The sequence below is a fragment of the Phyllobates terribilis genome, unplaced genomic scaffold, assembly GCF_046119375.1.
Source record: "Phyllobates terribilis strain yellow unplaced genomic scaffold, ASM4611937v1 Scaffold_12__6_contigs__length_324123572, whole genome shotgun sequence".
Classification (NCBI taxonomy): Eukaryota; Metazoa; Chordata; class Amphibia; order Anura; family Dendrobatidae; genus Phyllobates; species Phyllobates terribilis.
Window position 1 is genome coordinate 255,925,543 of NW_027362772.1, and position 288,358 is coordinate 256,213,900.

General features: G+C 45.2%; 2 protein-coding genes across 8 annotated transcripts; one reads left to right on the plus strand and one right to left on the minus strand.

The window, feature by feature from the left end:
• Positions 1 to 27,428: 27,428 nt before the first annotated feature.
• CFAP74 (cilia and flagella associated protein 74) lies at positions 27,429 to 184,523 on the minus strand. Of its 2 annotated transcripts, none has more exons than XM_073656878.1 (39): positions 184,428 to 184,523; positions 181,636 to 181,765; positions 180,390 to 180,486; positions 176,800 to 176,943; positions 176,214 to 176,312; positions 167,458 to 167,562; positions 166,339 to 166,512; positions 163,793 to 163,903; positions 162,569 to 162,671; positions 161,577 to 161,734; positions 159,840 to 160,041; positions 150,320 to 150,496; positions 144,567 to 144,740; positions 136,789 to 136,907; positions 132,348 to 132,414; positions 129,252 to 129,341; positions 125,120 to 125,293; positions 122,917 to 123,091; positions 121,789 to 121,871; positions 119,721 to 119,843; positions 114,184 to 114,305; positions 109,766 to 109,894; positions 92,865 to 92,952; positions 80,916 to 81,089; positions 79,146 to 79,279; positions 76,183 to 76,459; positions 74,725 to 74,868; positions 62,138 to 62,283; positions 57,577 to 57,711; positions 51,931 to 52,040; positions 49,857 to 49,912; positions 48,966 to 49,085; positions 48,083 to 48,238; positions 47,707 to 47,836; positions 41,961 to 42,115; positions 37,349 to 37,469; positions 35,619 to 35,746; positions 34,803 to 34,937; positions 27,429 to 32,155 (listed from the first exon to the last, which is right to left on the minus strand). In XM_073656878.1, exons 2-39 carry the CDS (start codon positions 181,757 to 181,759, stop codon positions 32,057 to 32,059), a joined length of 5,058 nt encoding a protein of 1,685 aa, XP_073512979.1. In that variant the 5' UTR covers positions 181,760 to 181,765; positions 184,428 to 184,523; the 3' UTR covers positions 27,429 to 32,056. The 2 variants fall into 2 exon arrangements, with proteins under 2 accessions (XP_073512979.1, XP_073512978.1); XM_073656877.1 differs by having other exon boundaries at positions 121,789 to 121,874.
• On the plus strand, positions 150,375 to 234,900 carry GABRD (gamma-aminobutyric acid type A receptor subunit delta). Of its 6 annotated transcripts, XM_073656881.1 has the most exons (11): positions 150,375 to 150,519; positions 158,372 to 158,512; positions 162,655 to 162,788; positions 195,220 to 195,332; positions 197,038 to 197,105; positions 199,481 to 199,701; positions 200,709 to 200,791; positions 215,678 to 215,815; positions 225,618 to 225,773; positions 229,805 to 230,013; positions 234,388 to 234,900. In XM_073656881.1, the coding sequence occupies exons 3-11, from the start codon at positions 162,769 to 162,771 to the stop codon at positions 234,664 to 234,666; spliced, it is 1,287 nt and encodes a 428-aa protein (XP_073512982.1). In that variant the 5' UTR covers positions 150,375 to 150,519; positions 158,372 to 158,512; positions 162,655 to 162,768; the 3' UTR covers positions 234,667 to 234,900. The 6 variants fall into 6 exon arrangements, with proteins under 6 accessions (XP_073512982.1, XP_073512983.1, XP_073512981.1 ...); XM_073656882.1 differs by lacking the exon at positions 158,372 to 158,512 and having other exon boundaries at positions 150,378 to 150,519; XM_073656880.1 differs by lacking the exons at positions 150,375 to 150,519; positions 158,372 to 158,512; positions 162,655 to 162,788 and adding an exon at positions 189,812 to 189,991 and having other exon boundaries at positions 225,621 to 225,773.
• The last annotated feature ends 53,458 nt before the right edge of the window (positions 234,901 to 288,358 follow it).

Genomic DNA, 288,358 nt, shown 5'->3' on the forward strand with positions numbered 1-288,358 from the left:
CGGACAGGCCCTGAGGCACGGGGTACTCTCACAAGAAGTGCAAAGTTTGGGAAGATGCTGAGGGAGTACCTTGCCGACCATACAAACGTCCTCCGTGATTCCGCTGTGCCTTATAATTATTGGGTATCCAAGCTGGATACGTGGAATGAATTGGCTCTCTATGCCTTGGAGGTCCTGGCCTGCCCTGCCGCCAGCGTTTTATCAGAGCGGGTTTTTAGTGCCGCTGGTGGAATTATAACTGATAAGTGCATCCGCCTGTCAACTGAAAATGCTGACAGGCTGACTCTTATAAAAATGAACAAGGGCTGGATTGGGCCAGACTTCTCAACACCACCGAATGTTAGCAGCCTAACAAACTCCAATCCAGTGTCTTTTCTTGAGAGGTGTATTCCCATGCACCTTTTCACACCCACCCATGGGTATACCCTTCCTGATTTTGGCTATTTGCTCTTGTCCTCCTCCTTCTCCTCATCCTCCACCACTATATCACCAGGGTGACCGTGGTCCGTGATGCAACACCCACCTAATTTTTTTAAAGGGTGTTTATGATGCCCGTAAAAAAAATTTTTGATACAGTATGTTCATGTATACCCCCAAGGGGTAAATGTTTGTCAGCCCATACACTTAGTGCATGGGTATTACAAGTATAGGAGGCCCGCTCCTTTCTAATGGGAACATTTTTTTTACTGAGACCCTCCTCTATGTCTCTTCAAAGGGGTATTGGGTTGCGTCCAAATTTTTGGCAGCCCTTGCAGTCACTGGATACGCAATAACAGTATAGGAGACCCACTTGTTAATAATGGGAACAACGAAGCATAGCCGGCTGATGGCTCTCTAACAATAGCTAGGGCCGACTGCTGGCCTTTTAAGAATAGTAAGAATGTCCCTATAAAAATAGGCTTTATGACTTTCAGAGTCCCTCCATCATAAATAAAACAGGAAGTGTCTGATGATGTGTCACACACCACATTGCCAGCTAAGGTTGTAAAATGTTAAAATGACATTTCCCGGTGTATGCATTTGTCTTAAAAAAAAACCTTAAAAAAACCAAAACAATAGGATCTTTCTTTAGTATAAAAAACAGCGTCACCAATTTAACAACAATGTAATCACATTGTTCAGCTCATGCACCTCCTCCTCCATCACCACATCAGTCACAAGCTGACAGCACTGCAGCACTGCCTTGGCCAAGCAGCAACAGGCTGTGCTGAAGATAACATGCTTAATGCTTAATTGACAAACCGCCCAGCGCTGCAGAGTTGTTGAAAGCTGTAACACAGCAGCCTGATCTGTGGCTCTCACTGCTGAACTTACAGCCAGGCATGGTCGTATGTGACAATGGGCGGAACCTGGTGACGGAGAAATGACAGCCGGGGTAGATACGGTTTCCCTCTATGCCAGTCCTTTCACCGAGCTAAAGAATATGGCTGTGGTGAAATACAACTCCCACTGAGAAGCTGTTTCAGATTGAAAAACATTGTGCCCACCAGAGGATTTGATTCTGAGGGCTAACCTTTCTCCCCCGCTCAAGAGCCCCATAGCAGCTGCAAAGTTAGCGCTATCATGAACTTTCCTGAGGTAGAAGCCAAGGCACAGGGTTGGGACCGTCCAACCCTGCCGAGAAGCAGTCCTGGCTAAGAAAAGTGTGTGGAAAGGTTCCCGGACACTCTATGGTTGCTTTTATTACTGAGGTGGAAACCCACGCAAACACGGGGAGAGCATACAAAGTCCTTGCAGATGTTGTCCTTGCTGGGATTTGAACCCAGGATCCCAGCGCTGCAAGTCTTCAGTGCTAACCACTGATCCAATGTGCTGCCGTTCACCCTCTAATATCTAACAGGCTGGAGAAACTTGCACCTGCTGCCACTCTATCTTCTGCTCCTTTGTGATAAAATGTATTTGGGCAGCCACTCAGTCTGCCAAATAAAATTCCTGAGAAGGAAATTGGGGATGGCTTCGCTACTGGTACTGTGGGCAGTGCTAATACTATGGCGTCGTACCATAGTTTGCTGGAAATATTCCAGGCTGGTAGGAGGCAAGCAAATTCCCCCAGAAAAGTACCAGCAGTAATGTTCAGGGACCCGCGCTTGTAGAAGACGGAGACAACACCGGGAGAAATAGTGACGGCTGGGGACCGAGTATGGACACGAGGCATGAGGCATGTGGTTGTGAAAAGCTTCCGTCTCCACGAGCCTAAAAGGCCACATTTCAAGTGCAAGCAGCTTTACAGGACTTCCTGTGAGAAATGACATGCAGGCTAGATAGGGTTTCCCTGTATGCCAGTCCTTTCACCGCGCTAAATACAACTGTCAGCAAAAAAAAAAGTTGTGGACTGGCTCCGTACCGTTCCTGGCCACATTCACCTGTCCACGTGTTTGTGGTTAGGCGGTCCTTCCCAGTAAGTGCACTGGGGAGGGCACGGGTAATGTTGTGGGACCCGTGCTTGTGGAAGGCGGAGGCGATACCGGGAAATATAGTGGCGGCTGGGGACCGAGTATGGACACCCGGTCGCCGCCGGCATGAGGTTGTGAAAAGTTTCCGCCTCCACGAGCTTAATAGGCCACATTTCAAGTGCAAGCAGCTGTCAAAAATTTGGCAGTATAGTATTGCAGCCTGTGGGTGGGTGGCTGGCTGCCTGCATACATGCGCTTGCATTCCAAGGAATGGGGTAGGGACAACTGAACGCTGCAGTGGGACAAGGACATGGAGGGTGATTGTTGCAAGTCTGCAACGACAGGTGCATGGCGGGAGGCATCTTCGCATGCGCCAAGGATCACTTATGATGGGCACACTTTTAGGCAGTGACCTGGAAGTCAGAGATGCTTCAAGAGGTCTTCCCCATCCTGTTCCCATGTCTTTTCAGCACTGTATGCATGTGTCTGATGATGTGTCACACACCACATGGCCAGATAAGGTTGTAAAATGTTAAAATTAAATTTCCTAGTGAATGCATTTGTCTTGGTTGAAAGCAATGCAAAAGTGCAAAAACGCATCAAAAACGTGTTTACTTAGCCCAAGGTGTGGAGGAATATTTTTGGTTTTGGTTATTTATTTTGCCTTCTATACAAGTCATTACCCTGGAAAGGATGTTCCTTAACATATTTCCCAGGAAAATCCATTTTGGTTTCGTTTTTGTATGTTTTATTGTGAGTCCGTAAAAGTGGCGTAATACTCTGACAACGTTGTTAACAGCAGTGACCTGGGAGTCAGAAATGCTTCCAGGGGTCTTCCCCATGCTGTTCCCATGTAATTTGAGCACTGTTCCCATCAATTTGGGCAATTTTTAGGCCCTCTGCAGACCGCCGGTGGGGAGCCGCCTGAAAAATGCTCGAGTTTCCCATAGACTTACATTGGGCTCGTTGCTCGGGTCAAGCACCCGAGTATTCCAATTTGCTCGACCTGGGCAACGAGTACCCAAGCATTTTAGTGCTTGCTCACTACTAGTCTCATTTGCTTTGGTTTACTTCTCTACTTCCGTAATGTTGCGCCCACTGGGGGATCAGTCGTAAGCCTATTTTCAATTGGTCTTTCTATGTATATTTTTTTAATTTTAGAATATTAATATTAAAAAAAACTTAAATGTGAAAATATAATAAAATCAGTCTTAGAAGCATGAACTTTACTAGACAAATGTTTTATAGTTAATAAGAGAAGACATGGATTTGCAGTTTGTATATCCTAACAGTCTTTTGAGCCAAATATGGATTAACCTTAAATCTGTAGTTCATCTGTCGCACTTCATGACTGTTAAAAATTTGCAGTCATCTGTGACTTATTATCTGATATAATGTTTTGTCCTTGTGGTCATATTTCACATTCATAATCCATGCGTGAGAAACTAAATGATAGTCAAGGACAACTCAGCATAAAGCACTTGGAATAGTGTGCAAAAGATCATCCTCATCATATGGACTGTGTATGTTATGTCTCTAGCCCAGAAGCACTAAAATGTCAACAGGAATGAAGTTTGAATGTGTTTTGTGACATTAGACACTCAGCGATGCTCTTGAGGTCCCAGCCTACCAATACATAATGAAGCCTAATTTTAATGAGCAACGTGTAATACTTAATTTCCCCTGTGGTGGTGCTGCAGGGAAATTGAACAGCTGCTGCCAAGTTCCCACACTGACTGCAGCTGATGGCTGGAGATCAGCCGCTGCTTGTCACTTGGCTGTTTATCCAACTTCTTTAGAGCTTATGAGTAGTGATGAGTGCTGTTACTGATCCGGGTGGTGGAACCTCTGTGCTGCGGTGCAAGGAGGGACCAGAGGGGCGTAACTAGGTATCAACTCGGACCGACCAAGGTCGTACGGCGGCTCAATCGACTCCGTGACCAGGGATGGACCGAGCAGAGGGACCAGGTGCTACTCTTGGGACCGACCTTGTATGAGAGCAGGTGACTCCCATGGGTCAGAAGGCAGGGACTGACCGGTGCAGCAGATGAGCACATCAGGCAGGCTGACGGGTGATCCAGGCAGACGGACAGGCAGGCACGGCAGGTAAAAAGCAGGAGCCTCCAGGTAGGCTGACAGGTAGGCACGGCAGGTAACAAGCAGGAGCCTTCAGGTAGACTGGCTAGTATTCACGGCAGGTAACAGGCAGGTGCTTCCAGGTAAGCAGGCGGGTTGGGCCCATAGACAGACTGGCGGCTGGACCGTAGGCAGACTGTCGGGCTTTAGAGTAGACAAGCTGGCGGACAGGACTGGTAGTCAGGCTGGCGGACTGGACGTCAGGCTGGCGGGCAGGACTGGTAGTCAGGCTGGCGGGCAGGACTGGTAGTCAGGCTGGCGGGCAGGACTGGTAGTCAGGCTGGCAGGCAGGCAGGACTTGTAGTCAGGCTTAGCAGCGGGACCTGAGGGCTGAAGCAGAGTTTAATACACAAAGCTACAACCTTGCACGGGCACCTCCATATTGGAGGAAGTGCCTCTTATAGGGGAAGTCCTCCGGCCATTGGCCGGGGACTTTTTAGGATGGCGCGCGGCCCCTTTAAGAGGGAAGGAGCGCGCCTCCTAAGCACAGAGTCGGGGAAGCTGCGTGCACCAGCAGCAGCTGCAGGGAGGCCAGAGGATGCCGGAGCAGGACCGCAGCAGTAAGGGGGACGGCGTCTCTGCCGGGCAGGAGGCAGAGACGCCGATGCTACAGTACCCCCCGCTTTACGCCCCCTCTTTTTCAGGTCAGCAAGAAATTTTTTAAGGAGAAGAGGGGCGTGGATGTTCTCCCTGGGTTCCCAAGTTCTCTCCTCTGGGCCAAACCCCTTCCAATCCACCAGAAAAAAGGTTTTTCCTCTTACCCTCTTGGTGGTCAGAATGTTCTCTACCTCATTAGACGTCCTCAGCGGAGACCGGAGCTGGGGAGGTACCTGGATTGTCGGAAAAAGAATTAAGCACAACTGGTTTGAGGAGAGATAAGTGGAAGGAGTTGGGAATCCGTAAGGTGGCCGGGAGTTTTAACTTGTAGGCTACTGGGTTGATTTGCTTGAGGACTTCAAATGGGCCGATGAACCATGGACCCAACTTATAGGAGGGTATTTTGAGACGAACATGTTTGGAGGAGAGCCAAACCTTGTCTCCCAGACGGAATTGAGGAGGATCCAGACGTCTCTTATCAGCATGCTTCCTCATCCGCTCGGAGGATTGAAGAAGTGCGGATCTAGTGTCCTCCCAAATAGTGGAAAATTCGCTGACCAGAGACTCCGCGGCCGGGTTGTCCACTGAAGCTGAAATGGGAAACGGAATCCGGGGATGTTGACCGTAGACCACAAAGAACGGGGACTTGGAAGAAGATTCGCTCTCATGGTTGTTGTAGGAGAACTCGGCCCATGGTAGGAGCTCCACCCAATCGGTATGGTGAGCGTTGACGAAGTGCCAGAGGTAGCTGGTAAGGATCTGGTTGATACGTTAAACTAGACCATTGGACTGCGGATGGTAAGCGGAGGAGAAATCCAGGGTGACATCCAGCTGCTTACACGTAGCTCTCCAGAAGCACGAAGTGAACTGGACCCCTCGATCAGATACAATGTGGAGGGGTAGGCCGTGGAGACGAAAGATGTGATGGATGAAGTCCTTAGCCAGCACAGATGCAGACGGGAGACCAGGCAGGGGGATGAAGTGGGCCATTTTAGAAAAGCGGTCAGCGACCACCCAAATGATCGTACAACCGGCAGAAACAGGGAGATCCGTAATAAAGTCCATAGCAATGTGTTGCCACAGGGCAGCAGGTATGGGAAGAGGCAGGAGACGGCCGGCAGGAAGATGTCTGGGAACCTTGTTGCGGGCACAGGATGAACAGGTCGTGACAAAGTCTACCACATCCTGGCGCAGGGTAGGCCACCAGTAATGCCGGGTAATGAGCAGGAAGGTCTTCTTCTGGCCAGCATGGCCGGCTAGTTTGGATGAATGACCCCAGTGAAGAACCTTCTTACGATCCGGAACCGCTACAAACGTCTTACCGGGTGGGAACCGAGACAGATCCAAGGTGGCCACATTCATCACTTTGGAGGGATCGATGATATGCATAGATCGGAAGACAGGAAGGATTGGGATAAAGACGTCTGCTTTAGCGTTCTTGTCCGCCGGGCGGTAATGTAGGGTGCAGTTGAAGCGGGCGAAGAACAAAGACCACCGGGCCTGACGCGGATTGAGTCTTTGGACGTTCTGAAGATAAGCCAAGTTTTTGTGGTCAGGATGGATGACCACCGGGTGCAGAGTCCCCTCGAGCAGGTAATGCCACTCCTCCAGCGCCAATTTGATGGCTAGCAGTTCTCGGTCTCCTGTTGAGTAGTTGCGCTCAGACGAGGAGAAGAGCTTGTTGAAGAAGCCGCAGGTTACCATTCTCCCGGACGGAGATTTCTGGGTGAGCACCGCTCCGGCTCCGGAAGAGGAAGCATCAACCTCCAGAAAGAACTGTTTGTTGTTATCTGGACGGTGCAGCAGAGGGGCAGAAGAGAAGGCTTATTTTAAGGAGAGGAAGGCCTCCTCCGCTTCGGATGGCCATTCCTTAGGATTAGCTCCCTTTCGGGTGAGCGCAGAGATGGGAGCAGTCCGGGAGGAGAAATGTGGGATGAAGAGACGGTAATAGTTGGCATAGCCCAGGAATCGCTGAATCGCCTTCAACCCCTCCGCCTTCAACCCCAACCACTTTAAGACGGCAGAGACCTTCTCGGGGTCCATCCATAGACCTGTCTTAGAGATAATATAGCCCAGGAACGGAAGAGAGGACTGCTCGAAGAGACATTTCTCAAATTTTGCATATAGGTGATTCTGCCTGAGCCTAAGCAGGACCTGACGAACATCTCACCGGTGTGAGGGAAGATCCAGAGAGAAGACCAAGATGTCATCCAGGTACACCACCACACAAGAATATAAGAGGTAACGTAAGATGTCATTAATAGTGTTGAGCGAACATGCTCGACACTGCTCGGTACTTGCCCGAGCATCATGCTACTCGGGATGTTCGGTGAGCACCGAGCATTTCCGGGTTACTCGGGCGGGAGCTCGGGTCTCCGCCCTGCATGTTTGGTGCTCTTTACAGAGCCAATGAACATGCAGGGATTGCCAGCCAGTCACTGTAATGCCGCAGCCATGTTGTTTGTGGGCATTACAGTGATTGGCTGGCCGCACAGCGTCACCTCCCAGACGATCAGCCCGTCATGATTGGTGTGTGTGGGTGTCTGTGCGTGTGTCTGCGAGTGTGTGCGATGTCTGCGGGTGTGTGCGGGTGTGCGCGGTGTCTGTGCGATGTCTGCGAGTGTGTACGGTGTCTGTGCGATGTCTGCGGGTGTGTGCGGTGTCTGTGCGATGTCTGCGAGTGTGTGCGGTGTCTGTGCGATGTCTGCGAGTGTGTGCGGTGTCTGTGCGATGTGTGCGGGATGTGTGCGGGTGTGTGCGTGCAGGCAGACATAGGCCGATGTGACACTACTACTCCCATCGGCCTATGTCTGTCCCCGGTCCACTCGTGCCAGCAGGATCAGCTCGATGGGAGCAGTAGTTTCCATCAGCCTGATCCTGCTATATAAATTGCCCTACTGTGTCCCCAATAAATTTTAAATACATTTCATTGGTGGCCAGTGGTTACCTACAATAAATTAGTTCATACATTACCTGTCCCCGCCGATCGCCACCTAAAATAAAGTAAAAAATAAAAAACTACACCTATACTCACCTAGACACCTAATTCCCCGAAGCCATCGATCTCCTGTAATAAAATATAAAATAATAAACCACAACCTTATCCTTACCCCTCCGTAGTAGTCCACGAGTGTCCCACGATGATCTCCAGTTTAGAGCAGCCACATAGAATGTGACCGCTCTGAACCGCTGCCGCCGCTAGAATGATGGGGCCGTAAGGGTTCGCCGGAGTTCAGGCAGCGCTGCTCCGGTTAGCTCCTTTACGGCCCTGCTGTATAGTGAGAAATTCCCACGGTACAGCAGTGCCGTAAAGGAGGTCTCCGGAGCTGCGCTGCCTGAATGCACTCCGGTGACCTCAGTCAGTGGCTCCCGCTGCCGGGAGCGGACGTGTTCCCGGCAGTGTGAGCTTACAGCAGCCATGCACAGCTGTCACCATCTCCAGATGTGACAGCTGTGCATGGGAGATCAGCACAGGAACGTGGACAGGTAACTATTGTTTTTTAGTAAACTAAGAATTAAATAAAATTGTGTGTTTTATTTCAAATAAATTATTTTTTTCTGGGTGTAGTGTGTGTTTTTTCTTTTTAACACTTTGTAGGTTAGTAATGGGGGTGTCTTATAGACGCCCATCATTACTAACCTGGGCTTCATAGCAGCTGGCGCTGACATGAACCCCAACCCTATTACCCCCTGCCACCGCACCAGGGCAGCGTGGAAGAGCGAGGCTAAGTGCCAGAGTTGGCGCATCCTATGGATGCGCCATTTCTGGGGCGGCTGACGGCTGGTGTTTCTAGCCTGGGAGGGGGCCAATATTCATGGCACCCTTCCTGGGCTATTAATATCAGCCCCCAGCTGTCTGCCTAGCCTTTGCTAGCTATTAAATAGGGGGTACCCCACGTCATTTTTTTGGGGGGGTCCCCCATTTTAATAGCTAGTAAAGGCTAGGTATTCAGCTGGGGGCTGATATTAGTAGTCTGGGAAGCTCCGTGGGTATTACCCCCTTCCCAGGCTTCAAACATCTGCCCCAGCCGTCTGCTTAACCTCCGCTAGAGACTAAAATTATGGGGGATCCCCACGCCAATTTTTTTTTAAATAAATCCTTTATTTTAACACTAAATGACATTTGAGGAGTTAATAAAGATGCAGTCCCTAAATTATTATTTATTTTTTAATTAATTTTTCCCAAAAATTTTGACGTGGGCTTTGCCATATTTTTGTATGCCAGCCAGGTACAGCATCCAGCTTCTATGAACGCGCCATTTTCCGGGATGGCTGCTGACTGCAATTTGCACCGGGGGGGGGGCAGAAAGCTTGGGCCTCCCTGCGCTGCAGATTCCATCCCCCAGCTGCCTAGTTGTACCTGGCTGGACACACAAATAGGGAGAAGCCCCACGTATTTTTTTTTTAAATTATTTCATGAAATTCATGAAATAATAAAGAAAAAAAGGGCTTCCCTATATTGTTGTGTCTGGCCAGGTACAAATAGGCAGCTGGTGTTTGGGCGCAGCCCGTTCCTGCCTGCTGTACCTGGCTGGACACAAATATAGTGCGAAGCCCCAAGTCAATTTTTTTTTTATTATTTCAGGAAATTCATGAAATAATTTAAAAAAAATTGACGTGGGGCTTCGCACTATATTTGTGTCCAGCCAGGTACAGCAGGCAGGAACGGGCTGCCCCCAACCACCAGCTGCCTATTTGTACCTGGCCGGACACAACAATATAGGGAAGGTCGTTTTTTCTTAATTATTTCATGAATTTCATGAAATAATTTAAAAAAAAAATACGTGGGGCTTCACCCTATTTTTGTGTCCAGCCAGGTACAACTAGGCAGCTGGGGGCTGGAATCCGCAGTGCAGGGAGGCCCAAGCTTTCTGGGCCCCACCCGCTGCAAATTGCAGTCCGCTGCCACCCCGGAAAATGGCGCGTTCATAGAAGCGCCATCTTCTGGCGCTGTACCCAACTCATCCAGGGCCCTGGTGCGGTGGCTCACTGGGTAATAAAGGGGTTAAGGCCAGCTTGGCATTATCAGCTGGTCCTAAGCCCGAAATTCATGGGGTCACGCCAATATTAGACATGACCACCATGAATTTCTAGTAAAGTATTTAAAAAAAACACAACACCCAGAAAAAAGTCCTTTAATTGAAATAAACACACAATTCTTTATTGTTCTAAATTAAACTATACTTACCATCACGCCCATTCCAGCTGAAGCCAACGATCTGCAATAAAAGAAAAATAATAAAGCAACCTCATCCTTACCTTTCCATGGTTCCCACGACAGCTTCAGCTCTGCTACATCGAGATGACAGGCTGGACCTGCAGAAAGCTGCCATCCAGCCTGTCATCCCGCAGACACTGAGAAGCTCAGGCATGCTTGCGCTCCTCAGTGTCTCTCTGTGACGGCATAAAGATGAGCCGAGGTCATGTCCAATGAGCTCGGCTCACCTCATGCACGTCACTGACAGCGTGGGAAAATTCTCCTGCACTCAGCGCTTCAGCGCGAGAATTTTCCCACGCTGTCAGTGACGTGAATGAGGTGAGGTCATGTCCAATGAACTCAGCTCACCTCATGCACGTCACTGACAGGGTGGGAAAATTTTGACTATGGGGTTAGTAATGGGGGTGTCTTATAGACGCCTCTCCATTACTAACCTGGGCTTGATGTCAGCTGGCATTATAAGCTGACATCAACCCCAACCCTATTACCCCACTGCCACCGCTACAGGGCAGTGGGAAGAGCGAGGCTAAGTGCCAGAATTGGCGCATCCTATGGATGCGCCATTTTTGGGGCAGCTGACGGCTGGTGTTTCTAGCCTGGGAGGGGGCCAATATTCATGGCACCCTTCCTGGGCTATTAATATCAGCCCCCAGCTGTCTGCCTAGCCTTTGCTAGCTATTAAATTAGGGGGGACCCCACGTCATTTTTTTAAGAGGGGGTCCCCCATTTTAATAGCTAGTAAAGGCTAGGTATTCAGCTGGGGGCTGATATTAGTAGCCTGGGAAGCTCCGTGGGTATTACCCCCTTCCCAGGCTTCAAACATCTGCCCCAGCCGTCTGCTTAACCTCCGCTAGAGACTAAAATTAAGGGGAACCCCAGGCCAATTTTTTTTAAAATAAATCCTTTATTTTAACACTAAATGACAAGTACAGTAATCAACACTGTCACTGTACTTCATATATATGTGACTGACATGTTTCTATCTATATAATCTATGTGTGATTCTCTATTCTGTCTGTTATAAATTGTCGGGTACCGCAGCTGAATTGCCGGCCGGCTTTTTTAAAGAGACGGTGCATGAAAACACAATTATTTTTTTAAATAAATCCTTTACACTAAATGACAAGTACAGTAAGCAACACTGTCACTGTACTTCATATATATGTGACTGACATGTTTCTATCTATCTAATCTATGTGTGATGCTCTATTCTTTCTGTTGTAAATTGTCGGGTACCGGTGTATGCCGCTGATGAATTGCCGGCTTTTCGCGTAATACATTCTACATTATTCTTAGTTGTTTTACTTCATGTAGAATTAACCTACAAGGAAAGAAAGGGTTTATTTTCATTCCGATATTTCTGTCCCATTGACTTGCATTGGTTTCCGGTATCGGAATCGGCGATATCCGATACTTTTTGGGTATCGGTCCGATCCAATCCGATACGATATTTCCTGATATCGGAAGGTATCGCTCAACACTATCCTTAACATATTTCACAGGAAAGCACTTTCACTTTCGTTTTTGAACGTTTTATTTTGAGCCCGTAAAAGTGTATTAATACCTCTGACCACGTTGTTTACAGCAGTGACCTGGGGGTCAGAAATGCTTCCTGGGGCGATCCCCATGCTGTCCCCATGTCATTTGAGCCCTGTCACTATCGTTTTGGGCACTTGTTAGGCTTTTAAAAGACTGCCGGGGGAGCCGCCGCAAAAATGCTCGAGTCTCCCATAGACTAACATTGGGCTCGTTGCTCGGGTCGAGCACCCGAGTATCACGGCGAGCTCGGCCCGAGCTTCGAGCACCCGAGCATTTTAGTGCTCGCTCAACACTAGTTATTAACTAATTCTTGGAAGACGGCGGGAGCATTACAGAGACCGACGGGCATCACACGGTATTCATAGTGACCGTCCCGGGTATTGAATGCCGTCTTCCACTCGTCTCCTTGGCGGATCCGGACCAAGTTATACTCCCCCCCGAAGATCAAGCATGGTGAAGATCCTCGCGCCTTTAAGGCGGTCGAACAGCTCAGAGATGAGCGGCAGGGGGTATTTGTTTTTGACGGTGATTTGGTTGAGTCCTCTATGTAGCATCGGCATCTCTGCCCTCTGCCAGGAAGAGACGCCGTCCTTCTCACCTTCCCGCTCCTGGCGTGGCGTCCTCCCTGCGCTCCTCTCCCCGCTGCTGCCGGCGCGCGCTCCTTCCCCGGCACTGTGCTTAGGGCGCGCGCGCTCCCCCTCTCTTAAAGGGACCACGTGCGTCGTCCTAAGGAGTCCCCGGCCAATTGTCGGAGGACCTCCCATATATAAGGCACCTCCTCCAAAATGGAGGTGCCCGAGCAAAGTTGTTGCACAGAATACTTACCTCTGCTTCAGCCCTCAGGTCCCGTTGCCAGCCTGACTTCCAGTCCTGTCTGCCAGCTTGTCTACTCTCCAGCCCGACAGTCTGCCTCCGGTCATCCGCTAGTCTGTTTATGGGCAAGTCCACCTGCGTACCAGGAAGCACCTGCCAGTTACCTGCCTGCTATCTGTCGTGTCTGCTAAACCCGCTCACCTGGGAGCGCACGTCTGCTACCCGCCTGTTACCTGCTAGCCTACCTGGAGGCTCTGCCGTCACATGCCGTGACCACCTGCCTGCCTAGAGACTACAGCCTGCTTGCCGTCACTTGCCGTGACCATCTGATAGCCTACCTGGAGGCTCCCGCTGTCACTTGCCATGACCACCTGCCTGCTTGCTAAGAGACTTCTTCCGTCACATACCGTGATCTTCCGTCAGCCAACCCAGAGACTGCTGCCTGCCTGTTGTGTCCATCCGCTATTGCGGTCAGTCCCAGCTGTCTGACCCGTAGGAGCCACTTGCTCTCTTACAAGGTCATCGCCAGAGTAGCACCTGGTCCCTCTGCTCGGTCCCTCCCTGGTTACGGTGTCGTTAGCCGCCGTCCGATCAGGGTCGGTCCGGGTTGATACTTAGTTACGCCCCTCTGGGTCCCTCCTTGCACCGTGGCACAGAGGTTCCACCACCCGGACCTGTAACACTCTATAATCGATACATGGACGTAGTGAACCGTCTTTCTTTTTAAAGAAGAAGAATCCGGCTCCAGCCGAGGAGGAAGATTTCCGGATGAATCCCCTAGCCAGATTTTCTTCGATGTACTCCGACATGGCCCGGGTTTCGGCCAACGACAATGGGTAAATACGCCCACGGGGTGGAGAGGCACCGGGTATCAGGTCGATAGGGCAATCATATGGCCTATGAGGTGGCAGAGTCTCTGCTTCCTTCTTGTCGAAGACATCAGCATAGGACCAGTAGGGTGCCGGTAGACCGGGTAAATTAGTTGGAGTAGATGGAGGTCGAGCCGGGCGAACCGGAACCAGGCAGGTCTCATGGCAATCCTGCTCCCAACGGAGGACCTCACCGGATTGCCAATTCAGAACAGGTTCATGTTTCTGTAGCCAGCGTAGACCTAGCAAAAGGGGGCGAGAGAGTCCGGAAAGCACATGGAAGGAAACCCTCTCTGAGTGCAGCATTCCCACCTGCAGGGTCACGGGCTCTGTGATGAGCTAGATGGTCACCAGAAGGAGTCTTCCATCCACGGAAGCGACTGCCAATGGTTCAGGCAGAGGTTTGGTAGGAATCTGATATTTCTCTACAAGGGACTGGGATATGAGATTCCCAGCGGCTCTGGAATCCAGATGTGCGGTTTCAAAGATGCGGTTCTCTCCATAGGAAATAGAGACGGATAAAGTCAAGAACGGAGATGATTTACTTTTGCCTAGGACGACCTCTCCGAGCGGTCCTAGACACTGGAGTTTCCCGGCTTCACCGGGCAGGAACGAATCAAGTGCTCCTTACTACCACAGTAGAAACAGCTCCCCTCGACGTGTCTCTTGGCGAGATTTGACCATCTTGGTCTGGTCGATCTGCATAGGTTCGGGCGAGCGTGCCCGGGGAGTTGCAGGTTGGGAAGCAGGTTTCTGAAAAACAGGAGCGAGACGAGGAAATCTTCTCTCCCGGGTAGACTCCTTAGCACGTTCGAGGAAACGGATGTCAATCCAGGTAGCTAGTAACACCAGGTCATCCAGGGTGGTAGGAATGTCCCGGCCGGCTAACTCGTCCTTAATCCGACCGGAAATACCCTCCCAGAAGGTGGACACCAGGGCCTCGTTGTCCCAAGCAAGCTCTGAAGCGAGGGTCCGGAACTGTATGGCATACTGGCCCACGGTGAGACTCCCTTGGCGGAGACGGAGCAATGAGGAGGCAGTGGAAATCCTTCGTCCGGGCTCGTCGAAGACCCTCCTGAAAGTAGTAAGGAAAGCCGGATGATCGGACACCAGGGGATCCCCTCTCTCCCATAAGGGGTTTAGCCATGCCAATGCTTCTCCGGAGAGGTGAGACATTATGAACGCCACCTTGGCCCGGTCGGAGGGAAACTGATGTGCCGGAAGTTCAAAGTGCAGCTTGCACTGATTCAGAAAGCCCCGACATAGGACGGGGTCACCTCCAAAACGAGGAGGCGCAGAAAGCCGGGGTCCTAGGCTGGATGCCGTGGTATTGGTAGGCAGCGGCGCTGCCGGAGCGGGTGACGCTCGACTAGAGGCGGACACAGGTGGAACAGACAACGTGTCCAGGCGAGAGTTGACAGACCGCAGGTAGGTCAGGATGGTTTCCTGCTGGGATCTCTGACGAGAAACCTCCTGGTACAGGTCAGCTAGCGAAGGGGCCTGGGGGCCACCGGGTTCCATGGCCTGTGCAAACTGTTATGGATCCGGGTGGTGGAACCTCTGTGCTGCGGTGCAAGGAGGGACCAGAGGGGCGTAACTAGGTATCAACTCGGACCGACCAAGTTCGTACGGCGGCTCAATCGACCCTGTGACCAGGGAAGGACCGAGCAGAGGGACCAGGTGCTACTCTGGGGACCGACCTTGTATGAGAGCAGGTGACTCCCACGGGTCAGAAGGCAGGGACTGACCGGTACAGCAGATGAACACGGCAGGCAGGCTGACGGCTGATCCAGGCAGACGGACAGGCAGGCACGGCAGGTAACTAGCAGGAGTCTCCAGGTAGGCTGACAGGTAGGCACGGCAGGTAACAAGCAGGAGCCTCCAGGTAGGCTGGCTAGTAGGCACGACAGGTAACAAGCAGGAGCCTCCAGGTAGGCAGGCGGGTTGGGCCCATAGACAGACTGGCGGCTGGACCGTAGGCAGACTGTCGGGCTGGAGAGTAGACAAGCTAGCGGACAGGACTGGTAGTCAGGCTGGCGGACTGGAATGGTAGTCAGGCTGGCGGGCTGGACTGGTAGTCAGGCTGGCGGGCAGGACTGGTAGTCAGGCTGGCGGGCAGGACTGGTAGTCAGGCTGGCAGGACTTGTAGTCAGGCTTATCAGCGGGACCTGAGGGCTGAAGCAGAGTTTAATACACAAAGCTACAACCTTGCACAGGCACATCCATATTGGAGGAGGTGCCTTTTATAGGGGAAGTCCTCCAGCCATTGGCCGGGGACTTTTTAGGACGGCGCACGCGGCCCCTTTAAGAGGGAGGGAGCGCGAGCCCTAAGCACAGAGCCGGGGAAGCTGCGTGCACCAGCAGCAGCTGCAGGGAGGCCAGAGGATGCCGGAGCAGGACCGTGGCGGTAAGGGGGACGGCATCTCTGCTGGGCAGGAGGCAGAGACGCCGATGCTACAAGCGCAAGTGCTCGTTACTCGAGTTTGTCTAGGATGCTCGGGTATGCCCAGAGTATCGCAGGTGCTCGAGTGTCATGTATCGCGGCTGGATTGCCTGACATACATGGGCAATCCCTGCATGTTTTGTGACTGTCTTAACAGTCGCGAAACATGCAGGCACAGGGACTCGAACATGTCACTCGATCACCCAAGATAATCGATCCATACCCAAGCACCCTAGGCTAACTCAAGTAACGAGCACTTGCGCTCATCACTGCTTATGATATGAAAACTTTCCATGTGGCTCTATCTCATCATGGCCATCTTATTGGAGATGGATGAGGACACCCATTCTAGTCCATAATTATGTCAAGTGACTAGAAGGTACATGTCTTGATTCCTTGCTACTTGAACTCCAATACGTATTCCCTATTAGGCCCCAATATAATGTTGCTACTAACTGCAGACTATCTAAGGTGAAGCTTAGCATTGTCATATATACTCATGTGGCACCCCGAGGTCTGGTTGCCGCAGTGGCAGCAATGTCATGTCTGAGAGCAGGTGGGAGGTTCCCTGGTTGGGGACAATTGGCATGCAGCACCTCCTGCCTCAGCCAGGGAGGGGAGAATTCTGCCCTTTATAAACCGGGTCTGGGGCGGGGTTAGTGAGTCCAGCCAGAGACAAGGCCCAGACAAGTTGCAGATAGGGACAGGTCAGCAGCAGGCTGAGGAGTCCCTGTAGGCAGAGGAGGAACACGAGGCTAGGCGGGGAGCTAGCAGAGCTCGGCCTGGCTAGAGACTTGCAGAGCCGGACACTGGAGTCCGAGGCTGTGAGGGTTATAAGCCCAGCAGCAGAAAACCACCACGCAGGGGACTTCAAGTCCTCTGGCCCAAGGAAGCCCGGAGGCTCAGACACACGAAAGGGACCACTACTACCCCGGAGGGGTGTGAAGTACGGAAGGCCTGAGTCACCAGTCATACGGGTGAGAACAACATGGTACACTCAGAGACGTGGGCTACCACTACACTACAGCAGGATAGCCAAGAAAGAGTGAAGTCAGCACTGTAGGCCTACAAACTCCCCCTGACCAGCGGGATTTCCCAGTTGCTCTCAGACTGACCAGGCCTCTATTGTTAGCCTGTATTCCGGACGGGTCCCTTAATACCACCAACAGTAAAGACCCTGAATTGCATGACAGACTCCGTGTGGTTACTGCTGCTCTCGCGCACCATCACCACCAACATCCCCACTTGCTGCCCTGAGGCTATACTCCTCCCGTGGGGAGTTATACTACACTCTGCTGCACCCACAACACCAGCCTCAGCGGTCTGCCCTGCAGCGGCGGTTAACTCTGACTGCAATCCACGGGTGGCGTAGTCGACATTCAGAACATATAGACTGCCATTTGGTTTGACCACCCTGAGCCACGGACCGGGTCCCCGCCACGCAAGGACTACAACCCCCAGCATCCACAAGAGGTCCGGTTCCGGGTATCCCCACACACACACGGCCCAGGGGGCGCGTCAGCTTTGGCGTAGTCGGCAGGATTTCGAGCCCGCCACCAACGGGTACTGCGTGCCTGAGGATACACTGTAAAACTTACCTTGGTGGAGTTTCCCGCCATCCGCAGCCGTTTCCCGCCATCGGGCGCCATCTTCGGGACGCCGCGCGGGAAGAAGAGGGGCGTGGACGATGAAAGCGCGCGAGAACTGGAGCCCCGCCTTACGCACGGACGCTGCGCAAGGTCCTGAAAGGAGCCGAACGGACGCTGATGTCACCAGGACGCGACGCCAGGTCCTCAACCCCAACGATCGCCTGCGGAGCCGCGGCCTACAGAAGAAAAGCAACGGAAGGTAGGCCACGGTTGACTAGGGGGGAAGAGGATGACGGAAGCAGAGGGGACTGCCACCGCCAGAGCTGCTGCAGTAATACCTTATATCCTCGGAGCGGCATGGTTGCCCCAGTACTCAGGGGAGTCGCATACCCTGAGCGACTTTAAAGAGAGACTATATAGCCTATTCAATGTGTACCCGCTGACGGAAGAACAAAAAGTGACCATACTGATAGGCCAGTTAACTGGCGCGGCCCAACGAGAAGAAAAGTCCTGGTCAGTCAGGGACAAGGGGACCGTGAAGGAGATTCTAGCCCGTCTAAAGGACACTTTTGATACCCGCACCTCAGCAGAGATCAAAATGAGATTTTATGGGTGCAAGCAGCGGGCCCAAGACAGTATCAGAGACTATGCTTTGAATTTGCAAGAGGCCCTGGGAGCCATTAAGCAGGCAGACCCTGACAGTGTGCGGAATGCAGATAGACTGTTGACTGAACAATTCATTGAGGGTCTGCTGTCCAGCGCCCACCGAACCCAGTTGCGTGCAATGGCCTTGCAGAACCCTGATTTGGACTTTGCGAAGTTCAAAGACAGGGCCATCCGGCTGCTCCGAGAACCGGCACCGGGTGGCGCTGTAACCCACCGGCGCCCTGCTATTACCTATCACCAGGAGGCGGTGCCCTTGTCTGCAGAGCCTGTGAGCTGATGCGCAGGCTTCGGGCACAGACCCGGCTGCAGACCTGCACCATCAGGTCCAAGAACTGACCAAAAGCATTGCCGCACTAACTAGGACTGTGCAGTCGTTTCAGGTATCCTCTCCAGGAAAGATCAAGCTGGCTACCAGTCCGGAGGACGACCCGTGGCGCTGACAGAGGAGGATCCCAACGTCCAGAGGGAGGCCAACGGACCGCTACGACCAGGATGGACAACCCATCTGCCGCCGCTGCAGCCAGCCAGGACATATGGCGAGGTACTGTAATTTAAACGAGCCCAACCTGGGGCAGAGGGCCAACCCCCAGGTGTAAGATCATCAGGCCCGTCAAACTGGCGTGTCAAGTATGTGGGGGGGCAACCGGTCTTGCCTGTGATACTGGATGGCATTCCCATGAGTGCGCTGTTGGACACCGGGTCACAGGTAACCACCATCCCCTATGCACTTTTCAAGCGATACTGGAATGACACGGGTATAACCCGCTACCCAGATAATGACTTGAGCATCATCGCCAGCAATGGTCAGCCCATGCCGCAGGTGGGGTTCAAGGAGGTGACCATCAAAATTGGTAAAGTTGAACTGCCGGCGCAAGGACTGATTGTTGTGGACATTGACTGTTGTGAAAGTCACCCTAAAATAACCTTGGGTACTAATGTTATTGAGAATTGTCTTGCAGAGATAATTGCCATTTTACAGCAGGTTGCGATGAACGCCAGCTCCAGCCAACAGCGTGTCCTGCAAAAAGAGATCCGGGCACTGATGAAACGGCAACAGGTGGAACTGTCTGGTGGTGAGATTGGTAGCGTTAGGATGAGTGACCCGTTCCCTATCACCATGCCCCCAAAAAGTGAAATGATGATCTGGTGCCGGACTGCAATCGGGTTAAGAGGTAGAGACTACCAAGCTATGGTAGAACCCGTTTACTCAGATAGTAGGCCCACCATTTTGACGGCACGGGGGGTGGTTGATGTCCGCCATGGGAGGGTACCCATCCGCATCCTAACCCTTGCCTCCATCTCTCCCAGAGGAAGGTAACGGCTCCAAGAAACAAATGGAGGACTGGTGCCAGAAGCTGCACGTGGGCACTGACTCCACCCCCCCCCCCCACCAGAAACAGGGAGTCTACCGGGTGGTTCAGGAGTATGAAAGAGTCTTTAGCAAACACCCGCTAGACTTTGGGCAAGTAAAGGGGGTAGAACACCAAATCCCCACAGGAGCCCATCCACCCATAAAAGAGAGATACCGGCCTGTACCCCCTTGCACACTATCAGAATGCCAAGGGTATGGTACGAGAAATGAAGGAGGCTGGGGTTATCAGGGATAGCTGTAGCCCCTGGGCAGCTCCTCTAGTTCTTGTAAAAAAGAAAGATGGCACGATGAGGATGTGTGAAGATTATAGAAAGGTCAACAGAATAACACACAAAGATGCGTACCCGTTACCTAGGATAGAGGAGTCTTTGGCTGCATTAAAATCTGCTAACTTCTTCTCTACTTTGGATCTCACTAGCGGGTACTGGCAGGTTCCTGTAGCAGAGTCAGACAAGGAGAAGACTGCCTTCACCACCCCGATGGGTCTCAGTGAATTCAACTGTATGCCGTTCGGACTCTGCAACGCACCAGGGACCTTCCAGAGGCTGATGGAGTGCTGTCTGGGGCACAGAAATTTCGAGACGGTCCTACTCTACCTGGACGATGTAATCGTGTATTCCAAGACCTACGAGGACCATCTAAAGCACCTGGCAGAAGTGTTCGATGCCCTGGCAGGCTTCGGCCTAAAGGTCAAACCCTCCAAGTGTCATCTACTGAAACCAAGGGTGCAGTACCTGGGACACGTGGTGAGTGCTGACGGAGTAGCTCCCGACCCTGATAAGATCACGGTGATTAAGGACTGGCCAAGACCCTCCAGCATAAAGGAAGTGCGGCAGTTCCTCGGGTTGGTAGGCTACTACCGAAGATTCATCTCCGGGTTCACCAAAATGGCAGCCTCTATGTTAGGCCAGTCGAAGACTAAAAGGCAGAAGCCGCCCTTTAAGTGGGACAAGCTGGAGGAGGAGTCTTTCCGCCAGCTGAAGATGGCCCTCACGGGGGATGAGATCCTGGCCTACCCTGATTACGGCCAGCCTTTTATCCTCCACACCGACGCCAGTAACGTGGGGCTAGGAGCCGTACTGTCCCAGATCCAGCAGGGCAGAGAACGGGTAATTGCTTATGCTAGCAGAAAGCTGAGACCCACAGAGAGAAACCCTGAGAATTATAGCTCCTTCAAGCTAGAGTTCCTGGCAGTGGTGTGGGCGATCACCGAACGCTTCAAGCATTACCTGGCTTCTTCTAAGTTCACAGTGTACATGGACAACAACCCGTTGACCCACCTGGACACTGCTCTTGGTGCCCTAGAGCAGAGATGGATTGCCCGGCTGTCCAATTACGAATTTACTATCAAATACCGGACAGGGCGCGCAAATGCCAACACAGATGCATTGTCCAGAATGCCTTACCTGCAGGACGAGGGAGAAGATCCTGAAGAACTGGAAGAAATTGAACTCCCGGCATTCCACCGTCATGGGATCACCCAGTGTTCCCACAGCGTAAAGGAGAGGAGCTCTGCCACCGCTACGTTCAATCCCTTACCCCACCACGGCTGGGCAGAGACACAAGACAGTGACCCCGCAGTCCGCCTGGTGAAAGAGATGCTGACCCAGGCTGATGCCCACCTTGATCCGGATGCTCCGGAAGAGACTAAACAGCTGTGGAAGGAGAGGAGTAAGCTGTTCCTCTACGAGGGGAGACTGTGCCGCAGAGCCGTCAACTCTCGAACACATGAGCTGACCTGGCAGGTAGCTGTCCCGAGAAGAGATGCGGCTATGGTCCTAGAAGCATACCACGACGGAGCGGGGCACTTTGGATGGAAGAAGCTGGAGTTCCTGTTGCGTGAGCGGTTCTTCTGGATAGGCATGAGAGGGGCCATAGAGAAGAGGTGCAGAGACTGCGGCCCATGCAACCTAAGGAGAAAGGACCGCGCCAGTCAGAAGACTCCCCTGCAGCCTATCATCACAAGGCAGCCCCTTGAGCTGGTGGCCCTGGACCATGTAAAAGTGGCTCCAAGCAGATCGGGATATGACTACCCCCTCACAATCGTAGATCACTACTCCCGGTTTCTAGTGGTGGTCCCTGTCAAGGACTTAACGGCTCAGACGGCCGCCAGAGCCTTTCAGCAGCATTTCTGCCGCCCACACGGGTATACAGAGCAAGTGTTGACTGATCAAGGTCCAGCATTCGAGGCTGAAGTCTTCCATGAATTCTGCAACCTGTATGGCTGCAAGAAGATAAGGACAACGCCTTACCACCCTCAAACCAATGGGATGTGTGAGAAAATGAACCAGGTAGTAATAGACCTGCTCAAGACGTTGCCCCTGGAGGAACGCAGCCTGTGGCCTGAGAAACTGCCGGATCTGGTGGACTTGTATAACCACATGCCAGTAAATTCCACCAACTGCACCCCGGCTTACCTAATGAGAGCAAGACCTGGTAAGCTGCCAATTGACCTGGAGATGGGAGTCCTGACACCCAAGGACACCTCACCAGAAGCAGACTGGGACACAGAACGACAGCAGCAGTACCGGAAAGTACAGGAGAGTGTGGAGCGAAGTCTGTCTCAGGCAAGAGAGGACTTATAACCAACGTGCTCCCGCTGTTCCCCTGGCACCTGGATAGCAGGACTTGAAGAGGAAGAGACGGCTCCACAAGTTGGATGACCAGTGGGAGAAAGACCCGTACACCGTACTGCCCTCAAGCCATGAGAACCCAAAAGTATGTGTTATCAGTAAGGATGGAGGATAGACCACAGCCACTGTTTACAGAGATCACTTGAAGAGGTGTCCCGAGCAGCTGCAGGGTGCTGATGAAGACCAGGATAGCCCTCAACACGCAGAGGAAAGGAAAGAAATGGTCAGCACCGTGCTCGGAGACTTTCCCCGGTCCTGGACACAAATCAACAACGCTATAGTGGTACCCGTCCTTACCTTTCTCCAGCCAGCCCCTCAAGCGCCTGCAGAAGAGCAAGTAGTGTTGGAAGAGCCAGTGGCCCCGGAGGCAGAAGAGTCCATACCAGCAGCCCAGGAGAAACAACCCTCTGTTAGTAGTGAACCTGCCATGCCCGTGGTGAGCCAAAGAGTACGCAGAAAGCTGCCCAACCTACCCGTAACATCTGCAAACACCTCTAGTGCAGACACGAGCACACCCAGTACACAGGGGGTGGAAACAGGGGACCCAAATAGAGTACCACCAGACAGTGGGTTACGTAGGTCCACCAGGAGCACTAAAGGTCAGGTACCCGCTCGCTGGAGAATCTAAATGCCAAGTATATAATTACCTGTATATTGCGAATGTTTTATGTTTGTCGCCTGGTCACTAATTATGTTTTTCTAGTCTTTTTAGTTCATGGACTAACAGGTTATGAACGCTGAATAACCGGAACTGTCTTGTAGATAGTTGCACCAGTTTGGGTGCCCTCTTTCGAAGATGGCCATGGAAGAAAATCTGTCCGGCGTGGCCTCCTTGTGGCCCAAGGTAGATAGCTCAGCCTTGTCGCCACGCCCAAGGCCAGGAACTTGGGGTTTGTAGAGACAGGTCCCCACACCGTGGAAAACTTCACCTTGTTGGGTGACATGGACACCCGGTCATGGAAGCGCCGTGACCTTAAGGACAAAATGTACTTGTATATATGTTTATGTTATTGCTTATACCCTGTATTTGTGTTTTCTAAAAAAAAAAATGTGTTTAGTCCGGAGTACTAAATTTCACTAGGGGGGAACGTGCACCCCGAGGTCTGGTTGCCACAGTGGCAGCAATGTCATGTCTGAGAGCAGGTAGGAGGTTCCCTGGTTGGGGACAATTGGCATGCAGCACCTCCTGCCTCAGCCAGGGAGGGGAGAATTCTGCCCTTTATAAACCGGGTCTGGGGCGGGGTTAGTGAGTCCAGCCAGAGACAAGGTCCAGACAAGTTGCAGATAGGGACAGGTCAGCAGCAGGCTGAGGAGTCCCTGTAGGCAGAGGAGGACCACGAGGCCAGGCGGGGAGCTAGCAGAGCTCGGCCTGGCTAGAGACTTGCAGAGCCGGACACTGGAGTCCGAGGCTGTGAGGGTTATAAGCCCAGCAGAAGAAAACCACCACGCAGGGGACTTCAAGTCCTCTGGCCCAAGGAAGCACGGAGGCTCAGCCACACGAAAGGGACCACTACTACCCCAGAGGGGTGAGAAGTACAGAAGGCCCGAGTCGCCAGTCATACGGGTGAGAACAACACGGTACACTCAGAGACGTGAGCTACCACTACACTACAGCAGGATAGCCAAGAAAGAGTGAAGTCAGCACGGTAGGCCTACAAACTCCCCCTGACCAGCGGGATTTCCCAGTTGCTCTCAGACTGACCAGGCCTCTATTGTTAGCCTGTATTCCGGACGGGTCCCTTAATACCACCAACAGTAAAGACCCTGAATTGCATGACAGACTCCGTGTGGTTACTGCTGCTCCTGCGCACCATCACCACCAACATCCCCACTTGCTGCCCTGAGGCTATACTCCTCCCGTGGGGAGTTATACTACACTCTGCTGCACCCACAACACCAGCCTTAGCGGTCTGCCCTGCAGCGGCGGTTCACTTTGACCGCAATCCACGGGTGGCGTAGTCGGACATTCAGAACATATAGACTGCCATTTGGTTTGACCACCCTGAGCCACGGACCGGGTCCCCGCCACGCAAGGACTACAACCCCCAGCATCCACAAGAGGTCCGGTTCCGGGTATCCCCACACACACATGGCCCAGGGGGCGCGTCACACACGTGGTCAAAATTGTTGGCACCCCTCATTTAATGAAAGAAAATCTCACAATGGTCACAGAAATAACTTGAATCTGACAAAAGTAATAATAAATTAAAAATCTATGAAAATGAACAAATGAAAGTCAGAGATTGCTTTTCAACCCTGCTTCCACAAAAGTTTTAAAAAAATTTAACTCATGAAATAGGCCTGGATAGAAATGATGGTACTCTTAACTTAATATTTTGTAGAACAACCTTTTGAGGCAATCACTGCAATCAAACGATTCCTGTAACTGTTAATGAGACTTCTGCACCTCTCAACAGGTATTTTGGCCCACTCCTTATAAGCAAACTGCTCCAGTTGTCTCGCGTTTGAAGGTTGCCTTTTCCAGACGGCATGTTTCAGCTCTTTCCAAAGATGCTCAATAGGATTTAGGTCAGAGCTCATAGAAGGCCACTTCAAAATAGTCCAATGTTTTCCTCTTAGCCACTCTTGGGTGTTTTTAGCTGTGTGTTTTGGGTCATTATCCTGTTGCAAGACTCATGACCTGCGACTGAGACCAAGCTTTCTGACACTGGGCAGCACATTTCTTTCTAAAATCCCTTGACAGTCTTGAGATTTCATTGTACCCTGCACAGATTCAAGACACCCTGTGCCAGATGCAGCAAAGCAGCCCCAGAACATAACAGAGCCTCCTCCATGTTTCACAGTAGGGACAGTGTTCTTTTCTTGATATGCTTCATTTTTACATCTGTGAACATAGAGCTGATGTACCTTGCCAAAAACTTCCATTTTTGTCTCATCTGTCCATAGGACATTCTCCCAGAAGCCTTGTGGCTCGTCAGCATGTAGTTTGGCAAATTCCAGTCTGGCTTTTTTATGATTTTTTTCAACTATGGTGTTCTCCTTGGTCGTCTCCCATGAAGTCCACTTTGGAACAAACAACTATAGATTGTGCGATCTGACACTGATGTTCCTTAAGCTTGAAATTCACCTTTAATCTCTTTAGAAGTTATCCTGGGCTCTTTTGTTACCATTCGTATTATCCATCTCTTTGATTTGTCATCAATTTTCCTCCTGTGACCACGTCCAGGGAGGTTGGTTACATGGATCTTAAATTTCGGAATAATATGTGCAACTGTAGTCACAGGACCATCAAGCTGCTTGGAGATGGTCTTAGAACAGTTACCTGTAACATACTTGTCTATAATTTTCTTTCTAATCTCCTGAGACAACTCTTTCCTTTGCTTCCTTTGGTCCATGTTGAGTGTGGTACACACCATGTCGCCAAACAGCACAGTGAGTATCTGTAGCCCTATATACAGGCCCACTGACTGATTGCAAGATTGTAGACACCTGTGATGCTAATTAGTGGACACAACGTGATTTAACATGTCCCTTTTGTCACATTATTTTCAGGGTTACCATCATTTCTGTCCAGACCTATTTCCTGAGTTTAATTTTTTTTTAAATTCTGTGGAAGCAGGGTTGAAAAGCAATGTCTGACTTTCATTTATTCATTTTCATAGATTTTTAATTTATTATTACTTTTGTCAGATTCAAGTTATTTCTGTGACCATTGTGGGTTTTTCTTTCATCAAACAAGGGGTACCAACAATTTTGACCACGTGTGTACATGACTTTATACAAAGCTCAAAATAATAAGTCACATATCTTAAACCAGGGTTCATAATGACAGTGAATGGGACCTGTGAAGGACTTATATACACACCCATGTTTATATTTAAAAAGTGTATGAAAAATATGATTATTGTAAATGTTGTTCTATATTTTGTACTTATTTTATAGGGAAAAATAACAATCTGACTTTTATTTTACTCCTAATATATAGGTATATAGAGATGTACTAATATACAGAGATGAATTTCTATGTACAAGATACAATATGCCTGTAGAAAAAAGGAGAATACTATTTAGGTTTTGAGGCAGAGAAAATTCTCCTACGCTTAACCCTTGAGCCTGTGCTTTGTGGTCGGCTTCTCTGTCCACCAAACCACAGCAGATACACCTTTTCTCTGAGTGTTTAGTTTCTGTTACCCTAAAAACACTAAGGAAAGGATAACAGATGTTTTCATTTACTCACTTGTCTGCCCTATCACCTTTCAGGTGCGGCTTAATATACTTCCCCCTGCTGGTAATAGTCTCATTTGAATGTCCAGCCATATTGCTATAGTTTAAGCCAGAATTAGGCGGCATATTTTCTAATAGTAGATACTTAATCCTTTATTTTGTGTTTTATTTTAGTCACTCTGTGATGTCTTTCTATTTCAGCACACTTTCCCTTCTGTAGGTAATTTACACTCTGCTCTGCACTCCGGTTCTTTAGGAAGAATGCGAAGCGCTTGATGGCCTTTCAGGCAGCATAGATCCGAGTTGCCATCGTCTAGTCTGTGGTTAGGGCTATCTTAGTTTACGCAGGAACCACTAGGAACTGCGAGATCAGAATCTCTATTCTGTACAGGAACCTGCAGGATCAGTTACAGTTTTTAGTGCTACCTATATTCCAGAGTGAGTTGCTACACAGGAATAACATATGCAGCCTGTGGCTCGTTGTTAAAGTTTCTGTCTGCCATGCTAGAAATCCTAAGACTAAACCTTTGGAAAGACTACAGTTCAAGAAAATCAAATAAATAACTATATATAAAGGTATCTACTGAGCATAGGCAGAAAAATGTCAGTCCCTAACTTCCAAGGTCCTGTTTCAGAAGAGGAGAATCTACACAAGAAGAAAACAGAAGAACAGTTTAGTATGTACTGAAATATTAACATGTAGTGCAACCAGAGTATTACCATAGATCTTCTTGCTGTACAGCTGAATCGGCTGAACATGTGGTATGTCCAAACCAGTCTCCAGCTCTATATGTGGAAGCATAAATACAGATCTTCTTGGCAGAACATAATAAAAGCGACAAAAATAGCATATATAAGCAACGGTCGTATTACATCTATGTGATCTGGTAAATATAAATACTGTAATTTTATTGTGTGCACAGTGACTTGTTTCACTTGTACATAGTCATTTACTCTACAATGCCAGGTTTACTATGCATTTCACATACCTTTGCCAAGATTTCTAAAAATACTTTCACATGCTAACTATAACAGATCCTATTAGTCACAGCGATATATTATACAATATGTTTTTAATATATCATTGTAGCAAATTGACAAAATTTGTTGGTACTTATTGCACTTTGTCTTTGTCACCACTTAAACATGTGTCCCTCCAATGCGAAAAAAAACCAATGTTTTCCTTTCTTACACAGATCGATATCCCATCACTATAGTACCCAGTTAGATTCTATAATTGAACCCTTTCACTACCAAAGATCTAAGTAATAGGTTCACTTTTAAACACTTCGTGTGGATGAAAAATAGAAACGTCAGCTTAGATCTTGGTGTTAAACTAAGGCTCAGAATTTTAGAAATATTGATGATCATGGCACCTATAAGTTCACTGCATGGGAACTACAAATGTATGCAACTGGTTTCATACATCACCCACAGGCTCCTATGGTTAAAAAAAAACCATGTAATGAAATACCAATGAGTTGAAATGCATAGTCAACGATTTTCAATATAGCTAAAAATAAAGGAATGACAGTGCATTCCTACCCTAGAAATATGCCCATAAGACTCCTCTTGTGACATACGATCATGGTCAGCCTATGACTACTTTCTGCTTTTGCAGAGAGAATTCCTGGTCACTAAAGTCATTCTTGGTCCTCCAATGGTTCAAAGTTCAGAATTCGACACCAAATGACATTTAAAAAATTCAACGTATTATAAAATTCCCAGCTAGGGACAGGGATGTCCGCAACATTTTTTAAGCAAACCTTATTGTGTCATTCCTACTCATCAATAACAACTAAGAGCTTAACATTTTTTAGGCCACTATGGTATTGCTAGAGGGTAGAGTTGAGCAAAAATATTTGTGCTGCCCTTGGTCCAGAGTTGAGCCTGGTCTTCTGTGACAGCCGGTGCAGGCATTGAGCACCTTCCTTAGTGGGCATCCTCAGCGCCTCTTGTGCTTACTAGTGTTCGGGTCTCATGCGATGTCATGGTGTTGCAGGCCCTAGTAAGCGCAAGAGGCGCTGAGGATGCAACGGCAGAAGTGAATACTGCAATGGTCTGACTACCAAGAGTGCTGCACTAGATTCCAGACCATGCTCAGCACTGATAGAGGGTTTTTCTCCACTTGAGAGTCCCCTTCTTAACCCAGAAGATGCTAACCATATCGTATATGGTCAGCCATTGATTTTGAATGTCCTAGCAATGTAACATTTTCCATATAGTGGCCTCTGCAAGGAAGGTGTATCACCAAACACCTAGTATGGTTGTCCCAATGATAACCTTTTGTAGTTTGCAAAGCCAGATACCCCTCTGGCTTCATATTAAAGAGTCTGTCATGATGAAATCTCACTTTTAAAGCCAAGGATTGTGAAAGATGCAACTTGACAGTAATATAACCCGAGTACCCCAAGACACAATATTATCTACTATTCAAGTCTACTTGTTCTTTCTAAGATTCCAGGAAACACAGTTAAAACGTGTCCTGTATGCTCAAGATTTACGGTCTGGTAACTTGGACATAATCCAGCAATTGTCTTAGAGTGGACTTGCACCTTTGCAGCTGGACAGAAATACGTCTCCGTTTGTTTGATTGCTGACCTTTCCATGATAATACAAAAATTTCTCACTCACCCAATGCCACGCAGCATTCAGTGATGTAAGCTAGTTTATACGTAGAGGTTAATACAATCATCTTTCCAAGTACCAACTAAAAAAATGGCACACAAAAGCTAATGCAGTATATATTTTACAGGAAAACAGGGAATGACAACACTGTCGTTCATTATTACCTTGGCAATCAGCTTGCATTGCAAAAGTTTGGTTTTTATTAGCCACTTCCAAAGAAAAAAAACCTTTGTCCCTCCTCCCGCTCTGTCCCTCCTCCCGCTCTGTCCCTCCTCCCGCTGTGTCTCTTCAGATTGGCTGCTGCTGCTGTCTTTTCAGATTGGCTGCGGAGTATAACCATGACTTTTGATGGAAGTCAGTGCATGAACAGCAAATTTCTTTTACTCCAGGGTCAGAATGATTATTAGGTATAGAAAAATGAACTCCAAGTAATTTACACCTCTCCTGGATCCAGTGCCGCCCACTGTCATCCTCTTTCCTCACAATTTCACTGCTCCACAATGCATTGGGTTAGAGTATCAATGCAGGACACAGGTATTGTCACTGGACGGTTGGTTGGTGACCAGGGAACAAGGGCTCCTACCCGGTCCCTAACACTAGGGGGGGCCCTAGTTCACCCTATTCCCCGGGATACCTCTGAAGGTGAGAATGCCGGGGCCACCACCCTAGTGCCTGAGTTAGCCCTACTGTTTTCTTCCCCCACCCAGGGAGGCTACTGTCCACCGTAGAACACCCACCCAACAAACAAGGCTACACAGACAGGGGTAAACAGAAAACTCAAGGCACACCACAAAATATTCATTCACATATAACTGAGGGAAGCACCAGGGTATGAAGGTAGGGAAATAAACCAAAATGAAGAAGGATAAGAAATTACCATGCATACAAACCAAACAACAGTCTCTGATAATCCCTCCAACTCCCCTTCTCATAATAACTCCTCTCCCTCCATTAGCCATGCAGCAAAAGCCAGCTCTTACAAGGACTAAAATCAGACCCCAGATTATAAAAGGAAAAGGAGTGGCTAACAGAGCTCAGCTGTGAGCACCAAGATTTCCAACATGGCCGTTTAACCCCTGTTCTGCCAGAAGAAATAAAACATGTCTTAAAATGAAGGAGAACTGGTTCTTCTCAGAGCCGGAGTAGGAGCCCTTAGATGCTGCGGTCTTCTGGCTCCACCCCGTTGCAGTAACCCCATGACAGGTATGACTCCAATTTCCTAGATGGCGGGACACCAGCTGAGTATTGAAATAGCTGGCATCCAGCTGTGACTGATAAACCCAGCTGTGCTGCATCACTGGGTAACACTGCTATACCAAAGCCAGTTCTACCTCGGACCTCGCGACAAACCCTGCTCTGCTGAATCACTGGGTATCTCTGCTATACCACTGTCCAGATCTGTCTTGGATTCAGAGATATAAACAGCTGAGTTTGTCACAGTCATCTCTGCTGTATCACCACCAGTTCTGCATTGGACTCTATGACAAAACTAGCTCTGCTGTATCACTCAATCAACCCAAATGCCAAGCTGCCAGCTCTGCAATGGATTCTAAGGCACACACGTAGCTATACTGACGAATAAACTCCGCTCTGCTCCACGGAATCCTCATCGCTGAGTCTCCTCTAGAGCCTTGTTGATAACAACTCTATTGTGCCTGTTCTCGGATGCTACCAGAACACAGCAGCACCGTCAAAACTATAGTAGCCGCGGCCAGATAGTACAGATCCACCTCTATTCATTCAGGGCAGAGGTGGAGAATTTATACCATCCTTTGGGTGCCATACAAATTGCACGGGCACTGGTGTCAGGATGTAATCTTTTAAAGCATGCACCTCAGCGCTCAATAGTGAACGCTGCGTGTGCTCATAGAGCAAGAGGAAATTAATAGGCCGTCAAAATACAGCTGTCGATTCAAGTACTGCGGTCCCCAGTAATCTGCCCGAGGGCTGGATAAAAGGTCGAGGGCCGTAAACACTATGCAGGCCTGAAGTTTCCCACCGCTGATTTTAGGGGGTAGATCTACAGTCCACTATAGAAATGATGGAGATGCTGTGTGTAGGAAGCATCCACGAACTTCCGGCCACTACCGGCACCAGCTGTTCTTCAGGAGTACAGGGTGTCGCACCCCCACCGATCAGATATTGATGGCCTATCCTAAGGGTAGAACAACAATAAAAAATGCAGTGGCCAACCCGTTTAATAAAACATAGTCCTAACGCTCCCCATGAATTACGATACTAAACGTGCTTGGTTTTAATTTTTTCTTATTGGCTTGGCTTAGAACATAACCCTATACAACCCACAACCAAAGCCCTAACCCTAGCTCTAAAAATAAATAAATAAACTGAAATTTTTTCTTTTTTTTACAGGGGACATTTTGTACTGCTCTTCCAGTAGGTCACTGTCTTTCCTTTCACAAAATTACAAAAAATGGCGCATTCCCACATCCATGTATCACTGTCCGAGACTGAACCGGCCATGGGTTTCCTGACGCCGAACTGGACAGCCTCATATATACCATGTTCGGGTCAGGACACCTGCGGCCATTCAATGAATCAGGGTCGGTTCTTGGAACGTGACACATGGATGTGTGAATGAGGTTTAAAGTCCATAGACTTATGTATACTGTAAGTGAACCCCAAGCCTCCGTACCAAGGAGACCACAACTCAGGAAATACATGGCATACTTTAAAATAATGTCTCATTCATTACTAGGATGAAAATGCACAAAAAGGAATATACAGAAATACACATAAACCTGCCCCATACTACACTATACTTCACAATCGGCATGTCTACGTTCAGGTGCATCCCCCCCCATTGCCCGTCTTTAATAAGAGGTATTGGGTGGAGAAGGAATTAGTGTAATCCTATTTCTAAAACAAACGGTGCTTTATTTTTTCCAGGCGTTGAGTTACACGCGAGTTTTCCATTTATTAATAATCAGCAGTTCAGGTGACTTGGCGCTAGTGTTTCATAATGACGCCACTTGCGTTGTGAGGATAACCTGGTACGTTTCAACGATATCGCCTTTCAATGTCAGTTTTGCGGTTGTAGTTATAGGGTTACTGGGCTGTAAAAGGATACAAAAAAAAAAGAATTCAGTATGGCATGCAAAGCATTGTATACGATTATGCAAAAGAACATATTATGGTACTGTGCCCCCTATGAGTTGTGCAGAGCCGTAATTGAGCACCCACTGACTTTTATGGGACCCTACTTTTTGTTCTCTTTAGTTTTTCAATAATGTCCTGATCCATCAGATGCAATATTTTAAAATTCCTTTAGTAGCACAAAATGCAAAACAAAATCAACAAGTAAAAAATGCAGATTTTGTTTTAACAGATTTTGGATGCAAGGCCATAAATGAAATGGGGTGTCTGTAGGGCATGAAAGCAAATAAGCAGTAATCTGTAGGGAAATCCAGAGCGGCGAATCCTCATCATGTTGGACATATTTTGGTGTGGATTTATCACAAATTTTCCAGTAGTGCTTTATTTTAAAGGGCTTGTGCATTTTGTGCACCCCTTGAACTTAATGATGAAAATCCGCAATAAATTAGTGCCTAATACGCGTCAACCTGGATGAAAAAGCTGCATCAATTCTGCGCTGTGGGAAAAAGTCTTTTGAGTTGTCAGTGTCAGAAATTTATGCAACAAATCTGCCGTGTGTGAATATGCCTTTACATATCCACAGCTGATCCTTAGTTTGTAAACTGTTTCATAAGTTCGCATTAAGGGCTCATTCAGAAGTCTGATTTTCATGTACAAGTTTTTTACGGATAGCACTCGTATCTCTAATACTCTATGGCGCTGTGCACATGTCCGATTTTTTCCATGGACCGAGTGGTTCGCGAAAAATATCCAATTTTGATTCAAGGGTCGGATCAAAATCGTCAATGCAAGTCAATGGGTCAGTGAAAATATTGGACCGCACTGGGATCACATCTGACTGCATTCCAATTTTCACGGATTGAATGAATGGAGGAAGTGGAGAAACTTTTTTTTATTTCTCCACGAACTAGAAAAACGGATGACACCTGGAACACACTCTGATCAAACTCTGATCAGAATAATCAGTCCTTTTTTTCTCGTACACTGAAAAATCGGACGTGTGAATGAGCCCTTACTCAGTATAATACTTCAATTATTCATCACATAATAAACTCCTTGCTGGGTATTAGACAAACAGCACAACCAGTGGACTTAGATGTGAGGCCACAATCCGCTTAATAATTAAGATTCATTGATCGGGTGGCGATTTGCTATACTGTAATATAACACACATTTTAATGTGAGTGATATAAAATCGATGTCAGGACCCCAGCAAGCAATCTGTAAGAATCGCTATTACATAAGCTACAGCTTAAAGATGAGTAACATGTAATGCATTCCTTCTATTACATTTTTTTGACCAGTTTTAGACCTTTAGCCCTCATTCAGACATCCGTTTTTCTCACGTACGAGAAAAACAGACTGATGTGTCAACCGTTTTTCTCGTACGTGGAGAAATAAAAAAGTTTTTCCATAACTTTCCATGAAAATCAGACAGGACTCGGATGACATCCAAGTGCAGACTGATTCTTTCACAGACCCATAGACTTGCATTTCCCTATTTTGATCCGGATTGGATATGTCTCCGTGATTTTCTGCAGACTGTTAAATCTGCAATAAGTCACGGACCTGTGAATAGCAACCATGGACTATCACAGGACGTACGAGTGCTATCCGTGAAAATTACGGATGGCACTGGTACGCGAAAATCGGACGTCTGAATGAGGCCTAAGGAATACATTATGGTTGCAGCTCTGGGATTCTCTGTAGTTCTAATAAATTGAATATAGATATTTGGGCTAGGTGCACATACGATCAGGAGGTATATGCCCCACAGTGGCCACAGTCTGGATGCTTGCCATGGCATCCGCGCACCACAAGGACCCATTGTAAAAACCTATATATATCAGGGTATTCCTTTTTGCTGTGATCCTGTGTATGAGAAAATGCAGTCTGTTGCACTTTCCAATAAACAATATGCAGAGTTAGAACACACTTTTGGCCTCCGTCTAGTAAAAGTGGGTGATTTATATGGATTTTCGGAGCCCAATTCTACACTGAATGTCAGAGGATGGAACAATGCAAGTGAATGGGTTTTAACAAAAAGCCATTCAGAAAAAAAATGCATGTTAATTTCAGTGCTAATTCTCAAATCTGCAGAGTCCTCGGTATTGTATCTTGTGGATGTTTTTGACAGATTTTTGCAACAAAATTCATCTTGAGCACAGCAAAGGGTGAAATCTGCTGCAAAAAAACATATGCAACACACGCAGATTTTACTACAGATTTAGGAACATATCCACAGCAAAATGTTTTCATCATTGAGACATTTAGTCAATGCAGCAACTCGACTCCCTGTGATTCTGAGCACTGAAATCCCAAATATGGGAGCTGTTCCTTCAGCATTCAGGTGTTATCCTGGAAACCTTGACATCATTAATGATGTCACAGGATTTCCTAGGTCAGAGGAGATGCAGACACAATATGTGCCGGCTTAGTGTTTTCCTGTAAATTGTCCATTAGATCACAGTCACTCATGGTCTGTAGATGGCTGGAAACACACAGATACTATATGGGACTGCTTTGTCCACAGCTGAACCTCCATTTTTACCGTATACACGTCTTATTTCCTCTGTGTGACCTAACGCCCACCAAGGGTTTACATACATCACATCCAGCAGGGGGTCTCCAAGTAATAGACACAGTTTTCCGCTGTCCGGCCTCTACCGCCGCTTTCACTGGCTCGATGGTGAATCCCTTCTGTTGTAAGAGCTGCACGTTGTCCCAGACAAATTCTACATTCTGAGTACAGAAAGAAATATAAGTTATATTATTGTGCACTAACACACAACAGTGATGTAGGATCTCCAGCTGTTACTGCGCTCATAAACCACTGACTTGATTTATGATGAGCTCAGAGTGCTGGAGACTCAGCAGAAACACTCGCTCCTGTGATAAAACAGGCAAAGGAAATGTTATACCTCACGAAAAGCAGCAGTTGCAGACCACTGCTATGTCATCTGTATAATCACTTATTCTTCCCGCTTGGCCAGGAATTGTTGTATGTACCAACCATGAACTTGGGAAGCTCTACACGGTCAGACACGGCCATTACACAGAACATAGCAGGGACATATTTATAAGATTATCTCAGCACAGGAACATTGTGAAACTTCTTTTTATTCCAACATCTATTGATTAAAATGCACTTTGTTTGTGGCACAAGCCCCCTTTAATGGCACATATGCAGCTGAAGCCTGATCCGTGATGGGTGAAGATACAGTTACAGTCTTCACCTCTATCACAGGCGTAACGTCAAGCTCCTGGGTCCCAATGCAAAATCTGTTCCCCAACTTTTAAACACCACGTATTGTACGGGTGTCCTATTATGTGGCAGAGATGAAAGTAGAAAACTGTACGGACGGGAACCAGGACTCTCCCGCTAGGACTCATGCTGTTGCCCCATACAATGTACTTATTTACCTTTTTGGCGGACGATAGTAATGTACGTATGCAGCCAATATACAGTTCTCTGACAGCTGGTCTCATGTCATCCTCCGTCTGTGTACAGCGAAGGGTCACAAGGAGTGAACTCACAGGTTCATCCGATTCTGACGAGAGAAGTTTGGTAAGTAAGTCATTATTGCACGTACACCGGCTGAACGGTAACGCTCTCCGGTAGTGGACAGGTGCAGCAGGGCATTAAAGCTCAGTCCACACACTAAGTGCTACGTAGCGGCATAACAACATATTTCCAGTATCTTCTGTTTGCAAAGAAAACAAGCGTGATGTCAGGCTCGGAAAACAGAGCATTTTCTATATGCTCCTCGCACAGCCACTTGAGAGATGAGGTCTGCCAGAGATTGACATTGACGTCAATGGGGATTTTACACTTATGCCACCGGTCTCAAGACAGCGGGGGGAATTAAAATATATAGAGCAGAACATATAAAACACATGAATAATGCATTAACTGGCACGGCATTTAATACAACGTGAGAAAAGGCAGTGGTGAAATGTGTCTCCATTAGTAAAATAACAGGAACTAGAGGAAGATTTATTTCAGGATATTCTTAGGAAATTCCCAAAAAGGTTAAACGTTAAGGATAAAGTGGTCGCTTTTTGGCTGTAAAACTTGGGTCCATGAATCTATGCCGTGAGGGTTCAATACATTACTGACATTGTGCATTAGCACAGTGCTAACAGTTATTATCATTTATTCATTTATATAGCACCAACATATTCCACAGCGCTGTACAGAGATTGTCATCATGCACATTGGTCCCTGTCCCCATTGGAGCTCACAATCTAAATTCTAACTTCACATAAAAGTATTTTTTTGTACAGCTGTCATGCTGCCCACGTATACATGCAGCCACCACGCTGCCCACGTATACATACAGCCTCCGCATTGCCCACGTATACATATAGCCTCCGCATTGCCCACGTATACATACAGCCTCCGTGCTGCCCACATATACATACAGCCTCTGTGCTGCCCACATATACATATAGCCTACGCGCTGCCCACGTATACATACAGCCTCCGTGCTGCCCACGTATACATATAGCCTCCGCGTTGCCCACGTATACATACAGCCTCCGCACTGCCCACGTATACATACAGCCTCCGCGATGCCCACATATACATACAGCCTCCGCGATGCCCACGTATGCATACAGCCACCGCGCTGCCCACGTATACATACAGCCTCTGCTCTGCCCACGTATACATACAGCCTCTGCTCTGCCCACGTATACTTACAGCCAACGCGCTACCCACGTATACATACAGGCTCTGCTCATGTATACATACAGCCACCGCACTGCCCACGTATACATACAGCCTCTGCTCTGCCCACGTATACATACAGCCTCTGCTCTGCCCACGTATACATACAGCCACCGCACTGCCCACGAATGTATACAGCCTCCATGCTGCCCATGTATATATACAGCCTCCGCGCTGCCTCCAATAGGGGTACAGGTTTACTTCTCATGCAGGACAGTATATTTGCATCCACTTTTACCCAGGGAGCATTGGTTGGGCCTATAAGTCTTTCTCTGCCAGCTGGCAGTCTTCACAAGGGGAAACCTGAGACCTCAACACAAATAATGCTGTATTCATCAGTTTATAAGATCATAAACATAGCATAATATTATACTACTCTTCTATATAAGAAGATTTATTGATCAGAGAGAACCAGCCTTACCTTCCTCATTTACGGGGACTATGCTAAGAGATTCAGTGGGAACATCTATAGGATCGCCACCCTCAATATACATGATGTGACTCCTTGATGCTCCCTTCAAGTGGATGGTGTGCGCGATGTGCTGCAGGGAGAAGTCAGAAGATTAAAACAAGGAGCTAAAATGATCCCCGACTAACACAGATTGTAAACTCTTGTGAGTCTAACTCATATATAAGAGCACATATACATCTATACACATACAGTTATATGAAAAAGTTTGGGCACCCCTATTAATCTTAAGCTTATTGTTTTATAAAAATTGGTGTTTTTGCAACAGCTATTTCAGTTTGATTTATGTAATAACTGTTGGACACAGTAATGTTTCTGCCTTGAAATGAGGTTTATTGTACTAACAGAAAATGTGCAATCTGCATTCAAACAAAATTTGACAGGTGCATAAGTATGGGCACCTCACCAGAAAAGTTACATTAATATTTAGTAGATCCTCCTTTTGCAAAAATAACAGCCTCTAGTCGCTTCCTGTAGCTTTAAATGAGTTCCTGGATCCTGGATGAAGGTATTTTTGACCATTCCTCTTTACAAAACAATTCCAGTTCAGTTAAGTTTGATGGTCACCGAGCATGGACAGCCCTCTTCAAATGATCCCACAGATGTTCAATGATATTCAGGTCTGGGGACTGGGATGGCCATTCCAGAACATTGTAATTGTTCCTCTGCATGAATGCCTGAGTAGATTTGGAGCGGTGTTTTGGATCATTGTCTTGCTGAAAGATCCATCCCCTGCGTAACTTCAACTTTATCACTGATTCTTGAACATTATTGTCAAGAATCTGCTGATACTGAGTGGAATCCATGCGTCCTTCAACTTTAACAAGATCCCCGGTGCCGGCATTGGCCACACAGCCCCAAAGCATGATGGAACCTCCACCAAATTTTACTGTGGGTAGCAAGTGTTTTTCTTGGAATGCTGTGTTTTTTTGCCGCCATGCATAACGCCTTTTTGTATGACCAAACAACTCAATCTAGGTTTCATCAGTCCACAGGACCTTCTTCCAAAAAGAAATTGGCTTCTTCAAATGTGCTTTTGCATACCTCAGCCGACTCTGTTTGTGGCGTGCTTGCAGAAACGGCTTCTTTCGCATCACTCTCCCATACAGCTTCTCCTTGTGCAATGTGCGTTGTATAGTTGACCAATGCACAGTGACACCATCTGCAGCAAGTTGATGCTGCAGCTCTCTGGAGGACGTCTGAGGATTGCCCTTGACTGATCTCACCATTCCTCTTCTCTGCCTTTCTGATGTTTTTCTTGGCCTGCCACTTCTGGCCTTAACAAGAACTGACCCTGTGTTCTTCCATTTCCTTACTATGTTCCTCACAGTGGAAAGTGACAGGTTAAATCTCTGAGCCAGCTTTTTGTATCCTTCCCCTGAACAACTATGTTGAATAATCTTTGTTTTCAGATCATTTGACAGTTGTTTTGAGGAGCCCATGATGCCACTCTTCAGAGGAGATTCAAACAGGAGAACAACTTGCAAGTGGCCACTTTAAGTAGCTTTTCTCATGATTGCATACACCTGGCTATGAAGTTCAAAGCTCAATGAGGTTACAAAAACAAAAAAAGTTCTTTAGTAAGTCAGTAAAAAGTAGGTAGGAGTATTTAAAACAAGAAAATGATAAGGGTGCCCATACTTATGCACCTGTCAAATTTTGTTTGAATGCAGATTGCACATTTTCTGTTAGTACAATAAACCTCACTTCAAGGCGGAAACATTACTGTGTCCAACAGTTATTACATATATCAAACTGAATTAGCTGTTGCAAAAACACCAATTTTTATAAAACATTAAGCTTAAGATTAATAGGGGTGCCCAAACTTTTTCATATAACTGTATATCCCCTTCACGACATATGACATACATTTACATCATAGGTCGGTCCCTGACTATGATGCGGCCCACAACCTGATCCCCCATCTTTCCCGGCAGATGATGGCTGATTTAGTCAACCATCATCTGCCTCTAACAGCCGCGGGTGGAGCGGAGCAACCTGTCAAATGCCGCTGTTAATCTATGAGAGCGGTATTTAACATGCACCGGTAAGGGGCGCATCATCGTCCATCGGCATGCCTGTGACGTGATTATTGTGACAGCCGGGGGTCTGCTGAAGACCCTTGTGCCTCTCATTTTAATCCTCCTATGAAAGCCAGCCCGTGGCCAGCGTTCATAGGAGACCGTGATTTTCTCTCTATATATATAGCACAGCTTCAAGTCCCCTAAGGGGACTAACAAATACAGTAAGAAGTAAAAAAAAAGTTTTTAAAAAAATCTGAAAAAAAATAAAGAACAAAACACAAAAGCTCAAATCACCCCTGTTTTGCTCCGTTAAAAATAAAACAATAAAAAAAAAATAAAAGATACACATATTTGGTATCACTGTGTTCATAAAATTCCGATCAAAATATAAAGTAAATTAATCAAATCTGTAAACGGCGTAACGAGAAAGAAAGAATCACAATTCCAGAATTTTTTTTTTTTGGCCACTGCAACATTGCAATAAGAGGCAATCAAAACAGTATATCTATCCCAAAAAGGTATCACCACTGAAATAAAATAAATAAATAAATATACGTGTTTGGTATCTGCATAATCGTGCTGACCTAGATAATCATATTGTCAGGTCAATTTACAGTATGCACCGCGTGCAGAATTATTAGGCAAATGAGTATTTTGATCACATGATACTTTTTATACATGTTGTCCTACTCCAAGCTGCATAGGCTTGAGAGCCAACTACCAATTAAGTAAATCTGGTGATGTGCATCTCTGTAATGAGGAGGGGTGTTGACTAATGACATCAACACCCTATATAAGGTGTGCTTAATTATTAGACAACTTCCTTTCCTTTGGCAAAATGGGTCAGAAGAGAGATTTGACGGGCTCTGAAAAGTCCAAAATTCTGAGATGTCTTGCAGAGGGATGCAGCAGTCTTGAAATTCCCAAACTTTTGAAGTGTGATCATCGAACAATCAAGCGTTTAATGGCAAATAGCCAACAGGGTCGCAAGAAGCGTGTGAGCCAAAAAAAGGCGCAAAATAACTGCCCATGAATTGAGGAAAATCAAGCGTGAAGCTGCCAAGATGCCATTCGCCACCAGTTTTGCCATATTTCAGAGCTGCAACGTTACTGGAGTATCAAAAAGCACAAGGTGTGCGATACTCAGGGACATGGCCAAGGTAAGGAAGGCTGAAAAACGACCACCTTTGAACAAGAAACATAAGATAAAATGTCAAGAATGGGTCAAGAAATATCTTAAGACTGATTTTTCAAAGGTTTTATGGACTGATGAAATGAGCGTGACTCTTGATGGGCCAGATGGATGGGCCAGAGGTTGGATCAATAAAGGGCAGAGAGCTTCACTCCGACTCAGACGCCAGCAAGGTGGAGGTGGGGTACTGGTATGGGCTGGTATCATCAAAGATGAACTTGTGGGACCTTTTCGGGTTGAGGATGGAGTGAAGCTCAACTCCCAGACCTATTGCCAGTTTCTGGAAGACAACTTCTTCAAGCAGTGGTACAGGAAGAAGTCGGTATCGTTCAAGAAAAACATGATTTTCATGCAGGACAATGCTCCTTCACATGCATCCAACTACTCCACAGCGTGGCTGGCCAGTAAAGGTCTAAAAGAAGAAAAAATAATGACATGGCCCCCTTGTTCACCTGATCTGAAACCCATAGAGAACCTGTGGTCCATCATAAAATGTGAGATCTACAGGGAGGGAAAACAGTACACCTCTCGGAACAGTGTCTGGGAGGCTGTGGTGGCTGCTGCACGCAATGTTGATGGAAAACAGATCAAGCAACTAACAGAATCTATGGATGGAAGGCTGTTGAGAGTCATCATAAAGAAAGGTGGCTATATTGCTCACTTATTTTTTTGGTTTTTGTTTTTGCATGTCAGAAATGTTTATTTCTAAATTTTGTGCACTGATATTGGTTTACCTGGTGAAAATAAACAAGTGAGATGGGATTATATTTGTTTTTTATTAAGTTGCCTAATAATTCTGCACAGTAATAGTTACCTGCACAAACAGATATCCTCCTAAGATAGCCAAATCTAAAAAAAAACCCACTCCAACTTCCAAAAATATTAAGCTTGGATATTTATGAGTCTTTTCAGTTGATTGAGAACATAGTTGTTGATTAATAATAAAAATAATCCTCTAAAATACAACTTGCCTAATAATTCTGCGCACAGTGTAGTGAACATGGTAAATAATGGTAATGATAATAATGACGAGATCCTGACCTAAAACTCATAAGGGTTGGATAATAAATCAACAATTAGGTCAGTGTCAGGGACATTATGTATTTACGTGTCACTCCATGTTGGTACATTAACAGTCTCATAACATAATAAGAGTAACGATGAAAACTAGGACGCACATGATGAAGTGTATCTAGCTGACTGCATGGCGTATTTCCAGTTGTGATGTGCATCTGTTATTTCTATACTCTCTTAATAAAAATGAAAATGACCTAGATGTACAGCAGATATGGCATAGTTTCACGGAAAAAAAAAATAGAGAAACTATAATTTGTGCCTTTTTTCTTACCTTACCGAAGAGCTCCACCGTGAGGATGTCAGAGTACAGCGCACTCTCATGGTCTGGTATGAAGGATACTGTGAAGTCTTGTGTTTTCTCAGGTTGGATGGCGCCCTCTACAGGAGTCACACTGAAAACGCTGCGCCCATTGTAATTCTGGGGGCCTAAAATGGCAGAGTATGAGACCTGCGGTGGATATCTATCTATCTATCTATCTATCTATCTATCTATCTATCTATCTATCTAATAGTTATCAAGCCATATAATATCTAATCTGGCTATTGATGTATATATGTACATCAATCTAATACCTAGATGTCTAATATCTAACTAATATTTATTCTCTCTCATATCTATGTACAGTGGGTACGGAAAGTATTCAGACCCCTTTACATTTTTCACTCTTTGTTTCATTGCAGCCATTTGGAAAAGTCTAAAAAGTTAATTTTTTTCTTATTAAAGTACACTCTGCACCCCATCTTGACTGAAAAAAAAACAGAAATGTAGAAATTTTTGCAAATTTATTAAAAAAGAAAAACTGAAATATCACATGGTCATAAGTATTCAGACCCTTTGCTCAGTATGGAGTAGAAGCACGCTTTTGAGCTAGTACAGCCATGAGTCTTCTTGGGAATGATGCAACAAGTTTTCCACACCTGGATTTGGGGATCCTCTGCCATTCTTCCTTGCAGATCCTCTACAGTTCCGTCAGGTTGGATGGTGAACGTTGGTGGACAGCCATTTTCAGGTCTCTCCAGAGATGCTCAATTGGGTTTAGGTCAGGGCTCTGGCTGGGCCAGTCAAGAATGGTCACAGAGTTGTTCTGAAGCCACTCCTTTGTTATTTTAGCTGTGTGCTTAGGGTCATTGTCTTGTTGGAAGGTGAACCTTCGGCCAAGTCTGAGGTTCAGAGAACTCTGGAAGAGGTTTTCATCCAGGATATCTCTGTACTTGGCCGCATTCATGTTTCCTTCAATTGTAATCAGTCGTCCTGTCCATGCAGCTGAAAAACACACCCATAGCATGATGCTGCCACCACCATGTTTCACAGTTGGAATTGTATTGGGCAGGTGATGAGCAGTGCCTGGTTTTCTCCACACATACCGCTTAGAATTATCACCAAAAAGTTCTATCTTTGTCTCATCAGACCAGAGAATCTTATTTCTCATAGTCTGGGAGTCCTTCATGTGTTTTTGAGCAAACTCTGTGCGGGCTTTCATATGTCTTGCACTGAGGAGAGGCTTCCGTTGGGCCACTCTGCTATAAAGGCCCGACTGGTGGAGGGCTGCAGTGATAGTTGACTTTGTGGAAATTTCTCCCATCTCCCTACTGCATCTCTGGAGCTCAGCCACAGTGATCTTGGGGTTCTTCTTTACCTTCTCACCAAGGCTCTTCTCCCACGATTGCTCAGTTTGGCTGGACGGCCAGGTCTAAGAAGACTTCTGGTGGTCCCAAACTTCTTCCATTTAAGGATTATGGAGGCCACTGTGCTCTTAGGAACCTTGAGTAAAGCAGAAATTCTTTTGTAACCTTCGCCAGATCTGTGCCTTACCACAATTCTGTCTCTGAGCTCCTTGGGCACTTCCTTTGAGCTCATGATTCTCATTTGGTCTGACATGCACTGTGAGCTGTGAGATCTTATATAGAGAGGTGTGTGTCTTTCCAAATCAAGTCCTATCAGTTTAATTAAACACAGCTGGACTCCAATGAAGGAGTAGAACCATCTCAAGGAGGATCACAAGGAAATGGACAGCATGTGACTTAAATATGAGTGTCTGAGCAAAGGGTCTGAATACTTATGACCATGTGATATTTCAGTTTTCTTTTTTAATAACTTTGCAAAAATTTCTACATTTCTGTTTTTTTTTCAGTCAAGATGGGGTTGCAGAGTGTACTTCAATAAGAAAAAAATGAACTTTTTAGAATTTACCAAATGGCTGCAATGAAACAAAGAGTTAAAAATTTAAAGGGGTCTGAATACTTTCCGTACCCACTGTATGTATCTAATTATCCATCCATCCATCGATCCATCCAGGCAGGCATCTAAAAAGGCAAAAAAGTGAGCAGCAATCAGTACCAAGTCACATGTAAAAAATTGGTGTATTTATTGGCCCATATGAACAGGTGGCAACGTTTTGGCGAAAGAGAAATAAAGTGAGAGTTTGTCAGGCTTACACTGGTTGAACTGAACCTTTGCTACCAGTTCACACGGGCCAGGAAATACACCAATTTTTTGCTACTGATTGTTGCCCACTTTGTTGGCTTTTTATGTACCATAGGTTGGTGGGTTACAGCATGTGGGTAGGCACCTATATCTGCACTTTAGTTTGTGCTGTTATTTTTTGTTTATCTATCTAATAGTTATCATCTATCTAATAGTTATCATCTATCTATCTAATATCTATCTATCAATCATCTATCTAATATCTATCTATCTAATATCTACAGTTGTGCTCAAAAGTTTACATACCCCGGCAGAGTTTTTCCTTTCTTGGCCTTATTTCAAAGAATATGAATGATAACAAAAAAACTTTTTCTCCACTCATGGTAATTGGTTGGGTGAAGCCATTTATTGTCAAACTACTGTGTTTTCTCTTTTTAAATCTTAATGACAACCAAAAACTTCCAAACGACCCTGATCAAAAGTTCACATACCCCAGTTCTTAATACCGTGTATTGCCCCCTCTAACATCAATGACAGCTTGAAGTCTTTTGTGGTAGTTGTGGATGAGATTCTTTATTTTCTCAGATGGTAAAGCTGCACATTCTTCTTGGCAAAAAGCCTCCAGTTCCTGTAAATTCATGAGCTGTCTGGCATGAACTGCGCGCTTGAGATCTCCCCAGAGTGGCTCAATGATATTAAGGTCAGGAGACTGAGATGGCCACTCCAGAACCTTCACTTTGTTCTGCTGTAGCCAATGACCGGTCAACTTGGCCTTGTATTTTGGATCGTTGTCAAGTTGGAACGTCCAAGTATGTCCCATCCGCAGCTTCCGGGCTGACGAGTGCAAATTTGCCTTCAGTATTTGCTGATAACGTGCTACATTCATCTTTCCTTCAACTCTTACCAAGTTCCCTGTGCCTTTGTAGCTCACACATCCCCAAAACATCAGCATCCACCTCCGTGCTTTACTGTAGGAATGGTGTTCCTTTCATCATAGACCTTGTTGACCTCTCTCCAAATGTAACGTTTATGGTTTTGGCCAAAAAGTTCAATTTTGGTCTCATCGCTAAAAATTACCTTGTTCCAGAAGTTTTGAGGCTTGTCTCTGTGCTGTTTGGCGTATTGTAGGCAAGATACTTTGTGGCATTTGCGCAGTAATGGCTTTCTTCTGGCAACTCGACCATGCAGCCCATTTTTCTTCAAGTGCCTCCTTATTGTGAATCTTGAAACAGCCACACCGCTAGTTTTCAGAGAGTCCTGAATTTCAGCTGATGTTATTTGTGGGTTTTTCTTTGCATCCCGAACAATTTTGCTGGCAGCTGTGGCTGAAATCTTTGTTGGTCTACCTGACCGTGGTTTGGTTTTTACAGAGCCCCTGATTTTCCATTTGTTAATCATAGTTTGAACGCTGCTGTCAGGCATTATCAATTCTTTGGATATTGTTTTGTATCCCTTTCCTGTGTTATACAGTTCAACTAAGTTTTCCCGTAGATCCGTTGACAATTCTTTTGCTTTCCCCATGACTCACAATCCAGAAACAACAGTGGCTGGATGAAAGATGCAAGAGTCTGTCTGGATCCCAGAAACTCTCTCAGCTTTTATGCACACACACTGATTACAAGCAAACAGGTCACAGGTGAGCATGTTACTTTTAGTAGCCATTCAAACCCATTTGTGTCAAATTATGTGCATGTTATCAGGCCAAAATCACCAGGGTATGTGAACTTTTGATCAGGGTCATTTGGATATTTTTGGTTGATATTAAGATTTAAAAAGAGAAAACAGTAGTTTGACAATAAATGGCTTCACCCAACCAATAACCATGAGTCGAGAAAAAGTTTTTTTGTTATCATTCATATTCTCTGAAACAAGGCCAAGAAAGGAAAAATTCTGCCGGGGTATGTAAACTTTTGAGCACAACTGTATCTAATATCTATCACCTAGCTAATATCCATCTAATATATATAATCTATCTAATATCTAATATCTATTTATCATCTATCTAATATCTATATCTATCATCTAATATCTATCTATAATAGTATCTAATATCTATCTATATACATAATATCTATGTACTGTATGTATGTATGTATGTATGTATGTATGTATCTAATATCTGTTTTCTATCATCTAAATAATATCAATCTAAATCCAAATAATGGGGTTAGCCCTCCAAAAACAGATAATAAAAATGGATTTTAATCATCTAATGCGACATTTCGGCTGAAAGTAGCAGAGCTTTTCTTAAGTGCCCATTTTTGGATTAGTATACGGGAGGCTTTACACCCATTTTTACATGAAAGTGCGGCTTTTATTATTTTATCTGTCTGTCACATTTACTTTATCCTAACAGTTCTTCTTCGAGAATTTTATCTTATCAATTCCAGACGTGGTTTCTAAACATAGTTACAAAGCAATGTAATAAACAGGATCTGTTCCTGTATAAAATTAATACTGTACTGTGTGAACAAGGCCTTGTCACACTTAGTGACGCTACAGCGATCCCGACAACGATAAGACCTGTCAGGGATCGTTGCTGCGTCACTATGTGGTCGCTGGTGAGCTGTCAAACAGGCAGGCTCACCAGCGATCAGGGGAGCAGCGACATCGTGGAAAGAATCTTTCCACGATGTCCTGCTCCTGGTTACCAGCCTGCTGAAGCAGGAGCAGGCTGGTAACCATGATAAACAACGAGTTACTAGGGGCACACGGGCACTTAGTAACCCGCCGTTTATCATGGTTACCACTCTGCTACGGTGAGCGGGAGGTTACCGCTCACTGTAGCAGAGTGGTAACCATGATAAGCAGCGGGTTACTAAGTGTGCGTGTGCCCCTAGTAACCCACTGTTTATCATGGTTACCACTCTGCTACGGTGAGTGGGAGGTTACCGCTCACCGTAGCAGAGTGGTAACCATGATAAACAGCTGGTTACTAAGTGCGCGTGTGCCCCTAGTAACCCGCTGTTTATCATGGTTACCACTCTGCTACGGTGAGTGGGAGGTTAACGCTCACCGTAGCAGAGTGGTAACCATGATAAACAGCGCGTTACTAAGTGCGCGTGTGCCCCTAGTAATTCGCTGTTTATCATGGTTACCAGCCTGATTGCTGGTCCCGCTGGTCACACACAGCGATGTGTGCTGACCAGACGGAGAGGGCAAAGACCAAAAAATGGTCCAGGACATTTTGCAGCGATCAGCTACTTCACAGCAGGGGCCTGATCGCTGCAAAGTGTCACACATAGCGACATCGCTGGTGAGGTCACTGTTGTGTCACCAAAACCGTGACTCAGCAGCGATCTCGCTAGCGATCTCGCTAGCAATCTCGCTATGTGAGAGGGGGGCTTTACCATAATACTTACTGTAATAAAAAGTTATAACTCTTAAAGGGGTTGTCTCGTCATAGGACCACTCCTGTAATGTAAGGATTGCCTATTGTGTAGCTCCCTCCTAGCTAGCCTGTTGTGGGCCCCGGTACTAGGGGAGCACCGTGACTTCCAACTATCGGTGGGGTAGTTGGGAGACAGGCACCTACTGATCAGATAATAATTGCCTATACCAAGGAGATTTGACTCTCATTAAGAATATTTACCGACAAAACTGGCTAAAGTTTTCTGTGAAGTAATAAAATTTGGAAGTTTTTGCATCTCCTCATACTGATTCATCGATAGACTCCTCAATTTGATGGAATAATTCACGGGCACCGTAGATGTGTTATGTAGCTGCAATAAAATAAAATATATATTATCCACTGAACTAATTTTAAGTGCTGATAAACAGAAATCAGAGGTCTCTCTAGGTAATAAGAGAACAAATGCACACTACCGGATATCTTCAGCTCACAGTGACTATGTAAGCATTATCACACTGTGTACGTAAACGAATCCCATGTTTACATGCAATAATTGCAGTCGCTTGTTACAGACGTCGCATTAATTAGACTGGGGCATGGTGCGTAAATAGCTTACCTTAAATATTGATGTGGCGCTATCTTTAGCTAGAACATATCCCATATTCAGCATTTTTGTTTCCAGTGAACAGGACAGGTAGGGAGCTAAACCGCGTCCCTTAATTCCTAATGTCAGAGTTGCTTGCTGGGTACGCACCTCCAGATTCTCAAAGAACTAGAAGAATAAAACACCAAAAATACAACAGAACTTGTCATTGTGGTCAATCTTAGACTTTATTCTGTAAGCTGCCTACAATCACAGCCTAAAGGGATTGTCTACTTTTGAGGACATTTTTTTTTTCTTTACTTAAATGCATGTATTTGGTGCTAAACATCATTTTTGCATTTGGGTGTCATTAATAATTCTGAATTGTTTGCCTTTTATAGTCCCTACATTACGTTGTCTATTGCGGGCTCCAGAACAAGTTAACTGTTAAACTGGAGTGCAGTATGTGAAATCTCTGCTTTGCGGTCCAACTGGGCGTTTCTTCAGAGTCTTCTCTGGGGTCGTGCACTTTCACTCCTCCCTTCCAGATGCTGCCAATCACAGCTCAGCAGAGTATGAGACTGCTAGATAAGCTGCTCAGCTGTGATTGGCAGCGTCTGGGAGGGAGGGGTGAAAGCGCACGACCCCAGAGAAGACTCTGAAGAAACGCCCAGTTGGACCACAAAGCAGAGATTTCACATACTGCGCCCCAGAAGCAACAAATGTGGATATTTCTGCAATGGAGTGATGCAGCGGATAACGGAAAAGAGCATCAGAATCAGGGGGGTTTGAGGATTTTTACAACGTATTTAACTCAATTTTTTGAGCAAGTGACAGGTTCTCTTTAAGGATGGACATTCACTTTAAGCAGCAGCTTTTTAATATCTATTTTAAGAATGTCTTCCTAAAGACTCACAGTTTTGTCTTCCTCAGGTGAAAAGGCGATGAGAAGAAGACACTTCGCTCCGGGGTCCACTATACCAACAGGATTGAGCAGCACAAAAGGACCGCAGGAATTGAAGAGAGAGAAACGAGGCTCGGAAAATGAGGAGTCAAGGAGTATAATAGATGTCAACAGCAATTCTCATAACTCCACTGGTAATAGACTATTATCTAGCAGGAACTTTGGGATCACAGTTTTCAGCTCTTTTAAAGTCGAACTGCTTGCGGTTAACCCTTAACGATGCTGAATCGTAAATGCGCATTCAACCTAACTGCAATGTAACCTGTGAAATTTCGGATGGGTTCACATCTATGTTAGGGAATTTCGTTTCTCGGTTTCATTCCAGGAACAGAAAAGGGAAATAATATATTTCCGTGAAATGAAGTACACCAATGGCACCTGATAGATTGCATTAAAATATATTAAGTCAGTCGGGTTTCCGTTATGGTGTAAGTAATTTTTCCCCAAAAATTTGGCACATCCTTTTTCTTGTTGTTGATGAGCTCATCAATTGCCTGGACGAGGTGGAAGGACCCAATACACATGACATAATCGACCAGTTCTGTCGGGTTAGGACGACTTTTCTGTATATGGGGAACTTATAGTGGTGGTCTCATTTTCTACTTCATCAATTACTTTAACAGCAATTTAACAAGAATCCAATGTTTGTGTCTCCCACAACTCATATACTGCGAAAACTGTTGTGTGTTTGCCGAGGTCAAACCTAATGATGTGTGCACCATTTATAAATAGGATCAGCTGCTATTTTTGGTGAACAATGAGAATGAAGTGTTAAAAGCAAGAACTGAGTCACTGGTCTCAACGCTTAACAATAGATTTTATGTTATAAGGCTTAAAGGATACTTCCACGGGCTCAGAGGAAATGTTTTGCAAAGTTACTTTCATTACTACCCGTTGACCTGCAAAGAGAAAAAAACAGATGTTAGAACATTTTCAGTACTTCAATCACAGTGTCCGGCAGCATCAGGGGCGATTTAATAAGACTGTCCCTTCATATTCCAGTGTAAAACAGATTTGCTCTGCAGTATAATAAGCCAAATCCAATAAGAAGCGCACATCCCAAAATAAATTTGGTGCATCTTATGCAGATTTGACGAAATTTAAATTGACACCAGAAAATTTTCTCAAAAATGCGTGACAATTTCTGCAGCTTTTCATATTAAAACTGTAAGACTGTCGCTGGCTTTGCCCTCTTGGGAAAACCTTTCTCAGAACTTTTCAAAAGTGGCGAAAAGAGTCGCAATTTTTTGTAAATACAGCACCTACTAAAATCTCTTACTTTTTCACAAAAGTGTTGCAACGTTTTTAATAAACCCTTTCCACTCCACGCTGAGTCAGTGTGGTGGGAAGGATAGTGCAGCTGAGTTTAGCTGTGTCACATTACAAATCCTTTTTTCAGCTTTCATAATTAGTGAGTGTGTTAGCAACTGCACTTATGTCTCTTGTGCTCAAGCAACTTGCACTTGCTCTGCAGTCATATCAAGGCTGTCATTTCATCTCACATGTCTCATCTACCTGTCCTGGACTACTCCTTTGTGAGATGTAATGAGACCCTGCTCTGATCTCACTTCAGAGTGATTACAAGGTGAGCACAAAAGACATAAATGTGATACTAACACATCTCTAGACAAGCAGTGTGGGGGGAGGGACAGTACAGCAGTGGTGACAGTGCTATATGAGGATGATAGCTGATAAAAGGGTTTGTAATGTGACACAGCTAAACTCAACTGTGCTCACTTTCCCCTCATAGAGACCTTATCTGAAAGGTGTTAGTCATCTGTGCTTTCTAATCATGCATGAGGATACAGCGGGAGATCAGGGCTGTACAGATCAGATCAGATCTCTTTACATCTCACACACTGAGAAACCTGCTATATGCTATAGAGGGGGTGTGTTCTTTCTCCAGTGTGTTGCTGTCTGCTTATCATTGGTCAGCATCATACAGGGAGAAGAAGTACACGCCACAGTAAAAAATATCTGATAACTCCCACTTGGAATTAAAAAAAGTGAACTCTTTGGGTGCCAAATTCTTTGATTGCTATTATCTTAGCTTAGCAAGGGAGAGGAGAGATTAAAAAAAAATAAAACATGTTTTATTCTGCTCTGAAAAAAACAAACAAAATGTTTTATAACTGTATTATTGCTCCATACAAGTGTAGGTAGCTGGGATATGGCACTCATACTGATTTCATACAAAAGCATACAGAGGTTTAAATATGGATTCTCTATCAAATACCGTATGTAGAGTATTTTACTCCTAAAAGCGCTAAAAAAATCAAAATGTGATAGTGTTGTATGACAACAAACAGAGAGCTCCAGAGTAAAGGAGCAAATGGGACCCCATGTGTCTCATTGTACAGCACTTGTGCCATGTGTATTTTTTTTCACATTTTTATTATTATTTTATTTTAATAAGACCTAGTCCATTAAGACAAGGACACCAATTGTTAAAAATTATTTATAATTACTAATATTTGTATTTAATTCTGCAAATAAATTATACATAGAGAATGTAATACGGGCAAAATCATTACGATCTTGTTAACGCGGCAGAAAGACAATGCGATGACACGCTAACATAAAATGTAATTGAGCCATTCGCAGATATGCTTGTTGCTTTTAATTTGAAAATCCATTAAGCTTGGTAATCTATGGTAGAAGTGTGGCACATCAAATAAAGACATCACCCTCCTCTCTTTACTCATAATAGAAAAAAATAAAAAATAAGGAATCGGGCAATTTATACACATCTAGGATGTCTGGCTTGTTAGGAATTTGCTCTTTGAAGGGTGCCAAAAGCCATCAATAAAATGTGAGATAGCAATGTTAAATGAAGCTACTTAGGTCATTTTATAATGAAGTGTAAAGAAATGTGCTCTCGTTAGCTGGTATCTTCCTCGTTCAAGTGATTAAGTACCTATTGCAACCTCTCCGAAGCCGATCAGATGGCGTCCACTTTCAGAACTGACAATCAAAGGTGGTGCTATTGCAGGACAGTGAAGCTCAAGATACAGGGTGTTGTGTGGGCTGTAGAGACAGGAAAACAGTATACAAGAGGATAATAAATAAATATATGTAGATATATACTTACACACACACACACACTACTCAATACAAGCAATATAATACTCTTCAATAGGAGCCCCCCCATGATTAAAAATAAATTAAAAATATTGGAACACCTCTTAAAGGGAATCTATCACCAAGACTTTCCTATCCCATCTGAGAGCAGCATGATGTAGGGGCAGAGACCCCGATTCCAGTGATGTATCACTTACTGGGCTGCTTGCTGCAGTTTTGATAAAATCCCTGTTTTCTCTGCGGCAGGTCAGGCAGTTTTCTGAATGTTGAGCTCTGTATAACCCCGCCCACACCACTGATTGGCTCTTTTCCTATGCATAAGCAGTAGGCTGCCAATCAGTGGTGTGGGCGGGGTTATAAAGAGGTCATGACTACCTGGCAGAAGGTTTACAAGTGATAATCTCCTGCTGATAAAACAGTGATTTTAATCAAATTTATAGCAAGCAGCCCAATAAGTGATACATTGCTGGAATCAAGGTCTCTGTCTCTACATCATGCTGCTGTCAGATTATGTAGCAAAAACCAGGTGATAGATTCCCTTTAAGCTAAATTTTTCAATTCAATCAATTCTGATTTTAAAACACAAAATGAGTACAATAATTTTTTCCATTTCCTGGCAGCAAGCAGAGATCTTGAAAACAAGGAGGAAATAAAACACAAACTATATTAAAAAGTTGCATAACTTAAATCATTTTTTCAAACCATGTTGCCTACAGGGATTCTGTGCAGGAATAATTACGTGCACCAAGTACTTTATTCTCATGGCACAAGATTTTCTCATACTAAATGTATCAAATTGCACCGAAAATTTGCTTCTAAGCTATAATTCTATTGAATACCCACCCAATACTGCAAACTCAAAACAGAAAGCTTTTTATTATGCCGTGGCATGGCATTACTGAGGCAAAGCAAGTTTATTGTGCACACAGATCCTATCAATTACCCGCAAAAGGGTAATAATTTAAAATCTTTTTATTTCAAGGAAAGAAGCCTCGTAAATATTTCTACTTGTTCTGAAAACTGCTCATATTACAGAATATCCTGCCTTGATCTTTTACACATTGTGATATCAGCTATACAGTCCACATCAGCAGCAGTGTCTGTAGTCATTCTAGACTCGCAGGGATGTCAAACTCAAATACACAGAGGGACAAAATTAAAAACTTGGACAAAGCCATGGGCCAATATTCATATTAATAAAAAAATATCTATAATTGAAGTTTTTCCTTATCATCAAATATAACAATGAACTTTTTCAAATGGAAACAAACCTAAAGGGGTTGTCCCACGAACAAAGTACATTTTAATTAATATATCTTAAAATAAAATAAACACATAATCACAAATGGGGCATACTGGAATAATATAATGTTACGTAAGAGCAATGAACAGCATATGGTTCAATGGCCGAATTTAAATATGTAATAGCAAAGGATAAACTACGGATAATAGAGTATGATGCCAACAAAAGTGTCGGCCAGACACAGTATGATACCCCCACAGTGAATTCCTCCACATGCACGGTATGATGATCCTACTGTACCCCCCATCCACCTGGCAAAGTATGGTGACCCCATCACAGTATAATTCCCCAACTGTGATCCGCACACACAGTATAACGTCCCCACATAGTCCTCCATACAGAATAATGGCTCCACACATCTCTCCATACAGTATAATGGCCCCCACATAGTCCTCCATACAGTATAATGGCCCCACATAGTCCTCCATACAGTATAATGGGGCCACAGTCCTCCATACAGTATAATCTGCCCCACATAGTCGTCCATATAGAATAATGGGTTCTGTATTGCCTTTCATACAGTATTATAGCCCCACAAGTCCTCCATTAAATGGCCCCACATAAAAAAAAAAAAATACTCCCCTCTTTGCATTCCCCTGCTGCTCTGGTCTCTGCAGTGAACTCTCTGAACCTCTGCACTGATCGGCTTGGTGGGTGTGTTGTAGTGACGTCATTGCGCCTGCTGAGCTAAGACATCAGGCACAGAGGGAGAATGATGGCTCTCTTCTTCATCATGGCTTTCAAATATATGGATGCTGAGAGTGTGATGCCGGTATCACGAGCCAAAAACACTAGCCCTGCAGGCCAGATTTGGCCCACGGGTCAGAGTTTGACATGTGTGTCCTAGAGGGTACAGACATTTATTTTTAACCCCTTCACGACATATGACATATATTTACGTCATATATCGTGTCCCCGACTTTGATGTGGGCTCCAGCACTGAGCCTGCAACTTTACCTGCACATGACAGCTGATTTAATTGGCTCCACCGGCAGCTGTTAACCAGTTAAATCCCACTGTTAATCTCTGCGAGCACGTCACAAATCCTGCTGTCACGTGATTGGGGGGGCGCTGATGGGTTTGTCATGACAGCTGGACATCTGCAGAAGACCCCCGTGCCTGTCATTGTAAATCTCCTTTGAACACCAGTTCGAGCCCCTACATAGCCTTCTATATACAGCATGAGCACCTACATAGCCTCCTATATACAGCATGAGCCCCCACATAGCCTCCTATATACATCATGAGCCCCTACATAGCCTCCTATATATAGCATGAACCCCTACATAGCCTCCTATATACAGCATGAGCTCCTACATAGCCTCCTATATACAGCATGAGCCCCCATATAGCTCCCTAGATACAGTATGAGTCCACACATAGCCACCTATATACAGTATGAGCCCCCACATAGCCTCCTATATACAGCATGAGCCCCCACATAGCCTCCTGTATACAGCATGAGCCCCCATATAGCCTTCTATATACAGCATGACCCTCACATAGCCTCCCATATACAGTATGAGCCCCCATATAGCCTCCTATATACAGCATGAGCCCCCACATAGCCTCCTATATACAGCATGAGCCCCCACATAGCCTCCCATATATAGCATGAGGCCCATAGCCTCTCATATACAGTATGAACATTTGTAGTGTAGTTGTTACACCAGGTGTTAGTGCAACACAGAGGGAAAAGTGAAAGGGAGTCCAGACACTAGGGAAAGGGAGAAGTGGAGACCTCCTAGTCTGGTCTAGCGTCACCCTGTCTCAACTACCGTCCCTATATTGCCTCTTCAGCAATCGCCGCACACATGCCTCGCCCTACTTTCCCTGGCGTATGGGTACGGCTAGGGATGGGAGGAGATGAGCACTAGTCAACCTCCACTAAACACTATAGAAAACAAGGGTAGACAAAACGGGGAAATAGCTTAGCTTTAGATGACTCCAAATATGCACACGGCATCAAGCTCCAGAGAGGACGAAGTACTGCTCCTGCTAAGCCTCACAAGTAGAAATGAATATAGCCGGCAACTCCCTCTCAGACACACCAGGTATGTATACACCCAGGCCAGAGAGCTAATTAGCAGAGGGAGGTAGCCGCTAGGTCCTAAAGACAGCCTCTCATCTAAGAAACTGTCTGCAATGCGAAACGTAGAGATCTCCTGCAACCAACTGCAGGGCGACTGTCTGTCACCTCTGACACACCCGTGACAGTACTTGGTATATAAGGGAATTATTTAACTGAAGAGTGAACATATAATCCCCTTAATAATATAACTTTATTCAATTATGTTTAAAACACCAAAATATCTTGTGCAAAAATGAGTAGATAAAATAATGGATATGGTGTCTGGTATGCTTACATATATATATATTTAAAGTGTATTACCAGAAACGCTGTAGATATATCCCAGGCAACACCCAAAACCTGCAAATCCCTAGTATGATACCTAGGGCTGGTACTGCCTAGCTGTGGATAAACGAAAATGGCGCCCCCGCTCAATGGGGGCTGTCCTTCACTACCCCTAGACTTTCCTGTTCTAATTATATAGTAAATGATAGAGCCAGTTAGATACAGGGAAATGAATAAAGGACACATAAATTACTGCCTGGGAGGCCACCATAGTAGGTAAGTAAGAATATAGATAACTTATCATTAGTAGTATGTGCTTCTAGATGTCCATGCCTCTACGCATTTCCAAATCTTGTAGGTTTATCAGGAGGCTTAATGCGACACAGTAGACAGATAAGATTCACAGGTCCATTTGGCACACTCAAAGCTTACCAGGGATGGAGTCATTACCACTGACTTCTGAGATGCACTATGATTTACGCCAGAAATTGCTCAAAGCTGGCATGGATTTCGATTTGTGGTGCACGAGCTGCCCATAATGCGCCAAAACTATAAATAGGACTGCAACCCTTAATAAATTTGGCATGTTTTACACCAGTGCTCGGGAATTAAGGCCAGACTATTTAACACCAATATTAAGTAAATGTGCTCCTTTGACTATTTTTTTGTTTCAAAGTACACCATGATATTTAATTTGGAGGGATTTTGGAGCAGAAACTAAGCAGAAACTGAGTGGAAACTCTCCACATCCTCCTCAATAACTCAAAACTTCTCTAAAACTTAGATGTTTGGCTCAATTTCTGCTCTGAAATTTCTGTAAAAAGACTGTTTGCCCATAGCCACTGAGCTGTAACTCTCCAAATCCTCCTCCAAATCTCAAAACTCTTCAAAAACTTTGAATTTCAGCCCAAGGTTTCTGCTCCAGAAACTCAGCAAGAAGACTCCATGTGCACATAGCCTAAGGGTATGTGCACATGTCATCTTTTTCAGGCAGATTCCGCTGTGGTAACCGAGAGAAAATGCTCAAAAGAATCAACATATGCGTTTCTATGTAAAATCGACTTGCTTTGCACATGTTCAGGTTATTTAATGTCTTTTAACTGCTTCAGGCTTCCAAAGACACCAAGCAGTAAAAAGAAGTGACATAACCATTTTTTTGGCTCGGAAGATGCTCTGTACTTTATAATACAAGTCAGTAGGAAATCCCAAAAGACGCCTCGATGCCTTTTGGAGTATTTTGACATTGTTTTTGCTTAAAAAAACGCTAGCGATTTCTTCAATATTCAATGGAGTGAATGGAGTGAAGAAAACGACAGTAAAAAGGTCATCACAAAAACCATGGGAAAACCCTCCAAAGAAAATGCTGGAAAAACGCACATAACCTAAGGACTCGTATACATTACCAATTTTCTCATTCGAATCCTATTTGTGGTTTTCACAGATAGCACTGGTACCTATGATATTCTATAGGGCTATGCACATATCCGATTTTTTTCCTCGGACCGAGTGACAGATCAAAATCGGCAATGCAAGGCTATGGGTCCGTGACAAAAATCAGACCACACTTAAATGATATCCAAGTGCAGTCCAACTTTCAGGGACTGTGAGAATGGAGAAGGTGGTGTTGTTTATTTTTTTTAATTTCTCCACGTACGAGAAAATCGGATGGCACTCGTACCACACTCTGATCAAACTCTGATCATCATAATTAACGGACCGTTTTTGTTGGATGTGGAGAAAATGGTCGTATGACCCTTCCGTAACTGTGATAAAAATCTTGAGATGGAATTTGCTTTTTTTCTGTATTCCTACCAAGTTTGTACCTGAAATGTAGATCTTCTCCAACCTTCCTTTTGCTGACATCACAGCTGGCAATGAAGCAGGGTATTATAAATTTCTCAAACCTTCCCGTAAACCTACGGTAGATGGAGACTCGGGCAGCTGAATACTCATCAGAGCTGAAATAAATAAGAAACAAGACCTCAGAAATCAAATCAAACCCATGACCCACTATAAAAATAAAAGATATATTCCAATCTTACTGCCCAGGAATGAAATCCGAGCTAAAAGCAGTCCACTGAGGACCACTGCTTCAAGAATACAATTCTGGTATCAGAAGAAGTATGCCATGAGATTACTTATAGCTTCAAACCAAACAATTTACAAGGTTCCCTGTACCAGTATCCTGTGGCTAAGCAATAAGATCATTTCGGTACCAGTTAGCTGCAAGAAGACCTTCCGTATGCCTTAGCATTTGACTAGGCCTATATCCTGTCTTTCTTTACCTCCAGAACTTCTACTTGTCAACCATCTTGGCTGTGAACTAGTAGACCTCACCTTGGCCTCTGTACTGTTGTGAACGTACTTCTTCTTCCGACTTGGAATCACGTCATAGTATGGTCTAGTCTGTTAACGGAGCCTGTAGCAGGGCATCACCCGATCACTGTCCCAGGAATAAAGTCCAGATCCCTTTGCCAGGTGATCCCTTAGCTTCCACAAATGTGTAGACTACTAAGCCAAATCCATTGCAACCCAGTTTGTCCACCTATTATCCTTTAAGCAAATGGGGGTTCAGGACTTTAATCTATAAGCCAAAGTGGAGAGCAGCCAAAACGAGCATTCTCGTGGAGCCAAAGCATCCCTACATTACGCAGACACAACCTATTGGTTTTAATAAGAACTGTGTAATGCTTCATTTTCCAAGGACTAGTGCTGTAGGAAAAATTTACACTTGCCGAAAAATTCCCAATTTGTAGCTGATCAATGGAAGTCCCAGCAGTAGCAGGACAAACTGAGAAATATGTACGAAGATAAATGAGACAGAATTCTGGGACAAACTCAAACAATCATATATGCGCACTTCATTTATTATGTGTGTAAGACACTTTTTGCGCCTTGGCTCTGAATTTGACACCTTGCACCAAAATTGCACCAATTTGTGGGCACAAATTTCAGGTACAAAGTAGGTCATCTAATAGGTGATGTAAAGTGAGACAAAAGGGTCTAAAGATTTTACAAAACAACATAAAACACTGTGATACATTATGTGCAGTTTGAAGGGGTTGTCTCTTTGTGGATCAAATGTCAAAGTGTGTGTAAAAACAAGAAACTTTGTTATTTACCTCAACTCAAAAATGGGGAGATTTTTAATTTTATAACTTACTGCCTGTTGCCTAGATTACGCACAACCTCTGCAGTCTATCACAGGTGGCCAGTTTCCTAGGAAAGTGTTTTTGTTATACAGCTTGCAAATGCAGTTTAGAAGGTAGCCGAATGAGTGGATCTGCCCAGCGTCACTGCCTCTGCGCTCCTCAGATGCTTCGTAGGCAAAGCTGCTTCTGCTAGCAGCATTGGAGCATGAACAGTTCGAACCTGTGGCGCAATCATGATACAGGTCTGAATTATCTTCAGGAGCACACCGTCTCCTGGCAAGGAGGAGGAGCAGGAACCCAGGAGGGAGAGGAGCGGTGTGCTCCTGAAGAAAGAAGATTAGACAACCCCTTTAAAATGGTCTAATCCAAGTTTACGCTATCTAACAATTGAACAGTTTTAGTAAATCTGCCCCACTGTGATAGCTTATCATTAAGGAAGTCTTCTAAAATAAAGGGCTAATGGAAAGTGGACAACTCCTTTAAAATATTACTCAGATATCAAGTAAAGGCCCCGTCACACTTAGCGACGCTGCAACGATCCCGACAACGATACGACCTGTCAGGGATCGTTGCTGCGTCGCTATGTGGTCGCTGGTGAGCTGTCAAACAGGCAGGCTCACCAATGATCAGGGGAGCAGCGACATCGTGGAAAGAATCTTTCCACGATGTCCTGCTCCTGGTTACGAGCCTGCTGAAGCAGGAGCAGGCTGGTAACTATGGTAAACATCGGGTTACTAGGGGCACACGCGCTCCTAGTAACAAGTTGTTTATCATGGTTACCACTCTGCTACAGTGAGCGGGAGGTTACCGCTCACTTTAGCAAGCTCGTAACCATGATAAACAGCGGGTTACTAAGTGCGCGTGTGCCCCTAGTAACCCGATGTTTACCATAGTTACCAGCCTGATCGCTGCTCCCGCTGGTCACACACAGCGATGTGTCCTGACCAGCGGGAGAGCAACGACCAAAAAATGGTCCAGGACACTTTGCAGCGATCAGCGACCTCACAGCAGGGGCCTGATCGCTGCAAAGTGTCACACATAGCGACATCGCTGGTGAGGTCGCTGTTGCGTCACCAAAACCGTGACACAGCAGCGATCTCGCTATGTGAGACGGGGGCTTAATGATATTTTAAATTCAATATAATATTATGTTATAGGGACTGTCTCAAGATCTTCTGCAAGAATAAACCGCTCCCGAGCCTCCGGCTTTCTGCTTGCTTTGGGGCAGTGCGTTCCTTCTTGACTGACATTTCTGACTAGCGGCATTGTTATGCCAGTGGCCCAAAATGTGTGCACCTCCAATGTTGCAGAAGCAAAGCTGTCTCATAGCAGCAACAAAAGAGTGCAGTTGCACTGAAGCTGGCCAGATCAGGTGTTAATAGTGTGCTCCAGCGATCTGTTCAGCTTGTAACAGTGCGCTCCTGTGATCTGGCCAGCTTGTAACAGTGCGCTCCAGCGATCTGGCCAGCTTGTAACAGTGCGCTCCAGCGATCTGTTCAGCTTGTAACAGTGCGCTCCTGTGATCTGGCCAGCTTGATAACAGTGCGCTCCTGTGATCTGGCCAGCTTGATAACAGTGCGCTTCTGTGATCTGGCCAGCTTGTAACAGTGCGCTCCAGCGATCTGGCCAGCTTGATAACAGTGCGCTCCTGTGATCTGGCCAGCTTGTAACAATGTGCTCCAGCGATCGGGCCAGCTTGTAACAGTGTGCTCCAGCGATCTTACCAGCTTGTAACAATTCGCTCTAATGATCTGGCCAGCTTGTAAGAGTGAGCACCAGTGATCTGGCCAGCTTGTAACAGTGCACTCCAGTGATCTGGCCAGCTTGTAACAGTGCGCTCCAGAGATCTGGCCAGCTTGTAACAGTGTGCTCCAGTGATCTGGCCAGCTTGTAACAGTGCGCTCCAGCGATCTGGCCAGATTGTAACAGTGAGCTCCAGCGATCTGGCCAACTTGTAACAGTGCTCTCTAGCGATCTGGCCAGCTTCTAACAGTGACCTCCAGCGATCTGGCCAGCTTGTAACAGTGAGCTCTAGCGATCTGGACAGCTTGTGACAATTCGCTCTAATGATCTGGCTAGCTTGTAACAGTGCGTTCTAGCGATCTGGCCAGATAGTAACAGTTCGCTCTAATGATCTGGCTAGCTAAAAACAGTTCGCTCTAATAATCTGGCCAGCTTGTAACAGTTCACGCTAATGATCTGGCCAGTTTGTAACAGTGTGCTCTAGTGATCTGGCCAGCTTGTAACAGTGCACTCCAGCGAACTGGCCAGCTTGTAAGAGTGAGCTCTAGCGATCTGGCCAGCTTGTAACAGTGCGCTCTAGTGATCTGGCCAACCTGTAAGAGTGCGCTCCAGCAATCTAGCCAGCTTGTAAGAGTGCGCTCTAGCAATCTGGTCAGCTTGTAACACTGCGCTCCAGCAATCTGGCCAGCTTGTAAGAGTGTGCTCTAGCGATCTGGCCAGCTTGTGACAGTGCGCTCCAGCATTCTGGCTAGCTTGTAACAGTGCGCTCTAGCGATCTGGCCAGATTGTAATAGTTTGCTCTAATGATCTGGCCAGCTTTTAACAGTGCGCTCTAATGATCTGGCCAGCTTGTAAGAGTGTGCTCTGGCGATCTGGCCAGCTTGTAACAGTTCGCTCTAATGATCTGGCCAGCTTGTAAGAGTGAACTCCAGTGATCTGGTCAGCTTATAACAGTGCACTACAGTGATCTGGCCAGCTTGTAACAGTGCGCTGTAGCGATCTGGCCAGCTTGTAATGGTGCGCTGTAGCAATCTGGCCAGCTTGTAACAGTGCACTGTAGCGATCTGGCCAGCTTGTAACAGTGCGCTGTAGAAATCTGGCCAGCTTGTAACAGTGCACTGTAGCGATCTGGCCAGCTTGTAACAGTGCAGTGTAGAAATCTGGCCAGCTTGTAACAGTGCACTGTAGCGATCTGGCCAGCTTGTACCAGTGGGCTCCAGCGATCTGGTCAGCTTGTAACAGTGTACTCCAGAGATCGGGAAAAAGCTTGCATGCACTGCAGTGGTGGCTGGTAACCTAGGCAATGAGCTGTAAACAATAACATTAAAAATCCCTCTATTCTTGAGAATATAGAGGATTTTTAATAACAACTAATTTATTATTTTTCCAAGCACTTTGCAATTTTACCAACCCCTGAATTATGATTTATTAGGATATGCTTGAGGTTACATCAATGACAAGTTATAGTTTGTATTACAAATATCCTTACTCCACTTTGATATCTTCAATCTTAGGTAACTCCGTCAGGACCTGCTCTGTCGACTTTAGGAACTTCTCCTTTGGCACCTCCTTAGGAGAGGCAACTTGTTTTCTCTTACCCTTCTTTGAGGAAACTTCTCCTCTTTCTTTTTTGATCTGAAAAAGAATAATGAGTATTTACATCTGAATATTACATATCATCGTCCTGGTTTATTGAAAACATGTTTATCACGTTCACATTAAATCTGAATTTTCGGAAGGGAGCTAAGAATTTAATTCAGATACTACTGCTGTATAATGAGAAAGCCAAGATATCGACAGGAAACTTTTTCAAACAGCAACTTGTTAAAAAATAAATGTAGATAAAATATTAAAAATATGTTTTACCATTAATTCAAGTTTCACAACAAGCATCTCTTGCAAACACGAATACTGAATTATGATGACTGTGTGATATAGTCTTAAAGAAGACCTGCTCATATTTTATTCCTTCTGCTCTGCTGAGTATTCCATTTTTTTTTTTGTTTTATTAAATCCGTCATACGGTTTCGGAGATATGGGCCTTTTTATTTAGTTCTAACTGTATAGTCTTTACATAGGGGGCATGGCTCACAGGGTAATAATGTAGAGCAGTAAATTGACATGCCCACAAAGATCCTATAAGATTGCATAATAGGGAAAAAGAGCTGCGCATGTGCCACAGGCTGTGAGGATTACGCCAGACATGTGAATAAAGGCAGGAGGATGACGATGGCGGGGACAGAGGAGGTGACTACCATGGTCTGGAGGTACACATTGGACCGGACGGCACAGATCAGGATACGGTGCGGGAGAATTAAAAAAAGGGGGTTTTTTTTGTTTTTTTTTTAAGGTATGAGGGGCAGCTGGTCACTTATGAATATGCTGCCTGCTGGAGTGCTATTAAAGTTACAGTTTGTAAAGGGAAAACCTGTTGTATGTAATATATATATATATATATATATACAGTACAGACCAAAAGTTTGGACACACCTGCTCATTTAAAGATTTTTCTGTATTTTCATGACTTTTGAAAATTGTACATTCACACTGAAGGCATCAAAACTATGAATTAACACATGTGGAATTATATACTTAACAAAAAAGTGTGAAACAACTGAAAATATGTCTTATATTGCTTTGATGACTGCTTTGCACACTCATGGCATTCTCTTGATGAGCTTCAAGAGGTAGTCACTGGAAATGGTTTAAACTTCACAGGTGTGCCCTGTCAGGGTTAATAAGTGGGATTTCTTGCCTTATAAATGGGGTTGGGACCATCAGTTGTGTTGTGCAGAAGTAAGGTGGATACACTGCTGATAGTCCTATTGAATAGACTGTTAGCTGCTTTTTTCTTGCCATAATACAAATTCAAAGTAAAGAAAAACGAGTGGCCATCATTACTTTAAGAAATGAAGCTCAGTCAGTCCGAAAAATTTGGCAAACTTTGAAAGTGTCCCCAAGTGCAGTTGCAAAAACCATCAAGCGCTACAAAGAAACTGGCTCACATGTGGACCGCCCCAGGAAAGGAAGACCAAGAGTTACCTCTGCTTCTGAGGATAAGTTTATCCGAGTCACCAGCCTCAGAATTTGCAGGTTAATAGCAGCTCAGATTAGAGACCAGGTCAATGCCACACAGAGTTCTAGCAGCAGACACATCTCTTCAACAACTGTTAAGAGGAGACTTTGTGCAGCAGGCCTTCATGGTAAAATAGCTGCTAGGAAACCACTGCTAAGGACAGGCAACAAGCAGAAGAGACTTGTCTGGGCTAAAGAACACCTGGAATGGACATTAGACCAGTGGAAATCTGTGCTTTGGTCTGATAAGTCCAAATTTGAGATCTTTGGTTCCAACCACCGTGTCTTTGTGCGACGCAAAAAAGGTGAACGGATGGACTGTACATGCCTGGTTCCCACAGTGAAGCATGGAGGAGGAGGTGTGATGGTGTGGGGGTGCTTTGCTGGTGACACTGTTGGAGATTTATTCAAAACTGAAGGCATACTGAACCAGCATGGCTACCACAGCATCTTGCAGCGGCATGCTTTTCCATCCGGTTTGCGTTTAGTTGGACCACCATTTATTTTTCAACAGGACAATGACTTCCAAGATTGTTGGAAGACCATTTCCGGTGACTACCTCTTTAAGCTCATCAAGAGAATGCCAAGAGTGTGCAAAGCAGTCATCAAAGCAAAAGGTGGCTACTTTGAAAAACCTAGAATATAAGACATATTTTCAGTTGTTTCACACTTTTTTGTTAACTATATAATTCCTCATGTGTTAATTCATAGTTTTGATGCCTTCAGTGTGAATGTACAATTTTCATAGTCATGAAAATACAGAAAACTCTTTAAACGAGAAGGTGTGTCCAAACTTTTGGTCTGTACTGTATATATATATATATATATATATATATATATATATATATATATATATATATATATATTGTAATGCAGCGCATTGCTGCATTGCTAAAATGTCCAGGGGGTGTGTTCTGGCTGACCATGTACCTCCCCTCAGGAGCTCAAGGAGACGCTACAAGCCCATTTGAAGCAAGAGAAGTTTGAGAGACTGGCTGTTGAGAGCCGAGTGGGCGCATTGGAGACAGAGAGGTCTGAGAGAACTCTACTGTTAAAGGAGCAGTTGAAGCAGGAAGAGCTTCAGAGATGGGCTGCTGAGAGGCGAGTAGCTGAGCTAGAGGAAGAAGTTTTCGAGCTCAAAGGTCGCCTGGCAAAGTATCACAAGTTGCACTTACTCCTTTATACCATGAGAAGGTGGACCAGAGGAGAGCTAAGAGAGTGTTAACAGAAGATAAGTATGAAATGGAAGTGGTCAAGATGAAGATTCTTGAGGTTGTAGCTGTGAGTGAGCTCAGGGGAAGCATACAGGGTGAAGAAGCTGAAAGTCAGTTGCCCCTGAAACCTGAGCCAGATGATCGTTCGGAGACCAATGGTGAGACAGAAACCTCTCGGTACAAGTGCCTCATAGATGTACGCAAGGATTTGAGAGAAGAATGCACCAGTGAGTCTGTGCATAAAGAGTTTAAGAAGGCCGTGGGAGCCTGTAAGGTGTACTCGACCTCAGAAGCTAAACAGCTGCTGGTCCTGTCCACAACCGAAGTCACAGTGAAAAGGGTGGCTATCCTAAGTGACATGCACTGGCGATGTATTCGCACGAAGTGGTTTCTCCGGTTGAAGACGAAGCAAGCCGTTAGACAACTGGAGCTTATGAGAAAAGCTCAAAGTCTGCGTGAAGAGGTCATCCGGGTGCCTCAGGCTCTGGTAAGAAAGCTCATTGGGAGAAATGGCCGAGCCATGTAGATGATGGTAAAGAAGTCTGGTGTGATGAGAGTAAGCAGTCCACGTGATTGACAGGACTGGATACCAGATGAAGACGGCATGGTGTCATTCTCCGCTGTAGGAACGGAAGAAAGTCTTGCATATATACGCATGCTGATGGAATACCGAGTGACCTACCTGCGAGAGGTAGAACAGTTGAATCTTTCTAGACTGCGAGGGGAAAGACAGAATCACCTGAGCGGCAGAAGGTGGCAGCCGTCTAGAAATTGTGAGACCAGACAGAGAAAGGGCCCCCTAAATAACAGAACAGCTACAGCGGAAGTTAGGGACCTTTCAAGATGTCCTGAGAGTAGTGGGCGTGGGTTTAGAGGTAGTGAGACCTCCAGTAACTCAGGTTTGAGTGGCCCATACAAGCGACCCAATAGAGTACGGGACAGTACGGAGTCGAACCGGACCTTAGATATCAGGGCATGTGAGTCACACTGCTGTATTGACCGCTGGGAGTGGGGAAGGTCTGACAAGGGTACGACTGACCGCTGGGAGCGGGGGAGGTCTGACAAGGTTACGACCTGGAAATGTGACTTGACGAAGTCAATGACAATGACAAATGGTATGTCCCTAAGGAATGGGCTAATGTCGATGACTAATGTTCCAGGGGCTGAGCAGCGCAATTGTCAAGTACATGGTCTCTGTGTGAACCGTGTGTTACAATGTGATTGTGTATATTATGTGTTCAACCCCACAAGTTTGAACAGAGGGTGGGGATATGTAATGCAGCGGCTTGCTGCATTGCTAAAATGTCCAGGGGGTGTGTTCTGGCTGACCATGTACCTCCCCTCAGGTGACTGATCACATGACTGTGACATCAGCTCAGGTCCTATGTGCACTGAAAGATATATAAACCCTGGTAGTTTTGAAACAGGTGTGAGAGGCGTGAGGCCTGATCCCTGTGTATGGGAGTGGCCTAGTGTGAGGTTAGTGTGACCTAGTGTGGCCTGAAGAGAGAGCCAGGCCTGGTGAAGCCTGGTGAAGCCTCGTGTAGTCCTGGAGGGCGAAGGCTGGATCCCTGGGTGTGTGTGGGATGCCAGCAGCCTTGGACGGAGAGAGGCCTTGTGAAGCCTTAAATCCACAGCGGTGGCAGAACCAAACTGACTGAAGCGGCTGTAACCCGGCAAAGGTAAAAACGCTGCTTGATGTGGACATTTATATTGTTACCTTGCTGAAGGCTGTATCTGGAGCCATGTGGACATATCTGTCACTGGAAAGACTCTTGGGATGTTATATGTGTAAACATGTCGATGAGCCACTGAGATGGACGATGTTATGTGCAGTTATGAAGTGTAATAAACTGCTGGATGTCGTGTTACTGTACACTGCTCAAAAAAATAAAGGGAACACAAACAACAGAATATAACTCCAAGTAAATCAAACTTCTGTGAAATCAAACTGTCCACTTAGGAAGCAACACTGATTGACAATCAATTTCACATGCTGTTGTGCAAATGGAATAGACAATAGATGGAAATTATTGGCAATTATCAAAACACACTCAATAAAGGAGTGGTTCTGCAGGTGGGGACCACGGACCACATCTCAGTACCAATGCTTTTTGGCTGATGTTTTGGTCACTTTTGAATGTTGGTTGTGCTTTCACACTTGTGGTAGCATGAGACGGACTCTACAACCCACAGAAGTTGCTCAGGTAGTGCAGCTCATCCAGGATGGCACATCAATGCGAACTGTGGCAAGAAGGTTTGCTGTGTCTGTCAGCGTAGTGTCCAGAGGCTAGAGGCGCTACCAGGAGACAGGCCAGTACACCAGGAGACGTGGAGGGGGCCGTGGGAGTGCAACAACCCAGCAGCAGGACCGCTACCTCCGCGTTTGTGCAAGGAGGAACAGGAGGAGCACTGCCAGAGCCCTGCAAAATGACCTCCAGCAGGCCACAAATGTGCACGTGTCTGCACAAACAGTTAGAAACCGACTCCATGAGGGAGGTATGAGGGCCCGACGTCAACAGATGGGGGTTGTGCTCACAGCCCAACACAGTGCAGGACGCTTGGCATTTGCCACAGAACACCAGGATTGGCAAAGTCGCCTCTGGCGCCCTGTGCTCTTCACAGATGAAAGCAGGTTCACACTGAGCACATGTGACAGACGTGACAGTCTGTAGACGCCATGGAGAGCGATCTGCTGCCTGCAACATCCTTCAGCATGACCAGTTTGGCAGTGGGTCAGTAATGGTGTGGGGTGGTATTTCTTTGGAGGGCCGCACAGCCCTCCATGTGCTCGCCGAGCTAGCCTGACTGCCATTAGGTACCGAGATGAGATCCTCAGACCCCTTGTGAGACCATATGCTGGTGCGGTTGGCCCTGGGTTCCTCTTAATGCAGGACAATGCCAGACCTCATGTGGCTGGAATGTGTCAGCAGCTCCTGCAAGATGAAGGCATTGAAGCTATGGACTGGTCCGCCCGTTCCCCAGACCTGAATCCGATTGAGCACATCTGGGACAACATGTCTCGCTCCATCCACCAACGTCACATTGCACCACAGACTGTCCAGGAGTTGGTGGATGCTTTAGTCCAGGTCTGGGAGGAGATCCCACAGGAGACCATCCGTAACCTCATCAGGAGCATGCCCAGGCGTTGTAGGGACATCATACAGGCATGTGGAGGCCACACACAATACTGAGCCTCATTTTGACTTGTTTTAAGGACATTACATCAAAGTTGGATCAGCCTGTAGTGTGTTTTTCCACTTTAATTTTGGGGGTGACTCCAAATCCAGGCCTATTGGTTAATAAATTTGTTTTCCATTGATGATTTTTGTGTGATTTTGTTGTCAGCACATTCAACTTTGTACAGAACAAAGTATTCAATGAGAATATTTCATTCATTCAGATCTAGGATGTGTTATTTGAGTGTTCCCTTTATTTTTTTGAGCAGTGTATATATATATATATACATATATATATATATATATATATATACACATATACATATACACAGTACAGACCAAAAGTTTGGACATACCTTCTCATTTAAAGAATTTTCTGTATTTTCTTGACTATGAAAATTGTACATTCACACTGAAGGCATCAAAACTATGAATTAACACATGTGGAATTATATACTTAACAAAAAAGTGTGAAACAACTGAAATATGTCTTATATTCTAGGTTCTTCAAAGTAGCCACCTTTTGCTTTGATGACTGCTTTGCACACTCTTGGCATTCTCTTGATGAGCTTCAAGAGGTAGTCACCGGAAATGGTTTTCACTTCACAGGTGTACCCTGTCAGGTTTAATAAGTGTGATTTCTTGCCTTATAAATGGGGTTGGGACCATCAGTTGTGTTGTGCAGAAGTCAGGTAGATACACAGCTGATAGTCCTACTGAATAGACTGTCAGAATTTGTATTATGGCAAGAAAAAAGCAGCTAAGTAAAGAAAAACGAGTGGCCATCATTACTTTAAGAAATGAAGGTCAGTCAGTCCGAAAAATTTTGAAAACTTTGAAAGTGTCCCCAAGTGCAGTTGCAAAAACCATCAAGCGCTACAAAGAAACTGGCTCATATGAGGACCGCCCCAGGAAAGGAAGACCAAGAGTCACCTCAGCTTCTGAGGATAAGTTATGTGAGTCACCAGCCTCAGAAATCGCAGGTTAACAGCAGCTCAGATTAGAGACCAGGTCAATGCCACACAGAGTTCTAGCAGCAGACACATCTCTTCAACAACTGTTAAGAGGAGACTTTGTGCAGCAGGCCTTCATGGTAAAATAGCTGCTAGGAAACCACTGCTAAGGACAGGCAACAAGCAGAAGAGACTTGTTTGGGCTAAAGAACACAAGGAATGGACATTAGACCAGTGGAAATCTGAGCTTTGGTCTGATGAGTCCAAATTTGAGATCTTTGGTTCCAACCACCATGTCTTTGTGCGACGCAGAAAAGGTGAACGGGTGGACTCTACATGCCTGGTTCCCACCGTGAAGCATGGAGGAGGAGGTGTGATGGTGTGGGGGTGCTTTGCTGGTGACACTGTTGGGGATTTATTCAAAATTGAAGGCATGCTGAACCAGCATGGCTACCACAGCATCTTGCAGCGGCATGCTATTCCATCCGGTTTGCGTTTAGTTGAACTATCATTTATTTTTCAACAGGGCAATGAACCCAAACACACCTCCAGGCTGTGTAAGGGCTATTTGACCAAGAGGGAGAGTGATGGGGTGCTACGCCAGATGACCTGGCCTCCACAGTCACCAGATCTGAACCCAATCGAGATGGTTTGGGGTGAGCTGGACCGCAGAGTGAAGGCAAAATGGACAACAAGTGCTAAGCATCTCTGGGAACTCCTTCAAGATTGTTGGAAGACCATTTCCGGTGACTACCTCTTGAAGCTCATCAAGAGAATGCCAAGAGTGTGCAAAGCAGTCATCAAAGCGAAAGGTGGCTACTTTGAAGAACCTAGAATATAAGACATATTTTCAGTTGTTTCACACTTTTTTGTTAAGTATATAATTCCACATGTGTTAATTCACAGTTTTTATGCCTTTAGTGTGAATGTACAATTTTCATAGTCATGAAAATACAGAAAAATCTTTAAATGAGAAGGTGTGTCCAAACTTTTGGTCTGTGCTGTGTATATATATATATATATATATATATACACATATATTAAATGTTGTCTGGAAATATATCATTTAATTATTAACAAATTCATTTATCTTTACACATTGACATATTCGATTTTAGCTTCAACTCTGCACGGATGCGAGAGGGTCTGACACAGAGATTGTGGTGATGCATTATGCTTACTGAACGACTGCAAGGATTAAGATCAAAGTAATTAAAGAATCCTGTGTAGAGATTGTTGTGACAACTTTGAGACATTCAGAACAAGTCATGATAATTCCTGCTCCCTACTGGGCGATGTTAATTAATCCCATGTTATTTCCTGCCTCCAGAATAATATACTGCTGACATCTGTGGTTCTTAGGCTGACACCAATTTGTCTTGTTAGTCCTCGGTAGGTATGACAATGTTTTTGCACGAGTCTAAAATAAGAGAAAAATGCTAAGTATTTATGAGGTCTGAAGAACATGAAGTGAACCCATCTAAAACTCCGAAATGGTTTGTGTGTACAGAACTGCAGCTCGTAAATGTCAGAAGTTTCTTTCTAGACATTGCTTTATACAGACAGTGTAGTAAAAGAAAGACAACAGTGTAATAAAAGACAAGAGTGAAAAGGCTCAAGACAAATGTTACAAAGTGCCAGATTTCCCGATCGGAATTTAGTATTTAGGTGAAAATCTCAAAATGACATGGATCCACTTGGGGTCATGTTTAACTTTGGCTTCAAAGCATTTGTGCAACAGAATTACATTACGATTTGAACCAACTGTCTTCTACATCCTCTAAGTATGCCAGTACACAGCCGACTCCAGAAATGAAAAAACAAAACAGCTTTACTCCCCCCTCCCCAGGTCCAGTTCTGAGTCTCCGACACTGCTCCCGGTGTCTGTCATTGTCTGTAGCGCTGATGTCATGTCGACAGCACTGCAGTCAATAACTGAGCTCAGCTAGCGAGTTGATGTCAGCAGTGTAGACTAAAACACACACAGGAATCATCAGTGGAGGCTCATTGCTGGACCAGAGGATACTGAGTAAAGCAGAGTTTTTTATTTATTTAAACAAACTACAGTTGGGTGCCAGGAGGTGCCTACAACCGGAAAACTCCTTTAAAAGAGTTGTTCGGCCTTAGGCTACAAGTCTGCAGTCACTTTATGCACTGTGAGGATTCGCCAGTGCTGGTGCCTGGAGTGGCAGGCGTGTAAACGCAAGTATGTGATTTGCAAACATGCGGTCACGAGCCGACTAGACGTGCACAGCCTCGATCAATCCAAGCGTGCTGAGCAATGCCAGATACACAGGCATAGCATCTGGATTGAATAAAAAAATGGATATCACGTATTATTATTGAATTAATGCTTTTTGCACCTATGACATTTGTTTGGTTTATTAGCATAATTGTCTCATTTACATGATTAATTGCTCACCTTATTTCCTTTCCTCTCCCTTTTTTTTTTTTATTTAACCTTGCTTTTGTACTGATCACAAGACATGGTTATGACTAAGGACATTTTTGTTCGAAACGCTTAATCCCCTGGATCTACAATTTTAACAGCATGATTTTAAAGGAATTCTAATAAACATGAAGTTTTAACACACATTCAGATTCTCACTTGGATGTACAGTACAGACCAAAAGTTTGGACACACCTTCTCATTTAAAGATTTTTCTGTATTTTCATGACTATGAAAATTATACATTCACACTGAAGGCATCAAAACTATGAATTAACACATGTGGAATTATATACTTAACAAAAAAGCGTGAAACAACTGAAAATATGTCTTATATTCTAGGTTCTTCAAAGTAGCCACCTTTTGCTTTGATGACTGCTTTGCACACTCTTGGCATTCTCTTGATGAGCTTCAAGAGGTAGTCACCGGAAATGGTCTTCCAACAATCTTGAAGGAGTTCCCAGAGATGCTTAGCACTTGTTGGCCCTTTTGCCTTCACTCTGCGGTCCAGCTCACCCCAAACCATCTCGATTGGGTTCAGGTCTGGTGACTGTGGAGGCCAGGTCATCTGGCGTAGCACCCCATCACTCTCCTTCTTGGTCAAATAGCCCTTACACAGTCTGGAGGTGTGTTTGGGTTCATTGTCCTGTTGAAAAATAAATGATGGTCCAACTAAACGCAAACCGGATGGAATAGCATGCCGCTGCAAGATGCTGTGGTAGCCATGCTGGTTCAGTATGCCTTCAATTTTGAATAAATCCCCAACAGTGTCACCAGCAAAGCACCCCCACACCATCACACCTCCTCCTCCATGCTTCACGGTGGGAACCAGGCATGTAGAGTCCATCCGTTCACCTTTTCTGCGTCGCACAAAGACATTGTGGTTGGAACCAAAGATCTCAAATTTGGACTCATCAGACCAAAGCACAGATTTCCACTGGTCTAATGTCCATTCCTTGTGTTCTTTAGCCCAAACAAGTCTCTTCTGCTTGTTGCCTGTCCTTAGCAGTGGTTTCCTAGCAGCTATTTTACCATGAAGGCCTGCTGCACAAAGTCTCCTCTTAACAGTTGTTGAAGAGATGTGTCTGCTGCTAGAACTCTGTGTGGCATTGACCTGGTCTCTAATCTGAGCTGCTGTTAACCTGCGATTTCTGAGGCTGGTGACTCAGATAAACTGTGAAGTGAAAATCATTTCCGGTGACTACCTCTTGAAGCTCATCAAGAGAATGCCAAGAGTGTGCAAAGCAGTCATCAAAGCAAAAGGTGGCTACTTTGAAGAACCTAGAATATAAGACATATTTTCAGTAGTTTCACACTTTTTTGTTAAGTATATAATTCCACATGTGTTAATTCATAGTTTTGATGCCTTCAGTGTGAATGTACAATTTTCATAGTCATGAAAATACAGAAAAATCTTTAAATGAGAAGATGTGTCCAAACTTTTGGTCTGTACTGTATGTTGCTGGATCCCTGTTTTTTGTTCAATGCCAGATACAGTCTAGTCGGATTGTGGCCGGAAGTATGCAAATTGCATACTTACGGTTACATGATCGCCTGCTACTGGCACCAGGCGCAGTGCAAGCGTTGTGAGAATTCACAAGTCTGCAGTCACATAGAGTCCCTGCAGACTTGTAACCTAAGGCCAGAAAACCCCTTTAAGGCCACTTTACGTGGAGCTAGATGGGGCTGAATGAGCATTTGTAAAAAAGGCTAGTTCCTGACCAATTGCTTGTATTAACGTGACAGAGATCAGACGCTAAATGTGTAAACAGTCCAAAGAATGATCACTGTCAGCTGCACCTCTACGAGTGTAAGCAGAGGATGTGCTGCCAGCAATATGTAAACCAGTATGGGACCGAACAGTTGAGATAAGCTGGGTGCCCACGAAGCATTTTCCAAGCGTTTATGCTGCGGAATTTACGCAGCGTAAACACTTGGGAAAAGCTTGGTAATCCGCACCCCATGGTCCCCAATGACAAGCCGCAATGTCAATGCCCATGCTGCGGATTTTTCCGCAGCATTTATGCTGCGCTCAAAAATCCGCAGCATGTCCATTAATTTTGTGGACACGCAGCGTAATCGCCGCCATTGACTTGAATTGGACCGCGTGACATCCGCATCACTACATGTGCACAAGCGGATATCACACGGTTCAATGTGCGACTGGTACCCAGGTCTGGAGGAGAGAAGATTCTCATCCAGACCTGGGTACCATAGAACCTGTAAAAAAAAGAATTTAAAATAAAAAAGAAAGATTATACTTACCTTCCTGCGGTGACGTCATTGAGTCATGTGACAGGTCCTTCACACCACCGCGAGCAGTGCAAGAGAAAGGACGCAGCAGAGATTTTTTACCATTCTTATTCTTTTTTTTTTAACTAACTTGGTCACACTATATATGCCGGTTGCATGGATTTATATAGTGTGAACAAGTTGTCAAGCACTTTTCCAAGTGATGGTAAAATCGCTTGGAAAAGCGTTTGATAACCCGCATGCAGAAATGCATTCAAAAACGCTTGACAAACGCTACTACCTGGCGGAAAAACGCACATAAAATCCGCATGCGTTTTTCCTGCCAGGGAGAAGCGGAAAAAATATGCAGCATTTCTGCATCGTGGGCACATAGCCTAATGGTCATTAGTCCCCATACAGTTTACATCAGCCCATGTAAACGCACCTCCCAAAAAGCACTGATCAACTTGTTAGGTCATCGATCGGCATTCGTAGCCTTTATCTCTCCTCTCTTCAACCATCTTCTAATCTGATTTATGACCAAATCAATGTTCAACTTTATTGGTCGTAAATCACTTTAGAAGATGGTTCGGAAGAGAAAATTTTAAAATGGCTGTCCACTATTAATACACTCTTAAAAAATGCGCCAATAGAGCCCGGCAACTCCTCTATACTGTTGCCGGCGTTCCCCACTGACTTTCTGATCTTCCTCTTCCAAGAGAGAATGTCAGAGGACCACTGCAGCCAATCAGCACCCACTGATTAGTTGCAGAGGTCACATTCTGTCTGTTCTGGAAGTAAAGGCCCAGAGACTGTTTCTTCCATTTTTAAAATACTTTTTAGTAGTGCACAACCACTTTAATGAGACGAATGGGAGTTCACAGCTTGGAAAGGTTTGGGAATTTATTTCAAAAACTGTAATAAGGTATAATTTGCTACAGATTATTACAGGACACAAATGAGAGTATACAAACCAAGTTTTCACTTTCCACCCTTGGTTCTGACTTTTTATCTAGTAGGGCTTTAGTTTCAATTGCTCGACGAAGCATCCACAGAGCTTCTTCCCTAAGTTCTTGATCCAAAAGTGTTGGTTTAAAGGATATGTGGATCAGGCATTTCTAGAATAAACAGAATAAAAAAAAACAATACCGGTCAAACATTTGAACACACCTATTCATGCAATGCTTTTCCTTGTTTTTATTGTAACAGGCACATTGTAGATTCAGACTAAAAGCAGCAAAACCACAAAGGAGCAGATATGGAAACATCCAGCCACCGAGGGCAGCTGCCCTCAGACTAGACCTGAAACGTTACCGTTTAGTCTGCGGCATGTCAATTTATACTGTTTTTTTTGCCATAGAATTAATCTATTTCAATGATGCAGGATGAAATTCAATGTGAATCAGCAGAAAATAAAAGAAAACGCAACAAAATGTTGATTTAATGCATGCAGATTTTGCTGCAAATCAGCAATAGAATCTGCAAAGGATATCTCTAAATGTGGATGCACCCTGGCAAGTAATTTTCTCACGAAAATCAATATTATCAGGAAATGGCCATTTTTGGATACTGCAGCTCAGCTTTCATTGAAGTGACAGGGACTGTATCAATTTAAAGGGCTTTTCCCCATGAACAAAGTACATTTTAATTAATAGATCTTAGAAGAATAATAATTTCCACAATTGGATGTGTTAAATAAAATGTTCCTGTGCTGAGATAATCTTATAAATGTGCCCCTGCTGTGTACTGTGTAATGGCTGTGTGTGACCGTGCAGGAACATGGTCTGATCATACCACATCTCCTGGGCAGGGGAGAAAGCAAGAGAGATTGCACAGACATTATAGCATGGGGTCACAGATGATTCTATTAGTGAGGCAAAATATTTCCCTGCCTGTTTTTAAGCAATATTTCAACTCAAAGAAATAATCAGCTGTGATCCCCGGCTGTCCTGTCTGTATACTCTTTTGCTTCCTCCCCTGCCCAGGAGATGTGGTATGATCAGACCATGTTCCTGCACGGTCAGACACAGCCATTTCACGGTACACAGCAGGGGCACATTTATAAGATTATCTCAGCACAGGAACATTTTATTTAAATACATCCAATTGTGGAACTTATTATTATTCCAAGATCTATTGATTAAAATCAACTTTGTTCGTGGGAAAACCCTTTTAATGGGACTTCTGTCAGATGTTGATCTAGAGATCTGTGAGGGTACCAGCTATCAGACATTGACTTTGCACTCCAAACTTTTGCAGTATCCATAGTAGTGCTTTCATATCTGCAATAGAGCTAGCATGGGGTGATTATGCTTCCATGAACAGAATCTAGGATAGATAGATAGATAGATAGATAGATAGATAGATAGATAGATAGATAGATAGATAGATAGATAGATAGATATGAAATAAAATGGTGCTCTGCTTTTTACCTTTCCAGGCAAAATAGTTCCAACCGATGGCGATATGATGATGGGAGAATCTTCAGGCAATTGGAATTGAAAAGAAGTGGGTCCGACTGGTGCAATCTCCCCTTTGCCGATCCTTGGTACGGGATGAGTGAACTCATTACAACTAGTATGTGAATTGATAACATATATGGTTGAAGTGGACATATCATTTAAAGCTGTGGCTGAGAATTGAACCAAGGAATGTGATAGCTCCAGAGGTGGATGGACACCAATGGCTTTACAGGAGATCTTAAACTGTCTGCAAAAAAAATAAGGAAATTGAAGATTATGGTATATTGCAATGGTTAAACACACAAAATTATCCTCCTGTTAGAATTTAAAGGAGTAAGGAGAGATGATGACAACTAGATTAATGGGGGTCCAACCTCTGAGACCCCCACTGATCACCAGAATGGGGTAACACTGCCCCTTCTTTGAATAAGAAACGTCTAAGTGGCAAATGCTTTCATGTGCGAAACTGCTACACATTTTTCTGCTTATGCTTGTTTTCCGCATTGTATGCTATAGCGATCTGCTAGATTTTTCTTTATTTTTTTTCATGCATTTTCTCTTTCTTTAATGCAGATTTGAAACATTGTTCTTTTTTTAATGCAGGAAAGCTGCGATTCTGGACTTTAAAAACACAAGTGCAATTTTACAAAATGCACAGTAGGCGTGAGTTTTCATCAGATCACATCCACTTTGCTTGAATTGTACAAAAAAATCAGTGGAAAAAAATAAGAATTAGCTCTATTTGGAAACACAGCCTAGGAATTAAAATAAGACACAAAAATCGATGGTAAAAATAAAAAGCATGAAAATTATGATGCTCTTCACAAGCCAAAGAAAAAAAACTTTGCAAAAAACTCTGCTTGAAAGAAACCTTAAAGTCTCAAGACAGATGATGTCAGGGGAAGAGAAAGGTCAAGCCTGTTGAATTTCAATAACTAATCTTTTTGTTCTGCGGGAGATAAGCTGCTGTTGGAGGAATCTGGCAATGGCTCCATTAGGGCTTGTTCATTCGCTGCGTTCTTTTTCAGGGGTAAAAAGCTCTGCACTTTACAGTACCAGCAAATTGAATGAGATTTCTGAAATCTCATGCACATACCGCTTATTTTTTCCTTGCTGATTGGAATGCTTTTTTTCTTCAAATCTGCAGAATGTCAAATCTTTCAGCGTTTTTGCAGCTTTTTTCATTCATTCAAATTAATGGTAAAAAAAACGCAAAAAAGTTTTTTTCTACTAAGTTTTTGGTGCAGAAAAATCTGTTCCAATACTCGACGTGTGCATATAGCCTTAGGGTGCTTTCACATTGCGTTAGGCCCACGCTCGGTGGCCCCATCAAGACATACGTCTGAACACCTCGGCAAAAAGGGATTCGGACGTATGCGCCGACGGGGCCACTGACTGTAATGGTGCCGGCAGAGCAAACATGAGCACTGACGCGCTTCATTTTCGTGAGTGTACGCCTACTGGAGGCGGACACTCAAACATAGTAGACTGTGTCTGAGTGTCCGCCTCCTATAGACGTACATGCCCGAAAATGATGCATGTCAGAGCGCACGTTCGCTCTGTCGCCACCATTATAGTCTATGGCCCCGTTGGCGCATACGTCCGAATCCCGTTTTGCTGGGGAGGGGTCCGGAGGTAAGCCCTGACGGGGCCAGGGGAACGTGTCCCTAAATGCAATGTGAAAGCACCCTTAGGCTGCGTTCACACATTGCGTATTTCCCTGCATTTTTTTACGCTGCGTATTTTCCTGCTTTTTTTACCTGCGTTTTTTTAAGCAGGTAAAAAAGCACCTCCATTCACACACTGCGTAAAAAAGCGCAGCAAAAAACGCAGTGTGAAAATGAAGGGTGACATGTGTAATGTCACACTTCATTTCAGTGTGACATGTGTACTGTCTGTGTCTGTGTGTCGTGTGTGTACTGTCTGTGTCTATGTGTCCTGTGTGTCTATGTGTCGTGTGTGTGTCCCTAGCAGTGTATGTACAGACTATGGATACTCACCTACCTGATGGATGAGAGACGCGTCTGCTCCGTCCCGCGCTTGCAGCATCTGCCGTGAAGCGATCAGCAGACTGTCAGCTGATCGGCTTGTAATCAGCTGACCGGCTGGTTACAAGCCGGTTAGCTAACAGCTGATTGGCTCACCGGCAGATGCTGGAAGCGCGGGATTGGAGCGGACCGGACGCCTCTCCCCTGACATCGGGTAGGTGAGTATCCATCCTGCGCCTCCGTAAAAAAGCGATGGAATTACGCAGTGTGTGAACACCGCTGCGTAATTCCATCGCTTATAATGGGCACAATAGAGAGAAAGCGCAGGACGCAGCTGCGTAAAGAATTGACATGCCAATTCTTTACGCAGCTGCGCTTCCCGCTGTGTAAAATTACACAGTGTCTGAACTGCAAAGTGAATTTCCCATTCACTTTGCTGGCAGACACAAAGCACATTGCGTATTTTCAAAAAGAGCGCGCAAAAAAGCGCGCGAAAAGACGCAATGTGTGAACGCAGCCTTATAGAGAACACAGGAGTGCTTAGCCAATCTGAGAGTTCTTGTGTATTGAGAAAGTCAGGAGAGATAGCTGTTGGTCAAACAATCGTTTGGCTGTCAACTATGTGCATGGGGGACTTTAATCTTGTAACCTTCAGAAATTCTTCATAATCATGCCATTCGGTTCAGGAAACCTGCTACATTTTCAGAATCTCAAGATTAACTAGCACACTACTGCAACAAAGAAAATAGGAAAGGAGGGTTAACTCGATGCAAATGGGTTGAATATTGCAGGTCATAAGACAAGGTCACAAATCAGCCAGAAACGTATGAAGAACATCTTGTAAATGATTGTAATACCATTTACGTGTATGAATTTCCAATTAACCATAATGAATGCAATTTTCTTTTACAACAACATTGGAAAAAAATAACAGTTTCCACTTACCTATTAATAGCCGATTTGCAAATGAGGTCAAAATTATATTCTCCGGCTTTTGGTGCCTTGAATATTATATCCAGTGTAATTGTTTCCAAGGGAAGGAGAGTTCCAAAGCCGTCATTGGGCTGGATATCTACGTACTATAAATCAAAAGAGAGATCAACCTGACAAATGCAATCTGCCTCGTTTGTCATCTGCCAGCCAAATACACCTACTTGACAATTTTCTACGCATATATGAAAATATGTAAGATGAATATATTAAAATACTAATGTAAAGCCAAATTATCATAGTTTTTAAAGCAATATTTGAGTTACCATAAATTTAAACACTCTGCTCTGGGAAAAAGCTGAAAGTAACAGCGTGGGCAAGTTTCCCCAACATATTTCACAATGGCACAAGCTTGAATTCACAGTGCATATTCCAGTATTGGAAGTGTGGTGCAGGAGCAGATAAATCATTGGTGCAACCCGTGCAACCGCACATGGTCCCCAAGGGTAAGCAGGCCCACTTCCACCTTCAAAGCAGCAATGAGCTTCTGTCACACACCCATAAACGGTGCTTTATGATGAGCTAGTGGACTACAAAGGTCCCATGTACTGTTCTTGCACGGGGTCCCTCTTCAATCTGTGTCTGTTCAAAGTTTTGTGAGCTCCTATATGCTAACATTTTCCTTGAAATTAGGGACAGTTTCTTCATATTCTAAGAAGGGTTCTGGGAAATAAAACTGGGGTAATGTGGCTAAGAAGTTTATATAAAGGGTGGAGAAAAGGTGGGAAGGATGCTGGAAAAGCATGGAAGCCAAAGATGCTTTGTGGAGACAAGTTGCGTCTGAAAGAAGTCTTCATAATGGTCTGGGGCAGACAGAGAACAAAAGGGAAAGAGGATAGAGGATATTTCCAGAAAAGTCATTAGCTTTAACTATACTGTATTATATAGAAAAAGAATGACACATCCAATTGGAGGGTAGAGAAAAGGTAGGGAGGTTGCTAGGAAAGCATGGAAATCAAAGATACTTTGAGAAGACAAGTTGTGTCTGAAAGAAGTCTTCATAATGGTCTGAGGCACATAGAGAACAAAAGTGAAAGCAGATAGAGGATATCTCCAGAAAAGTAATTAACTTTAACAGTACTGTATTATATAGAAAAATAATGAAATCCATTTGGAATAATGATGTATTCTTCTTAATTATAAATACATAGAAAATGCTCGAAGATACTGTACATATAGGCTCACATAGTAAAATAGACTGACGCGTTTCGGGCGAGGAATTCGCCCTTAATCATAGTCAAAGTTTAAAAAAATACATTTTTTTTTAGGAGAATACATTTTTATTCCACATGAATGTGCCGTTCTTTTTCTATATACATAGAGCAGCCAACAGTCTCCAACGTAGCTAGTACCCATATATAACAGACCATTTCCCTGCTATCTGGATTTAAGATGTGGTGAGCCCTATTCATATATACCTTAAACTGTATTATGTAGAACACTGTGGCACAGTATAGCACTAATATTTGGCTTTTGTATAGTAGTGTTGTGTGTTATTTAGAAGCATTGCTTTTAAAAGGCAAATTAATCGAATGCAATGTATGTATGGATTTTTATTATTACATTTACTACTGAAGCAGTGTCTAAATTTGCCATAGATTCTAAAAATATTGTCCGATATGCACTTCTGATATGTGGACAACATGCAAAAAAATGATGACCAGATGTTGAAGAATATGGCACATGCGGTTGCACCATTTTCAGGTCCACCTGTACGACACATACCTCTGGGATTCCCATAAATCCAAACTCTTGAGGCAGAATAGACTTGTTTGACAACTGAATGGAAGCCTGAACGGCCTCATAGATTGTACAGTGGCCAAAATCAACTTCTTTTGGATTTATTTCTAAATCTGTTGTGGTCACCACTGCATGAACAGTGAACGAAACAGGTAGAGTCTGAAAAGAAAAAAAAGTAGAAATTTAGTTGACATCAGATGTGAAAGAATTTTCTCTAGATTTTATCCGGTGTTCACACAATATTATCCCACACGGTCATATATTCTAGATTATCACATACGTTCGATACCTACAATATCTCAACTATTTTTAGGCACTCGTGCAATTGGAGCAAAATCCAGAATTGTTCTTGGCTCCAGGAAGAGACAACACAATAAATAATCATTCTGATAGCAAGTATCTGGCTTCACCACTGTGAAATCTTTGGTTACTAAAATTTTGCTCACCATTTTGCTCATAAAGATCCACATGGCCAAACTGCTTCACCATACCCACAGTAAAATACGCTCATACGTTTAAGATCTTGCCTTCGCAGACAATTTTTCGTTTTTATGTTTGCATATTTTCCTCTTCCAAGAGCCATAACGTTTTTTTTTCGTTGACATAGTCATAAGAAGGCATGAATTTTTCCAGGACAAGTTGTAATTTTTAACGACGCCATAAAATTTGCGTAAAAAAAAAATTCCAAATGGGATAAAATGGTGCAAAACATGCAATTCCACCATTGCCTTTTGGGTGTTGTTTTTACAGTATTCATTGTATGGTAAAAATGACCTGTTGATATGATTCTCCAGCTCACTACAATTACAACAATACCAAAGTTGTATAGATTTTAGAAGTAGTAGTAGAAGTGATGAAAAAAAAATTCAGACGTCTGTAAAGAAAATAAGAAATGTTATGTGTCGCCATTATTCGAGACCCGGAATGTTATTTTTACATTAAGGGAGCTGTATAAGGTCTTTTTTAGCGTGGTGAGCTGATGGTTTTATTGATACCGATTTGGGGTACATATGTTTTCATTGGTTTTTATTGCATTTTTTAGGGTGAAGTGTTAACTGAAAAACCACAGTGCGCCGTTTTGGCGTTTGTGGGAAAAATGAAAAAAAAAAACACACTATGCTGCATTTTTAAAATAGAAAACACCACTGACCTCGATAATACTATACAGTGCTGGCCAAAAGTATTGGCACCCCTGCAATTCTGTCAGATAATACTCAGTTTCTTCCTGAAAATGATTGCAATCACAAATTCTTTGGTATTATTCTCTTCATTTAATTTGTCTTCAATGAAAAAAACACAAAAAGAATTGTCCTAAAGCCAAATTGGATATAATTCCACACCAAACCTAAAAAAGGGGGTGGACAAAAGTATTGGCACCCTTTGAAAAATCATGTGATGCTTCTCTAATTCGTGTAATTAACAGCACCTGTAACTTACCTGTGGCACCTAACAGGTGTTGGCAATAACTAAATCACACTTGCAGCCAGTTAACATGGATTAAAGAGGACTCAACCTCTGTCCTGTGTCCTTGTGTGTACCACATTGAGCATGGAAAAAAGAAAGAAGACCAAAGAACTGTCTGAGGACTTGAGAAACCAAATTGTGAGGAAGCATGAGCAATTTCAAGGCTACAAGTCCATCTCCAAAGACCTGAATGTTCCTGTGTCTTCCGTGCGCAGTGTCATCAAGAAGTTTAAAGCCCATGGCACTGTGGCTAACCTCCCTAGATGTGGACGGAAAAGAAAAATTGACGAGAGATTTCAACGCAAGATTGTGCGGATGGTGGATAAAGAACCTCGACTAACATCCAAACAAGTTCAAGCTGCCCTGCAGTCCGAGGGTACAACAGTGTCAACCCGTACTATCCGTCGACGTCTGAATGAAAAGGGACTGTATGGTAGGATACCCAGGAAGACCCCACTTCTTACCCCGAGACCTAAAAAAGCCAGGCTGGAGTTTGCCAAAACTTACCTGAGAAAGCCTAAAACGTTTTGGAAGAATGTTCTCTGGTCAGATGAGACAAAAGTGGGATGGGAAAAAGCATCAACATAGAGTGTACAGGAAAAAAAAAAGAGGCATTCAAAGAAAAGAACACGGTCCCTACAGTCAAACATGGCGGAGGTTCCCTGATGTTTTGGGGTTGCTTTGCTGCCTCTGGCACTGGACTGCTTGACCGTGTGCATGGCATTATGAAGTCTGAAGACTACCAACAAATTTTGCAGCATAATGTAGGGCCCAGTGTGAGAAAGCTGCGTCTCCCTCAGAGGTCATGGGTCTTCCAGCAAGACAATGACCCAAAACACACTTCCAAAAGCACTATAAAATGGTTTGAGAGAAAGCACTGGAGACTTCTAAGGTGGCCAGCAATGAGTCCAGACCTAAATCCCATAGAACACCTGTGGAGAGATCTCAAAATGGCAGTTTGGAGAAGGCACCCTTCAAATATCAGGGACCTGGAGCAGTTTGCCAAAAAAGAATGGTCTACAATTCCAGCAGAGCATTGTAAGAAACTCATTGATGGTTACCGGAAGCGGTTGTTCGCAGTTATTTTGGCTAAAGGTTGTGCAACCAAGTATTAGGCTGAGGGTGCCAATGCTTTTGTCCGGCCCTTTTTTGGAGTTTTGTGTGAAATGATGAATGATTTGATTTTTGCTTCATTCTCTTTTGTGTTTTTTCCTTGCAAGCAAATTAAATGAAGAGAATAATACCAAAGAATTTGTGATTGCAATCATTTTCAGGAAGAAACTGAGTATTATCTGACAGAATTGAAGGGGTGCCAATACTTTTGGCCAGCACTGTAAATGTTGACTTGTCAATATTTCACTAAACACATTAATGGTATTGTAGTGCCGGCGTGCCTGCATGGTTCTTCCCCCTCACCCCGGCAGGGAAGCCGACATTCTCACCACCACTCTGCTGTTCCCCCTGCCGCAACTCTCAGGTCCGAGAGTCAGCACAAGCCGCACAGGTCTCCAGGCAATGTGCTTGGGGTGAGTGCGCTCCCTGCTTCTAAAACGGTCAGCGCAAGCACTCCGGAAGTGTACTCAGCCTATTGCTCGGAGGCATCATGTATTTAAGGCACCCTGTGATCCTGAGCCTGTCCTGTCTAAACCAGCTGTCCTGTCTGAACCAGTACCTGAGATTTTGAACCTTTCCTGTCTAAACCAGCTGTCCTGTCTGAATCAGTACCTGTCATCCTGAACCTGTCCTGTCTAAACTACTGACTCGCCCAGGGGGATGGGGACGACTCGGTACCCGGGCCTTTGCCTGGCCTTGAGGATGTCACGGTGGTCGGCTCCCGGGCCCGTACCCTGGGGTCAGCTTTTAAAAGGGGATTGTTTGTTAATTTTATGGAAGTTCGTGACGCCACCTGTGGTTTCTGGTGAGAATCACCAGCGCTGCGACAGTCCACTGAGGCCGGTGATAAGGCAGCTCGATGGTATAGCTCCCCACAGGTGGAGCTAGGCCTCAGGGTAGCGAGCGTATGGAGAGGGGGATGCAGGACAGAGGGGATCCAGCCGGGTCAGAGCAAGAATAGGAGCACACACGAAAGTCACTTCAGTACCTTTTACTGATGGAAATTCAGGCACGTTCCGGAGCACTGTAGGGTGAGGGGTGCACGTCCGGATTCTCCCCAGTGAGCGGGTATAGGGCCTCCTGTCTCTTGCCTCTCTGTAGTAAGTTTCTGACCTGCCTGGAGCTAGGCCTAACTTGGTTTCTGTTCTGCACCTGCTGACTTGGTGATAGGGCCTTCTGTTGGAGATCACTCTCCCTATTCTTTGGGGTCTCCGTGATTACTGACCCTGGTACGTATCAGCTTTTGGTGATCCTGGGACATGTAGTTCGCCAGGGGTTCCGGTTGTTTTCTACTGGTCATGAAGATCCACGTAGACTCTCGGACCCGGTGTCCGGTATATACTTCGGGGTGAGCTGGTTAAGTTCCTCTGCCCCCTATGTTACTCACTTTCCACTCGCCTTCGGCCCCGCTCGGGCCCTCACTAGGCTACACACACTGCAGCCGGGACGCTGCTCTTCTTCGCCGCTCTCAGAGTGTCGGAACACTCCTAGCTCTCTGTCCTGAGCTCTGTGAGTTCTAGTCTGGATTCACTCTACAGACTATACTGAACTCTTTCTGCAGGAACTGCTAGGCTCTGGCTCGACTGCACTGACTCCTTCTGTGTCTGAGCAGGAACTGCTGAATCACTGAGCTGCCTAGCTCCACCTTCCTTATTTATATCCCTAACGGCTCCCTCTGGTGGTCTGAGGTGGAAGGTGGAGGTGTGTGTATGCTGTGGGGGCCTCTTGTGGAGAAATCCGGCAATACACCCCTCTAGGATCTGTGGTACCAAGAACAGCTGGGTGCCACACTACCCATCCTGTCTAAACCAGTAACATGTCAGTTTAGGTTTCAGATTAGTTGTTGGTTTTTCTGTTTTACCGTATGTCCCTCTCTTTGCTCTCGTAGGGAAGTCAAAACCTGCAACAAACTCCATTTCTTGCAGATTTTGCAAGTTCCCTCCCCTCTCTAGCTGCACCAATGTAGATCTGTTTGTGCAAATTGTCACTAATGAATTTCAGAACATATTATGTCAAGTCAGCAAAGAGAATCTTACCAGGGAGGAACGCTTTAGGCTGAAAAAACTGAGTGGCTTGCCTGATGTTGTACTGAAACCGGCAGACAAAGTGGGTAACATCGTTATTTGGCCAAAGAAAATGTTCGAGTCTGAGGCATTTTGCCAATTAAATAACACTATATGTTATAGAAAACTTACATATAACCCCTTGTCTGCCTTCAGACAACAATTGCAAGCTATTCTCAATAAAGCGGTAGCTAATAATGTAATCACTCGTGATTTATTTTCAGCGTTAATTGTCACTGAACCCACAATACCTACATTATATTTACTACCCAAATTACACAAAAATTCATTAATTCCTCCTGGACGAGCTATTATATCAGGGAAGGGGGGGAGGGGAACTATTTGGAGTTGGTAAATAGATGGAGTGATTCTAAACTTCAGCCTTTGGTTGAAACCTTACCATCCTTTTTAAAAGATACAACCAATCTATTAAGCAAAATGGATGGTCTGTATCTTGAATCGGATACCATGCTAGTGACAGCCGATATTGAATCTTTATATACCAATATTAGGCATAAGGATGGGCTGTTGGCCACCAGATTTTTCCTAGATGGTTCCAACCTTCCGGTTTCTATTAGAGAATTGGTTGTGGAATTACTTGAATTTACATTAACTCATAATTTTTTTATTTTTAAGGGGTCCTTTTTTCTGCAGCTCCAGGGAACAGCGATGGGGGCAGCCTTTGCCCACTCATACGTCAACCTGTTCCTGGGGCTGTGGGAAAGGGACCTCTTCCTGTCTGATCAGCTGTCGTTGATGTGCCGCGTCCTCTCCTGGACGCAGTACATCGACGACGTTCTGTTAATTTGGCAGGGTACAGCTTCTGAGTTGAAGACTTTCATGAACGATTTGAATATCAATGACCTAAATAAACATATTACATATCAATATGATGTGAAAAAAGCAGAATTCTTAGATGTCCTACTCAAAAAAGATGGAGAGGAAGTAATACAGACCGATATCTATAGGAAGCCCACGTCAACCAACATGCTTCTACATGCTTCCTTCTCCCATCCCCAGCATATGGTTCAGTCGGTCTCAGTTGGGCAGTTCCTGAAGTTACGCAGGATCTGTTCCACGGACCCCGATTTTGAAACACAGGCCGAAGACTTGAAATCGAGATTTTATAAAAGGGGATATAGTAGGAGAGCGATTAAAAGAGCATACCATAGAGCAAAATTCTCATCACGTCAGGACCTACTGTATAAATCTCGGGATACCACACATAATGATGTGGCTAGATTCATACCCAAATTTCACACTCAGGTTCCAGCAATGAGAAGGGCATTAATGAAAGCATGGCCAGTTCTGAGATGTGACCCGGTATTATCTAAATTTATTTCACCTACACCATCACTTACATTCCGGCGGTCAAGGAATCTCCGTGACCACCTTATAAGGAGTCATTATGTGGGTGAATCTAGTCCCACCTTTCTAGATGCTATGGCAGTTAAATATGGATGTGCACCATGTGGACATTGCATCGCTTGCACTAATGTTGATAGATCTGATGAATTTTATGACTCGAGTGGTAAGAAGAAATACAAAATTAAGAAACGCATTAATTGCCTGACTAAAAATGTTGTATATTATGTTACATGTTCCTGTGGACTTATATATGTAGGTCTAACTACATGCCAATTTAAAATAAGGATAAGGGAACATGTATTGGGGATAACAGAAGCATCGGAACAGACGGATGTGTCTATTTTAAAAACCATCCCACGCCATTTTAAACTTCATCATCAATGTAATGGCAACTTACTGAGAGTGAGAGGAATTGATTGCATTGATATGGGTATTCGTGGGGGACAGATTTCCAAACGCCTGGCCCAATTGGAGGCCAGGTGGATTTGGACTTTGAACACCATCCACCCCAAAGGATTAAATGAGAGTCTAAGTTTCGTACCATTTCTGTGATCGCCTATTTCCCGTATTATTTATATTCATACATGGTGACCCACTGTGGTTTCTTGATTTTAATTATGATGTGTTTTTTATATCAGGTACGCCTTCTAATTTAGTCCAGTTCAGTTAGGCTACTGTCTTCATGTGTCTGCATGGCCGATGACAATCTACCAAGACTGAAAAGTATATATCATTCCATCGATTGGATGAAACCAATACTATTTTGTTTTGTCTGATATATTATTATAACAGTACAATTGATAATTGACAATGCTATGACTCTTTTGTACCATGTATATTCATAATATTTTGGTGGGTGGGGTACTAATAACATTATGCTTACTGTAAGTTTCATGGAGGAGGGATTCATTCACTTATTGACCATATATCCATCCGCTTTCCTTCATAAATATATATGTCTACAATAATTAATATTTTTGTGATTTTTTTATGCAGAGGATATAATATGATGTACTGACACTTTATACATATATGATTTGTATTTGTGCCACTGCATATGTCACTCATGTTGTTCTTTGTGGCCGTATGTTTTGATTACCTATATATAGGATTGGAGATAGAGTAACATACATGAGGGATGATCTAATCTAGTTGGATGATGGTGACAGAGTGTGAAAAATACCCCCATGGTCATAATAGCTATAGTATCGTATTGTTCCTAGTTACCCCACCCATGTGGTTGCAGATTCGCCCATTCGCACGCGTGTGTCCCATAGTCCCGGTACGCCCGCCCGCTTGCGGCATCTCTATCCTGTGTGACTTCACCGTCATTCAGTTGATGCCGCCGCTGGTGTGCGTCCTGGTCACCATGGGTACGCACGCGTCACCTCCGGCCGGCGCACTGCATTCTTGGGTAATGTGGGTGGCGCCATCAGTATTCACTTTTCTGCTGGCAGGCATTCTGGTTACCATGGTTACCAGACGTCATTTCCTGTCGGCGCATAGCACCCTTGGGTAATTTCTTAGCGCCACAATTATATCCTCAGCTGCAGACGCATGGAGGCTTGTTATTGACAGGGCAATTTTATTGGTTGGCGGTCCCTTTTTATACTGCACATGTTTTTTCTTTTATGTATACCCCTTGACAAAGGCTCATTTTCCGAAACGCGCGTCGGGGCTGGCGCACAGGTGGCAGTGACTGAAGGGTGGCTTCTCTATTGACCGGTATATTATGAGTACATTATTTCTCATATATGTGCATGATGTATAAGTATGTATTAATTATGTACCTACCATTGTTATGACACCTGGTGGTGTCACAGTTTACCATACTATATAATCACTCACCCTCAGGAGTCCTAATGATTTTTCACAGGACTATGGAGAGATTGCTTCCACTATGCGCGTCATTTTAATACACTTTGTGGTTTCTATGTATGTTTATCCACTAAATTACGTAATTGTGTTTGCATAATAAAATTCATATATTTTGATAAAATACTTTTGTTGGATCATCATTTCTTGAGCCTGGTGGCTCTTCCTGATTAAACGCCATTTCTTGCAGATTTTGCTGTGTATTACCCCAGCAGAGAATCCACAGAAAAATTACCATAGCAGCAAACGCACAAGCAAATCTGCACCAAAATCTGCATGATATTGCAGCCGCAAGTGTCTCTGCAGTTTCTGATTTCTGTCCTACGTGAACACATCCTAAAGTAACAATTGCTGCTGCGTTTTTTAACTAAAAACTTCATAAATGTCACAAAAAATACTGTAAAGCAGTGCGTGTAATATCAGGTTTAGGGTTCGTGTATATGGCGAGCAGCTAATGCCATATACATGAACGAATGCATACAAACACAGGGAAGCAGAAAAAAAAAATTCCCGTAGCCACTGTAAATCTGACCTCACCCCATTTATTCTTCCTCATTCTTGCTAAGTGAATTAGCCCAAATTTGTACAATTTTGGCATGAGATCTTATAAAAAAATAGTTGTCATGAGGATAAATGTTCGGCATGATTTGCGCACTTCTTGGAAGGCACACAGGGATCCTCTTGCAGCCATTACTCAGCAGACAATTACTTAATAAAACCTTTTATGCTAATGCACATTTAGCCTCCCTGCAATTCTCTACAAGAAACAGTTCTTGTCTTTGAAGGTCTCTTACAACAAATACATAAAAAGCGCTATTTATACTTAATTATACTGATATGAACGTCTAACAAGAGTCCTTGGCTCACAGCGAGGTCTGTATGTCGTTACTGAAGAAGATCCTTATGTTCCATTACAAAGCATCCAATGCATTAAGTACTCACAATTTTACATTTTAAATGCAATGATAAAATGAAATTGTTCACGTACTTAATGAAATAATACGTTTTATAAGTGATTTTAATGCTATCCGCGTGATAATCACATTTTTAATCAACTCAGCAGGAGCTGAAGCATAAACCATCAACGCAGAGCTGAAACTTTTAAAAGTATTCGAAAAGTTGTAGAATATTTTAATGTGATTATAATGAGCTATAAAATCACAGTAAAAGTAGAAATATTTTTATGCTATATAATGTATGCTGTGACAGATAATGATGAAGAATTGGTAAGGTATAAGCACCCCATTTTCAGGCACTTAAAACAGATTTTTTATTAGATGATACAATATTGTGGAATACATTTTTATGTCATCTACAATATTTTCAGGCCTTGCTTAGAATGAATGTGCAAATACTTTTCCTCACATACTACTTCTTTTTGTTAAGCAATATTACAGCCATGTATATTTTACATTGAAATGCTTTGTTATTTCAGAGAGAGTCTATATTTTTAAAGGAAGCCGGGAACGAGAGGTCTTGGATGACTAGTCAAAGCAGGTCCCCAGCAGCAAGGGATGACTAATCAAAGGCAGGTTCTCTTCTCACAGCCCCGCTAGACAGACAGGTCTCTCCCTATGTTTGCATATATGGAGCGACCGTATAGTCTACGGCACACGTCAAACTCTAGGCCTGTAGGCCAAATCTGGCCCGCAGGGTGATTATATTTGGCCCGCAACACCAGAACTGCCCATTATTCTGTATGGAGGACTATGTGGGGCCCATTATCCTGTATGGAGGACTATGTGGGGCCCATTATTCTGTATGGAGGACTATGTGGGGCCCATTATTTTGTATGGAGCGCCATGTGGGGCCCATTATTTTGTATGGAGGACTATGTGGGGCCCATTACTCTGTATGGAGGAATTATGTGGGACCCATTATACTGTATACTGGTTGACCCGCAACTTTGTCCAAATTTTTCATTTTGGCCCTCTGTGTGTTTGAGTTTGACATCCTTGGTATAGGGAGAACGAGGCGCGAGGAAAAGAGAAGCCGGAGGGGACCTGCCTCTTGGGCTAGATATAAGAGATGCATTATCCCAGGCTGGCTTTCAAAAGTAGGTTTTCTTTGCAGTTGGTCGGATTTATGCCACCCATGGTTCGAGTACTGTGAATTTGTTGAAAAAAAATTAACTCAATACTTGGATGTCTCCACCACCAAATGAATTTGCAGTCAGGGAACCTTTGACCCCTTTATGACCACATCAAGTAAAATGATGTCTTATGATCATTACAAGTGTATGAAGCGGGCTCAGGAATTGACCCTGCACCATACCAGGCAGATGCCGGCTGTGTTACACAGCCAGTATTTGCCCGTAACAGCAGCGGCCCTAGCTAGCCACTGTCAATCACTGACAGCGGCAATTAATTGGCTAACTAGCTGGTGAGAATGTGCAGTGGCACTCATCGACTTCCCTATGACGCGGTCGCTGGGTGGCACTGGGTTAGCATGGCAGCCTGGTGTCTGCAGAACTCACCCATGACCGCCATGTTTGTTGTCCTATGAAGCCAGAGTCTGTCTCTGGGCTTCATAGGAGAACCACAATTTAAATTTATACAGAAATGCTAAAGTATTCCAGTATATAGTATAAGCGATCAAATGATCACAGGTTCAAGGCCCTTGGGGAGACTCAAAAATTAAGGAAAAATGAAAAATGTAAAAAGTTTAAATCACTTCACCTTTTCTCATTTCAAAAATAAAGAAATTAAAAAAACCTAAAAATGTGGTATCGCTGCCTTTATAAAAGTCTGATCTACCTTGATATGAATATATTTTAACCATACGTTGAATACAGAACAACAAAAAAAAAGAATCAAAACACAAGAACTCCTGATTTTTGGTCACTGCACTTCCCACAAAAATAAAAATAAATAACCAACCAATCAAAACGTCATATGTACTCCAAAATGTATCAATAAGAAAAAATATGCTCAGTTCGCAAAAATAAGCCCTCAAACCATTCAAGTGAAAAAAAAAAATAAAGGTTCCACGAGTTTCAGAAAATGGAGACATAAACCTAATTTTTTTTTTTTTACAAAGTTCTAAAATTATTTGACCATTAAAATATAAAAAAAACCTTATAAGTTTGGGATCATCAAACTTGTACTGTCCTGAAAAAATCATATAACCAGGTCATTTTACTGCGTAATGAATGCTGTAAAAACAGAACCCAACACCAATAAAGATATTTTGTTTTATTTTTTTACCATTTCACCCCACTTTTTTTCCCCCGTTTTCAGTACATTACATGGTAAAGGGGATGGTGTTATGGCGTTATTCAAAACTACAACTCATCCAGTAAAAATCAAGCCCTAAAAATGCTATGTTGAATGACAAATAATTTTTTTTTATGGCTCTCGGAAGGTGAGGAGTAAAAAATGAAAGAGCAAAAATGGAAAACTGCCTGGTCATGAAGGGGGTTAAGGCCTTGCGTATAAGGCCATATCAAGGTTCTGTAATCCATTGGGAACTATATTAGGTCGCCTTTACCTGTACCTCTTTGCGCATTTGCAGATTTTTTTGTCAATAGTACTAGGTCTTAGTAATTGCAATTTGCAACCAGATTTTCAGACATTTTGGAAAATCTCTGAGTGCAACATACAAAGCTGTCAAATACCAGGAGGGCTTATTATATCCTACACAGTGCTCTATATTCCCATTTTGGCCACCCTGAGACACTTTATATTCAGAAATATCATTGCTCATTGTTTGTATAACATGTTCAGAATCATACTGGGAAATACATTCACATCCGTCTCCGTTCCCCACTAGACACACCAATTAATCTTAGTGGTGTCTCGTTGGGCATATTATAATAATATACGCCATAAGAAAACATATTGGAATAGTCGTTCACCATGGAAACGGTTGGGAACAAGCATATGTGCCTGTACACTGACAGTCCACAGTAACCAATCACGGCGCAGCTTTCATCTTACCAGACCACTTTACAAAATGAAAGCTGAGATCTGATTGGTGGCTATGGGCAACACAGTCTTGAAAAATGAGGCCTAGTCTGATCAGAGAGCCTCGATGCAATCATTAAACTGACCTGATCAACTACCGATATTGTCAAGGGGGCCTCCAATACTCCAGTCTCTTTATCAAAGTATGTGCTGGCATCTTGTGAAAGAGAGTCCCTGGAAAAGAAGAAGGGTCACAGATTTATAAAAACTAGTAGCCATAATGGAAAATCAGAGTGATATGAAGATTTATTACAGCTGAGCACAGATATGTAATTTACCGTATAAGCCATTTACATAATGAGAAACAGATTTATACATAAAAATATCAGTCAGCCAACAAATACCATATAAAAGTGCCGCCATCATTTCCTGACATTCATTCAGAAGTGGTAAAAAACAGTGAAAATGTAAATGGACAGGAAATAAGATTATCATCCCTATCAGAGTCAGATGCAAGTTTTACTATTTAATTTACTTGCTTCTACATAAGTAATTGGAAAGAAAGAAATCAAATCAAATGAAAAAAAAAAAGGACAAATGCTAATTTTTAGAAAAGAACTCAGAGTTGGTTGGCCCAAACTGATAGTATAAACTAGGCACATAATGGGGTAGGGAATATAGCGCCTATAAAAATAATAATAATAAAAAAATGTAAAAAATCGCACCTTGCGAGGTATGTTCACACTGCGTCTTTTTCGGACTCTTTAACACAGAGAATGCGGAAAAAACGCTGACAAAACGCTCAAAAGAGGGTCCTATTCATTTCAATAGAAAAACGACCATTCTTCAGGCGTTTTCAATAAAAGTCAGTGGCATGTCTCAAAAAGACGCGCTGGGAAGTTGCCCAGGCGTATCTGTACGTTTTGTAAGCCTTTTCAACAATAGTGTTTTCTTCGTAGATTTATACTTTTCAAAAAACGTCCGGAAAATACCAGTAAAAGTAAAATGCTGAAAAAAGGCTCAGGAAACAACCAAAAAACACACTTGAAAATTACAAAAATGCCAAAGAAACGTATCCTAAGGTCCCGATTATGGTGTTTTGTAAGCCAGCCATAATAAGGCACGTGCAGGAATAAGATGCATTTGGCGCATCCCATCAGTGGCGTGCGTCTCATAGAAATGTTTCTGCAGTCGGGGACTGGAGTAACATATCTAGCATAAGAAAATTTTTGAAGACTTTGAAGGGCAGATGTAGCCATGCCCTGTTCCTGAATCGTCTCAACTTCGTCCAAAACTGGCGTGAAAATGCCAAAAGTCGCAACATTTTTGTAACTTTTCAAAGTGTTTTTGTTCTGCAGAAAACTGAAGTTTAATCAAACCTGCTAATTAGGGTGCTCGGTGCACCCCAAGTGTGACCAAGAGGCTCAATGCACCATTCTTCTCACTGGTTTTGCATTCCCTACCTTCCATGCTGGTTATTGACAGCAATTGCTTGCCTGAGCTGTGTCAGAACTCACACTTTTCACTGACAAGGGGCAGTACCCCGAAACACAGTGTGTGCAAATTGAGTTTTTGGTTCTGGCTTTTTATCCTAAGTCATGTGATAAGGCTCGTTAAAGGGTCACTATTGACTTTTAGGATTGCTACTTCCCGTAGGTGGCACTAGAGTTCTAGTCCTCTTCCTCTCTGAAGAGACAATTTGTAGTGAGTGTTCACTCCAGGCAAGCCTGCGCTGCCTACCACCAGTGATGGAGGTATGCAAAACCAGTGGGCAAAACAATGCACTGAGCCTCTTGGTCATACCAGGACCTTATTAGTAGAAGTCATTATAAACTTCAATTTCTGCAGAACGAAAGCAGCAATTAGAACGCTAAATGTGCGATTATTATAGTGGCTATATTCAATACAATCCTATGGCTCTGATTTATCAGGACCAACAATTTTTTAAAGATGAAAGGGGGGAAGGTGGGTGTGATGGAGTCAGAGGCTTCTGATTCATGGAAGGAGGTGCACACCTCTTCGTGAATCTGAAGCGTTTGATGAATGGTGTGCGCCTCCATGCCAGAAATCTTACTCCAGTCAGGAACTAGAGTGAGATTTCTGGTTGAAATCCACAGCCCATCAAGTTCGGGTACAGCTCTGGTACCAGAACCAAACCTTGGAATAAAGTTCGGGTCAGGTACCAGACCCGAACTCCCATGGGTCCGCCCATCCCTAGTGACAAGTCTTCTATAGGGCATGTACACACAAGGCACTTACACTCAGTGAAAAAAGTATATTGCAGATTGTGGTTAAGATTTAGTCATGCACTGTGGTATTCCGAGCAGAAAATCCGCAGAGTAACGACCTCATAAAACGGGTTGTCATATTTTCCATGCTATTTTATTAAGGGCTGCATTTAGATGATGGATTGTGCCTCACCTTCTACATAAACCTTTCCCATTTTTGTTGCATCTAATACAAAGTACTGTAGTCACTATTGATTATCTTGACTTCCGGGTCCCCTGGAGGTCTATGATTCTAAGAATGGGCAAGCTTTGGTTCACTTAGTGGTTTTCTTAACCATTGAATTTAATAGACGGTGACCTTGCATGCCTCCTCCTCATGGACAGTCCAAACGTGAACCATGGAGAGAAAAACCATGGAAGATGGTTTTGTCCTGATGAAGAAGTCTGTGAACTTTGAAACGCGCTGACTAATAAAACCCTAGTTTTCCACACATCGCCTCCTGGATTTCCTTTTTCATCAAATGGTGTCTTCGGCAGAGCAGTTAAAGATCTATCGTCCATGGTTTTTCTCCCCTTGTATGTATTCTTGGATCTGCAGAAGATGTTTTTCTGAGCTTTCTAAGTTGTTGGGGCCCCACAACCTTCCACCTATCGTTCTCATATCCTCTATCAGGGTAAGACTCTATTTTGCGCTACTGTTTTCCAGTTTTCTCCTATTGAAAACCTGAACCATGACACTCTTGCCAGGGGGGGTTCTACTAGATTTCACATGTTCAACACTCGCAATCCAAGTATGGACCATGATGTATGGCGGTAGGTCACCAAACTTGACCGTCTCATATATGCTTATCCCGCTGGTGAGTTAAGACCAAGAGACCCAATTCTGGTCCAGACATCGCAGTTTGTACTCGAACCGTGAATGCCGGACGTGTAAAACTGGCCTTAGCTAGCCCTCCACTGATTAGTGTTTTGTGACATGTCCTTTTAACAAATTAATAAACACTAATTTGGGAATCCCATTTATGGTCTCCTTTATACACTGTACCTTGAATTAAAAAAAGCCATGAATTTACATTTGCAACGTGCATTTTTTTCCTGATATTTCTTTTGTTTCTGAAAAGAAAAAAAAATGTGAAGAACTCCAATACAGCCATAAAAAATCTTTGTATGTAGTGTATTTATATTTCACCACTGATTTAGATGTAACTTGCACACAAATATGGAATATGGAAAAAAGCCATGAAAAACCTGTCTATGTGCTTATCTGTAGGAATGCTCTCATTTCTCTCGTCCTCCCATTCTCTTCTAGCAGAAGGTCACTGGCTTTGCTGTCCTTGTGTTGTCATGTGTACACTGATGGTAATTTGTTTACTGTGCTGCTGGCTTATACTGTACTGCATTGCGGATCATCCTGGTACCGAGTGCAAGTAATAAATGACTCAGATTTTTCTGGTTAAACACGTACAGGTTTAGTTCTGTAGACCATTTAACTTGCATCAATAATTTCTAAAGAATAATGTTTTTGGCTTCAATTATTGTGACACCTGCATGTACTGATGCACACCACTAACCTGCATCCAAAAGTTAATTAAACTCACATACGCCAGAAGAACATCTACAAGCTGTTCTCCTACTTGGGGGCTGTAGAGTTATCTCTCCGTCCATATGTCACCTTGACATTGACAATCAATGAATATGACCCCGAGACTCTCTAATAATAGGACGATGACAAGACATGGGAGTAATAACCCTACATACAATGGCATGTAAAAGTTTGGGCACCCTTTGTCCAAATGACAGTTATTGAAAACAGTTAAGCAAGTTGAAGATGAAATGATCTCTAAAAGGCCTAAAGTTAAAGATAACCCATTTCCTTTGTATTGTATGCAAACAAAAATATATATATTTTTTATCTTTTTACATTTTAAAAATGACAAAAAGGAAAATGGATGGATGCAAAAGTTTGGACACCCTTGGAGATTTGTCTGCTCAGATAACTTTGACCAAGGTTTCTGATTTTAATTAGCCTGTTACGGTTATGGCTTGTTCACTATCATCGTTAGGAAAGGCCAGATGATGCAAATTTTCCAGCTTTATAAAAACCCAGCCTCCTCTAACCTTGTGCCAAAAAACAGCTGCCATGGGTTCTTCTAAGCAGCTGCCTAGCACGCTGAAAATGATGAAGGCCCACAGAGCAGGAGAAGGCTATAAGAAGAAAGCAAAGTGTTTTCAAGTTGCCCTTTCCACAGTTCGAAACGTAATTAAGAAATGGCAGTTAACAGGAACAGTGGAGGTCAAGGTAAGGTCTGGAAAACCAAGCAAAAGTTCAGTGAGAGCTGCTCGTAGGATTGCTAGAGAGGCAAATCAGAACCACCGCTTGACTGCAAAAGACCTTCAGAAAGATTTAGCAGACTCTGGAGTTGTGGTACATAGTTCTACTGTTCAGAGACACCTGCACTAATATGGCCTTCAAGGAAGAGTCATCAGAAGAAAACTTCTCCAGAGTCTTAACCATAAAATTCAGCGTCAGAAGTATGCAAAAGACATCTAAACATTTTGGAAACAAGCCCTGTGGACCGATGAGGTTAAAATAGAACTATTTGGCCAAAATTATCAAAGGTATGTGTGGAGAAAAAAGGGCAGAGAATTATAGGGAAAGAACATCTCGCCAACCATTAAGCATGGGGGTGGATCAATCATGCTTTGGGGTTGTGCTGCAGTCAGTGACACAGGGAACATTTCACAGGTAGAGGGAAGAATGGATTCAATGAAATTTAAACAAATTCTTGATGCAAACATAACACCATCTGTAAAGAAGCTGAAGTTGAAAGTGCTATTTACCGGATTGCCACTAAATCTGCAGATAAATGGCGCTTTTTGTAGATGACGGGTCCCCTTCAAAACATTTTGTACCAAGATTAGATGTTATCCTTAATTCATAGCATAGGGATTTTTTTCTTGATCTCTGGGGGTCTTACTACAGGGGCTTATACTGATCCGAAGAGTGAGTCTAAACTTGCTTCAAAACCTGGGAAGTCAAATACTTGCGATAAACAATCATATATTTCTATATGTCATTATTTTCTCTACTTATCAACAAGCTGGTCATTGGGAATACACTGAAAAAGACAAGTTGCTTAATAAATTAATATAGACCTGCTTAGATATACTCCGATAATTCAATAGGATGGGAACCAAGTGCTTATTTTGCCAACTCGATTTCTTGTACGAAGCTATAAACTTTCTATTTTCTCAGTATCCAGCATTTTTTAGATGAGCAGTTAGCAAAAGGAAACAAGCAAGCTGTAGATCTGTCACGGGGTCCTGCATTAATCAATGGAGTCCCTGCTCTACCACAATCAGGACCACAATAGGTCCAATGGGTCCTTAAATATAGGAGCAAAGACATGGAGAGACCCGCACGGCCAAAGAAACTAAGTAGTCTACTGAGTCTGTATATCACGTCAGCGTCAAGATTGTTAAAGTGAACATCGGTCCCCGGTGTGCCCATCTTGTTTTCTTTCCAAATTGGCATTAAGAACTGCAGAGTAAGGAAACTGCAGATCTATAAATCATAGAAATATAGAGATAGAATACGTGACTTCACTTTCCTTACTTTCTGAAAAGTTGTGCCCTAACATCTGGACAATATGGTATTAAATATAAAAGTTTATGTTTTGTAGGGGTCTTCGGAAAATGTCATATTACAGATTCATAACTCTATGTGCCCATTCTGTATTATGGACTTGTAGGGATTCTACTGGGGGGAACAAGACTTGGCTAGTTCAAAAAATATTCATGTGTTTTCTTAAAGGGGTTCTTGCACAGATTATTATTACTTATCCCCAATTTAGGTGGCAAATATATGATTGGTGGATGTCCGACTGATCCAGACAGTGATAGTGTGAATGTCTACACATCACTCCTTTCACTTCTATGGGTCTTTGAAAGTGGCAGTGCACACGTGTGATCAAAACTTTAAAAGAAAGTGATTGTAGCAGTGGTCACACATGTGCACTACTGCTCCATTAAAGGGGTGTCAAAAAATCCCTGATCCCTGGCAGAAATTTGTTGTTAATAAAAAACAAACTATGCTTTACTCACTCTCCACAGGTCCAGCGCTGAGTCTCCGCCACTGCTCCCGGTGTATGTTATAGTCTGCAGCGCTGACGTCACGCCAACTTGTCTGCAACCAATCAGTGAGCTCAACAGCTTTTTCCCCCGAGTAGATGGCAAGAGCCGAGGCGTTCAGTAACTTACTGCAGCACTGTTGATGTGACATCAGCGCTGCAGAAAGTAAGTCCAGGCGCAGATGAGCGTATTTTCGATCTGACAGAACATCAGATTGCACTTGGGCCAATGTTAGTGTATGGAGCCGTGCACATGTCTGATAATTTCCTTGGATATATCCGGAAAAAAAAAATCTCAGCATAACCTAGTTTGATCCGATATTCGGATCGTATTCGGCCATGCAAATCAATGAGTGTGTGGAAACCATCAGACGGCACTCGGATGTGCGATATCTGCGCAGTGGCAGAATAGAGAAGATGGAGAAAAATTCTCTATCTTCTACTCATCTGAAAGAATCGAATCCCACTACGATCACACTCTGATCACAGTTTGATCTGCATAATTGAGATTTTCTCAAAAGACAAAAAATATGCTCGTCTGCACCTAGCCTAACAGACAGTGGGAGCGGCGGGGGAGTCTCAGCAATGGATCCAGGGAGGGTGAGGAAAGCACAGGGGTTTTTTTGTTTGCTTCTTGCCAAATAGACTGCACCAAAACTACAAAATCTCTTTAACAGTGTACACAGAACTACTGTTCTTGTGATCAATTGGTGTCTCAGCGGTCAGACTCCTATAAACATAAATTTATCAACTATCTGTAGATGTTGTTAGAGGGAGCATCAACATCTACAGATGCATTAGAATATCATCAAAAAGTTAATTTATTTCAGTTCTTCAATACAAAAAGTGAAACTCATATATTATATAGAGTCATTACTGTAACATCCCTGGTGGCGTGCTTGCATAGTGCATCACCTCCCACCATGCAAGACCGCAATCTTACCCATCAGTCCAGCCTGCAAACCTTGCTCCAGTTCATGCTGTGTGCATGTCTTTTGTCTGACTGCTTAGGGTGGCGGCTTGGTTACTTCCTGATTCTTATAGCTGCTGTGGGCACACCCCTAATGTGTCTACAGCCTATTGCTGTGAGTCACTGGATATTTAAACCCCCTCCACCCAGAAGGAGGGGCCTGAGAAACACCTTCACTCAGTTTGTCTTTGCAACTGAATTGCCAGGTCCTGTCCTGTATCTAGTCTGTTTCTGCCACCCTGGGGGCTGTATACCCAGGCCTGTTACCTGTATCTGTGACTTCTAGTCTGTTTCCGCAACTCTGGGGGCTGTATACCCAGGCTCGTTCTTGTATCTCATTGCAGTAGCAGTTCCTGTCTGAACTGCATCCTAGCCTGTTACCTGTTTGTCTCTATGTCTGTACCTTCCCTTTTCCTGCAGTATCTGAACCTGCACCTAACTCCTACTCGTTGTCTCTATACTTCTGTTTGTGAGTTTTGTGTCCACTCGCTACTTCATAGTAAGTACATTGTATGTATCTGGTTCTGCTTGTCCCTTTTCCTTTCCTCCGTATCTACCTCCAGTGTTCTAGCCATCTTCCTGCATTTTCCAGTCTGTTCCATGTGAACAGAGCCCTGTCCTCTCTGCCTGCACCTTCAGCCCTGCTCTGCTCTGCCTTGTCCACCGCACCTGCGGTTTCGCTCTGCTCTGCTTGCTCACCGCGTCAGCGGTTTCCCTCTGCTCTGTCTTGCCCACCGCTCCGGCGGTTCCTCTCTGTTCTGCCTTGTCTACCGCACCTGCGGTTTCGCTCCGCTCTGCTTGCTCGCCGTGACAGCGGTTTCCCTCTGCTCTGTCTTGCTCACCGCACTAGCGGTTCCTCTCGGCTCTGCCTTGTTCACCGCTCCGGCGGTTTCGCTCTGCTCTTTCTCGTCCACCGCACCTGCGGTTTCGCTCTGCTCTGCCTTGTCCACCGCTCCGGCGGTTCCTCTCTGCTCTGCCTTGTCCACCGCTCCGGCGGTTCCGCTCTGCTCTACCTTGCCCACCGCACCTGCGGTTTTCGCTCCGCTCTGCTTGCTCACCGCACCAGCAGTTCCTCTCTGCTCTGCCTTGTCCTCCGCTCCGGCGGTTTCGCTTTACTCTGCTTGTCTACCGCATCTGTGGCTCTGTACCTGTCTCCCAGTCTGTATTGGACCCTATCTAGCCTGCGCTCCAACCTGCTAGTACCTCCCTGTCTGCACTCCAGCCGTGCTTGCCAGTGCCCACCTGTCTGCATACCAGTCGTGCTTGCCAGTGTCCACCAGTCTGCATACCAGCCGTGCTTGCCAGTGCCCACCTGTCTGCATACCAGCCGTACTTGCCAATACCCACCTGTCTGCATACCAGCCGTACTTGCCAGTACCCACCTGTCTGCATACCGGCCGTGCTTACCAGTATCCACCTGTCTGCATACCAGCCGTGCCAGCCAATACCCACCTGCCTGTATGCCAGTCTAACCTGCCTGTTCCTGCATTCCCCGGTGTGGGTCAACAACTGTGACCGGGGTCTGACCTGGAGTAGCACCTGGTCCCTCTGCTCGGTTCCTCCTTTGTTCACGGAGTCGACTAAGCCGCCGTGTGACCTTGGTCGGATCAGGTTGATACTTAGTTACGCCACTCCAGGCACTCCTCGGTTCATGGTACAGTGGGATCACTAACCACGCTCACGCCAGTCAGTCCGGGCACGAGCGTAACAATTACAAACAGAGTGATCTATTTCAAGTGGTTATTTCTGCTAATGTTGATGATTATGGCTTACAGCCAATGAAAACACAAAAGTCATTATCTCAGTAAATTAGAATACTTTATAACAGCAGCTTGAAAAATGTTTTTTAAAATCCAAAATGTTGGCCTACTGAAATGTATGTTCAGTAAATGCACTCAATACTTGGTTGTGGCTCTTTTGCATCAATTACTGCATCAATGCGGCGTCGCATGGAGGCAATCAGACTGTGGCACTGCTGAGGTGTTATGGAAGCTCAGGTTGCATTGATAGCAGCCTTCAGCTCGTCTGCATTGTTGGGTCTTGTGTCTCTCATCTTCCTCTTGACAATACCCCATAGATTTTCTATGGGGTTAAGGCCAGGCGAGTTTGCTGCCAATCAAGCATAGTGATACTGTTGTTTGTAAACCAGGTATTGGTACTTTTGGCAGTGTGGACAGGTGCCAAGTTCTGCTGGAGAATGACATTTCCATCTCCAAAAAGCTTGTCGGCAGAGGGAAGCATGAAGTGCTCTAAAATGTCCTGGTAGACGGCTGCGCTGACTTTGGTCTTGATAAAACACAGTGGACCTACACCAGCAGATGACATGGCTCCCCAAACCATCACTGATTGTGGAAACTTCACACTAGACCTCAAGCAGCTTGGATTGTGGCCTCTTCACTGTTCCTCCAGACTCTGGAACCTTGATTTCCAAATGAAAATTGGAGCTCTGGGACCTTGTGGAGTGTGTCAATGACTGCCTTCTGGACATCTGTCAAGTCAGCAGTCTTCCCCATGATTGTGGAGCCTACTGAAACAGACTAAGGGACCTTTTTAAACGCTTAGGAAGCCTTTGCAGGTGTTTTTTGTTAATTATTGTAATTTACTGAGATAATGACTTTCGTGTTTTCATTGGCTGTAAGCCATAATCATCAACATTAATAGAAATAAACACTTGCAATAGATCACTCTGTTCTAATGACTATATAATATAGGAGTTTCACTTTTTGTATTGAAGAACTGAAATAAATTAACTTTTTGATGATATTCTAATTTAGTAAGATGCACCTGTATGTGTCTAAGGCCACGTTCATACGTTCAGTATTTGGTAAGTGTTTACATCAGTATTTACAAGCCAAAATCAGGAGTGGAACAATCAGAGGAAAAGTATAATAGAAACACGTCACAACTTCTGTATTTATCACCCACTCCTAGTTTTAGCTTATAAATACTGATGTAAAATACTGACCAAATACTGAACGTGTGAACGTGGCCTAAGAGTAAGTCTATGAATGAATCTGAATCCAAGAAATGGAGATAAGTGAATCTTTGCACTTACTCTTTACTAACTGACGCCTTGAATATGTTTGGGACAGCTCATAGAGTCCCACGGCTTGCAATATCACCTCTATGCTGATGACCTCTCTGGACCGAATTTCACCTCCTTACTATCCAGAATTCCACAATGTCTGTCCGCTATCTCATCCTTCTTCTGTGCTAGATTTTTAAAACTTAACATGGACAAAACTGAATTCGTCATCTTTCCACCATCTCACTCAAACCCCCAACAAACCTATCCATCAAAGTCAATTGCTGCCCACTCACCCCAGTCCCACAAGCTCGCTGCCTTGGGGTAACCATTGACTCTGATCTCTCCTTTAAACGACATATCCAAGCCCTTTCAACTTCCTGCCGACTCCAACTCAAAAATATTTCCCGGATCCGCACATTCCTTAATCAAGAATCTGCAAAAACACTAGTGCATATGTGGCGCCCCTGCGGGTTTAGTCGCCACAGAGGTACTGCATCTCACCCAGAGTTGTGGTATCTCACTCTCAGGTAAGGACAGAGTGCTGCCCGGGACCCTAACACCTGCATCCAACATTACACTACTCCAGACCGGCAGGAGGGGCAAAATGCGCTGCTCCTCAGCTGAGCCCTGTCCCTGGCTGGAGTGGGTGGAACCAAAGTAGGGGGAACAATGTAGTGGGTGTGGGTGGAGGAAGTAGTTCAGGGGAGCTCAGTAAGAAGCGATATAAAAGAGAGGGTGGAACATTCTAGAGGGAGTCTGGGTCTGAGGAGATTGAGTCAGAGGAAGAGTTGGGAGCAGGAGCTCTGCAGGAGCTCTGCTCAGAGAAGCGCGGGCCTGAGTGAAAGAGGCCCAGGAGAAGGAGAGGAGGAAGGAACGGGAGCAGAGGGAAGGCTCCAGGAGTGAAGAAGGGATCCCAGGGGTATGGGCAATGTTGGAGGCCACCAGTACGCCTGAATCTACCAGGCGGTGGAGGGATTGAGCCGCAGAAGGGGACCGGCCCCTAACTAGTGAGAATTACAATGTTCAACTAGAAACCGGAGGCTTCTACTCTTTCAGGGAGTAGTTGCCGCATCCGCACTCAAGTCGCCAAAAAGGTAACCACATAGGATCCAGGGAACTGTAGGATGCCCAGAAAGATCCGAGGATACCGGCTTGGGACTCTGTTTGCGAGGCGCAGGGCAGGAAGGGTGAGAGGCAGCGCAGGAAGACGGCTGAGAAAGACATCTAGAACGGGGTCCTGTCAGGCACTCTGGAATTACCAGAGGGATTGCTGAACCCCTGCCCGGTGAACGCAGCACGACGTGGGAGGTTATAAGCTGGCAGTTGTAACCAGGACCAAAGAGAGTACTGTGTAAACCCTGAAGACTGTCTCTGTGAATTATTGCTGTGCCATCACCCCCCTGCACTACACTGCCCAGCATCATCTACCTTATACAACATCTACACTTCCCTGGAGCTAAGCTCTACCTGTGGAGAGCTAAACCAACTCTGCTGCATTAACAACAGCTCCAGAGGACCTGCTCCGCAGCGGCGGCTCCCTTTAGCCGCATACCACAGGTGGCGTCACAAACATTAAACATAAAAACTATAATCCTTTTCTTTAAAACCCCTTTATTGACCGCCCTGGGTCACGGACCGAGTCACTGCCACTGTGACATCCCCTGCACCGACCGGCCCGGCACCGAGTACCCCACGGCCCAGGGGGCGTGTCACATACCCTCATCATCTCCCGCCTTGACTACTGCAACCTCCTGCTCTGTGGCCTTCCTTCTAACACTCTCGCACCCCTCCAATCTATCCTAAACTCTGCTGCCCGACTAATCCACCTGTCCCCTCGCTATTCCCCGGCCTCTCCTCTCTGTCAATCCCTTCACTGGCTCCCCACTGCTGAGAGACTCCAGTTCAAAACCATAACCATGACATACAGAGCCATCCACAACCTGTCTCCTCCAAACATCTGTGACTTAGTCTCCCGGTACCTGCACGCAACCCCCGATCCTCACGAGATCTCCTTCTCTACTCCCCTCTTATCTCCTTTTCCCACAATCGCATACAAGATGTCTCCCGTGCATCCCCCATACTCTGGAACTTTCTACCCCAACATATCAGACTCTCGCCTACCGTGGAAACCTTCAAAAAGATCTTGAAGACCCACCTCTTCTGACAAGCCTACAACCTACAGTAACCACCACTCCACCATACCGCTGCACGACCAGCTCTACCCTCACCTACTGTATCCTCACCCATCCCTTGTAGAGTCCGCTCTCCTCCTGTACCAGTCGGTGACTTGTATTATTCATGATTAATTGTACTTGTTTTTATTATGTATACCCCTTTTCACATGTAAAGCACCATGGAATAAATGGTGCTATAATAATATAGAATAATAATAGGCGGTTGCTTAGGTGCACAGGGTAAGACCTTCGGGTGACAGCTGCAGATTGCTCAGTCTCATTAGCAATCTGATTGGGCCACCCAAATCCAGTTTAATGGCCAGCGTCTCGCATATAATACATATTACTAGTAAAGTCGGTGCAAACTGACTCGCCCGACCCAGTCCTTCGGCTATGTTAGTGATCTGTGAGTGATGGACAGGATGTGTGAGAATCACCCCTTACCTGACAACATCAAAGGCTCTTCTTTTGATTAGCCGGCCCGGTGCAACATCATATGTGCTGCAAGAAGAGCTGAGCAAATCGTCAGGAGAAAGGCGGCTCTCAAGGCTCCAATCCAGCAGTCACAGATCACGGACGTGGCCAATGGACAGGATTCTGCAAATCGATTCACACCAACACTAATTACTAGCACTAAAGGAAAGTAAACCTCACCGCTGGAGCAAAGATATCTAGGAAAGAATATATCAATGTATATTATTTCACTAATGTGCATATGGAGTGGACATCCGACAGGAGACGTGTCATCCCATAATTGTTTTTTAATAGGCAAACATTCAATCCGTTATCACATAACACAAATTATCCGCATCACTTAGGTCTAAAAAAATAAAATGTAATGAAATTAAAATTGATGTATAAAATATGCATAATGCGCGATTACAATCTCCTGTTATTGCCCTGGCATTTGTCTCTGCTGCTTAATCGCAGTAAGCCATTTGGAGTAATACTTGAAGGCTATAAAAGCGTGTGTTAGTGGCAAAAATACTGCTAAACTCTTCTCTTAATGTTATCATTGTGAAAGCTGTTAAGTGAGTGCAATGATTTAGGAGACAGAATGGTGAATGGTCTTTATTGCAGTAAATTGCTGCAATCCACAACTGAACATCCAAGCAGCAATTTTTGCACCATTTAAAAAAAAAAAAAAAAAAAAGTACAGATGAAATATGAGAATAAATGATTATTTATTCTCTCATCTCAGCCGTTCCTTATATCATTTTTTTTTTAAATGGTGCAAAAATTGCTGCCATTATTAGTACCTGAGTTATAACTGTGTGGACAATTTTTAGCATAAAAGTAAAGCAACTGTACACTGTATAATCATTATTACCTGTGTGCTATGGAACATCAGCCATTCATTAAACCAGGCAGTCAGTCAGTAAATCGCTAATCTGGGGGTCAATGAACATACCAGGACCATACACTCTTAATTTTGGTTCAAATGCCTTAAAGGGGTTATCAAACTTTTTTTTTTTTTTTACAAAGTGTAAATGTTCTAAAAAAAAATAATCAAGGGGTTAAGTTTCTCCTTGCGGAGAGTGACATGTTAAGTCTGTCAAGGTGAGGATACTTTTAAGCCACAATGCTCCTCTGGGAAATATGCAAATCGTCTCTACAGAGAGGAAGAGGACTAGAACTCTAGCGCCACCTATAGGAAGTAGCGATCCTAAAAGTCAATATCGACTCTGTAACGAGCCTTGTCACATGACTAAGGATAAAAGCCAGAATCAGAATCTCAATTTGCAGACACTGTTTCAGGGTACTGTCCCTCGTCAGTGCAATGTGTGAGATCTGGTTTGGCTGGGTGAGAAGCGTCTGACCGGTATCCAAGGGGTAAAGTTCTAGTCCTCTTCCGCTATGAAGAGACAATTTGCATATTTCCCAGAGCAGCATTGCGGCTTAAAAGTCTCCTCACCTTGACATGCTTAACATGTCACTCTCCGCAAGGAGAAACGTTTCCTCTTGGATACCGATCAGACGCCTCTCACTCAGCCAAACCAGATCTCACATTTTGCACTGATGAGAGGCAGTACCCCGAAACACAGTGTCTGCAAATTAAGATTCTGATTTGGCTTTTATCCAAAATCATGTGACAAGGCTCGTTAGAAGTCGATACTGACTTTTAGGATTTCTACTCCCTATTGGCGGCACTAAAGTTCTAGTCCTCTTCCTCTCTGAAGAGACAATTTGCTTATTTCCCAGGGGAGCATTGCAAGGCTTAAAAGTCTCCTCACCTTGACATGCTTAACATGTCACTCTCCACATGGAGAAACTTTACCCCTTGGATACCAGTCAGACGCCTCTCATCCAGCCAAACCAGATATCACATTTTGCGCTGATGAGGGCCAGTACCCCGAAACACGGTGTCTGCAAATTGAGATTCTGGCTTCTATCCTAAGTCATGTGACAAGGCTCGTTACAGCGTCGATATTGACTTTTAGGATTGCTATTTCCTATAGGTGGAACTAGAGTTCTAGTCCTCTTCCTCTCTGAAGAGACAATTTGGAAAAAAAAAGAGAGACTACTCACAAGTTCTATTAATTTTCATTTATACAAATTAAGAGCCTATAGTGTACAGAGCACCTCATAAACTTACATTTGAGGGACCTGAGTGATAAAATTAAAAGCCCTAGTATGTTATAGGGGTAATCCGGCTCTACTCACTTCATGTTTCTCATGTGAGCTGGCAGATATCTGTAGACGTGGTGGCACCAACCTTGTTAACCTACTGATGCAGAAGTGAGTGGAGCCGAATTACCCCTTTAGGCTAGTATGACGCGCCCCCTGGGCCGTGGGGTACCCGGTGCCGGGCCGGTGGATGCTGGGGAATGTCACAGTGGCGGTGACCCGGTCTGTGACCCAGGGCGGTCAAAGGGGTTATGTATAGGGGATTTATAGTGTTTCTATAGAGTTTGTGACGCCACCTGTGGAATGTGGCTAAAGGGAACCGCCGCTGCGGAGCTGTCCTCTGAAGCTGATGTTACTGTAGCAGGGATGGTGTGGCTCTCCACAGGAAGAGCTAGCTCCAGGGCAGTGTGGATATTGCAGGTTATGCTGGGCGTTGTAGTGCAGGGGTTGATGGCGCAGCAAGAAACACAGAGACAAGGAAGTGCGGTCCCAGGGTCTTTACTCACAGTTATTGCAGTCCAGATTACAGGCGCCAAAGTAATCTCCCTCGTCGTGCTGTGCTTACTCAGTGAGGGGTTCAGTCCACCCCCAGATAGCTCCGGAGTACTTAGCAGGACCCCCTTCTGTGTCCTCTCCCTGGCCTTTTCCCTGCACCTCACACCTAGTATCTCCAATCCGGTACCCGCGGGCCTTGGCGGGCGACGTCTGTTCCGTCCCCTGGGTCCTATATGGCTACCTTCTCGGTGAGACTGGAGTGGACTTGTGGCTACAGGACATAAAGTACTGCAGCCTCCGGTTTGTAGTTGAGACTTGCAATCTTCTACTAGTTCAGGGACAGTTTCCCCTTAGATGGCCTGACCCCTCCACCGCCTGGCAGATGCGGGCATACGGGTGGCCTTCTGCATGGCCCTTACCCCTGAGGTCCTTGCGTCCTTTCCTGGAGTCTCTCTGCTCCCTCTCCTCTCTTCTCTTCTTCCTCTCAGACTTGGGCCTCTCACTGGCTAGGCCAGGCTCTGGAGCAGAGCTCCTGCAGAGCCTCTGCTCCTCCACTTCTCCTCCTCTGACTGAACTTGGCTGAACTCTCCCCCTTCCTTCTAAGATGGCTTCCCATTTTATATCTTTCTCTCATGTGATCCCCTAAGCTACTTCCTCCACCCACACCCACTACATGGTTTGCCCCTCTCTGGGTCGCCCCCCCCCCCACTCCAGCCAGGAAAGGGGCTCAGCAAGTACGTGGGAGGCATCTTGCCCCTCCTGCTGGCTTGGAGTGGTGTGTGTTGGATGCAGGTGTTAGGGTCCTGAGCTGTACTCCTTCCTTACCTGAGAGTGAGATGCCACATCTCTGGCTGAGATGCAACACCTCTGTGGCGACCGAACCCTCAGGGGCGCCACACTAGGGTCATGCAACCGTATTTTCTCTCATGTGAGAGAATTGGGCCAATTATGCTAATCACACTCTGAGTGTGATCATAGTAGGATCCGATTTTCTCGGATGAGGAGAAGATGGAGAAAAAATGTCTCCATCTTCTCCATTCCGTCAGTCCGTGAAAATCGGACTTCACTCCGATGTCATCAGAGGGCAGTCCCATTTTTTCCATGGACTCATTGACTTGCATGGCCGAGAGCGATCTGGTAATCGGATCCAACTTCGGACATACTGCGACTTTTTCCAGAAGCCCTTAATATATATATATATTTATTTATTTTTAATTCTTTTTTTTGTTCAAAGAGTGTATATGGAGGAAGTGAATGATAGACTTACCCTAGGAGTGGAATGGAAAAATAAAAGCTTTAAAACATTTAATGAATTACCTTCACTCCTGCTTAAAAAAGACATAGAAGCTTACAAATCCCCATACCATAATTCATTATGATTTCTAGGCACTGACCTTGGTAAAAACTTGAGCTGAACACTAAAGGCAGACTGAGCTTGGATGAAGCCCGTTTTTGGAAGCAGCTCCATGTGGTTCCTTAGTTCTTTGCAGACCTCAAACCTTAAACGAAGGGCTGTTGTTGCTCTGGAAATGATGAAGAACATCTATTATCTATGGATGCTGGGCGTCAATTATATATCATATTTTTTTTTACATTTTTAAACTTCAGTCCAAAAACTTGGCTAAAAAGTCTCATAATGTCACACAAGGTGTAGGAAAGACTTAGAGAAACACAAAGGGAAGAGGGAAAGGGAGCCCAGACTCTAGGGAAAGGGGGAAGTGGAGACCTCCTAGGTTGATCTAGCGTCACTCTGTCTCCTCTAACGTCCCTGTATTGGCTGTTCACCAATCGCCGCACGCGTTACCTCGCCCTGTCTTTCCCTAGTGTATGACTAAGGCTAGGGAAGGGAGGAGATGAGCACTAGTCTATCTCCACTAAAAACTATATACAACAGGGGTGGACAAACAGGGGGAAATTGCTTAGCTTTAGACGAACTCCAGACAAATGTGCACACGTCCTCAAGATCCAGAGAGGACAAAGTACTGCTCTTGCTAAAGCTTTCAAAGGTAGTAATGAATATCGCCGACACCTCCCTCTGAAACACAGCAGGTATTTATACACCCAAGCAGGGTGTGAATTAGCCAGAGGGATAGCCGCTGGGTCCTAGACACAGCCTCTAAGATGTCTGTAATGCCAAACGTAGAGATCTCCTGCAACTAACGGCAGGGCGACTGTCTGTCACCTCTGATACACCCGTGACACATATGGTTTTATCTTATAAACTACCTTTAGTAAATTGAGACACAGAATTTTGATTTTGGGGTCGGGGGGGGAGCAGCAAAGAATCAATGTAGTTCCACACTTAATGCATTTTTTATTACTTGGGATACAGTAAATATAATTACTAGCAATTTTTCCTCTGTAATGTGTTTGCTATGTGCATATACAGTAGAGGGATTTTTGGACAATATCAGACATGATTTCTCCTTGTGCCGCCTCTTCAGATCCTCGGAATGAAATGTGAATATGATAATATAATGCAATGTTACTGTTCAGCAGAACATTCTGTCCCTATAATTGGAAAGTTTACTTTCCTCTTTCAGCCAATTATGCTGGAAGGGTTCGGGTGGTATTAACCTCTGCTTGCCAAACATCAAAGTAAAAGGAGATTAACAAGTTTTATGCATAATACATCTATGGATGACTTCTTACATTTAGCCTCGAGTCTGAATCATCCAAAGCTTTAAAGAAATCACTTAAATTGCTGTGCTGTTTTAGTTTTTTTCTTATTTTTTTGCACGTCACCATAAGTGGTTACAGAACATTGAAGCTATACATGGTCTGTTGTGTAGGTAGTGTTGGCCAATGTTTATTAATGCTGTCTAAATTATAGCGTAAACTTAAAAAGGTGTTTTCCGGTTTCAGAAAATTCCTGTTCTACAACTGCAGTTTGTTTAAAAAAAAAAAAAATAGGCCTTACTCACCCTTATCAGGTCCAGCGCTAAATCTCCGCCGCTGCTCGTGAAGTCTGTTATTGTCTGCAGCGTTGACGTCACATCAACTGCACTGCAGCTAATCAGTGAGCTTAAATGTTTTTGTTTGTTTTTTTATAACAAATGCACCCTCATTCTTTTAGGCGTAAAATAGGACCAAATTGTCTCAAAAACTCAAAACTTTGCAACACAAATTTGACGCAAAGTAAGCTGGAAAGCAGGTACAACACTCCCAGCAAAAATGTTATCCTCTAATCCCTTCTAAAAATGTATGTGATGTAGAGTAGATGCATTAAAATACTTACCATTGTCGTCTTAGCTGATCTCCAGCGCCGCTCCAGTCCTCTTCTGCATCATGTGACCTCTAAACACACTCACCAGATCATACAGAAGTTTACGTGTGCCCTCGAAGTCATATTTACAATTTACGAGGCTGAGGCTCCATAGGCTGGCATTACCGGAAATAGCACAGCACACCCTGTTGTGATCCAGCAAAGATGAAGAGCGGTCACATGATCCAAAAGAGGAGCTGAGCTGTGCTGGAAACTGGGGAAGACGATGACTGGTAAGGATTTTAATGCATCTACCCAGCTTCACATATATATTTAGAAGGGTTTCGGTGATAACATTTTTGCTGAAATAACTATTTTAAATATTTTACTCTGCAGAGATGTTCTAAAACATCATTACAGAGAAAGTAAGTTGCGAGAAAGGGGAGCTCTGGGCAGACATAGCCGGACTCCACAATGAGAAGGCAAAGTTGGTTTATTACTATTTCTGCCTTCCCGGTTGCTGAATACAGAGCACTGAATGAGCAATCACGTGATCAAAGGGTGGCAGCAGAAGCTGCTGAGTTGCAGCAGACCCATACTGGATCTGTAGTTCTAGCGGGAGGCTCAATTTACTCTGTAACTGAAGCTAATTGAAATTTGCAATATAAAAATGTATTTACCGTAAATGTTGAAATGCCACCAGACATCTTTTATGACCTTATGGGTGGCATAAGGTGTAAAATAAATAAATAAAAAAAATTAATAAAAATCAAGAATAAATAAAACAAAATAGAAAAAAAAAGAAAGTCACCTCCATGTCAAATCGCTTATATCTAGCGCCACCCCAGTTGAAATTAAACATATATCCAATATATAAAAATATTTTCTACAAAAAGGAGAACACAGTTTAAAATGGTTTTTAGTGGTCCAATGTAGAGCTAAAGTAATATATAAAAAAAATATTGTGAAAAATATACGTTTTATTTCCTTTACATTCCCCCCCATGATCAGCAAGAAAGAAACAAAACAAAAAAAAGAATCTTCTTAAATCGTCTTAATTAACATAAGAATATTATCTTATGAAGACATTGTAAATTATAGTTCTTAATTAGTCCTCAAAGCTAGGGATGAGCGGACCAGTGGCAGTTCAGGTTCTGGTACCCGACCTTCACGCCAAAGTTCGGTTTGGGTGCCAGAACTGTACCCGAACTTGAACCAGAACCTGAACCCCATTGAAAAAAATGGGGACCCGAACTTCTGAGCTGGAAAATATTCTCTCTCTGCAACAGACTTTCCCTGGAACTCTGAACATTGCAAAGGACTTCCGGGAGAAGTCTGTGTTCGGCGTTTAGCACCGCACACTAAGGCTATGTGCACACGTTGCGTTTTTTTAATGCTTTTTATATGCAAATTTAAAGCTGTGTTTTACAGTACCAGCAAAATCTATGCAATTTCAGAAACCCCATCCACACACGTTTTTTTTTTTTACTGAATTGGAAAACTGCTGCGTTTTTGAAAACTGCAGCAAGTCACTTCTTTCAGCGTTTTTTCAGCGCTTTTTAACCCATAGAAAGTAATGAGTAAGTGCAAAAACGCAGCAAAAAATGTAGGCATCAGGTTTTGCTGCATATTTATTGAAAAAAAGCAAGTACAGCAGTATGTGAAACACATTTATTTTTGTGATTTTCCCAAGTTTAAACCATAATGTCTTGGTGTCATCACCTGAGATGGCAGTTTAGGATTAGTACAGTTTAATTAAATTAGTGATATGTGTAAAGTAAACACTGACTAACCAAGGTGTGAAATTGAACAATACCTGACCAACTCATGGGCTAGCCAAAGTGTGAAAGTAAACAGTGTGCTACAAACTCCATACTCTGCCAATGTCTTAGGTAAACTATTCCTGACCAATTCACCTCCATCTGCTGTTACATTTGTAATTATGTATTTTTTCATGAACTATTTTGTTCAGAATAGTCACTATTTTTTCAGACATAAAAATCTTTTTCCACTAAATAATTTGATCAAATTGCCCTTTTTCCAAAAATGGTTTTATGGTTTCACATTGGTGACCCAACACCTTGCATTGTTCATGCTTCTGTGGTGGAAGCAAAGCTGAACTTGGGGATCCTAAAAAATGCAGCAAAACCTGTTTATTGTAAGCATCTTCTTTACTGCCAAGAGAACAGCTTTTACCTGCAGAAAAAAATGCAGCAAAAATGCAACGTGTTAACATAGCCTAACTCTGCGGTACGAACACCAAACTTTTAAGTCCGGGCTCGCTCATCTCCACTCAACGTATATACCTCAGGCTGTACTCACATACAACTGTCAGGTTATGGCTGAAAATCGCATCGGCCTGGGCCTCTGTAGTCTTTTCACTCCATGTGACTGATGGATAATAATGGCCGCTCAGTTTGTACACAGGTATTGCAGCTCAGCTTCACTTACTTCAGATGAGCTGCAATACCAGATGCAGCCCATGAACAAAGGTTATGAAATTGTTTCTAAACTCATACAAGCGCCTTAATCATCTGATAAGCAGTTTAGCGTTCAATCTGTTGTGATTAGGTTTATAGAGCTTGTGAAATCAGAGCCGTCTCGTACCTGTTTTTAACGACAATGCTGTCCTGATACAGGCGATCGTACATGCAGATCTTCAGGTCAATGTTGGATCTTGGAACATACACAGGAACGTCAATAGCAGAACCAATAGCTGTCACAAGAATCTGAAAACAAATGGTGGACTATTAACAGGGTAATTCATAGTCATTTCATCAGTGTTAGCCCCCTAACTTTAGGTCATATATACACTGCTCAAAAAAGTAAAGGGAACACTTAAACAACACAATGTAACTCCAAGTCTATAACACTTCTGTGAAATCTACCTGTCCAGTTATGAAGCAACACTGATTGTGAATCAGTTTCTCCTGCTGCTGTGCAAATGTAATAGACAACTGGTAGAAATGATCGGCAATTAGCAAGATACCCCCTATAAAGGAGTGGTTCTGCAGGTGGTGACTACAGACCATTTCTCTGTTCTCATCCTTTTTGGCTGTTGTTTTGGTCACTTTTTCATTTTGCCATTGCTCTCACCCCTAGAGGTACAGTAGCATGAGGCTGTGTGTACAGTACAACCCACAGAAGTTGCTCAGGTAGTGCAGTTCATCCAGGATGGCACATCAATGAGAGCTGTGGCAAGAAGGGTAGCTGTCTGTCAGCACAGTGTCCAGAGCATGGAGCAGATACCAGGAGATGTGGAGGGAGAGATAGGAGGGCAACAACCCAGCAGCGGGACCACTACCTCTGCCTTTGTGCAAGGAGGAAAAGGAGGAGCACTGCCAGAGCCCTGCAAAATGACCTCCAGCAGGCCACAAATGTGCATGTGTCTGCACAAATGGTTAGACTCCATGAGGGTGGCATTTGCCACAGAACAACAGGATTGGCAAAGTCGCCACTGGCGCCCTGTGCTCTTCACAGATGAAAGCAGGTTCACACTGAGCACATGTGACAGACGTGACAGAGTCTAGAGATGCCGTGGAGAGTGATCTGCTGCCTGCAACATCCTTCAGCATGAACGGTTTGGCAGTGGGTCAGTAATGGTGTGGGGTGGCATTTCTTTGGAGGACCGCACAGCCCTCCATGTGCTCGCCAGAGGTAGCCTGACTGCCATTAGGTACCGAGATGAGATCCTCAGACTCCTTGTGAGACCATAATCTGGTGCGGTTGGCCCTGGGTTCCTCCTAATGCAGGACAATGCCAGACCTCATGTGGCTGGAGTGTGTCAGCAGTTCCAGCAAGATAAAGGCATTGAAGCTATGGACTGGCCTACCCGTTCCCCAGACCTGAATCCGATTGAGCACATCTGGGACATCATGTCTTGCTCCATCCACCAACGTCACGCCATAGACTGTCCAGGAGTTGGCGGATGCTTTAGTCCAGGTCTGGGAGGAGATCCCACAGGAGACCATCCGCAACCTCATCAGGAGCATGCCCAGGCGTTGTAGGGAGGTCATACCGGCACGTGGAGGCCACACACAATACTGAGCCTCATTTTGACTTGTTTTAAGGGCATTACATCAAAGTTGGATCACCCTTTAGTGTGTTTTTCTACTTTAATTTTGGGGGTGACTCTAAATCCAGGCCTCCATTGGTTAATAAATTTGATTTCCATTGATGATTTTTGTGTGATTTTGTTGTCAGCACATTCAACTTTGTACAGAACAAAGTATTCAATGAGAATATTTCATTCATTCAGATCTAGGATGTGTTATTTGAGTGTTCCCTTTATTTTTTTGAGCAGTGTATGAAGCCTGTAGATTCTTTTATCGTTCAGAACTATGGAGGCACTATGAGTGCAACAGTCTCCAAAAGGCACCATGCTCGCTCTCCTAGAAGCAATTTTTTTGTAATGAAGAATATTTCCGGAATATTGAAACATGACGAATTTATTCCCAAATATTTCCTATGTACATGTTAGTATGAAATCTGATGAATACAGAAGTACAGCAGAGGCCAACAGATATGTTTTTGTATAGTAAAGTGTAAATGAAGCCCTTTTTATCAATGTTGTAAACCAGGGCTAGGAGTGTGCAATTCTTGTGACTGCGCAGGGTGTGCAACCCGTGTGACTGTGCAGGCAGGGTTTGCAACCCGTGTGACTGCGCAGGCAGGGTGTGCAACTCGTGTGACTGCGCAGGCAGGGTGTGCAACTCGTGTGACTGCGCAGGCAGGGTGTGCAACTCGTGTGACTGCGCAGGCAGGGTGTGCAACTTGTGTGACTGCGCAGGCAAGGTGTGTAACCCGTGTGAATGCGTAGGCAGGGAGTGCAACCAGTGTGACTGAGCAGTTGGTATCACAGATGGCCTGGCACTCAACACTTGGGACCACCACAAGTTAACTGTATAGAAGTTTATTTTAGATACTACATGTAGAGTTTGTGAGACTTGATTTGCAGCACCCGGTCCAGCAGCAGGGTCAGTAATCTGTAGCTGTTTGGTGGGAGCCCTGAGAACCGCCTCCTACATCCCGGCATACGCAGCTTTTCACCAGGCCGGCAAATCAACACAAAAGAGCAATGGATGCCAGCATGTAGGAGGCAGTTCTCAGTTCTCTGGGCTCCTGTCCGATGGCCACAGATTACTGACCTGGGCCCTGGAAGTTGATTCGTTTCATCTCTAATTTTAAGATTTTTTTTGCCGAAATCCTAAGAAAAAAACCCATTCAAATCTGCTTGCAACAAACTTCCCACTCTTTTGAATGAGAAAATGAGCCTTTAGTGCGAAAATTGCTATTTTGCACATTTTTAAACGTGTTAGAAAAAAAGTGGCATGTCAATTCTTTGATGCATTTTCTTTGCGTAAATTTGGCAAAACATGCATTTTTCAACTTATTGTGGTTGCTGGAGAAGTTTTGGCATCAAAAACCGCACCATATGAAAATGATAAACTCTTCAAAAACCAGATGGAAAACATGCAAACAATGCATCAATACAGCTTAAAAAAACGTGTATCTGTGATGCTGAGCCACTTCTCACGTTCAAGCCGTGAGTCAGGATAGTCATGGAGTCCGAGGTCAAGAGCCGGGAGGGTACATCATAAACAGAGAGAAAAGACAAAGGCGTAGTCAGGTAACGATCAGAGGTCAGAATACCAGGAAGATAGCAGATCAGAGCAAAGGGGCTAGGCAAATGGATGGTCAGAACGAGATCCAAGGTCAGGCAGCAATAGATCTACAAGCAAAACACTAGGCACAAAGAAACAAACCACACAGAGCTGAATCTATGACTGTCAGCTATCTGGGATTCCCAGCCAAGTTAAGTAGCTGAGTAATCATTAGGAACAAGGAACACCTGACGAAAGCTCAGCATCTCCCAGTCTCAGATTGGCTGTCCAAGCTGTCAAACAAAACACAGACAGCTCAGCACGCCCCTGCACCAGACTGGATGACTGAGCTGTTAATCACTGCACAGACAGCTCAGAACGCCCCTGCACCAGACTGGATGACTGAGCTGTTAATCACTGTAAAGACAGCTCAGCACGCCCCTGCACAAGACTGGATGACTGAGCTGTCAATCACTGCACAGACAGCTCAGCACGCCCCTGCACCAGACTGGATGACTGAGCTGTCAATCACTGTGTTCAAAACATACTGAGGGGGTGGAATCATGACAGTATCTTTACAAAAAAACACATCAAAAATCACATGCTTTTTAGAAGCATTTTTTACTTGTAGATTTTTCTAGCCTAAAAATCCACCTCCATATGAATATACCCTAAGGCTCTTTTATTAGATTATTTATGAAGCTATTATTTGGGCACAGCATGTTGGTATTGCTTGAGTCCTACACGGTGATATTTATTTTGTGTGGCTCTGTGCAGTGTATGGTTTTTGCAGTGTATGTTGTTGCTATTTAGAAGATTGAATTGAAGATGAAATAGATGCCTTAATGGCACTATACATTGTTTTTTTTAGCGATGTAAGACCATATTCCGAATATGGGGGGAGACAGAGTACAACTATTCTTGGTTGGACATCATTTGGAAATATTTGAATGCCTAAAGCAATAATTTGATTTGTGCTATAAAACATTGAAAAACAATTAAAAAAGTAAGAAACTTTGCACACAGCCACAAAATAAATGCTACTTAAGAATTGTACTTGGGAGAAAAGCGAGATAACTAAAAGCCTGAGAAAAGTTTTGGCCAACAACTGCTTATTAGTTTAGAAACTGAAGGAAAGTCTGAGACTATCTGTTGCCGCTGGGTAACAGATCAAACAAGTAATGATCTCATGGTTCAACTATATTTTTGGAAAATTCCCTGATCATATTTCACAACTAACTGAAAGGAAAGCGGAGCTGAAATGAAATCTTCTTTTGAAACATTTGTGTATTCCATTTTATTTAAAAAATCAGCATGACTCCATTTCATCTGTGACTAGAGATGATTTATAAAAGGATGGTGCGGTCTAGCTTACAGACAAACATCCCAATTCAACCCAAAGGCGGTTGATGGTGTCTTGCTCGGGGCTCCACGAAGGTGAAGCAAGTTCTCCCATACTGTTTTTCATCCGGACTGCACTTTGTGCATGGTGGCCTTGTCATGCTGAAGCAGAAAAATGCCTTGTCCAAAAGTTGGGAGCGTGCAATAGTCTACAATGTAATTTCATGCCATCATTTGGTGTATAAATCTGAAATACTGTCTGGAAGCCTTTTTCTCCAGTACTGTCGGCTGTTACAACTGAAACTATTAAGGCTCAATCAGGTGACCCACACTGAAACCACAGTCACAATGAAGGGCACATGAACAGTCTAATTCACATGAATGATTTTGCACGTTGACACAGTGTCCAGGGTGATGCAGTCTTTAATAGCTCATATATCAGCAGAGCTTCTATCCTGCACTAATTTCCTATTCAAGTGCTTTTCTTCTTATCGATAGCCTGTTTTCTCTGACCTCCGAGACTGTAGCTACTTTCTCCCCTCTTCACCTCTCCTCACTGTAGAAATCTGTGTACAACCCCCTCACTATCACTAACTTCCTCTTCAAGTGCTTTTCTTCTTATCTATAGCCTGTTTTCTCAGCCCTCCCTGAGACTGTAGCTACTTTCGCCCCTTCTCACCTCTCCACACTGTAGAAATCTGTGTACAACCCCTTCACGATTACTAATTTCCTCTTAAAGTGCTTTTCTCCTTATCTATAGTCTGTTTTCTCTGCCCTCCCTGAGACTGTAGCTAGTTTCTCCCCTCTTCACACGGTAGAAAACGGTGTACAACCCCCTCACTATCACTAATTTCCTCTTCAAGTGCTTTTCTCCTTATCTATAGTCTGTTTTCTCTGCCCTCCCTGAGACTGTAGTTACTTTCTCCCCTCTTCACCTCTCCACACTGTAGAAATCTGTGTATAACCCCCTCACTATGACTAATTTCCTCTCCAAGTTATTTTTTCCTTATCTATAGCCTGTTTTATATATAGCGTTATAGCTATAGCATTGTGTAGCTTCAGTGACCACTATGAAAAATAATATTATCTAACAAAAATATTACAGTAAATCACATTTCTAAGAATCACCAATCCAAATTGATAAAAGAGCACAGAGAGCAACACATTAACCAATATTCCCCAAAAAAAAATGCTACTTACAGTTTTGCAACTTTGGTTTTCAAAAGTAATATCAAACACTGAACTTGATTTTCCTGGAAAGGTCGGAGTAAATATAACTGGTAATTTAACAGAGGAAAAGGGTTGTATCTCTCCATCTGTCACCTGAAATACAGATGACATCAAACAAAACAAAATCAGCATGGAACAAATATGCGGAATTGAAGGGAAGCGAGGAAAAGCAAATCTTGGCAACAGAAACAGTAATATAGAAGCCTCTATACCAGAACCTTGGAAAAAAAGAACAATCCTCCCACCTCGCACCGCCCAAAAATACAAAATGTATTGACTGTGAAGGAATCCCTAAGAAGGCAGGGCCAAAAAGTCAGTGATCTATAGTAGTTCTATGTGATGGACATTCTTTAAATGCCGCACTATTTTTTTTTTACAGTGAAAAAATATTTTACCAGATTTTGTTTTTACAACAGACAATGCACTGATAAATGATTTCGCATCCAAAATCAACATTAAAAAATCCTTCAAATCTGCTTCTACAGTAACAAGCTTGCCATTCATTTGAATGAGAATATTTTCCAATTTTCCTTTTTTTGTAATTTTTAAAATGTAAAAGATGAAAATATATATATTTTTGCCTAAAATACAAAGGAATTGTTTCATCTTTAACTTTAGGCCTTTTAGAGATCATTTCATCTTTAACTGTTCACAAGAACAGTAATTTTGACCAGGGGTGCACAAACTTTTAAATACCACTGTATACACAGCAAATCACACTTACATATTACATACAGTGGGTACGGAAAGTATTCAGACCCCTTTAAATTTTTCACTCTTTGTTTTATTGCAGCCATTTGGAAAATTCTAAAAAGTTCATTTTTTTCTGATTAAAGTACACTCTGCACCCCATCTTGACTGTAAAAAACAGAAATGTAGAAATTTTGGCAAATTTATTAAAAAAGAAAAACTGAAATATCACATGGTCATAAGTATTCAGACCCTTTGCTCAGTATTGAGTAGAAGCACCCTTTTGAGCTAGTGCAGCCATGAGTCTTCTTGGGAATGATGCAACAAGTTTTTCACACCTGGATTTGGGGATCCTCTGCCATTCTTCCTTGCAGATCCTCTTCAGTTCCATCAGGTTGGATGGTGAACGTTGGTGGACAGCCATTTTCAGGTCTCTCCAGAGATGCTCAATTGGGTTTAGGTCAGGGCTCTGGCTGGGCCAGTCAAGAATGGTCACAGAGTTGTTCTGAAGCCACTCCTTTGTTATTTTAGCTGTGTGCTTAGGGTAATTGTCTTGTTGGAAGGTGAACCTTCAGCCAAGGTTGAGGTCCAGAGGACTCTGGAAGAGGTTTTCATCCAGGATATCTCTGTATTTTGCCGCATTCATATTTCCTTCAATTGTAACCAGTTGTCTTCTCCCTGCAGCTGAAAAACACTCCCATAGCATGATGCTGCCACCACCATGTTTCACTGTTGGGATTGTATTGGGCAGGTGATGAGCAGTGCCTGGTTTTCTCCACACATACCGCTTAGAATTATCACCAAAAAGTTCTCTCTTTGTCTCATCAGACCAGAGAATCTTATTTCTCATAGTCTGGGAGTCCTCCATGTGTTTTTTAGCAAACTCTATGTGGGCTTTCATATGTCATGCACCGAGGAGAGGCTTCCGTCGGGCCACTCTGCCATAAAGGCCCAACTGGTGGAGGGCTGCAGTGATAGTTGACTTTGTATAACTTTCTCCCATCTCCCTACTGCATCTCTGGAGCTCAGCCACAGTGATCTTGGGGTTCTTCTTTACCTTCTCACCAAGGCTCTTCTCCCACGATTGCTCAGTTTGGCTGGATGGCCAGGTCCAGGAAGACTTCTGGTGGTCCCAAACTTCTTCCATTTAAGGATTATGGAGGCCACTGTGCTCTTAGGAACCTTGAGTAAAGCAGAAATTCTTTTGTAACCTTGACCAGATCTGTGCCTTGCCACAATTCTCTCTGAGCTCCTTGGGCAGTTCCTTTTGAGCTTGATCTTTATGTTGGTGTTACATATTACCGTACATAGACTGGAAACCTTACACCGACTGATACAGCGCTCTTACCTCACCCAACCTGATCTCAGCACTGTCCTCCAGAGAATCCTCGAGTAAATCTTCATCAACCGCAGGAGATTCTTCAGTAACACCTTCTAGTACATCCAATCCATACAAAAAAGAAGGTTACATGTAATGGTGCTATAATCAGTATGTGCACTTTTCATATACATCCACATTCCTGGTTTATGAGTGCTCTGACAATACCTTGTAAAAAAAACAAAAAAAAACAATGGACATGATACTGATCGGTCGGTGGAGATCCAACTGCAACTATTGGAATTTTTAAAATTCAATGGTGAACTTTAATCCCTGTTACAAGGTGGAGCAGCATGTCGAGCTCTCGACCACCACTCCATTCATTCTTTATGGGGCTGACGAAAAAAGCCGAGTGCAGAGCAGCCACTTAATTCAGACTGCATGCGATCCATCCTTCAATGCATGGAGTAAGTTTGTGAGGATTCAATCAATACTTTGCTAAGTTGTAACAATCAAGTTTTGGGTCGAGCCCAATGATAAAAAACTGCAAAACTCTTTGTTCACCAAAGGGAATTTGTCAGCAGGTTTTTGCTACCAAATCTGAGAGCATCATGATGTAGAGAAATTGACCCTGATTCCAGCGATGTATCACTTACTTTACTGGGTGATGCAGATCTCTGAATGCTGAGCCCTGTATTACCTCGCCCACACTGCTGATTGGCAGCTTTCTGTGTACACTGTGCATAGACAGAAAGCTGCCAATCAGTGGTGGAGGCGGGGATGGACTATCTGGCAGCTGGACAACTAGTCCTGTAGTGATAATCTCCTGCTGATAAAACAACGATTTTATAAAAACTATAGCAAGCAGCCCAGCTCGTTACACGTTGCTGGAATCAAGATCTCTGCTCCTACATCATGCTGCTTTCAGATTAAGTAGCAAAAACCTGCTTCAAAATATAATGTGGGCATACTGCTATTTGACACATTTTAGTTGATCCAACTCTTGCAATTTTTTAACCTGCTGCTGGATCCAAAACTTGTTACGACTTTTTCGTTCCCAGACGTGCTTTCAACTAGTTTTTTCTCTGTCCTGCTCTGATTCATGTTGCCCGTGGTTCCAGCAGCATGCACAAGCAACGTAATAGAAATAACTTGTACCCATTGCAGTATTTGCACCCTTTGGGCTCTCGGCATCCTCTCCACAAGAACTGATTTCTTCATACACTACATCTGATTGGATCGACTTTTGGATCTCTGTGCTTTGATCATTGAATTCTGGAGAGATTTTCTCCTTTGCATCTGAGGATATGTTGTCAATTGTAGTTGAAGGCATCTGAGAAATACAAAAAAAATGTGTTTTGTTTACAAATAAGAGGCAAGAAAAAGACAAATTGTTAATATAATTCATATCAGAATTTGCATATGGATTCAGTCATATTCCCGGATAAGCAAAATCTATCCTGACTAAAGCGACCCTCCAACCCTGATAGTAACGTGACTATACATTTGTAAGTATAGGCCCCATACCTAATGTCCTTCGTTCCGCTACAGCTGCCTCCATCTGTGAGATTAGTGCACCTAAACTGATACCACAGAGACATGGGGGGGTGATGCAAAAAGTCTAAAGCGGGCTTCACCTGCCTTTTCTCTGCCGCAGGATAGACGTGCCGCCATTGTCATCAGGACTGGTCCACCCCACACCAACAGAAAAGCAGGTGTCTCCTTTGTTACCATCACCCTTGGCTAGACATATAACGTGAGAGACGTGAAATGACTGACTTAAAAAAAGCATGATTTTACGATATTCGGTCAGGAGTTGTTTCTGCTATATGTTTCGGTATGTGGCCACCCGATGGCAGAATCATGAGTTGTAGTCTGTCATGGGTTTTGGCATTATGTTGCAATGTAATAAATGTGTTTTAACATGTGCCCTCTTAATTGTAAAATGCTGGGGAATGTGTTAATAAATAAAAATATTATTATGGCTATTTTGTATTTTGAGATATTGCCGCCCTTAAAGGAAATCTCAGAGAAAGGGATAAAATGGCAGCTGTCACATATTTCAAACAGCAACGTGTCAGAAACACTGCTCAAGACATGTGTATCAACTGTCAGAGGAGCAGCATTGTGAACCCACATACCTGATCAGCTCACTCCGCCGGGGAGTAGGGTTTTGACAGTAGAAAAAAAAACAACTTCTTGGCTTAGTGAATGGATTGGGCAATTTTTCTCCAGCCTCAGTCATTTTACGTGCTCATTTATAAACCTATTCTTTTCAGTCAGCCTGATTGTTTAACAGCAGGGCACGGAGACTGAGAGATCAGGACTGATGAAGGAGAAATAAAGCCTATAGTGCTCAATCTGCCGAGGAGAAAGTTTTTTTTCTTCTGCTTTATGCCTGCTCCCTGGCAGAGTGCGCAGATCAGATCTAATCTGACTAACTAGACACGTCTGGAGCTGTGCTTCTTGAGGCGGTAACCCGTCCTGGCATGTGACTAGGATGGGTTGCAGTTTGAAATATGTGAGACATTCTTGGGGAAGCCCTTTAAATGTTATCGTTTCAACAAACTTGGCATAAAGGAATGGTACAGGCGAGTATAAGATCAGAGAAATTAGCTTCTTTCTTCATTTATGAGCCACCCCATTCCACTATCTCCCCCCCAAACTCCTGAACTCATAATTCACTCTGACAAGGCAGATAAAATCCATATTGATCAAAGCAAGATGGACTGCCAGCTCACTGAAAGATCAGGTAAAAGTTCCTATTTACGCGTATGGAGGGAAGAGGATTGAGGAACATTCAGCACAGTGAGAGAGCAGGCCGACATAGGCAGATCCTACTGCAGCTGCTAGCAAATTTATTATACTTCTGTGCTGGATTCACAGCTACACTGCTCAGCACTGCTGTATAATGCCCTCCATGCTGCTGCTGCTTCAGTCTGTGTGCTACAGAGAAGGAAGAGCAGGACTCCATCATTTCAGTTTGTGCTGTGTATTGGAAACCTCATAGAAGGTAGTGTCCACCCACTAGCTAAGAGACAACTTAATTTTTTTTTATAAAGCCAGAAGTGTGGAAAAGTGATTAAAAATGCAGACTAAGTCATATAATGGTCTGGAATAGTGATATGCATCATGTACTGTACACACGACAGCTTCTGTCCCACTCAAATTTTGAGGCACATCTTTGCATTCAGTGAGGCATGGTGCCCCACTGTCCCACTATAATGCAGTCTCTGTGACTTGTGGTCTGTATTTTGGGGTTTTATGTGTAAAAATCCATCTTAAGTCATCATACAGAGATGTGGTCCCAGTTTGCATGATCCATATCAGTATTTCAGCACACACTTGGTTTCTTACTCACCATGTCCTCAGAGGAGACGTCTGGAGGCGTCTTCTGTAAATTATTTGCTTGTGTTATTGGCTTCACAGAAAACCTCGTCCCAAGTGCTCCTTTATTTATCAATGTGATGTACTGGGTGATGGTCTCTCCGATGACATGTGTCCCAAAATCAATGCATTTCTTATCTATAACCAGCTGTAAAATATGTCTCTGGTCAGATAACTATTAATATTTATGACATTTATACCTTCCAAAATGAATCATATTGATATCATATTATAAATGCATGTTTTCTATGTTTAGAGCCCATATATCACAGGGCGTATGACACATTACTTATAGATGCTTCATACTGTAGCATCTATACCGTTAATAACATTTACAATGCGTAAACGGACATCTGATCCATCATTCTAGATCACATTGATGTCCTACTAAAAGGTTATCACAAATTTATAATAACCACTCTCATATGTATAAAATTTAGCTCTCCGCCAGAAGGAAGTCATCTATTGAAGGCAGCTATCCCATAAGTAAATATTGGACCCTTTAACGTTCCACTCCAATGATTTATTTCTTACTTTTCTCTTTGTTAGGGATCACATACTCACCGGTCGCCGTCTTCTCCTGGTTTCAGCTCTGCTCCGCTCACATGTCTGCATTTGTGATCTGATGAATCACATAATGGTTGCTGTCTGGAGCGGAGGTCACTTTTTGGAATTTTCTCAGTGCAAGTCTATGAGATTCCACATAGTTATCCGGCAGGTTACAGATGCAGACACGTGGTGGTGGAGCAGAATGGAGCGCCACTGAAAGCGGAAAAAGACAGCAACTGGTGAGTAGGTTACTACCTTAATTGACGCCTTCGAAATGTGGTGCTGGAGAAGGAAGTTATCAATACCATGGACGACAAGAAGAACAAACAAATCAAGCCAGACATGTCACTGGAAGCAAGGATCACCAAGCTACGACTTGTCTACTTTGGACACATCATAAGAGAGCAATCACTGGAGAAGGAAATCATGGTGGGAAGAACAGAAGGAACAAGATGAAGAGGAAGACGGCAATCACTGGAGAAGGACATCATGATCAGAAGAGTAGAAGAAAAAAGATGAAGAGGAAGTCCAGCAACCTGATGGACTGATACTATCAAGATAACGGTGGAGAAGACCCTGGTGGACCTATCTAGGCTTGCACAAGATCAATCTTCCTACAGAGCGTTCATCCATCAAGTTGCCATGGTTCGAGATCGAGCTGAAGGTCGGTAATAATAATAATATTAACACTTGTGATACATAAAAAAAGGGGAAAATGTAAAAAAAAAATCACTAAGGGCTTTAACGGGTACCTGTCACCAAGAAGGGCTATTTGACCAAGAAGGAAAGTGATGGGGTGCTACGCCAGATGACCTGACTTCAACAGTCACCAGACCTGAACCCAATCGAGATGGTTTGGGGTGAGCTGGACCGCAGAGTGAAGGCAAAAGGGCCAACAAGTGCTAAGCATCTCTGGGAACTCCTTCAAGATTGTTGGAAGACCATTTCCGGTGACTACCTCTTGAAGCTCATCAAGAGAATGCCAAGAGTGTGCAAAGGAGTCATCAAAGCAAAAGGTGGCTACTTTGAAGAACCTAGAATATAAGACATATTTTCAGTTGTTTCACACTTTTTTGTTAAGTATATAATTCCACATGTGTTAATTCATAGTTTTGATGCCTTCAGTGTGAATGTACAATTTTCATAGTCATGAAAATACAGAAAAATCTTTAAATGAGAAGGTGTGTCCAAACTTTTGGTCTGTACTGTACATTGGCCAATTTATGTGCTAAGTACCTTCTTTTTACTGTCAATTTTTCCACAGCAATATTGCGGTTCCATTTTTCCAATATTCCATTTGCACCTAATCTAGATCTTACTTATTTTTCATGGCAGTAACGCAGTTCCAATTTTCTAAATTTACTATTCTAGCATCTTAGAGTGCAGCTAAATATTTTTCTTATGTTTTTTTGTAGCATTTTAGAGTAAAACCTAACTGGCTGAAATCGCATAGCCAGGCTCTGATACATGCTGCCCGTGGTTGAGGCAGCATGAATCTAATGACAGCTTCACTTTAAGGAGGACATTAGTCAAATTAGAATCTTCTCCAAACAAAAAGGCACCTGTCTGCAGCAATATCAGGGTTCTTGCCCCTCGCCATTGCAGGCTCGGTGAGAGGTCTTTCACGGGAATCTCAGAGCCCCCATTCCTCCATACACAGACCACGAGGCTGATGCAGCCTGCTAAAATTCTGACAATCTACAGAATCCAAGAGCTGATGTATTCAAGTGCCACTTCTGAACTCCATCCCACCATGGACTCAATTTTTGTCCTGAATTTTTGGAAAGATTAAATTATGGCAGAGCGATTTTATAGCCAATGCTTTCATGATGTTGTCTCCAAGTATAACAAATGAATTGGTACTGTGGTCAATTTCACTTTTTTTTTGAAAAAATAAAAGGATTATTAGTTTACTTACCAAGACTTTAGACATCCAAACCTCGTTCATCTAGGAGTGCACAGGCTTTATACAGGCCTTGCCAAGTAGTCCAGCACTTACATAGAATCTTCAAACTTTATTTCAATTAATTTTCACCAAAAAATAAACATCCAGCTAATTAAAAAAAAAGGTATCCTTTCGAGGCAAGGATGTAAACTAATGCTACACTATTTAAAACCAATGAATGATTAGATCATCAGACACGAGCTTGTAAGATGTGTTCTAGGGCGGTTCCGAAGAACTATTAACCCTTGGACCGAGGGAAGAACAATAAAGAAGTTGGTAAAAACAAGTTATCACCTATCCGCAAGACAGGTTGGTGGAGTCCGACTGCTGGGACCTGCACCGATCGGTAGAACGGGTCACTTTTATCCCTGTTAGAATAGAGGGGCAGTTCACATGTATAGAGAATGAATGGAGTAGAGAGATAAAAGTTGTCCATTCTACCGATGGGTATGGGTCCCAGTGGTCAGTAAATTATCACCTATTCTCTGGATGGTTCATAACGTCTTTTAACTAGACAACCCCTTTAAAATCACAAACAAATACCATATAATAAATCTAAATCCATATTGTAAATTAAGTTTCACATATACATTCTTAGGGCAGCATGGTAGCTCAGTGATTAGCACTGCAGCCTTGCAGTGCTGGGGTCCTGGGGTCAAATCCCACCAAGGACAACATCTGCAAGGAGTTTGTATGTTCTCCCCGTGTTTGTGTGGGTTTCCTCTGGGTTCTCTGGTTTGCTCCCACGCTCCAAAAAAAGACATACTGATAGGGAATCTAGATTGTGAGCCCCAATGGGGACAGTGCAAATAATGTCTGTAAAGCGCTGTGGAATTAATGGCGCTATATAAGTGAGTAAAATAAATAAATAAATTACATCATGGTTCGTTGGTTTTAACTAGTGTGTAGCATTAGTTTGTATCCATGCAGTGACAAAAAAACTGTCACGCCTCGAAAGGATACCTTTCTTTTTACTTTGCTGGATGTATATAGTTTTGTGAAAGTTCATGCAAATAATGGTTGAAGATTTTATTTTATAACCAAACGGTACAGCCCAAATGTCAGGGTATGATTGGCAAGTGACACTTGCACTCTTGAAAAGATTGTCAGTGTCACTTGTTCTCCTGCAGAGGGATTCAATGTATTAAAAGGGGTTTTCTAAACATCATAATAGTTTAAAATTGCAATATGCATGTAAAAGCCGGCAACTTTGGAATTGACTTTTTATATAAAATCCTCCCCTTTCTCAAGATTGGAGAGTTTTTAATTTTATTTTTTCAGCTCATTATATAGGTTACTGGCCATTACTGCAGTGGATGGAGAGTGAATGGGGTTAAGCAGTAATTTCTGCACTGCAGGTGGCCAGGAACATTGCTATGCGGGGGAGGGAGGGGATGCATTTCGAAGAAGCCTTGGTGCCTGGCTAGTTTTCCAGCTCCTTCGTTCTGCAAATTAGTGGGTGGGCTTCAGTCAATTGGATAGTAGTAGCATATCCTAGCGAGATGCCATCACGTTTTAAGCTCACAATATATCAGTATTCTGGAATGGAAGTACAACGGTAAAGTGTATTCTGATGTTGCTACGTTGCTGGATACAGCGGCAGTCACCGTACCTCACACTTCTTCGTTGCACATTTGACTGGAACAGAGAAGGGTCCGGTCTGTGCCAGCATCATCACTTCTCCTTCTAGATCTTCATTAATCTAAATAATGAATAATTCATTAGACACAGTCAGCAAACACAAAAGCTTCTCAGTTCACTCATTTCGGACTTTGTCCATCATACTATAATTCTGAAATCGATGTCATAAAAGAGCGAAACAGAAGATAAAATTTCCTCCCAATCATCCAGATAATCTGGTAATCTCTAGAACTCTCCAGGTTATCAAACATGGGGGCACTATATTCAATCAGAAGTGGGTACACTACAGCAGGATCAGCTACGGGGGACCTACAGCAGGATGAGTTATGGGGGCACTACAGCAGGATCAGCTACGGGGGACCTACAGCAGGATAAGTTATTTGGGTACTACATCAGGATGAGTTATGGGGGCACTACAGCAGGAGAGTTATGGGGGCACTACAGCAGGATGAGCTATGGGGGCACTAAAGCAGGATGAGCTATGGGGGTACTACAGCAGGATGAGTTATGGGGGTACTACAGCAGGATGAGTTATGGGGGCACTACAGCAGGATCAGCAATCGGGGCACTACAGCAGGATCAGTTATGGGGGCACTACAGCAGGATCAGTTATGGCGGCACTACAGCAGGATCAGTTATGGGGGCACTACAGCAGGATCAGTTATGGGGGCACTACAGCAGGATCAGTTATGGGGGCACTACAGCAGGATCAGTAATATGGGCACTACAGCAGGATGAGTTATGGGGGCACTACAGCAGGATCAGTAATCGGGGCACTACAGCAGGATCAGTTATGGCGGCACTACAGCAAAATCAGTTATGGGGGCACTACAGCAGGATCAGTTATGGGGGCACTACAGCAGGATCACTAATATGGGCACTACAGCAGGATGAGTTATGGGGGCACTACAGCAGGATCAGTTAGGGGGCACTACAGCAGGATCAGTTAGGGGGGCACTACAGCAGGATCAGTAATATGGGCACTACAGCAGGATGAGTTATGGGGGCACTACAGCAGGATGAGTTATGGGGGCATTACAGAAGGATCAGCTATGGGGGCAGTACAGAAGGATCAGTAATCGGGGCACTACAGCAGGATCAGTTATGGGGGCACTACAGGAGGATCAGTTATGGGGGCACTACAGGAGGATCAGTTATGGGGCACTACAGCAGGATCAGCTATGGGGGCACTACAGCAGGATCAGTTATGGGGGCACTACAGCAGGATGAGTTATGGGGGCACTACAGCAGGATGAGTTATGGGGGCACTACAGCAGGATGAGTTATGGGGCACTACAGAAGGATCAGTTATGGGGGCACTACAGAAGGATCAGCTATGGGGGCAGTACAGAAGGATCAGCTATGAGGGCAGTACAGAAGGATCAATTATGGGGGCACTACAGCAGGATCAGTTATGGGGGCACTACAGCAGGATCATTTATGGGGGCACTACAGCAGGATCATTTATGGGGGCACTACAGCAGGATCATTTATGGGGGCACTATAGTAGGGTCAGTTATGGGAGCACTACAGCAGGATCAGTTATGGGGGAATTACAGCAGGATCAGTTACGGGGGCATTACAGAAGGATCAGCTATGGGGGAACTACAGCAAGATCAGTTATGGGAGAACTACAGCAGGATCAGTTATGGGGGCACTCAAGCTGGATCAGTTATGGGGGCACTACAGCAGGATCATTTATGGGGCACTATAGTAGGGTCAGTTATGGGGGCACTACAGCAGGATCAATTATGGGTGCACTACAGTAGGATCAGTTATGGGGGCACCACAGAAGGATCAGTTATGGGGGCACCACAGCAGGATCAGTTATGGGGGCAACACAGCAGGATCAGTTATGGGGGCAACACAGCAGGATCAGTTATGGGGGCACCACAGCAGGATCAGTTATGGGGGCACTACAGCAGGATCATTTATGGGGGCACTATAGTAGGGTCAGTTATGGGGGCACTACAGCAGGATCAATTATGGGTGCACTACAGCAGGATCAGTTATGGTGGCACTACAGCAGGATCAGCCATAGGGGCACTACAGCAGGATCAGTTATGGGGGCACTACAGCAGGAGGATCAGTTATGGGGGCATTACAGCAGGATCAGCTATAGGGGAACTACAGCAAGATCAGCTATGGGGGCACTACAGCAGAATCAGTTATGGGGGCACTACAGCAGAATCAGTTATGGGGGCACTACAGCAGAATCAGTTATGGGGGCACTACAGCAGGATCAGTTATGGGGGCACTACAGCAGGATCAATTATGGGGGCACTACAGCAGGATCAGTTATAGGGGCACCAAAGCAGGGTCAGACATGGGGGCACTACAGCAGGATCAGTTATAGGGGCACCACAGCAGGGTCAGTCATGGGGGCACTACAGCAGGATCAGTTATAGGGGCACCACAGCAGGGTCAGTCATGGGGGCACTACAGCAGGATCAGTTATAGGGGCACCACAGCAGGGTCAGTTATGGGGGCACTACAGCAGGATCAGTAATAGAGGCACTACAGCAGGATCAGTTAGGGGGGCAATACAGCAGGATCAGTTTTAGGGGCACTACAGCAGGATCAGTTATAGGGGCACTACAGCAGGATCAGTTATGGGGACACTACAGCAGGATCAGTTATGGGGACACTACAGCAGGATCAGTTATGGGGACACTACAGCAGGATCAGTTATGGGGGTACTACAGCAGGATCAGTTATCAGATCACTATAGCAGGATCAGTTATGTAGGGACTACAGTTGGATCCGTTATTAGGTCACTATAAGTAAATGAATTATGGGTGAACAACCGCAGGATCAGTTATGGGGCACTATAGTTGGTGCTGTTATGGGGGCACTACAGCAGGATCCGTTATGGGGGCACTATAGCTGGTGCTGTTATGGGGATGCTGTGGTTGTCCTAACATATATAAATCTATAGACAAAAAAGAATCTATGTATGCATAATGTTTTTTACAAAGTATACAATTCACTTTACTATAGAGTGAATAAATCATGAGGTTGTTTAAATACAGAAATGTCCTATATAAAAGTAATGGTATCAGCTTACCATGGGTTTAAATATTACAATCATTTCACAGGACATTCCCGCTGACATCTGTCCTGGAGGGTCAAATCTATGAAAACCAAGAGAAAAACAAAGGGATTGCATTTGGGTATATAATCCTCTGCTTGTGCAGTGGTCTCTGAACTACATTTCTCCGGCAATTGTAGGTCTCAATTTGGTTTAAAGGGAACCTGTCACATGTATGACCTACACTAAACCAGCCCCACCATCATTATGCCTCTCTTTTACAGCATTACTGACATGCTTTTCACAAACTTTCTAAAAAACAAACTCGGAAGTGATCAAAATGCTAAGTACCTGCAAGTATTAATCTAGGCAGGCCATCCACACCATTTGGCTTTCATAGGAGACAATGATTTTCACCACATATTACAATATTTTTGTTATTGCAGTCTATAGGACAATGATCGCAAGTTCAAGTTCCCAGAGGGGACTAAAAAAATTAAGTGAAAAAAAGAAATTCTAAAAGTTTGAATTCACCCCCCTTTTCTGAGTTTAAAATTAAAGTATTAAAAAAATGAAAACAAAAACATATTTGGTATTGCCGAGCCCATAAAAGTAAAATCTATAGAAATATAAAATTAAAATAACCCGAAGGTAATTGCCAGAAATAGAAAAAAAAATCAAAGTGTCAAAACTGCTGTTTTTTTTGTCACCCTCCTCTCCCAAAAAGTGCAATAAAAAGTGATCAAAACACATGTATTCCAATATAGTATCAAAATGTCAGCTTACCCCGCAAAAAAACAAGCCCTCATTCAGCTATGTTGATGGGAAAAATAAAAAAAGTTACGTCTCTTAGAAGAAAAAGGAGTTGGAAAAAAAAACCTGAAAAACGCAAAACGAAAAATCACCCATTAAGTATTCACTGGTGTAAGCAGAAAAATGTAATCCTGGTCAATCCCTTTAACATGTGTCATCAATTGTCATAGATTAATTACCAGTGCGTATTGTCTTTGATAATACTTATGTGTTCGGCTGCGTTCACATACAGCAGCCCTGTTTCTTTCCACTGTACATGCAAATTGTCTCTTCAGAGAGAAAGAGGACTAGAACTCTAGCGCCACCTACTGGAAGTAGCAATTCTAAAAGTCAATATTGACCCTTTAACGAGCCCTGAAATAGGACTTAGGATAGAAGCCAAACCAGAAACTCAATTTGCAGACACTATGTTTCGGGGTATTGCCTCTCATCAGTGCAAAGTGTGAGATCTGGTTTGGCTAGGTGAGAGGCGTCTGACCGTGATCTAAGGGGTAACGTTTCTCCTTGTGTAGAATGAAATGCCAAGCCTGACATGCCAAGGTGAAGAGACTTAAGCCTTGCAATGCTCTTCTGGAAAATTAAATATGTAAATTGTCTCCTCACTTTGCACTGACGAGGGGCTGTACCCGGAAACACATTGTCTGCAAATTGATATTCTGGTTTGGCTTTTATCCTAAATCATGTAGCAAGGCTTGTTAAAGAGTTAATATTGACTTTTAGGATTGCTACTTCCAATAGGTGGCACTAGAGTTCTAGTCCTCTTCCTCTCTGAAGATACAATTTGCATATTTAATTTCCCAAAGGATCATGCATGGCTTATAAGTCTCCTCACTCTGACATGTCAGGTTTAACCTTAGACCCCAGGCCAGAGCCTCTCATCTAGCCAAATCAGATCTCATGCTTTGCACTGATGAGGGGAAACATCCAGAAACACCATGTCTGCAAATTTGCATATTTAATTTCCCAGAGGAGCATTGCAAGGCTTAAAAGTCTCCTCACCTTGGCATGTCACTCTCCGTAAGGAGAAACGTTACCCCTTGTTTCCACTGTGCAATCACTTAATCTTACAGGGAAACAACTGTTTTACCTGCTATTATGATCAACCACTCAGTTTTGCAGGCACAGGGCTGCTGTGGTTTAAAGTTGCGGCATGACCACCGTGTGCGAACACAGCCTAAGGTTTTCGCCGTAGGCTCTCAGGAAGATTGCACAAATAAATAGTTAAGTGTCAGTCTAGTGAATAACTGCCTGGTATTAACATAGACAAATAGCCAAAATGCAATGTATTTATGCAGGGGAGAAGAAAATAACATACAATTTATAGCAATGGATATATGAAGGGCACAAAATTCCTACTTCATTGTGTTTCCTATCACATTTTCGCGCTGATACCTTGTCACCAGTGAGCCGCAATGTGAAGCTTCCATGATAATCTCATCCTGAAATATGACAAGTTGCATCCAGCAGCTCATACGTCGTGTCACACTACATCCATCACTCACACCTCAATGTCACAAACAATCCTCCGCCTTAATGTACAGTAACATAACAAAAACTTTTCAGTATAGGAAGAAAAAAAAAAAGCAAAATCTTACAATCCTGGAATTTGTTGCAACCAATAAATTAGTTGTAAACCAATAGGTCATCCCTTTCTGCATAACCATTTACTTCTAATTATAAAACTAATTATTCTTAAAAAGCGGAAAAACAGATAATCCGCCTGAAGAATTGGCAGCTCCAGGACTATGAGAATGTTTTTTTTTGCAGAACTTCGTCATGCGCCATTAATGCAATAAAAAAATAGAGGTGAAGTTGTATTTTACATTTTGCAGTTGCATTTTTCCTATTGAAAAGAAAGGCAAGAAAAACAGGACGGCACCGTAAAATGGGATTTCATAAGATACAATGACAAAGTGGATACTGATCGGCAATTCAGCTGCTCTACGTCAACAGGTCAGCTCTTCTGTTTCCAGGCTGCTCTGTCAACAGGGTGTGACTGGCGACGTGACGTTGATTGACAGCCGGCTCCCCGCAGTTATGCAGCGGAGAGCAGGCTTTCAATCAGTATGATGTTGGCAGTCACGCCCTGTCAACAGAGCAGAGCGGAAGAGAAGCCGCTGCTCTGTCGATGTGATGTCAGTGGAAGACGCAGTATAGATGGTAGGAGAGATCTGCGCTGGGCAGAACAGGCAGGTAGGTAGCAACAAACTGCCTGCTAGTTTGCAGGCCCACAAAAATTAATATAGTCCTGGAAAACCCCTTTAAAGTTTACCCATACACTTTAGATAACTGTGGGCTAAACGCCCATTTGGCCAAACACAACCTCTCCCGACTCCTCCACTCCCATGTTTGCTCGGCTGATCATTTGTGTGTTTAGTAAGCCTCGGACTCATCTGCCTGATGTAGAATCGGCAATGTTAATTCAAGCTGACAATCCTAACCTCCTCCAACCCCATTTCTCAGGGTAAGAAGGGGAGCTGGTTTTCCCCATGATATATTACACATTTGCAAAGATTTTTTATATTGTTCATTCGCTTCCTAAATGCAAATACAAAAGGAAACCTTGTCAGAAACTTTACCCCACACAAATCACTAAATATGACTTTGTAGCCCTTTAAAAGATAAGCCAGTTGATCAATTATGAACTTCTGCAGCAAGAAATCATGTTTTGATTTAAAGTTCAGCCTGGAAGTACATTGGCGTGTGACGATGCACTTACAGCTTCATACCCTCCCATACTAGCAGCACCCTCACCTGACAGATTGACAAGTCACTGGCCGTGTACAATAATAAATGACCTGTCAATCAGCCATGGAATTGGTGCTGCTAGTTCAAGAATACAGCGGCGACTGAGAAGCTGTAAGTGCATCGTTACACCACAATGCACTTCCAGACTGAACTTCAAAACATAATATCTCACTGTGGAAGCAGCACTTTGGGGTCATAAAGGAATCAACAGGCTTATCTCTTAAAGGGTAACACAGTCATACTAATGTATGGGGAGTGTAAAAGCTTCAGACTGGTTCCCTTTAAACAACTTTTTAAATTGTCTTCATTAAAAATTTTCTAACGCTTTTCTGCTGCAGTATCTCTACGTCCTTTACCTAGCTGAGTGATCTGAAAAAAATGTTACAAATCCATCAGAGCTCCTGCTCCCTGTTCTGAAAGCTCTTGCTGCTCTTTACCTCCCTTCTTTAACAGACAGCAAGAAGGGGAAGGCAGGGATAGTTGCACACATATCTCCAGAGTGGAGAGAGTAATACATGTACAGTCACAGGGAGGGCAGGGAAGAGCGGTTATAGAAAAAGAGGAAAGAAGCTGTGCCGATATATGAGCTAATGAAGACAGCAGCTTCCTGGATACACAAAGAGCTCACATCCAGCCTATATTACCAGTAGAACCACTACCATACGAGAAATATCTGAAACCTGCAAACTGCATTAACAGAGGGTCATAAAATTAATGAAAGATTAGAGTTTGCAGATTGAAACTTAACATATGGAAAAATCATTTTTCCATGAAAATGGTATCCATAGCCTTTAAACAATCTGCAAGTAAGTGTAATAAAGCGAAATCTAGAAGCTGAAGCAATCTCGACTTGTGGATCTTATCTAATCAAATTCAGAACACCTTTTTTGGTTTATATGAATGATAAATCACTTACTGAATGCTGATGAAATCCTTCAGATGATCACTTACTCCCACCAACTTGCAGAAATTAATTGTATATGAGGCATTTGTCAAGGTGATTCTTTTCTTATATGTCTTACCCACATCAAGGTCCTGAAAAGCAGGTTAAGAATAAAAGGCGCAAGTGTTTACTCAATCTTAGAGCGGAGCATTAATTAAATCGGTTAATCAGTTGGCACAAGTTAAAGTGAAGTTGGTTTACAAGATAAAGCGTTTTCATTTTGCGCAGCATATTTAGTTGACCAGTTTGCTTTATGCAATAATACAAAAAAACAACAAACCATGGAGTAACTATAAACCACCAGAATAGAATAAAAAACAACTAATTTTATTTAATAGAATTACATTAAAAAGACATGCATAGCATGTTAAGATGAGGTCTCATAAAGGAGTAATAATAATGGGGACACCTGTTACATAATGTATTTATCCCATGGATGGTAGGGATCAATAGGATGTATGATATAAACAGGCTGGTAAGCTGGTAGACTGGCAAAGTTCAAACTGTTTAACCAAAAGAATAGCCACAAGCCATGCTAAAATATGAATCATCCCATTGTGTCTCAATATGACCAGTCAGACCACTAAAAGTCCCACCAAATAAATGTAAATATATCTCAATATGGATGTGGGAGGAGGTAAAGATAGAGGTCTATTGAGACTTACCCATGGTGTGAAGTAAACTATGTGCCCTGCGCTACCTCAACGCGTGTTTCGCCAAAGCTTTCTCAAAGGGAGGTGCTTTATGCAATAATAGCAAAATACAGCTAGAGGTCTAAAATGGAGTAGCCAAATCAACCCAAAACCTGTTGTGCCTTTTGAATAATATGAGCTCTAAAAGACTCAAAAGGGATCATTCACAATTGCATTTGTGCCTTTTTTTTAATTTTTGGCATTTTCCCTGTTTTTCTCCTTTATATTATATATATATATATATATATATATACACACACACACACACACATACATATATATACATTGTTTATATATATTATATATATACACACACACACATATACAGTACAGACCAAAAGTTTGGACACACCTTCTCATTTAAAGATTTTTCTGTATTTTCATGACTTTGAAAATTGTACATTCACACTGAAGGCATCAAAACTATGAATTAACACATGTGGAATTATATACTTAACAAAAAAGTGTGAAACAACTGAAAATATGTCTTATATTCTAGGTTCTTCAAAGTTGCCACCTTTTGCATTGATGACTGCTTTGCACACTCTTGGCATTCTCTTGATGAGCTTCAAGAGGTAGTCACCGGAAATGGTCTTCCAACAATCTTGAAGGAGTTCCCAGAGATGCTTAGCACTTGTTGGCCCTTTTGCCTTCACTCTGCGGTCCATCTCACCCCAAACCATCTCGATTGGGTTAATGTCTGGTGACTGTGGAGGCCAGGTCATCTGGCGTAGCACCCCATCACTCTCCTCCTTGGTCAAATAGCCCTTACACTGCCTGGAGGTGTGTTTGGGGTCAATGTCCTGTTGAAAAATAAATGATGGTCCAACTAAACGCAAACCGGATGGAATAGCATGCCGCTGCAAGATGCTGTGGTAGCCATGCTGGTTCAGTATGCCTTCAATTTTGAATAAATCCCCAACAGTGTCACCAGCAAAGCACCCCCACACCATCACACCTCCTCCTCCATGCTTCACGGTGGCAACCAGGCATGTAGAGTCCATCCGTTCACCTTTTCTGCGTCGCACAAAGACAGGGTGGTTGGAACCAAAGATCTCAAATTTGGACTCATCAGATTTCCACTGGTCTAATGTCCATTCATAATGTCATCAAAGCAAAAGGTGGCTACTTTGAAGAACCTAGAATATAAGACATATTTTCAGTTGTTTCACACTTTTTTGTTAAGTATATAATTCCACATGTGTTAATTCATAGTTTTGATGCCTTCAGTGTGAATGTACAATTTTCAAAGTCATGAAAATACAGAAAAATCTTTAAATGAGAAGGTGTGTCCAAACTTTTGGTGTGTACTGTATATATAAAAATATATATATTTATATGTTCATCACTGTGGGTTAGGATTAGGGTTTGCAGATGTTTTGGCTGATTAATAAATAGTGACTTTTTATAAAAAGTTGCTACTTTTTTGAGTATTGAGCAAAGTACTCCTGGCCCCCCATCTGGGAGTGATTTTAAGTAAGTCTTGAGATGTATGCACACATTCTACTGCATTTTAGCAAGTGTAGGGATTTGTACTCACTGAGCCGCATTGGAGGTAGGCACAGGGTCACACAGTGATGCAGTCCGCGGGTTCAAACAAACTCATTTAGTGTCCATACACCAGTGAGGAAACAAAAGTAACAGACTTTTCCTGGCACAAAAAGGAGTAACAGAACAAAGCTCAAAATAACAAGTCCATGCAGCACGGCCTCAGCCGTTTAAACAAAGTGCTTTTCTCTGCCTCCTGCAGAGTCTAAGACGCACCTAAAAGGTCTGCTCACCTTGCCCAACACACACAGACAGACTGAGACAGGCGCAGCTGTCTTAAATCAGCCTTCCAAGACATGGACTGGAGGTAAGTGAGCAGCTGTTCGCCCCCAGCTCTTTCAACTGCTCGTAAAACCCGGCGCTGTAATCCGGGCCCATTAAATTCCTCTCAGCACTATGTGTGCTTGAGCCTGCTTCTCTGGGTCCTTCTGTCACCATACAATAAACCCTTGACAAGGCATCGGCATTCCCATGTTGTTTCCCAAGCCTATGCTCTACCCGGAAACTAAAATCTTGTAGAGATGGTCTGACACTAACCTGAACCTTCTATCTAACAGGTAATACCTCAGAGTGTCTATCGCTCACTTAATAGCCAAACATTCTTTTTCTACAATGGAGTAGTTCTTCTCACAAGTGGAGAGCTTCCGACTGAGGTATATTACAGGGTGTTCTTCTCCGTTAATCTCCTGGGACAAGACTGCTCCCAGCCTGACATCCGATGCATCCGTATGGACCACAAACTCCTTGGAGAAGTTGGGCGCCACCAAGACGGGCTGTTTACAGGCACCAGTTTCAATTCCTGGAAGGCCGCTTCTGCTTCCGGGGACCACTTGGCCATAGCTGACTTCGTCCCTTTTAGAGGATCCGTCAGCGGGGCTGCTATCAGGGCAAAGTTGGGACAAATCTTCCATAGTAGCCCACAATGCCTAGAAACGCCCTGACCTGCTTCTTCGAGAGGAGCTGTGGCCAGTTCAAGATCGCCTCGACCTTATTTATTTGTGGTTTTATTTCCCCTCTACCAACCATGTACCCTAGGTACCTGGCTTCCTCCATCCCCATGGCACATTTCTTCGGGTTGATAGTAAAGCCCGCCTTCCTTAGGGCATCAAGTATGGCTTGAACTTTGTCCAGATGACTTTCCCAGTCCTGGCTGAATATGACGATGTCATCTAGATAGGCCGCTACATACTTTTTGTGGGGTGCTAAGATCCGGTCCATGGCTCTCTGGAAGGTGGCCGGAGCTCCCTGCAACCCAAACGGCATCCTGACGTATTGATAACATCCGTCTGGCGTCGAGAAGGCTGTCTTCTCCTTGGCCTCTTTGGACAGGGGAATTTGCCAATATCCTTTGGTGAGGTCCAGAGTTGTGACGTACCGAGCTGGTCCTAGCCTTTCAATGAGGCATTGGGTAGGCATTGAACTTCAAGACCTCGTTCAGCTTCCTATAGTCGTTGCAAAACCGCCATTCCCCATCTGGTTTCGGCACTAAGACTATAGGACTGGACCATCCACTTTTGGACTCTTCAATGACTCCCAGGTTAAGCATCCGCCTCACTTCTTTTGAGATCACCTCTCTGCGGGCCTCGGGGATCCGGTATGGTTTTAGATTGACGCGAACATGAGGCTCTGTGAGAACCTCATGCTCTGTGATCTGAGTGAGTCCTGGCAACTCCGAAAACAGGTCTTTATTTCGCTGTAGCAACTCTTTGCACTGTTGCTTTTGGGCACGTGACAGTGACTCTGCCACCTTGACCTCCCCCACTTTCTCTACCACCTCATAGGGGCCCTGCCACTTGGCCATGAACTTGCTCTCCACTGTGGGCACTAGCACAAGCACTCGATCTCCTGGGTTGAACGATCTCACCCTGGCCGACCTATTATACACCCCGGACTGTGCCTCTTGTGCCTTGAGGAGGTGGTCCCTCACAATGGGCATTATGTGAGCAATCCTCTCTTGCATCTGGGCAACGTGCTCCACCACGCTCCTATAGGGAGTGGTCTCAGCTTCCCAGGACTCTTTCGCCACATCCAGGAGTCCTCGAGGGTGTCGTCCATAGAGTAGTTCAAATGGGGAGAAACCTGTGGAAGCTTGGGGAGCTTCCCTGATGGTGAACAACAGATAGGGAAGCAGACAGTCCCAGTCTCAGCCATCCTTTTCCACAGCTTTCCTCAACATTGCTTTCAAGGTTTTGTTAAACCTCTCGACCAGTCCGTCCGTCTAGGGATGGTACACGGAGGTTCTCAGTTGTGCAATCTGCAATGTCTTGCACAATTCCCTCATGACCTTCGACATACAGGGAGTTCCTTGGTCTGTTAGGATCTCCTTAGGCAACCCCATTCTTGAAAACATGTGGACTAACTTCCGGGCTATACACCTGGTGGTGGAGTTCCGTAGTGGTACGGCCTCCGGATACCATGCAGCATAATCTAATACCACCAGGATATACTGATGCTCTCGGGAAGACTTGACCAGAGGCCCCACTAGATCCATTGCTATGCGTTTGAATGGAACCTCGATGACGGATAGGGGCACTAGGGGACTGCGGAAGTGGGCCACTGGGGAGGTTATCTGACATGTGGGGCAGGAATGAAAATAACTCTTTATTTCTCTATAGCAACCTGGCCAGTAGAATCTCTGGAGGATCAGTTCCTGAGTCTTGTCTGTACCCAGGTGACCACCCAACACATGAGAATGAGCCATGTCTAACACCCTGCGTCTATAGTGCCCTGGCACCAGCAACTGTTCTATTACCTCACCCCTTGGCTTCGTTACTCTGTACAGCAAATCCCCATTCACAGCAAAATGAGGGAACCGAGTGTCAGCCCCCAGTAACATTTTCAAAGGCCCCTTTCAGAGTTAAATCCCTGAGTTGGGCAGTTCCAAAGTTTCCCTCGGACACCTCCAGCTCAGGGATATTGGCCTCAGGGGATGTTGCCTCATCCTCATCGCCCACAAACACACACATGGGAAACTCATCTACCATGTTCTGCGGGTAAGTTTCCTTAGGGGCGATCTGGCTGTCGTCCGAGCAACCAGGTGTCCCCGCATTCCCCTACATTTCCCAGAATAATGCAAAGTCATGTCCAATTATTATGGGATGCAATAGGTCCTTAAAGACCGCCACTTCATGAGATGTGGTGCCACAGTCCGTGTTTACATCCACCTGGGCCACAGGATAGTTCTTAGCGTACCCATGAATACACCGGACACCCACCACCTTCCCAGGAACCAGTTGATGAGGGAGTGTGGCCCTTATCAGGGTCACCAAACTTCTTGAGTCCAATAGTCCAGAGACTTGTACCCCGTTTACTGACACTGAGCATGCCTGAGTGCCCTCGCCATGTTGAAGAACCGTGCTGCAGGCGGGGTAGGCAAAATAGAAGCAACGCCGGCTCATGTTGCAGTCCATTGGCTCAGAGTTTATGGGACACCGGGCGGCAATATGGCCAGGGGTATGACATCTCTAACAAACTATATTATGGGGTGGGACCTTGGGCAGCAACTCACACCCCTCCTGAACTCTAGGATGCCCCCCAGGTGTGGCTCTAGCTCCCTTCCTTTGGGTACCCCAGTATTGAGAGGCTACGACCCCTTGTTTTCCAAACGGACTCTCAACCGCCTGGTATGTTTCCACCAACCCCACCAAGTCATCGGCATTATGGGGATCTCCCTGGGCAACCCAGGATTTCACCGACTTCGGGGGAGAGTGTATAAACCTGTCTATAACGACCTTCTCCACCATCTGTGCTGGGGAGGAAGATTCAGGTTGCAACCACTTTTGTCCAGGTGTAGGAGGTCGAACATCTGGGACCGGGAAGGTTTGTCACTGCAATAGGCCCAGTGGTGCACCCGTTGCGCCCTGACAGTCAGAGTCACTCCAAAGCGTGCCAAAATCTCAGTTTTCAACTTAGCATACTCTTTTGCATCCTGCAAGGCTAAGTGATAAAAGGCCTTCTGTGGCTCGCCTGTCAAATATGGCGCCAGTACCTCCGCCCACTGCTCTGAAGGCAATTTCTCCTGCTCTGCCACCCTCTGAAAGACCGTCAGGAACGCCTCAACGTCATCACCCGGGGTTATCTTTTGTAATACTGTTCTTACCGTCTTCCTGACGTGTGAGTCATCACCTGGATCTGAGGATGTGGCAGTCGTCCTGCCACAGATCTGCTCTGCCAAGATTTCCATTTGTCTTTGCTGCTGTTGTATCTGCTGCATCAGAAGTTTATTTGTTTCCTGCTGCTGCTCCCGTTGCTGCTGCTGTATGTTCTGCTGGCTCTACAGGTACTGCTGCTGGAACTGTGCCTGCTGAGCCTGCTGTTGCTGAAATTGCTGCTGGTGCTGCGCTTGTTGCGCCTGCTGTGCCTGCAACAGATGTTTAAGCAGGTCCTCCATTTTGTCCGGCGACACTTGCTGGCTTATGGCCGACTTCACCCAGGACATATACGTCTTCTTGTAGCAGTCACACTGCCACTTGGGATCTGTGCCTGTGCTTCTAGCACCAATTGTAGGGATTTGTACTCACTGAGCCGCATTGGAGGTAGGCACAGGGTCACACAGTGATGCAGTCCACGGGTTCAAACAAACTGGTGGTTTATTTAGTGTCCATACACCAGTGAGGAAACAAAAGTAACAGCCTTTTCCTGGCACAAAAAGGAATAACAGAACAAAACTCAAAATAACAAGTCCATGGAGCACGGCTTCAGCCGTTTAAACAAAGTGCCTTCCTCTGCCTCCTGCAGAGTCTAAGAAGCACCTGCAAGGTCTGCTCACCTTGCCCAACACACACAGACAGACTGAGACAGGTGCAGCTGTCTTAAGTCAGCCTTCCAAGACATGGACTGGAGGTAAGTGAGCAGCTGTTCGCCCCCAGCTCTTTCAGCTGCTCGTAAAACCCGGCCCTGTAATCCGGGCCCATTAAATTCCTCTCAGCACTATGTGTGCTGGATCCTGCTTCTCCGGGTCCTACATCACCAAAGCTTGGCACTTCGGGGACACATGCCTCCCGTCCACGACCTGTCCGGCAGCCACCTTACACAAGACATGACCCTTTTTCTACTGAAAAGTTGCAAAAAAGGTTAGAGACAAAAAATAAATAGCATATCTGATTTTGCACAAAATGCGCTATTTTGAAGAATTTGGAGCAAAAATAAAAAACATCAACAAAAAACACAAGACAAAAAGAAGAAAAACTGAATTGGGCCCACATTTCTCCATTCTGTCAGTTCATGGAAATCGGACTGCACACAGATGTCATCCGAGCGCAGTCTGATGTCATCCGAGCGCAGTCTGATGTTTTCCACAGACTAATTGACTTACATGGCCGAATGCGATCAGAATATCAGATCAAACTCGGACGTGCTGTGATTTTTTCCCTGGACACTGCACGAGGAAAAAAAGCGAAACTGTTCACGGCCCCATAGACTAACGTTGTTCCGAGTGCGATCTGATGTTTTGTCGGATGGCACTCGGACCGATAATACAGTTATCTGCACGAGCCTTAATGTGAAACTAACCTTGAAGTAAATCATCTTTGGTTTGCTATAAAAAGGGCAGCCTGTAAATTCATGTCCTGAGACCACTTGTTTTTCGACAATGCCATGACGGAGCTTCCTTAAGGTTTCACTCATGATTTCTTTTTCCATCTTGCTGCCCCCTTTAGGCTTACTGTCCATGTCACCATGCGGTACCTAAATAAAGAAGAATGTGGATCAGGGTGAGAAAATATATTGGTTATCAATTTAAGATCATCCCATGAGTAGGAATGTACATAAAACACTTCAGAAATATACTGTAACATGTAAAGTCTGTAATATTTATTGGTAATCGTACTACACTTAGATGTTATGAAGAGCTTCATATTGTTCCTCACCTATCCCGGCTCAAGTGCCAGGCCTTGTTTCCTTCCTCTATTGTTGGCTCCTTTTGTGCTAATCTGCACCAGGAAAACCTGATGAAGCATCAATCTGACTTTGAAACGCGTTGTATGAAAGAATACAGATCCAAAGAACATACACCCTTGTCTTCACTCTGTGGCAGTGCCCGGGAATCACCCCTCTTTTTCCTGTTTGGTTTGTATATAGTCAATGACTAGTGTTTATTTTCAACCCATCTGTTGTTCACACCTGTCCCTGCAATCAAGTTTCCAAATTACCAACTTGACATTGTTCTTGGCACTGTTCAAACCTCAGCCTCTGATATCAATGTAAGGTCTAGTGCACTGCTGGTGTCCCTGTATGCTGTCCCCTTCTCCCTCCGTGCAGGGATGCCGGTTTACCCACTGCCTCGGCCCGCGGTGCGGTCCTCGGCATGCTCCTGCCTCCTTCCTCCTCCTCCGTGCACGACGCACGATGTCTCAGCAGAGTTGCTAGGGGGCGCACTCCCCTGTTCTTGAAGGGGCAGCGCACACACAAGATAAATGCTCCCAGCAATAGCTGGGAGGCATTTAGTCTAATGTTTGTTTATCTGCAAGGTGTCTCCCAAAAGGCACCCTCCCCAATTCGGAGGTGCCTGAGCAACCCCTATAGTTCAGTTAGGTGGTTAGTGAGTGCAACTGTATGTTGCCATGTTCCCTGTCCCTAGCCTGTTATAGCGTTCCTGTGTGCAGTATCCTGAGTCCCTTAATCCAGCCTAGTTGTCCGTGATCCTGAAACCGCATCAGCAGTACCTGTCTGCCACCCTGGGGGATGAATACCCAGGTCCGAACTCTGAACTCTGTCCCTGTGGACGTCCTGCTTGCACTCTGTAAACCTGTCCCAGTGGCCGTCCTGCCTGCACTCTGTAAACCTGTCCCAGTGGCTGTCCTGCCTGCACTGTGTGAACCTGTCCCAAGTGACCATTCTGTCACACTGCCCTGTTGTGAAATTGAAGTACATCTCTGCCCTTTGGGGTCAGCAGCTACAGCCAGACGCCGCCCCAGAGTGGCACCTGGCAGCTACCTGCCGCACAAGCCTGACCTCACCACTAGAGGCTCCAATGAACACCAAGGTAGCTGCTTAGTCACACCCCTCTGGGGTAAGTCAGGTTCGTGGCACAGTGGGTCCACGAACCACGTGCGCCACCTAGTTTCATAACATAAAGCATCGCTGCAAGATAGTTTACAATTTGCCAATAAACTTTTGCTATTTATTTGTGAATCGTTTCTCTACAAGAAAGTTTGCCAATACTTCACTGCTGTCCTGCGTTTAACCATTTCCATGCTACAAGTTGTGCTATAAACCAAAACTCTGCAAGCAAGTTACCAGGTCATCTATTACTCTGGGGCATAACCACAACTCTACAAGCTAGGACCAGTTGCCATCCCATTACTACTATCCTGTTATTAACCATTTGCCTGCTGCTAGTTTTGGATAGTCAGTGCATCTGATGTTCACATGTGTGTTCTCACATCTGGCTCTGCTTCATCCGATGCTTCCAGCTCTGCTCGTCGGTCTGCCGTTCTGCATACCCTGCTGTTCTCGTCCTTGCTGATCTGTGTGATCATCCGGCAAGACCTGCTCCTTTGCTCCATAGCCAACAGTCCTTGCTGCTTACCCTGACCTACGGCATTGAGAATCCACCTCACCAGGTGAGCCCTTAATACATATTACAGAATAAAAAAAGGCTTTGGCATACTTCAGATACACAAGGTATAATAGTAATAACCCATAAAAAGAGAGCTGATACAGTTATTTGTAAAATGGACAAAATGAGATATGTAATTGCCTTGTTCATTCAATAACTGCTGATATATACGCCTAAAAAATCAATTAGAGCAGACTCATAGAATTGCAAATTGATTGATGAAATAATTCTGGAATCACAGCAGTCCTGTCATGCTCAGTTATGCATAGTACAGCAGCAAAGGACATTATATGATCTGTGGCTTTGCAGTCCATGCACGAAAACAGAGACCATAGTGTAGGCATGTCCCAGGGGCTTTCTTCCAAGGGCAGTTGCTTCTGATCAAAGCTCAAAATTACACATACTGTGGCGACCAAAAGTTTTGCATTTTTTTAAAAGTGTGATTACTTCTGTCTGGTGGTTGTGATGCCATTTTCCTGGTGATGAACTGAAAGTGCATGAAGTTGTCATCATGCAAGACCTTGCTTTTGAATACAGGTCTGGTCATTTAATTAAAGAAAACTGACTGCAAAAAGTTTTGCATATACTATTTATTGATCACAACATAGAGAGTGATTCATTGCTTACAATGCCATATCTTAGTATTTTGTAGCATAACCTCTCGCTTTAATTACTGCACCACACTGACGGGGCATTGAAGCCACTCGGGTATTCAAGACATCTTGAGGGATCTTGCTCCATTCCATTTGCAAATCTGCAAACAATTCATCTTTATTGCTACGGCTATGGGCCCCAACTCATCCCAAAGGTGCTCTATAGGGTGTAAATCAGGTGATTGGCTTGGCCATTGCAACAGATGAACATTTTTCTTTGCTAACCAATTTTTTACTAAATTGGATGTGTGCTTAGGACCATTGTCTTGCTGGAATCTTCGTCCCCTGCCTACTTTGATTTACCATGTGCCAGCATTACACTCTCCAGTATATCCTTGTACATGGTAGCATTCATATTTCCATCAATTCTATGAAGAGGGCCAATGGCAGATGCAGAAAAGCAGCCCCAAACTATGACATTGCCACCACCATGTTTCACTGTAGGTGTTTGGTACCTTACATCATTACAATTTCAAATTGGGCGGTATATATAGTGCTTGCCATCACTACCAAACAGATTGAACTTGGATTCATCCGACCACAACTCCTTAGACCAATGTGTCTCAACCCTACTGTTCTTAGCCATCGCACCACAGTTTGGCGACTCACTTTAACCCCATATTCTTCCTTCATTTCATGTGAAATCTGTTCAGCACTTTCATGGACATCAGCTACTGACTTTTTCTTAATAATGTGATCAACTCTGGAGGAAGTTTTCCGTGGTCGTCCACTTCTAGGTTTCTCGGCTGTTCCATAACCTTCTTTTTCCTTCTTTAATATACGTGATACTTGACTCTGAGAACAGTTGAATTCCATATCTACATCTTTTTGGCTTTTGCCTGACTTCACTCTCAGAATAATAAGCTTCCTGACATCTGGTCATAAATTTGGCTTGGTCTTTGCCATGTTTTAACCTAAAAACACACATAACAAAAAAATATATATTTTAGGCAAAATTCGACTACCCATGACAAAATATGCAAAACATTTGACCAAGGAAACTAACACATAAAGGGATAAAACAATGTCAACACAATTATCGTCCTTATAGCTGACAACCATTTGCTTCTGGTTTACTAAAATCACCAGGAAAATGGCATCACAACCAGACAGAAGTAATCACACTTTAAAAAAAAGCAAAACGTTTTGTCGCCACTGTAAGTTCTTATGACTAGGGCAATGGATTAACTGATTATAAGCGATTACATCTAAATCTGACCCACAAAAATATTAAAAACCCCTTTGCAACATACATGGTGAGTGGGTAGGTATTGCCAACATACTATACTGCTACAGCTCAGAAATATCACTCAGAAATTATCATGTCATAAAAAAAGTTTTTTAAAACCAAATTTTCCCCCCCAAAAAGAATAGGAGTTACACAATACATTGCACCCCAATATGGAGCAATTAAAATAGGAGATTGCCTCCAAAAGCAAGCCAGATTGGAAATGTCATGGCCTGGCAAGACCACGCACAATCAGAGCCGGCTAGGAAGCGCACTGTCACTGTGCATTAAAAAGAATACTGCACAGTTCCAAGACTATACTGAGCATACGCATGCTCCGTAAAGCGGGGACTAGCCCAGCCCCTAAGACGGATGTCACTGACGAGGCTTTGTTTCAGAGGAAGGGCAGAGGCTGCGGTAGTATCTTATTTGAGTATCACAGCATGCACTGGGGATTTTCAAACAAAACATCAAACAGAAAGTAGGTAAAAAAAATTAAAGCAGTTAGATAGCGTAGTGAGGAAATGATAAAGGACTTTTTAATTAAAGTATATTAGACAAGAGATTATATTATTACATTAAATAGACAAATATTTAGGATTAAAAAAAATGTTAGTTTTGGACCACCCCTTTATTCATTGGTCCACACCAATCTCTGCAATCAAGTTTCCACATTTCCAACGTCTTGTAATTGTTCTCGGCTCTGTTCACTTCTGTTTACCTCAACAATCGAAGTAAATCATCACTGCAAGCTAGTTTTCAGTTTGCTAATATAATTCTCCTACTTCTGTGAGAACCGCTTTTCTGCAAGCAAGTTTGCCAATTCTTCAAGGCTATCCTACTGTTTACCATTTCCTTACTAAAAGTTTATGTTGACATACATTTGTGCTACAAACCAAAACTCTGGAAGCAAGTTACCAGATTTTCTATTCATATATTACCGCTAAGTCTATCCACACCTCTATAAGCAAGGACCAGTTGCTATTACAGTTCTGCTATCTTCCTATTAATCATTTGCCTGCTGATGGTTTCAGATTGTCTGTGCATCAGCTGTTCCCGTATGTGTCCTCACATTTGGCTCTTCTTCATTTGTTGCTTCCTATTACAATTGTCTGTCCGCCATCCACATCTGTACATGAAAGAGCTAGTATGGCCATGCACAGAGAGTACTAAAGAGCAGTATAGGCTATGGGCATAAGGCTCTGATTTGTGCATGAGCCATGAGGCTCTCTGCTTCAGTTACCTGTCTAAGCAAATCATATGTGGAAGTATCCATTATTACGCACACACAAATTTTAGATTGTGAGTCAAAGTGGTGACAGTGATGACAATATATCTGTAAAGCGCTGTGGAATATGATGGCGCTATATATGTAATCGCAATAAATAAATAATGAATAAAGTTAAGCACAGTGGGGAAAATAAGTATTTGATACACTGCCGATTTTGCAGGTTTTTCCACCTACAAAGAATGGAGAGGTCGGTAATTTTTATCACAGGTACACTTCACCTGTGAGAGACAGAATCTAAAAAAAATCCAGAAAATCACATTGTATGATTTTACATCATTGTATGATTTTTATATGAAATACTTATTTTCCCCACTGTATAAGCTGAGCAGTTTTTAAACCAGCCTCGCATATCACATATCTCCAACTTTCATTAACTCAATTTACAGGCATTGAATGGAAAGCTCCTGTAAAATGTCCTGGTAGTGAGGACATACTAATTAAAGGGAAATTTACATCGACGTTCACAGAAATGTGTATTTAGTGCTTGGAAATATTTCCTGCAGAAAGCAGCTCATGTCAGGAGTCCTCCTTTACCTTATAGGGCTTGAGATCTTCACTCCATAATCCTCTAAACTCCGGCTGAGCCAAGTTTTCACTTTCACCTTCGAATTCGTGCGTAAAACCCTGGGACACAATGACATCGGGGGATCGCTGAGTTAGGGAGCCGTCGTCCTCATCAGATGATAGAGGGGAGGGAGAACGCCACTTATTCTGCAGGTCAAGAAAAATGATAAGTACGTCTTCCAAACATTTCTGCACCAAGCATGCTCACTCACTTTACTTAGGAAGCCAGGAATAAATACTTGTACGGCACCTTCCTCACGTTTTTTGTGCAAAATCTGCATTGAAGACTCCATTATATCTGGCAGGGAAAATAATGCTGCTTGCATAGCTATAATTCACGTCACAACAATGGCGACCTTGGTGGAACCTAGGGACTTCCATGAGGTCTACCAGATGCCGGTGATGCTTGCATAGCTATAATTGACGTCACAACAATGGCCACCTTGGTGGAACCTAAAGGCCTCCATGAGGTCTACCAGATGTCGGTGATGCTTGCATAGCTATAATTCACACCATAACAATGGACAGCTTGGTGGAACCTAAGGGCCTCTATGAGGTCTACAAGGCGGCGATGATGCCTATTGTGTGATGAATCTTTACTCAATAAACTGAAACTACCTATGAACATGGCCTATGTTAGAGCGACTTACTTTATGGCTTATTCCTCAGCTGCTATTGTTTCCTAGTGGTTTTAAATGTGGATTTTCCAGGAGGGTTGCCCCATCAGAGACAACCTTTTTCACAATGCAGCTCCAAAGGCCATTAAATGATAGCCCCTGGTTCTGCTCCAGGCACCCCAGGCAAACAGCTGATTTTTCGGTTTGCCAGACATTTCCCTGGCAGGTAATAGAGTGTCATATGCAGGCTATTCAGATGACTGGCCATCCTTATACAGCTCGGACAAAGATGAGCGATTCTCTGCTTTGGCTGATAGAGAGGGGTCCCACACAGGGAAGCCCCCTCTATGATAAGCATGTTCTAATAGGACATGCTTCATGAGACAACATACTGCATTTCACCCTTTTTTCAAGCTAGTTTACATATGTTTCTACTGCTGATGATAAAAATTGACCAGAAGAATCTAATTAGATATATCTGTTTCTGGAAAAGCTGAGTTGCAAGAAATAAAGGTTCCCATACACCTCCGGCCGGTCTCACAAATCCGTGTTTTGAGGCCCAAGTACAGACCGCAAGGCACGGACCTGCCGTAGGTCTCCTGACCCAAACTGGACAGCCTCATAGGCATATATGAAGCTCTCGAATTTGGGTCAAAAGACATGCGGCTGGTCCATGCCTTGTGGTTGTAGCGTCGGCGTCCCTGCCCCCTGCTAGGCAGGGACGCTGTTCCCCTCACCCCTCCGCTCCGAGCCCGGCGTCCTCCTCCCGCTCTGCTGGCAGCGCGCGCTCCTTCCCGGCCACGGTGCTTAGGGCGTCACAGGTTGTACCAACCCTATACCCAGAGACTGTCCCGGTCACTTGCTGTGACCCCCTGCCTGTTCTCCCAGAGACTGCCCCGGTCACTTGCTGTGACCTCCTGCCCGTTTACCCAGAGACTGTCCCGGTCACTTGCCGTGACCTCCTGCCCGTTTACCCAGAGACTGTCCCGGTCACCTGCTGTGACTACCTGCCCGTCTTCCCTGGTCACCACCCGCTTCCTTACAAGGATCGCCCCCTTGTATAGTTGCTCAGAGGTTCCGCCTCCCAGACCCGTTACAGTTTGCTCGGGCCATGGAACCCGGTGGTACCCAAGCTCCCTCGCTCTCGGACCTATGTCATGAACTGTCCCGTCAGAGGTCCCAACAGGAGTCCATCCTGGGTCACCTGCGGAATGTCAACTCTCGCCTAGACACTCTGACTGCTCCACCAGCAACCACCGCTAGTGTCATGACTCGCAACCCGGCAGCGCCGCTGCCCACCAATACCATGGTATCCTGTCCTGGACCCCGGCTTTCCGTACCTCCTCGCTATGGAGGTGACTCTGCTCAAGCTCGGGGCTTCATAAACCAGTGCACCCTGCACTTCGAACTCTTGTCCCACCAGTTTATCTCCGACCGGTCCAAAGTGGCCTTTATCATGTCCCACCTCACGGGGGAGGCTCTGGCTTGGCTGAATCCTCTATGGGAGAGAGGAGACCCTCTGGTGTCCGACTTGTCAGCCTTTCTCACGGCTTTCCGGAAAGTCTTCGATGAACCCGGACGGAAGACCTCATCCGCATTGTCTCTGCTACGCCTCCGTCAGGGAGATCTCACCGTGGGCCAATATGCCATACGGTTCCGTACCCTTGCCTCGGAGCTGGCCTGGGATAACGACGCTCTGGTGTCTGTCTTCTGGGAGGGTCTGTCCGGCCGTATTAAAGATAAACTCGCCGGTCGGGACATTCCTACCACTCTCGACGACTTAATAACTCTTGCCACCCGGATTGACCTACGGTTCCAGGAGCGCGCCAAAGAGGTCTCTCGTGAGAGAAGGTTTCCACGTCTAGCTCCCATCTTCCAGAAACCCGTTATTCCCTCCGTTTCTCCCCAGGCACACTCTCCTGAGCCTATGCAGGTCGACCAGACCAAGATGGTCAAAACCCGTCAAGACTTACGCCGTGCCGAGGGGAGCTGCTTCTACTGTGGCAGTAAGGAGCACCGGATCCGTACCTGCCCGGAGAGGTCGGGAAACGCCTGTGTCTAGGATCGCTCAGAGAGGTCGTCCTAGACAAGAATAAATCCTCTCCATCTCTGCTGTTGTCAGTCTCAATCGTCTGCGGGGAGAACCGTTATTTCGAACTAGCCCAACTTGACTCTGGAGCAGCCGGGAATCTTATTTCACAGTCCCTGGTAGAGAAATACCGCATCCCCACCAAACCTCTGGCTGTACCCTTATCTGTCGCTGCCGTGGATGGGGGCCTCTTACCACGTCCCATCCAACTCATCACCGAATCCATTACTCTGCAGGTGGGAATGCTGCATTCTGAGAGTATCTCCTTTCATGTTCTGCCTGGACTCTCTCATGCCCTCCTGCTAGGCCTACCTTGGCTCCAGAAACATGCACCCGTGCTTGACTGGCAGACCGGAGAAGTCCTTCGCTGGGGACACGACTGCCATAACACTTGTTTGGTTCCCGTCCATCCCGTCCGTCCTTCTCCTACCCCAGCTAATCTACCTGGACTTCCGATTCCTTATTGGTCATATGCTGATGTCTTTAATAAAAAGGAGGCAGAGACACTACCCCCTCATAGACCATACGACTGCCCTATCGACCTGTTACCCGGTACTACTCCTCCCCGTGGGCGTATTTAACCATTGTCCGCTGCTGAGACCCGGTCTATGTTCGAATATATTGAGGAGAACCTGGCCCGGGGATTTATCCGGAAATCTACCTACCCGGCGGGAGCAGGCTTCTTCTTCGTTAAAAAGAAGGACGGCTCTCTCCGTCCCTGCATAGACTATAGAGGCCTAAACCAGATCACGGTGAAGAATAAGTACCCCCTTCCGCTCATTCCGGAATTATTTGATCGTCTGAGGGGGGCTAGAATCTTCACCAAACTGGACCTTCGTGGGGCGTACAACCTGGTCCGTATCTGTCAGGGGGATGAATGGAAGACGGCATTCAACACCCGGGACGGCCACTATGAATATCTGGTAATGCCCTTCGGTCTCTGTAACGCTCCCGCCGTCTTTCAAGAGTTGGTCAATGACATCTTCCGGGACCTTCTCTACTCCTGCGTGGTGGTGTACCTGGACGACATCTTGGTCTTCTCTCCGGATCTCCAGACTCACCGGAGGGATGTTCGTCAGGTCCTGCTCAGGCTCAGGCAGAACCACCTCTTCGCTAAATATGAGAAGTGCCTTTTTGAGCAGACCTCGCTTCCGTTTTTGGGCTACATAATTTCTCAGACCGGCCTACGAATGGATCCTGAGAAACTGTCTGCCATCGAGAAGTGGCCTCGACCGGAGGGGTCGAAGGCCATTCAGCGGTTCCTGGGCTTCGCCAACTACTACCGCCTCTTCATACCGCACTTCTCTTCCCGGACTGCCCCAATTTCTGCGCTCACCCGTAAGGGCACTAATCCCAAAGAGTGGCCGCCCGAAGCAGAGGAGGCCTTTCTTTCCTTAAAACAGGCCTTCTCTTCCGCCCCGGTGCTGCATCGCCCAGATGGCAACAAGCAGTTCTTCCTGGAAGTTGACGCCTCCTCCTCTGGAGCCGGAGCGGTACTTACCCAAAAATCGTCTTCCGGGAGAATGGTAACTTGTGGCTTCTTCTCCAAACTCTTCTCCCCTTCGGAGCGCAACTATTCCATAGGAGATCGAGAGTTATTGGCCATCAAGCTGGCATTGGAGGAGTGGCGTTACCTGCTCGAAGGGGCTCTTCACCCGGTAATAATTTACACTGACCACAAGAACTTGGCTTACCTCCAGCATGCCCAGAGACTTAACCCGCGCCAAGCCCGGTGGTCCTTGTTTTTTGCTCGCTTTGATTTTGTTCTTCATTTTCGCCCGGCTGACAAAAACATCAAGGCGGACGCCTTGTCCCGATCCTTTCTGGTGTCTGATCTCGAGGAGGAACCTAAACACATCATCGATCCCGCCAGAGTAATGCAGGTGGCTCCCGTGAGTCTAAATCGTCTCCCTCCCGGTAAGACGTTCGTATCAGTACCTGATCGGGAGAAGATCCTACACTGGGGTCACTCGTCTAAACTAGCTGGCCACGCCGGTCAGAAAAAGACCCTCCAGCTTATTACCCGGCACTACTGGTGGCCTACCCTGCACAAGGACGTAATTGACTTTGTTTCTGCCTGTGTGTCCTGCGCCCGCAACAAGGTTCCGAGACATCTGCCAGCCGGTCGCCTCCTTCCGCTTCCTGTACCTGCTGCCCTCTGGCAGCATATAGCTATGGACTTCATAACTGATCTCCCCGTCTCTGCTGGTTGTACGGTCATTTGGGTGGTCGCTGACCACTTTTCCAAGATGGCTCATTTCGTTCCCCTGCCAGGCCTCCCGTCTGCACCCGAGCTGGCTAAAGATTTTATCCGCCACATCTTTCGTCTTCATGGCCTGCCCCTCCACATTGTGTCGGATCGTGGGGTACAGTTCACCTCACGCTTCTGGAGAGCCACTTGTAAACTGCTAGACGTCACCCTGGACTTCTCCTCCGCTTACCACCCACAGTCTAATGGTCAAGTGGAGCGGATCAATCAGAACCTGACCAGTTACCTCCGGCACTTCGTTAATGCCCACCATTCTGACTGGGTGGATCTCCTGTCATGGGCTGAATTCTCGTACAATAACCACGAGAGCGAATCTTCCTCCAAATCCCCGTTTTTTGTAGTCTTCGGTCAGCATCCTCGGATCCCATTTCCCGTCTCCACCTCGGTGGATAATCCGGCTGCGGAATCTCTCGTTAACAAATTTTCCTCCATTTGGGAGAGTACCCGATCCGCACTCCTTCAGTCGTCCGAAAGGATGAAAAGACACGCTGACAAAAAACGTCTGGATCCTCCACAATTCCGTCCTGGGGATAAAGTCTGGCTCTCGTCCAAGTATGTCCGGCTCAAGATTCCTTCCTATAAGTTAGGGCCTCGGTTCATCGGTCCTCTGGAGGTTATCAGTCAGATCAACCCGGTGGCCTATAAATTGAAACTCCCGGCCAACCTACGGATCCCTAACTCCTTCCATGTATCTCTCCTCAAACCCGTGGTACTTAACTCTTTTTCCAAGTCTACAGGTACGCCTCCTGCTCCGATTTCTGCTGAAGACGAGTTTGAGGTAGAGAACATTCTGGCCACCAAAAGGGTAAGAGGAAAGACCTTTTTTCTAGTAGATTGGAAGGGGTTTGGTCCTGAGAAGAGAACGTGGGAGCCCCGGGAGAACATCCATGCCCCTCTCATCCTTGCTAAATTTCTATCTGGCCTAAAAAAGGGGGGGCCTAAAGGGGGGGGTACTGCAGCGTCGGCGTCCCTGCCCCCTGCTAGGCAGGGACGCTGTTCCCCTCACCCCTCCGCTCCGAGCCTGGCGTCCTCCTCCCGCTCTGCTGGCAGCGCGCGCTCCTTCCCGGCCACGGTGCTTAGGGCGCGCGCGCGCTCCCCCCCTCTTAAAGGGGCCGCGCGCGCCGTCCTAAGGAGTCCCCGGCCAATGGCCGGAGGACTTCACCATATATAAGGCACCTCCTCCAAAATGGAGGTGCCCGAGCAATGTTGTTGCACTGTTCACTACTCTGCTTCAGCCCTCAGGTCCCGTTGCCTGTTACCTGCCAGTTACCTGCCAGTTGCCTGCCAGTTTCCTGCCAGTTTGCTGCCTGATTCCTGCCTGTCATCCGCTTTCCTGCTTGCTAGCCTGAGGTCCGACGGTCTGCCTTCCGACACCTGTCAGTCTGTCTATGGACCAGCTTGCCCGCTCACCTGGGAGCGCTCACCTGCTACCTGTCTGTTAGCCTACCTGGAGGCTCCGCCGTCACGTGCTGTGACCATCTGCCAGTCCAGAGACTCTTGCCTGCTCACCTGGGAGCGCTCATCTGCTACCTGCCAGTTAGCCTACCTGGAGGCTCCGCCGTCACAAGCTGTGACCACCTGCTTATCCAGAGACTCTCGCCTGCTCACCTGGGAGCACTCATCTGCATCCGCCTGTTAGCCTACCTGGAGGCTCCGCCATCACATGCTGTGACCACCTGCTTATCCAGAGACTCTCGCCTGCTCACCTGGGAGCACACACCTGCCATCCGCCTGCTAGCCTACCTGGAGGCTCCGCCGTCACAGGTCGTACCAACCCTATACCCAGAGACTGTCCCGGTCACTTGCTGTGACCCTCTGCCCGTTCTCCCAGAGACTGCCCCGGTCACTTGCTGTGACCTCCTGCCCGTTTACCCAGAGACTGTCCCGGTCACTTGCCGTGACCTCCTGCCCGTTTACCCAGAGTCTGTCCCGGTCACCTGCTGTGACTACCTGCCCGTCTTCCCTGGTCACCACCCGCTTCCTTACAAGGATCGCCCCCTTGTATAGTTGCTCAGAGGTTCCGCCTCCCAGACCCGTTACAGTGGTCTGTACTTGAGCCTCAAAACACGGCTGTGTGAAACTGACCTTAGATATCTCTCGGCTGAATGTTCATTTGGCTGGCATCTATCTCTCCCGACAGATCGGACAAACAATTTAAAACTAGCGGACACTGATCCTCCCCAACATCATCTGTTCAGGGGAGAGTCAGGGGGCCCCAAGACACACATATATATCTAAAATATATATCTAATGTTTATGGGGCCACAACAGCTTTTTAGGGGACTATTGAACAGCCAACTTGTCCAATTGTTCTGCACTTTATCCCCTTCTCTCCCAATACCTCATATGAAGGCAGATTTGCTGTTCACTATCCTGGGAAAACTATGTACTGTATCCAACAGTTTAAGGGTTTGTACCAAGTTTGAAAGTTATGCTTTATCCATGAAATAGGGGAACCCCCCGATCCCAAAAACTGAAGAGCCCTGTGAATGGAGCAGTTGTAGATCGTGAGAACCTTCGCTCCTTTCATTCTTTATGGGACCGATGGAGATAGCCGAGCACAGCGTTCGGCTGGTCTTTGGCACTCCCATTAAGAGTGAAAGGAGCGGAGGTGCGCAAAATCGACCACCACTCCATTCACATGGGGTTTTTCGGTTCTCGGGATAGGTGGTGTCACAGCAGTCGAACCCCCAGCGAGAAGAAAGTTATCCATTATCCTATGGAAAGATGATAATTTCCAAACTAGCCACCACCTCTCTAAAGTGTCCTGAATATTGTTTCCGTAATAATGGAGCATTTCTGTCAAATTCTAGTATTTTACCTTTTTACTTGTTCTTGTTTAAAACGTGTGAAATCATAAAATTACCCAAAAGAGACACTTGTAACTGAAACAAGAAATCATTTCATGGATATTTTAAAAATTGTGCACCGTGAGTCTTTTATTCTGCATCATAATTAGTATCTTTATAACATGTTGCTCAGTTACAATTAAACCGCAAGTAGTGAGCGTATTACGAAGCTTCATTACATTTCTTTCTTCGTAACAGACATGGCTGGGTAAAGGACTGCGCAGCGGCAGGGAACATCGATGCCACAAATTAAACTGCATGTGCTGTGAAATGAAGCTGGATGGATACATAACATTACACGATCTGTCCGCTTTGTTACTTTACAAGTTTATATGGCACGTGGGTATCACTTTTACAATGTTTTCTCTATGGCACTGATTACGGAAATGTATAGAATAGTTAGGGTATTTTCACGGATAGCACTCATGCCTATGATAGTCTATGGGGATGTTCACATGTCCATTATTTTTTGCGGGCTGTGCAAAATTGCAGAGACAGACATGTGCGGGCTGATCGGAGTTTCGGATCAAACTCGGCTATGAAAGTCTATGGGTCCGTAAAAAAAAATAATCGGATATCACTTGGATGCCATCAGATTGACAAATAGGAAAGGGTGAAAAAAAAACTTTTTTATCTCCAACAGAGAAAACCTGAAGGAACTCAGACCAAACTCTGATAAAAGTCGGACCGATTTTCTTATACAATCACTGACAAGTGCATGAGCCCTAAATTGATCAGCACTATGGATTTCACATCCGCAACATGTCAACTTCTATTGCAGATTTTAATTGTTGTTTTCACACTTCAGGCGTATTTTTTCCCTTGCATGTTTTTGCTGCTGCAATTTACAGAACCAGCAAAGTGAATGAGAGTTTTGAAATCTCATTCACATGCTACTTATTTATTTCTAGCAGATTTGAAGCAGCTTCATATCTGGAGCAGGTCAATTTTTCAGCATTTTTGATGTTTTTCACCCATTTAAGTGAATGGGAAAAAAATGCATAAAAAAAGGCATGCAAAAACACGCATATTTTGCAAAGCATTTTTCCTGCCAAGAGACATGTTTTTGGTGAGGTAATGTCTGCTGCAAATACTCAACGTGTGCACATACCCTTATGGTGCAAAGAGCGAAATCTGCAGCAAATCCATAGTACATGCAACCAGTGTGGATGTACCATTATAGAAAAGCACAAAGATAGGTGGATAACTATTTCACTAAGAATAGAGATGATTGTAAATCAAAATCTGATTAAAGGGGGCTTTCTCAACTAGTGACTAAGATGGTTCGGTCACAATTTATTCTAAACGTCTTCCACCATCAAAGGTAAGAGATATGACTGATGAATATCCCCCCAGGCCGAGTGAAGCCAACTATGCTTGCACGGGCCTTCCTCTGGCCATATGGATGAATGTTGTGCACTTTTTAAGTGATCGTTATAATATTTCAGGCTGTCCAGTTCGGGTGAAGATACCTGCGGCCATCCAAACACAGATGTGTGAAATCGGCCCAAATTATGCTAGTTTTTTTTGGTGTAGAGGGTGCCATGCATGGTCAAGACAAGGCTGCCCATTCATTTTTATCAATAAACTCCTTAGAATGACAATTGTACAAATCAGACGTGTTTTATAGCTATTTGGTTTCCTGAGCACTGCAATTACTATTTACCGTCAGCTCCCGGTCGTCCTCCGGCTCTGTCGGTACGGTTGACTGAATATACTGCAATGCTTTGGTTCGCAGTCTGCCATGTTCCCGGATCTTGCTTATTTCTAAAGAGGCTCGTCTTTTTTGTTTTACTTGGCTGGATTCTTCTTGTAAAATCCGACTAACAATTTCTTGCTTCCTCACTTTCTGTGACTCTTCGAAATCTCTAAATAAAAGTACAAATAATGTTCACAATACTTTCCCCCTAGCAAGTATGACAAAGGGCAAAAAAAAGTGCTTTTATTCTATGATGGATCGATTAAGAACGGATTGTGCAATAGTATAAAAATAACAAAATGAGCTTTACTCGCCCACTTCAACTCTTTCGCTGCCTTTCTGCCGCTGCCCTCAGTCTTTATTGAAAGTAACGTCAAAACCGCAGCAAGTCACTAGGCTGAGAAGCGATGCTGATGTTGCTGGCGCAAGTCCGCCAAGTCCAGCTTCTAAAGGAATAATGATGAAGATGCCTTGTCTAAAAGCCCATTTATACGGGCCAATTTGAGACCATAATCAAGCACTGATCGCCTATGCACAAGTCGATTAGCACTTGTTTAATGGCTCATTCACAAGGGCCGACACAAAATGTACGGGGATAGAACAAATGTTAATACTGTTGTCAGCATATCCTGTTTAAATGAAGAAAATGATGATTTTTATGCCGGCACAAACAGTTCAACATTCTTATGAACGCTTATTCACCAATTATCAGTCTGTGTAACTCGACCTAAAGAAAATCTGTCATCAGGTTTTTGATGCCCCATCTGAGAGCAGAATTAGGAAAGGACATAAACCCTGATTTCAGCTTTGTCACTTACTTCTCTTGATAAAACACAGTTTTATCTGCTGCAGATCTGCTAGTCCTTTCACAGTGTCAGGATTCCAGTTGTCCTTCTACAGTTTGACCACTAGTGGCTGCTATTGTTCACCTTAATAATTGTGCTGCAATCCCACTCCTTACCACTGGAGGCTGCTGTTGTGTTCTGCAACTGCCCTTTACTAAGATGGCAGATTCTGAACCTGTGGGATCCATCTTGTTTCCTGTTTGGGCCTACTCAAAGCCACATGGATCTCTCACTCATTGCTTGAGTGTTGTGTCTAGCTGTTAGCCTAGTTTCTAGTCTCCAAGCTCCTGAACATTCTTACCTAGATTGTTCTCACCTATCTATGGATTGTTTCCTACAACTCCTTTTGCTAACTACATGAACTTCTACTACCGTTTGCTGTTCCTGCTCGTGCTCCTTTGGCCACTGGTCTCCAGCAGTGCTACGCCAGTATCGTAACACATCAATAAGCTCCAACTAAACAGTTCTGAGTTCTGGCTATCCCTGCCACCCTCCCACTGACTACCAGCTCTCGGCCTCTGTACAGTGTAGGCAGAAATCTGTTAATTAATGGCAGAGACAGGGTTATATGGAGCTCATCATTGAGAAGACTAGCAGAGCTGTAGCAGATAAAACTCTAATTGTATAAAACTACAGCTAGAAGCTGTCCCAGATGGTGAAACACCAAATTGGTGACAAATTCACTTTCAGACCATCATCAATGCTTAGAATTAGGGTCCCTCAATCCCCTTTCTTGGCTGGAGAGCACGATGACTGTGGGTGCCGCCCTCTATAGACTTCAATGGGAAGCGTTTCCAAAACCCCTATTTACAAAGACTAAATGATGCACCTTGAATGCCACACATTATCGATCACTTACTTTTTCCTTCTTTCATACTCTTCAAGTCTCTTCTTATGCACAGTAAACTTGGTGACGTCCCCTCCTGTGGCCAGCACGGCATCTTTCTCCAGCCTCTCTTGTTTTTCACTCAGAGCAGCCTGTGCCTTGTTCCGAGACACAATGACACGCAGGTTATCCTGTAAAATGTACAATACGTGATTATAGAGCTCAGCCGAAAAAATTTTTAAAAAATGCACGACTTTTTGTAGTATCGTCCATTAATGTGCGAAATTGCTGTGTCCGTTTAAAATAAACAATAAATCTAAAAATATAATTCAGCAAAATTCTCAAATGCGAAACAATTGCTTACTATTTTTGCTGACTGCTTCCTCTCCCATCCATAATCTTCCCTCATACGTTTTTTTTTATTTCCCAGCATATTATCTTTAACCTACTCCTGTATAATTTGTTTAGGTCATTTTTACTTTCTGGTTTCAGAAAACATGTTTTCTTGCTGAAATTTCTTTTAAAAAACAACAACTAACTGCGCCTTACTCACCCTCATTGGGTCCAGCGCTGAATCTCTACCGCTGCTCCCAGTGTTTGCTACTGTCTGCCGCAATGGGGTCACGTCGCCAACACTGCAGCCAATCATTGAGCTGATTTAAAGTTACATACCGTAGATGTTGCTATAAAGGGCTTATTTGTTGCAGAATGAGTACATGCTGCCACTTTTCTATGCTAACCCACAGATAACAGGTTAGCAAGAAGATGGTGCATATGTAAGCGACATGACTGTCATGTCAGCATTCTGTAACCACAGAGACACAGACATCTGCCTACAAGATGTATCCATAAAACACATTCTTAGCTCTAAAAAAAATAAAAGATGTAAAAAAAAATGTGCAAAGTTGGTTTTTTTTAGAGGCATTGGAGCGTCTAAAGTCATGCAGTAATACAGGTAACTCCACACTGCAGCCAAAGTACATATATTTTCTATTCAGTTAAAGGAAAAGGTTTTTCTTTCATACCCTGTTTGTAGAAATGCTGTTTTTTAGAGACAGTATTGCGTGCATTCTCTTCTCCATATCTTCTCTGCCTTTTCGTTCTTTTTCAGCCTCAATTTCACGAACCCTGGTGTTTCCAAAAGCATTAATCAATCAAGAGAATCTGAAGAATACTGTTAAAGGGAATCTCACAGCTGATTCATGCTGCCAGAACCACAAGCAGCATGAATCACACACTGGTCAGGTATGTTTTATCAAGAAACGCAGCAGCATTTCAGAGATAACATATTAAATAGTGAACTAGGGACCGAGCCGCATAGGTGACTAGTCCAAGAGTCCGGTACCTGGCGATTTCTCCCTGCAATGCTCTCTTGGCTAGCAGTGCTATGATTGTGTACTTATGCAAGAAACATTGTATGCTGCAGTGCTTTGTGTGTGTTTGTATGCAGCATAATTGTGTGTGAGATTGTGTGTGTGTAGCAGAGCTGTGTGTGTGTGTGCGCAGCAGTGCTGTGTGTGTATGTATGTATGCAGCATAACTGTGTGTGTGTGCGGCATGGCTATAATTGTGTTTGTGTTAGTATGCAACAAAACTGTATGTGCAGCAGTGCTGTGTGTATGCAGTATAACTGTGTGCGTATGTATGCAGCATAAATATGTGTATATGGAAGTGCTGAGTGCGTATGCAGCATAACTGTATGTGTGTGCGCAGCAGTGCTGTGTGTGTATGTACACAGAATAACTATATGTATTCAGTAGTGATATATGGATGTGTGTGTATGCAGCATAAATATACTGTATGTGTGCATTAGTGCTGTGTATGTGTGTGCAGCATAAATATACTGTATGTGTGCAGTAGTGCTGTGTGTGCGTGTGAAGCATAGCTGTGTGTGCAGCAATGCTGTGTGTGTATTGTTCTCAGGCAGCAGAGCTGTGCGCATCTACTGTGCATGCAGCATTGTGTACGCATGCGTTGTACATAGTGTGGATACTGCAGAGTTGTGTATCTGTGTAATACATTATACAGGATCTTACTGTTAGCTATTAATTCCCTATTCTTCCTTACAGTATAGAAATTGGTGGCATTGACCTCCTCACTTATTTACATCTTTAGGAAAGATTTAATTAGTAAGAAACATGTTTTCCTATTTTCTGATCTTATAGTGAGGTGCGTCCAGTAATTTGCACAATATGGTGTACACTTTGCCGCCCTGTGGAGAGAGTAATCTACATTACAGAATACCCCACCTTGCCATAGTTTCCTTTAAAAACTGAACTGCTCTTTGGTGATTCTTCTGCGCCTCCTCCACGGCTTTACGATAATGCTGTTCCCGTCCCTTCAGCTGTTTCGATGCTTGCCTGAAATACCGATCACAAGCTTAGTCATTCATGTAAGAACTTGGCTGTTCAGAATCTAATGGTTTCAGTAAAATATATGGTGGTTCAAAAGCTGAAATTCGGCTTAGGTTCAAAACATGCTGATACTGTGTACCTTATAGAGTATGCAACAGTACAACCCTCGGCTGAACGCATCCCGGGCCCCGTGCAACCTATCTAGCCAAATGGCATTCTGTATATTGTCAGGGTGGCTCGCATCGGCATATGTTATTTTGCAGAATAGGAAAGTGCAAGGCTTTCCTATACTGAGGGACACTGTAAGAAAGAAGACAGTGGTGTACATTTATTTATTTTTTTACTACATACGTACACAGGCGTGCCAGGCACATGTGCATTATGTATATGTCAACCCTCATAAAATCTAATTTAAAAGGAATCTGTCACTAGTTTTTTTTGCTACCTAATGTAGAGACAGAGACCATAACTCCAGTGATGTGTCACTTACTGGGCTGCTTGCTATAGTTCTGATACAAATCACTCTTTTGTTAAAAGGATATTATCACTAGAGGACTAGGTGTCTCGTGACAGTTAGTCCAGCCACGCCCCCATTGGCAGCATTCTTCCTATGCACAGTACACACAGAGAGCAGCCAATCAGAGAACTGGTAGACCTGCAGCATCAAAACTACAGCAAGCAGCCCAGTAAGTGACACATCACTGGAATCAGGGTCTCTGTCTCCACAACATGCTGCTCTCAGATGGTGTAGCAAAAACCTGGCGACAGATTCCCTTTAAGGGCCAGTTTTATTGAAACAAGAGAAAAACAAAGGGGATATCAGAAACACTATTGTATTTCAAGCTGATTTCGCTAAGCTCTGACGTTGGGACTAGGTAAATCCTAAATCTGAAATGCATAAGTTGCACATATGGAGACGAATGTTCCCCTGAGCCTTTCTCAAAGAATAACTTTAGGCTGATTGAGCATTCAGCCGACAGCTACTATATGTGTACGGCCAGCTATAGGCACTCATGGGGGCATTTGTGGTTGACATGCACTAATAAAGAGTTGTCTGATGAAGGCAACCTCTATCCATATACCTTCTTAAAGGGGTTGTGCGGGCTAACGATATTTACGGCCTATCCAATTAAAGAGAATAGAAGCTGATCTGCCACTGTGCTGTCCAGTTCCATTCATTGCTTACAGCCGGACGTCGCCAGACTTTAAATCAGTTGATCGGTGGTGGACCCCCACTGGTCTGATCTTCATGACCTATCCCATTAATAAGTCAGCAATATCATTAGCCTGAACAACGAACCCCTGTGAAGGGCACCTGTCAGTAGGATCAACCCTCCTAAGTCATCTGCACTGACATGTAGATCGTAGAATGTTGAATAAAATGATACCTTGATATCTGTGATCCGATGTCTTCTTCCAGAGAAATCCACGTTTTTCTTAATATGTAAATGAGCGGTTAAGATTTATGGGCTGGATATAGATCTCCCCGAGAATCTGCCTCCAGAGCTTTTATTTAAAGAAAGGTGGCATCAGCAGTGTGAGACATGTAATGACTGACTGTCTGCTCTCCTGATCTACATGTGTCAGATGTGACAGACAGTCGCTTTGCATCTGGCTGCAGAAGGTCTTTGCGTTTGGCATTGCAGACGTCTTATTAAATCCTTCTCACTTTTGGACCCAGCAGCAACCTCCCTCCTGCTCTGACTAACACACCCAGGTTCGAGTGTATTTAAATTCTCAGTCTGCTGCAGGGAGTCGCCGGTGATATTCACATTTTCCCTTGTGAAGGCTTGGAGCTATAGCAGTCGGCTCGCTTCCTCTATGGTGCCCTTGGAGGATGTTTCGTGTGATCTCTGTGGTGTCTGCTCAAGCTAAATTTCCCCCCTTTGTTTGTCTCCCTGGCTGTCTTTAGTTTAGAGGGGACTAACCAGTGGCAACCCCCCCTCCCTATCAAGGGCCTAGCTCTAGGGATATACAGGGCTTAGGTTTCCTGCTCGACGATTGGTGTGGAACCAATATAGGAACGGTAGAGTAGGCAGGGTGATATTAGATCAGCCTAGAAGTCTCCCCTCCCTCTTTCACTAGTGTCTGGGCTTCCTTCCTCTCAACTCTTTGTGTTGCACTTAGTCTTTCCCACACTGTGCGTGACTTTATGTCTCACACCAGTAATGCCTCTTAATATGTTCTGCAGGTAGATTCTCAGGGATTTATAAGTATATGGATATCGCAGAGGTGGGTTCCCGCTGAGGACCCTCTCAGTGACCTAGAATGGAGAGCCACTTGACTGACAGCTATCAGTTAGGCTTCATATATATGATATTACGTCTTACTTATAAAGCGACTATCTTCTAAGCAGAACCAAAATATTCTGTGGTAACAGCAATTCATGAGCTGCAGCATCGGCGAAGGATGTTACAGATTTCTAATGTGGTTCTACTTACTCCTTTTCTGTCTGTTTTTTACGCTCTGCTAGAGAAAGTGACAATTTCTCCCTCAGCGCTCTCTGCTCGGCCAAGTCTTTGCGCTGTCTGTCTAACTCTTCTTCATCTCGTTGAAGCCTTTCACGAAGACCGGTCAATTTTCCTTGTTCAACTTCAATGTGCCAGAGGTCGTACCTATCCGATGAGAAGACTTGGTTAGTACAATGGAGGTTTTGTGTGTTAATTATCATTAGTTAAAGGGAACCTGATTGCAGGATATATCCCCTGAGCGTTATCAGCCATTTTTAACGATCCCTGTATGATTACTGCTGTTTAATTCCCAGTGCGCATGTACCCGGACTACTCTCTGACCACTGTCATTCCTTCCATCAGTATGATGGTATCATGCACACAGCAGTGCGACTGACATAGAATCATAGAAATGTGAGTTGGAAGGGACCTCTCGGGTCATTGTGTCCAACCCCCTGCTCAATGCAGGAGTCACTAAACCATCTCAGACAGATATCTGTCCAGCATCTGTTTGAAGACTTCCATTGAAGGAGAACTCACCACCTCTCGTGGTCGCCTGTTCCACTCATTGATCACCCTCACTGTCAAAAAGTATTTTCTAATATCTCATCTGTATCTTCTCCCTTTCAGTTTCATCCCATTGCTTCTCGTGTTTCCATGTGCAAAGGAGAATTAGGATGATCCCTCTACACTGTGACATCCCTTCAGATATTTGTAGACAGCTATTAAGTCTCCTCTCAGCTTTCATTTTTGCAAGCTAAACATTCCCACATCCTTTAACAGTTTCTTGTAGGACATAGTTTACAGTCCGCTCACCATCCTGGTCGCTTTTCTCTGAACTTGCTCCATGTGATACTTCTTTTCCTTCTCCCTGCTCAATGCACGCAAATCTGTATTTACCACTGTGGATTTCCTGCATTTTATCTACTGCGGAAAATCCACTGCACTTGAGCCACATGGGAACTCAAAATCAGTTGTACAAATCAAGATAATAAACTTTGTAATAATATTTTATTACAGGAAAAAAAGCCTCTTTTTCCGCAAAACTATAATAGATTTAACTATTACACCTCACAGACTCCCATACAGAAAGGGGTCAACTCCACTCACTCGTTATCCTTCAGTATGTCGGCAATCTTTGTTTTCACGTCTTCCTCATTGAGCAGCTCGGTGCTCAGTCGTTTATGCAGAGCTCTCAGGCGGAAAACGGCCGCTCTGTCATAGGAAACGAAGAACATGAACATTGAAATATAAAACATTCCATAACTATTAACAGGGTTATATCGTCTTCTCTTTGTAGGAGAGCTCCACTCCTCTGCCTCTCAGGAACCCGCTTGCCAGTGAAGGGGGGGGGTGCGGTGAGCTCCTGAAGAAAGACAGTTCAGATCAGTGGCATGGTGGCAACACTTGCTCGAACTGTGCTTTCTCTGGGGTTGTAAGCAGAGGCAGCTTTGCTTCTGTAGTATCGTAGGATTGCAGGGACACTGAAGCTGACCATATAAAGAAACCCAGCCAGCGTCAGAGCTGCGTTTGCAAGCTCTAAAGCAAAGAACTTACAAGTGCTTTGCTCCTTGCCTAGAAAATGCTGCTTTGTAATGGTATTTTAGCAGCAGCTTTCTTAATCCAATGACTTTGTCTGGCAGAAACCTTCCTTATTATGCCTTTATCTGCACGAACCCGTCTGTACTCCATATCATCTGCAAATCTCTTCATAGTATGATGACCACACTTAAGTTTTTGTGAAATGTCTAATCTTTTCATACCTCGTCCAAGGCTTTGCACTATTTGACGCTTTTCGGCATCAGATAGATCCTTTTCCTTTCCCATACTGTTTGAAACCTGTGGCTGCTTAATATCGTGGAACGTCCTTCTTAAGTAGTTTTCCTTTATTTAGGGCTGCCTGGCAAACTAATTATCACAGATGTTTGAGACTGATTTAAGTAATCCAAAGACCCTGAGACACAAACTATCCATGAGGTTATTTGAAAAGTAAAAAATTACATCTTAATGACACTTAAATCCAATTTGCATAATAATTTGGAACGCAGTGTAATAGAAAAAGTAACTGTAGAGTAAGGGTAGCAACAACTAATGATATCCCATTCAGAGAATTGAACCACCTCAGGATGCAGCTATTGGGGCCTTGATGACCCAATGATTAACACATCTATTTTTTAAAGCAGTTTTATTCTGCAGCATTTTTCCAAACTTACCTAAAAGTTTTGTACAGTACTGTTTCTATCTATGTGTGTATTTTAGTAATATACTTCATTCTTTAATTGAGAAGTAGGAAAAATAAGGCAAACAAGAGTACAGGACTTTCCCTTTCCCAGTAAAAGGAAAGCAAGGAGAGACGCGAGGAGAGGGATAGTGCCGTACACAGACTGAATGCAGTGTACAGATCTTCCTGAGCAGCAGTTGAAAGCAGCTTCTAAAAGAGCAGGAACTGGGCACAGAAACAGCACTGCAACATAGTGTTTGCGAGAGAAGGAAGCTAAATTATTATTATTATTTATTATTATAGCGCCATTAATTCTATGGTGTTTTACATGTTTAAAAGGGGTATACATAGCAAACAACAAGTACAATAATTTAAATAAAAACAAGTCGCTGACTGGTACAGGAGGAGAGAGGACCCTGCCCGCGAGGGCTCACAATCTACAAGGGATGGGTGAGGATACAGTAGGTGAGGGTAGAGCTGGTCGTGCAGCAGTACAAAATACAGTAATATATATTACAAAAAAGTTTGCAAAGGCTGATCAGATTTAAAAAAAAGCTTACATACTTAGTTACTCTTTAAAAAATTAGGTCATCAGTTTGTCACTATAAAATGTATGTTTTTTATTTTTTTAAAACAAAAAAAGATGATTTTGTTTAATTGTTAAAGTATTTTTAAACATTTTATTAAACATTTTCGAAAGGTAAGTGATTATGTGATCACTTGATCATTCATGTGCACTATTTCTGTAGTGCAGTGTGTTATGCCTAACAGGTGTACTAAGATGGCAGAGTAGAGCGTCATTGATCCCGCCCATCGGCGCGCCCATAACTTGATCGCGGGGGGCGCCGATGGGTTGTCATCATGACAGCCAGGGGTCTGCTGAAGACCCCCTTGCCTGTCATCACAATCCCCTTGTGAATGCCGGCCCGTGGCTGTCGATCATAGGAAATCGTGATTTTGCTATACATAGTAGTGCTGAAGTACAGGCAATTGGACAATTGCAGATTGAAGTCTCCTAAGAACACTATTAAATACAATAAAAAGTTAAAGAAAAGTTTTAATAATTATAAAAAAAACAAACAACAAAAAAAAACCCACAAAAGTTCAAATCACACCCCTTTTTCCTCATTAAAAATGAAACAATAAAAGAAAAATACACATATTGGTATCACTGCGTTCAGAAATGTCCGATCTATCAAAATCTAAAATAAATTAATTTATTGGTAAACAGCGTAACGAGAAAAAAGATCAAAACGCCAGAATTACGGGTTTTTGGTCGCCGCAATATTGCAATAAAAGGTGATCAAAATATCATATCTACCCCAAAATGGTATTAGTAAAAACGGCAGCTCAGCACACAAAAAGTAAGCCATCACCCAACCCTAAATCCAGAAAAAATGAAAATTTTACGGGTCTCGGAAAATGGCGACAAAAGCGAATTATTTTTTGTTTCTTTTTTAATCTCCGATTTTTTTTTCACCACTTAAATAAAAAAAAAACAACTACCGTATTTTTCGGACTATAAGAAGCACTTTTTCCTCAAAATTTTGGAGGAAAGTAGGGGGTGCGTCTTATAGTCCGATATACATAAATACTGTGCTGTAGGTGGTGGGGGATGTGGGGGAAGCGACAGTGGCGGAGTAGCGGGGCACAGGAGGCAGCAGCTGCCTGCTGCAGCCTACATTGTGCCCGCTACTAAAGAAAATGAATAATCACTGCTCCCCACGCCCATGGGGAGCAGTGAATATTAATTTTCCTTAATAACCAGCACACTGTGCCAGCAGCGCGGCTCCTGGTATGTATAGCACCCTTCATCCCTGTATGTATGGCCCCCCTCATCCCGGAATGTGAGGCACCCTTTATCCCTGTATGTATGGCCCCCCTCATCCAGGTATGCTTGGCACCCCCTGATCCCAGTCACGCTGCACAGAAAAAAAATAAACTTTCATACTCCCTTCCTCTCTCCTCCAGCGCTGTGTCACGCTCTGTGCCAGAATAGTCACTGCTCCCCACGCCGGGACTGCGTGCGTGGGGAGCAGTGACCATTCATTCTCCCTAATAGCGTGCACGCTGTAGCCGCAGTGTGGCTCCAGCTGCGCTTGGCGGTCAGTGTGCCCACTATTAAAGGACATAAATATTCACCACTCCCATGACTCCCATGAGGGTGGCCATCCATACAGGGATGAAGAGTGCCATACATACCAGGAAGAGGGATGAAGGTGCCATTCATACCAGGATGGGTGTGAGGGGGGCCATGCATACCAGAACGGTGGATTGGGGTGACATGCATATCAGGATGGGGAAGAGGGCCACGTATAACAGGAAGGAGGGGGCCATATATACCAGGATGAGGGATATTAACAGAATTGGGGGACATTACCCCTATAACAGTGTCAGCAGCAGACCCCTTCCCCCTTAACAGGGAATCATGACCACATTTTTTGCTTACATTTTTTTTTCTATTTTCCTCCTAGGTGTGTCTTATGGTCTGGTGCGTCTTACAGTCCGAAAAATACAGTATACATGTTTGGTATCTACATACTTGTACTGACCTGGAGAATCATATTGCCTAGTCCATTTTACCATATACCCAACATGTTAAATAAAAAACACAAAAACTATTGTGGAATTGCACTTTTTTTGCAATTTCACCGCACTTCGAACTTTTTTCCCCATTTTTCAGTACATTATGTGGCAGAATGAATGGTGTCATTCAAAAGTATGACTTGTCCCGCAAAAAAAACAAACCCTCATAAGGCTATGTGGCTGGAAAAACAAAAAAGTTAAGGATCTTGGAAGAAGGGGCGCTAAAAACGAAAACGGATAATTGCTCAAGGGTGAAGGGGTTAATATTTAACCAGTTCCATAAACAATTAACGATAATTATTAACATGATATAATTCAGAAGCTGCAAAATGTTTAATATGACATAAACAGAGTCCTGCAGTTTTATAAAGCAGCATAAGTAATGCAGGCGATGTTACATCCAGCAATGACTTCCATGCTGCTGTGAAATAAGACTTCTTATATTCTCAATCTCTTACCTCCATGTTGTCTTTTCTCAGACGTTTCTTAATGGTAGAAATAGCAGGATAAAATTCTATTCCAACCAAGCACCTCAGAGACATCTACATCACCTGTACCATCTGTTCATCACTAGGGATACATGGCTGCAACACCTGCCCGGCACAACAAGCCTGAGCACCCCTACGTCTTATTATATAAAAGCCAGCAAAGAGCAACATGAACTCTCTGGTACCAAAGAACCTGTTAAAAAAAAGAATTTAAAATAAAAAATAAAGATTATACTTACCTTCCGATGGCCCCCGGTGTTTTCTCCGGTAAGTCAGGTCTGTTGTATGGGTCGCGGTGGTATGAAAGGACCTGCCATGACGTCATTTAGTATAATCTTTATTTTTTATTTGTAACCATTCTTATTCTTTTTTTTTAATTATTACTTGGTCACACTATATATGCTGGTTGCATGGATTTATATAGTGTTAACAAGTTGTCAAGAACTTTTTCAAGTGATGCTAAAATCACTTGGAAACGCGCTTGATAACCCTCATGCAGAAATGCATGCAAAAACGCTTGACAAACGCTTCTACCTGGCGGGAAAAATGCATGTGAAATCCAAAAGCGTTTTTCCTGCCAGGGAGAAGCGGAAAAAATATATAGCATTTCTGCATCGTGGGCACATAGCCAAACAGTTTGTGCAAACCTGCAATATTATACTGATTTGGGTATGTGCAGAGACTCCATGTGTCACGGGTTTACCATGACAGAGAGAGGCCAGAAGACTGCGGTGTCTGATTTCATGCACTCCTGCACTAATTAGAAGCACTTCACCATCATATTAAACAGTGCAGGTTTCTGCTAGCAGTGCAGGGGTTAAATCTGTTCATTTAGAGTCTCTGAAGCTTTCCTGCTTTGATGGTCTCAGATGTTCAGTGTTGGCCACTCCCCTCTGTTATTTATACTGCCTCTGGCAATCAGGATTGCCAGTGTTGGTTTTATACTGCCTGGTGTTGAGTTAGAAGTATTTGGAGTGTTGTTCTAAAGACTGTGATTTGTTTGTGTGCTTATCCTCATCCTCTCGTATTTGGTTTTTCCTTCCTTTTACTTCCCGGTGTTCCACTCTATTGTTTGTGAGTGCATATTTGTATGATTGGTCTTTTCATTTATCCCAGTACATCTTCTCTTGTTAGTCTGGTTTGTGTATACTTATAGACAACAAGTCCCCACTTCCCTGGGTGGGGGAAGGGACAGATAAGGGTTGGTTCAGGAGTCCAGCAACGTACATGGCCCCAGCGTCTTCACCATTAGAAGTATTCCGGGGGAGTAGGGATAGCTACAGAGCCCTTAGCTTTAGGGATAGGGAAGGATCCCCTAGCCCCGGAATATGAAACAACAGTCACTTGACACCATGGCATGAGCCAGAATTTTGACTTAAAAGGGAACCTGCCAGTAGGGTTTAGACCCCAAAGAAATGTCATCAGAGTTAAAAACCTGTAATGATGATTACTTCCATATACAGTACAGACCAAAAGTTTGGACACACCTTCTCATTTAAAGATTTTTCTGTATTTTCATGACTATGAAAATTGTACATTCACACTGAAGGCATCAAAACTATGAATTAACACATGTGGAATTATATACTTTACAAAAAAGTGTGAAACAACTGAAAATATGTCTTATATTCTAGGTTCTTCAAAGTAGCCACCTTTTGCTTTGATGACTGCTTTGCACACTCTTGGCATTCTCTTGATGAGTTTCAAAAGGTAGTCACCGGAAATAGTTTTCACTTCACAGGTGTGCCCTGTCAGGTTTAATAAGTGGGATTTCTTGCCTTATAAATGGGGTTGGGACCATCAGTTGTGTTGAGCAGAAGTCAGGTGGATACACAGCTGATAGTCCTACTGAATAGACTGTTGTAATTTGTATTATGGCAAGAAAAAAAGCAGCTAAGTAAAGAAAAACGAGTGGCCATCATTACTTTAAGAAATGAAGGTCAGTCAGTCCGAAAAATTGGGAAACTTTGAAAGTGTCCCCAAGTGCAGTTGCAAAAACCATCAAGCGCTACAAAGAAACTGGCTCACATGAGGACCGCCCCAGGAAAGGAAGACCAAGAGTCACCACTGCTTCTGAGGATAAGTTTATCCAAGTCACCAGCCTCAGAAATTGCAGGTTAAGAGCAGCTCAGATTAGAGACCAGGTCAATGCCACACAGAGTTCTAGCAGCAGACACATCTCTACAACAACTGTTAAGAGGAGACTTTGTGCAGCAGGCCTTCATGGTAAAATAGCTGCTAGGAAACCACTGCTAAGGACCGGCAACAAGCAGAAGAGACTTGTTTGGGCTAAAGAACACAAGGAATGGACATTAGACCAGTGGAAATCTGTGCTTTGGTCTGATGAGTCTAAATTTGAGATCTTTGGTTCCAACCACCGTGTCTTTGTGCGACGCAGAAAAGGTGAACGGATGGACTCTACATGCCTGGTTCCCACCGTGAAGCATGGAGGAGGAGGTGTGATGGTGTGGGGGTGCCTTTCTGTTGAAACTGTTGGGGATTTATTCAAAATTGAAGGCATACTGAACCAGCATGGCTACCACAGCATCTTGCAACGGCATGCTATTCCATCCTGTTTGCGTTTAGTTGGACCATCATTTATTTTTCAACAGGACAATGACCCCAAACACACCTCCAGGCTGTGTAAGGGCTATTTGACCAAGAAGGAGTGTGATGGGGTGTTACGCCAGATGACCTGGCCTCCAGTCACCAGACCTGAACCCAATCGAGATGGTTTGGGGTGAGCTGGACTGCAGAGTGAAGGCAAAAGGGCCAACAAGTGCTAAGCATCTCTGGGAACACCTTCAAGATTGTTGGAAGACCATTTCGGGTGACTACCTCTTGAAGCTCATCAAGAGAATGCCAAGAGTGTGCAAAGCAGTCATCAAAGCAAAAGGTGGCTACTTTGAAGAACCTAGAATATAAGACATATTTTCAGTTGTTTCACACTTTTTTGTTAAGTATATAATTCCACATGTGTTAATTCATAGTTTTGATGCCTTCAGTGTGAATGTACAATTTTCATAGTCATGAAAATACAGAAAAATCTTTAAATGAGAAGGTGTGTTCAAACTTTTGGTCTGTACTGTATATATATGACAAATCTGTGTCTGTGTTGTCTCGTAATCCATTGGCGCAGCAACATCCCAATGTTGTTGTGAGAGATGGAATATCCACCCGCGCATGAGCTCAGCCGCCCCCGGGAATGACGCAGCTTGCACGAGTTCTCAGGCAGGGGAGCAGTTCACAGATACTAATATCTCAAATAGGTGCCGTCATTACCGGGGAAAAAGTGCATGTGCAGTTGGATATTCTGGCTTTCATAACGTCATCAGGATATTATTGCGCTTACGCTGCCCCCAGAATGATTGTGCCTGTGCGAGATTTTGGCTGGGAGATCAGGTCACAGAAAAGAGTAACCTGTCAATTACTTGGCAGCATACCGGCGCTGAGATGAGAACAAGGATTGAGAGGAGGAGAGCTGTAATTACAGAAAAAAAAACTTGTACTTATCATTAGCAAAAGAATTCGGTGATAAATTAAAAGGCAATGGATCTGTAATATAAAGCTATAGAAGTAATCATCATTTTAGGTACTGACTTTACTTTGGGGTCTAAAAATCTGCTGACAGATTCCCTTTAAATACTGGACAATTTAACAGCAAGTCGGATCTCTCTTTCTCTCATATTTATGGAGATCTCTATAAACATCTCTTTTTTTATCTCTTTATCTTGTAACTTTTATTCTTAATAAATTTCCTTTTTTTTGTTCAAATCACCTGTGAATAAAGATGAGAGAACCCGAACTTAAAAGTTCGGAGTTTGTAGAGGACAATTAGTGTCCGGTGCTAAATGCCGAACACAGGCTTCTCCCGGAAGTACGATGCAATGTTCGGAGTTCTGGGGAAAGTCTGGAAGGAGAGAGAGAAAGAGATTTTTCCAGCTCAAAAGTTTGCATTCTGGTTCAAGTTCGGGTACAGTTCTAGTACCAAAACCAAACTTTTGAATAAAATTTGGGTCAGGCAGCAGAACCCGTACTTCCACGGGTCCGCTCATCCCTACCTGTGAAGACCGGATCTTTGCTAGGAAATGCAAATGTTCACATTAGAGTCACTTACATAACAGATTACATCTGCACTGAACCAAAGCCCCGGGACTGTAACTAATGAAAGGAGGTATCGATAACATCTACAAGAAAAAAAGTTCTACCGCAATGAAGGGAAGGATTTTTTACTGTAAGAGCAGTGAGACTACGGAAGCTCAAAAGGAGCCTGAATGCATCTAAAAGTTATAGTTCATAGATTAGAGGACATTTTGTACTTGGTCTGCCACATTAAAGACCCCCAATAGACATTAGACTAAGATCGACCAAATCCACCAATATCGGACGGATCGGCTGATGGTCTAATGTGTATGCCGGGGGTCTCCCTCAATAGATGATATCAGAAAAAATAAGTATCTGTGTATGGGAGAGTCAGGAGATATTGCTGTCAGCAGAACAATTGTTCAGCCAGTCCTGTGCATATCCTTAGGGTCTCTAACATGTTTCAGGGTACAGAGTTACTTGCTTACATGTTAGAATTCTTCTGTTCATTCTGAATATCCGCTTCCACACTACTCTTCTGTTGCTCCAGTGATTCGATTCTCTCCTGACAGGCCTTCACTTCTACCCTGTTGCAAAACATAAAAAAAGGTTAAAGATATTTTTTTTACTAAATACAATCCTTTTTTTTTTTATAATAAATAAATATAATTGAAAATTCAAAAAGTCATAGATTGACTTGGTCTTTCAGAAAGCTACATGACCAGATAAGCAGTTTTGATGTTGGGGGGGGCCCCTTTAAGTGTAGGTTGGTACCGATGGGGCTTGATGGGTCACTTTAGCCCCTCTACAATGCTGGGTCACAGGCTACTGCTGTTATTGGCTTTGTTATAAACCTCGTGTTCTGCTTTCCAATGGCGTGCAGAACGTTTGCGGTAAAGCAACGTGCGCCGGTGGAGCTGTCAGTCTTTATAATGAGGCCCGGAGTTCAGCTGAGATAACTGTAGGGATTTTCTGCAAGAAATTTTCTGCAGAACATTATTACTTGCAGACAGAACGTAGATACGGCGTCTAGACCTTAATCCTGGATGTTGTAAGCTGGACGAGAAAACAAACCTGACTTTCTGAATCATTAATTCTTTCTCCTGCTGAAAACTGTCGAGCTGGTTGAGTTTTTTACGCAGTCTGAAGGCCCGGACCTTATCAACGTGTCTTGTACCTTTCATCATCTCATCCTGATCAGAGTACTGTTCACTGGACCTAGACGTGAGCAAAAAAGCAGATGTAGAAATGTACTTTTATCACCACAAAGAGAAACTGTCAACTTACATCCTAATAAATGGCAGAAAATGACCTGCTCTTTACATACCTATAAAACACAAACAAAAAACTTTTTTTTTTAAATCGGAGTAAAAATCTTTAGGTGAGCCTCCTATGCCACACTAAGCAAAAACTGGAGAAGGCTGACGCCGTCCAGGGGTGTATACTGCAGAGGAGGAGCCACAGTTAATCTTTTTCAGATTAAGCCTAGTGTCGCCTCCTAGTGGACAGCAGCATAACACCCATGGTCCTGTGTCCCCCAATGAGGCGACAGAGTAAACTTTTTTTTTCATATCACCATCAGAGCTAAAAACAAAATTAGTAATATTGCAATGTCCACACTGGTAACAGGGGTTATTTTAGACTCATACTTCCTGTACTTTATGGAAGACTTTTCACCAGGCTCATTATCATCAAAGGCAGGATTACACTGGCAGGTGACACCTCTATAGCTGATAACATTATCTAGAGCATACATGCCAAGCTCTGGCCCCTGGGCCAAATCTGGCCTGCGACACCAGAAACACCACCCCTATGTGAGGCCATTATTTTGTGTGCAGGACTATGTGGGGCCCATTATACTGTATGGAGGACTATGTGGGGCCCATTATACTGTATGGAGGACTATGTGGGGCCCATTATACTGTATGGAGGACTATGTGGAGCCCGTTATCCTGTATGGAGGACTATGTGAGGCCATTATTCTGTGTGCAGGACTATGTGCAGCCATTATACTGTATGGAGGACTATGTGGGGCCCATTATACTGTATGGAGGACTATGTGGGGCCCATTATACTGTATGGAGGACTATGTGGGGCCCATTATACTGTATGGAGGACTATGTGGGGCCCGTTATCCTGTATGGAGGACTATGTGAGGCCATTATTCTGTGTGCAGGACTATGTGCGGCCATTATACTGTATGGAGGACTATGTGGGGCCCATTATACTGTATGGAGGACTATGTGGGGCCCATTATACTGTATGGAGGACTATGTGCAGCCATTATACTGTATGGAGGACTTTTTGGGGCCCATTATACTGTATGGAGGACTATGTGGGGCCCATTATTCTATGTGCAGGACTATGTGGGGCCCATTATTCTGTATGGAGGACTATGTGGGGCCATTATTCTGTATGGAGGACTATGTGGGGCCCATTATACTGTATGGAGGACTATGTGGGACCCATTATTATGTATGGAGGACTATGTGGGGCCCATTATACTGTATGGAGGACTATGTGGGACCCATTATTATGTATGGAGGACTATGTGGGGCCATTATACTGTATGTAGGACTATGTGGGACCCATTATTCTGTATGGAGGACTATGTGGGGCCCATTATACTGTACGGAGGACTATGTGGGACACATTATTATGTATGGAGGACTATGTGGGACCCATTATTCTGTATGGAGGACTATATGAAGCCCATTATTCTGTATGGAGGGTTATATGGCGCTATTATACTGTATGGAGGACTATGTGGGAACCATTATTCTGTATGGAGGACTATGTGGGACCCATTATTCTGTATGGAGGACTATGTGGGACCCATTATTCTGTATGGAGGGCTATGTGATGCCCATTATTCTGTATGGAGGGCTATGTGGGGCCATTATTCTGTATGGAGGACTATATGAAGCCCATTATTCTGTATGGAGGGTTATATGGCGCTATTATACTGTATGGAGGACTATGTGGGAACCATTATTCTGTATGGAGGACTATGTGGGACCCATTATTCTGTATGGAGGACTATGTGGGACCCATTATTCTGTATGGAGGACTATATGAAGCCCATTATTCTGTATGGAGGGTTATATGGCGCTATTATACTGTATGGAGGACTATGTGGGACCCATTATTCTGTATGGAGGACTATGTGGGACCCATTATTCTGTATGGAGGAATATGTGAGGCCCATTATTCTGTATGGAGGACTATGTGATGCCCATTATTCTGTATGGAGGGCTATGTGGGGCCATTATACTGTATGGAGGACTATGTGGGGCCCATTATTCTGTATGGAGGACTGTGTAGAGCCCATTATATTGTATACTGGTTTACCAGCGACTTTGTCCAAGTTTTCATTTTGGCTCTCTATGTGTTTGAGTTTGACATCCCTGATCTAGAGCTTTAAAGCACCACTCCAGCGGTTTTATTTATTTCACCTCCAGAGAAGCATCACTAGTGTATGTTCCTTGCCCCTAGTAATATACTTACCAGCCACCGTTGGCTGGTAAGTATATAACTAGGGGCAGGGAACAGATATTAGTGATACCACTCCGGCGGTGAAATAAAATAAAAAAAATATGGAGTGGTGCCTTAACAGGTGTCACCTTTGGTGAATTTTTATTTACTTAAATGCATGTAATTGGGACTAAAAAATATTTTTGCAATTGAATATCAATTAAAAATTTGCATTGTTTGCCTTCTATAACTTCTGTTTAATACAGTCTATTGCTGGCTGTAGAATGAGTTAACTGAGCATTTGTCAGTAAGCCCAATATGAAGGCCTGGCGGGAAGTTTGTAATTTTTTTAATCTGTCTTTTTCTGAGCTCCTCTCAGCTGACTTAGGATCACAGACCACGTCAAAGTTAAATGTGCAGCAAAACAAATAGCCTGTAAAAGTCAAACGGTGCAAAAGTTTTAGTGAAAACCAATTGCAAAAATTACATTTAGCCTCAAATACATACATTTAAGAAATAATAATAACAAAAAAAATTGGCCCCAAATGCGGACCACCCTTTTAAATCCTTTATCCATAAAGTAGATGCACTTTACAATAAAAGATGGACAGAAGAGATATAAGGTGTGAATATGGCTTCTATTTAGCAGTACTCGGGGGTTAAAAAAAACTATTTTGATATATGTGTCTAATGGGAGTCCTAAGACTCAACTTCTGATTGGTTCCTATAATTTACACAACATTTTTTTTCCTGGAGGAGCCATTTAAATGTATACTAGGAAATAACACATTATGTCTTAAAAATGGACCAGTTATTTCTATTTTGCATGTTTTTCGACCATATACGCCATTTATTGAGCTATTCCGTTGCACTACCAGCATTAAATCTCCGCTAGTATCGCCTGTCACCGTCAGAGCGGTTCAGCAAAAAAATGCTCATTTAGTAGTTATGACTCCAAATAAATAAATACCTGCGCTCAGACGAGCATCCGAGAAAGATTCAACCTGTTTCACGAGAGTTTAATGCTCCGACGAGCGCATAAAAACAGCATAAAGCCGGCGCCGAATGGTTATTGTTTGCTATCTGTTTCCCTGTGTGCATCATAAACATCTATGGTAAAATCACACCGATCATAATGAATTCCCCAGATAAATGGCAAGAGGAGCCGGGGCCGGGCCGCCGCCGCTTACCTGTTAGATTCGGTATCGAAGCTGTCACTTAATTCATCGGCGGCGTCTTCAAGATGATTTTTTTTTTCTGTTGTGTCTCCAAAAGTGTATTCATCACCTTGAAGGAGAAAAGAAGCAATAGAACTGCATGAATAAATACATAATTATCTGCGGAGAAAATGGAAAGAAAACATCTAATATGATGCATACATATGGAACGCAGGCAAAGGCTAAAGGGTCTTTAGGTTATGTTCACACCGAGTTTTTTTAAATGTGGATTTTTAAGAGGATAAGCTTAGAAATCCACATCAGAAAACGCTTTACATCCTCTTCCAACTGATTTCAATTGGAAATTGACATTGTTGTTTTTACAGCAAGTTTTTGAACAGTGCCCTAGGGGAATCTGATGACTCTTACACTGATAAAGACACCCCATAAACATTAGATTAAAGTCTACGAAAACCACCCATATCAGCCGAACATCTAATAAGGGGTCGGCAAATATCGGCACCGTTTGTTTTTACAGTCTACATGTTGATGACTGTGGAATGAGTTAACTAAGGATCCAACAGTGAGCTCATTTTTACAGGGAATTTGTAACTCTTCTGTCTTTTTATGAACTCCTTTGTCCTGGTCCAGACAAGAGTTAAGCAAAAGCATTTGCAGAACTCAGTAGTCCGTGGCTGTTAGACCAGAGCGGCATCCCCGACGCCAATTCTGACCCCACAAAGTAATTACTTTGTGGAGCGACGCATAAATGACAAAGCAGGGGCCTACTAATCAGAAGAGGACCCAGGGATGTTGCCTGTAGTTAGAGGATCGCAGTGCTCTGGTATGTCAGACATGGACTACCAAAGTGGCAGTTGGGCCAGGGTCCTGCAAAACTTTTTTGCTCAACTCTACTATAGACTACATGAAAGTTGAGCTGAACTTTCATGTGCCCATAAATCATCTGATAAAATGACAGATGAAGTCAGAAGAACTCCCTGAATGTTTCTTAGTTAACTCACTCTGCAGCCAGCAATGGCAACGGTTCAAAAAAATTATCAAAATTTAACAGCAATCTTTTTTTTACAGACAAAACTACATGCATTTAAGTATAAATATATATATATATATATATATATATATATATATATATATTTCATATCCTTAAAGAATGAATAAAGGGGTTGTCCAAATAGGATGGCAATATAAAAAGCTAAGCACACTCAGATCAACTAAAAAAAAAAAAAAATGACCCGCAGCTCTGAACGTGGCTCGTCACCTTTAATATGCTCCTCCGGAATCCAGACGGAATCTGGTGGGTTTTCCTCTTCGAAATATGCGGCCATCTCTGCATCATCCTGCGAACTTTCCAAAACGACTGAATCGTCCATCTCTAAAGACATAATCACCTGTATCCAAAAAGGCAAAACGGATAGGTTTATATCTAGTCAATGGTCACACTACTGGTCCCAGACGTATGGTCCCAGTTCTATAGTGGATCACCTATAGAAGTCTACGGGTTTCTGATGGATCTTACAGGATTTGGGGCATGTTCCCATGCATGCTATAGCATTTTTGGAATTTTCTAGAAGAGTTGATTCATGTAGGCATCACCCATTGTTAAAAATGTTTTTGTAGAATTTATAAATATTATGTCTCATACAGAGACTCCTAAGCTTGGGCCGGATTCATCATTTGCATTTTTATTTTCAAGTCATTTTTTTTGTCTTGTGATATTTGTTGACGCTTATGGCGTCAAATTCTTAAAAATGACGCACGCGGTTCATGAATTTTGCACAAAATCGAAAAAAATACTCTTTATTTTTATCTTTAACTTTTTTGCAACTTTTTCGTTTTTATAATTTTGCACAAAAAATTCAGACTAACAAAATAATTACTTCATGGGGGAGGGGGGGATTAAAGTACATTTGCGCAAATGTTTAAAGACTTTGAAAACAAAAGTCATATCTAGACGTACCCCAAACCCTGCCCATAATGACAAGCAAAAAAAAAGAAAGACAGGCGAACACATGGACTTTAAAAAAAAAGGCGCAAATTAAAAGAAGAATAAGGTGCAAATGAAAAACAGACTAAAAAGCACCAAAAAGTTGACAGAAAATTTTGCATTTGGATCTTCTTATCAGACACAAAGCATAAAGCCAAAAGAGAAAAATCGACCAAATGCACCAATTTAGAAGGGATCGTCCAATTACCTCCCAACTTTCCCCAGGCAGATAATGTCAGATGACAGAAGAATCGCCCATACTGTATACATCGACCACCTGAAAATAGTATTTGCAGCAGATTTTTCTGCTGTAAAAACCCAAGTGTTGTCAGGAAAAACGCTGCTTAAAATACGTGCGTTTTTGTTGGGTTATTTATGTTTAAAAAAGCTTTGAAAGTTCAAATCTCCAATAAAAAACAAGCATGAGTTTTCAGAAATTTCATTCACTTTACTGGTACTGTAAAAACGCTGTTTTCTTTTTTTCCATGGTAAAAACACAACATGTGAATAAGCCCTCAAGGCATTTTCCAGACTTAAAAATCTTGCTGCCCTTTGTATGGTTGGGAATATGACATCTGAGACCTCCACATAGTGACCAGAACTGAAAACTTGTGCCCAGTTCCTGATATTGCAGCTGCAGCTCCTACTCACTGCAATAGGAACCAAGCTGCGGTACTGCGGTACAGTGAGCAGATTGGTGTCGTGTCGGTTCCACACTAATCTGATATTGATGACTTATCTTAAGGAAGAATCAGACAGCCGTATAACTCGGAAGAGGATCGCAACGCAATGCTCGGACTGGCCGGCGGCTCTCCTCACCTGAGCGTGACAGCATGTATTTTTTATGCAGCTGTCCCTCTCGGGTGGGGAGACCTGCCGGCCAGTCCAAGCATTGCGTTGCGATCCTCTTCCGAGTTATACGGCCGTATGACTCTATTCTAAGTGCACACGACAAGACCGATTTTCTCAAAGCATGATCAGAGTGTGTTCCGATTCTTTCGGATGTGGAGAAGATGGGAACATTTTTTTTTGCCATCTTCTCCATTCTGTCAGTCAGATGTCACTCAAGTCTGATTTTTTTTGATAGCCGAGTGCGATCCGATTTACGGATGCAAATTGTGCATGCTGCAATTTTTTTCCCTTGGACAAATTGGATATGTGCACGGCCCCATAGAATAACATTGGTCCAAGTGCAATCCGATGTTTTGTCCGAAACTACGGTTGTCTGTATGAGCTATAAAGTAAGGGACATCAATAAAGTAAGCCTGGAAAAGGGGTTCCATCATCTGCTTTCTCAGGAGCGCGCCGGTCCCTGAAGATTGCCAGATCAGACTAGATTCTTGGTTGCACCGCAGGTCCAAACCACACCCTCTCCTATGCTGATGGGAGAGGAGCGAGGACACTGAAGCTGGGCAGATCTAGCGCCCCCATCAGACTAGTCTTTACCAGCAATATAGCAAAGGATTTGCAAGCGTGCGCTCCTAGTTGAGAAAACCAACCACTGCTGCAGAGGTGGCCGGTAACCGAGGCAATGAGGAGTACACAAAACAATTAAAATTCTCTCTGTTCTTGCAAGAAAAAGGAAATGTATGTGTTACTCAACCCGAACCTTAAGAAATACAATCTAAAGTCAGAAACATTGAATAAAACATTATTAAAAATAGTAACATAGTCACTTTTGTTGTGCTATTAATTTGCAACTTCATGCAATGCAAACGGTGCAATCTGCAGCGACATCCCCAGCACTCCAGTGCAAAAAGTATAGACTTTCCGGATTATTGGATGCCAGATTAAAGGAATTTCACTGTATTTCACCACAAATATGTATCCACCAGCATAAAACAAAACAGGAATGATTTACCAGCAATAAACAAATCTGCAAATACATAATACTGACATCTATACAGGTCAAGTCACTGAATAAGGGTAATTAATGGGGTTTTCGGACATGTTAGCACATTAATAAGTCATGCACTGCAGTAACATGGCGGCCCCGCATATAACCCGTCGGCACACAGGCTCCTGGAGTAAAGTCACCTGGAAATAACAAGTTGGAAAAGTTTTACCTTATTAAAGTTGGTGTTTCTTGCAAACTTCCGCCGCCAGCAGCTTCTTCCCCGGAGAGGAAGGACGCGTCACCATGACGACGGAAGCAACCATCTGGTGCAGGGGGTGAATGCTAATATCCAGCGTGACTAGAACCGTATGCGATTGCATTCGGTACAATTTACGAATTCATGTCTGATATTATACTTTACCGATATCCTTACATATAAATAAGATTAAAATGAACAATATTTACATCCAGGGAGGAGAATGGTACAGTCCAGTGTCAGGCTGAGGAGATGCAGTTACCTCAGAGCGTCATTGTGCCATGTGAGGGGAATGCAGGAGGCGGATGCTGCTGACCTTTCTCTAATAAAATAATTAGTAATTAAATAATTAGTGATAAAATAAAGAATAAATTACCTTAAAAGTGGAACCTAAGTTATTCAGCTACACCTGTCATATTTTTGTTATTTATTACACCCATTTTTTTATACCTAAGACAAAATTACAACAAGAAGGAGCCTGGTATTTATTCCAAAGAAAAACTTGAGAGGGTTCCAGCATCCGCCAATGATAAGAAGTTAAAACATTACTTTTAATGAAAAAAAAATTAAAAGATTTTTCCAAAAACATGTCAATGAAGTGGGAGAAGGGGAAGGGGTGACGTGGGGGATAAAAAGCACATGGGTCTACGCGTTTCAAGCTGTGAAACTGTTAGTCCTGGTCATTTGATGAGTTTTTTACCTCAGTATTTGTAAGCCAAAATCAGGAGTGCGTGTTTCTATTAGTCTACGGTCACACGTTCCGTATTTGGTCAGTATTTTACCTCAGTATTTTTGAGCCAAAACCAGGAGTGGGTGATAAATACAGAAGTGGTGACGTGTTTCTATTATACTTTTCCTCTTTTGGCTTACAAATACTGAGGAAAAATGCTGATTAAATACTGAACGTGTGACCGTAGACTAATAGAAACACGCACTCCTGATTTTGGCTTACAAATACTGAGGTAAAAAACTCACCAAATAAATACTCATCGTGTGCACATGGACTTTGGGATATGTTCACACAATGCTCTTTCAAAAAAAAGAAAAAGCTTCAGGAAACTCTGGGCTTTTTTTTTTCCTGAAGCGTCTTTTATTTTTATTAATTTCCTGAGCACCTTTTTTACCACCAGTTTGTGGCGTTTTTTTTCCATTCGTTATTCTATAAACTCCATTCAACAATTAAGAAACCATTGGCGGTTTCTCAAGCAAAAAAAATTGCTCAAAAAGACACCTACTGAGCCTTCCCATTGACTTTATAGAGCATCTATAAAGAACGACCATTCTTCAGGCGTCCTCCGCTCTGAAGAATGGTCACTGAACATACCGACGGCAAGTCGTTGTTACCTAGAAATGCACGTGTTCCTTCTTTTGAGCGTTTAGCACTTTTTCAGGTGGATTTCGGAAGAAACTACCAGATAAGGCGTCGTGTGCACATTCCCTTTTTTACGTTTTTCTTCACTTTTGGTCCTTTTTTATTTTTACGGTCGTTGGGACCAATTCATTAAACAGTTTACTCCAGATCTGGTAATTTTTGGGCCCACCTGGTGAAGTCCTACAAGTTTATTATAATGTAAATTACAACACTCCAGTCCACGATGGAGTAACATTTCTGTCTCTGGCGCCCGGGAACTGTGAGATGAGCCAAATTCATAATGTCTTTTTTTCTTTTGAGGCAACTACCTTGTTCTACAAGGGGGCATGATCGCATGTATTGCAAGAAAGAGGGTGATGCTTGACACCTGGTTTGATACACCAAATTTATCAATCAGCATAAATCTGGAGCATTTATAGACTGTATTAAGTTGGCACTGTCTAAGAATGCCCGACTGTGTTTTTTTTTAAACTTTTATTTTATTTTTTCAATCAAAAGATTGTCTAGTTTTTTAGTTATTTTTATTTCTTTAATGATCTAGTGGCTTTTTTATTTGAAGAGTAAAGCTATGTTCACACATTGCATTTTTTCTGCGTTTTTTTCCTGCAGTCAAAACCTGCTCTCTTAACAGTAAAGAAACTGCTTACAAAAAAACAGGTTTTGCTGCGTTTTTTTGCTGCGTATTTGCTGCATATTTTTTAGGTACACTTTTCTCTTATAAATAAAGTTTAATGCCCCCCCCCCCAAAAAAAAAATATGATGCAACTTCCAGAGTTTTCTGCACCTAAACGCAACAAACCCTGATACCTGTGTTTTTTGCTGCTTTTTTGCACTTACCCATTGCTTGGCTGAAAAAACGCTTCAAAAACACTGTAAGAAGCGACATGCTGCAGTTTGCAAAAATGCAGCAGTTTTCCAATTCAGTCAGGAAAAAAAACAATGTGTGTGCATGAGATTTCTGAAATCTCAAACCTTTTACTGGTACTGTAAAACGCAGCTTAAAATTTGCATAAAAAACGCCAACTTGTGAACATAGCCTAAAGATCCACTCACATGGACCAACCGGCGGCACTAAACGACTGTCAATTAGTTGACATTTACCGATTGGCGGTCTTTTAAACAGACCACACAGACCACCACAGACAGACCACAGTAAACAATGGGCACTGGACGGATGTGCAATAATTTTCTCAGTGTGCATAGGCAGCCATTGTTCTCGGCAGCGCAAGTTTTGTTTGCACAGCACAACGTGCTGTCGACAATGAAGATTTTTAATCCTGCATTTCACCTGATAAACGAGTGTTTTGCTTGTTCATCAGGTGATTGGCAGCCTGTTTACACTAAAAGATTATTGTAATGTTTTGTATGTTTATGGCCCTTTAATTCTGAGCCGATCGGGGAGGCCCAGCTCCAGAGATTGAGATCCCCACAGCTCAGGAGACCAAAGCGCCGACATCTTCATACATAACAAACAAAGTTGCGCGCTATAGCATGTAAACATGAAATATATGAATATGCATTACTGCTCTAGAGAATCGGAAACTACGAAGATACTTAGCGCATAAATTGGCCAATTCATGTGTGCCCAGCAGCCACGACAAGGTGATCCTCTTTGCTGGGAACCTAACCTAACATGTACCTCTCCTGGTCTCCTAATGGTACAATCCTGCTGTGCTTAACTAACAAATAAAGCTGCACTCTGTAACACTATAGCAGCAAACATTATATATATGAGATTGGAATTGCATTACTGCTCTAGAGAATAGGAAAAAAACAAAGATACTGAGCTCATAATTTGGCCAATTCATGTGTGTCCAGCGGCCATGACAAGGTGATCTCCTTTTGCTGGGGACCTATCCTAATGTGAATCCTCTGCTAGGCTGAAACCTGCATTTATATGGTAGTATCCTGCTGCAATTAAAACCTCCAAAGATCAAAATAGCCCACACAATTCTATCGGTCCGTGAAAATCACAGACAGCACATATTGCCATCCGTATGTTGTGCTTTAGTGCATATAAAGGGTGTGGCCGCCCTCTGTCTGAGCTGAAAGGTTCATTCTGCCTCAAGTCTATGTTTCTACTAGGGGTTCAGTCTCCTGCCCTTGTCCATATGTATGTCACTTGACAAATGGTAAGGTTTTAATATTAGATTTAGGACTGTCCCATAAAGGTTACCATGACGTGGTGGGATGGCTTTTACATTATTTTGATCAAAATTATGTTAACTAAATACCCTTTATTATTTATCATTATTTTTGCACTGTGCGATTTATCCATTTACTTCTAGTTATCTGGGTATTTTGCTTGTCTTTGGTTTTTCTCTGTCTAGTGGCCTTATGTGAACATGCATTTACATTTTGCATGCACATCAAATTACGTTTCAGTTCAGACTCTCAGGTTTTTTCTTTGTAGTCTAATGTGCTTTAGTGCATATAAAGGGTGTGGCCGCCCTCTGTCTGAACTGAAAGGTTCATTCTGCCTCAAGTCTATGTTTCTACTAGGGGTTCAGTCTCTCTGCCCTTGTCCATATGTATGTCACTTGACAAATGGTAAGGTTTTAATATTAGAGTTTAGGACTGTACCATAAGGGTTACCGTGACTTGGTAGGATGGCTTTTACATTATTTTGATCAAAATTATGCTAACTAAATACCCTTTATTATTTATCATTATTTTTGCACGGTGCGATTTATCCATTTACTTCCAGTTATTTGGGTATTTTGCTTGTCTTTGGTTTTTCTCTGTTTATAACATTGTAGCGGGCAGATGAAGCTTGGATTTTTTTCTTATTTATTAATATATGAGAATATCACTGAAAAAAATCTGATAGAAAACACTGATGAAAATCGTATTTATTTATTTTTTTCACGTACAGGAAAGAAAAGATCCTATATATGTACATCCGACAGAGAGGCCATATACATTCAATAAAAAAGACCTTTATTATGACAAATAGGGTACATGGTGGCAAAGAAAAGAGCATACACACATGGTAATACCATATTAAAAAAATAATTAATTACTTGTATACAGACAAGACGCCAGAGCTACATGGCAATGACACCACTCAGTTTGAATTCAATGTGAGTGTCGCTGCTTAAATCCAAGCTGCTGCAATGGCAGGGTAACAATATCAGATACTACAAAGCTGGTTATCAGATTAAACGCCACCCAGGGCATGACTAGCTGTATATGTCCATATCATAACATTTCATTTCAATTCAACAATAATATTAATGTATTACGCTGACTGTTCAACAAACCCAAGTGTATATATGATTAAATGGCTTTCTACTGGTTCATACCTGCTTTTTGTGATGTGCACGTGTTGTGGTGGCTCTGGACTGAGTGCTCCTGCTGCTGGTGTAGTGCTCACCCCGACGCGCGTTTCGGTGCGTCCTTCCTCAGGCTCAGACCATTAACACCATACACAAATATAAATGTATATCATCTGCTTGTCCTCTGCAATCTTTTCTTAGGAAAGAAAAGATGTCTGAATTTGACCATAAAATTATAGTGGGTAGGAGAAGCTTGTAAAAAAATGTTTTTTTTAATACATTAAAAAAATCACTGAAAAAAATCATATATATATATATATATATAAATATGTATATTTCTGAATGCGGCTTGATATGTATATAATTATGTATCCCGTCTATATTTATTTTATTCAGTTTTTTAGTTTTAATTGCAAAATTGCATTTAATACTGCGGTTTTAAAATCAGTTTTCGATAATATATAATAATATTAAATAATAATTATTTGCATTTTGAGTGTCCGATTTATATGCTCTTTTTATGCACGGAAGCTAATATGTGATTATCCTTGCAATGTCACGTCATGGCGATAATCATTAAATGCTACACAAATACGAATCCTATAGAAAAAACATGAAAACACATCGAAAGGACGAGACAGTTCTGCAATCTGCTTCATGGGGCTTGAACTACAATATGCATCCTTGGGCACCACTCACTGGCACCTAGTGATCTGCACTGGCATTCAGCGTGGCACGTGCCTCTTATAACAGCATGGCTCCAATATTTTATTGTGAGGGAATGCAGGTCTAGTCTGTGAGCATCCACCAAGCTCTACAGACATGGGATGTATCCTCTGGACCCTGTTATTTTCTCTAACATATACCGCACCTGCAATGAGCCACAGGTAACGTGTAATTCTTATTTTCTTTCTAAAATGTTCTGGGTGCAGATATATGACTTGTAGAATCATGTTCTATACTACGTTATATTGGTCGTTTTACCTAGGGTAGTAAGATTAGGTTGCTGAATATGGTACATGGCGCTGCATGTAGCAAACAGAGCTAAAATGGTCATTTAACTTTGGATTGTAATTGCATCATGATAGGTTCCTCAATTAAGATAATGCAGCAGATTTACAAGCAGTGCTGAAGTATAAGTACATGAAGGCTGGCGGAGCAATGCTGGGTACCGAGAAGCCACTTTGCCTCAGCCAGGATATTGACATACACAGCTAGGGACAAAAATATATATATTTTCCCCATTGTATAAATATATAAATCACTGTTAAAACATTGTGATTCCGGTTTTGCTACATCAGTACCTTTTCCTAGTTTTTGCAAGTCCTCACCTATTGCCCTTACCAACATTACAGCCCCAATAGATGAGTATCCAAATATATTACAAACATGAAAGAAAATATTTATTAATTTCTAGCCAAATTTAGCTGCGACACAGGATGCATGGCCAAAAATCTCCATGCACCTACTACATTGCAGCATAATGCAAGCACTGTAGCCTTGCAGCGTTGGAGTCCTGGATTCATAGAAGAACAATATCTGCAAGGAGTTTTTATGTTTTTCAAGTATTTGCATGGGTTTCCTCCAGGTAATCTGGTTTCTTCCCACACTCCAAGGGCATAATGATACAGAGTTTAGACTGTGAGTCCCAACAATATCTGCAAGGAGTTTTTATTGTTTTTCAAGTTTTTGTGCGTGGGGGGGGGGGTCCTCTGGGTAATCTGGTTTATTCTTTAGATTGTGAGCCCCACAATATCTGCAAGGAGTTTTTATGTTTTTCAAGTGTTTGCATGGGTTTCCTCCAGGTAATCTGGTTTCTTCCCACACTCCAAGGGCATAATGATAGGAAGTTTAGATTGTCAGCACCAACAAAAACAGGAGTTTTTAATGTTTTTCAAGTATTTGTGTGTGGGGGGTTGTTCCAGGTAATCTGGTTTCTTCTTTAGATTGTGAGCCCCACAATATCTGGAAGGAGTTTTTAATGTTTTTCAAGTGTTTGTGTGAGGGGTTCCTCATGGTAATCTGGTTTCTTCCCATACTCCAAAGGTATAATGATAGGGTGATGATGATGTCTGTCAAGTGCTGAGGAATTAATGGCGTTTTATAAGCAAGTAAAATAAATGAATAATACAGGTGAATGGGCTCGCATTGTAACCCTAAGGATCCAACAACTGAAACAAGAAATCTAACGGGGAAAGTTTCTCGCAAAGTTGGCGTAGGGAGACTTGTAGGCCTTGCAATGATCGCATGGGAATTTTAATTTGCATATAGCCTCTTCAGCAAGGAAGGGGACAGGAACTCTAGTGCTACCTAGTGGAAGAAGCAATCCCAAAAGTCAATATCAATCCACATGACCTTGGATAAGAAGCTAAAATGAAAAACTTCCAATTGAAAACATGTGTTTCGGAGTGTTTACCCCTTATCAGCGCAAAGCAGGAGAACTGGTTTGGCTGGTTGATAGGCCTCTGACAGGGGGCTTAAAGGGTAAAGTTTCCTAACTTTTAGGATTTCTACCTCCAATAGGTGGCACATGAGTTCCTGTCTTCTTTTCTGAACCGGTTATTTGAGAGAAGCAAGTTGCAAAATTACCAACTGGCTCAACTTTTTTCTACCTGCTTGTAATAGTTGCGCTACCCCATTTATCTGCGATGAAGCAGTTGCCCATAGTGATCTTTGGCAGCACAAACTGTGAGCCCCACCATTACTACAGCCATACTAATATACCAATATATTTATGGTTTATTTAACCCCCCCCCCCTGCTTATTGATTAGCAAAATCTCTTAGCCATGTTTTCAGCAGTCTTGTATTGATTGTGGCTTGTTATATCATGACATCGTGCATTTAGTACTGACAGGTTGTGCAAAACCTTTTCCTAGTTAGATTAGTGATCTAATTTAAAGCCGTTATCTCACCACAGACATATGGGAGACATATGGCAAGCATCCACATTTCCTAAAGAAAGGCATATGGACTTATCTTCATGAGATAATCCCTTTAACCCTTTTAGGACCTTACTTCAGAACCAAACAATTAAAAAGAAAAAAATATACATTTTCAGAGACCTCGTCCAAGAACCAAAACTTTTTTTTTCCAACAAACCTGTTTGATTTTTTTTAAGAAAGAGATTTGTTTCCATTATTTTGCCAAACATCTTATCAATTGATTGCCAGTTTCTTTTAGTTTTCCCCCCAGATGAGTTTTATTAGTATTAGTTAATACTCTTAGCATAGTGCTCCCAAATGGCTTATCTGCCAGTTATACAATGACAAAGTTTTTAATCTATTAGTTTTGTAAAATTTGAACTGGAAACATCAGTATTTTTACGAATTATCCAACACGTGGCACACTTTGTACAATACAATTTTTTTCTTCTGCGTACGTGGACAACCACCATAGTGCCATCAGAGAGCTAACCCACAGCCTCAAAGGTGTTCTCCTGAACTACAAAATTGATGACTTATCATGTCCTTGGGAATGTACACAATTGCTACATTATATGTAATGTGCCAGGTAGTGTTGCATGTCTTTAATATTTTGTATATATAATATTTTGTATATACTTAGGTCCAACAAGCAGCATGCATCGCAGTGTTAATTGGGAGGTGTAGAGTCCCATTATAAGGGCTCTTTCAGACATCCAATTTTTGCATATGAGTGCTGTCCATGATTTTCACAGATAGCACTCTTACCTATGATAGTCTATGGAGCCACTCACGTGTCCGTGATTTTTCGCGGACCTAGAAGTCCGCGAAGACGTGTCCGATTTTGATTCAGGGATCGGATCAAAATAAGCAATGAAAGTCAGTAGGTCCGTGAAAACAAAAAAAAATCAAACTGCACTCAGATAACATTTTTTTTTTCAATTTCTCCACCTACAAGAAAATTGGATGACACCAGATGAATAATTGGTCTGTTTTTCTCGTACATCCGAAAAATCGGATGTCTGAATGAAGCCTAAGAGTTTCACACCACAGTGGTAGTTAGACATATACCTGTGGTTTAGTTACAGTCCACGCTTAGCAGAAACATGTTGAAGCTGCATATAAGTAGAACAGCAAGAAATCAAAACCCTTGAAGAGGCATAAGAGGTTTTGGAGCATCACTATTTTGCCAAAAGGGAGTTTGCTAGTTTTAGCAGAGACTGTTATTTGACGCAGTGCAGAGTGCACTGCCAGCAGTGTCGGACTGGGCTGCCAAGGGCCGACAAGTAACCTCAACCACAAGGCCCCACTTTTCAGCTACATGCAAATATGTATTTTTTCTTATTCACAAATTTCTATAGTAATAAATTAGGTTGATTGTTAAATAAATAAGATGTTGCATATGTCTGTACATAGTGAATCAAGTGTATTGTTCCAAGTACTGCTCAGATAAAAGGCTGGTGGCCCACCGGAGGATTCTTCTGTTCTCCTGTGGGCCAGTCGGAGCCTGATTGCCAGGGAAGAAGTGACTGAATCCTAATGACTGAAAGTGTCATAAAGTTAAAAGTGTTGGCAAAGTAAAGTATATCGACTACTGTAATAGCAGCCATCACCATCAAGAGCATTCTGGACCAACTATACAAATAACGAATAGACTGAACCTATATTGTGTGACCACCAAGATTTATAGTGTGTAAAAGTTTGAGTTCTACAGTTGCAACCTGTATCATCTCCGCTATCTCTCGCAATAAGAGAAGACAAGAAGAAAAAAGCTGTATAGAAAAATTCTGTAGTCCACACCAGATAAATTATCTGAGATAATACAATATATATTTATAAAGTATTTTGAAAGAAAAAAAAAACACTGACAGATACTTTAAAAACATTTAAAAAGTACAAAAATGTGCAAACAACTAATGGGGGTAAGGATAAAATAATTCAGAAAATAAACCCCATACAAGGTTAACATAAGAAATAATGAATAATCGCAAAAGAATGTGGTCACCCTTTGGGTCATACCAAAGCAGAGCGGTCACCACTAGACAAATCGCACACAAGTACTACAAATTCCCTGACTCGACCTTCTTCGATGAGCGAAGGAAAGGAACTTAATGTAATAAACTGGAGAAATGGAAAACATAGTATGTGAGAATATAAGGAAACGGATGCCATGATACTGTTAGATGGAAGCGTAGGTAAGTGCTTAAGTTAGATCTGACATCTTAGGATCTTCTACATTGGCTTACAGCTCACACAGATAGCTGAGACCCCTGTGTAAGAGGAATATTTGGCCTCTTGTTCTCCTTGTTTCTTTGGTGACTCTTAAAGGGAACCTGTTATGTGATTCCTGCTTCCCAAACTGCAGGCAGCATGAATCTCAGCCCTGCTGAATGATTGCAGTCAGGTAACTTATAGATAATATATTGCAAAGATCACTCTTTGCTGCAGGTGGTTGACAAGTCTCTCCCTTGCATGTACATAGGGAGAGACCTGTCAATCACCTGTAGTGGCCAACAAGCTGGGGGCAGAACCGACGAATCTAGTTTCCGGCTATATTGCCCAGATCTTTAAAGTATATTGTTCTCCGAAACACTGTAGCATTTCAGGAAATAAAGATGTGCATGATCCTTGCCTATATCCGCTGGCTGTGCATAGGCAGGCAGACACAATGCTATCAGTGCCCCTCACCTACTAATGTGGAAGTAAGAGAAACCAGAGAAACCCTTTAAGGCTGTAGCTTGGTGCTCCAAAAAGGTGTTGTATGAGGCAGGTCTTGGATAATTCGTAAGGTATCTTCTATTTCTCTCTCGCTTCCTTCCTGGAGTGCTTGTTTTTACAGAACTAATGGGTTAAAAAATGTGGCAGATTTGCCATTCGGGAGCATTATGCTGGGAGTATTAATAACTCCTCTGGGTGCTGTAATAGTGGTCATGTTGTCACTTAGGCTATGTCGATGGAAATAATGAAAAGTTATGGGCTTGGAATGTTGAGAACACAGAATTGATAACATCAAAGATAAGTCGACATGCACATGTGCTGTTTATATCACTGGTGGCCCACAGAATCATTGCCTTTAGTGGTCCCAAAGAATCTTAGTCCATTACTGGTTGTATTGCAAAATTAGTAAAGAGTAAAGAATGGATAGCTCATATTTTTACTGTAACTATATAATATGCCCTGTTCACCTCGACAGCGGTGCAGAAGACATCGGAGATTACGTCGGATCTAATCTTGATATTGCCTGGATGCCAAGTTTGGAAGGGTTGATGAAAGGATATGCAAGGAAATTCAGACCCGGAATTGGAGGTAGGAATAACGATTTTGTTAACTGATATATGGTATAAAGAGATAATGACTGTAGCCCTGATCTACACAGCAAACCAGTCAGATATATAATAGATCAATTTTTTGTTCATTGATTAGGTCTTTTGGCTTCTTTCACATGAGCGTAATTGATTTGCCCGTAATATGAAAAAGCAATATGGATGTATAATGCATCAGCATTTGATCAGTTTTTGCATCTTTATTGGAATCTAAGGGGTAAAGTTTCTCGTTGGGGAGAGTGACATGCCTGGCATGACAGTGTAAGGAAACTTATAGGCTATGCAATGCTCATCTCGATAATTAAATATTCAAATTGCCTCTTCAGAAATCAAGAGGACTAGAACTCTAGTGCCACCTATTGAAAGTAACAATCCTAAAAGTCAATATGAACTCTTTAACAAGCCTTGCCATATGACTTACAATAAAAGTCAAACCAGAATCTCAATTTGCAGACGTGTTTCGAAGTGTTACCCCTCCTCAGTGCAAAGCATGAGATTTGATTTGGTTGCATGACAGGCCTCTGATTGGTATCTAAGGGTCCCCCTAGAAGAAGGTATTAGCGCCAAAACGCGCGTCGGGGACTGGACAGTCACCTCCAGCAAGGGTGACAATTTATTTATACCAACAATCACTTCTTATCTCATCTTCAGATGTATTGACAGATTATTAGAAAGATTACTGTTATGTCCTAGGTTATTACTGGTCTATTCAATTGATTTACTATATACCCATTATCTCTTCCTGTGTATTTTTTATGTTCTACTAATCCTACATTCTGGAATTTTTTCTATGGATTTTTTCTATATATTTGTTACCCTTACACTACTTATGCTAATGTGTGATGCCATTTTATTATCTTGGCTCAACTGTTTGTCCTATATATTTTTAATTAATTGTTCAATAAAAATGTATTTATTTTATACTGATATTGCTATCTTGGTTATATTTGTACTTTTTCACTTTTTCCTCATATGATTTTCTGACTATTTTGGTGCATTACCATATATATTTTGAAGTCCTACTCTTTTACGTACTTATGATTTACATTACTTATTATGTAGTGATTTTCTATGTACTTTTTGCAAATTGCTCATATATAATCTCGTATCTAAGGGGTAACGTTTCTCCTTGTGGAGAATGACAAGCCTGGCATGCCAGTGTAAGGAGGCTTATAAGCCATGCAATGCTCCTCTGGGAAATTAAATTTGCAAATTGCCTCTTTAGAGAGGAAGAGAGCTTGAACTCTAGTGCCACAAACTTCATGCTTTGCACTGATGAGGGGTAACACCCTGAAACATCGTGTCTGCAAATTGAGATTCTGTTTTGGCTTTTATCTTAAGATATAAGGCTCGTTAAAGGGTCGATATTGACTTTTAGGATTGCTACTTCCAATAGGTGGCACTAGACTTAAAGTCCTCTTCCTCTCTGAAGAGACATTTTGCATATTTAATTTCCCAGAGGAGCATTGCATTTATTCACTCCCTGACCAGATGCAGTGTTTAGCGGCCACCTAAGGTTGCAGAATAGGTCAGAGATCCCCATTCCTCTCATGTAGGAGGGAGTAGGACCCAAACCAAGGGATTTTTGCTTTCAATTACTAATAAAATTAATTTTTTATCGTCATGACACAAATACAATATTCCATTTACATATATATATATATATTTTTTTTTTATTATTATTTCAGGTCCTCCAGTCATTGTAGCTGTAGATATTGAAGTGACCAGCATTGACCACATCTCTGAAATAAACATGGTAATAATAATAAAGCACAGAGCATGTCAGATACCTGTTGTCAGCACTAGGTGGCGATCTGAATGAGAAAAGACCTCCAACAGTGGAAACAAGCAAATGTTTATATTTACCGATTACAGTGCCTTGAATAAGAATTGATACCCTGTGAACTTCACATTTTTTCACTTTGCACCCAAAAACTTACATTTATTGGTTATTTTATGTGATATACCAACACAAAGAACCAAGTATTTGTGAAATGTAAAAAAAAGATACATGGTTTACTAAATGTTTTAAAAGTATAAATCTGAAAACTGTGATGTGCAGTTATATTCAGCCCCCTGTAGTCTGATACCCCTAAATAAAATCCTCAGTGATCAATTGGCTCCAACAGTCACATAATTAGTGAATTGAGTCCACCTATGTGTAATTTATTCTCAGTATAACTACAGCTGTTCTGTGAAGGCCTCAGAGGTTTGTTTGAGAGCATTAGGGATGAAACCTCATCATGAAAACTAAGGAACACACCAGACAGGTCAGGGATAAAAGATAACCTATACGAAACTAGGAGTAATAGCCAAAATAATATTAATAGAATTATTGTATTTGTACATATAATTTAAAATATAAACACATGATAAAATGCAGTTAAAAATGAAAAAGTCAGACATAGGCTTTAACCAAAAAGGTATACCCCAAAATAAATTTTCCCAGAAGTATATAACCATACTAGCTTGTGGACACTCAAGAAGGCTTTAGATAGAGTATTCAGTGGAGATTAATCCTACAAATATATATAATTATTACTGAACTTAATAAAGAGTGCCTGCTATATAGACATATCTTGTATGCAAAATATATTTAATATGGTATACAGCCCACAAACACAATCAGTTTACTGTGGGTTCAGAGATCTCAAAGGATTATACACACATTCCCAAATTGAACAACTTACATGTTCTGTACTTACTGAATATTTATTTACCATTTCTAACCCCTTGTGTTACTATTGAATGATCTCTTCCTACATGTTTGTTATGTTCAATTTGGTACTGTGTGTATAATCCTTTGAGATCTCTGATCCCACAGTAAACTGATTGTGTTTGTGGGCTGTATACCATATTAAATATATTGCATACTAGATATATCTATATCTCCCAAGCAAGGAAATCACTAATTAGAGAAGTAGTCAAGAGGCCCATGGTCACTCTGGAGGAGCTGCGGAGATGCACAGCTCAGGTGAGAGAATCTGTCCACAGGACAACTACTAGTCGTATACTCCACAAATCTGGCCTGTATGGAAGAGTGGCAAGAAGAAAGCCATTTTTGTGGGCAAGCTATAAGATGTCCCGTTTAGAGTTTGCAAAAAGATATATAGGGGTCACAGTGAGCAAGAGAAAGAAGGTGCTCTGGTCAGATCAGACCAAAGTAGAACATTTTCATCTAAATGCAAAACGCTGCACATCACCCTGAAAACACCATCCCCACCACCAAATATGGTGGTGGCAGCATCATGCTGTGGGGAGGCTTTTCTTCAGCAGGAACAGGAAAGCTGGGCAATCCTAGAGGAAAATCTGTTAGCGGCTGCAAAAGACTTGACACTGGAGCATAGGTTCACTTTTCAGCAGGACAACGACCCTAAACACACTGCCAAAGCTACAACGGAGGGTTTAGATCAAAATATATTCATGTGTGTGAACGGCCCATTCACAGTAAAGACTTAAATTCCATTGAGAATCTGTGGCAAGACTGGAAAATTACTGTTCATAGACGTCTCTATCCAATCTCACTGAGGTAGTGATAGTTTGCAAAGAAGAATGGACAAAAATATCAGTCTCTATATGTACAAAGCTGGTAGAGACAGACCACAAAAGACTGCAGCAGTAATTGCAGCGAAAGGTGGTCCTACAAAGTATTGACTCAGGGGGGCTGAATACAAATGCACGTCCCAATTTTCAGAATTATTTTTTTAAATATTTAAAAAACATATATCATTTCATTTACACTTCACAAATACTTGCTACTTTGTGTTGGTATATCACATAAAATCCTGATAAAATATGTTTAAGTTTGTGGGTGTAACATGAAAAAATATGAATACTTTTTCAAGATACTGCATAAGGAGTTACAAATGGCCTCAGTACAAAGTAAACTGTAATATCAGAATACTAAAATCGTTTTTAAGACTTTATTTCATTTATTTTGTTCTTTCCAGATTTCTTCTTAAATTATCTAGACAATGCTGTTGTGGATTAGTATTGCACAGAAAAAATGTAGCTTTTTTACACTTTTGGCATTGTTAGTATTATGTTCTCTCCTATATAATGTCTTCTTCTGCTGTGTGATATTTACATGACTGTAGGAGGAAACTTATCCTAAATTATTTTATTGTTCAGGAATACACAATGACAGTGTTCCTACGTCAGAGCTGGACAGATGAAAGACTTTCTTACAATCACACCAACAAGACTCTTGGCTTCGACAGCAGATTTGTTGAGAAACTTTGGATTCCAGACACATTTATAGTGAATGCCAAATCTGCCTGGTTTCATGACGTCACTGTAGAAAACAAATTAATCCGACTACAACCCGATGGTGTCATCTTGTACAGCAGTAGGTAAGAGATGTGTTGTTTCAGGGCTGCAAAGGACTTGGTACAACAACAAAAATTATAGTTTGTGCCAATGCTGAGAAATCAGGCTTTGAAATCACCAGAAAATTAGCCCTGAACAGCGCCATTCACTGTGTAGTGGCCGGTGCTGAGAACAGCAGCTCAGCTCTTATGGAAGTGATTGGCACCACAATCTAAAAAATCAGAGCACAATGGCTGCAATAAGTGAATTTTTTTTTTTGAAAAGGGTAAGCATAATAGTTTGCATTGTCCTGGAAATCCCCTTTGATTCTCACTATGTTGATCTGTAAAAAGGACTCCCGAGTAAGCCGGATTTCTATGCTACTATCTTTTACAGACCCCACACTTTCTACTTAAAGGGGATGCGTCATTGGAAAATGAACTGTTGTTTAAATTGTGCTTTTTTATGGTAAAGATTAATAATATTTTTTACATTTTTGTAAAAAAAATTGAAATTTTTCATATCACTATATTGTAAAACAACATCTAAAAACTTGCTATTTTCTCACTGTCAACTAAGTTTAATACTAGACTCATACTACAGCAGTCACATGGTAATAGGAAGCAATACACTGCCTTGACTTCTTTCCTGGCATGCTTTTATCTGAGTAAAGGTTCTTGTGAAGGAAGGGGGGGGGAGTGAACTGTGACACTATTTGTTGTGAATTGTAGATTCTTTAGAAAGAGATGTTATCTGTCATTGCAAATTTCAATTCTGCCTATGATGATAATGAGACTGCTGAAAAGTCAAAACAGGAAGTTTAAGCCTATTATTAGACTTAGTGGTCAATGTGAAAGTTACAAGATTTCTTAGATTTTCTTTAGATAGGAAATAAAGATTTTAAAAAAAAATCCACATCTGATGATAAACATTTCTAGGAATTTACAATACCTCAGCTAAGGAGGGCAGTATAAGCCCTCACTTTAGGGTCCTGTCATACCTGAAGTTTGTGTGACACATATTTTATTGTTGACTCTTCTGTCAATTGCAGAATCACATCAACTGTCTCCTGTGACATGGACTTAACAAAGTACCCACTGGACGAGCAAGAGTGTAGGTTGGACCTGGAAAGCTGTAAGTGTTTGTGCCTTTGCCACTTCTTTTATCATTACATTTGTTTTAAATTAACATTAACATTTTAATTGTTAACAAAAGGAAAAGAAAAAAAATATTCTTTATACTTTGAAATCTTCTTGGGAATTCTTAATCTGTCTTCAAGGCCAGTTTCACACAGACCATGCTTGGATCGGAATACCAGGCTCTGCCACTGAGTCTTCTGACCTCAGCTAACTATCCCATAGGCATACAATATATAAGAAAGTTATTTTAGGTCAGGAGACCTGGTGGTCCATGTTTCACAGACGTGTGAAAACTGCCTAAATTTTATGCTCTGATTAAAGTGCGTCACAAGAGACGGACATGTGAATATGGAAGGGCCAGCTTAAGTAATTTATTTATTTTTTATTTATTTTACTCACTTATATAGCGCCATTAATTCCACAGCGCTTTATTATTGACACTGTCCCCATTGGGGCTCACAATCTAGATCTAGAAGAGTTCAAATTTTTATGAAAAAATAAGATCAGACCTCTACAAGGAAATCATATAAAATATTGGAAAATCTATGCTGCATGACACCCTAGGTGTGATCGACACCATTTATTTTATCATACAATTTAGTGTAATAATATAATAAGCTCTTTTGCAATTTTTGCTGGAAATGTGATGTTTTAATATAATAATAATCTTTTTATTTATATAGCGCCAACATATTCCGCAGCGCTTTACAATTCAGACAATATTGCTGTCCCCATTGGGGCTCACAATCTAGATTCCCTATCATTATGTCTTTGGAGTGTGGGAGGGAATAGGAGAACCCAGAAGAAACCCACACAAACACGGGGAGAACATACAAACTCCTTGCAGATGTTGCCCTTGGTGGGATTTGAACTCAGGACCCCACTGCTGTAAGGCTGCAGTGCTAACCACTGAGCCACTGTACAGTGTTAACCTCTTAGCCATCATTCTAAACAATTTGGGAATTCTGAGTTAATAGAATTTGATGGAGGTGCCTCTTACATGAGTGTCCTTCACCCTGGAGGACCCAAGAAATCAATGAATTACACTAACAGCTTGTTGGTTTTAATGAGAAGTGTAGCATCGGTTTCTCTGCCCCCTGCCAGGCAGAGACGCCGTCCCTCTCATCGCCGATCTCCCTGCCTGGCGTCCTCCAGCGCTCCTCTTCCTGCTGCCGGCGCGCGCAGCTTCCCGGGCACGTTGCTTAGGGCGCGCGCGCTCCCTCCCTCTTAAAGGGGCCGCGCGCGCCGCCCTAAGGAGTCCCCGGCCAATTGCATGAGGTCCTCCCATATATAAAGCACCTCCTCCAAAATGGAGGTGCCCGAGCAATAGTTGTTGCATAGTGTACTTACCTCTGCTTCAGTCCTCAGGTCCCGCTGCTAGCCTGACTACTAGTCCTGCCCGCCAGCCTGACTACCAGTCCAGTCCGCCAGCCTGACTACTCTCCAGCCCGACAGTCTGTCTTCCGTTTAGTCCGCCAGTCTGTCTATGGGCACTGCCCGCCTCCTTACCTGGAAGCACCTGCCCACTACCTACCGTGCCTACCTGGAGGCTCCTGCTTGCTACCTGCCGTGCCTACCTGGAGGCTCCTGCTTGCTACCTGCCGTGCCTACCTGGAGGCTCTTGCCCGTCACTTGCCGTGACCACCTGACAGCCTACCTAGAGGCTCCTGCCTGTCACCTGCCGTGACTACCTGACAGCCTACCTAGAGGCTCCCGCCTGTCGCCTGCCGTGTCTGCTAGTCCATCTACCCGGATCACTCGTCAGCCTGCCTGCTGTGCCCATCTGCAATATCAGTCAGTTCCTGCCATCTGTGCCATAGGAGTCACCTGCTCCCTTACAAGGTCGTCCCCAGAGTAGCACCTGGTCCCTCTGCTCGGACCCTCCCTGGTCACGGAGTTGATTGAGCCGCCGTACGACCTTGGTCGCTCCGAGTTGATACCTAGTTACGCCCCTCTGGGTCCCTCCTTGCACCGCAGCACAGAGGTTCCACCACCCGGATCCTTAAAGGTTTGCTCGGGCCATGGAACCCGGTGGCCTCCAGACCCCTGCATTCTCCGATCTGCACCAGGAGGTCTTACGTCAGGGAGTTCAACAAGAGTCGGTCCTGTCCTTTCTACGGTCTGTTAACTCTCGCCTAGGCGCTTTGTCCGACCCGTCTGTGTCTGTCTCTGGCCCAGCGACGCCTGCTCCCGCGGCACCGCAACCCAGTCCTATTATGGCATCCGGCTATGGACCCCGGCTCTCGGCACCTCCACGTTTTGCTGGTGACCCGGCTTTAGCTCGGGGTTTCATAAACCAGTGCACCCTGCACTTTGAACTCTTGGCATACCAATTCATCTCCGACCGGGCCAAGGTGGCATTCATCATGTCCCATCTCACTGGAGAAGCACTGGCATGGCTAAATCCCCTGTGGGAGAGAGGGGATTCCCTGGTGTCCGATTTATCGTCTTTCCTCGCTGTTTTCCGGAAAGTCTTCGATGAACCAGGACGAAAATCCTCTACTGCCTCCTCTCTGCTTCGTCCCCGCCAAGGGAGTCTCACCATGGGCCAATATGCCATACGGTTCCATACCCTCGCTTCTGAGCTTGCCTGGGACAACGAGGCCCTGGTGTCCATCTTCTGGGAGGGCCATTCCGGTCGGATTAAGGACGAGTTAGCCGGCCGGGACATTCCTACCACCCTGGATTACCTGGTGTCACTAGCAACCCGGATCGACATCCGTTTCCTGGAACGTGCTAAAGAGACTACCCGGGAGAGAAGATTTCCTCGTCTTGCTCCTACTTTCCAGAGACCTGCCTCTCAATTAGCAACTCCCCGGGCACGCTCGCCCGAACCTATGCAGGTCGACCAGACCAAGATGGTCAAATCTCGCCAAGAGTCATGCCGAGCCGAGGGGATCTGTTTCTACTGTGGCAGTAAGGAACACTTCACCCGTTCCTGCCCGGTGAAGCCGGGAAACGCCAGTGCCTAGGACCGCTCGGAGAGGTCATCCTGGGCAAAAGTAAATCCTCTCCTTCCCTGACCTTGTCTGTCTCTATCTCCTGGGGAGAGAACCGCTACTTTGAAATTGCACACCTGGATTCCAGGGCTGCTGGGAACCTCATTTCCCAGTCCCTGGTAGAGAGATATCACATTCTGTAACGGGTCCGGGAGGTGGAACCTCTGAGCTGCAATACAAAGGGGAAATCCTTGTAACGAAGCGGGTGACTCCCAGGGAAGGCAAGCAGGTAGTCACAGCAAGTGATGGGAACAGTCTCTGGGTGAGCAGGCAGGTGGTCACGGCAAGTGACGGGGACAGTCTCTGGGTAGACAGGCAGGTGGTCACGGCAAGTGACGGGGACAGTCTCTGGGTAAGCAGGCAGGTGGTCATGGCAAGTGACGGGGACAGTCTCTGGGTAGACAGGCAGGTGGTCACAGCAAGTGACGGGGATAGTCTCTGGGTAGACAGGCAGGTGGTGTCACGCTGTCTCTGTATACTGGAGGTAGGGGGCCTAAGCTGACCCTAAGCTGGGGCCCTGACTAATCCCTCAACCTGGAGGTACTGTTAAAGGTACAGAGGTCCAGGCCGCCAGCGTAACCCCTACCTCCTGAAGATCCCTGCACCTCAGTAATCTAGTCCTGAGAAGGACCCCGATCACAACCAAAGGGAACAAGAAATAATATGCCCAAACACAGTATTTAGACGAACGAGACAGTACAAGGGAAAAACCAAAACCACCTTGCATACAAACAACTTCTCAACTACAACAGAGGGAAAACCAACGGGAAAGGAGATAAATGATAAAGCGAGGAAAGGGAAAAAACACTTCCAAATACACTTATCTCAGCAACTCCAAACACCACGATCCGCTCTGTCAGTCTGAATGAAATGCTTTCACCGACACCTCCCAAACAGACCAGCAGGTATATGAAGGAGTCTCACTACAGAAGTATTGATTGCAGCTGGGCGAGGCTGGACCTCATCTAGCCCAGAGAGAGAGAGAGAATTAACTCCCTCACTGCCGAGAAACACAAAGCACCAACAAGTCAGCTGCGAGAAGTCAGGCTGTGTACTCGTGATGATCTTCGTGGCAACACACCCGTGACAGGTGGTCATGGCAAGTGACGGGGACAGTCTCTGAGCAGACAGGCAGGTACCTTCAACCCAGCGGGCAGATAGACACGGCAGGTACTGGCAGGTGCTTCCGGGTAAGCAGGAGGATAGCCGCGGCAGGTGCTGACGGGTGCTTCCGGATAAGCAGGTAGATGAACTCAGCGGGTGCTGGCAGGTGCTTCCAGGTAAGCAGGTAGATAGACTCAGCAGGTGCTGGCAGGTGCTTCCAGGTAAGCAGGTAGAAATCAGGCTGGACTAGTCAGGCTAGCGGAGGGACCTGAGGGCTGAAGCAGAGGTGAAGACACAGTGCAACAACTGTTGCTCAGACACCTCCATTTTGGAGGAGGTACCTTAAATGTGGGAAGTCCTCTGGCCATTGGCCGTGGACTTTTTAGGAAGACGCGCGCAGTCCCTTTAAGAGGGGGGGAGTGCGCGCGCCCTAAGCACTCTGCTGGAGGAGGGACGCGCGTCGGCCACAGCAGGGAACGGAGCGCAGGGAGAAGCCGCGCCAGGAGCCGGGGGGCGAGAGGGAGAAGCGCTGGAGGGACCCACGTGAGGAGCACGGAGGTGAGAGGGACGGCGTCCCTGCCTAGCAGAGGGCAGGAACGCCGATGCTACAGTACCCCCCCCCCCTTTTTGCCCCCTCTTCTTTAGGCCAGAAAGAAATTTATCAAGGAGGAGCGGGGCATGGATGTTCTCCCGGGGCTCCCACGTTCTCTCCTCAGGACCAAACCCCTTCCAATCCACTAAAAAAAGGTCTTTCCTCTTGCCCTCTTGGTGGCCAGAATGCGCTCTACCTCAAACTCGTTTTCATCAGAAACCAGAGCAGGAGGCGTACCTGTAGACTTGGAAAAAGAGTTAAGTACCACGGGTTTGAGGAGAGATACATGGAAGGAGTTGGGGATCCTTAAGTTGGCCGGGAGTTTCAATTTATAGGCCACCGGGTTGATTTGCTTGATAACTTCCAGTGGGCCGATGAACCGGGGCCTTAACTTGTAGGAAGGAATCTTGAACCGGACATATTTGGACGAGAGCCAGACCTTATCTCCAGGATGGAATTGGGGCGGATCCAGACGTCTCTTGTCAGCCTGTCTCTTCATCCGCTCGGAGGACTGAAGAAGTGCGGATCTGGTACTCTCCCAAATGGTGGAGAATTCGCTAACAAGAGATTCCGCGGCCGGGTTGTCCACCGAGGCGGAGACGGGAAACGGGATCCGGGGATGTTGGCCGTAGACTGTAAAAAACGGGGATTTGGAAGAGGATTCGCTCTCGTGATTATTGTAGGAGAATTCGGCCCACGGTAAAAGATCCACCCAATCGGAATGGTGGGCATTAACAAAGTGCCGGAGGTAACTGGTTAAGATTTGGTTGATCCGCTCTACTTGACCATTGGACTGTGGGTGATAAGCAGAAGAGAAGTCCAAGGTGACCCCCAGCAGTTTACACGTGGCTCTCCAGAAGCGAGAGGTGAACTGAACCCCTCGATCGGACACGATGTGGAGAGGAAGACCATGGAGACGGAAAATATGATGAATAAAGTCCTTAGCCAACTCAGATGCAGACGGAAGACCCGGCAGGGGAATGAAGTGAGCAATTTTAGAGAAGCGATCAGCGACCACCCAAATGACCGTACAACCAGCAGAGACAGGGAGATCCGTTATAAAGTCCATGGCTATATGCTGCCACGGGGCAGCAGGTATGGGAAGAGGCAGAAGGCGGCCGGCTGGCAGATGTCTAGGAACCTTGTTACGGGCGCAGGACGCACAGGCCGAGACAAAGTCTATTACCTCCTTGCGCAGGGTAGGCCACCAGTAATGCCGGGCAATAAGCTGGAGGGTCTTCTTTTGGCCAGCATGGCCGGCTAGCTTAGACGAATGTCCCCAGTGCAGAACCTTCTCACGATCAGGTACTGTCACGAACGTCTTACCGGGTGGAAGACGATTCAGATCCAAGGGAGCCACCTGCATTACCTTGGCGGGGTCGATGATGTGCTTAGGCTCCTCCTCTAGATCGGAGAACAGAAAGGATGGGGACAAGGCATCGGCTTTGATATTCTTGTCTGCCGGGCGGAAATGAAGAATGAAATCAAAGTGGGCGAAGAACAAGGACCACCGGGCCTGGCGCGGATTAAGTCTTTGGGCACTCTGGAGGTAAGCCAAGTTTTTGTGGTCCGTATAAATTATTACCGGGTGAAGAGCCCCCTCGAGCAGGTAACGCCACTCCTCCAGTGCCAATTTAATGGCTAACAATTCTCGGTCTCCTATAGAATAATTGCGCTCAGACGAGGAGAAGAGCTTGGAGAAGAAGCCGCAGGTTACCATTCTCCCGGATGGCGACTTTTGGGTGAGCACCGCTCCGGCTCCGGAGGAGGAAGCATCTACTTCTAAGAAGAATTGTTTGTTGTAGTCCGACGGTGCAGCACAGAAGCGGAGGAGAAAGCTTGTTTCAAAGAAAGGAAGGCCTCTTCAGCCTCGGGCGGCCATTCTTTGGGACTAGCGCCCTTACGGGTGAGCGCGGAGATAGGGGCAGTCCGGGAAGAGAAGTGCGGAATGAAGAGGCGGTAGTAATTGGCGAAGCCCAGGAACCGCTGAATAGCCTTCAACCCCTCCGGTCGGGGCCACTTCAGGATGGCAGAAAGTTTCTCAGGATCCATTCGTAGGCCGGTCTGGGAGATGACGTAGCCCAGAAATGGAAGCGAGGTCTGCTCAAAGAGGCACTTCTCAAATTTTGCGTAGAGGTGGTTCTGCCTGAGCCTGAGCAGGACCTGACGAACGTCCCTCCGGTGTGTTGGAAGATCCGGAGAGAAGATCAAGATGTCGTCCAGATACACCACCACGCAGGAGTAGAGAAGGTCACGGAAGATGTCATTGACCAACTCTTGAAAGACGGCGGGAGCTTTACAGAGGCCGAAGGGCATTACGAGGTATTCATAGTGGCCATCCCGGGTGTTGAATGCCGTCTTCCATTCATCCCCCCGGCGGATACGGACCAGGTTATACGCCCCACGGAGATCCAGCTTGGTGAAGATTCTGGCACCCCTCAGACGGTCAAATAATTCAGGAATGAGCGGAAGGGGGTATTTTTTCTTCACCGTGATCTGGTTAAGACCTCTATAGTCTATACAGGGACGGAGTGAGCCATCCTTCTTTTTAACGAAGAAGAAGTCTGCTCCCGCCAGGGAGGTAGATTTCCGGATAAATCCCCGGGCCAGATTTTCCTCGATATATTCTGACATGGCCCGGGTCTCGGCAGCGGACAACGGGTAAATACGCCCACGGGGTGGAGTAGCGCCGGGTACCAGGTCGATTGGGCAATCGTATGGTCTATGGGGGGGTAAAGTCTCTGCTTCTTTCTTGCTGAAAACATCAGCATAAGACCAAAAAGGAACCGGTAGGCCGGGTAGATTGGCTGGAGTAGGAGAAGGATGAGCAGGATGAACAGGAACTAAACAAGTCTTATGACAGTCCTGCCCCCAGCGAAGGACTTCTTCGGTCTGCCAATTCAGCACGGGTGCATGTCTCCGGAGCCAAGGAAGGCCTAACAAAAGGGCGTGAGAGAGTCCAGGTAGAACATGGAAGAAGATCCTCTCAGAGTGCAGCATTCCCACCTGCAGAGTTATGGGTTCGGTGATGAGTTGGATGGTTAGCGGTAAGAGCCCTCCATCCACGGAGGCGACAGATAAGGGTTCAGCCAAAGGTTTAGTGGGAATGCAGTATTTCTCTACCAGGGACTGGGAAATGAGGTTTCCGGCAGCTCCAGAATCGAGTTGAGCTAGTTCAAAGTAGCGGTTCTCCCCGCAGATGATAGAGACCAACAGCATCAGAGATGGAGGGAGTTTACTCTTGTCTAGGATGACCTCTCCGAGCGATCTGAGACACTGGCGTTTCCCGGCCTTTCCGGGCAGGAACGGATCCGGTGCTCCTTACTGCCACAGTAGAAACAGCTCCCTTCGGCACGGCGTGACTCTTGACGGGTTTGACCATCTTGGTCTGGTCGACCTGCATGGGCTCCGGCGAGTGCGCCCGGGCAGTTACAGAGGAAGAGACGGGTCTCTGGAAAGTGGGAGCAAGGCGGGGAAACCTCCTCTCACGGATGACCTCTTTGGTACGCTCCTGGAACCGGATGTCAATCCGGGTGGCAAGTGTTACTAAGTCATCCAGGGAGGTTGGAATGTCCCGACCGGCGAGTTCATCCTTAATCCGGCCGGATAGGCCTTCCCAGAAGACGGACACCAGGGCCTCGTTATCCCAGGCAAGTTCGGAAGCAAGGGTACTGAACCGTATGGCATATTGGCCCACGGTGAGACTCCCTTGGCGGCGGCGTAGCAGAGAGGAGGCGGATGAGGTCTTTCGTCCTGGTTCGTCGAAGACTTTCCGGAAAGCCGTGAGAAAGGCTGGCAGGTTGTACACCAGGGGGTCTCCTCTCTCCCATAGGGGATTTAGCCAAGCCAGTGCATCCCCAGTGAGATGGGACATGATGAAGGCCACTTTGGCCCGGTCGGGGGTGAATTGGTGTGCCAAAAGTTCGAAGTGCAGGGTGCACTGGTTAATGAAGCTTCGTGCCAGACCGGGGTCTCCACCAAAACGAGGCGGGGCGGATAGGCGGGGACCGGGAAGGGATGCCATGGTATTGATGGGCAGCGACGCTGCCGGGGTAGGAGTCGTGTGACTGGAAGCAGGTCCCAATGAGGCAGTCAGTGTGTCCAGGCGGGAGTTAACATTACGCAGGTGGCTCAGGATGGACTCCTGATGGGACCTCTGATGGGAAAGTTCATGGCATAGGTCCGAGAGCGAGGGAGCTTGGGTGCCACCGGGTTCCATGGCCCGAGCAAACTGTAACGGGTCCGGAAGGTGGAACCTCTGAGCTGCAATACAAAGGGGAAGTCCTTGTAAGGAAGCGGGTGACTCCCAGGGAAAGCAAGCAGGTAGTCACAGCAAGTGGCGGGGACAGTCTCTGGGTAAGCAGGCAGGTGGTCACGGCAAGCGACGGGGACAGTCTCTGGGTAGACAGGCAGGTGGTCACGGCAAGTGACGGGGACAGTCTCTGGGTAAGCAGGCAGGTGGTCATGGCAAGTGACGGGGACAGTCTCTGGGTAGACAGGCAGGTGGTCACGGCAAGTGACGGGGATAGTCTCTGGGTAGACAGGCAGGTGGTCACGGCAAGTGACGGGGACAGTCTCTGAGTAGACAGGCAGGTACCTTCAACCCAGCGGGCAGATAGACACGGCAGGTACTGGCAGGTGCTTCCGGGTAAGCAGGAGGATAGCCACGGCAGGTGCTGGCGGGTGCTTCCGGATAAGCAGGTAGATGAACTCAGCGGGTGCTGGCAGGTGCTTCCAGGTAAGCAGGTAGATAAACTCAGCGGGTGCTGACAGGTGCTTCCAGGTAAGAAGGTAGATAGCCTCAGCGGGTGCTGGCAGGTGCTTCCAGGTAAGCAGGTAGAAATCAGGCTGGACTAGTCAGGCTAGGGGAGGGACCTGAGGACTGAAGCAGAGGTGAAGACACAGTGCGACAACTGTTGCTCAGGCACCTCCATTTTGGAGGAGGTGCCTTAAATGTGGGAAGTCCTCTGGCCATTGGCCGGGGACTTTTTAGGAAGACGCGCGCAGTCCCTTTAAGAGGGGGGGAGTGCACGCGCGCGCGCCCTAAGCACTCTGCTGGAGGAGGGACGCGCGCCGGCCACAGCAGGGAACGGAGCGCAGGGAGAAGCCGCGCCAGGAGCCGGGGGGCGAGCGGGAGAAGCGCTGGAGGGACCCACGTGAGGAGCGCGGAGGTGAGAGGGACAGCGTCCCTGCCTAGCAGAGGGCAGGTACGCCGATGCTACACATTCCCACCAAACCTCTGGCTGAACCATTGGCAGTTGCCTCCGTGGATGGAAGACTCCTTCCGGTGACCATCCTGCTCGTCACAGAACCTATAACCCTGCATGTGGGAATGCTGCACTCTGAGAGGATCTCCTTCCATGTGCTTTCCGGTCTCTCTCACTCCCTATTGCTGGCTTCAGAGACATGAACCTGTGCTGAATTGGCAATCTGGTGAGGTTCTCCGTTGAGGGCAGGATTGCCATAAGACCTGCCTGGTCCCGGTCCTCCACCTACCCCGGCTAATCTACCCGGTTTACCGGCACCTTACTGGTCCTATGCAGATGTCTTCGACAAAAAGGAAGCTGAGACACTGCCACCTCATAGGCCATATGATTGCCCGATCAACCTGGTACCCGGTGCCACTCCACCCCGTGGGGGTATTTACCCGTTGTCGTCGGCCGAAACCCGGGCCATGTCGGAGTACATCGAGGAGAATCTGGCTAGGGGATTCATCCGGAAATCTACCTCCCCGGCTGGAGCCTGATTCTTCTTCATCAAGAAGAAGGATGGTTCACTACGCCCCTGTATTGACTATAGAGGACTCAACCAAATCACGGTCAAAAACAAATACCCCCTGCCGCTCATCTCCGAGTTGTTTGACCACCTTAAGGGCGCCAGGATCTTTTCCAAGCTGGATCTGCGTGGGGCGTATAACCTGGTCCAGATCCGTCAAGGAGACGAGTGGAAGACGGCATTCAATGCCCGGGACGGTCACTATGAATACCGTGTGATGCCCTTCGGTCTCTGCAATGCTCCCGCCGTCTTCCAAGAATTAGTCAATGAGCTCTTCCGTGACCTTCTATATTCCTGCGTGGTGGTGTACCTGGACGACATCTTGGTCTTCTCTCCGGACCTTCCCACACACCGGAGGGATGTTCTTCAGGTCCTGCTTAGGCTCAGGCAGAATCCCCTCTATGCCAAATTTGAGAAGTGCCTCTTTGAACAGACCTCCCTTCCGTTCCTGGGCTATATTATCTCCCAGACAGGTCTAAAAATGGACCCCAAGAAGCTCTCTGCTGTCTTAAAGTGGCCCCGTCCGGAGGGGTTGAAGGCGATTCAGCGATTCCTGGGCTTCGCCAACTACTACCATCTCTTCATCCCGCACTTCTCTTCCCGGACTGCTCCCATCTCTGCGCTCACCTGCAAGGGAGCAAATCCCAAGGAATGGCCGCCCAAAGCTGAGGAGGCCTTCCTTTCCTTAAAGCAAGCCATCTCCTCTGCCCCAGTGCTGCACCGTCCAGACTGCAACAAACAGTTCTTCCTGGAGGTTGATGCTTCCTCCTCCGGAGCCGGAGTGGTGCTCACCCAAAAATCTTCATCCGGGAGAATGGTAACCTGTGGCTTCTTCTCCAAACTCTTCTCCTCATCTGAGCGCAACTACTCCATAGGAGACCGAGAACTGCTAGCCATCAAATTGGCGCTGGAGGAGTGGCGTTACCTGCTTGAAGGGGCTCTATACCCGGTGATCATCTATACTGATCACAAAAACCTAGCATATCTCCAGAATGCCCAAAGACTCAATCCACGTCAGGCCCTGTGGTCTCTGTTCTTCGCTCGCTTTGACTTTATCCTACATTACCGCCCGGCGGACAAGAATGTTAAAGCTGACGCCTTGTCCCGATCCTTCCTGTCCTCCGACCTAGAGGAGGAGCCTATGCACATCATCGACCCCTCCAAAGTGATGAGTATGGCCCCCTTGGATCTGACTCGTCTCCCACCCGGTAAGACGTTTGTAGCGGTTCCAGATCGGGAGAAGATTCTTCACTGGGGTCATTCATCTAAATTAGCCGGCCATGCCGGTCAGAAGAAGACCTTCCTGCTCATTACCCGGCATTACTGGTGGCCTACCCTGCGCAAGGAGGTGGTAGACTTCGTCTCGGCCTGTTCGTCTTGTGCCCGCAACCAAGTTCCCAGACATCTTCCAGTCGGTCACCTCCTGCCTCTTCCCGTACCTGCTGCCCCATGGCAGCACATTGCTATGGACTTTATTACAGATCTCCCTGTTTCTGCCGGTTGTACAGTCATTTGGGTGGTGGCCGACCGCTTTTCTAAAACGGCCCACTTCATCCCTCTGCCTGGTCTTCCGTCTGCATCGCAGCTGGCTAAGGACTTCATCCTTCACATCTTCCATCTCCATGGCCTACCCCTCCACATTGTGTCGGATCGAGGGGTTCAGTTCATCTCACGCTTCTGGAGAGCTACGTGTAAGCTGCTGGATGTCACCCTGGATTTCTCCTCCGCTTACCATCCACAGTCCAATGGCCAAGTGGAGCGTATCAACCAGATCCTTACCAGCTACCTCCGGCACTTTGTTAACGCTCACCATACCGATTGGGTGGAGCTCCTACCATGGGCCGAGTTCTCCTACAACAACCATGAGAGCGAATCGACTTCCAAGTCCCCATTCTTTGTAGTCTACGGTGAACATCCCCGGATTCCGTTTCCCGTCTCCGCTTCTGTGGACAACCCTGCCGCGGAGTCTCTGGTCAGCGAATTTTCCACCATTTGGGAAAATACTAGGTCCGCACTTCTTCAGTCCTCCGAGCGGATGAAGAGACATGCTGACAAGAAACGTCTGGATCCGCCTCAATTCCGTCCGGGAGACAAGGTTTGGCTCTCCTCCAAACATGTTCGGCTCAAAATACCCTCCTATAAGTTGGGTCCTCGGTTCATCGGTCCATTTGAAGTCCTCAAACAAATCAACCCAGTGGCCTACAAGTTAAAACTCCCAGCCACCTTGCGGATTCCCAACTCCTTCCACGTATCTCTCCTCAAACCAGTTGTGTTTAATTATTTTTCCAACAATCCAGGTACTCCCCCTGCTCCGGTTTCCGCTGAGGACGTTTTTGAGGTAGAGAACATTCTGGCCACCAAGAGGGTAAGAGGAAAAACCTTTTTTCTGGTAGATTGGAAGGGGTTTGGCCCAGAGGAGAGAACTTGGGAACCCAGGGAGAACATTCATGCCCCGCTTCTCCTTAAAAAATTTCTTTCTGGCCTAAAAAAGAGGGGACGTAAAGGGGGGGGGGGACTGTAGCCAGGCAGAGGCGCCGTCCCTCTCACCGCCGCGCTCCCCGCCCGGCATCCTCCAGCGCTCCTCTTCCTGCTGCTGCCGGCGCGCGCAGCTTCCCAGGCACGGTGCTTAGGGCGCGCGCGCTGCGTCTTAAAGGGGCCGCGCACGCCGCCCTAAGGTGTCCCCGGCCAATTGCCGGAGGTCCTCCCATATATAAAGCAACTCCTCCAAAATGGCGGTGCCCAAGCAATAGTTGTTGCATAGTGTACTTACCTCTGCTTCAGCTCTCAGGTCCCGCTGCTAGCCTGACTACTAGTCCTGCCCGCCAGCCTGACTACCAGTCCAGTCCGCCAGCCTGACTACTCTCCAGCCCGACACTCTGTCTTCCGTTCTGTCCGCCAGTCTGTCTATGGGCACTGCCCGCCTCCTTACCTGGAAGCACCTGCCCACTACCTACCGTGCCTACCTGGAGGCTCCTGCTTGCTACCTGCCGTGCCGACCTGGAAGCTCCTGCTTGCTACCTGCCGTGCCTACCTGGAGGCTCCTGCCCGTCACTTGCCGTGACCACCTGACAGCCTACCTAGAGGCTCCTGCCTGTCACCTGCCGTGACCACCTGACAGCCTACCTAGAGGCTCCCGCCTGTCACCTGCTGTGTCTGCTAGTCCATCTACCCGGATCACTCGTCAGCCTGCCTGCTGTGCCCATCTGCAATATCGGTCAGTCCCTGCCATCTGTACCGTAGGAGTCACCTGCTCCCTTACAAGGTCGTCCCCAGAGTTGCACCTGGTCCCTCTGCTCGGACCCTCCCTGGTCACGGAGTCGATTGAGCCGCCGTGCGATCTTGGTCGCTCCGAGTTGATACCTAGTTACGCCCCTCTGGGTCCCTCCTTGCACCGCAGCACAGAGGTTCCACCACCCGGGTCCGTAACAAGAAGCTTCATTTCTCATGTGATGATGCTGTAGGTGAATTGAACACTTGCTGCTAACTTTACCTACAAATTTCAGCTCATCAGTGTGGAGCCCAGCGGAGGCTCATATTGTGATTAACGTATTGTCACATCTTTTCTATCAAAAAGTGATCAACTTAAGCAAGCGGTTTCCTAAAAGTCTGTCACCAATCCTAATTTGAGAGCAACATAATGTAGACACAGAAACCTTGATTCCAGCGATGTGTCACTTACTGGGCTGCTTGCTGTAGTTTGAATAAAATCACTGTTTTATCAGCAGGAAATTATCACTAGAGGATTAGTAAACCTCCCACCATGTAGTACTCCATATTCATGAGTTCTACATAACACTGTCCCCAACACTGATTGTCAGCTTTCTGCCTATGCACAGTGTACACAGAAAGCAGCCAATCAGTGGTGTGGGCAGGGTTAAACATAGCTCACCATCCAGAGATCTGCCAGATCTTCAGCAGATTTAACAGGGATTTTAACAAAACAACAGCAAGCAGCCCAGCTCCTTCATTTTATTGAATTTATAGGGAATCCAACAGTCAAACCCCCGCTGATTGGGAAGTAATAGCATACCCTAGTGATGCGCTTACCCCTTTTACGATAAGACCTGTATACATATAAAGTATTGATGTATCATGAGGAACTTGTATACATAGTTATCACTTTCTTCCACTAACAGTATAAGAATTCATGATTTTCTTTTTATTTCGACAAATACATATTTTGCTCCCTTGTGTCAGACCAGACAAATAAATAAATGCGTTTCGTCTGTGTAAAATGGAAGTGACAATGATTTGCCCAGAGCAATACTAAGAACGGAGGGAGCGTTGAAGTGTCACTGTTAGGTATTGTGCTTCACTGACCAAGTTATGTAACCTCGTACACGCCGTACTCCATACAACGTCCTTGTCTTGTGCTGTTTATGGTGGATTATAACTTTTCAATATCCTCCAGATGGATATTCAGCTGAAGATATTCTCTACAACTGGTCAGAAAACCAGAACCAGATCCATGGTCTAGATAAGCTGGAACTTTCACAATTCACCATTACTGACTACAAGTTCAGCAAAGAGGTGATGAACTTCAAATCAGGTAATAATGTAACCATGTGTATATACTATACAACAAATCAGCCACATTAAAGGGGGATTCCACTATTGGACAAAGCCGGCTTAATCAATTCAGGACCCAAATTAAAACAGGGTACACTCCCTTCTTACAGCGGTGCTGTTCCAGCGATGTAGCTATTCCCAGAGAATGACATGACTGTCACATGGATACCGCAATAGAGAGGAGCCAGAAGATCAAGACTTCTGGTTTCCCAAACTCCTGTACTGGTTAGAACTGCTTCACAATCACACTAAACATTGCAGGTTCTCTTTGCTCTGGCATTGCTAGGGTTAATCAGTTCAGTTGATCTCCTGGAGCTCTCCATCCTGGATTGCCTCAGCTGTTATGTTTTGGACACTCTCCTCTGGTATATATGCTTGCCACTGACATTTGGAAATTGCCAGTGATAGTTCATTCTGCCTGGTTTGGAGTTGGAGGAGTTGTTCAGTGTTTGGAGTTGGAGGTTGGACCCCCATTGATCTTCTATTGATAACCTATCTTGAAGATAGGTCATCAGTATATTGTGCCTGAAGAATACCTTTAATTCATATCCTAGCCATATCATATGCCACAATATGAGAATACACACACCTTTAAATCATTTCTTTGCACTGTATACATTTATATTTTTTTCGATTCCTACATTTCTAGACCACACATTAACTCTTCTGAGCAAAGTAAATCAGTGGAAGGATTCTAGCACATTGCTCATAAATTTCATTACAAGAGGAGGCTTTCTCTCATTTATATATTTCGGTGGGTGAGATATACGTCTAATTTCTGGTGTCACTCTCTGCAATCAATATCCCCACTGTTTATTATTCAGCAGATCAGCATCTAGCAGCCTTCATTAGATCAGCGGGGTGTCTTGTATGGAAGAGAATAACAAATCAACAAAAAATTTCTTAGATAAATTTAAATAAAATTTATCTGCACAAGATGAAAGCAATATTTTTCTATATCAGTGGAAACAGCAAATTCTCCCTATGTCTCTTTTTAAAAAAAAAAAATTCAGTAATAATAATAATTCTTTGCAATTGTGCTGGGAGATCCAGTAGAATGACCAGTAGGAAGTAACTATTAAAAATAGTTTTTTTACATTGTACTTTATAAAATATATGAAAAATCCCATAAAAGGATGTACTTTATTATTACATTTAAAAGTCTGAAAAAATATTAATAAATTGCTAAACCCAACTACAATGTTATTAATAAACCAAAAGCGCCAGCCAAAATGGAGTAAACAAAGACCACCGACCAAGGGAATGAATAAAATCACCTTTTCTTAACTATATATTAAAAAAATAATTACAACCGAGGATATAGAAATAAGCCTGATAAGGAGAAAATGGTAGGGGGAACATCAAAATCTAAAGCAAGACACATGATAAATATCAGCAAGCACCATATTAATCAATCCCTATGAAAACAATTAGGGATAGATAAAATTAAACAGTGACCTAAAGTGAGGTATGCTGATCAGTACATTGTGTAGTGCTTACCCATAATAAGGGAAGATCTGATGAGCCCATCAAGCTGCTCTGAAGCGCGTTTCGTATGATGCATACTCAAGTGGATGTGCGACCGTATTGCTGTCCTGCCAGGTAAATGTACCCCATGTCCCAATGCCAATTAGTATGGTGCAGATCTATTTGTATATTTTTGATTGTGATGAATTTTTTAATATATACAGTACAGACCAAAAGTTTGGACACACCTTCTCATTTAAAGATTTTTCTGTATTTTCATGACTATGAAAATAGTACATTCACACTGAAGGCATCAAAACTATGAATTAACACATGTGGAATTATATACTTAACAAAAAAGTGTGAAACAACTAAAAATATGTCTTATATTCTAGGTTCTTCAAAGTAGCCACCTTTTGCTTTGATGACTGCTTTGTACACTCTTGGCATTCTCTTGATGAGCTTCAAGAGGTAGTCACCAGAAATGGTCTTCCAACAATCTTGAAGGAGTTCCCAGAGATGCTTAGCACTTGTTGGCCCTTTTGCCTTCACTCTGCGGTCCAGCTCACCCCAAACCATCTCGATTGGGTTCAGGTCTGGTGACTGTGGAGGCCAGGTCATCTGGCGTAGCACCTCATCACTCTCCTTCTTGGTCAAATAGCCCTTACACAGCCTGGAGGTGTTTTTGGGGTCATTGTCCTGTTGAAAAATAAATGGTGGTCCAACTAAACGCAAACCAGATGGAATAGCATGCCGCTGCAAGATGCTGTGGTAGCCATGCTGGTTCCGTATGGCTTCAATTTTGAATAAATCCCCAACAGTGTCACCAGCAAAGCACCCCCACACCATCACACCTCCTCCTCCTTGCTTCACGGTGGGGACCAGGCATGTAGAGTCCATCCGTTCACCTTTTCTGCGTCGCACAAATACACAGTAGTTGGAACCAAAGATCTCAAATTTGGACTCATCAGACCAAAGTACAGATTTCCACTGGTCTAATGTCCATTCCTTGTGTTCTTTAGCCCAAACAAGTCTCTTCTGCTTGTTGCCTGTCCTTAGCAGTGGTTTCCTAGCAGCTATTTTACCATGAAGGCCTGCTGCACAAAGTCTCCTCTTAACAGTTGTTGTAGAGATGTGTCTGCTGCTAGAACTCTGTGTGGCATTGACCTGGTCTCTAATCTGAGCTGCTGTTAACCTGCAATTTCTGAGGCTGGTGACTCGGATAAACTTATCCTCAGAAGCAGAGGTGACTCTTGGTCTTCCTTTCCTGGGGCGGTCCTCATGTGAGCCAGTTTCTTTGTAGCGCTTGATGGTTTTTGCAACTGCACTTGGGGACACTTTCAAAGTTTGCCCATTTTTCGCACTGACTGACCTTCATTTCTTAAAGTAATGATGGCCACTCGTTTTTCTTTACTTAGCTGCTTTTTTCTTGCCATAATACAAATTCTAACAGTCTATTCAGTAAGTCTATCAGCTGTATATCCACCAGACTTCTGCACAACACAACTGATGGTCCCAACCCCATTTATAATGCAAGAAATCCCACTTACTAAACCTGACAGGGCACACCTGTGAAGTGAAGACCATTTCCGGTGACTACCTCTTGAAGCTCATCAAGAGAATGCCAAGAGTGTGCAAAGCAGTCATCAAAGCAAAAGGTGGCTACTTTGAAGAACCTAGAATATAAGACATATTTTCAGTTGTTTCACACTTTTTTGTTAAGTATATAGTTCCACATGTGTTAATTCATAGTTTTGATGCCTTCAGTGTGAATGTACAATTTTCATAGTCATGAAAATACAGAAAAATCTTTAAATGAGAAGGTGTGTCCAAACTTTTGGTCTGTACTGTAGTTAATAATAGGTGATTTTATTCATCCCCTTGGGGTCGGTGGTCTTTGCCTACTCCATTTTGGCTTGGTCTTTTGGTTTATTATTGTTATGGGAGTACGCCATTCACTCATAATGTTTATTAAGGGGGCACTCTATACATTTTGTTCCTAACCTGGATTTATAATATGTGTATTTTGAATATTTTTGTGCTCACAATGTTATTAAGCTGTTTAAAGGTGATCACAAAATAAATCACAAGCCAAACCAGCATAAACATACAGTATAAATACAAATAAATATTCATATATTAGGGGGTAATTGTGATTAACAAGATGGGGCCTAGATATATACTCATAATAATAGTCAATGTCTCACCCTACAAAAATCCCTACAAATCACCCTACCTGACCGCGATTTATAATTCTTTAAAGAGATGAAAAAGTCATTTGGTTTTTATACCTTGAGAAAGGCGCCGGTCTGGCGCAGAAACGCGTTGGTATTAATAAAAGCCATCTTGGAATCCCAAGCCTCTTCATTCCTGCAGCGCAGCCCGCCTAAACGTGCCAGCTTCCAGTTTTTGCCATTACCTCTGGAAGAACCATTTCCTCCAGACACTGGGCAGCAGCAGCGGGTTTTGACTCATTTATAGGTGTTGTGCCTGCACACAACACTTTTAACGGAAGAGCGCAGAACTACCGACACCTTTCATCTTTCCTTTATAATTCTTTAAGGCATTCTTGTCTACAGGGTTACGCTCACGCCCGGACTGTTTGGTGTGAGCGTGGTTAGTGGCCCCACTGGGCCACGAACCGAGCAGTGCCTGGAGGGGCGTGACTTGGGGCCTCGCCAGATCCGACCATGGACGCACGGCGGCTTAATCGACTCCGTGGTCTGAGGAGGGACGAGGGAGGTGGCCCAGGTGCTACTCCAGGTCAGACCCCGGTTACACAGCTGTTGACCCACACCGGGGAATGCAGGAACGGGCAGGTTTGGTTGTTATGCAGACTGGCGGGTATTGACAGGCATGGCTGGTATACAGACAGGTGGGTATTGGCAGGCACGGCTGGTATACAGACGAGTGGGTACTGGCAGGTAGGTAAACAGGCTGGTTAGGGACCAGTACAGACTGGGATACAGGAACAGAGCCACAGGTGCGGAGGGGAAGCGGAGCAGAGCAGAGCCGTAGGTGCGGAGGACAAGCGGAGCAGAGCAGAGACGCAGGTGCGGAGGACAAATGGAGCAGAGCAGAGTCACAGGTGCGGAGGACAAGCGGAGCAGAGCCGCAGGTGCGGAGGACAGGACAGCGCTCTGTTCACAAGGAACAGACTGGGAAACACAGGAAGATAGCTAGAACACAGGAGGTAGATACGGAGGCAGGGAAACGGGACAAGCAGAACCAGATACTCACAAGGTACTTGCAATGAAGTAGCGAGTGGACACAAAACTCACAAACAGAAGTACAGAGACAATGAATGGGAGTTAGGTACTGGTTCAGACACTGCAGGAAAAGGGAAGGATCGGACATACAGACAAACAGGTAACGGGTTAGGACACAGTTCAGACAGGAACTGACACTGGAATGAGATACAGGATCGAGCCTGGGCATACAGCCCCCAGGGTGGCAGAAAAGACTAGAAGTCACAGATACAGATAACAGGCCTGGGTACTTAGCCCTCAGGGTGGCAGAAGCAGACAAGATACAGGACAGGACCTGGCAACTCAGTTGCATAGAACACACTGAAAGAAAGAGTTGCTCAGGCACCTCCCACTAGGTGGAGGAAATTTAAGTATCCAGTGACTCACAGCAATAGGCTGGGGATGCATTAAGACTGCGCACACTGTAACTTTAAGAATCAGGAAGTGCCAGCGCCACCCCCCTAAGCCAGCAGACAAGAGACATGCACACAGCAGGTAGACGAGCATAGTGTGCAGCCTAGAACTAGTAGGTAAGTTGGCGGTCTTGCATGGTGGGAGATGGTAAGCCATGCCAGCACGGTGCCAGGGATGTTACATACAGGAGTTTCTTTATTAGGGTAGTCTAGGTACTCCTACGATGGTGAGCATGGGGTGCCTTTCTTGCATGTTTGTTTAGGGTGCCAACCTCTGCGGTCATGTAGGGTAATTTATAGGGATTTTTGTAGGATGAGCTTAATGGCATTGTAGTTGGGTATAGTAATTTATTAATATTTCTTTCTACTTTTAAATGTCATAATAAAGTACATCCTTTCATGGAGGCTTTTCATATGTCAGACAGTTCTTTCAAAACTCTTGAAAATTATGATTGTTTTTGTTAGCATAATTTATAAAGTATACCAACATTATCTTGCTTTTTAGGCTTCAATATATAGCTGCTTTGTCATTGTGCAGAATTAAAAGGGTGATTAGGATTAGAAAAGTCATATACCCTAAAAGACATTCTGAGTTCATAGAGGGGTGTCTCACTAATAATCTCCTTGACCTTGTCTATACTATGGTCTAAGTGATAGGTGGCGGTCTCAAGACTTAGACCCGAACCGATCAACAGGTTACGATACTGGCATAGTACTGCTGGAATCCAGTGGCCGAAGGAGCATAAGCAGGAACAGCAAGCGGTAGTAGAAGTTCTTGGAGATAACAAGGAGTTGTAGGAAACAATCCGTAGATAAATTGGAACAGACTGGGTAAGAATGTTCAGGAGCTGGAGACTGAAGCTAAGCTAACAGCTAGACACAATACTCAAGCAATGAGTGAGAGATCCATGTGGCTTTAAGTAGGCCCAAACAGGAAACAAGATGGATTCCATGGATTCAGAATACGCCATCTTGGAAAGGGCAATTGTAGAGCACAACAGCAGCCCCAGTGGTAAGGAGTGAAACTGCAGCACAATTATTAAAGTGAACAATAGCGACCACTAGTGATCAAACTGTAAAAGGCAACAGAATTCCTGACAAAAGGGCATTGAAGGTGCTGCAAGATAGCAAAATGCTTTTAAAAGTTTAGTTAAACTTTAACTTTATAAAAATGGTCCAAATTTAGGTTCAGTAAAATCATAGCTTGAAAAAGAAGTCATGTGCAGGGAGAAGTCTGCTGAGCAGCTCCTTCTGGCTTCTCCCTGCCTGGCTTGGCTTTTAGGCTTAGATTATAGGCTTGGCTTATAGGCAAAGACCTGTCAATCAAGCCAAGGGTAACTCTCTGTAATAAGGGAGACTTGCCCGCAGTTGGAGAAGTATAAAACTGCTAATAAGTTCCTTTTGATATTAGCAGAGAGAGACAAAAGTTGAATCACAAGGTTTATGAGCTGCAATTATTCAATTTTTAGATGTAGACACAGTTTAATATTTCCCTTCTGGTGTTAAAGCGGCTTATACCATTCTTGCTGCTTAGAAGATTAACCGATCACATACAAATGAACAGTACTTCAGCGTTCACACTTGTCAGAATCAACGAATGCAGTGATTATTAATTAATAATAAATACTTTTTTGAAATCTGACCAGTGTCACTTTATACGGTAATAATTCTGGAACGCTTCAATATATCCCAGTGATTTTGAGATTGTTTTCTAGTGGCACATTATATTTTATGATAATGGTAAATTTAGGACGCTAAGTTTTGTGTTTATTTATAAAAATATCAGAAATTTGACGGGAATTTCAAAAAATTTGCAATATTCAAACTTTGAATGATTATTCCTTTATTAATCCAGATAGTCATACCACACAAAAACATTAATAAATAACATTTCCCTCATGTCTGCTTTACATCAGCATCATTTGTAAAATGTTCTTTTATTTTGTTAGTATTTTAGAAGGTTTAACAATGTAGCAGTCATTTTTCATTTTTTCAAGTAAATTTACAAACTTTATTTTTTTAATGACCAGTTCAGTCTTGAAGTGACTTTGGGGGTCCTATATATTGAAAAAAAAAACAAAAGTGATACCATTTTAAAAACAGCATCAGTCAACATTTTCAAAACTGCTGTCATCCCCACTGATCCCAAAAAAAAGGCTCCATTGCATTGGAGCTTTGGCCACTCATGCGTTTCTCTGCTTTTTTAGTTTTTTTATGGGATTTCTGGAGATATTCCAGCTGTCTAGCCCCCCACCGATCTGCGCGTTATTGTCTATCCACAGGATACATTTTCATGATGGAGAATAACGCTATGACAAGGTCCCCATGAAATGTAAATTCTAGAGCATCTTTTCTTATGCTGCGTTCACATTGGGAAAATGCTCTATACTATGGTAATAAGTCTTGCCCACACATACACATTTCAATTCACTGCAATAATTTTTTTTGTTACAGGAAGCAATAGCGTCGTCTACCAATTTTTTGTGTCCCTCAAAATAGACTTACACCACCAGAAATCAGCCCAGAGCCCAAAGTCTCATCTTTTTTACTTCCGATTTTCTCATTGCAGTGAATGGAAATATAAGTGGGCACAACTGAACGACATTTCTTGTCTGAATCTGTGTGTGGATAAAATGGCAGCGTGCACTAGTTTCTTCTGTAACTCGGATGAGACTCGCCCATTCAAGTCTATGGGTGAGCCAAAAAATCGGATGCCATATGGAGCCACAGTATAACATCTGATTTTTGCGCATACAATGCAATTCTGTAACGTAAGAAACTGTAAACAACAGCTACTGCTGTAAAAAACAGATCCCATTTTTTTTGGGATGAAATTCTGAATGATATTTTATACATTTACGGTGGCTCAGTGGATAGCACTGCAGCCTTGAAGCGCTGGGGTCCTGGGTTCAAATCCCACCAAGGACGACAACTGCAAGGAGTTTGTATGTTCTCCCTGTGTTTGCATGGGTTTCCACTGACACTCCAAAGGCATCCTGATAGGGAATGTAGATTGTGAGCCCTGATGGGGACAGCAATGATGATGTATGTAAAGCACTTTGGAATATGTTGGTGCTATAGAAAAATAAAGATTATTATTATTATTACATTTGTGTGAATCTACCCTTAATATGGAGGATTCAAGGTCACTTTAAGTATAGGTTCACACGAGCGTATGCATCGATCTAGTGCTATCTGATGTTTTATCAGATAGCACTCAGACCAATGTTATTCTATGGGGCAGTGATGATCAGGATTTTTTTCTCATACTGATTCGCCATGAGAAAAAAGTCGCAGCACTCTGCGATTTGCAGCGCTAATCAAATCACACTCACGCGTTCAAGTCTATAGGTGTGTGGAAAACATCGGACTGCACTCGAGTGACATTTCCACAGACTCACACAATGGAGAAGATGGAGAGATTTTGTTCTACATCTTCTCACCTGTGCTACATTTTCTCATCCGAAAGAATCGGATCTCACTAAGCTGATACTCTGATCAAACTTGGGTCCAAATTTGGTTGGAGTGTCATTACCATAATCGATCCAAATCTCTAGGAACAGAGAATATACAACAGTGTGACCCTAAGGGGTTCACATGAGCATATAAAAATCAACTAGAGTTTCATCCAGAAAAATGGGATCATTTTTTTTCTCACTTGCTATCTGTGTGCAGTCCATATACAATCTGTTTTTTTACAATAGCAGCCATTAATAATTTACAAGACCATTTATAGTTTCCTGTGTTACAGATTTGCAATGTATCCGTAAAAAAAAAGATGTTATATTATGGCTCCGTATGGCATCCAATTTTTTTTTTGGTGCACCCATAGACTTACAGTGTTGTATAAAAGTTTGGCTCTCAATGGCCCTCACAGTCCCCTGATCTGAACATCATTGCAAATCTGTGGCTAGACCTCAAAATAGCAGTACATGCAAGATAACCCAGGAATTTGCCAGAACTGAAAGAATTATCCAAGGAGGAATGGATGAAAATCCCTCAAACAAGAATTGAAAAACTCTTTTCTGGCTACAAAAAGCTTGCAAAAGAGGGTACAACTAGTTACTAACCATGCAGGGTGCCCAAACTTTTGCATCAGCCCATTTTCCTTTTTGTAGTTTTTAAAATGTAAAAAATGACAATATATACAGTATATATTGTTTGTCTTAAATACAAAGGAAATGTGTCATCTTTAACTTTAGGCCTTTTAGAGGTCATTTCATCTTCAACTTGCTTAACTGTTCACAATAACAATAATTTTGATCAGGGGTGCCCAAACTTTTACATGCCACTGTAAATAAGTTTCATCAGATTTATGGGAGAAACTTGTGCATGCTGTTTTTTTTTTTCATGCAGATTCTGTTAGGGAAAAAAAATCGCTCATCTACACTGTCCCATTGAATAACATTGGTCCGGACCGAAAATATGGTCGTATGAACCCGGCCTAAGGCTGTTACCACGTATAAACAATGTGCGGTGAGATGTGACATGCAAAGTATTTCATGCTTGTTTCTCCGGCTTTGTGCAAAATATACAATTATGTACTGGATCAAATATCCGATTAGCACAATCTGTTCCAGGCTTACTAGCTGCCATCAGTGCAATGTATTGGGTGTGGGGTGTGAAAACTTCTGACAGTTCTTTTATATTTCAGCAGGTCAGTTTCCCAGACTGATTCTCCGTTTTCAGTTGAAAAGAAATCGAGGGATGTACATCATACAGTCCTATGTGCCATCCATCTTACTTGTGGCCATGTCATGGGTTTCATTTTGGATCAGTCAGTCTGCCGTCCCTGCACGAGTATCACTCGGTAATTTTCTATGGACTGGAAGTAACTTTTTTTCTAAAAATTGTTAGAGCAAGAGCAATTATTTTATATATTTTTTTTTAATTGAAATGTTTATTTCATTTGTTTTTATTATATCTTAATAAAAGATATAATAAAGGTTCAGGTTTTTTTTGGATGCAACAAAGTGATTTGTGTTTTTTTTTTTTAATTACTTTTGTCACTGGGATATATCAGGTGTTACCAGTAAATTAAGCACATTGTATTGATATTTTTTAGGCTTTATGCTCACGGTGATTCCATGTACACAGAGTAGATCACTGGTCAGCAGTACTCCATGGGTGACCACATTACTTCTAGGGCAGAATGCCTCCATAATGGAGCATGTTTTTTGTTTTTCTTATGGATTCATGGAATTGACCTGCGGTGCATGTTTCTGATCTGCAGCATGTCAATTACGCTGAGTTTTCTGTGCGGATTTTCCCAATAGACTTGCATTAGATGTGGAAAATGTGCCGGTAAAAAATGCAAATGCGTTTTTAGTGTGTTTTCGTATCAGAAACTCATCAAAAACACATGTAATCCGCAGCATAAAGCCAAATATCAGGAAGTATCAAAAACAAAGCTGCTTTACTTAAAGCATAAAATACCAACAAGAGACTAAAACGTGATAAAAACGCATGTAAAAAAATGCACAAAAACGCAAGTAACATAATTTAAATAACAAGTGCCGAAATGGTGCTGAAATTCTGTAGAGTCAAAAACTCACCAAAACCTCACCGTGGGAATGTAGCATTAGGGTATGTTCAGACAGTGCGGTTTTGCATTGTTTTATTTTTATTCCCTGCAGTATTGGCAGGAAAATCGCTGAGCTTTTTTCATGCACTTTTTACTAATTCAATAGTTCAATAGAATGGGTAAAAATCTAGAGCAAAAAGGCTGTAAGAATTTACTTGTTGCGTTTTAAAAAAAAAACAAAACACTCTGCACCTCAAAAAACACAAGGATAAAAAAGCGCACTGCCTGATTGACACTTTAGAAATCTCATTTATTTTGCTGCTACTGTAAAACACTGTTTTTTATCCGCATTAAAAAAATGCATGGAAAAAAAGAGGCAAAAAGACTACGTGTGAACAAACTCTAAATCAGGGGTCTCAAACACGCGGCCCCTCTGGCTGCTTCATGCTGCCCGCGGACACCATAGACCCTGATCGCGGCCCGGTCTAGGAGCCGCCAACATCAGCGCTGTAGTGCAGTGTATTGCCGCGCAGAAACCGGCTCTCTGCACAGCAATACCAATGCTAGCCGCCGGCCTATCAGAGGCCAGCAGCTGACATCTGTGTCCTAGCGCGGCGGCGTATGACGTCACTGACATGCACAGATGTCAGCTGCTGGCCTCTGATAGGCTGGTATTGGTATAGCTGTGCAGAGAGCCGGGTTTTTGCGCGGCAATACACTGCACTACAGCGCTGATGTCGGCGGCTCCTGGACCGGGCCGCGATTGTCAAGGGGTCTATGGTACCGAGGGAATGGAGGACAGGTGAGAAGAATCTTTTTTCTGCTATGTGCACTATGAGCACCTGGATGGGGACAAATGGGTACCTGAGTGAGCACATATGGGTACTATGAGCACCTGGATGGGGACATATGGGCACCTGGGTGAGCAAATATGGGCACTATGGGCACCTGGATGGGGAGGTATGGGCACCTGGGTGTGCACATATGGGCACTATGGGCACCTGGATGGGGACGTATGGGCACCTGAGTGTGCACATATGGGGACTATGGGCACCTGGATGGGGACGTATGGGCACCTGGGTGAGCACATATGGGCACTATGGACACCTGGATGGGGACATAGGGGCGCCTGGGTGAGCACATATGGGCACTATGGGCACCTGGATGGGGACATATGGGCACCTGGATGGGGTCATATGGCCGCCTGGATGGGAACATATGGGTACCTGGATGGGAACATATGGGTACCTGGATGGGAACATATGGGGACCTGGATGAGGACATTCCTACAATATGGGGACCTGGATGGGGGACGTTACGACAAGATGAGGACCATGATGGGGCATTACTACAAGATGAGGACCAGGATGGGGCATTACTACAAGATGAGGACCAGGATGGGGCAATACTTCAAGATGAGGACCAGGATGGGCACATTACTACAAGATGAGGACCAGGATGGGCCCATTACTACAAGATGATGACCAGGATGGGCACATTACTACAAGATGAGGACCAGTATGGGCACATTACTACAAGATGAGTACCAGGATGGGCACATTACTACAAGATGGGGACCATGATGGGGCATTACTACAAGATGAGGACCAGGATGGGGCATTACTACAAGATGAGGACCAGTTCAAAAGGTGTATAGAAAAAAATGGTATCACTAAAAATGTCACTTTGTCATGCAAAGAATGCGGCCCCCCAAATTCAATTTTTTTCCGTGTGCGGCCCATATACTCAGCTGAGTTTGAGATCCCTGCTCTAGAGAGAGGAAAATTCAGAATATATGGACCTGCATAGCACATATTTTGTGAACATGAGCATAGAATACCAATACATGTGTACCAATGGATGTTACCTTTTTAACCCCTTTAAGAAATACGGCGTATTAATACGTCCTATGTCATGACACCCGGTTCAGTGAGGGCTCCGGCGGTGAGCCCGCACTGAACTGGGCACATGTCAGCTGATTATTATAGCTGACATGTGCCCGCAACAGCCGTGGGTGGAATTGCGATCCACCCGTGGCTGTTAACATGTTAAATGCCGCTGTCAATCTCCGACAGCGGCATTTAACGCGCGCTTCCGAGAAGCGCGTCCTAAGCCCCACCGATCGGCGACCCCGTCATGTGATCGCGGGTCACCGATTGTCGCGCATGACAACCCAGGGTCTTCAGCAGACGCCTGCGGCTGTCATGAGCTGGTCGCTATGAGCGCCACCTAGTGGTCGGCGCTCATAGCACAAGACCATTTCTGCTGCATACAGGGGATCTGCTGATCCCCTGTATGTAGCAGAGGCAATCGGACAGTTGCTGCTTCTAGTCTCCTATGGAGACTATAGAAGCATGCAAAAAGTAAAAAAAAAATTAACTTTTTTTAAAAATATTAAAAAAATTAAAAAAATATAAAAGTTTAAATCACCCCCCTTTTGCCCCATTCAAAATAAAATGATAAAAAATAAATCCCACATACACATATTTGGTATCGCCGTGTTCAGAATCGCCCGATCTATCAACATAAAAAAAGAATTAATCCGATCGGTAAACGGCGAAACGAGAAAAAAATTCTAAACGCCAGAATTACTTTTTTTTGGTCGCCGCAACATTGCAATAAAATACAATAACGGGCGATCAAAACATCGGATCTACCCCAAAATGGTATTAATAAAAACTTCAGCCAGGCGCGCAAAAAATAAGCGCTCACCCAGCCCCAGATCCCGAAAAATGGAGACGCTACGGGTCTCGGAAAATGGCGCCATTTTTTTTTTTTTTTAGCAAATTTTGGATTTTTTTTTCACCACTTAAATAAAAAAGAACCTATACATGTTTGGTATCTACGGACCCGTAATGACCTGGAGAATAAGAATGGCAGGTCAGTTTTAGCATTCAGTGAACGTGGTAAAAAAAAAAAACATCTGTGGTATTGCATTTTTTTTGCAATTTCACCACACTTGAAATTTTTTTCCCATTTTCCAGTACACGATATGGTAAAACTAGTAATGGCGTTTAAAAGTACAACTCGTCCCGCAAAAAATAAGCCCTCACATGGCCATATTGCCCAAAAAATAAAAACACTATGGCTCTGGGAACAAAGGGAGCAAAAAACGAAAATGCAAAAATGGGGGTTAACCATGTAGATTTTGATTTTGTATGTGTCAAAGTAAATGCCAAAAAACAGATTTAGGTCAATATTTAATGCACATCCTCCAGTTCATACATAGAGGCCCTTATATACCTGAGTAGATGCTGCATTTTGAGTATATAAAAAAAGTAAAAAGCATAAATAATTTAGATCTTTTGCTTTCCTAGGAATAACCACTGTGCTTACAATGACAACTCTTATGGTCAGTGCAAGTTCTTCACTTCCCAGAGCATCTGCAGTGAAAGCTCTGGATGTCTACTTCTTGATATGCTATTTCTTCGTGTTTGCAGCCCTTGTAGAATTTGCATTTGCTCACTATAATGCTGATTATATGAAGAAGCAGAAGAAGTCAGTGGATCACAAGATAAAAGGAAAGGTAATACAAAGGGCTAAGCTCTGATAATATACACTCTATGGACAAAAGTATGTGCCCTCTCCACATTGCACCCACAGGAGCTTTTCTGACTTCCCATTCCAGATCCATAGACATTAATATGGAGTTAGTTCCTCTTTTGCAGTTATAACAGCTCCCGCTCTTCCGGGAAGATTTTTTACAAGATTTTGATGATGTCTGTAGGTATTTTTGCTTTTTTATTCAGTAGAGCATTTCTCAGGTCAGATATTGATTTTGGGGAGAGGCCAAGTTCACAATCTCCTTTTTAGTTAATTCCAAAGGTGTTGGATGAGGTTGAAGTCTGGACTCTGTGCGGCCAATCATGTTCTTTCACCAAACTCCACCAACCATGTCTTTATGGACCTTGTGCACTGGGCACAATAATGGGAAATGTAAAATTGACTTTCCAAAACTGTTCCCACAAAGCTGGAGACTGCAATTGTCCAAAATGACTTGTGCTGAAGCATTAACATTTCCACTCACTAGTACTAGAGGGCCAATGCCGACCCTGAGAAACAAGCCGATTATATTATCCCTCCTCCACCAAACTGTACAGGAGGCACAATGCAATCAGGCGGGTAATGTTCTCCTAGCATTTGCTAAACCCAGACTCATTCATCAGATGCCAGATAGAGAAGTGTGACTGTCGTAGGCCCAGGACTAGGAGACAGTCAGACAATGGGTGTCACGATACTGTAGCAAAATTTCCAGGGGAAATGGGCTCCTTCCCTGTCCCTCCAGCTAGGGGAACCCTAGGCTATCCCAATTCCCCAGATTACCCCTGATGGTGGAGATGCTGGGGTCTTGTACCTTGCTGTGATCCTATAAACACGGTGATCTGTTTCCTCCCCCACCCAGTGAGGTATGGTACAGAAGTGTATAGGATAATACAAACCTGACAGACAGGGGAAACAGACAGGGATAAAAGAATACTAGAATCATACAAATACACTGACAAAACAACTGAGTGGAAATCGAGGGAACAGTACGAGGGACAAATGGGAAAAGGATTAGGATAAGCACACAATACCAAATCCATGCAGATATTTCCTGAAAAGAACACAAACAGACTGCAACTAATTCAGACTACTCCTTCAATACTAGACCAGGAAGTTGTAAGCTATCACCGGCAATTCCCTAGTGCAAGTGGTGAACATATATACCTGAGAGGAGTGGCCAAGACTGAACAGCTGAGACAAAGTAGGATGGAGAGCTCCAGGAGATAGACAGAACTGATTAACCCTTGCAATAACAGAGCAAGGAAGACCTGAACTGCTAAAAGGAAGGTGTAGCAGATCTAATAAGTGCAGGGGTTTGGGTAACCAGACGGTGTGATCTTCTGGCCCCACTCTGTCGCTGTATCACTGTGACAATGGGTCTATAACCAAAATGGACAAAAAATAAAGGAAAGACAGGAGAATCATGAGGCGTAGGAGAAAATGATGCTCTTTAGACAAACGAATAAATAGAAGGGTCATTTCATAAAAAATGACACATGCTCATCCACAGATCCCAATGCTCCTCTGTATAGCTGTCACTATGCTTGTGTTCTCTGTCAGCTGTGAACGGATAGATGACTTTGTTATATTCTTATTTTTACACCTCGCTGGGATAGTTTGTGAAATAAAAAATTGGAGTGGACAACCAGTGAGTTGCATATTCCCAAATATCTCTCCTGGTAAATACTGTGTTGAATTGAGCTTTTATATATATAAATGATATAGTTTGACGGTCATTAGTGTAATATCTGGCGTAGAGTACACTTAATCTATCTAAAGCCTGAATATTACATTTAATAAGTGACATTAACCCTGTAAATCTACACCCTGAAGCTGTTCTTACTGACGTTACTTTGTGTGGTTACATTCTTTTTTCTGCAAGAATGAAATAAATTCATACTGACTGGGTATATATCAGGTTCTATTTATTAAAGGAGTTCTCCGGTTTCAGAAAATACAGCTTATTAGTTGCAAAAAGAAAAAAATATGTCATTGGTGCTGTTTGGTCTGAACACTCACAACACCGTGCTGTCTTTGGGTGCATTTCGTAAGCATGGACCAGTAGTAGTAGTGAATCTGAAAAATGTGCCACCGGTCAGCTCTTCCCAGCACCTCTGCAGGTGTTTGACAGATCTGTTCTTATGTACATATGAGGTTGAGACCTATCAATCACCTGTGACGGTACTGGGAAGAGCCGGCCAAGGGCGGTCCCGCTATATATATATTTGTGGCTGCTACAAATCCGTCTGAGCACCTGAACAGTTTTGACCGCTCTCCGCTCTTTTCCTCCCTTCTCCTACAGATGGAGATAGCAGTAGAGAGGAGGACGTGGGTGTTGTACACATCTCCACAGCAGTGGACAGGGAGAAAAGTGTCTCAAGGTGGGCAGAGAAAACAGTCTATAGAAAAGGAGGAAAGCACATGAAGAGGAAATTACATATTAGAAGCTATGCAGATATACAGTTAGGTCCATATATATTTGGACAGAGACAACATTTTTCTAATTTTGGTTCCAGACATTACCACAATGAATTTTAAACAAAACAATTCAGATGCAGTTGAAGTTCAGACTTTCAGCTTTCATTTGAGGGTATCCACATTATAATTGGATGAAGGGTTTAGGAGTTTCAGCTCCTTAACATGTGCCACCCTGTTTTTAAAGGGACCAAAGGTAATTGGACAATTGACTCCAAGGCTATTTCATGGACAGGTGTGGGCAATCCCTTCGTTATGTCATTCTCAATTAAGCAGATAAAAGGCCTGGAGTTGATTTGAGGTGTGGTGCTTGCATTTGGAAGGTTTTGCTGTGAAGTAAACATGCGGTCAAAGGAGCTCTCCATGCAGGTGAAACAAGCCATCCTTAAGCTGCAAAAACAGAAAAAACCCATCCGAGAAATTGCTACAATATAAGGAGTGGCAAATTCTACAGTTTGGTACATCCTGAGAAAAAGAAAACACTGGTGAACTCATCAATGCAAAAAGACCTGGGCGCCCACGGAAGACAACAGTGGTCGCAGAATAATCTCCAAATCTCCATGGTGAAGAGAAACCCCTTCACAACAGCCAACCAGGTGAACAACACTCTCCAGGAGGTAGGCCTATCAATATCCAAATCTACCATAAAGAGAAGACTGCATGAAAGTAAATACAGAGGGTTCACTGCACGGTGCAAGCCACTCATAAGCATCAAGAATAAAAAGGCTAGACTGGACTTTGCTAAAAAACATCTAAAAAATCCAGCACAGTTCTGGAAGAACATTCTTTGGACAGATGAAACCAAGATCAACCTCTACCAGAATGATGGAAAGAGAAAAGTATGGCGAAGGCTTGGTACAGCTCATGATCCAAAGCATACCACATCATCTGTAAAACACGGCGGAGGCAGTGTGATGGCTTGGGCATGCATGGCTGCCAGTGGCACTGGGTCACTAGGGTTTATTGATGATGTGACACAGGACAGAAGCAGCTGAATGAATTCTGATGTATTCAGAGCCATACTGTGTGCTCAGATCCAGCCAAATGCAGCCAAACTGATTGGTCGTCGTTTCATACTACAGATGGACAATGACCCAAAACATAAAGCCAAAGCAACCCAGGAGTTTATTAAAGCAAAGAAGTGGAATATTCTTGAATGGCCAAGTCAGTCACCTGATCTCAACCCAATTGAGCATGCATTTCACTTGTTAACGACTAAACTTCAGACAGAAAAGCCCACAAACAAACAGCAACCAGTGAAAGCCTGGCAGAGCATCAAAAAGGAGGAAACACAGCATCTGGTGATGTCCATGAGTTCAAGACTTCAGGCAGTCATTGCCAACAAAGGGTTTTCAACCAAGTACTAGAAATGAACATTTTATTTACAATAATTTAATCTGTCCAATTACTTTTGGTCCCTTTACAAACAGGGTGGCACATGTTATGGAGCTGAAACTCCTAAACCCTTCATCCAATTTTAATGTGGATACCCTCAAATGAAAGCTGAAAGTCTGAACTTCAACTGCATTTGAATTGTTTTTGTTTAAAATTCATTGTGGTAATGTCTAGAACCAAGATTAGAAAAATCTTGTCTCTGTCCAAATATATATGGACCTAACTGTATGAGCTAATAAAAATCTCAGCACCCTGAACACACAAAGAACTCACATCCAGCCTATATTACTCAGAGAGACACTTCCAAAAGAGAAAAATATAAAACTTGGATCAGGCTGAAAACTGCATATTTGTAAATGAATGACAGGGTGAAGATTGTAGAATGAAACTTAGTGCAATTTTATTGAGTAAAGGTACCCACTAATATTGAGTGCAACGTCCCTCTTAATACTTGTGACTACATTGACATAATGATCCTGTGTTTCAGGTGACTCTCCAAGATGGAAAAGACGCCATTGTTTCATTCACATTTTCCATATTGGGAGTAAGTTGTAAGCAATCATATAAAGAGACAATCATTCCAAGCACAATGAGTGACCTCCCAGAAGTCAGAAGACGACGTGAACAAACGCCTAAAAACAAAGGGAGGCTGAAAATGTACCTGAAGCCCATAGATGCTGATACAATCGATATCTATTCTCGAGCAATTTTCCCAGCAACCTTTGCAGCAGTGAATATTATTTACTGGGCAGGTTATACAAATTAAAAAGAAAAATAGAGTAACATTCAACAACACAAACTAATCTTAATAACACATTTATATGGATTAAATAAATAGTTACAGTTCATACTAGTCCTTCATGTATGTGACTGCTATGATATAACTAACAATCTTTTAAATTTTCTTTCTGTAGCATTTTAATTACTAAGGTCATTTAATGTGTTTACCACCATATAATTGTAAAATAACAGCATGCAGTATAACATCAAAAATGTAATAAAGGACTACGTGGTGTTACTTGTTGACTATTAACCTATCCTGGTAATTTATAAATCATAATTTAATGTCAAATGGAGTCCATCAACCCCATCTGAGAGCAGCATGATGTAGGGGCAAAGCCCCTGATTCCAGCGATGTGTCACTTACTAGACTGCTTGCTGCACTTTTGATGCAATCATTGTTTCTTCTGCTGCAGATCTGGCAGTGCTCGGATTGCTGAGCTCTGTATAACCCCGCCCACACCACTGATTGGCAGCTTTTTGCATACACTGTGTATAAGTAGAAAGCTGCCCATCAGTGGGAGGGGCAGGGTTACATAGAGAAGGAGGACTAAACAGCATGAGACACCTAGTCCTCTAGTGATAGTCTCCTGCTGATAAAACACTAATTTTCTTGAAACAACACATAAGTCAGCCAGTGATACATCATTGGAATCAGGGACTCTGCCCCTACATCATGCTGCTCTCAGATTACATCTTCCTCATTCAGCTTATCTGCCTCACGTCTTCCTGCTTTGCTGGGGGCGGTGCGCTCCTGACGATGGACAGTTCGGACCAGGGGCATGTTCACGTCACTGGTTCGGACTATGTACTTTCCCAGGCTGCTAATAGCGGTAACTTCGCTTCTACAGCACAGGAGAAGTGAAGGGACGCTGAAGCGGGTCAGATCTCGGGTCCTTGCCTAGTCAACCGGCAAGTAGGAAAAATGGGAAAAAATAATTCCTTTTTACCTTCCAACAATTAAATATCTAAAATAGTTCTTGCCACTTGATGGTCTGTTAGATGGTGCACGGCAATAGATCCCAGCAAGCCAGTGAAGGTCACAATATAGTTATATGGTTAGGAAAAAAGAAAGTAACAGTGTGACGCCCAGCTGCGCTTGGTATCACAGATCCTGGAAGAGTGCATTGATGGATTCCTCCACAAGAGGCCCCCATAACCATTCACACATCTCCACCTTCCACCTCAGACCACCAGAGGGAGCCCGTTAGGGATAGATAAATAAGGAAGGTGGAGCCAGGCAGCAGTTAGTTGTTGGTTAGTCTATTCTGGTTTAGCAGTGAGTCCAGTACAGTCTGAGAAAAGTTACCTCAGAGGACAAAAGCCTGTTCCAGCTCCTGCAATTGCTATCCTGCAGTGGAGCTCATCCAGACCAAGACTCAGTGTAGCTCAGAGAAGTGAGCTTTAGGTGTGCCGGCGCCATAAGATCGGTGAAGCACGGCAAGCTGCCGTTAGTGTGAGTAGCCTAGTAAGGGCCCGAGTAGGCCGAAGGCGAGTGGAGTGTTAGTACATAGGGGGCAGAGGAGCTTAACTAGCTCACCCCGAAGCATTTACCGGACACCGGGTCCGAAGCTTACCGGGATCTCTATGACCCAGTAAGATATAACCGGAATCCCTGGAGGACTACAAGTCCCAGGATCGCTAAAGTGCTGATACGTAACAGAGCCAGGAGACACATAGGCCCCGCAAGCTGAGGAGTGTGTACTCCAAGAAAAGGCCCTACCACAAGGTCAGCCAGCGCAGGACAGAGACAAAGTTAGGCCTAGCTCCAGGCAGGTCAGAAACTTACTACGCAGAGGCAAGAAACAGGAGGCCCTAAACCCACTCATTGGGGAGGATCCTGACATGCACCCTTCACCCTACAGTGCTCCGGGACGTGCCTGAATTTCCATCAGGAAAAGGTACTGAAGTGACTATCGTGTCTGTCCCTGTTCTTGCTCTGACCCGGCTGGGTCTCGCCTGTCCTGCATCCCTTTCCGTACACTGCCCTGAGGCCTAGCTCCACCTGTGGGGAGCTATACCATCGAGCTGCCTTATTATCGGCCTCAGTGGACTGCTCAGCGCTGGTGATTCTCACCAGAAGCCACAGGTGGCGTCACGAACTTTTATAAAATTAGTAAATATCCACCCTTTTAAAGAGTGACCCCAGGGTACGGGCCCGGAGCCGACCACCGCGACATCCCTAAGGCTAAAGGCCCGGGTAACCGAGTAATCCCCATCCCCCTGGGCGAGTCATCTCTTCTGGCGTCACGAAGAGGATCGGGTGCCCGCTGCAACGACGGAGTGTTATGCCCGTTGCCACCGGGTACTGTGCGCCTTTATTCCGAACTGTGTACGTTAAGTTGTGGTGAAGATAGCCGCCATTGTTGGGCGCCGAGCGAGAAGAAGGGCGTAACCGCGGGAAAATTAGGGGCGTACCTGCTAAAGAGCGCGAACCCCCGGACACGCCCCACGCCTCGACGTCAAACCAAGAAGCGCCAGGTCCTGTAAGGGGTGTCGCTGAACGCTCTGACGCAAGGTCCCGAAGACGACCGTCACCTGCGGCGCTGCGGCCTACCGGAAGAAAAGCTAGAAGGTAGGCCACGGTTAACTAGGGGGGCGCGAGAATGTCCGACGAACAGCAGAACGCCGACATGCCGGTCAACGTCCCTGAAGTTCAACCCGCGCCCGATGATGAGCAGGCCGAAGCAATCGCTCCACCAGCAGCGCCTGTAACACCTGTCATTCCTATGACTTTACCGTACATTCCCGGAGCAAAGTGGACAACTGACAACTGGACAACTGACTGGTGCTGCGGAACGGGAAGTGGAAACATGGTCGGCCGCAGACCAGGAGTCAGTGTCCGCAATATTTCAAAAACTACAGACTGTCTTTGAGGACCTTACCGAGGCGGACCTCTGGATGAGGTTCTACAACTATTCTCAACAGCCGGAGGACAATGTTCGGGACTACGCCTGGCGTCTACAGGGGGCCCTGCGGGCTCTTAAACAGGTCAGTCCAACCAGCATTGAAAATGAGAACAAAATTCTGAAAGACCACAGTCCTGCTCTCCAGAGGAGAGCAGGACTGTGCGTTGGTGGTCCCTGGATCATCCAGATGCCACCTTTGACAATCTTAAGGACATGGCTATAAAAGGACTGCAGCCCCTGGAAACAAATGCCATCCAATGTTACCAGGGTGGGACTACCCCAGTACCTGCTACACCCACCTTTTCCCCAGTGGCTGCTGAAGCTAAGGTTCCAGCAACGTCCCCTAGAGAACTGGACAGTCTGCGCTCTGAGGTGCGTCAGTTGAGCAAAACCCTGACCACTGTGTTGAGTGCTCTCCAGCTGCGGACGGAGCCCGAGGAAGGAGGGAAGATCCTGCTAGCCGACAGCCCTGAGGATGTCCCCTGGATGTGAAGGAGGAGGAGGCCAACATCACCCTCTTCGAGGACCAGTGACCAGCGCCGTCCGCTGAAGGACCCTGCCTGCTACCGATGCTGCAAGACCGGACATATCGCCCAGAATTGTCCTTTAAATGAGAAAACCCTGAGTCCGAGGGCCGACACCCAGGAGTAAACTCACCAGGCCCATCAGATTGGTACAACAGGTTCATCGGAGTAAGACCTTTCCTGTCCATTGTACTGGACGGGATCCCGACGCACGCCCTGCTGGACACAGGATCTCAGGTAACCATCATGCCTGACGTCCTCTACAAGAGGTTCTGGTCCATGGACGACCTACGTCCGCCAGCTCCAAGTCTTTCTGTTTATGCCTCAAATGGACTCCCCCTTAACCTACTCGGGGTTAAGAATGTGACTGTAAAGGTGGGGAGATTGGAGCTGAAGGACCAGGGGCAAATTGTAGTAGAGACTAATCCTAAAGACACCAACCCGTATATGGTACTTGGCACTAACATTGTTGATAATTGCTTGGGAGAAGTTGTGTTCTTACTCCAACAGATCGCTGACACTGCCAGGCCGAGACAGAGGAGGGCACTGCAGAGGGAGATCCGAGTCCTGATGTATCAACAGCAAGTAAGGTTAACAGACGGTGAAATCGGTAACGTGCGGGTAACAGACCCCATACCCATTGTCATCCCCCCAATGAGTGAAATGCTCATCTGGTGTAGAGCTGCTTTAGGTCTTAGAGGACAGAGCTACCAGGCGGTAGTAGAACCCCTTTGCTCCAAGCATAGACCCACGCTCTTAACCGCCAGGGGAGTGGTAGATGTAAGCAATGGGAGGGTGCCCGTCCGTCTTCTCAACTTAGGGGAAGATGAGGTCAGATTGCCACGTTATGCCATTGTTGCCAAATTACATGCTGTCAATAACAACTGCATTCACGAGGCGGAGTCCTTAACCTCACCAGACGAAGTGGAGGATAATGACCCTGCAACCCAGGGAGGATTGGTGTCAACAGCTCCATGTTGGGACAGACACCACTCCTGCCCATCAAAAACAGGGTGTACACCGGGTGGTTCAAGAATACTCGCAGGTGTTCAGTAAACATCCACTTGACTTCGGGAGGGTTAAGGGGGTTCAACACCATATCCCCACAGGCGACCATTCCCCAATCAAAGAACGTTACAGGCCTATACCACCAGCTCACTACCAGAAGGCTAAGGAAATGCTGCAGGACATGAGAAAGGCGGGAGTAATAAGGGATAGTTGTAGTCCCTGGGCAGCTCCCCTAGTGCTAGTTAGGAAAAAGGACGGGAGCATGAGAATGTGTGTAGATTACCGTCAAGTAAATCGCATTACACATAAAGATGCATACCCTTTACCACGCATAGAGGAGTCCCTAGCTGCCTTAAAGTCTGCAAATTACTTTTCCACCCTTGACCTCACTAGTGGGTACTGGCAAGTAGCTGTGGCTGAGGAGGATCAGGAGAAGACGGCCTTCACCACCCCGATGGGACTCTGCAATGCACCCGGAACGTTCCAGAGATTGATGGAGTGCTGCCTGGGACACCGCAACTTCGAGACTGTGTTACCTTACCTGGACGATGTGATAGTATACTCCAGAACGTACGAGGACCACTTGAAACAGCAGGCAGAGGTATTTGAGTCACTGTCCCGGTACGGGATGAAGTTGAAACCCTCAAAGTGCCACCTACTCAAGACAAAGGTACAGTACCTGAGGCACATTGTCAGTCCGGAAGGGGTAGCACCAGACCTGGAGAAGGTCACAGCCATCCAAAAGTGGCCGGAGCCGAAGAACCTCAAAGAGGTGCGTCAGTTCTTGGGACTAGTAGGATACTACCGGAGGTTTGTAAAAGACTACACTAAGAAAGCAGCTCCTCTGCAAGACCTCCTGGTAGGGCAGTCCCCCAAAGGCAAAAATCCCCCATTCCACTGGGGTAAGGAGCAAGCCGAGTCGTTTCAGGAGATGAAGAAGATCCTGACAGGTGATGAGATCCTAGCCTACCCTGACTACAGCCAACCATTCCTGCTGTTTACAGATGCCAGCAACGAAGGACTGGGTGCTGTTTTAAGTCAGAAGCAGAATGGCTAAGAGAAAGTGATCGCATATGCAAGCAGGAAGCTCCGCCCGACTGAGAGGAACCCAGAGAACTATAGCAGCTTTAAGTTGGAGTTCCTGGCCTTGGTTTGGGCCATCACTGAAAGGTTTAAGCACTACCTAGCCTCCAGTAAGTTCACTGCCTTCACTGATAACAACCCCATGACCCATCTTGAAACAGCTAAGTTGGGGGCACTGGAACAACGATGGATGGCTCAGCTGTCAAACTACCAATTTACAATTAAATACCGGGCGGGCCGCAAGAACGCCAGTGCCGATGCCCTGTCTAGGATGCCTCACCAGTCAGACACAGAAGAAGAAGTGGATGACCTGGAAGAGATAGAGCTACCTGCCTTTCACCGGAATGGGATGATCCGCGAGCAACGAGCCTCCAGGAAGCCACGTGGAAAGACGTTAATCCCCCTTCCTCACCACAGCTGGAAAGAGACCCAGGACAGCGACCCGGTTGTCAGCCGCATCAAGGAGCTGATAACTCAAGAAGGTGCCTCACTGGAGAAGGAAGCGTCTCTCCAAGCAAAGCAGCTGTGGAACGAGAGAAGCCGGCTGTTTATCTACCGTGAGAAGTTGTGCCGGAGGTACGTCAATCCAAAAACCCATGAGATGGTATGGCAGATAGTGGTCCCAAAGACAGACATCCAGATGGTATTAGAAGCTTACCATGATCAGGCAGGGAACTTTGGCTGGAAAAAGCTAGAGACCCTGCTGAAGTGTCAATTCTATTGGGTGTAGCATCGGCGTCTCTGCCCCTTGCTAGGCAGAGACGCCGTCCCTCTCACCTTCCAGCTCCTGGCGCGGCGTCCTCCAATGCTTTTCTCCCCGCTGCTGCCGGTGCGCGCTCCTTCCCCGGCACTGTGCTTAGGGCGCGTGCGCGCTCCCCCTGTCTTAAAGGGACCGCGCGCGCCGTCCTAAGGAGTCCCCGGCCAATTGCCGGAGGACCTCCCATATATAGGTCACCTCCTCCAAAATGGAGGTGCCCGAGCAAAGTTGTTGCAGTTTCTTATCTCTGCTTCAGCCCTCAGGTCCCGCTGCTAGCTTGACTCCTCGTCCTGCCTGCCAGCCTGTTATCTGCCCGTTACCTGCCTAGCCTGCCAGCCTGCTCACCTGGAGCGTTCACCTGTTACCTGCCTATTACCTGCCTTGGCTGTCAGTCCGCTCACCTGGGAGCACCCGCCTGTTACTTGCTGTGTCCGTCAGCCCGCTCACCTGGGAGCGCCCACCTGTTACCTGCCTGTTACCTGCCTTGGCTGTCAGTCTGCTCAGCTGGGAGCACCCGCCTGTTTCCTGCCAGCCTGCCTGGAGACTGCCGTCACTTGCTGTGACCACCTGCCTGGTAAACCTAGAGACTACTACTCGTCAGCTAACCAGAGACTTCTGCCTGCTTGCCGTGTCCATCCGTTATACTGGTCAGTCCCAGCTATCTGACCCGTGGGAGCCACCTGCTCTCTTACAAGGTCGTCCCCAGAGTAGCACCTGGTCCCTCTGCCCGGATCCTCCCTGGTCACGGAGTCGTTAGCCGCCGTCTGACCAGGATCGGTTCGGGTTGATACTTAGTCACGGCCCTCTGGGTCCCTCCTTGCACCTCGGCACAGAGGTTCCACCACCCGGACCCGTAACAGTTTGCTCGGGCCATGGAACCCGGTGGCACCCAAGCTCCCTCGCTCTCTGACCTATTCCACGAAGTCTCCCGTCAGAGATCCCAACAGGAATCCATCCTGAACCACCTGCGTAATGTCAACTCCCGCCTGGACACACTGACTGCTCCACCAGGACCTTCCTCCAGTCGCACGACTCACGCCTCGGCAGCGCCGCTGCCCATCAATACCATGGTACCCGGTCCTGGTCTCCGGCTCTCTGCACCGCCTCGTTTTGGTGGAGATCCCGCCTTGGCTCGAGGTTTCATTAACCAGTGCACCCTGCAGTTTGAACTCTTGGCTCATCATTTTACCTCCGAAAGGGCCAAAGTGGCCTTCATCATGTCCCATCTCACTGGGGAAGCACTGGCTTGGCTTAATCCCCTGTGGGAAAGAGGCGATCCCCTGGTATCCAACTTGTCAGCTTTCCTCACTGGTTTCCGGAAAGTCTTCGATGAACCAGAACGAAAGACCTTATCAGCCTCCTCTCCTACGTCTCCGCCAAGGGAGTCTCACCGTGGGCCAATATGCCATACCGTTCCGTACCCTTGCTTCAGAGCTTACCTGGGATAACGAGGCTCTGGTGTCCGTCTTCTGGGAGGACCTTTCCGGTCGGATTAAAGACGAACTTGCCGGTCGGGACATTCCAACCATCCTAGATGACTTTGTGACACTAGCTACCCGGATTGACATCCGGTTCCAGGAACGTACCAAAGAGATCACCCGTGAGAGGAGGTTTCCCCACCTTGCTCCTACTTTCCAGAGACCTGTCTCTTCATCTGTCACTCCCCGGGCGCACTCACCCGAGCCCATGCAGATTGACCAGACCAAGATGGTCAAATCTCGCCAAGAGTCACGCCGAGCCGAGGGGAGCTGTTTCTATTGTGGCAATAAGGAGCACCTGATTCGTTCCTGCCCGGAGAGACCGGGAAACTCCGGTGTCTAGGGCCGCTCGGAGAGGTCGTCCTAGACAAAAGTAAGCCCTCTCCATCCCTGACTCTGTCTGTCTCTATCTCCTGGGGAGAGAACTGTCACTTTGTACTCGCTCAGCTAGATTCTGGAGCTGCTGGAAATCTCATTTCCCAGTCCCTAGTAGAGAAATACCGCATTCCCACCAAACCTCTGGCTGAACCTTTGTCTGTCGCCTCCGTGGATGAAAGACTCCTACCGGTGACCATCCTGCTCGTCACGGAACCCATAACCCTGCAGGTGGGAATGCTGCACTCTGAAAGGATCTTCTTCCATGTGCTACCCGGACTCTCTCACTCTCTATTGCTAGGCCTACCTTGGCTCCAAACGCATGAACCCGTGTTGAACTGGCAATCCGGTGAAGTACTCCGGTGGGGTCCGGAATGCCATAGGACCTGCCTGGTTCCGGTTTCCCGGTTCGTCCACTACCCACTCCAGCTAATTTACCCCATCTTCCGGCTCCTTACTGGCCCTATGCAGACGTCTTCGGTAAAAAGGAGACAGAGACATTACCACCTCATAGGCCATATGATTGCCCGATCGACTTGGTACCTGGCGCCACTCCACCCCGTGGGCGTATTTATCCGTTGTCTGCTGCCGAGACCCGGGCCATGTCAGAGTACATAGAGGAGAATCTGGCTAGAGGGTTCATCCGGAAGTCTACCTCCCCGGCGGGAGCCGGATTCTTCTTTGTAAAAAAAAAGGATGGCTCGCTACACCCCTGTATTGACTATAGAGGACTCAATCAGATCACCGTAAAAAATAAATACCCTCTGCCACTCATCTCCGAATTGTTTGATCGCCTTAAAGGCGCCAGGATCTTTTCCAAGCTGGATCTACGTGGAGCGTATAACCTGGTCCGTATCTGTCAAGGAGACGAGTGGAAGACGGCATTTAATACCAGGGACGGACACTATGAATACCGTGTGATGCCCTTCGGCCTCTGCAATGCTCCCGCCGTCTTCCAAGAACTGGTCAACGACATCTTCCGTGACCTTCTTTACTCCTGCGTGGTGGTATACCTGGACGATATCTTGGTCTTCTCTCCGGATCTTCCCACACACCGGAGGGATGTTCGTCAGGTCCTGCTTAGGCTCAGGCAGAACGACCTCTACTCAAAATACGAGAAGTGCCTCTTCGAGCAGACCTCTCTTCCATTCCTGGGCTATGTTATCTCCCAGACCGGCCTACAAATGGATCCTGAGAAGCTCTCTGCTGTCCTTAAGTGGCCCCGTCCGGAAGGGTTGAAGGCGATACAGCGATTCCTGGGCTTCGCCAATTACTATCGTCTCTTCATCCCTCACTTCTCGTCCCGGACTGCTCCCATTTCTGTGCTCACCCGCAAGGGGGCAAATCCCAAGGTATGGCCGCTCGAAGCCGAGGAGGCCTTTCTCTCCTTAAAGCAAGCCTTCTCCTCTGCCCCAGTTCTGCACCGTCCAGACTGCAATAAACAATTCTACCTGGAGGTTGATGCCTCCTCTTCTGGAGCCGGAGCTGTACTTACCCAAAAATCTTCTTCCGGCAGAATGGTAACCTGCGGCTTCTTCTCCAAAATCTTCTCCTCTTCTGAGCGCAACTACTCCATAGGAGACCGAGAATTGCTAGCCGTCAAATTGGCGCTGGAGGAGTGGCGCTACCTGCATGAAGGGGCTCTATACCCGGTGATCATTTACACAGATCACAAAAATCTGGCATATCTCCAAAATGCCCAGAGACGTAATCCGCGTCAGGCTCGGTGGTCTTTGTTTTTTGCTCGCTTCGACTTCATCCTGCATTTCCGCCCGGTGGACAAGAATGTCAAAGCTGATGCCTTGTCCCGATCCTTCCTGTCCTCCGATCAAGAGGAGGAGCCTATGCACATCATCGACCCCTCCAAGGTGATGAATGTGGCCCCCTTGGATTTGACTCGTCTTCCACCCGGTTCCTGACTGTGAGAAGATTCTTCGCTGGGGTCATTCTTCTAAACTAGCTGGCCATGCTGGCCAAAAGAAGACCTTCCTGCTTATTACCCGCCATTACTGGTGGCCTACCATGCATAAGGATGTGGTAGACTTCGTCTCTGCCTGTTCATCTTGTGCCCGCAACAAAGTTCCCAGACAATTACCAGCCGGTCATCTCCTGCCGCTTCCCGTACCTGTTGCCCTGTGGCAACACATCGCCATGGACTTCATTACCGATCTTCCTGTTTCTGCCGGGTGTACAGTCATTTGGGTGGTCGCGGACCGCTTTTCTAAAATGGCCCACTTCTTTCCCCTGCCTGGTCTCCCGTCTGCATCTGAGCTGGCTAAAGACTTTATCCGCCATATCTTCCGTCTCAATGGCCTACCCCTCCACATCGTGTCGGATCGAGGGGTTCAGTTTACCTCACGCTTCTGGAGAGCCACATGTAAACTGCTGGATGTCACCCTGGATTTTTCCTCCGCTTACCATCCTCAGTCCAATGGTCAAGTGGAGCGGATCAATCAGATCCTTAACAGTTACCTCCGGCACTTCGTTAATGCCCACCATTCTGATTGGGTGTTCCTCCTACCATGGGCCGAATTCTCATATAATAACCATGAGAGCGAATCTTCTTCCAAGTCCCCGTTCTTCATAGTCTATGGCCAACATCCCCGGATTCCGTTTCCCGTCTCTGCTTTTGTGGACATCCCTGCCGCAGAGTCTCTTGTCAGCGAATTTTTCACCATTTGGGAGAGTACTAAATCCGCACTTCTTCAGTCCTCCGAGCGGATGAAGAGATATGCTGATAAGAGGCGTCTGGATCCGCCTCTATTCCGTCCGGGAGACAAGGTTTGGCTCTCCTCCAAACATGTGCGGCTCAAGATACCCTCCTACAAGTTGGGTCCTCGTTTCATCGGCCCTTTCGAAATCCTCAAGCAAATTAATCCAGTGGCTTACAAGTTAAAACTCCCGGCCACCTTACGGATTCCCAACTCCTTCCACGTATCTCTCCTCAAACCCGTTGTCTTTAACTCTTTCTCCAACAATCCAGGTACTCCCCCTGCTCCGGTTTCCGCTAAGGACGTCTTTGAGGTAGAGAGTATTCTGGCCACCAAGAGGGTAAGAGGAAAGACCTTTTTTCTGGTAGATTGGAAGGGGTTTGGTCCTGAGGAGAGAACTTGGGAACCCAGGGAGAACATCAACGCCCCGCTTCTCCTTGAAAAATTTCTTTCAGGCCAAAAAAAGTGGGGGCCTAAAGGGGGGGGGTACTGTAGCATCGGCGTCTCTGCCCCTTGCTAGGCAGAGATGCCGTCCCTCTCACCTTCCCGCTCCTGGCGCGGCGTCCTCCAGCGCTACTCTCCCCGCTGCTGCCGGTGCGCGCTCCTTCCCCGGCACTGTGCTTAGGGCGCGCGCGCAAGCTCCCCCTCTCTTAAAGGGACCGCGCGAGCCGTCCTAAGGAGTCCCCGGCCAATTGCCGGAGGACCTCCCATATATAGGGCACCTCCTCCAAAATGGAGTTGCCCGAGCAAAGTTGTTGCACAGTTTCTTATCTCTGCTTCAGCCCTCAGGTCCCGCTGCTAGCCTGACTCCTCATCCTGCCTGCCAGCCTGTTATCTGCCCGTTACCTGCCTAGCCTGCCAGCCTGCTCACCTGGAGCGCTCACCTGTTACCTGCCTATTACCTGCCTTGGCTGTCAGTCCGCTCACATGGGAGCACCCGCCTGTTACTTGCTGTGTCCGTCAGCCTGCTCACCTGGGAGCGCCCACCTGTTACCTGCCTTGGCTGTCAGTCCGCTCACCTGGGAGCGCCCGCCTGTTACCTGCTGTGTCCGTCAACCCGCTCACCTGGGAGCGCCCACCTGTTACCTGCTTGTTACCAGTCTTGTCTGTCTGCCCGCTCACCTGGGAGCACCCGCATGTTTCCTGCCAGCCTGCCTGGAGACTCTGCCGTCACTTGCTGTGACCACCTGCCTGGTAAACCTAGAGACTACTACTCGTCAGCTAACCAGAGACTTCTGCCTGCTTGCCGTGTCCATCCGTTATACCGGTCAGTCCCAGCTATCTGACCCGTGGGAGCCACCTGCTCTCTTACAAGGTCGTCCCCAGAGTAGCACCTGGTCCCTCTGCCCGGATCCTCCCTGGTCACGGAGTCGTTAGCCGCCGTCCGACCAGGGTCGGTTCGGGTTGATACTTAGTCACGCCCCTCTGGGTCCCTCCTTGCACCTCGGCACAGTGGTTCCACCACCCGGACCCGTAACATTGGGTAGGAATGCGCAGCTCCATTGAGAGGTGGTGCCGGGACTGTGGACCCTGTGGCCTTAGAAGAAAAGACTTCAGCAGCCAGAAGGCATCCCTGCAACCCATCAAGACGACTCAACCACTGGAGATCGTGGCCCTGGACCATGTCAAACTCTCCCCCAGCAGGTCAGGGTACTCCTATGCTCTGACCATGGTGGATCACTATTCACGTTTCCTGGTGGTCGCCCCCATCAAAGACCTGACGGCAGAGACAGCAGCAAAGACGTTCCGAGCGTATTTCTGTAGACCCCCATGGTTATCCTGAGCAAGTGCTGACGGACCAAGGCCCGGCCTTTGAGGCTGAGTTGTTCAAGGAGTTCTGCCATTTGTACGGTTGTAAAAAGATCAGAACTACACCGTACCACCCACAAACAAACGGTCTCTGCGAAAAGATGAACAACATCATCATCGACCTGCTAAAGACCGTACCACTTGAGAAGAGAAACCAGTGGCCAGACCTACTGCCTGATTTAGTAGATCTGTATGCAGTAAGTTCCACCAACTGCACTCCGGCATATCTCATGCGGGCAAGGCCAGGAAAGCTGCCCATGGATCTGGAGCTTGGTGTTGTTGAGCCTGAAGCTGATATGACCACTGAGGACTGGGACACGACCAGACAAGAGCAGTACAGAAGGGTACAAGCCTGTGTCGAGGACAGTCTCACTCGGGTGAGGGAAAAGCAGGAGACTCAATACAACAAAAACGCACCCGCAGAACCTTTCACACCTGGTGAAACAGTATTGAAAAGGAAAAGACGTAACCACAAACTTGATGACCAGTGGGAAAAAGAACCCTACACTGTGTTACCGTCAAGATTTGATAATAAGAAGACATGCATAATCAGTCGAGATGGAGGAAAAACGTCTACAACAGTGTCCAGGGACCACCTAAAGCTGTGTCCAGACTTACTGAAAACCCAAGAAAAAGAAGTGCCTCTCACAATCCCGGAAGAACCTGAAGAAGCGGTGATACACACTGACCTAGGAGACTTCCCAGCTGATTGGCCTCAAGTAGGAGGTGCAGTAATCATTCCAGTACTCCAATTCTATGAACAGCCAGAAAACCCTCCACAGCAAGTTGAACCTGTAAGTGCTGCAGAAGAGCCAGCTCAAGAAGTATCCCCGGATGAAGGATCCCCGGTAGGTGCAGAGCAAGAGGGCCCAGCCAATGGTGAACTTGCCAGCCCAAGAGAGAGGTTAAGGCAGTTTTACAACATGGTCACACGTAGAACTGGTAGGGTAACTGAGAATGCAGTCTTTGATATCCCACAGACCATCGCACTACGCAGATCAACACGTAGCACGAGAGGTAAACCCCCTGCTAGGTACACTAAGTAAAATAGCTAAATTTCTGAAAATGTAGATAGTTACCCCTGGGGTATTGTGTATTAAATTGAAATATATTGAATTGGAATGTACTGTATTATTGTGTACTTTCTTGAATGTATGTTTATTAATTTGTTCTTTACCTTATTAATTCCTTTATTATTTACCTAAGAACTGCGTGGCTGAGGACTGTGTGCAGCCCAAAAACTGTTTTTGTATATAATTGCACTCCCTGGAGTGCCCCTTTTAGGTCACCTCAGAAGGAAAACCTGTCGGGAGTGGCTCTATTGGAGGTCCAACTCGGGATCTTCATGCCCTGCAGCCACCCCAGGGCCTACGTTGAGGTTTTGGGACAGGTCCCTCAAAACCACCAAGTACTCTACCCCGTGAGATGGACATCCTGTATGGGAACCTCACCACAGGAGACTTGAGTTCTGAGGACACTTCGTATTTGTTATTGTTAAGTAACGTTTAAGCTTGGTGCCTCCCATAAAGGGAAGATTGTTATTGCATTGTTCATGTTTCCTATTGTTATTGTTTTATAAAATGTACTTCAGCCCGGGAGTGCTGTGCTTAACTAGGGGGGAATGTGACGCCCAGCTGCGCTTGGTATCACAGATCCTGGAAGAGTGCATTGATGGATTCCTCCACAAGAGGCCCCCATAACCATTCACACATCTCTACCTTCCACCTCAAACCACCAGAGGGAGCCCTTTAGGGATAGATAAATAGGAAAGGTGGAGCCAGGCAGCAGTTAGTTGTTGGTTAGTCTATTCTGGTTTAGCAGTGAGTCCAGTACAGTCTGAGAAGAGTTACCTCAGAAGACAAATGCCTGTTCCAGCTCCTGCAATTGCTATCCTGCAGTGGAGCTCATCCAGACCAAGACTCAGTGTAGCTCAGAGAAGTGAGCTTTAGGTGTGCCGGCGCCATAAGATCGGTGAAGCGCGGCAAGCTGCCGTTAGTGTGAGTAGCCTAGTGAGGGCCCGAGTAGGCCGAAGGCGAGTGGAGTGTTAGTACATAGGGGGCAGAGAAGCTTAACTAGCTCACCCCAAAGCATTTACCGGACAACGGGTCCGAAGCTTACCGGGATCTCTATGACCCAGTAAGATATAACCGGAATCCCTGGAGGACTACAAGTCCCAGGATCGCTAAAGTGCTGATACGTAACAGAGCCCGGAGACACATAGGCCCCGCAAGCTGAGGAGCGTGTACTCCAAGAAAAGGCCCTACCACAAGGTCAGCCAGCACAGGACAGAGACAAAGTTAGGCCTAGCTCCAGGCAGGTAAGAAACTTACTACGCAGAGGCAAGAAACAGGAGGCCCTAAACCCACTCATTGGGGAGGATCCTGACATGCACCCTTCACCCTACAGTGCTCCGGGACGTGCCTGAATTTCCATCAGGAAAAGGTACTGAAGTGACTATCGTGTCTGTCCCTGTTCTTGCTCTGACCCGGCTGGGTCTCGCCTGTCCTGCATCCATTTCCGTACACTGCCCTGAGGCCTAGCTCCACCTGTGGGGAGCTATACCATCAAGCTGCCTTATTATCGGCCTCAGTGGACTGCGCAGCGCTGGTGATTCTCACCAGAAGCCACAGGTGGCGTCATGAACTATTATAAAATTAGAAAATATCCACCCTTTTAATGAGTGACCTCAGGGTATGGGCCCAGGAGCCGACCACCGTGACATCCCTAAGGCTAAAGGCCCGGGTAACCGAGTAATCCCCATCCCCCTGGGCGAGTCAACAGCACTCGTCTTCAAAGATAAAAAAAATCTGAATCAATATAAGATTAAAATCAAATATAAAAAAAACATCGAAGTAGAAAAAAAACATCCTCATCAGCCTACGCGTTTCAAGCAAATATCATTTTAATCGTTTTTAGCCATGGATAAAGATATTTAAAAAAAAATTTCTTTGAAGATGAGTGTTGGACCTTCCTTTTTTCCTAACCGGCTGCTATGAGTCTGCAGGGTGGCCAGTAGCATAGGCAGTGAACTGTATAAAATTCACCCGCGGCTGTTAACTAGTTAAATTTAACTTGCGCAAACCGCATGCGTGTCATTGACTCTGCCCATCGACGACCCCTTCACATGATAGCAGGTCGGTGATGGGTTGGCATGACAACCCGGGGTCTGCAGAAAACCCCTGCGGTTGTCACTGCCAGATTGCTATGAGCACCGCCCAGCTGTCGGCACTCATAGCAAGTGAGCATTTCTGCCACAAACAGGCGATTTGATCATCACCTGTGTGTAGCAGAGGCAATCCGATAATTGCAGTGTCTAATGACCTTTAGAATCATAATGGCAGGTCAGTTTTAGCATTTAGTGAACATGGTAAAAAAAAAAAAAAAAGCAACTGGGAATTTCACTTTTTTTGCAATTTCACCGCACTTGGAATTTTTTTCCCGTTTTCCAGTACACGATATATTAAAACCAATGGTGTCGTTCAAAAACAATTGCTCTGGGAAGAAGGGGAGCAAAAACGAAAACACAAAAAAACAGAAAATGGCCTGGTCATGAAGGTTTTAAAGAGATGAAACAAAGCTGGAACTTTCTGGTGCTATTTTTTTATAAATATATATTCATCTCTTTTTTTGTTGGAGGAGGGAAGGAGGGTAATAGGCTTGCAGTAAAATGGCAAAAGCTAATAATAGGGTGTATTCCAACATCGCTGATTTCCTGCAGATCTATAATATAACCGGCCAAGCGTTCCTCTGTCTGAAGACTCTATAGACTGCGCATGCGCGACACGCAGTCTGGCTCCAGACAGAAGACCTCATTGAGCCTTTACAGGTAAGAGGAGTGTATGGCGCCAGAGATCGCGGTATGTGTAGACACTGAACGCATACCGAGATCTCCGGCGCCATACTTACATACTTACCTGACCTGGAGGAGCGTTGCCGCGGCGCCTCTCTTCTGGCCGTAGACCGGGGGCGGAGTGAAGGCTTCGGAATCAGAGCATGCATATAGTGCTATCCGGCGCCATTTTACTAAAGACACATTTGCAGTGTGTTTTCAGCAAAATGGCGCCGGACAGCGCGGTGCTACGGCGACGCACTCCTCCCCCGGCCTCCGGCAGAAGAGGACATAGCAGCGCTGGAGCTCAGGGAAGAAAGTTGAGTATAAGTGTTTATTTTTTTTGTATGTGTGCAGAGGATACCATACATACCGGGATTGGGGGGTGAGGGGGCCACCCATACCAGGATTGGGGGATAAGGGGTACCATGCATACCAGGATTGGGATATGAGGGGGCCACACATACCAGGATTGGTGATGAAGGGGCCACACATACCAGGATTGGGGGATGAGGGGTACCATACATACGAGGATTGAGGGATGAGGGGGCCACACATACCAGGATTGGGGGGATGAGGGGACCATGTGTGTCACCCCAGGCCTGGATGCCACAAATAATAAAGGCTGTGTCTGAGAGCAGGAGGGAAGTTCCCTGGTCAGGGACAATTAGCATACAGCACCTCCTGTCCCAGGTCAGTAGGGGGAGCTGGCTGCCCCTATAAAAGCTGGAACTGGGGGCAGTGTTAGAGAGAACTGGACGACCTAGCTCAGGAGTGAGACTAGTCCCAGAGAAGGAGGGACAGTTCAGCTGTAGCCAAGGAGTCCGTGAGGCAGAGGAGAAGCTGCGAGCCAGGGACAGAGGCGACGAGAGTTGGTCCTGGCTGAGAGAACTACACTACCGAACATTGAGGTCCGAGGCTGTCAGGGTTGCAAGCCCAGCAGCAGAGAACCAACCCGCGAGGGATTTCAGGTCCCTTGGTCTAAGAAGCCTGGAGGCTCCGCCACACAGAGGGACCAGTACAGCATGGAGAAGCAAAAGGTACCTAAGGCCTGAGTCGCAAGCCACACAGGCGAAGTACACGGCCAGCTCAGGGATGTGGACTATTACACCACGAAAAGGGGGATAGTCAGCAAGGGCAGAGAGAGAACGGTAGGCCTAAACACTCACCCTGACCAGTGGGGTTCCCCGAATGCTCTCAGACACCCAGGCCCATTCCTACCCGGTAATCCTGTTGGGTCAGTAGTAATACCTACAATAAAGACCCTGGACTGTTTGAAGCGGACTCTGAACTCTTATTACTGCGGCTTGCACTATCACCCCCAGCATTCACATACGCTGCCCTGAGGCTACATTCTTCGACCCCTGTGCTGCACACCAACATCAGCCTCAGCGGTCTGCCTTGCAGCGGCGGTCATCCCTGACCGCAATCCACGGGTGGCGTAGTCGGACATTCCCAAATCTATAAATAGACTGCCACAACATTTGGTCTGACCACCCTGAGCCACGGGATCGGGTTGCCACTACTACCCCCAGCATTGTACAGAAGCCCGGTTCCGGGTGCCCCACGGCCCAGGGGACGAGTCAGCTTTGGCGTAGTCAGCAGGATTGTGACCAACCCGCCACAAACGGGTATTGCGTGCCTGAAAAAGACTTTATACTTACCTGAGTGAAGTTTCCCGCCATTCGGGGCCGTTTCCCGCCATTCGGAGCCGTTTCCCGCCATCGGGTGCCATCTTCGGGACGCCGCGCGGGAAGAAGAGGGGCGTGGACCTCCAAACCGCGCGAGACCTGAAGCCCCGCCCTACGCACCGACGCTGCGCAAGGTCCTGGAAGGAGAGAGAGCGACACTGACTTCACCAGGACGCGACGCAAGGTCCTCGCCCGGAGCAGCACCAGCGGAGCCGCGGCCTACGGAAGAGGATCAACGGAAGGTAGGCCACGGTTAACTAGGGGGGAGGAAGATGTCGGAAGCGGAGGCCCCCTCTACCACCAGCGTGGCTGCAGCAGCGGTGATGCCATTCTCCATGCCCTACATCCCCGGAGCGGCCAGGCTGCCCCAATACTCAGGGGAATCCCATACATTAACTGACTTTAAGGAAAGACTAAATAGTTTATTTAAAGTTTATCCCCTGACAGAAGAACAGAAAGTGAGCATTCTGACGGGGCAGCTAACCGGTGCAGCCCAGCGGGAAGTGAAATCATGGTCAGATGAGGAGAAAATGACTGTAAAGGACATTCTGACCTGGCTGCAGGGTACCTTTGACACCTGTACCTCAGCAGAAATCAAAATGCGGTTCTATCGCTGTAAGCAGCGAGCCCAAGATAGTATCAGAGACTATGCCTTGAACCTGCAAGAAGCTCTGGGAGCAATCAAACAAGCTGACCCTGGCAGCGTGCAGGACACAGATAAACTGTTGACTGACCAGTTCATAGAAGGTCTGCTGTCCAGCGCCCACAGGACCCAGCTGCGCCTCATGGCACTACAGAACCCCGATTTGACTTTTGCACAGTTCAAAGATAGGGCCATCCGGGTGCTCCGAGAACCCGCACCAGGTGGCGCTGTAGCTTCCCGGCGCCCTGCCATCACTTACCACCAGGAGGCGGCGCCCTACCCCGCAGACCTTGTGGGGGCTGATGCACAGGCCCTAAATCCATCCCAGCCTGCAAACCTGCACCATCAGGTCCAAGAACTGACAAAGAGTGTTGCTGCATTGACCAGGATTGTACAGTCGTTACAGATGGACCCGTCAGGACCAATCAAGCTGGCTTCCAGTCCGGAGGATGTCCCGTGGCGTCGACGGAGGAGGATCCCACCGTTCAGAGGGAGGCCCGCCGATCGTTACACTGAGGATGGACAGCCGATTTGCCGCCGTTGCAGCCAGCCGGGACACGTAGCCAGGTACTGTACTTTAAATGGGTCCGACCTGGGGCAGAGGGCCAACCCCCAGGCATAAGGTCATCAGGCCCGTCTAATTGGCGTGATAAATACGTAGGGGGATGCCCGGTTTTACCCGTAGTGCTGGACGGTATCCCCATGAGTGCACTGCTGGACACCGGGTCCCAAGTGACTACCATCCCCTATGTACTTTTCAAGCAGTACTGGAGTGACACTGACATAACCCGCTATCCAGACAGTGACTTGAGCATCATCGCCAGCAATGGCCAGCCCGTGCCGCAGGTGGGGTTCAGAGAGATGACCATTAAGATTGGTAAAGTTGAACTGCCGGCACAGGGAGTGATCATTGTGGACATTGACCGTCGAGAAAGTCACCCTAAAATAACCTTTGGTACTAACGTGATTGAAAATTGTCTTTCAGAAGTGATTGTAATTTTGCAGCAGGTGGCGATGAATGCGAGCTCCAGCCAACCGAGGGTCCTCCAGAAGGAGATAAGAGCCCTGATGAGTCGGCAACAGGTAGAACTGTCTGGTGGTGAGATCGGTAGCGTGAGGATGAGCGACCCGTTCCCCATTGCCATGCCTCCCAAAAGTGAAATGATGATCTGGTGTCGGACTGCAATCGGGTTAAGAGGGAGAGACTACCAAGCCATGGTAGAACCCGTGTACTCAGACAGCAGGCCCACCATTTTGACAGCCCGGGGGGTGGTTGATGTCCGCCATGGAAGGGTGCCCGTCCGGATCTTAAACATTGGGGAAAGGGAAGTACACTTGCCCCAGTACGTTACATTAGCCAAATTGTTTGCTGTCGTCACACAATGCTCTCAGGGTCGTGGAACCCTTGCCTCCATCTCCACTGGTGGAGGATAATGGCTTCCAGAAACACAAGGAGGACTGGTGCCAGAAACTCCACGTGGGTGCTGACTCCACTCCCTCGCACAAAAAACAAGGAGTCTACCGAGTGGTTCAGGAGTACGAGAGAATCTTTAGTAAGCACCCGCTAGACTTCGGCAGGGTGAAAGGGGTAGAACACCACATCCCCACGGGGAGCCACCCACTAATAAAAGAGAGACACAGACCTGTACCCCCTGCACATTATCAGAATGCAAAGGGCATGCTGAGAGAAATGAAAGAAGCTGGGGTCATTAGAGACAGCTGTAGCCCCTGGGCAGCCCCCTTGGTTCTGGTAAAAAAGAAAGACAGTACCATGAGAATGTGCGTGGACTATAGATAAATCAATCGTATCACCCATAAAGACGCGTACCCGTTACCTAGGATAGAGGAGTCTTTAGCCGCACTAAAATCAGCTAATTTCTTCTCTACTTTGGACCTTACTAGCGGGTACTGGCAGGTTCCTGTGGCAGAGGCTGACAAGGAGAAGACCGCCTTCACCACCCCGATGGGATTGAGTGAATTCAACTGTATGCCATTCGGGCTCTGCAATGCACCTGGGACCTTCCAGAGGCTGATGGAATGCTGTCTAGGGCAATGAAACTTCGAGACGGTCCTACTTTACCTGGACGACGTGATTGTCTATTCGAAGACTTACGAGGACCATCTAAAGCACCTGGCCGAGGTGTTCGAAGCCCTGGCAGGCTATGGCATGAAAGTGAAACCCTCCAAGTGCCATCTGTTAAAGCCGAAGGTACAGTGCCTGGGGCACGTGGTGAGTGCAGAAGGAGTAGCCCCTGACCCCGACAAGGTCACAGTAATCAAGAGCTGGCCAAGCCCCTCAAACATCAAAGAAGTGAGGCAATTCCTCGGGTTGGTAGGCTACTACCGAAGGTTCATCCCCGGGTTCACTAAGATGGCAGCTCCAATGCAGGACCTCCTGATAGGTCAGTCTAAATCCAGAAGTCACAAGCCACCCTTCAAGTGGGACAAGCCAGAAGAGGAGTCCTTCCGCCAGTTGAAGATGGCCCTCACGGGGGATGAGATCCTGGCATACCCCGATTATGGCCAGCCTTTTATCCTCCACAGAGACGCCAGTAATGTGGGGCTAGGAGCCGTACTGTCCCAAAACCAACAGGGCAGAGAAAGGGTGATCGCTTACGCCAGCCGGAAGCTGAGGCCCACTGAAAGGAACCTGGAGAATTACAGCTCCTTCAAGCTAGAATTCTTGGCAGTGGTGTGGGCCGTCACAGAACGGTTTAAACATTACCTGGCCTCCGCAAAGTTCACCGTGTACACGGACAACAACCCGTTGACACACCTGGACAATGCAAGACTAGGTGCCCTAGAACAGCGGTGGATGGCCCGGCTATCAAATTATGACTTCACAATCAAATACCGGGCAGGCAGAACCAACGTCAACGCAGATGCCCTATCAAGAATGCCCCACCTACCCGAAGGAGAAGAAGACTCGGAAGAGCTGGAGGAAGTAGAGCTCCCTGCGTTCCACCGGTATAGGGCCACTCAGTATTCTCACCGGGTAAGAGACAAAGACCTAACCACCATCATGTTCAACCCCTTACCTCACCACGGCTGGGCTGAAACGCAAGATAGCGACCCTGCAATTCGCCTGGTGAAAGACATGTTAACCCAGGCAGACGCTAGCCCTGGCCCGGACGCTCCACAGGAAGCCAAGCAGTTATGGAAGGAGAAAAGCAGGCTATTCCTCTACGAAGGTAAGCTGTGCAGAAGGCTTGTCAACCACCGGACGCACGAGCTGACCTGGCAGGTAGTGGTCCCGAGACGGGATGCAGCAATGGTCCTGGAGGCCTACCATGACAGAGCGGGACACTTCGGGTGGAAGAAACTGGAGTTCCTACTGAGAGAGCGGTTCTACTGGATCGGTATGAGAGGGGCCATAGAGAAGTGGAGCAGGGACTGCGGCCCATGTCACCTCAGAAGGAAGGACCGTACCAGCCAGAAGACACCCTTGAGGCCCATCGTCACCAGGCAGCCTCTTGAGCTGGTAGCTCTGGACCACGTGAAACTGGCTCCAAGCCAGTCGGGCTACGTCTATGCCCTGACAATAGTGGACCACTATTCCCGGTTCCTGGTGGTGGTTCCTGTTAAAAACTTGACAGCCCAAACAGCGGCCAGAGCCTTCCAACAACACTTCTGCCGACAACACGGGTATCCAGAACAGGTCTTGACAGATCAAGGTCCAGCGTTTGAGGCGGAAGTCTTCCAGGAGTTCTGCAACCTCTACGGCTGTAGGAAGATTCGGACAACGCTTTACCACCCGCAAACCAATGGGCTGTGTGAGAAAATGAATAATATCGTCATTGATCTCCTCAAGACGTTGCCCCTGGAGGAACGCAGCCTGTGGCCGGAGAACCTGCCAGATCTGATAGACTTATACAACCATATCCCGGTGAATGCTACAAATTGCACCCCGGCTTACCTGATGCGAGCAAGACCAGGTAAGCTACTGATAGACCTGGAGATGGGAGAACTGACACCCGAGGACACCTCCCCAGATGTGGACTGGGATACGGATCGGCGGCTACAGTACAAGAAGGTACAGGAGAGTGTGGAGAGGAGCCTGGCTCAAGCGAGAGAAAAACAAGAGAGGCTCTTCAACCAACACGCCCCTGCTGGTCCCCTGGAACCTTGTGAGCAGGTCCTGAAGTGGAAGAGAAGGCTTCACAAGCTAGATGACCAGAGGGAGAGCGACCCGTACACAGTACTGCCGTCCAACCACGACAACCCGAAGGTATGTGTAATTACCAAGGATGGAGGAGAAACCGCTAGCACTGTCTCCAGAGACCACCTAAAACGGTTCCCCGAGCAACTGCAGAGTCCAAGTGAAGATCAAGATGACCTTGAGCCCGCAGTGGACAAGGAGGAAATGGACAGAACCTTTCTCGGAGAGTTCCCCCGGTCCTGGACTCGGATAAAGGATGCCATAGTGGTACCCGTTCTACACTTCCTTCAACCTACCCAGCAGGAGCCTACAGGGGAGCAGGAAGAACAAGAAGAACAAGCAGCTCCGAAGGCAGATGAACCCATGCCAGCAGCCAGGAGAGTCAACCCTCTGCTGACAGTAAGCCTGCCATGCCTGCGGTAAGCCAAAGGACCCGCAGACAGCTGCCTGCCCTGCCTGTAAACCCAGCTAGTAGCTGTACCCTAAATGATAGTGGGGAAAACCAGGTTAGACCACCACCAGACAGTGGGTTACGCAGGTCAACCCGGAGCACTAGGGGTCAAGTACCAGCTTGCTGGAAGATCTAAATGCACAGTGTATATATTTAATGTTTTATGTTTGTACCCTGGTTACTAATACTGTTTTCCAGTTTCCCTAGATACAATGGACTGACAGGTTATGGACGGTGAATAACCGGAACTACCATGTAGATAGTTGCACTTGGTGCCCTCTTTCGAAGACGACCACGGAAGAAAAACCTGTCCGGCGTGGCCCTCTTGTGGTCCAAAGTAGGTAGCTCAGCCACGCCCAAGGCCAGGAACTTGGGGTTTATAGGGACAGGTCCCCACACTGTGGAAAACTTCACCTTGTTGGGTGATATGGACACCCGGTCACGGAAGCGCCGTGACCTTAAGGACAAAATGTGTAACGGGTCTGGGAGGCGGAACCTCTGAGCTACTATACAAGGGGGCAGTCCTTGTAAGGGAGCGGGTGGCGACCAGGGAAGACGGGCAGGAGGTCACAGCAGGTGACCGGGACAGTCTCTGAGTGAACGGGCTGGAGGTCACAGCAAGTGACCGGGGCAGTCTCTGGATGAACGGGCTGATGGTCACGGCAAGTGACCGGGGCAGTCTCTGGATGAACGGGCTGATGGTCACGGCAAGTGACCGGGGCAGTCTCTGGATGAACGGGCAGATGGTCACGGCAAGTGACCGGGGCAGTCTCTGGATGAACGGGCAGATGGTCACGGCAAGTGACCGGGGCAGTCTCTAGGTAAAGGGTTGGTACGACCTGTGGCGGCTGATGATAGACGTGAGCTCCCAGGTGAGCAGGCGAGAGTCTCTGGATGAACAGGTGGTCACAGCATGTGACGGCGGAGCCTCCAGGAAGACCAACAGACAGGCGGCAGATGAGCGCTCCCAGGTGAGCGGGCAGAAGTCTCTGGACAGGCGGGTGGTCACAGCACGTGACGGCAGAGCCTCCAGGTAGGCTAGCAGACAGGCAGCAGATGAGCGCTCCCAGGTGAGCGAGCAGGAGTCACTGGACAGGCAGGTGGTCACAGCACGTGACGGCGGAGCCTCCAGGTAGACTAGCAGGCAGGTAGCTGGTGTGTGCTCCCAGGTGAGCGGGCAAGCTGGTCCATAGATAGACTGACAGGAGTTGGAAGGCAGACCGTCGGACCTCAGGCAAGCAGGCAGGTGGCTGATGTGCGCTCCCAGGTGAGCGGGCAGGCTGGTCCTTAGACAGACTGACAGGAGTAGTAAGACAGACCGTCGGACCTCAGACTAGCAGGCAGGTAGCAGATAATCAGGCAGGAATCTGGCAGGTAACTGGCAGGTAACTGGCAGGTAACTGGCAACGGGACCTGAGGGCTGAAGCAGAGTAGTGAACAGTGCAACAACATTGCTCGGGCACCTCCATTTTGGAGGAGGTGCCTTATATATGGTGAAGTCCTCCGGCCATTGGCCGGGGACTCCTTAGGACGGCGCGCGCGGCCCCTTTAAGAGGGAGGGAGAGCGCGCGCGCGCGCCCTAAGCACAGTGGCCGGGAAGGAGCGCGCGCTGCCAGCAGAGCGGGAGGAGGACGCCGGGCACGGAGCAGGGAGGTGAGGGGAACAGCGTCCCTGCCTGGCAGAGGGCAGGGACGCCGGCGCTACAGTACCCCCCCCCTTTAGGCCCCCCCTTTTTTAGGCCAGACAGAAATTTAGCTAGGATAAGAGGGGCATGGATGTTCTCCCGGGGCTCCCACGTTCTCTCCTCAGGACCAAACCCCCTCCAATCTACTAGAAAAAAGGTCTTTCCTCTTACCCTTTTGGTGGCAAGAATGTTCTCTACCTCAAACTCGTCCTCAGCAGAAACCGGAGCAGGAGGCGTACCTGTAGACTTGGAAAAAGAGTTAAGTACCACAGGTTTGAGGAGAGATATATGGAAGGAGTTAGGGATCCGTAAGTTGGCCGGGAGTTTTAATTTATAGGCCACCGGGTTGATCTGACTGATGACCTCCAGAGGACCGATGAACCGAGGCCCTAACTTGTAAGAAGGTATCTTGAGTCGGACATATTTAGATGAGAGCCAGACTTTATCTCCAGGATGAAATTGTGGAGGATCCAGGCGTTTTTTGTCAGCGTGTCTTTTCATCCGTTCGGACGACTGAAGGAGTGCGGATCGGGTACTCTCCCAAATGGAGGAAAATTTGCTAACGAGAGATTCCGCAGCCGGGTTGTCCACAGAGGTGGAGACAGGAAAAGGAATCCGAGGATGCTGACCGAAGACTACAAAAAACGGGGATTTGGAGGAGGATTCGCTCTCGTGATTGTTATAGGAGAACTCGGCCCACGGTAGGAGATCCACCCAGTCAGAATGATGGGCATTAACGAAGTGCCGGAGGTAACTGGTCAGGTTCTGATTGATCCGCTCCACTTGACCATTGGACTGTGGGTGGTAAGCGGAAGAGAAGTCCAGGGTGACGTCTAGCAGTTTACAAGTGGCTCTCCAGAAACGTGAGGTGAACTGTACCCCACGATCCGACACGATGTGGAGGGGCAGGCCATGAAGACGGAAGATGTGGCGGATAAAGTCTTTAGCCAGCTCGGGTGCAGACGGGAGACCAGGCAGGGGAATAAAGTGAGCCATCTTGGAAAAGCGGTCAGCGACCACCCAAATGACCGTACAACCGGCAGAGACGGGGAGATCAGTTATGAAGTCCATAGCAATATGCTGCCAGGGGGCAGCAGGCACAGGAAGCGGAAGAAGGCGACCGGCTGGCAGGTGTCTCGGGATTTTGTTGCGGGCGCAGGACACACAGGCAGAAACAAAGTCTATTACGTCCTTGTGCAGGGTAGGCCACCAGTAGTGCCGGGCAATAAGCTGGAGGGTCTTTTTCTGACCGGCGTGGCCAGCTAGTTTAGACGAGTGACCCCAGTGTAGGATCTTCTCCCGATCAGGTACTGATACGAACGTCTTACCGGGAGGGAGACGATTTAGGCTCACGGGAGCCACCTGTATTACTCTGGCGGGATCGATGATATGTTTAGGTTCCTCCTCGAGATCGGACACCAGAAAGGATCGGGACAAGGCATCTGCTTTGACGTTTTTGTCAGCCGGGCGAAAATGAAGAACAAAATCAAAGCGAGCAAAAAACAAGGACCACCGGGCTTGGCGCGGGTTAAGTCTCTGGGCATGCTGGAGGTAAGCCAAGTTCTTGTGGTCAGTGTAAATTATTACCGGGTGAAGAGCCCCCTCAAGTAGGTAACGCCACTCCTCCAATGCCAGTTTGATGGCCAATAACTCTCGGTCTCCTATGGAATAGTTGCGCTCAGAAGAGGAGAAGAGTTTGGAGAAGAAGCCACAAGTTACCATTCTCCCGGAAGATGATTTTTGAGTAAGTACCGCTCCGGCTCCAGAGGAGGAGGCGTCAACTTCCAGGAAGAACTGCTTGTTGCCGTCCGGGCGATGCAGCACCGGGGCGGAAGAGAAGGCCTGTTTTAGGGAAAGAAAGGCCTCCTCTGCTTCGGGCGGCCACTCTTTGGGATTAGTACCCTTACGGGTGAGCGCGGAAATTGGGGCAGTCCGGGAAGAGAAGTGTGGTATGAAGAGGCGGTAGTAGTTGGCGAAGCCCAGGAATCGCTGAATGGCCTTCAACCCCTCCGGTCGGGGCCATTTCTCGATGGCAGACAGTTTCTCTGGATCCATTCGTAGGCCGGTCTGAGAAATAATGTAGCCCAAAAACGGAAGCGAGGTCTGCTCAAAGAGGCACTTCCGTATTTAGCGAAGAGGTGATTCTGCCTGAGCCTGAGCAGGACCTGACGAACGTCCCTCCGGTGAGTCTGGAGATCCGGAGAGAAGACCAAGATGTCGTCCAGGTACACCACTACGCAGGAGTAGAGAAGGTCCCGGAAGATGTCATTGACCAACTCTTGAAAGACGGCAGGAGCGTTACAGAGACCAAAGGGCATTACCAGATATTCATAGTGGCCGTCCCGGGTGTTGAATGCCGTCTTCCATTCATCCCCCTGACGGATACGAACCAGGTTGTACGCCCCACGGAGGTCCAGTTTGGTGAAGATTCTAGCCCCCCTCAGACGATCAAATAACTCCGGAATGAGCGGAAGGGGGTACTTATTCTTCACCGTGATCTGGTTAAGGCCTCTATAGTCTATACAGGGACGGAGAGAGCCGTCCTTCTTTTTGACGAAAAAGAAGCCTGCTCCCGCCGGGGAGGTAGATTTCCGGATGAATCCCCTGGCCAGATTCTCCTCAATATATTCGGACATCGACCGGGTCTCAGCAGCGGATAAAGGATAAATACGCCCACGGGGAGGAGTAGTACCAGGTAACAGGTCGATAGGGCAGTCGTATGGTCTATGAGGAGGCAGTGTCTCTGCTTCCTTTTTATTAAAGACATCAGCATAAGACCAATAAGGAATCGGAAGTCCAGGTAGATTAGCTGGGGTAGGAGAAGGACGGACGGGATGGACGGGAACCAGACAGGTCTTATGGCAGTCCTGTCCCCAGCGAAGGACTTCTCCGGTCTGCCAGTCAAGCACGGGTGCATGTCTCTGGAGCCAAGGTAGGCCTAGCAAGAGGGCGTGAGAGAGTCCAGGCAGAACATGAAAGGAGATACTCTCAGAATGCAGCATTCCCACCTGCAGAGTAATGGATTCGGTGATGAGTTGGATGGGGCGTGGTAAGAGGCCCCCATCCACGGCAGCAACAGACAAGGGTACAGCCAGAGGTTTGGTGGGGATGCGGTATTTCTCTACCAGGGACTGTGAAATAAGATTCCCGGCTGCTCCAGAGTCAAGTTGGACTAGTTCGAAATAACGGTTCTCCCCGCAGACGATTGAGACTGACAGCAGCAGAGATGGAGAGGATTTATTCTTGTCTAGGTTGACCTCTCTGAGCGAACCTAGACACAGGCGTTTCCCGACCTCTCCGGGCAGGCACGGATTCGGTGCTCCTTACTGCCACAGTAGAAGCAGCTCCCCTCGGCACGGCGTAAGTCCTGACGGGTTTTGACCATCTTGGTCTGGTCGACCTGCATAGACTCAGGAGAGTGTACCTGGGTAGAGACGGAGGGAGTGACGGGTTTCTGAAAAGTAGGAGCTAGACATGGTAACCTCCTCTCACGGATGACCTCTTTGGCACGCTCCTGGAACCGTAGGTCAATCCGGGTGGCAAGAGTTATTAGGTCATCGAGAGTGGTAGGAATGTCCCGACCGGCAAGTTCATCTTTAATACGGCCGGACAGACCCTCCCAGAAGACGGATACCAGAGCGTCGTTATCCCAGGCCAGCTCCGAGGCAAGGGTACGGAACCGTATGGCATATTGGCCCACGGTGAGACTTCCCTGACGGAGGCGTAGCAGTGATGATGCGGATGAGGTCTTCCGTCCGGGTTCGTCGAAGACTTTCCGGAAAGCCGTGAGAAAAGCAGGCAAGTTGGACACCAGGGGGTCTCCTCTCTCCCATAGAGGATTTAGCCAGGCCAGGGCCTCCCCGGTGAGATGGGACATGATGAATGCAATTTTGGCCCGGTCGGAGTTAAACTGGTGGGACAATAGTTCAAAGTGCAGGGTGCACTGATTTATGAAGCCCCGAGCCTGGGCGGAGTCGCCTCCGAAGCGAGGAGGTGCAGAAAGCCGGGGTCCAGGGTAGGATACCATGGTATTAGTGGGCAGTGGAGCTGCCGGATTGCGAGACATGGTACTGGCGGAGGTTGCTGGTGGAGCAGTCAGAGTGTCCAGGCGAGTATTGACATTCCGCAGGTGACCCAGGATGGACTCCTGTTGGGACCTTTGACGGGACAGTTCATGACACAGGTCCGAGAGCGAGGGAGCTTGGGCGCCACCGGGTTCCATGGCCCGAGCAAACTGTAACGGGTCTGGGAGGCGGAACCTCTGAGCTACTATACAAGGGGGCAGTCCTTGTAAGGGAGCGGGTGGCGACCAGGGAAGACGGGCAGGAGGTCACAGCAGGTGACCGGGACAGTCTCTGAGTGAACGGGCTGGAGGTCACAGCAAGTGACCGGGGCAGTCTCTGGATGAACGGGCTGATGGTCACGGCAAGTGACCGGGGCAGTCTCTGGATGAACGGGCTGATGGTCACGGCAAGTGACCGGGGCAGTCTCTGGATGAACGGGCAGATGGTCACGGCAAGTGACCGGGGCAGTCTCTGGATGAACGGGCAGATGGTCACGGCAAGTGACCGGGGCAGTCTCTAGGTAAAGGGTTGGTACGACCTGTGGCGGCTGATGATAGACGTGAGCTCCCAGGTGAGCAGGCGAGAGTCTCTGGATGAACGGGTGGTCACAGCATGTGACAGCGGAGCCTCCAGGAAGACCAACAGACAGGCGGCAGATGAGCGCTCCCAGGTGAGCGGGCAGAAGTCTCTGGACAGGCGGGTGGTCACAGCACGTGACGGCAGAGCCTCCAGGTAGGCTAGCAGACAGGCAGCAGATGAGCGCTCCCAGGTGAGCGAGCAGGAGTCACTGGACAGGCAGGTGGTCACAGCACGTGACGGCGGAGCCTCCAGGTAGACTAGCAGGCAGGTAGCTGGTGTGTGCTGCCAGGTGAGCGGGCAAGCTGGTCCATAGACAGACTGACAGGAGTTGGAAAGCAGACCGTCGGACCTCAGGCAAGCAGGCAGGTGGCTGATGTGCGCTCCCAGGTGAGCGGGCAGGCTGGTCCTTAGACAGACTGACAGGAGTAGTAAGACAGACCGTCGGACCTCAGACTAGCAGGCAGGTAGCAGATAATCAGGCAGGAATCTGGCAGGTAACTGGCAGGTAACTGGCAACGGGACCTGAGGGCTGAAGCAGAGTAGTGAACAGTGCAACAACATTGCTCGGGCACCTCCATTTTGGAGGAGGTGCCTTATATATGGTGAAGTCCTCCGGCCATTGGCCGGGGACTCCTTAGGACGGCGCGCGCGGCCCCTTTAAGAGGGAGGGAGAGCGCGCGCGCGCTCCCTAAGCACAGTGGCCAGGAAGGAGCGCGCGCTGCCAGCAGAGCGGGAGGAGGACGCCGGGCACGGAGCAGGGAGGTGAGGGGAACAGCGTCCCTGCCTGGCAGAGGGCAGGGACGCCGGCGCTACAAAATGTACTTGTAAATATGTTATGTTATTGTTTATACCCTGTATTTGTGTTTCCTGTTTAGTCCCGGAGTACTAAATTTTACTAGGGGGGGATATGTCACCCCAGGCCTGGATGCCACAAATAATAAAGGCTGTGTCTGAGAGCAGGAGGGAGGTTCCCTGGTCAGGGACAATTAGCATACAGCACCTCCTGTCCCAGGCCAGTAGGGGGAGCAGGCTGCCCCTATAAAAGCTGGAACTGGGGGCAGGGTTAGAGAGAACTGGACGACCTAGCTCAGGATTGAGACTAGTCCCAGAGAAGGAGGGACAGTTCAGCTGTAGCCAAGGAGTCCGTGAGGCAGAGGAGAAGCTGCGAGCCAGGGACAGAAGCGACGAGAGTCGGTCCTGGCTGAGAGAACTACACTACCGGGGGTCCAAGGCTGTCAGGGTTGCAAGCCCAGCAGCAGAGAACCAACCCGCGAGGGATTTCAGGTCCCTTGGCCTAAGAAGCCTGGAGGCTCCGCCACACAGAGGGACCAGTACAGCACGGAGAAGCAAAAGGTACCTAAGGCCCGAGTCGCAAGCCATACAGGCGAAGTACACGGCCAGCTCAGGGACGTGGGCTATTACACCACGAAAAGGGGGATAGTCAGCAAGGGCAGAGAGAGAACGGTAGGCCTACACACTCACCCTGACCAGTGGGGTTCCCCGAATGCTCTCAGACACCCAGGCCCATTCCTACCCGGTACTCCTGTTGGGTCAGTAGTAATACCTACAATAAAGACCCTGAACTGTTTGAAGCGGACTCTGAACTCTTATTACTGCGGCCTGCACTATCACCCCCAGCATTCACATACGCTGCCCTGAGGCTACACTCTTCCCATGGGGAGTTATCCGACCCCTGTGCTGCACACCAACATCAGCCTCAGCGGTCTGCCTTGCAGCGGCGGTCATCCCTGACCACAATCCACGGGTGGCGTAGTCGAACATTCTCAAATCTATAAATAGACTGCCACACCATTTGGTCTGACCACCCTGAGCCACTACTACCCCCAGCATCGTACAGAAGCCCGGTTCTGGGTGCCCCACGGCCCAGGGGGCGAGTCACATGCATACAGGATTGTGGGATGAGGGGTACCATACATACCTGGATTGGGGGATGAGGGGTACCATACATACCAGGATTGAGGGATGAGGGGTACCATGCATACCAGGTTTCGGATGACGGGCCATGCATACCAGGATAGGGATGAGGGGTACCATGTATACCAGGATAGGGATGAGGGGTACCATGCATACCAGGATGAGGGATGAGGGAGCCATGCATACCAGGATGAGGTGCGCCTTGCATGCCAGGATTGGGGATGAGGGGTGCCATGCATACCAGGATTGGGGATGAGGGGTGCCATGCATACCAGGATTGTGGGTGATGGGTGCCATGCATACCAGGATTGGAGGTGAGGGGTGCCATGCCTACCATTATAGGGATGAGGTGTGCCATGCATACCAGGATAGGGATGAGGGGTGCCATGCATACCAGGATTAGTGGTGAGAGGTGCCATGCATACCAGGATTGGGGGTGAGGTGTGCCATGCGTACCAGGATTGAGGGTGAGGGGTGCTATGCGTACCAGAATTGAGGGTGAGGGGTGCCATGCGTACCAGGATTGAGGGTGAGGGGTGCCATGTGTACCAGGATTGGGGGTGAGGGGTGCCATGCATATCAGGATAGGGATGAGGCGTGCAATGCATACCAGGATAGGGATGAGGGAAGCACATAACAGAATGGGGGAACAGGATGGGGGCAGCACAAATACCAGGATGGGGGCAGCACTAATACCAGGATGGGGGCAGCACTAATACCAGGATGGGAGACCATATACCAATAAAAATGCTCGCCATCCTGGGCGTAGAACGAGCTCAATAGCTAGTATTTATATAACCGTAAATGAGCTCTAATAGATTTCTCCAAGTGAACAGGATTGTCATTGAAAAACGTGCAATAAATCTGCCACAAGTAAATTTGTCCATATGTCAGCTAGTATCCAGGCTTTCTTACGCTCCCACAAGTCAGTAGTTAGCAGCACAAAACAGGCCAATAGTTTTTTTAATGATGAGACTATGATGTGATCTTTGAATAAAAAGGAAAAGATGGGAAAAATGAAATATTATATACTTTATGGAGAGTTTACACAGAGATTTCTGCCTAACAAGTGTTGATTGCTGGTGATGTAGCAAGTCAATCGGCACTTGTCTAAAAGCCCTTTCACATAGGCAGATACAAGCTGTATGGGCACAGCACCATCGTTTAGATATATATATAGTTCCATCCCCATTCAGTTTGCTTATTTTCGGTAGCATACTACTTATTTATATTTGATGTGCTGCCAACACCAATTTTTACAGTGTAGGTTTTCATAGTAGATACAGTCAGCTGATGAATTAACATTTTTCTCATACGTCGGCTGATGGGTTGCATGTTTTCATAGGCTCATGATCAGGAACAAGTTTTAGGTTAGTTGTGTAAAAACAGCAGGGAAGAGTGTTGGATGAGCTGTCAGGAAATAAGATGACGAATGCAGGTGGTGGAGCAAGAAGAAGGAAGGAGCCAGATATTCACTTCTTTTGCTACTGAATCAAAAGTGCAAAAAGCCTCTTCAGAGAGGAAGAGGATGACAACATCAGTGACACCTATTCACACTCCATTTGCAGAAATGTGTAAGAGCCTTAGACTGCCTGTCAGAAACCTCTCACCCAGCCAAATCAGTTTTCCTGCTTTGCACTGATGAGAGGTGAACACCCTGAAACATGTCTCCAAATGAAGTTTCCGGTTTGGCTTATTAGCCTAAGTCATGGGGCAAGGCCCTTTATGGGGTCGATAATGACTTTTTGGATTGCTTCTTCCAGTAGGTGACACTAGATTTCCAGTTCTCTTCCTCTCTGAAGAGGTTACTTGCATATTTAAATTCCCAAAGGAACATTGCATGGCCTATAAGTCTCCTTACACCGACATGGCACTCTCAAAAAGGAGAAACTTTGCTCCTTAGATATCTTAAGTCAACAAGAACAAAAGAAGAAATGGGCAGGAACGGGACAGTTTTTATTTGGACACAGAATGTGTACCTGATACATGTACGTGGATATATTTTGGAAACATCCAATCTCTATATTCAGAGTAATGGGACACAAAGCCTATTGTATGTTACAAAGTGACTTCTTATTTCATTACTAAACAACTCTACTTTTGGACTTTTTAGAAGAATGGAAGCAAGTGTGCATGGAGCCAAACTAATGAGTCTTGCTTTTAGCATTGCAGATGAAATTTCAAAAAATCTGCAGTGTTTGACTATACCCCTAACCAGGAATGGACCCAGACAGAAGAGGGCCCATGTGCAAAAAGTATATGGACCTTTTGCAGTTCAATAGCTTTCCACATTGCACAATTTCACCTGGTGTGGAAGTGGTAATGGGTCCCCTTACCTCTCTGACCCGTGTGCGGCTGTATAGGTTGCACCAATGGGATGTCTGCTCCAGGCAAGGTGGCAAGTATTCACATACATATTCATGATACCCAAGAGCACGGTGAAATTTTCATATAAGTTGCCAATTGAGCGCCATATAATAAAGTGAATATCTACATTCAGTGTTGGACTGGGGTGCCAAGGGCCTACCAGTAACCAACTCCAGGGCGCCACTTTTCAACTACATGCAAATGTGACATTATCCTCAATCACAAATGTATTGTCACGGATTTACCATGACAGAGAGGAGCTGGTTTCTTTCAGCAGAGCAGGAATAAAACTGCTCAGCTTTGAGTCTCTGTAGCTTCCTTCTTGGAGGTTCTCAGCTGTGCAGTATCAGCCACTCCCCTCTTCTATATAGTCTCTGCTCTGGCTATCTGGATTGCCAGTCTGGTACTGCCTGGTGAGGAGTGGAGGATTCGGTGTTCGGCAGAGGCATTTAAGGAGAGTTGTTCTGTGACAGTTGCTTGGTGTTTTGGTTGCGTGCATAGTCCCTTCTTCTATTTTTGTTTACCTTCCTAATCCTTTTGGTGTTTGTCCTCTGTTATCTATGAGTGCGTATTTTGTATATTTTCTATTTTCATTTATCCCTGTATGTCCTTTCCTTGTTTGTCGGGTTTGTGTATTTGCATATGTAGCACCCCGAGGGCTCGGCTGCTACAGGGGTATTGCACCTCGAACCAGGGGTGTGGTATTCCACTCCCGGGTAAGGATGGAGTGTGGACTAGAACTCAGTTAGCTGCATGCACCACACACACCCCATTTCCGAGGAACAGACCGACGGTACTCCCACTAGAAAGATGTGCAGGTACGACAGCTTCTGTTCCTGGCTGGAGTGGGGAGGGGGGGGAGGAATATCCCAGTGGTGTAGGGGCAGATGGGAGTGGGTTTCTGGGCATAGGAAGGAGCCCATTGGTTGCTAGTCACCTGGGCTCGGGTGTCAGAGGGAGTATAAAAGGTGGGCACCATCTTAGGAGTGAGTTCAGTCAGATAGAAGAAGAGTGAGAAGAGGAGTGACAGGGAGCAGCAGCCCTGTCTGGGTGCTGCCCCTGGAGGGAGCAAGAGTGAAGAAGAAAGGAACAAGAAGCAAGGAAAGAATGAAACATAAGGAAAGGCCCAGAGACATGAAGCAAGAAGGAACCCGAACACGCTAGGAGTCAGCGGGTGAAGGGTTGGCAGATCAGGGTACCGGATCCCAAACTGGTGGAGGCCACTTATCCTCAGCCAGGAACCAGAGGTCGTGGCCACGTCTTGGTGCGACCACTCACTACACCCACCACGAAGGCACGCCACATAGGGTCAGGGAGACCGGAGAAAGGTTTCGCCACCAGAAGGCCCGAGGAAGCTGGACATGGGTGGGTCCCTAGTGGGGACGGCCAGAGAAAGGAACAGGGAAAGGAGTTCAAGGTCACACTCTGGAACTACCTGGGGGTTGGTCGAGCCCCGCACCTGGTGGACGCAGCATGGCTCGGGTCGTCATCACCTGCAGGACTGACGTTAATAACAACTGTGAGTAAAGCATTGAAAACTGCAATCAGTCTCTGTGTTCCATCGCACCACCAGCACCATAGGTACCGGGACGCTCTTACTATCACTCCCTTCACCCGCACTAGCTGCCCTGAGGCTATACCTCTCCCGTTGGGGGTTATACCACCATAGTTGCACATATATACCATCGGCCTCAGCGGACTGTTTTGCAGTGGCGGTTTCATAACCGCATTCAACGGGTGGCGTAGTCGGACACTAATACCATCATACCAATAACTGCCACTTAGTTTGACCACCCTGGGCGCGGACCGGGTCACCGCCACACGAAGACTACTACCCCCATCGGATCCGGCTCCGGGTATCCCCCGCGCGCACGCGCGCCGCACTACAGCACTGGCCCAGGGGGTGCGTCAACTTTGGCGTAGTCGGCAGGATTACGTGCCCGCAACCACCGGGTACTGCGTGCCTGAAAAAAGAGACTTTTATACTTACCTGTGGTGAAGTTTCCCGCCGTCCGGAGTCGTTTCCCGCCATCTGGAGCCGATTCCCGCCATCCGACGCCATCTTCTGCCTTCTTCCCGCCATCCGTGGAGCTTTCCCGCCATTGGACGCCATCTTGAGGACGCCGCACGGGAAGAAGAGGGGCGTGGACTCCGAAAGCCCGCGAGAATTGAAGCCCCGCCTCACGTCCGGACGTTGCGTCGGGTCCTGGAGGGAGCCCAGCGACGCCGACGTCACAGGAGCGCGACGGAAGGTCCTCAACCCTGACGATCCACTGCGGAGCCGCGGCCTATGGAAGAGGATCATCGCAAGGTAGGCCACGGTCCACTAGGGGGGAGGAGGATGTCGGATACGGAGGAGAGCTTCACTGCCGCAGCCACCATCCAGCACTGCGTCCATCCCGAGAGGCAGCAGAAGCGGATCGGAGGCCGAGGACGACGCCGCGGGGGAGGCCGCAACGACAAGTAAGGGGGACGCCGTTACTCCGGGCCCTGAGGCCGCGGACCTGCCCCTACCTCCCGCCGCGGAACCCGAAGCTCTGGGTGCCGCGCCACCCGCCGTGCCTCCATCACCAGCAGTCAGCCCTCCAGCAGCAAGCTCTGCAGCGGAGCCTCACCCTGGACCGTGCTCCCCAACATCGGGCACGATCAGAAAGTCACCGGCCAGGTTAAAAGGCCGAGTGCCCGCGGGCGCTGCATCCCAGCCGGGGCCCGCCAGGACCCCCCATACAGCTCATGGTCCCCGAGTCACCGGGACTGTTGTTAAGTTTCTCATGGCATGTGGCTGGGGCATCATCTAAGACCCGAAGACCATGAGCCAGGTGTTTGTAAACAGAAGCGATGTAGAGTCCCACCTACCGGAGGGGCACAGTGGACGGGACCTGGTGCCTGGAGATACCGTCACCTATACCAGGCATAAGGGAGTGAAGGGATGGTACGCCCTTCATGTCCACCGGGTCAAGGAGGAGGAGGAGTTATCGTACCAGGAGGAGAAGAAAGAGGGCCCGGACGGGTCTGAACCTGAGGAAGAGAAAGGAGCGTGTGGAGGACACCGTAAATCGTAAACGGTAAAAGAGGAGATGTAAATAGTTACCCGATCGGGTATTAGGACTGTTGTGGGACTGTTTCCACAAAGAGTGTGGTCCTCGTTGGGACAGAAAGAGAACTGTTGCCTGTTTTGCCCTAATCCCTAACCTGACCGAGGACTGAGAGCGGTCATCCATTCCCTCTACCTGGCTGAGGACTGAGAGCGGCCGACCCTGTACTTAGTGGCGCTTCCTAAAGCGCCCCCTATTGGTTTTGTAAGAACCCTTCCCAATCTCAAGATACAGTGACTGTTGCACTTTATCAGGTCGTGAGTTGCACAGCGGCCAGATCCCAAGAAGTCAAGAATGTTGAAAATGTTTTATATGAAAAATGTCTAAATGTGAAAGTTTTATAATGCTGCTAAAAGTAACGATGCTGAAGTTTTGTATATCGTGTTTTCTACAAAAGAGTTCCCGTGGCATTAGCAAAAGCGTTGATATCAGTAACGTTGAGAGAAAGAAGAAAAGAGTACCTCCCATAAAGGGATGAGTTTTTGGTTAACGTCTTATATATGAGTGCACTTTAAAACTTTTGTAAGTTAGTAATTGTTTTGCTCTGTTTCAGCCCGAGGACGTGCTGTGGTTTACCAGGGGGGAATGTAGCACCCCGAGGGCTCGGCTGCTACAGGGGTATTGCACCTCGAACCAGGGGTGTGGTATTCCACTCCCGGGTAAGGATGGAGTGTGGACTAGAACTCAGGTAGCTGCATGCACCACACACACCCCATTTCTGAGGAACAGACCGACGGTACTCCCACTAGAAAGATGTGCAGGTACGACAGCTTCTGTTCCTGGCTGGAGTGGGGAGGGGGGGGAGGAATATCCCAGTGGTGTAGGGGCAGATGGGAGTGGGTTTCTGGGCATAGGAAGGAGCCCATTGGTTGCTAGTCACCTGGGCTCAGGTGTCAGAGGGAGTATAAAAGGTGGGCACCATCTTAGGAGTGAGTTCAGTCAGATAGAAGAAGAGTGAGAAGAGGAGTGACAGGGAGCAGCAGCCCTGTCTGGGTGCTGCCCCTGGAGGGAGCAAGAGTGAAGAAGAAAGGAACAAGAAGCAAGGAAAGAATGAAACATAAGGAAAGGCCCAGAGACATGAAGCAAGAAGGAACCCAAACACGCTAGGAGTCAGCGGGTGAAGGGTTGGCAGATCAGGGTACCGGATCCCAAACTGGTGGAGGCCACTTATCCTCAGCCAGGAACCGGAGGTCGTGGCCACGTCTTGGTGCGACCACTCACTACACCCACCACGAAGGCATGCCACATAGGGTCAGGGAGACCGGAGAAAGGTTTCGCCACCAGAAGGCCCGAGGAAGCTGGACATGGGTGGGTCCCTAGTGGGGACGGCCAGAGAAAGGAACGGGGAAAGGAGTTCAAGGTCACACTCTGGAACTGCCTGGGGGTTGGTCGAGCCCCGTACCTGGTGGACGCAGCATGGCTCGGGTCGTCATCACCTGCAGGACTGACGTTAATAACAACTGTGAGTAAAGCATTGAAAACTGCAATCAGTCTCTGTGTTCCATCGCACCACCAGCACCATAGGTACCGGGACGCTCTTACTATCACTCCCTTCACCCGCACTAGCTGCCCTGAGGCTATACCTCTCCCGTTGGGGGTTATACCACCATAGCTGCACATATATACCATCGGCCTCAGCGGACTGTTTTGCAGTGGCGGTTTCATAACCGCATTCAACGGGTGGCGTAGTCGGACACTAATACCATCATACCAATAACTGCCACTTAGTTTGACCACCCTGGGCGCGGACCGGGTCACCGCCACACGAAGACTACTACCCCCATCGGATCCGGCTCCGGGTATCCCCCGCGCGCACGCGCGCCGCACTACAGCACTGGCCCAGGGGGTGCGTCACATACACTATTCCTCCTCACTTCCCTAGGCGGGGGAGGGGACAGATAAGAGCTGGTTCAGAAGAAAAGCAAGGTACATGGCCCCAGCATCTTCACCATCAGAAGTAACCTGGGGAGCAAAGATAGCTAGGGATCCCCTAGCTTTAGGGAAAGGGTAGGAGCCCCTGATCCCGGGTTACCAGACAACAGTATGGTGACATGTATATAACAATGAACTGCGCAGATTATTAAATGAATAAGATGCTACCTTTGTCTATATGAAGTGAATCAAGTGTATACTGTCAAATACTGCTTATATATGGTCCACTCTTACACAGGGGCCCACCCGAGGATTCTCCTGTTCTCCTATGGGCCAGTCCAAGCCAGTCTACATCATACAATGACTTATACTATTGTTCCCAGCATTATCTACAGTAATTACTGCAAATGATTCTTTTAGGAAATCCTTATTGCTTTTATTGGCAAGTCTCTTCAGCCTAGACTATTTCCACAACTATCTCCCATATTACCTTTTCCCCATGAAAGCCAACCAGTCCATTTAGGCTGAAAGAGAGCTCTTTATTCTTTGCAAATGCAGAGTACATTTTAGGTCACAGGCTTTATTAATAATGGCAGTATGCCCACTTAAGAGCCTTTTCTCCGGTGTTAGCATCAGTGTGCACGTGTGGCTTTGCTAATTACTCATAATTATGCTTTTATCCTGCATTAACAAACAATATTGAAAACTTTCTATGTTTTATTTATAATTTTATTTCATTTATGATTTTTCAAGGTTAAAGTACTTGGTGTAAACCAGCACAATGGAGCCTAAGTGATTGAAAAGTGTATAACCAAAATGGGAGTTACAGGAAAATGCATATTTAGAGACTCACACTAATCTCATGTCCTGAGACAGTTGTATCTTGCTTCTTGCTTTCTCAGTTTATCCTAGTGTACTATTATAGCCCAGAAATCATCATTTGTAAGAATGATGAATATTCTTTTTTACATTATAAAACGGACTGGAAGGTGATCACACTAGGACAATCTTATACCTACTTTTGTAACATCCCTGGCGGTGTGCTTGCATGGTGCACCACCTCCCACCATGCAAGACTGCAATCTTACCCATCAGTCCAGCCTGCAAACCGTGCTCCAGTTCATGCTGTGTGCATGTCTCTTGACTGACTGCTTAGGGCGGCGGCCCGGTTACTTCCTGATTCTTATAGCTGCTGTGGGCGCACCTCTAATGCGTCTCCAGCCTATTGCTGTGAGTCACTGGATATTTAAACCCCCTTCACCCAGAAGGAGGTGCCTGAGCAACACTAACTTTCAGTGTGCTCTTTGCCTCTGAGTTGCCAGGTTTGTCCTGTATCTGTCTGTTTCTGCCATCCTGGGGGCCGTATACCCAGGCCTGTTGTCTGAGACTTCTTGTCTATTTCCGCCACCCTGGGGGCCATATACCCAGGCCTGTTGTCTGAGACTTCTTGTCTGTTTCCGCCACCCTGGGGGCCGTATACCCAGGCCTGTTGTCTAAGACTTTTTATCTATTTCCGCCACCCTGGGGGCTGTATACCTAGGCTCATTCCTGTATCTCGTGGCAGTATCAGTTCCTGTCTGAACTGTCTCCTAGAATGTTACCTGTTTTGTCTCTATGTCCGAATCCTCCCTTTTCCTGCAGTGTCTGAACCAGCACCTAGCTCCTACTCGTTGTCTCTGTACTTCTGTTTGGGAGTTTTGTGTCCACTTGCTACCTCATTGTAAGTACCTTGTGTGTATCTGGTTCTGCTTGTCCCTTCTTCCTTCCTTTGTATTTACCTCCTGTGTTCTAGCCATTTTCCTGTATTTTCTTATCTGTTCCATGTGAACAGAGCCCTGTCCTCTATGCCTGCTTCGTCAGCCCTGTTCTGCTCTGCTTAGCCCACCGCTCCGGCGGTTCCTCTCTGTTCTGCCTTGCCCACCGCTCTGGTGGTTCCTCTCTGCTCTACCTTGCCCACTGCTCCGGCGGTTCCTCTCTGCTCTGCCTTGTCCACCCCTCCTGCGGTTTATTTCTGCTCTGCCTTGTCTACCGCACCTGCGGTTTAGCTCACTCTGCTTGTTCACCGCACATGCGGTTTTGCTCCGTTCTGCTTGTTCACCGCGTCTGCGGATTTTTGATCTGCTTTGCTTGTCTACCGCATCTGCGGGATTTGCTCTGCTCAGCTTGTCTACCGCATCTGCGGGTTTTGCTCTGCTTTGCTTGTCTACCGCATCTGCGGGTTTTGCTCTGCTCAGCTTGTCTACCGCATCTGCGGGTTTTGTTCTGCTCAGCGTGTCTACCGCATTTGCGGTTTTGCTCTGCTTTGCTTGTCTACCGCATCTGCAGGTTTTGTTCTGCTCAGCTTGTCTACCGCATCTGCGGGTTTTGCTCTGCTCAGCTTGTCTACCGCATCTGCGGGTTTTGCTCTGCTCAGCTTGTCTACCGCATCTGTGGCTCAGTTTCTGTCTCCCAGTCTGCATTGGACTCTATCCAGCTTGCGCTCCAACCTGCTAGTATCTGCCTGTCTGCACTCCAGCCGTGCTTGCCAGTATTTCCCTGTCTGCACTCCAGCCGTGCTTGCCAGTGCCCACTTGTCCGCATGCCAGCCATGCTTGTCAGTACCCACCTGTCTGCATGCTAGCCGTGCTTGCCAGTACCCGCCTGTCTGCATACCAGCCGTGCTTATCAGTGCCCACCTGTTTACATGCCAGCCGTGCCTGCCAGTGCCCGCCTGCCTGTTCCTGCATTCCCCGGTGTGGGTCAACAGCTGTGACCGGGGTCTGACCTGGAGTAGCACCTGGTCTCTCTGCTCGGTTCCTACCTGGTTCACGGAGTCGTTAGCCGCCGTGCGACCTTGGTCGGATCGGGTTGATACTTAGTTACGCCCCTCCAGGCACTCCTCGGTTCATGGTACAGTGGGATCACTAATCACACTCACGTCAGTCAGTCCGGGAGCGAGCGTAACAACGTTTTTAGGCTGTGTTCACATATCCAATAGTTATTTCTGGTTTTGGATCTGTTTTGGGATAATAAAAGCAGAAATAACATTTTCCAGTACATGACCGATTAATTAAAGTGGAAATGGAAGTATCATACAATATCTTCTGTTTGTCTCCTGGCTGATATCTATTTTTTTAGCTGCATGACAAAAACCAGTCTGCACAACTAGAATAGATAGCAACTGCATCTGTTTTCTTTTTAACATTAAAATCTATAGGAAATACCATAACGGACGTCCGTTACGTCATTGGCTGATGGATCGATTTTTTAGCACATGCCCAGAAAACTAGAGGTAACAGAGACACCTTTATTAAAATGGATCCAATATATAATAGAAGGACACATTGAAATTGCAATACCTAAAGGAATTATGGAAATCACAGGTCAGGTCAACAAACATGGTAATGATATGCAAATGATGAAAAAACATTTGTTAAACATCTCGATTTATTCAGTATTCAGTATGAGCGCCACAGAAATACCCACACTTACAGCCTTGGCTGCTATCAATGAGGTAATCAATGGTTGTCTGAGGAATGTTCTGCTGCATTGAATGCACTTGGGATAATCATCAAGATCCGCTGCTGGCAGATCCCTGTTCAATTGCCGACCAATAATGTCCCAGATGGGCTCTATAAGGAGACAAGTCCAGAGACGCTGCAGGCCATGGTAGCATGTTTGGGCCACGCAGACTGCTCACAGTAGCACCAGCAACATGCGGCCTATTGAAAAACAATTCCTGGAGCACTATGGAGAAATAGCCGTGCAACTGATTCTATGACCAAATCAATTTAACGCTGAGCTGTTAGTGTTCCTGGAATGAAGACTAGAGGGGTCCAGCTACCATTCATTGTAATTATCCCACACCAAATTTCTGGGAGTAACAAAGTGTGAAGGTCCTTCTTGAATGTTTTTTCATGGCCCATTTTGTCTCCAGACCAATCTCCAGTTATCATTGCATCCAAGATAAAATAAAACTTATCGCTAAAGAGGACAGACCTTCATTTCAGCCTCTGTTGCCGTCTTGCTCTGCACCATGATAGCCTTTGAGAGCAGTGGGTTGAGGTCAATGGACACCTGTAGCTGGATATCTGGCTCGTAGCCCAGTGCTATGCAGACTCCTTCTGATGCTTTGCGTAGACACTAATTGATGACTAAGGCTCGGTATGTGATGTCCAATTTCACTTGCAGTGCAGCATTCATTAATCATGGAACCAGTGGTACCATTTCCCCAAAGTGTCCCAGGAGCCATTTTTCAACTCGACAGGCTCTCATTTGGGAGAGCTTTGGGGGAGACACAAGGGGTCTCAACAGATTTGCTAGGTTTGACCACATTAAGGTGTTGACCGGTCTCGGAGTCAATGCATACACAGGAGTCTGTCTGTGTACAAAGCCTGTCTGCTGGGCCCTATGTCAGGGATCCTTTTTATTATCAATTTAGAGGAAGGAAGTGAATAATGGTAACACTGTATATGGTCTTAAGGTCATTTCAGCAATAAGCTTATAGATTATAAGGTCAACTTTCCGATAACTTACACCTACACTTCTAAAACCAGTCAATGTCTAAAATAGTTCCCCAGTTAATTTAGATGAAAATGAAACTTAGCGCTAAGCAAGAAATTAAAACCAAAGTTACTCTGCAGAGAGATAAATTACCGCATATTAAATGATAATAAAAACAAACTTTAAAATATTAATCATAACAATGTCTATCAATCTTTTGATTTCCATAATTCCATGACTTTTCTTTCTTGACACCAAGGGTTTACAAATAAATTGATTTGTTGCCATATGCCTCGTCTATCCAGTAAAATTGGCCAATTCAAGTAGACCTAAGGCCCTCATTTATGTGATTGAACTGGCAGAATAATTTTTCGGTTGACAACTATCTTTCCTATATGCTTGGCTCACTAGATGGCTCCTGTGTTCTTTATGAGACAGCAGATGTCTGACTTTTCCGGCAATGGCTTATCTCCCTGCAGAACAAAACGATCGGCCATTGAGATTCCAACTGTTGTATCCTTGTCTCCTCTGACATAATCTGTAGATTTCAATGAGTTCGGACAACTTTAGTCTAATTTTTATGGAGGCGTTTCAGGGCAAGTATCACCTATGAGATCTTTGAATAATTATTAATTAAACGAGACAATAATAATGATACTATTGAAAAGTGATCTCTGCAGAAGAGGAAGCGTAAACCTATTATTAGAAATCTTGTAAATTTTAGGATAGTCTGTAATTCTAATAATAGGTTTACCCTTCCGGTTCTGCAGAGATCACTTTTCAGTAGTCTCATATTTTATATAGAAATGGAAATTCAAAAATTATAGAAATGGAAAATTAGAAAAAACTTGGAAATATGTGTACCATGCAAACTTGGTAGAAACAATAGGTTATTTTCTGATAACACATTCCCTTTAATAAAAAAAAAATCACCTACAGTAGGGACAATTCCAAAAAGTGAAATATTATGTCTGGTTATAAAGGTTTGAAAGTCATGAAAAAGGTTACAAGGTTAAAACTATCAGCTGAAGACCAGACTTTTTGATACGTATTATGTATTGTAAGAAGATGTGAACCTTGCACTCAGTGAACGGGTGGTCCCATAGTTATCCGTTGTTGACAAGTTGGACATTTCAAGGGCCAATCTAAATGATTCAATGTCAGCAAAAATCTTGATGAATCAGCAGAACAACGGGGGTTGATCGCCCATGTAAATGTACCAAAATGATTCCAAGGTACTTGTGCATTCTGTAGTAATAGAACTTCATTGATTTATTGTGTAGTCATTGCTGTTGTATAAATTGCTGTTACTAGACTGTCTTATAAGCATTCATATTAACAAGACCAAAGCATGTGAACCATAAGTGAATATTGATCGAAAGGTAGATCCGGTATACACATAATCTAATGTGACTAAAGGGATCAAATCAGTGCTGTAGAAATCATAGAAATTGTTATTATGCGATGTTTAAAGATCCCGACTTGGGCTAGTAATTACTTCTTAGCTTGAAAGTAGCAGAAGTCAGGTGACGTCTCCTGGTAAGAATAAGGTTAGTTATTATCGTCAAGACTTCAGAAAATCACATTTAATGGATCCTGCTCTGTTGGAGAAAATAATTCTAAAGACACTTTTGACTCTTTCAATGTTTAACTCCTTCTGGCAAATGTAATGGAGAGTAGGATTTCTGTCTAATGGTCCATAAACAATGGATTGTATGCACAGACCTGCACAGTTCTAATAAGTCTGTATTACAGACCGGACATTTTTACCTCTTTTTCACTTTCTATATAAGTAATGACAAGGTTGTTCACAAAAGAATGTGAATATACAGATACTATGGTCACAGGAACCTACAGGTCACAAAATGTATAACCCGTCTAGGCGTGCGACGGGGAAAAGGGGGCATCCATTACATCTAGAGGAAAGAAGGTTTAATCACAGATGCAGATTCTTTACTGTAAGAGCAGTGAGACTATGGACGTCTCTGCTACAAGATGTTGAAATTATTGATTCACTACTAAAATTCAAGAGGGGCCTGGATGCCTTTCTTGAAAAATATAATGTTACAGGTCATGGCTACTATATTCTGTGATGGGACATTGATCCAGAGAACTAGTCTGATTGCCTTATGTGGAGTCGGAAAGGAATTTATCCCCTAATATGGAGCTATTACAGTCTGCCCCACATGGTTTTGCTTTCTTCTGGATCAGCATGTCAGGCTATAGGTTGAACTTGATGGACTTAAGTCAACCTTCAACTTTGAAAACTATGAAACTAAAAGCTATCAAACTTGTAATCTCATCCAATATGTATGACAAATTATAGGGGTTGTACACGAATGAAGTACTTATTATGGAGAAATCAAGATGGAAAGCTTAAAAACTCGAGTATGGGACTCCTACACAATACATGGAATACAAGGAAGACAAATATATTGACTACTGACAGATACGACCGGGAAACATTTGAGATGGACGGCGACGAACTGGAAGTTGTAAAAGACTTCAACCTACTCGAATCAATGATCACTCAAGATGCAACAATGTCATCGGAAGTCAATAGGAAAATAGCCTATCTAGGCTTGCAATAGATCAATAATAATAATAGTAATATGATTATGAAAATATGTCTGTTTTGGCATCTACGTTACTCTATGTAAACTGCAGACCTCCCACAGTTGTAGCATAGCATAAAAAAATAACATAGTTAATAAGGTTGGAAGAAGACAAAAATCCAACAAGTTCAACTTATATCATTAGTGTCTTCATATAGGGAAAGAAGAAAAAAAAAACTATGATAAAATTTTAATTTCCTCATGATAGGTGCAAAATAAATCTTTCCCAACTCGAAATAAATCCCTGAATCGACAACCCATCTCCAGTAATCTAAAAAATGCTGCAACTTGTCATACAGTATATACTATATCATTCAAAGCATTCTGAGCTCCCTAAGTGAGTTAATCATCACAATATCTCAAGGTGAAAATTCTTTAGTGTCACTGCTCTTACAGTAAAGACTCTTCTCCTAAGATGATAGTGAAAAATTCTTTCTCCTAAATGTGACAGATCTCCTTTGTTATGGTTTTATTCCCAGTTAGACCATACTTACCAACTTTTGAAGGTTGGCACTGGAGAGAGAGTCGTAGCCTTGTCCCTTTTGGATGGCATGACCCTCAATGCCTTTCATGCATATTCTCTGCCTCCTCCATGCCTCTGTTCCCACCGCTTGCTGAATTCAAGGAGGTTTCAGTGGCCCCGGGGAGGGGGTTGCCAACTCTTTTGGGAGTCCAGGAAGTCTTGTCTTTTTTTTCTGGAGCCTTCCAGACATTCCGGAAGAGTTGTCCAATATGAACTAGATCATTGGACGGATATTGTTATTGAACATAGATATGTTTCTTCATAATCATATATTTGTACCAAACTGAACTGAATATGGAGGCTAAAATCTGGCTGCAACCAACCTCCTGTCCCCAGTTTGGTTCACCGCTTCTGCAAGTAGGCTACTCCTACGATTGTAAAAGCCACAGATTTGAATGATTGTGTGATAAAACCCAGTTAAAATAATTAGCTTTTTAAGGTTAATGCAGAGATCAGGTTAATGTCACATAAACGAATTATCGGTGCGCACACACACTGAGCCGTAGACCCGCCATCTCGGAGGACAGTGGAGCACATTATTTTACACTTCTCTCCCTATTTTATCCAAGAACTATTTTACTTCAGCATGGAATTATATTTTAATAAAAATTGATTTTTCCTTCTGCCTTTCATGAGTAATTTAATTCACTCTGAATATTAGTGGCTCTTTTGTGTTCTTTTCTATTAAATTAGCAGCTGACATTTTGACAGCTTTTTCCCTTTCCAAATATATTAAGTGAATTATTACTGCTGGAATAATAAAGTTGGCTTTGTAAACCAACTTCAACATTTATAATAAAAATAATTTATTCATTCATTCAGACATATCAAGATAAAATTGTATGTATCTATATAAATGTACTGAGGGCATGCACACATGTATTATATGTTTTGACATAATCATGCTACATAGTTATTAGTAAGCCTTAGGGTGGCATGATAGAAAGATGACTGTGCAAAACATTGATGAAACTAAACTAATCCCTAAACCAGATACTCTCCTAAAATAGAAATAATTATGATGGATTTAACACAAATTATTCACTAATAGATTCTGATACATACAGTACATACATATAATAACTTCCAGGATTGTGGAAATGGTCTAAATTTTCTTAAAATGGTAATTTTTTTATTCTTTTATTCATCATTTTTATACAGATTCCTTAACCATTAAGAATCTGTATATACTTGTATGTAAAATCCTCATTCGGACCTCTGGTTTTCTTAGGTACATAAAATTAATGAACTGACTTTTATCAGTGTTTTAGAGTAGAACTTCATCAATGTGTCCGTTTTTACCATCAGTGATTTTCTTCTATATAAAAAAGGGAGGAAATGATAAAGCTTCTCCTGCACACTGCACACAGATCCATAGACTTATATGTGTGATTTTGATCAATGACATGTCTCCGTGATTTTTTTGGGGACACATGGACCACAATAAAAAAAAGTCACAGATGTGAACAGCCAAATAGAATATAATGGGTATGCAACCAGGAAAAACGAGGATAGAACTCATATATGAAAAATATAAATCTGAATGAGGCCTTAGTCTCAGAAATGTATCTTCCCCAAATAGTGACGATTACTACGGCCATCATTTTTCTAAAATATTCATTAACAATATTGTTAAAAAAATGTCTACCTTCCATTACATAGTTAATAAAGGACGTAGGTTGCTAAAAAGGCCCTTTGGCTATTGATATCTATACGTAATCTACATCATGGCCGAATTGTTGTATATCGCAAAGGAAAAAAAAAATGGTTGGAATAGGAGAGGACAACAATTCCAAAAATTAGGAACTTTTACCAAATAATCAAAAAGTATCATACTGGAGCTTATCTAAGGGCTCGTGCACACGACTGTAAAAATCAGACGAGTGCTATCCATCTTTTTGACAGATAGCACCCGTCCTCATGTTATTCTATAGGGCCATGCACATGTCCGATATTTTTCCTCGGACCGAGTCAGTCCAAGGAAAAAATTGCAATATGCACAAGTTGCATCCAATTTTCTGGTTGCATTCAGCCACTTATGTCTATGAGTCCGTGGATAAAATCGTACTGCACTTGGATGACATCTGAGTACTGTCCGATTTTCACAGACCAGAATGGAGAAATGTTATTTTTCTTCTTCACAAAATTGGATCACACTTTGCTCAAACTCCGCTCAAGCTCTGATTATGTGATTAGCATAACTGGACCAATTTTCTGGGGTGAAAAAAAAATGGCCGTGTGACCCTAGCCTTAGGCATCATTCAGGTGTCTATTTTTTTAATACAAGAAAAAAATATTTGTTTTCTATCAGTGTGCTGGATCCGACTTTCATTCATTTTTGGACCACAAGTCCAATTTTTACCATCAGTGTGGTATCCCCTTTTCTCATATGCAATAAAAAAAACATTTCCAAGTTTCTCCTACCCTTTAAACAGTAAAAAAGGACACCATTCAGAGGGCACATCTGTTTGTTTCCTGTTTTTTTCATGGTTCTGTTGATCTGAATGGTCACTAAGCCTGCAAAAAATATGAACATGTGAACAGCACCAAAAGGCTAAAATTGATACATACTAAATCCATGAAAAAAGCAGATAAAACACGGACTGTACGTGAAGCACATGTCTCAATAAGGTCTACTGGAGGATTCTCAGTTTATAGTCCTCATCTCTTGATCAGGATATATAGTGGTAACAAAATGTCTCTCTTGCTTGGTCCTGTCCTCCAGACACTGAGGAGATGTCAATCAGATTAAGTGATCCAAATCCCCTCTAAAAGTAAAAAAATGGAAATAGCTCCTGAACTATTTCTAATCAGTCAAACTCCACTTGGAATAAATCTTTTATTTTTTATCGCACCAACCCCTTCATCAAGACAGATTAAAATACCTCTACTACAATTCAATATTATAAGTTAATATATTCCCATAATCGAATATAATATCATTCTTATGACTGTACATTTACTCCCTCTTTATATTATGTTGTTGTATTAACTACAATTTTTTTCAATTACATAGTCTCTTTCATGTTAAATTGCTGTACACATTAAACATTTCTAAATCCATAGAGATAATGATAATTTGTATCATGATCTTAAAAAAAGATCAAATCAGAATGTATTTTCTAAATGTATTTAATAATCTCATTGTGACACAGAGTCACTTCTCGCGGACAAGCTGAGAGTCACGGTAGTCAAGGAGTCTGAGGTCAAAAGCCAGGAGGGTGCGTCATAGAGAGAAGAGACAAAGACATAGTTAGGTAATGGTCCGAGGTCAGAATACCAGAAAGAAAGCGGATCAGAGCTAAGGGAGCAGGCAAAATGGATGGTGAGAACGAGGTCCAAGGTCAGGCAGCAAAAAGATCCAAGAGCAGAACACAAGGCACAGAGAGACAAATCACACAGAGCTGAATGTACGTCTAGCAGAGATCTGGGACTGACAGGCCAGCTAAGTAGCTGGGCAATTACCTGGGACAGGGAAAACCTGAAGCCAGCCCAGAACCTACCAGTCTCGGATTGGCCGGCCGAGCTGTCAATCAAAACGCCAATAGCTCAGCATGCCTCTGCACCAGACTGGACGACTAAGCTGTCAATCAAAGTACTGACAACTTCAGCATTCCCTGCACCAAATTGGATGACTGAGCTGTCAATCAAAGTACTGACAGATTGGATGGTCAATAACTGCATCCCAGACACATTGAGGGGTGGAATCATGACAGTACCACCTCTTCTGGGGGGGCACCGGACCCCCAGGTTTCCCAGGAAATCTGGCACATGGAAGGCCCTGACTAGCCGATCGGCCATCACATCTTGAGCCTCGACCCAAGATCTCTTCTAAGGTCCATATCTCCTCCAGTGGATGAGGCATTGGAGGAAATTTCGGACCCTACGAAAATCCACAATTCTTTGAACCTCATACTCCAAGCTCCCATCGACTGAAACTGGAGGAGGCAGGGATGAGAGAGACACCGAAGAACGGACTTATTTCTTTAATAGAGATTCATGGAAAACATTTGAGATGCTAAGAGATGGAGGGAGCTTTAAACGCCACTTGTTTCACCACCTTCAGGATCTGATCTCATATGGCCCAATAAACTTTGGACCCAACTTCGCCGGCGGCACTTTAAGTCTAATATTTCTAGATGACAACCAGACTCTATCCCCAATTTTAAAAACAGGACCCATCGAACGTCTTCTATCGGCCTTCTGTTTTTGGCAAATCTGAGCGATCCCAATATTCTTTTGTACCTCACTCCAGACATCCTCAAGTCTCTGCACAGTGACCTCCACCCCAGGACTTTCAGAACCAATGCTAGAAAATTCTCCAACGTGGGGATGAAAACCATAATCACAGAAAAACAATGAGGTTCCAGTAGACTGATTTACTCAACTGTTAAAGGCAAACTCAGAGAGAGGTAAGAATGAGGACCAGTCCTCTTACTGAGCCACAACAAAGCAACTTAAAATTTGTAACAAAGATTGATTTGTCCTCTCAGTCTGACCGTTGGTTTTAGGGTGGTAAGCAGAGGAAAATTACAATTTAATCTCCAGTTTACTGCAAAAAGCTCTCCAGAATATGCAGACAAATTGCACTCCCCTATCAGACACAATGTTAAGAGGGATCCCATGTAACCTTACAATATGAGAAATAAACAGCCTGGAGAGTCTCTCTGCATTAGGTAATCCTGACAAAGGAACAAAATGAGCTGGCTTCCTGAATCGGTCAACCACCAGTTTTCCTACCAGAGGCAATTCCTTAGTGAAATCCATTTACAGATGAGTTCATGGTCTTTCTGAAATTCCCAATGGACCCAATTCCTCGGCCGGACGCTTATGCCAAACTTTAGAGAGTGCGCAGACTTCACAAGCGGATAGAAAATCTTTAATATCATTCATTATGCATGGACGGCCACCAAAAAAGTCTAGCAATGGCTTTTCGCATAGCTGTGACCCCAGAATGACCACTCAAGACGGATTCATGAAACTCCTGTAACAGATGCAATCTTATATACACAGGCAAAAACAATTTGGACCCTGGAGTAATGTAAGGAGCCAACGACTGGACTTAAAGGATCTCCTTTTCCAACTCCGTGTTTACCATGGAAACCACAAAACCCAGAGTAAGAATGGAGGATGGAGATTCTGGAGGGGAAAATGAATCGAGACTGCGAGATAATGTGTCAGCTTTCACATTCTTAGACCCCGGCCTGAATTTGATAGAGAAATGAAACCTAGAGAAAAACAATGACCATCTGACCTGTCTGGGGTTTAATCATTTATCTGATTCAATGTACTCTAGATTCTTGTGATCAGTGGCCACAATAACGTGATGAACTGCCCCCTCAAAAAAATGCCTTCATTCTTCAAAGTCCAATTTAACAGCAAGTAACTCACAATTCCCAACATCATAATTTTTTTCTGCAGATGAGAATTTTTTAGAAAAAAAAGCACATGGACGCAGGTTAGTTTGAGTTTTGGATCTCTGCAATAAAACGGCCCCTATCCCAATCTCTGATGTATCCTCCTCCACAATGAATAGTTCTTAGAAATCGGGCCCTAATAGCATCCGGCAACCAAACCTTGAGATCTGCCCCCTTACATGTAAGGCCAGTAAGAGGTTTAGCAATCTGAGAAAACCTCTTCATAAATATTCTATAGTAGTTTGCAATTCCAAGAAAACGTTGCAAAGCCTTAAGATCAGGAGGTTGAACCTAATCAATTATGGCCTGCACCTTCCCAGGGTTCATCTTAAAACCCTTCTGCTGACAAGATAAACCCCAAGAATGAAATTTCCTAAACAAAAAAAAAAATACATTTCTCTAATTTAGCAAACAAAGAGTTCACCCTCAACCTTTGTAATACTACAAGACGTTAAAGACGTCATTTCCCACTCATCACCCTTCTGGATGCGTATCAAATTGTATGCCCCGCTAAGATCATATCTAGAAAACCACTTAGCTCCCAAAAGCTGATTATATAGGTCGGGGATGAGTGGAAATGGGTAAGTATTTTAAACCGTGATTTTGTTTAGTTCTCAAAAATCGAGGCAAGGACGGTGTCACGGGTATATCAGGTTTGACAGACAGTCGTTCTGGATCCAGCTGTAGAAGGTTGCTGTGCTTGGCTTTGCAGATACCTTCTTGATTCTTTCATCTCTGTAGTGTAGTGGTATCCTCTCACTAGGACCCAGTGGTGATCTCCACCTTCTGCTGCTAATTGACACACCCTTGCTTGATCTTTAAATGTCCTTAGTGTCTCCAGAGAGTCGCCGGTGATAGATTTAATTCCTCTGTTCAGGTCTGGAGTTCTGGCAGTCGGCTATATTCGTCTTGGAGTTCCGTTGAGGATTGTAGTTGTGATCTCTCTGGTGTCTTCCCAAAGCTAAGTGTTTCCGCTTGTCTGTTTCCCTTGTTTGTCTTTAGTTGCATTGGGGCTGACTAATGCTCACCCCTCCCCCCTCCCTACCTAGGGCCCAGTTCTAGGGACAACCAGGGTTTAGGTATCCTGCTCGGCGATAGGTGAGGAGCCTATCTAGGGACGATAGGGGAGTCAGGGTGTTGTTAGATCTACCTAGGAGTCTCCATCCTCCCTTTCCCTAGTTGCTGGGCTTCCCCCCTTTTCCCATCATCGTTCGCTGGGTCCTTCCCATACCTAGCATGACAGACGGAGGCCGCCATCTTTCTTTTTAACAAAGAAAATTCCAGCAGCCACAGGGGAGGAGGAACAATAGATTTGACCCTTCCGTAAACTTTTGGTAACATATTCTTTCTAATAGCGGTCCGTTCAGGCCCAGACAAATTGTTAAGACGAGCTTTAGGTAATTTGGCATTAGGGACAAGATTAATAGCACAAATCATAGGGACCATGAGGAGGTATTATCTCTGCCTCTTTTTCCTTGAACACATCCCTGAAGTCTTTCAGGTACCCTGGCAGACCCTTCAGACTAGAGGAGCACATTTGTACAGATTTTAGACATTTCTTGTAACAATTGGGGCTCCATTTAACAATTTTATTCTGACACCAATCAACAACAGGATT

What these genes read in the sequence shown, in the direction of transcription:
- CFAP74 (XM_073656877.1), bottom strand. Translation starts at nt 181,759, where the DNA reads ATGTCTTTAGAGATGGACGATTCAGTCGTTTTGGAAAGTTCGCAGGAT. An exon ending in GAACAGAAGAATTCTAACAT is followed by an intron (nt 167,563 to 176,213) that starts GTAAGCAAGTAA and finishes TTCCTATGACAG; the next exon opens with AGCGGCCGTTTTCCGCCTGA. An exon ending in GCGCCACATCAATATTTAAG is followed by an intron (nt 47,837 to 48,082) that starts GTAAGCTATTTA and finishes ATTTTATTGCAG; the next exon opens with CTACATAACACATCTACGGT.
- GABRD (XM_073656879.1), top strand. Translation starts at nt 189,927, where the DNA reads ATGGGATGTATCCTCTGGACCCTGTTATTTTCTCTAACATATACCGCA. An exon ending in CCCTGCACGAGTATCACTCG is followed by an intron (nt 225,774 to 229,804) that starts GTAATTTTCTAT and finishes TTGCTTTCCTAG; the next exon opens with GAATAACCACTGTGCTTACA. An exon ending in ATCACAAGATAAAAGGAAAG is followed by an intron (nt 230,014 to 234,387) that starts GTAATACAAAGG and finishes CCTGTGTTTCAG; the next exon opens with GTGACTCTCCAAGATGGAAA.